At 49.4% G+C, this 216,164-nt stretch overlaps 5 protein-coding genes, 1 long non-coding RNA gene and 2 other non-coding genes across 24 annotated transcripts; 3 read left to right on the forward strand and 5 right to left on the reverse strand.

Moving 5' to 3' along the window:
- The first annotated feature begins 11,827 nt into the window (after window positions 1-11,827).
- On the forward strand, window positions 11,828-28,338 carry NPAS1 (neuronal PAS domain protein 1). Its single transcript, XM_033844675.2, has 12 exons — window positions 11,828-11,968; window positions 13,044-13,226; window positions 13,653-13,888; window positions 20,567-20,640; window positions 20,902-20,991; window positions 22,788-22,962; window positions 24,362-24,477; window positions 24,637-24,794; window positions 25,416-25,522; window positions 25,974-26,121; window positions 27,172-27,266; window positions 27,786-28,338. Exons 2-12 carry the CDS (start codon window positions 13,105-13,107, stop codon window positions 28,247-28,249), a joined length of 1,785 nt encoding a protein of 594 aa, XP_033700566.1. The 5' UTR covers window positions 11,828-11,968; window positions 13,044-13,104; the 3' UTR covers window positions 28,250-28,338.
- Window positions 28,339-28,483: 145 nt separating this feature from the next.
- Window positions 28,484-30,848, reverse strand: TMEM160 (transmembrane protein 160). Its single transcript, XM_033844676.2, has 3 exons — window positions 30,606-30,848; window positions 29,382-29,474; window positions 28,484-28,837 (listed from the first exon to the last, which is right to left on the reverse strand). Exons 1-3 carry the CDS (start codon window positions 30,811-30,813, stop codon window positions 28,572-28,574), a joined length of 567 nt encoding a protein of 188 aa, XP_033700567.1. The 5' UTR covers window positions 30,814-30,848; the 3' UTR covers window positions 28,484-28,571.
- A 5,987-nt stretch (window positions 30,849-36,835) lies between these two features.
- TRNAE-CUC (transfer RNA glutamic acid (anticodon CUC)) lies at window positions 36,836-36,908 on the reverse strand. Its single transcript has one exon. It is a non-coding gene; the product is annotated as a tRNA-Glu (tRNA).
- A 10,754-nt stretch (window positions 36,909-47,662) lies between these two features.
- Window positions 47,663-91,461, reverse strand: ZC3H4 (zinc finger CCCH-type containing 4). 10 transcript variants are annotated; one of them, XM_073796057.1, is made up of 16 exons: window positions 91,304-91,461; window positions 90,107-90,272; window positions 74,128-74,347; window positions 73,730-73,840; window positions 71,298-71,520; window positions 69,776-69,930; window positions 69,004-69,100; window positions 68,758-68,897; window positions 68,100-68,207; window positions 66,400-66,511; window positions 65,508-65,617; window positions 56,428-56,792; window positions 55,859-56,202; window positions 52,773-53,024; window positions 50,097-51,542; window positions 47,663-49,428 (listed from the first exon to the last, which is right to left on the reverse strand). In XM_073796057.1, the coding sequence occupies exons 1-16, from the start codon at window positions 91,458-91,460 to the stop codon at window positions 49,415-49,417; spliced, it is 4,020 nt and encodes a 1,339-aa protein (XP_073652158.1). In that variant the 5' UTR covers window position 91,461; the 3' UTR covers window positions 47,663-49,414. The 10 variants fall into 10 exon arrangements, with proteins under 10 accessions (XP_073652158.1, XP_033702039.2, XP_033702045.1 ...); XM_033846148.2 differs by having other exon boundaries at window positions 47,663-51,542; XM_033846154.2 differs by lacking the exon at window positions 91,304-91,461 and adding an exon at window positions 88,630-88,691 and having other exon boundaries at window positions 47,663-51,542; window positions 90,107-90,231.
- On the forward strand, window positions 90,456-97,522 carry LOC141277163 (uncharacterized). The gene is made up of 2 exons (XR_012328043.1): window positions 90,456-90,582; window positions 97,179-97,522. It is a non-coding gene; the product is annotated as an uncharacterized lncRNA (long non-coding RNA).
- Window positions 97,523-107,750: 10,228 nt separating this feature from the next.
- On the forward strand, window positions 107,751-182,310 carry SAE1 (SUMO1 activating enzyme subunit 1). Of its 6 annotated transcripts, none has more exons than XR_012328044.1 (10): window positions 107,757-107,946; window positions 123,622-123,733; window positions 128,116-128,289; window positions 130,473-130,615; window positions 132,112-132,211; window positions 143,053-143,158; window positions 169,979-170,123; window positions 176,485-176,596; window positions 177,597-177,666; window positions 181,290-182,310. XR_012328044.1 is itself a non-coding variant. In XM_073796059.1 (10 exons), the coding sequence occupies exons 1-9, from the start codon at window positions 107,849-107,851 to the stop codon at window positions 180,515-180,517; spliced, it is 1,077 nt and encodes a 358-aa protein (XP_073652160.1). In that variant the 5' UTR covers window positions 107,758-107,848; the 3' UTR covers window positions 180,518-180,536; window positions 181,290-182,310. The 6 variants fall into 6 exon arrangements, 5 of the variants coding, with proteins under 5 accessions (XP_073652163.1, XP_073652160.1, XP_073652162.1 ...); XM_073796059.1 differs by lacking the exon at window positions 176,485-176,596 and adding an exon at window positions 180,389-180,536 and having other exon boundaries at window positions 107,758-107,946; XM_073796060.1 differs by lacking the exons at window positions 107,757-107,946; window positions 176,485-176,596 and adding exons at window positions 111,509-111,533; window positions 180,389-180,536.
- On the reverse strand, window positions 117,230-117,336 carry LOC117309311 (U6 spliceosomal RNA). The gene has a single exon (XR_004523598.1). It is a non-coding gene; the product is annotated as a U6 spliceosomal RNA (small nuclear RNA).
- Window positions 182,311-188,214: 5,904 nt separating the features above from the next.
- On the reverse strand, window positions 188,215-200,280 carry BBC3 (BCL2 binding component 3). 3 transcript variants are annotated; one of them, XM_033844598.2, is made up of 4 exons: window positions 197,388-200,280; window positions 193,219-193,507; window positions 191,636-191,826; window positions 188,215-189,335 (listed from the first exon to the last, which is right to left on the reverse strand). In XM_033844598.2, the coding sequence occupies exons 1-4, from the start codon at window positions 197,442-197,444 to the stop codon at window positions 189,219-189,221; spliced, it is 654 nt and encodes a 217-aa protein (XP_033700489.1). In that variant the 5' UTR covers window positions 197,445-200,280; the 3' UTR covers window positions 188,215-189,218. The 3 variants fall into 3 exon arrangements, with proteins under 3 accessions (XP_033700489.1, XP_033700490.1, XP_033700491.1); XM_033844599.2 differs by lacking the exon at window positions 197,388-200,280 and adding an exon at window positions 196,219-196,359; XM_033844600.2 differs by lacking the exon at window positions 197,388-200,280 and adding an exon at window positions 193,889-196,201.
- Between the last annotated feature and the right edge of the window lie 15,884 nt (window positions 200,281-216,164).

Raw genomic sequence — 216,164 nt, forward strand, 5'->3', positions numbered from 1 at the left:
TGGGTGACCCAGGAGAGTCAGCGTCTCAGGACAGCAGCTCCAGGGATAGAGGTTGCCCCTCAAAGACACCTCAGCCACTCAGACTCGGTCCGCTCTATCCCTGTTCCCTCCTCACCCCTCCTTCCTTCTAGGCTCTCTAGGTCACCTCCCAGATGCCACCTGCAGCCGCGACCTCTCTGTTCCCACCGCCTCCGTTCTGGCCCAGGTCCTAATTCTGGCTCACCTGGACTCTGACGGACACTCCCACAACTTCAATGACCTCCCCGTCCTCAGTCTTCGTACCCCCAAGTTACTCCAGAAGGAAGACCTGGCTTTGCGTTACCTGCGGCAGCAGTGGGGACTAGCCACCGAACGAGATGCCTCTCCCCTCCCGTGCCCGTGGCAGGCGCAGTCATCGATCACAACCCTCCCTCGCCAGAGCTCGGGCCCCACACACCCCCCAGGCAGTCGCCGCCCGTCGACAGGAGCCAGCAGTCACTCACAGGTCTACCGCGGGCCAGCCAGGGGCCCCTCCCTCGACCCAGCCTGCCCTCCTCTCCCACACCTCCAGTCAGACTCCCAGCATCTGTCCAAATCATATCCTCTGAATGCACTTGGCTCCTTCCGGCTTCCAAATCTTTGCTTGTGCTCTTCCCTCTGCCTGGAATTCCTCCAATCCACACACCCCCAAACCTCAGCTCTGCCCATCAGATCCTCGCCTGTCCTTCCAAGCCAGTCTTCCTCTAGAAATTCTTCCCAGACCCTTTTACACACTGACTCACCCAACAACCATTTGCCTGCTATGGGATTCATGTGACTCCCATAAATGCTCCAGCATTTGTTCTTTTTCAAAACAATTTATACAGCATACAGCTGGCACTCAATACGTGTGCTGACAGAAACCTTTGTCTCAAGTCACGTGTACTTGTATACTTCTACCTCTCAGCCCCATCCACCCAAGTGGAGAGCTTTGGGGGGGCAGGGCCTGTGGCTCCCCCATGTGTCCTCTCGGAATGCCCACCAAGGTGCCTTGAGCAAGGCGCCCACCAAGGTCCTCGGTCTGTAGAACGCAATGGTCGGTCTCAACCTGGCCCTTGACTTGAATCTATAAGCCGACCTCTCCCATGTGACTCCAGCACAGACCTCCGCTCCGAGGGCCACATTCCTATCCACCTGCCTGTGACACTCCACTTGCTGACCGTGACATACCCACAGCCACACTCCCGACCCCTTTCTCCAAACCTGTTCATCCCCCATGCTTCCCCAAAGCCAGAGACCCTGGAGACCTCCTCAGGGTGTTACTCTCTCCCATCAACCCGGCCCACCTCCAAGTTGCATTTTACCTTCCACGTAGCTCTCAGATCCCACCATTTTCCTCCTCATTTCCTGCCACCATCCTGATTGAATCTCACCAGCTTCCTCCTTGGCCTCCTCCCAGGTCTCCCAGCCTCCAGTCTCACCCCCTCCCTTCCATCTCCCTGTGGCAGCAGAGCAAGCTTTTCAAAACAGATCTGGCCCTGCCACCCCTCCCTTAACACCTTCTGGGGGTCCCCAGTGCCCTCAGAGGCAAACTCTTCAGCAGGTCCTGTGAAGCCCCCGCCAACCCCCCAGGGAGTCTTACCTTACACCCTTCGGTCCAGCCCTCTGAGTCCTCAAGGGCCCGTCCACCTCAGGCCTTTTGCACATGCTGTGCCCTCCTGGAACACTGCCCACCCCTCCTTGCTAACTCCCTCCCTAACCTTTAGATTTCAGGTCCATGGACTCTTCCTTGGGAAAGTCACCCCCTCCCCCCAGACCAAGATGAGCTCCTTTGCTTTCAAAGAAAAAAAAAAATGTTCTCTTCTGCAACAGCGCTTTTCTGTTACTCGTTCAGATTGTATTCGCCCATTTAACCCGTATTTCCTGAGTGTTTACTCTGTGCTAGGTCCCCTGGGACACAGCTGGGAGTTGACCCCCTAGTGGAACAGACACAGTAAACAGGCAAAGAGATGAATGTATGCCACAATGTCGGGTGTAGATAAGGTATTAAGGGGGAGCAGGGATGGTATTTGGGGTGGTCACGAAGACCTCTCTGGGGATGTGACATCGTTGCAGCAGGCAGAGACCAGGATGACTTGCCTCGGATACAAAACTTAAAGGGGCACAAACTCAGTGATCAAGATAAAATATATTTCAATTCATGTTTTAAAAAATCAAAGCCAGCTCCCCAAAATCCATGATCAAAATTTTAGGTAAAAAACAGATTCAGTAAGAGTGCTGTGAAGGCCCAGGCAAAAGGAGAAACCGATAAGACAGCCTGGAGTGGGGAGGAAAGCGGTGGTGGATGAGACCAAAGCCAGGACAGTGGACGTGGAGAGAGGAGGTGGGAGTCCGGATATCTTAAAGGTCAGGGCGACAGAATCTGCTCAACGTTGCACGTGGCTGTGAGAGAGAGGAGATGGGACGACTCCAGGGCTGACACAAAGTGTATCTAATCACCGTCTGTTCCCCGAGTTGCAGCCAGCACCGAGCACCTACTAGGCTACCAGGCTCTCACCAGCTCCAGGGGGCCGACTGCCCGGAAGTGGAGAACGCGGCGTGTTACTCCATGCGGCCACCAGGGGTCAGCAGAGCGCCGCCCTGCCCAGCCGTGGTCGGGCCTGGGAAGTGTTGGAAGCCGGGTCGGTGACGTTTTAAGCTAGGGTGAGAACGGGGTTGGAAGTGTCCCAGGAGCAGGCTGAGAAACAGGGGGTGAGCCACTCATCCAACCAGCCCTCCATCCATTTATTCAGGGCGAGGTAATAAGCTCAAAATTTGTCCTGGGGGCGCTGGGGAGCCATGGGGTAGTTTGAGCATGGGAGAGACTGCGTCGGATTTGCAGGAGCTGAGGAGGAGGGAGAAGAAAACGGTGATTTGAGAGATACTGCTCACCAGAACTCTACCTCCTAGGTGGGGATTAAAGAGCATGCAGTTGTCACAAATGTTAGCAAGACAAATCATATTAATAGAAGCTAAAAAAAAAAAAAGAAAAGCTAACAGGGAGTTTGGGATTGACATGTACACACTGCTCTATTTAAAATAGGGGGGCTTCGCTTTCCCTGGTGGCGCAGTGGTTAAGAATCCGCCTGCAAATGCAGGAGACACGGGTTCGAGCCCTGGTCCAGGAAGATCCCACATGCCGCGGAGCAACCGAGCCTGTGCACCACAACTACTGAGCCTGCGCTCTAGAGCCCGCCAGCCACAACTACTGAAGGCTGCACGCCTAGAGCCCATGCCCCGCAACAAGAGAAGCCACCTCAGTGAGAAGCACGTGCACCGCAATGAAGATTAGCCCCCGCTCGGCGCAACTACAGAATGCCTGCGCACAGCAACGAAGACCCAAGGCAGCCAAAAATAAATAAATACATACATACATAAATTTTAAAATGAATAAATAATAAAATGGGTGACCAATAAAGACCTACTGTAAAAATAATTAATTAATTAATTAAAAAAAATAAGAGCTAACAGTAAATCAACCATACTTCAATTATTAAAAATTGATTAAAGAAGAAAAAAGTATCTTAAAAAAAAAAAGCTAACAATTTTTGGACATTTACAAGGTATCAGGCCCTGTTTTCTTATCCCCACTTTCCAGATGAGGAAACCAAGGCACAGAAGAGCCAAGTGATTTGTCCAACATCACAAGCTAGTAAGTGGGAGCCAGGATTTGCACCCCAAAGCCCATGGCTCTTCCTGTGGCTACTGTAACAAATGACCGCAGACTGGTCATAACAACAGAAATGCCTCCCCTCACAGCTCTACCAGCCGGAAGCCCCAGATCAACGTGTCATCAGGGCTGTGCTTCTCCGAAGTCTCTAGAGGAGAGCTGTTCCTCGCCTCCTCCAGCCTTTGGTGGCTCCTTGGCCTCCCTCCAATCTCTGCCACCGTTTTCGCATGGCCTCCTCTTCTTTCTCCCTGTGTATTTGTATTTTTCCTGGGCGTCTCCTCTTCTTTTTTATTTATGTATTTATTTATTTTGGCCGCATGGTATTGTGGGATCTTAGTTCCCCAACCAGGGATTGAACCCGGGCCCTTGGCAGTGAAAGCAAGGGAGTCCCAACCACTGGACTGCCACGGGATTCCCTCCTCTTCTGTCTCTTATAAGGACATTTGTCGCTGGAGTTAGGGCCCATCCAGATAATCCAGGATGATCTCATATCAAGATCCTTAATTACATCTGAAAAGACCCTTTTGCCAAGTAAGGTCACGTTCACAAGTTCCAGGGTTAGGACATGGACATATGGCTTGGGGTGGGGTGGGGGCACTACTCAACCCCCTACAACTCTTCCCCATGATACTATTATTATTATTATTTTTTTTTTTTTTTTTGCGGTACGCGGGCCTCTCAGTGCTGTGGCCTCTCCCGTTGCGGAGCACAGGCTCCGGACGCGCAGGCTCAGCGGCTATGGTTCACGGGCCCAGCCGCTCCGCGGCATGTGGGATCCTCCCGGACCGGGGCACGAACCCGTGTCCCCTGCATAAGCAGGCGGACTCTCAACCACTGCGCCACCAGGGAAGCCCAAATGGTACTATTATTCTTATTGTTGTCATCGGTATTGTGCTTATGACCTTGAAGGGCAGCTCGGGGCTGGAATAAAGTCGGAGACGCCCAAGTGGGCGGTTGGGAAGTCAGAGATGATGAGGATGAGGCACATTTAATAATTGAAGGGGCTTCCCTGGCGCTCCAATGGTTAGAGCTCCGCACTTCCACTGCAGGAGGCGCCGGTTCGATCCCTGGTCAGGGAACTAAGATCGCGCACACTGAGCAGTGCAGCCAAAAATTAATTAATTAATAATAATAATTGCAGAGGTATCTCATCATTGCCCCACCTTCACCCTGCTGCCTCCCCAGCTGCTGCTCGGCCTCTTGTCCCTTCTCCAGGGGACTCTGCAGTGTCAGTAGTGGAGAGAGTCCCTTTCTCTCTGGTAGGAGCAGCCCTTGGGCTGGGAGAGCAGTCAGCCGAGCTCCCCGGGCATCCCCACAGGTCCTTCCTGGGTAGGCAGGACCACTGGCCCACTGGCCCAGACCCTGAGACCTCTGTCTCTGTAGCTGGTCCCCTAAGCAAATGAGTGAAGGTGACAACAGAGTGACCACCAGGCACTGCCCCTCCCTAGGGGAGCACGCTGGCTAGTTTGCTGCGTGCTACCTATTTGTGCTGTAGCCTCCACCTGGGTCCAGGGTCTTGCCTGGTGTCCCTTGGGGGCAGGGGACCAGCCCAACAACGCCGACGCTCCCGCTGTGGGCTGTGCTGTAACGAGCACCTCTCTCTGTTCCCTGAGGCTTGCTGTCCTCTTTTGGCACCTATGGACAGGTGACAGGTAGGCCTTGATGTCTGCTGTGAGGTTAGAGTTCTTCCCCGACACCTTGGGTGGCCTGAAGAGGACAAGATGGGGCTGGAAGATAGGAGGCGCCCGGGACAACACCCAAGTGTCAGGCTGGGTGACACTTGGCTGTGGGGCTATTTATCGAGTTGATGGGTGGTGTTTTCTTTCATTTCCCACTTCCTTTATTCTCCCCAGTAATTGTCAGTACTTGACTAGCCTACCTAAAATCGCGCACGCACACATATGCACGCACACTCCCCTGCCTTGTTTTTCTCTAGCATTTAGCTCCATCTGATGCAGATATTTTCTTGTTTTTTCGTTGTCCCACACCCCCACCTGGATGCGAGCTCCAGTGACAAGAATCTCTGCCTGTTTCTTCCCTGCTGGATCCCTGGAGCTTCTGACACAGAGTAGATGCTCAATAAATGTTTGCTGGCTGGATCAAAACCAAAAACAGAACAACTCTGGGACCACATTGGGCTGCCCAGTTCTCAAATGACTCTTCATCGTCCATTTAATGTGCTTTAAACGAGAGCAGTTTTACTCTCAGACCTGAGCACGAGCTTCTCCGCTCAAGGAATACACTCCTGGGGTGCCGTACACCATTAGCACCCCTGGTGGTCAGGAGAGACAGCTCCTTGACAACCTGACTCTCAGAATCCTGGCCTCCAACAAGGTCTGGCTCCAGGAACTCTCACTATAAGCTTGCAAAGTGCAGGAGTGAAATCAGGAAGGATGAAGATCAGATGCATGGTAGGACTTTCCAGAAAGTGAAAGCCTGGAGTATGCTGGAGATTCAGGGAGTCACAGGTCTGTGCCAGGAGGTCTCAAGAACAATGAGACTCAGCTTTGAGGGATTTCATTCGCTATAACCCCCTTGGGAGCTCAGACCCAACACCTGTTTCCTCAGCCCTTCCTGCTTCATCTATTCAAGGGCAGCTCCATCCTCCAGGCACTGGAGCCAAAACTACCACATCCCTTTGACTCCTCCTTTCTTTCTGTCATCCCCACATCTGGTCGCCAGCCAATCCTGGCAGCCCTGCCTTTGAAGTATCTCAAGTATCCGACCACCTCTCCCAACCCCCACTGCCTCCCTGGGGGCCACCATAACCTCCCACCTGGACTCTTCCAGTCGCCCCCTCAGCTGGGCTCCCGGCTTCTGCTCTCACCCCTTACACTTCCTTCTCCACCCAGCAGCCCAAATTGTCTTCAAAAATAGGAATCAGGGGGGCTTCCCTGGTGGCGCAGGGGATAAGAATCCACCTGCCAATGCAGGGGACACGTGTTCAATCCCTGGTCCGGGAAGATCCCACATGCCGCGGAACAACTAAGCCCTTGCGCCACAGCTACTGAGCCTGCGCTCTAGAGCCCGTGAGCCTCAACTACTGAACCCACGCGCTACAACTACGGAAGCCCGTGTGCCTAGAGCCCGTGCTCCGCAGCAAGAGAAGCCACTGCAATGAGAAGCCCGTGCACCGCAACGAAAAGTAGCTCCCGCTCGCCACAACTAGACAAAGCCCGCGTGCAGCAACGAAGACCCAACGCAGCCAAAAATAAATAAATAAATAAAATGAAAATGATAAAATAAAAATTTTAAAAAAAAGGAATCAGTCTTTTTCATATATTCAGCCATATTTTTATTACATTAAAGTTTTACCCTATTTAAATGAATAGTATCGAAATCAGTTTGTAACATGAGTTTCTTAGAGGTAAAATAAATGTCTTCATCACACTTAAAAGAAAAAAAAACAGGAATCAGGACTTCCCTGGCGGTCCAGCGGTTAAGACTCCACACTTCCAATGCAGGGGGTGTGGGTTCGATCCCTGGTTGGGGAACTACGATCTGCACAGACAGCAGCCAAAATAATAAATAAATAAATAAATAAATAAATAAATGGAATTAGATCAGGCCCCTCCCCAACCTAACAACCTCCAGTCCCAGTGAAAACCAAACCCCTCCCCGAAAGTTCCTGCCCACTGCAGCTGACCCAGATACACGCAGGCTTTTTTATTTTTTTCTCCCTAGTTCCTCCATTCCACCTCAGGGCCTTTGCACTTGCCATTCCTCCTGCCTGAATCACTTTTCCTATAGATTCATCTCATCTCAGGCTTCCCAGCAAATGTCACCACCCTTGAGAAGGCTTCCTGTCACCGTAACTACCCTCCAGTCACTCTCTCGCCTCACCCTGATTTATTTCCTTCACAGCACTCAGTATGAGCAGAAATCATCTTTTTAATTTACTTGTTTACTTGTTTGCCCCCCATATACACACATAAAGACCTTGTCTGTTTTGTTCACTGATGTCTCCCCAGCCCCTGGCACATAGTAGGTATTCATACCTTTTTTAGGATTGAGGAATTGCATTATGTTTACTTATACATTCTTGTCAGATGCATACATGGTTTAAAATTTTAGTTAAAGAGAATTCTGGGACTTCCCTGGTGATCCGGTGGTTAAGAATCCAGCTGCCAATTCAGGGGACATGGGTTCGATCCCTGGTCCGGGAAGATCTCACATGCCGCGGGGCAACTAAGTCCATGTGCCACAAGTACTGAGCCTGCACTCTAGACCCCACGAGCCACAACTACTGAGCCCAAGTGCCACAACCACTGAAGTTCACGTGCCTAGAGCCCGTGCTCTGCAATAAGGAAGCCACCGCAGTGAGAAGCCCGTGCAACACAACGAAGAGTAGCTCCCGCTCAACACAATTAGAGAGAAAGCCCACGCGCAGCAACGAAAAAGACCTAACGCAGCCAAAAATAAAATTAATTAATTAATTTTTAAAAAGAGTATAGTTTTTTAAAATAAATTTATTTATTTATGGCTGAGTTGGATCTTCGTTGCTGCACACGGTCTTCCTCTAGTTGCGGCGAGCAGGGGCTACTCTTCATTGCGGTGCACGGGCTTCTCATTGCAGTGGCTTCTCTTGTTGCAGAGCACGGGCTCTAGGCGTGCGTGGGCTTCAGTAGTTGTGGCATGCGGGCTCAGTAGTTGTGGCGCACGGGCTTAGTTGCTCCGCGGCACGTGGGATCTTCCCAGACCAAGGCTCGAACCCGTGTCCCCTGCATTGACGGGCGGATTCTTAACCACTGCGCCACCAGGGCAGTCCCTAAAAGTATACTCTCTTAATAAGGAAAAATGAGACTGTTTAAGGAGAAGTCATTGGAACCCTCCAAACACACACACACACACACACACACACACACACACACACACACACACATCCAGACACACACACACATCCATGTTCTTTTTTTTTTTTTTTTTTTTTTGTGGTACGCAGGCCTCTCACCGTTGTGGCCTCTCCCGTCGGGCTCCAGACGCGCAGGCCCAGCGGCCATGGCTCACGGGCCCAGCCGCTCCGCGGCATGTGGGATGTTCCCGGAGCGGGGCATGAACCCATGTCCCCTGCATGGGCAGATGGACTCCCAACCACTGTGCCACCAGGGAAGCCCCATCCATGTTCTTACTGCCTACTAAAATCCTTGTACCTCTCCTTGATTACCCCTGGTTACAGGGAGCTCACCACCTCTCAAGGACATATACCATCCTCCCCCATCTCTTCCACTCAGGCGGCTTTGGGAGTGGTGGGGTCTCCGAGCTTTGATAGGAAACATCTCCAAAGCTGAGGAAGGCCAAGGAGAGCTGAATGCAGCTGAGCAGCTGAGAACCAAGGCTAGGGCAGGAGGTGTCGGATATGAGACCATGAAGGTCTCGACTGCCACAGTCCCAGTGTCCCTTAACAGCCCCCTCCCTACCCCTTCAGGCCCCAGATGGTAACACCAGCTCTCCTAGATTTCCCCCAAACCTTTGTCAAGAGTCCTTTTTGAAATGCCCCTCGGTTCCCAGCTGGAGGGCCCCAGGTGTCTCCTCCTGGGGCCCGGCCTGATGCACACCCTGACCCAGAAGCTGTCCTATTTTTTCCCAACTGTATTACCAGAGCTGCAGAAGGGCACAGACATCACAGAGCAGCCCACCCATTTCACTGATGGGAAGCTGAGACCCCAAATGGTGTGTGTTTTTCAGCGACTCCCTGAGTGGTGTAGAGGTAACATGATTTGCGTCTGGTTATATGAGGGCGATGTGTCTTTGGATGTACATATCACATCTAGCATATTTAATGCCTGGCTCTATTCTCAGCTTCAAATAGCTTAACTCAGCGATTCTCAGCTTTTTTGGTCTCTTTACATTCTTAGGGAAAACCAAAGAGCTTTTATTTCTGTTTCATAAGCCATATCAGAAATTAAAAATGGAAGTTCTTGGGACTTCCCTGGTGGCGCAGTGGTTAAGAATCCGCCTGTCAATGCAGGGCACACTGGTTCGAGCCCTGGTCCAGGAAGGTCCCACATGTTGCAGAGCAGCTAAGCCCGTGCGCCACAACTACCGAGCCTGCACTCTAGAGCCCATAAGCCACAACTACTGAGCCCGCGTGCCACAACTACTGAGGCCCGCGTCTAGAGCCCGCACTCTGCAACAAGAGAAGCCACTGCAATGAGAAGTATGTGCACTGCAACGAAGAGTGGCCCCTCCGCTCGCCGCAACTAGAGAAGGCCCACGCGCAGCAACGAAGACCCAATGCAGCCAAAAATAAATAAATAAATAAATTTATAAAAATAAAACTGGAAATTCTTGAAGATGATTCAAAATTCATTTTTAAATAGCAATAATAAACACATTACAGGCTAACATAAATAACATATTCTATGAAAAATTTTAGTGAGAATACTGTCATTATTTTATACTTTTGCAAACCTCCTCAAAGTCCAGCATAACAGAAGACAGTTGGATCCTCCTGGCTGCTTCTGCATGCGGTCTGCTGTGATATCACATGCCATGCAGCTTCTGGAAAACCCCACCTGGCACTCATGGGAGAATGAAGTGACAAAGGCAGAAAATGTCTCGGTATGAAAATTTGACCTCGCGAACCCCCTGAGATAGTCTCAGGAACTAGTGCCCAGGTCACACTTCAAGAACTGCTGGCTGAACTTATTTAATGCTCACAATGATGCTAGCAGGTGGGTACTAAAATGAAATTATCCCCACGTTACAAGGGAGAAGGCCCAGAGTGGTGAAGTTACTTGTCCAAAGTCACACAGCAGTAAGGGGTAGAGCTGCAGTCTGAACCCCAGAAATTAGGCTCTTAACCTCAGCAAGATCTGTGTGTGTGTGTGTGTGTGTGTGTGTGTGTGTGTGTGTGTGTGTGTGATCATAAATAAATTGTATAGTATGAGTGCACTTCTCAAGGCCTGGCATGGCACCTGCCCAGGTCACACAGCCAGGAAGTAGCATCAGGAGTTAAGAGCCAGTGCTCTGAGCTTGAATCCCTTACCCTGACACCCTAACAAGTCTCTCTGGGAAAAAACAGGAAAATATTATTGGCTGACAGACCATCACCAACAGGCTATCTAGTCTCTCTATGCCTCAGTTTTCCTAGTAAAATGGGCTTAGTAATAGAGCCCAGCTCAGAACCTTGCTGTGGGGAAAAAAATTAGCAGAACATAAAAGATTAGTTCCCAAGTTGTTCAGTGTGGTTATCCAGAGCCACGTGAAGAGTGTTCCCATCAGCCAGTGCACATGAGGGTTCAGAGGTGTGTGCCTCGGTTCCTCTGTCCAACCAGACAGAGGAACCCTTGCTCTCTGCCAGCCTCCACCCACCTGCCTCTCCTAAGGCTCCTGTCCCACCTTCATTAGTTGCATTGTGGTCTCCTAGGAGCACTTAAACGCCTGGAAACCCGCATGCCAGGCTGCTGAAGGGGCTTGGGAGAGAGAGGTGTAGTATCTCCTACCAGAGTGGGAAAGGCCTGGCTCAGTCACCTGGGTCCCCAGTTCTCTGTGGGAGGCGCTATAACTCCTTAGTTCCCATTTATGGTCTAATGGGAAGCTCTGATGTCGGGGTTGCCGTGGGAGCAGTGGTGGGTATAAGACCCCAGGATCCTGGTCTCGGAAGTTCCTCGGATACCTGTGTCCCAGTCCCTGGGAGGTCCAGTTGTCAAATCCTGCTCTTATAAGGAGGGGGGCAGAGCTTGGGTGGAAGGTCACCTTCTTCTCCAGGGGGTCTTGCTGACACCCTTAAATTCTCTCCTGGAAAAGAGTCTCTAACACCTGGATTTGCGCCCTTGGAGGGGGCACCGACGTCTGGGTCTCCACGCCTAAAAGAGACTCAGGTGCAAGGTGCCCGCCTTATCCCGAGGGGCTGCCGGGGTGCCGGGTTCTCTTGGGGAAGATGGGATGATAGTCCCTCCCGGTGGGGTATAGAGATGGTGCCCGGACTCTGGTGTTCTCTCGGGGTGGGAAAGCTGACTTCGACGTTCTCGTTCTGGTGGGGTGAGGGGACTCGGACACCAGAGCAGCCCGGGACTCCCTTGCTTGGAAACCCCTACCACGGAAAAGGCCAGAGTGGCTGGAGCTGGGCTGGACCCAAGGGCGGAGAGTCTGTGGGCGGGGCTCCAACAGGCCCCGCCCCCGCCCGCCAGCGCTGTCCCCGCATCTCGAAGTCTGCGAGGCCTCGGTGGGCGCTGAGAGCCTAGCGCCACAGCCCGCGCGACTCGCCGAGCCCGGCCCGCCCCGGGGTCTATGGGGCCGCTCCTCTGCTGCGCCGCCCGGCCGGCCCCACGCCGTGCCCGGAGCCTGACCCGTGGCCAGGTAACGAGGCTGTGGGTACTGCGGGTAGGGAACGCCTGGCGGCTGGCATGAGAGGACAGGGAACTCCTGGGTCCTGGAGGAAAAGGGGACCGGAACTCCAGTGTGCTTGGAGCTAGGGCATCGGAACGCCTGTATCCCGAGGCTGAGGGAGGGGGCGCACAGATGTTGGGTCCTGGAGAAATAGGGGGCTGGGGGATCTGGACGCCAAGGTCTAGGGCATCGGGACACTTGGTTGGGGAGGCTTGGGGGAGGTGTGGATATGGGGAGCGGGGGTGGAACCTGAATGCCTAGTCCTGGAGGAATGAAGACCGAATTCAACATGTTCCTTGTTCTGGGGGATCTGGATACTAGGACACTTGGGCCCCGAGTGTCTGGTCCATCCTGGGGGCGTCCTCGGGCTGAGGCTCCGGCCACTGCATCTGGGGTTGAGGCTCGCATGTCCGGGCCTTCGGGGAGGAAGTTGTGGTTGCGGAGATTTGGCTGCCCAGACACGTGGCATCACCCCCGAGGGGCTGGGGGTGGTCCTTGGGCAGAGCATAGGGTGGGGTCCCTGGCCTCTGTCCCCCCTACCTCCTTAGCCCAGCCCGGGAAATAGGCGCACGGCAGATGCAAGGAACCGGACTCCTGGAATGGGCTTCTGGGGGCGGATTCCCCGGGGCAGAGGGCTCTGGGGGCTGCAGCCGGGCACGCCCGGGCCCCGGCGAGGCGCCCGCCCCCCTCCCGGCTTGGGCATGCTTGGCACGCAGCGCGCGGGCCGGCCGGATCCGTATGCGCGCCGCGTGCGCCTATTGGTATGCGGGAGCCGGCCCGGCGCGGGCGTGAGGCGGGCGCTCTAGCGGGCGGCGCGGGGGAGGCGGCGGCGGGGCACGTCCTCGTCCTGAGCTTCTCCCAGAGCCCGGCGCGGTGAGAGCTGCGGACTGTGTAGCGGGGCCCCCAGGGAGGGGAAACTGAGGCAGCATCTAGCCGCAGCTCCTTGCTGGGACCCTGCGCCCCACGCGGACCTCGGTTTCCCTAGCAGGTGCCCCACCTGTCCCCTCGGGCGCTGAGCGCTGCCTCCCGCTCCTTCCCGCTGCAGGAGACGCGGCTCTCGAGTTCCGCAGGCTGCTCTGAGCCCGCCTGAGCGGGTCTCCGCGGAGATGGCGGCCCCCTACCCCAGCAGTGGCGGTGGAGGCGAGGTCAGGTGCGGGGGAGGTCGCGGCGGCAGCGTCCCTTGGGACTTTCTGCCGGGGTTTGTGGTCAAGACCCCGCCCGGACCCTGGTGAGCAAAGCTCCGCCCCTCGGGCTGTGGTCCCGCCCCCAAGGCGGTGTCCCGGGAGGATTCACACTCACCTTCTGCCCCGCCCCCTCGGGCCAGAATTTCTTACCCAGAGTTGCTCAGCCGTTGTGTTGTAACACCCACCCCACACACCTGGCGTTCTGTTCCTAGCCCCCTTCCTCGGAATTCCTACCCAACATTCTTATCTCTCTCCTCTTCCTCCTCCTTCCCCCAGAATTTACACCCCAGGTTCTGCTCCACGGCCGGGTGTAGAAGTCACACTCAGGCTCTGCCCCACCTCGGGAGTGTTGAATCCACTTTCAACATCCCGTCCCGTTCCCCAGGCCCCAAGAGGCGAGGCTCGTCCCCCAACCCCAGACCCCTGAGTCCCCGGGCCCCGCTGACGCCCCCTCCGCGCCGCCCGCCCAGCCTGCAGGCGCAGCGCAAGGAGAAGTCCCGTAACGCGGCGCGCTCGAGGCGCGGAAAGGAGAACCTGGAGTTCTTCGAGCTGGCCAAGCTACTCCCGCTGCCCGGAGCCATCTCCAGCCAGCTGGACAAGGCGTCCATCGTGCGCCTCAGCGTCACCTACCTCCGCCTGCGCCGCTTCGCCGCTCTCGGGGCGCCACCCTGGGGGTTGAGGTCCGCGGGGCCGCAGGTTGGCCTAGGTGAGTGCGCATGCGCAGGGGTGGGGGGGTCCAGGCGCGCTCCCCCGGTGCAGGGCACCCGGTATCTGAGGGTGCGCACCAGCTCTCTCCCAGCTCCTGCATCCTGAGGGAGTACAGGATTTGGAGTCAGACCTTTTGTGTGTTCCTATCAGGCGGCTTCAACTGTCCAAGCCTCAGTTTACTCATCTCTAAAACGGGCTCACCAGGTAGGGACGATTTCATGAATTCTGGCCTAATCACAGGCCTGGCCACACTGGATCATACAACCAGTTAATGCTCTTATTGTTATCAGGGAAAATGAATCATTATTATCACAAAGGAGATTATCACAGCGCCATGGGCGGGACAGGGGGGACCCAGCCTGGGCCTCCTATCCACTAATGGGCAAGAAACTCCCGCACTCAGACCTGAGGGACCCCAGAGGGAACCTCTAGAGTCTGAATTCCCAGTTTGGGATGCGGGAGGGAGACAGGATAATATGGCAGGTAAGATGGCGAGCTTCAGAAAGACGGGGGTCCCTGTCCCCACTCAGCCACTCCCCACCGTTGTGACCCTGGGCAGGTCGCCTCACCTCTCTGTGCCTCACTTGTGAAATGGGAATCATGATGAAGCCCCACCCCCACCCGCAGGGCTGAGAAGAGAAGAAGATCTACCAGGTAATATGTGTATGTGTAAAGACCCTAAACACACCTGGCACAGAGTAAACGATCAATGTCTAGCAAGCACTGTTATCAATGGTTACCTGCAGGTTTATTGACCATCTACTGTGTGCCTGCTACAGTTCTGAGCCCTGGAGATCCAGCAGAAAACAAGCTGCATAAAAGTGCCTGCCCTGGACAGGCTGACATCCTACTGGCCAAGACACAATAACGAAATGCAATCAATAATATGTTAAAATATAGAATATGTAAAACACAGATATATATATAGATAGATATCTACTTTCATTATTATTCAGACTTCATTATATAGAAGTGTTATGTTATTGTTATTACTTCTATTTTATGTTTTATTACTTTACTCCTATTACGAGAAGAGAGAGAATCGTCTTCATCTGAGGTCGCAGGTGACAGGGACAGGGCACCCTCGGCTACTTCCACCCCCCCCTCCGAAGGGTTGTCCTTAAGGTGGGGTTGGAGGGGCTCCAATTCCCCTCCTGCCCTGGTCTCAGGGGGGAGGGGGGAGAGAAAATAGCATTGATTAAACTCGCAATAAATCACCATTTAAATTTAAATAATCCGGCTTCCCAGGCGGTAATTAGGCGAATTGACTGGCGCGGAGAGAATGCGGCATTAGCGCCGCTGATTACTGTCATTACCGCGAACAACATGTGCGCCGGCGGGGGATAAACATCTTGTCTATTGTCCCCAAGCCCCGGGGAGAGAAAGGGGGAAGACGCTGAGAGAGCCTCACCGGCGTCCGGCCTCCCCCCTCCGTGCTTGCCGGGATGGCTAATTCAAGACCACTGACCTCAGCAACCTCCCTGCCTGTACGTGGGAAGGGGGAGGGGCAGGACAGTGTGCGGGGGAGGAACTGCGTGGACTCCCGCTGTACCCACAAAATTAAGAAATTGGGAGCATTTCCTGCTCTCCCGGGACCCCAACAAGAGGCCAAGCACCTGCTTCAATAGTTCAGATGGGAAAACTGAGGACAGTGAATTAGCTGCCGTCAGAGAGCAAAGCATTCTGCCTCAAGCTCTCTGTAAAGGAGGGCGCTCCCGCGTTCTCCTCAAAAATAATAGCAGTAACATACCAGTCAGACACGGTGTTGAGTGCTGCATCCAAATTCACTTGCTAATCCTCTCAAAAATCTTCGGAGGGAGGCAATGCTATGTTCCCATTTTACAGAAGGGGAAAACTGAGACCCAGAGATGTGAAGCTCTTTGCCCAAGGTCACACAACTGAGAAGGGGCCCAGCTGAGATTCAAACTCAAGTGGCCTGGCTCCAGAGCCCACCTTCTCAACCACCATCCTTGGCATGCTTGTGGGTCTCCAGGGATGGGTCCTATGTTGCAGGTCTCGGCCTCTCTCTGGGCCTTACTCTACCATGAGTGAAATGGGATGACAGATGTTGAAGTCTAGCCAGGGGGCTCTAAGTCTGGGGAGGAGACAGCCTTGATCTCCTATCAGTGTTTGTCATTCATTCAACAAATGCCCAATGAATACCTTCCCTGTGCCAGGCACCGTTCTAGGTGCTGGGGACACAGCAGGGAACAGGACAAAGTCCCTGCCCTCAAAGGTGGGCCTACACACCTGACATGGTAGGTCCCTTGCCCCCCACCTCCCTGATATCACCTTTCCACCCCTCTGGCCTCTTCAACCCCCTCCCCCACATGGGCCACCTTGCTGTTCAGAGAAGCCTGTTCCCACCTCAGGGCCTTTGCACTTGCTGGGCTTCCACCAGGAACTCCCTTCCCTTAGAATGTGAGCTTTTCAGTCAAGCCTTCCCTGACCACTCTATTAAAAATGACAACCCTGGGACTTCCCTGGTGGTCCAGTGGTTAAGACTTCTCCCTCCAGTGTAGGGGGTGCAGGTTTGATCCCTGGTCAGGGAGCTAAGATCCCACATGCCCAGGGCCAAAAAAACAAAACATAAAACAGAAGCAATACTGTGGCAAATTCAATAAAGACTTTAAAAAAAGAGAGAGAGAGAATAGCACGTGGCATATAGTAGGTGCTTAAAAAAAAAAGACAACTCCCTGCTCCCAGCATGTCCTATCTTCCTTTCCTGCCTTATTTCTTTCCATAGTACTAATCATCATCTAATACTATATATTTTTTATTTCTGTTGTTTATTGTGTTTCTCCCCTACAGCACTTTGTGTGCTGAGCCTAGAATAGTGCCTGGGGCACAGTAAGGGGTCACTAAATATTTCTTGGGTGACTATAGAACTGCGTGAGGGGAGGAGGGGGGACATCACGATTCACAGGTCAGGCACGGCCTCTCTAAGTGACCTTTGAGCTGAGACTGGAAGGAGGTGAGGGAGAAAAGCTAGGAGAAAAGCTGGGAGGAGAGTTTTCCAGGCAGAGGGAACAGCAAGTGCAAAGGCCCTGAGGCAGGCAGCAATCAGCTTGCTACATGCAGGTCACAGTTGTGAGGTCAGGGGCTCCAGAGAGGAGTAAGTGAGGCAGGAAGTGGTCAGCGGGTCAGGGGCCAGGTCCTGCAGGGCCTCTCAGGCCGTGGTGAGGACTTTGGCTGTTACCCCGAGTGAGATGAGAGTTACAGAGGTGACGGATGTGAGGGCAGAAGCTGGGAGCCCAGTGAGGAGGCAAGTGCAGTCGTCCAGGCGGGAGGTGGGGCAGCTAGACCAGGGTGGGGGCAGTGGGGTGAGAGGTGGTCGGATTCAGGTGATGCACTGAGGGTCCAGCCTCAGGACTTGCAGAATATGGGTGAAGGTGTGGGAGAAAGCGAGGGTCAAGGTGGATGGTAAGGAAGCCTCCCCAAAAGGTAGAGGTGCCTGAAGTAGAGCTTATTCTGATAAGAATAGTGCAGGACTCACCTGTTGTGTACCTGGCTGTGTGCCATTTGCATGCATGAACCCATTCAGCTCCAGCCCTAGACCCATTTCACAGATGCAGCTGAGGAAAGTACAGCCAGAAATGCACCCACTCCAGTCCTCAGGCCTGCTCCCAGGGAGCAAGGCACTCTGATTATGGCAGGGAGCTCCCTCTCCCAGACTTCCAAAGCTAATGAAGTCCCAGCCCTTCATTAGTTGCCCTAGCCCAGGGCAGCAAATCCCTCAGGGCAGTTGAGAATGGGAGGTGGAGGGGGACCCCTGGGAGAAGTCTTGGCTTCTCCCCTCGGCCCCTCAGCGCCACCTCTGTGTGTGGGGGAAGATGACAGCTGGGACAGTTTTGTTCCAGCAGAGGCAGGCTCTGATAAGAAACTCAGGAAATGTTTGTTGAATGAGCGAATGATGGTTGGGGTCCGGATGTGAGGAGAGGGCAGATCTAAGAGTAGGGAAGGGCCCACAGCTGAATCTGGCGGACACAGGAGTTGAGGTATTTGTGGGAGAGAGGAGGAAACACAGAGAGAGGAGTCAGGGAGTTGGTGGATTTGGGGCAGGGGGAGGCCGGGGGTAATAAGACACATCAGTCAGGGATGGGGACAGAGGCCGGGGAAAGGATGAGGGAACAGCAAGTGGCTGAGCCCTCCCCCTATACACACCCCCCTCCCGACGTGCCCATTAAGGCTGTTAATTGCAGCCGTTCAGTCTGACCTGGGCTGATCCTGTGAGAGGGAAAATGAAGGAATTAGCAAAAATGACAGGGGAAAATTGCGACAATTAGCAGGCAGCATTGTTCCCGCCTGTCACCCGGCTGGTTCCCGCTGCATCTCGGGGGAGGGGTCCCCATCACACACACCCCCCGTTATTGTTCCTGGAGTTCCAGGCGGGGGTGGAAAAAGGGTGTGAACAGCCGTGGGGATGCTGGGGGTGCTCCTGGGAGAGGAGGCGAGACCAAACATTAAGGGGCTGGGGGCGGGGCTTGGGAGCTGCGTCCTGATTGGGGGGGAGGGGGTGGCGTTTCGCCGCCTGGTGTTTTGATGGTCTGGAAATAACAATAGTAATCACGCTATTAATACTGATCCCAGCTCTGTTTCAGAGCACCTGCTGCATGCGGGCGCCTGGTAGGCCCTTTCAGTTCCCTAAGCCAACTGAATGCTCAACACCCCTGTGAGATCAGCTCGTTAGCAAACCCACCTGACAGAGGAGGAAACTGAGGCACAGAGAAGTAAAGGCACTGGTCCCAGGGCACACAGCCAGGGAGGAACAGTCCTGGGGCTTAACACCAGAACTGGACCCTCGGTCCTGCAGGAACCAGGTGCTTGGGGACCCTCGAGGTCACTGGCTCCCCAATCTGGGCAGGGACCCCTTGCGGGGGTCGTTCTCTGCAGGGTCAGGGAGGGCATCCTGGGTGGGAACAGAGTCCAGGAACACAGGGCCTCTGCCCACGCCCAGCATGGATGTCTGGGGCCCTCTGCTCCTCACTGCGGGGGATGGGTCGGCCTGTGTCTCTGTTTTCTGTCTACTTCTCCGTCTCTGTCTTCCTGCCACTTTCTCTGTATCTGTCTCTGTACATCTGTTTCCCTCTGTCCCTCCATCTCTTTATGTCTCTCTGTCTTTACGTATCTCTGTCTCAGTTTCTCTGTGTCTATATATGTCTCTACCCCTCTCTCTTTTAAAAAAAATTTTATCGGGGTAAAATTTATATAACATGAAATTCACCGTTTTACAGTGTGCAATTCGGTGGCACTTAGCACGTTCACAATGTTGTGCAACCAGCACTTCTATCTAGTTCCAAAACATTTTCATCACCCTCCAAAAACCCTGTCCCATTAGCAGTCCCTCCCCATTCCTCCTACCCCTTCCCCCAGCCCCTGGCAACCACTGATCTGCCTTCCATCTCTGGGTTTGCCTCTTCTGAACGTTTCATATAAATTGAATCCTACACCGTGTAGCCTCTGTGTTCAGCTTCTTTCACTTAGCATAATGTTTTCAAAGTTCATTCACGTCGTAGCATGGATCGGTACTCCATTTCTTTTTATGGATGAATAATCTTCCATTCTATGAATATAGCACATTTTATTTATCCATTCATCAGTTAATGGACATTTGGGTTGTTTCCACCTTTTGGCTATTAGGAGTAATGCTGCTATGAACATTCATGTACAAGTATTTGTTAGAGCACCTGTTTTCAATTCTTTGGGGTGTATACCTAGGAGTGGAATTGCTGGGTTATATGGTAATTCTATGTTTGACTTATTGAGGAATTGCCAAACTATTTTCCAGAGTGGCACATTCTCACCAGCAATGCATGGGGGTTCCAATTTCTCCACATCCTCGCCAACACTTATTTTCTATTTAAAAAAAAAATTCGAACCATCCTAGCGGGTGTGAAGTGATCTCTCACTGTGGTTTTGATTTGCATTTTGCTAATGACTAATGATGTTGAACATCTTTTCATGTGCTTATCGGCCACTTGTGCATCTTCTTTGGAAGAATATCTGTTCAAATCCTTTGCGCATTTTTGAATTGCGTTGTTCATCCTTTTGTTGTTGAGTTGTAACGTCCTTATTTCTTTCTCTATTTCCTTATATCTCTCTGTCCATCTATTTGTCTGTCTTTGTCTCTCAATGTCTCTTTCTCTCTGTGTCTCTCCTTTTCTGTCTCCTATCTGCCTCCTTCTCACCCTTCAGGTCTGAGCTCAAACACTCCCTCCTCCTTCAACAGGCCTTTCCCCATGCTTCTTCTTTTATTTATTTATTTATTTATTTTAAATAAATAAATAAAATATTTTGGCTGCGTTGGGTCTTTGTTGCTGCACGTGGGCTTTCTTCAGTTGCGGCGAGCGGGGGGCTAGTCTTCGTTGTGGTGCACGGGCTTCTCATTGCGGTGTCTTCTCTTGTTGCGGAGCACAGGTTCTAGGGGCGCAGGCTTCAGTAGTTGTGGCACGTGGGCTCAATAGTTGTGGCTCGCGGGCTCTAGAGCTCAGGCTCAGTAGTTGTGGCACATGGGCTTAGTTGCTCCGCAGCTCGAACCCATGTCCCCTGCATTGGCAGGCGGATTCTTAACCACTGTGCCACCAGGAAACCCCCCCATGCTTCTTTATTTCACACCACCTATTCGATTCTTCATAGGGCCAACAGGCCCTGGCCTCACCCCTCCCTCTTCCCCCAGCCCCAGGCCGCAGGGGCCCCGTGGCGCTGGTCTCCGAAGTCTTCGAGCAGCACCTGGGAGGACACATCCTGCAGGTGAGGCCCCTTCCCTGCCTGCTGCTCCTTGCTGCCACCTGGTGGCCGTCTCGGGAGAACCGCACCCTTTTCTCCAGGATCAGTCCCGTAGGGGAGCCCCAGAACTGGGAGGCAGAATGCTCAGGCTCCCCCTCCTGCTCCCCCCAGGGCCACTGAAGCGCCTTACCCCAGAATAATCCATCCCAGGCGGAGATCCAGATTTCAGAACCTCTTACAGATGCCAGGCCCTCCTCTCCCCGACCCCGTCTCTCCCCACTCTAGTCCCTGGACGGCTTCGTGTTTGCCTTGAACCAGGAAGGGAAGTTCCTCTACATCTCAGAGACAGTCTCCATTTATCTGGGTCTCTCACAGGTAAGGGGCCCGCAGCAGCCTGCCTGGACTGGCTCAGCTGCCATCTCCCTTGCCGGCCCTCCTCTCTCCTGACCTCACCATCCCCCAATTAAAAAAAAAAAAAAAAAAAAAAAAAGACTGGATCTTTGGTTCCCAAAGTGTGTTCCTTGGAACCCCACATGGCACCTAACATGGCTCCTCCTCCCAGGCAGAGGAGGGTTATTAAAGTAAGAGGTCGATTTGGAGAGAGCAAAATAGCAGAAATCTAAATTTGCCTATGAGGGGTTGCCAACTGTACCGTATTTACCAAAACTTGTTTATTCTTAACACTTTTAAAGGATTACAGCAATTCGTACCGGAAGGGCTTGGGGTTTCCAGCTTGGAAGATTTTCTGTGGCATTTTAGTTGACTAGTTTTCATTTTGCCTTTATTTCAACCCACTGTTTCTGTTCCAGCTCCTGCAGCTGGTGGCTGAAAGGTAAAAGGAGGGCAAAGAGAAGCCAAAAGCCCCCAGCCCTGGAGTCTTGTCTCTGTACAGCATCTTAGGCCTTGCCAATGCAATCAGTACAAATTGCTGTCGACTTTTATCATTGTTACAAAGATTTTGACAAATGGTAAATTTAGAAAATTCAGTGCATTGGTATTTGGCCTTCGTGAGCAGCTCTTCAGTGAGTTGTTGGAGGTTCCTGGAGGAGGAAGACCCTGAAGGGAGAATATGGACAAGAGGAAGGGAGGGAGGAAGAGTGGGGGGAAAGGCTCAAAGCTGGTGTGTGTGTGTGTGGGGGGGGGGTGTTTAATGAGGGATAGAGGGAAGCATGTGACCCCAAGCCCAGGGGCAGTGGGAGCCACGGGAGGTTTCTTTTCTTTTTTAAAAATTTTACTTTATTTTTATTTTTGGCTGCGTTGGCTTTCCGTAGCTGCGCGCGGGCTTTCTCTAGTCGTGGTGAGCAGGATACTCTTCGCTGCGGTGCGCAGGCTTCTCATTGCGGTGGCTTCACTTGTCGTGGAGCATGGGCTGTAGGTGCATGGGCTTCTGTAGTTGTGGTCTCAGTAGTTGTGGCTCGCGGGCTCTAGAGCACAGGCTCAGTAGTTGTGGCGCACGGGTTTAGTTGCTCTACGGCATGTGGGATCTTCCAGGACCAGGGCTCAAACCCGTATCCCCTGCATTGGCAGGCGGATTCTTAACCACTGCGCCACCTCCCATGGGAGGTTTCTGAGAGGAGGAGGGCCATGGTCAGGGGAGTAACTTAGGGAGGGGTATGTACGTGGGGACTGAAGGCCAGAAGACCAGTGAGGACGCTGGGACAGAAACACAGCAGGGAGAAGTTGGGTGCGGGGACTGGGAAGGTGTGGAGGTAAGGGCACTACTGTGAGAGATTTGAGGGATGAATTGAATGTAAAGTCTAATTAAAAGGTTCTAACTCTTTAAAGAGTTTGAAAGCCATTCCACTGCTTGTGTCCTGATTTCCATCCTGTGAGTCATTTCAGGGCGCAGTTGTTTGCTGTATGGGGGTGAGTGAGTAAGCAAGAGCTGCGTATATGAAGGCTTACGACACCCCCATCCCAACCACATACACAGCTTCTTTATACTGTAGGCAGGGGCAGAAAATCCTTAATAATCTCTGGGTTTGAAGTGGGAGGGCACGGGAAGCGCCTAAGTTTTTATCCTCCTTTAAAATGGTTTAAATATATATATATTTATTTTCTACTAAAAACACACACCTGCTTGCTGGCGAGTGAGCCTGTGGCAGAACAGGAGGGCGAGTGACTGCGCGCGCACCTCACCCGCCCCCTGCATTCCCCTCCTTCGCCGGCAGGTGGAGCTGACGGGCAGCAGCCTCTTCGACTACATTCATCCGGGGGACCACTCCGAGGTGCTGGAGCAACTGGGGTTGCGGGCCCCGACCCCCGGGCCCCCCACCCCGCCCTCCGTCCCCTCCTCTTCCTCCTCCTCGTCCTCGTCCTCCTCGCTTGCGGATACCCCTGAGATCGGTAATTCTCAGCATCCCCAAAGAAAGAGGCCTGAGGGTAGCTTAGGGGATGCTGAGTACAATGTATCCAACTATGTCTCCTTTATACAGAAACACTCTTGTTAGAGTTTTGCAAGCAAGTTTTTGTAAAATGAATCAGAGTCTAAATTGAGGTAGCGAGACGTGGCTCCCTAAGATTGCCTGGATCCCCAAGATTTGAACTTTAGAAAGACCCCTCTGGCTGCAGAGTGGAGGTGGGTGCCTGTGGGTGACAGATGGAACCAGGCTTTGGTAAATAATAATAACAACGTGTGCTTATTGGGCATTTACACGTGCCCTGCCTTTAAGTACATAATTTTATTAAATCCTAACCACAAGCCCACAAAGCAGGAGCTATGACTATCTCCATTTTATAGAGGAGGAACCTGGGGCACAGCATAGAGAGGTTGTGTCCCAGGTCAGCTGTAAGTGATTGAGCTGGACTCCAGCCCAGGCTTGTCTGACTCCAGCGCCTGTGCTTCTGCTCTCCAGTGGAAAATTCCACTCCATTTTGGGGAGGGTGTTGGAGATTACCCTTTTAGCTCTGAGATATTGGGGGACTGAGGTTATCTTTCTCATAAATAGGCTTTTCTTATATGGAGTTTGCTTAATACCCAAACCATCTGAGCTATCAGCAGTGCTTGCAAGCTTGGGGAGATGTTTGTGACACGTGTGGGACTGTTAGGGAGCGTGATTATATTTACACCTCAGTTTGAGGCACAGGGTCATCTGGGTGTGAGCATATTTATAAGACAATTTCACAGGGTTTATAGAATAATCTGTATTTGTGTGGCTTATTTGTTGCTATAGCCCAAGCCCCCACTCTGTGTTCAGCCCTCGGTTGGGCAGGGCTGGGGACACAGTGGTGACAAGAGCCCCAACCCCACCCTCCCGGGGCTCACAGTCCAGTGGGGGAGACTGACCCTGTCCCCAGACAGTGATGACCCAGAGTGGGCAGGGCTGGGGTAGGAGACCCCAGAGGGGCAGCTGACCCAGCCTGGGGGTCAGGGAGGACTTCCTGGAGGAGATGTCTGATCTGAGACCTGGAGGTTGTGGCTAGAGATGATGTCAGCAGGAGGCAGTTCTTGCCAAAGTTTTAGGCCATGGTGAGAAGGAGCTGGGCTTTCCCCCAAGGGTACTAGGGAGCCATGGCAGGTTCAGAGCAGAGGAGGGATGGGGTCAGATCTGAGCTTTAGAAAGACCAGGCTGGGTGCTGCTGGGAGGGGAGGTTGATGTAGGATGTCAGTGGGCTTGTAGAACCAATAGGTGCGTCTGTGTGACTGTGGCCATGACCCTGTGTCTGGATAGCTCTGTAGAGGGCAGGGGTGGCCCGTGTGCGTCCTCTTCAGGACCCCATAACCTTCCTTCACTCTTCGTCCCAGAGGCCAGCCCCATCGAGGTGCCCCCCTCCTCCCGGGTCCAGGAGCGCTCCTTCTTCATCCGCATGAAATCCACCCTCACCAAGAGGGGGCTGCACGTCAAGGCCTCAGGGTACAAGGTGGGTGTGAGCTCTCCGCCCCAGCCTCTGACTCCCGGGTCCCCTCCCTGGCCCAAGGAGAGCGCCTGTATTCACGCCAGCTCTGTCCACGGGCCCCCCTGGTCCTCCCGCCCCACTGGCCCCGCCTTGCCCTCCTCCGATCGCGCCTGCCACCTGCAGGTCATCCATGTGACCGGTCGCCTTCGGGCCCGCGCCCTGGGCCTTGTGGCCCTTGGCCACACGTTGCCCCCGGCCCCACTGGCTGAGCTGCCACTGCACGGACACATGATCGTCTTCCGACTCAGCCTGGGTCTCACCATCCTTGCTTGTGAGAGCAGGTACCGGGGTTGGGGGCTGAGGTGGGAGGATGGGGGCGCACGGGAGAGGGGGGTAGGCAGGAAGTCAGAGGAGCTCGGGGGCGGGGGTGGGGGCGGGGCCCTGGGGAGCCGCGGGAGGAGGGAAAGCCGCGGAGGGCGAACTGGAAGAGGGAGTGAAGGCGGGGGCTAGGGCGGGGCCTGGGCGGGGCTTCTGGGATGGAGGCGGGGCTGTGCTCGATTCCGAGAGACCCAGGCCCTCCCTTCAGCAGAGCTCCGCCCTTCCCTGATCCTATTTCTCTCTGTCTCTCCGGCCTCTCATCTCTCTCATCCACTCTCCCGCACCACGCAGTGGGGGGAAATTAAATAGCGAAAGAGTCTCCAAGCACCGAGCGCCTCCGGAGTGGCCGGGCCACCCCACACCCAGGAGTGCCGTCTGCTTGAATGCCCATAGCTGCCCGAGGAGGGAAACTACTATTTTAAATATTCTCCCACCCATTTTACAGAGGGGAAAACTGAGACCCAGAGCACTCCAGAGCCAGGGTTTGGACCCTGAGGGATTCCAGAGCCAACCCTGGAATCTTTCTCCCCACCCCATTGTCTGGGACCCCTTCTCCCCTCCTCTCTGTTGCCCCCTGCCCTCAGAGTCAGCGACCACATGGACCTGGGGCCCTCGGAGCTAGTGGGCCGCAGCTGCTACCAGTTTGTCCACGGACAGGATGCAACCAGGATCCGCCAAAGCCACCTGGACCGTGAGGACCCCTCACCCCAGACCTGAGCACCCCCACTGCCCCACTCCCTGGAAGTCCTTCTCCCGGGCTGATCACAGTCCCTCCTCCTGCCACCTCTGGGGGCTCCACTCAGCACAGGAAGAGCAGCAAGGAGACTCTGAGCAATGGCTGAGGATGGGGGCGTGGGGAGTAAGGGGAGCCGTGGGGTAGCTCTGACCCACCCTTCAAAATCCAGGGGCCTTGATGCCGGGTTACCGCTCCGTCTTTCTGACTCGGGCTCTCTCTGCCTCCCTCTCTGTTCTTTGCCTTTCTCTTCTCCACACCGTCTCACCCTTCCTGTTTCCCTGTTGCTCTCTCTCTGCCCGTCTCCCTGTCCACCTCTCTCCCACTGCCTATCTCTCTCTGCCCCTCTCACCTCATCCCGCCCCTACCCCATCCCTTCCGGTGTCGCCGGTCCCTGGGCTGGGCCCAGTGCTGGACAAGGGCCAGGTGATGACCGGTTACTACCGTTGGCTGCAGCGCGCCGGGGGCTTCGTGTGGCTACAGTCCGTGGCCACCGTGGCCATGAGCGGGAAGAGCCCTGGAGAGCGCCACGTGCTCTGGGTCAGCTACGTGCTCAGGTGAGGTTTGCGCCCCTCTCCTCTCCCACGGGGAGCTCAGAACTCCCTCCGGAAGATTCTGCCAGCTCTGCCCACCTTCGGGTGGGGGCTCTTCAGGGAGGGCTTCTAGAAAAGGACAGATGTGGGCAGTGGTGGTGAAAACATGAAGGAGAACAGGGTCCAGTGAGAGTAAAGGCCTGGAGGAGGAATGAGCTTGCAGGAGGCCAGGGGTGGGTGGCGGAGTGACAAGCGCTTCCAGGGAGAAGGAGGCAGATATGAAGTGGCCTCAGGCCCAGGGTGCTTCTGGGGCACTGGGGAGCCATGGCAGGCTCTTACCAGGGGAGGGCCGCCACAGAGCAGGGCAGATGATGGAAAGAAGCTGGAGGTGGGAAGGACGTTCCAGGCCGAGGGCACAGCACAGGCAAAGGCTCAGGGTCACAGCCGGACCCATCTGAGGGACTACAGGGGGTGCTCTGGGCTGGAGTGTAGAGTCTCGAGAGACGAAGCTTAGGATGGTGGTGGGGGCACTGGGGAGCCATGGAAGGGTTTAGAGCTGGAGAGAGTCACAGTCAAATCTGCTTCTTGGAAAGACCACTCTGGCTGCCATGTAGAGGGAGGTCTGTGGGACAAGACAGGGATGGGAGGCCAGGGGCACGTCCTGGGAAATGCCAGGCAGCACAGGTGGAGGAGGGGAGGCGGCCATCTGGCATCTCTGGCTTTGCGGGGCCTGGGTCTGAGCCTCTGAGAGGAGCAGCAGGTTTGGAGGAAAGATGCTGAGGTCAGATGAGCATGAGGTACCCGGGGGACACCTAGGTGGTGACACCCAGGCGGCCACGGGCTGCAAAGGTTTGGCCTTGGGAGACGGGGCCAAGCTGGGCTAGAAGCCAACTTGGAGTTTGGGGTCCAATGATGAGTCCTAAGTGCCTCGGGCGGGGGCGGGGGGCAGTGTCTACACTCAGAGCGGGAGGGGACGTCTACACTCACAAGACTGGCAGGCAGGAGGGAGTCTCCCCTCACCAGAGGCTGGGTGGCCCGGGATTTGAGCTCCCAATCCCATCTGTCTTGTCCCAGTCAAGCCGAGGGGGGCCAGATACCTCTGGACGCCTTCCAGCTTCCGGCCAGCGTGGCCCACGAGGACACGTCCAGCCCGGAGCCAGCACCCACAGGTGAGCCCACCTCCCACCCCAGCCCCTGGGAGGCTCCGAGTGGCCTCTGGGACCTGTGCTGTCTGGTGTGGAAGCCACGAGCTTCACCTGTGGCTAGTTACAGTAAGATTAAAATTAAAATTCCATTTCCTTAGTTGTACTCGCCACGTTTGCAGAGCTTGGTGGCCATAGGTGGCCAGTGCAGATATGGAACTTCCTTCCAGAGGACAGCCTGGGTCCGGACATGAGCCTCTGGCATCTGGGCATGGTCACGCTTTGTGGTGGTGGCCGTCCCATGCATTGTAGGGCATTTTAGCAGCATCCCTGACGTCTACCCACTAGAATCCAGGAGTGTCCTCCTTCCCAGTTGTGACAACCAAAAATGCCTCCAGACTTTGCCAAGTGTCCCCTAAGGGGACCAAACCCCTCCAGCAGAGATCCACGGGTCTTGACCACGGGGCGCCGCTCTATTCCACAGATGGGAAGGCTGAGGGCTGGGGACGCGCACACACGGAGCCCTTCCGAATCTTCCTCTTGCAGAGCCAGAGCCACCAGTGGAAGGAAAGGAGGCCGTCCCCCCGCAGGAGGACAAGGCCCCCCAGCCCCGGGGCAAACCCATCAAAGTGGAGCCCGGCCCGGGGGAGACTGAAGACCCGGAGGACAGTGGGGATGAGAAGCCGTCCGGCCACCTGGCCCCAACGAGGCCCGAGTTCACGTCCGTCATCCGGGCGGGTGCCCTGAAGCAGGACCTGGTGGGGCCGTGGGGCCTGGCGCCTCCTGGGGACCCCCCACCTTCCCTCCTGCACACTGGCTTCCTGCCCCCCATGGTGCGGGGCCTGTGCGCACCTGGCACCATCCGCTACGGTCCTGCCGAACTGGGCCTCGTGTACCCGCACCTGCAGAGGCTGGGCCCGGGCCCCACCCTCCCCGAGGCCTTCTACCCCGCGCTGGGCCTGCCCTACCCGGGGCCCCTGGGCACCAGGGTGCAGCGGAAGGGGGACTGAGGACTGGAACAGCCCCCAACGTGGCCGGACCTGGGGGATGGGTGGGGACCAGGGCTCTGAGCCCCGGTGAATTAAAGGCCTGCTCCCGCTCTGTGGCTCCTCTCTGGGGTCAAGGAGCTCCTCTCTCCTTTTCTTCCTTCTTAGGTATCTCCGCGTGCCCCCCAGCGCCTTCCGCCCCTACCCTCCTCCTTCGCTCAGCATCCCCGCAAAAGCAACCACCACTCGGAATCGGGAGCAAGGGAAGGGTCAGGTTTTAATGTCCCGGTCCTCGGGCCCCGGCAGTCCGGTGCCCAGCCGTTCCCCGCTGCCGCGGCCCTGCAGCTCACTCCGGTGGCGGCCGGCCCGCCTCGTCCGGCCCTTCCGCTGCGGCGGTCCCGTCGTCTTCGGGCACCAGTTCCACGTCCAGCTCCAGCTGGCCCATGTAGAGGCCGACGGCACAAGCCCAGAGCAGGCCGGCGGCCAGCACGGCGCCCACGCCTGCGGCCGCGCCCCCCAACGAGAGCTGCATGGGTCCCCGCAGCGCCGCCAGGCCCACCACATAGGAGGCGCCGCCCCACACCACACACAGGCCGCCCAACAAGAAGAAGCCTGTGGGACAGAGTGCGGGCCGGCGTCAGGGAGGCTGATCCTGGGGACCCAGGCCGTTCACGGGACTGAGGTGGCGTTAGAAAGGGGATGGGGCACACTCAAGAGCGGGGTAGGGGTCAGGGACAGTACAGAGCCAAGGTCGGGGACAGGAGAAGGAATCGGAGGGGTGGCTAGGCTTGGAGGTGGGGGGCTGGTCTGAGAGCAAAGATAAGGTCGGAGGGGCAGGGGCAGGACCAGGCTGGGGGTGGGGCTGGGACAGAGACCCTCATCTTTGTTGAGAAGTTAGATTGGAAAGGATGAGGACCCACAGCCCTGCCCTGAGCCACCCCCTCTGGTGGGTCCAGTGCCCAGGAGGTAGGGATGGGGTGGGTAGAAGGTGGACACTCACAAGTGAAGGTGAGGCAGCTTCCGGTGGGGGAAGAATGAGGGGTTCTAGCGACGTTTACTCTGGGGGGGTGACGGGATGGGGAAGGAGTCTACCTTCCCCAGTGGGGGAGGGAGCGCCCCACTCCCTGGTGGGGGCGACACTGGGGTCTGCACTCACCGTAGGCGGCCTCCCGACCCATATCACTCTGCATGAAGGAGATGACCCCGATGCCTGATGACAGGAGGCCATTGCGGAACCAGGAGAGGAAGGCTGGAGGGTGTGGGGCGGGGCGGAGAAATCCATATCAGCTCAAACCCTGCTCTGCAGCCCCCCAGCCCAGACAGTCAAACTGAGGGGCGCCTCTTCATCTCACCGCCCAGTCTGGCCCCAAATCCCCACCTTGTCCTGGCGGTCCGCCTACCAAACCCTATCCCCCCAAAACCCTCTCTCGTCTCCATCTCTGAGCCCCTCCCCACCCCAAACTCTGCAACACCAAAGATTCAAGACAGTCTGCAGAATCCGGCGGAGGATCTAAGATCAAAATTTCAGGACCGGACAGGAAGGTCCCAAGAGGTCATCTTGGTCAACGTCCTCCCACATGTGTATCCCCAAGGGGTGCCCCCTCACTTCTTCCTCAGACCTCCCGACAAATTGTTACCCCCCCCACACACACACACTCCCCCAGGCCTCTCTCCAGCCTTCCCCTTCAGTTTTCTGAAACCTCACTGTCTGCTGCTGGGTATGCTCTTCCTTGGTGTCATTCACATCCATTCAAGTCCTTGGTGTGGCACTAACGGGGACTAGTCGGGTTACAATCCCCCCACCCCTACCCCGTCCTGTACCTACAAGACCAGTCCTCTCCAATCCGGAACCCCACCGCCCACATGGGGCCCCGCCCCCTGCAGCCAGGAGAAGCACGCCCTCCAATCAGCCCAGAGATTTTCTTCTATTGGTTGTTCCCTCTTCTAATCCGCAACTTCCTCCCTCTTCTGTGGGGCTCCACGCTCCCGCTTTATGCAGAGTGGTCGCCTCTTTAATCTGAACTGGCCCCTCCAACGAGGCCCCCTCTTGTAGGTAACTCCCCCGCCCATAGCCCTCTTTGGAAGCCTCTCCCACCCAGACAGCGCAGTTTGATAAGGCTGCCTGTCCTGGCCCGACCAACCTCTCCAATCCCTACTGCACCCCATAAACCAGACCCACGGTCCCATCCACAAGCCCGTCTCCTATGCGGACAGACTGCGCTCTTGCAGCCTGCGCTTACACGGAAGCCCTTCTCCCCCCTGAGCCCGGGCCCCGTTTCCAGCAGAAATCCCACCACCATCCTCCACTCGCGCGCGCGGACAGCTCGGCTATGCGGATCCCCCTCTCCCATCCGGGCCGACCCCAGCCACAGCCCCAGACCTGTCTCATGAGCCTTCCGGAGGAGCCAGGCGTCTGCGCGGTCCAGCTCGGACACTGGGGGCGGCGAAGCCCCAGCGCGGGGGCCGTGGCCAGGAGCAAAGGACCCCCGGGCGCCCCCGCTCCGGGGCCGCGGAGGCGGCAGCAGCGCCCCCCGGAAGCGGAGTCGGGCAAGGCGGGCAGCCCGAGCCCACCACCAGCCACCTCCCATGGTTCGCACTACGGCGGCGGCGCACCGCACCGCCCCATGGGCCGCCCGTAGGCTGAAGCGCACGTCATTCAGGCTTAGCCGCTCATCTATTGGTTTTGCGTGTGCCACTCAGGTCCGGTGCGCACTGTTCATTGGTTGAAATAGCTGTGATCCCTCCTCTGTCATCTGTGCCGGTACTGTGCGTCCCACCTTGCTTCTGGGGCTGGACTTCGAATCCCAGCGTTCATTGCGCAGGGGGAAGGCCGGTCTTCAGAAGTCGGAGGCGCTATGTCTACCGGGACTTGTAGTTTTTGTTAATAACTTTAATAGCCAAAAAACAAATCAAAACTCGTGGTGCTTAATGTAGAAACTTTGCAAAATCTCGAAGAGCCCAGAGGAGAAAGTAAAATTCAACATTAATCTCACTAATGAGCGGTTACTGCTAATATTTTGTTGTACCCCTATTCCACCTTTTTTCTAGGCGGGTGTAAACGGTTGCCGTTTGACAAATTAATTTTTTTCATATGGTAGCGGTCAATCGTGAACATTGACCGGTGGCACTGAATATTTTTCCATAGTATAATTTTTTTTATTTTAAAAATTTTATTTATTTTGAACATGGTACAAGATGCAAGTTACAAAGTGGTCTAATGAAAAGTAATTCACATCCGGTGCCCCCAGCCAGTTCCCATCCCCTATTCCACAGCAAGTTTAAAGCTTCACACTGATGCATTATAAGGACGTACCACAAGTTGTCCCAAGCCCTAGATTGTTTCCAATTTTTCCTGCTATAAACAACTGTTTCCTTTTAGGTCTAAGCCAATGTCTGAGTTGAGAGGGACCTGATTTAACTGTCAGATTTCAGCAGCCAGCTTCTGCCTCTGGGTCCACAGATGGCTTTATATATGCCCTTCTTACACTGTGTTGTAATGATTTCTATACTTATCTGTCCCTGCTATCAGGCTGTGAGCTTCCAGTGGACTGGGTCCTTGATCAACAGATCTCCATGTCTCTCCGTTCAATATAGGTAGGGGACTTGGTAAATAATAATAGCAAACATTTATTAATGACTTCCTCTGTGCCAAGAATTGTGCTAGGCACATTATGTGCATAATGTCATTTAACCCCATCATAACCCTAGGCGTTAAGGATTAGAACATTCCCTCTTTTATAGAGGAAAAAAAAATAAGGCTCAGAGAAGTGAGGTAATAAAAGTTAATGTTTGTTGAGCACTAACCATGTCAGACACTGTGCTCTTCCTTTATGTGGATACTCTCATTAAATCCTCAACCCTAGGTAATATATACCATTATTATCCCCATTTCACAGAGAAGGAAGAGGAGAGGTTAAATTAGTTGCCCTAAATCACACAGTTAATTAAAGTCCAATGCCAAATTACTAGCCACTGTGCCATGCATCTTATACGCATTCATTCATTTAACAAGTGTTTACTGAGAAATTGCTCTCTGACAGCATTATGATACACATTTGGTATAAATCAGTGAACAGATAAAATCCTCTGCCCTGAACTCCCTCAATCTGATAAAGGGCATCTACAAAAAAACGTACAACCAGCATCATTCTTAGTTGTAAAATATTTACTACTTTTCCCTTAAGATTGAAGTAAATCAAGGATTTCCACTCCCACCACTTCTGATCAAAATTATATTGGAGATCCTAGCTAGTGCAATAAGGCAAGAAGAAGCAATAAAGGGCATAAAGATCAGATGGAAGAAGTAAAACTGTCAATATTTACATGTGATGTAATTTTTTTTTTTTTTTGGACGCTCGTCTTGTGGGATCTTAGTTCTCTGACCAGGGACTGAACCTGGGCCCTCAGCAGTGAAAGCATGGAGTCCTAACCACTGTACTACAAGAGAATTCCTGTGATGTGATTGTTTATATAGAAAATTCTAAGGAATCGAAATAACTACTGAAACTAATAAATGAATTTAGCAAGGCTGCAAGATACATGATCAATATACAAAAATCAGTCTTATGTTAATATACTTACAGGAAACAATTATAAAGTGAGATTTAAAATAATTCCCTTTACAATTAGCATCAAAAACAAAAATACTGGGATTTCCCTGGTGGTCCAGCGGTTAAGGCTTCACCTTCCAATGCAGGGGGTGCAGGTTTAATCCCTGGTTGGGGAGCTAAGATCCCACATGCCTCGCAGCCAAAAAACCAAAACATAAAACAGAAGCAATATTGTAACAAATGCAATAAAGACTTAAAAAAAAATGGTCCACATCAAAAAAAATACTTAGGAATAAATTTAACAAAAGATGTGCAAGATTTCTATACTGAAAACTACAAGATACTGTTGAGACACATTAAAGAAGATCTAAATAAATGGACATGTATATACCATGTTCATGGATTGGAAAGTTCCTTGCTTTCATGGAGCTTACATTCTAGAGCAGTGATCCCCAACATTTTTGGCACCAGGGACCGGTTTCATGCAAGACCTGTTTTCCACAGGGGGGTGGGAGGGGTGGTCCAGGAGGTAATGCGAGCGATGAGGAGCGGCAGATGAAGCTTTGCTCACTCGCTGCTCACCTCCTGCTGTGCGTCCCTGTTCCTAACAGGCCACTGACCGATACCAGTCCATGGCCCGGGGGTTGGGGACCCCTGCTTTAGAGGGGAAGGCAGAAAATAAGCGATAAATATGCTAAATAAGTAAATTCTAGGGAAAGTCTGGGACACTAGAGGAGTCCAGATAAGGCAACTAACCCTGCTTGGATGTGGGGTCAGCAGGGGGTGCCTAAGTTGAAACTGGAACTATGAGTAGGCATGGAGCAGCTAAAGCATGATCAGAGACTTGCAGAAAGAATCTGGGGCCCAGGAAAGATTCCTGTGAGTGTAGGAAACTGAATATAACAATAAAATAAATGACGATTATTTACCATCATGAGAGAGTTTCCTTAGTTTCTTGTGGGCAGCTGTGATAATTATATTGTCTGAGATGACCTAGAGTGTGTAGAGATCTTTTGAATCCAGAAAAGCAGCTCTCTGCTCTCCTTAACCCCAACCAGAGCAAGGCATCGATAATCTTAACCCTCCAAAATCGCCCCATTTAGCTCCTGGGTCACCTTTAATTCCTGATCCTGTGCACTAGGGAGCTATGGCGCTATGGAGGGAACAGACAATGTTTAATTTATCTGTTAAGAAAATCACTCTGCCTCTCTTTGGAGGATGGATTGTAGCAAGGAGAGATCAGAAACTTGCAAGAGGACAGGTTACCATATCAATACCTATCTATTTCTCTCCAATCCTTCCCTAGTCCAAACCCTTGTTATCTTTCACCTGGACACCTGAAAAAAAGCTCATTCAACGATCTAAAGACCTCCCCTAAAGTAGATTCTCCATTTATTAATTCAGCAAATATTTATTGATTACCTACTATGTACCAACCTCTGTTTGAGAAACTGAGGATATAGCAGTGAACAAAATAGAAAACTGTCCCAGCCCCTATGGGCATGACACTATTGGGGAAGGGAGACAAAGGAATAATTAATGTAATTTCAGGTAGTGTCAAATCCATGAAGAAAATAAGTCAAGGTGATGAGCTAGAAAATGAGACAGTGTGGCTGCCAGCCTCTAAGATGATCCAGTGATCTTCACACTTTGTATAGTCCTTCTTTGTTTTGTTTTTAATTAATTAATTAATTAATTAATGACTGCCTTGGGTCTTCGTTGCTGTGTGCAGGCTTTCTCTAGTTGTGGCGAGCAGGGGCTACTCTTTGTTGCGGTACGCGGGCTTCTCACTGCGGTGGTTTCTCTTGTTGCAGAGCATGGGATCTAGGCATGTGGGCTTCAGTAGTTGTGGCATATGGGCTCAGTAGTTGTGGCTCACAGGCTCTAGAGCGCAGGCTCAGTAGTTGTGGCGCGTGGGCTTAGCTGCTCTGTAGCATGTGGTATCTTCCTGGACCAGGGCTTGAACCTGTGTCCCCTGCATGGGAAGATGGATTCTTCCCATGGGAAGACTTGGACTTCCCTGGGAAGTCCCATGGACTTCCCAGGGAAGTCCCTGTTTTGTTTTGTATTTTAATTTATTTGGCTACACCGGGTCTTAGCTGCAGCACGCGGGATCTTCGTTGCCACGTGCAAGATCTAGTTCCCTGACCAGAGATCGAACCTGGGCCCCCTGCATTGGGAGCGCAGAGTCTTAACCACTGGACCACCAGGGATGTCCCCTGTATAGTCTCTTGCCACGCCCAATCAGGACTGCTCTGTGTGACCAACAGAATGCTGTGGAAGTGACAGAATGTGACTTTCAAGGCTGGATTCCAAAAGACATTACGACTTCCACCTTGGTCTCTTGAATCACCTTTTCTGTGGGAAACTGGCTGCCACATTGTGAGGACACTCAAGCATCTTTGCGGAGAGGCCCACGTGGAGAGAAACTGAGGCCCTAGCCAACAACCAGCAACAGCTTGCCAGTCACACAAGTGAACCTCCTTGGAAGTGGACCCTCCAGTCCCTGTCAATTCTTTGGATGATCACAGCCCCAACCCAAGGTCATGGGAGACCCCAAGCTAGAACCACCCAGCTAAGCCACTCCTGTAGGATTCCTGACCCACAGAAACTATGTGTGATAATACATTTATTGTTTTAAATCACTAAGTTTTGAGGATGTGACATGTGAGTAGTAATCTGAGTAACAAGAGGGAGTCAGCCATGAGGTGATGAGGCGGGGTGCTCCAGTCAGAGATGATAGCAAGTGCAAAGGCCCTGAGGCCGGAGCGTGCTTGACACGCTGGGGAAATAGCCAGGAGGCCAGTATGGTTAGAGCAGAACTAAGCAATGGGGAGATTGGGAGGAGAGGACGTCAGAGAGAGAATGGGGGGCAGGGGTGGGTTATTGGAGTCTGGTGGGCCATAGTTCGTGATGGGAGCCAGTGGGAGATTTTGAGCTGGGGTGTAGCATGATCTGATGTATGTCTTTTGAATGTGGTGCTGAGGGCTCAGTGGAAAACGGACTTAGCAGGTGGAAGATTTTTTAATTAATTAATTAATTTGGCTGCACCGGGTCTTAGTTGCAGCACGTGGGATCTTCATTGCCACGTCTGGGAGCTTTGTTGCGGCATGTGGGATCTTTTAGTTGCGGCATGCGGGATCTTTTAGTTGTGACATGCCGGATCTAGTTCCAGGACAGGGGATTGAACCCAGCCCCCTGCACTGGGAGCACGGAGTCTTAATCACTGGACCACCAGGGAAGTCCCCGGAAGAGGTTTGAAATGAGCATCAAATGATGTTTCTCCCCAGCTTAAACCCTCCTATGAGGGTGAAGATCTTCCACAGCTTTCCATCACCCTCCAGAACCATGGCTGCAAGGCCGGCTAGGCCAGGCCCCTGTCGACCTCTGCTCCTTCCTCTCCTACTGGGAAGAGCTTGGATTTTATGGAGGGAGAGGCAGGTTGGGGGTTTAAACTTGGGGAGGGAATTCAAACGGGCTGTACTAGATAGTCTGCCTGCTGGCAATGAACGTTAAGCATTAAATGGGCTTAAATGGGAACTGAAAATATTTGAAACACATTTCTCACATTTTTGGCTGATGAATGATTTTAGGCAGATGAGAAAGGAGAGAAAAAAAAAAAAGATTAAAGGGTCATTGCAGAGAAAACAAATCCTCTTTAAGGAGACAGAGCTGGCCAGTTGCCTCTGCACTTGTGATTCCATCAGTGGTTCTAAAACGAATCAATCGGGAGCTTTAAGAAAAACATGAATGCTCCAGCCCCATCTTGGAGCAACATAGTCAGGACCTGCGGATCGGAGGGCGAGATCAGGCATTGGTATCCTTTTACAGTGAATATATTTTTATTCATCACAAGAAAAGAAAATATAATTATGTGATGCGATGGAGGTGCTCCAACACTGCAGTGGTAATCATACTGCAGTGGTCATTGTATGTATGGATCAATGTGTGTCAAATCATCACAGTTACAATAGAAACTTATACAGTGTTATAGGTCAATTATATCTCCGTTTTTAATTTTTTTTTTTTTTGCCATGCCACGCAGCTTGTGGGATTTTATTTCCCTGACCAGGGATTGAACCTAGGCCCTCGGCAGTGAGAGTGCAGAGTCCTAACCACTGGACCACCAGGGAATTCCCTAAACATTTTTTTAAAGAATATATTTTTATCAAGAACTGACTAGATGGGGACTTCCTTGGTGGCGCAGTGGATAAGACTCCGTGCTCCCAATGCAGGGGGCCTGGGTTTGATCCCTAGTCAGGGAATGAGATCCCACATGCATGCTGCAACTAAGAGTTCACATGCCACAACTAAGGAGACTGCCTGCTGCAACTAAGGCCTGGTACAACCAAATAAATAAATAAATAAATATATGTGTGTGTGTGTGTATATATATATATATATATATATATATATTTTTTTTTTTTTTTTTTTTTTTTAAAAAGGAACTGACTAGATGTCAGGGACTGTTCCAACACCCACGGACACAACAATGAACCCAATGAACCAAGGAGATAAACGATCAGCTTTTGTGGCAGGCAGGACATTTCAGAGTGTGGAGGGGAATTACAATGTCAAGTTGTGAAAACCACAAAGAAGGCATTTATTCAGGTTGTCCTTGAATAAGATTTCAACATTTTGTCCAACCAGGTGTTCATGGCCCATCTCTCACCCTCTGTTTTGCTCTATGCAAACTTAAGTCTGGCTTGTCTCCTCCCCCCAGGCCCTCAACTATAGCTTCCCTCTTCTCCGAAGGACTGAAAAGTGGGACATGCCTCCTCATCAGCTTCTCCTGAGAACGCACTGACCCCAGGAAGACACACTTCCTATGTGTCTTGCAAACCACCATGGTTACTTTTCCTCATCTAGGCAACTTCCCCTTGACTGCGAAACCCTCTTACCCTAGATAAGCAATGTCTTTTTCTGTCTGACTTTTAAGATGCTTGCAGATTTTGTTTGTTTTTTGGCTGCACCACGCGGCTTGTGGGATCTTAGCTCCCCGACCAGGGATTGAACCTGGATCCTTGGCAGTGAAAGAGCGGAGTCTTAACCACTGGACCGCCGGGGAATTCCCGCTTGCAGATTTCGGAGCTCAGAGCATTCTCTCTACTGCAGTGGGCATTTTGAATAAAATTAACTCTGTCCGGAGTATTTGACACCTCCAGAAAGTCCTTGTGTGTTCTTCATTAAGTTACTTCCGAGATACTTTCTAGTTTTTTTTATCGCTCTTGGGAAGGTTATCTGATTTTCTGTTACTTTCCTGGTTGGTTATTGCTGGTATATAGCAGTTTTCTTGACAAAATAACACCTCTCCACTTTTTATCCTCCCCACACCCAGGTATTCTCTTCCTTGTAAAAATGATTTCAAGGATGTACTACAGAAAGTGAACATGTGAATCCAGGGAAGAGAAGGCTTGGGTTGTGAGGGTTTTACATGTGAGGGAACAAGGTGTCCCTGTGACAACAGACTGAATAACTTGCTTTATGAGATTCTGGGTAATACTTATTTTCTTCTTCCCATTTTTTGGGGGTAGGAGGGAGTTATCCAAAAAATTTTACCATTAAGATTGCTTTGGGGACTTCCCTGGTGGTGCAGTGGTTAAGAATCCGCCTGCCGGTGCAGGGGACAGAGGTTCGTGCCCTGGTCCGGGAGGTTCCCACATGCCGCGGAGCGGCTGGGCCCGTGAGCCATGGCCGCTGAGCCTGCGCGTCCGGAGCCTGTGCTCTGCAACGGGAGAGGCCGCAACAGTAAGAGGCCCGCAAACAGGAAAAAAAAAAAAAAAAAAAAAAAAAGAATCCGCCTGCCAATTCAGGGCACACAGGTTCGAGCCCTGCTCCGGGAAGATCCCACATGCCGCGGAGCAACTAAGCCCGTGCGCCACAACTACTGAGCCTGCGCTCTAGAGCCTGTGAGCCACAACTACTGAGCCTGTGTGCCACAGCGACTGAAGCCTGCGCGCCTACAGCCTGTGCTCCACAACAAGAGAAGCCACCACAATGAGAAGCCCGTGCACCTCACGAAGAGTAGCTCCCACTCGCCGCAACTAGAGAAAGCTCACGTGCAGCAATGAAGACCCAATAAATAAATAAAACTCTAAAAAAAAAGATTGCTTTTGTAACCTGGGGTGGGGGGTGGGAGAGAGGAGAAATGTCATTTTGGGTTTTTCTCCCAGCTTTATTGAGATATAATTGGTGTATAAGATTGGGTTTAAGATGTACAGTGTGATGATTCGATATACATATATACATATACATATACATATATACATATACATTCGATATACATATATATTCGATATAACATATACATATAATGTTAGCTAACACCTCCCTCACTTCACACGGGTACCATTTTTTTCAGTGTGTGTTGAGAACATTTTAAGATCTGTTTTTCTGTGCTTTCACTGCCGAGGGTGCACGTTCAGTCCCTGGTGGGAGAGCTAAGATCCTGCCAGCCGCGTGGCATGGTAAAGAAAAAAAGTTAAAAGATCTACTGTCTTAGCAACTTTCAAGTATACAAGAGAGTACTGTTACCTGTACTCATTAGATCCGCACAATGCATTCATCTTCTAACCAGAAGTTTGTATCCTTTGCCCACCTTCAGCTATTTCCCAAGAAACGTCATTCTGAAAGCAGAAATGTCAGGGCAGGCCAAGCCGCAGGGAGTGGCTGGGGCCCTTCCCATTGCCCCCTGAGCTGTTCTGTTCCCTGTGGCTTCCTGGATGTTTGCCTCAGCTTCAGCGTCCTATCCATCTCTGGACCTGGATATCCCTCTGGTGGACACAGACTTGCCGCCCACTTGCGGTAAGTAAGAGACATGAGGAGATGAAATGGAGGGGTCTGAAGGCTCTGATGGGAGCCTTGTCCTCCCTGTCCCTCAGACCCCACCTAACCCTGAACTGCTCATTCATCTCTGCTAAAAGCAACTCCCCCTTCTAATCTCAAGACTTTGCCCCCCAGGCTGCCAGACCTTCCCTCCCTCCACCTTTGTGTCCCCCTCTGGGATTCCCTTCCTTTCCCTCCCCCCACTTCCTTGGCCCCCAGCCCATCCAAGGATCAAGACTCTCCTTTAGTGTCTCCACTTACCTGAAAATTATCCTACTACACTGATCTGGTTAGAACAAGAGAATTTTCTGCGAAATGCTAGTAAATTGTCATCATCAGTCTACAAATCTATGATTTCCATGTGAATGATGTCCTTTTAGGTGCGATGTCCTTGTTCAGTGTTAAACCTGCACAACTGTACAAGGCGATCATATGTCCTATACACCTGGCAGATGCCCAGAAAGCTGGGTCTTTCCTGGACACCCATCCATCCATCCACTCCCTCTCCAGGCTTTCCTGCATTCCTCTCCCACAAGATGTGGTCTGTGTGTTTATCTCTTAGACGACCGCTGGCTTGGAGCACTGGCTATCTGTCTTAACAAAGTCCTTCATGAAGACACATCAGATCATCCGCGAGGCGTAGCAGAAGCAACAGACAGAAGGCTGGATAAAGTGAGCTGTGTGGGGAAGAGAAGGGTGAAGTAGAGGCCTTTCAGGGAAGATGCAGAGCCTGCTCTTGCAATTTCTGGGACACGCTGGGGAGAAAGGGAGGGGTCCAGGGTGAAGCAAGGCTTAGTGCGAAGGGGTCATCTCCCCGCTCTCCCCTCTTCCTCCACCAGCTTGTCCCATCTCCTCCTCACTGCAGACCCTCCTCTATAGTTGTGCTGTGACTCTGAGGACACCCCAGGGTGACAGCTGGGTCCCCTACAAGAGTAACAGCTCACGCAGCAGAAGGTTTCACATGCCCCTCAAAGACAGCAGATGCCTGGGGCATGAAAAAGAGAGTCAGTATGTTAGATCCACACTCACTGCCCTCCTATACCTTCCTCTCTACAACAGGGGCTAGAAGCCTGCAAACTACATTTCTCCATCTCCTTTGCCAGATGGTTTCCTGTTAGTTTCTGTCAGTTGGAAGGCATAAAAGCAAGAAGCTTTTTCCCCCCTGGCTTCTGGTGACGCCCTGAGGGAAGGTTGCCAAACTCAAGCTTCAGAAGTCCTGCTCAGGCAGCCTGGTTCCTACTTCAGCAACATAGCAGTCTCTGGGTGACACCGTCATTTTCTTGTTACACTGACCCTGGGGATTCTAGCAGCTTCCCGCAGCTACTAATCGGTGGTAACCCGATTATGCCTCTTTTACTCCTCCAGCCCTTCCAGCCTCTTGGTGTCCAATTCCCTGTATTACATTCCCTCTGGTTTAAATGCCTGGAGTGGTTTCAGTTTTCCTGATCAGATACTGATCAAGAGGGGAGGAAGGGCATCGCTCTGGATTCCTCTGACAACCGCAAGCCCTGGGGCTCTCTCTCCCCAAGAGTAAGATGACTCTGGAGCCAGACTGTCTGTATTTGGAGACTGACTTTGCCACTCAGTAGCTGTTGATCTAGGACAAGTTGCTTCGTCTCTCTGGGCCTCCATTTCTTCATTTGTGAAATGGGAACATAATAAGACCTACTTCATGGAGTTCTGGAAATTATTCAATACATGCAAACACCCAGCCCAGGGCCAGCACCATCTCACGTACTGTGTGTGTATGTGTTAGTGGTTATTGTTTTAGTACATGTGATAGCATGTGAGGCCTTAAAATGGTTCTGGCTGTCTGTTCTAGACTGACTCAGGTGATGCCAGGTAAGTTAGTTCTCTGTTTTTTCCATTCCCTGTAAAGTGAGGATCTAGCATGGAACGGTAGGACAGAATTACGCAGTTTTCTGCGTATATAATTTAATCTTCTTAGGAGCTACGTTTTTCTTTTGTTTTGTTTTGTTTGTTTGTTTCTTGGCTGCACAGCTTGTGGGATCTTAGTTCCCTGACCAGGGAGTGAACCCAGTGCTCCCTGCAGTGGAAGAACCAGGGAAGCCCTGGAATTTCTTATTTAACTTTTTATTAAAGCATCACACACATCCATTTTCATCATTGTGGAACATTCTAGTGGGCACTGCTGGTTGAGAGAATAAGACACAGAGAATGAGGTATCATAGTATTTAGAAGAGCAGCCTGAAAGTAAGGGGGAGGGAAGGGAGCAGGAAGTTGGCAGGAAATACCTAAAGTTGACATATTTTGAGAGAAACAGAGTAACCACCAGAAGAAATAAGAAAGAATGTGAAAGGTTTTGCTTTTCCAGTGGGCTACTGGGGATATGGTGGAATGGACAGGGCGGGTGCTAAGGACTGAACTGTGTCTTCCCAAAATTCATACGTTGAAGCTCTAACCCTCAATGTGACTGTTATTTGGAGATGGGGCCTTTAAGGAGGTAATTAAGGTTACATGAGGTCATAGGTTGGGGCCCTGATCCAATAGGATTAGGGCCCTTAGAGGAGACACCAGTTTTCTCCCTCTCTCTGGCCCAACAAACCCTCATCCCTGGGTCCCACCCCTCCCCACCCCCAGCTCACTCATTGGCTGGAACAGGCTTAGGGGCGTGGCCTCCACACAAACCTGGTGGTGAATCTCTGGGTGCAACAACCGAGGCTTTAAGATAATGACGCTCCCTGCAGTGAGAGATCCAAGCCACCACACCTCCTCAGCTGGCAATGTAGCCCCTGGCATGGCACCTGCAAACAATGAGGGATGCCTGGGAGAAATGGGGAGGGCTGATGTGGAAAACATTAGTCCTGGTCTCCAAATATTTCCAGCTCTCCGCCTCCTGGCCACTTGGTAGAATTGCACCTCCCCATCCCCTTGAAGTTAGGCTGGCCCCCTTACTCGCTTTAGCTACTGAAACGTAGCCAAAGCAAAGTCCTTGGCTTTGGGGAGGAAGCATTTAAGAGCTGGTGGGCTCTTCTCCACCTCCCTCACTGCTGCCAAGTTGTTCCAGGGGTAGTGCTTCAGCCAACCTGGGTCCCTCGGTGACTGTGATGAGCAGAGCCTCCTGCTGAGCTGCGGATGAGCCACTGAGATTTGGGAGTCTGTGTTTCTGCAGCATAAACTCGCCCGTCTTTGCCAATACAACTGATAAGCTCCAAATCTTAAAAAAAAAAAAAAATTTGTTGGCCTTCCCTGGTGGCACAGTGGTTAAGAATCCACCTGCCAAAGCAGGGGACACGGTTTGAGCCCTGGTCCGGGAAGATCCCACATGCCACTGAGCAACTAAGCCCGTGCGCCACAACTACTGAGCCTGCGCTCTGGAGCCCACATGCCACAACTACTGAGCCCGTGTGCCACAACTACTGAAGCCCGCGCACCTAGAGCCTGTGCTCCGCCACAAGAGAAGCCACTGCAATGAGAAGCCTGCACACCGCAACAAAGAGTAGCCCCCGCTCGCTGCAACTAGAGAAAGCCTGCGCGCAGCAACAAAGGCCCAACGCAGCCAAAAGTAAGTAAATAAATAAATTTATTCAAAAAAACCCAATTGTTTCCGAGTATCGTTAAGAAATGCTCACCAGGCTCACACCTTGGACAACACTGTTGGGAGAAAAAGCAGCTGGCTCATTTTCCCCTAGGTGGGTCTTTTGCAAATACCCGGTAAAGTGTTCCTAGGAATCTTATTGAATGATCATATCTCATCCAAAATGTTTTATTGCTAGGTGAGAAATACTCTAGTGGCAGCAACCATGGCACACACATCCCAGGACAGATGTCAGAGGGAGTTGGTAAGGTCCTCCAGGACCATCAGAGCCTTCCCTGCCTGCATCCCTGGAACCAGCTGAAAGAGTAGTGTAGGGGGTTAAAAGGTGGCCCCCCCAAATATATGTTCACATCCTAAGCCCCTGAACCTGTGAATATGACCTTTTTTTGGAAAAAGGATCTTTTCAGATGTAATGCTTAATAATGAGTTTCCTTTTGGGGTGATGAAAAATTTTGGAGCTAAAAAAAGGTGATGGCTGTACATTGCAAATGTACTAAGTGCTACTGAATTGTTCATTTTAAAATGGTTAATTTTATGTGAATTTCACCTCAATTAAAAATAGTAATATTAAATACATTACGAAATAAAGTGCTGGCAAAGATGTGGAGCAAGTGGAAGTCTCATTCACTGTGCTGGGAATTGTAACATGGTATGACCAGTTTGGAAGACAGTTAGGCAGTCTCGTAAAACTCAGTGTTCACCTGCTCTGTGACCCAGCAATCTCAGTCCTAGGTATTTACCCAAGAGAAATGAACAGCTATGGTCACACAGAGACCTGTACGCAAATGTTTACGGCAGCTTTATTTATAACATCCCCAAAGTAGAAATGGCCAAACATCCCTCAGCAGGTGAAGGAGTGATTGTGGTCCACCGTCCAAGGGGGCACTACACCGCTATGAAAGCAATGAGCTGCCGATATAGGCACTGACCATCCAAGATTACTTGGATGCAGAAGTAATCTAAGAAGGAAAGAAACCAGAAGAGTGGCTGCCCATGGGAGGGTAAGAGCAGGAAATGACCAGGAAGGGGCACAAGGGAACTTTGTTCTCTAGATTCATAGGGGTTTGGGGTACCTAGATGGATGCATTTCTGAAAACTCCACGAGTGTACATGTAAGATTTGTGCATTTCACGATATGGAAATTCCACCTTAAAAAAAAAGGGAACGTAAATAAATATTGAACTCTGGTTAATGATACACATGTTGCAGGATTTAGGGTGTTCTGATGTCTGGAACTTATTTTGAAATGCATCCAAAAATATGGGACTTCCCTGGAGGTCCAGTGGTTAAGACCCTGCGCTTCCACTGCAGGGAGCATGGTTTCGATCCCTGCTCAGGGAACTAAGGTCCCACATGCAAAGCAAACAAAACAAAACAAAGAAAACAAAAATATGATGTATGGGTGGATGGAGGGATGGACAGTTGGCTAAATGTATGATGAAGCAAGTACAGTAAATGTTCACACCTGTAGAATCTAGGTGGCGGGGCAGGGCAGGCACCCGAGGAACACCTGGCATTCTTTGCTGTTCCCAATGTCCCATCGGAAGGCTCTCAGCCCCACTCACCAGCCGATGCTTGATGGCCACTCCTGTCCCATTTCAGTTTCCATTTCTTCCTCCAACAGCGATGCTGCTCAGAGCTCCACGTGCTTCCCGAGTGATGCCATCCGTTCCTGCAGCTTTGATGACCAGCTCTGTGGAGGGGCCTCTCACGGCCTGCAGCACAGAGCTCCAGGTCCAAAGCTGCACTCAGCCCCTTCCAAGACCACCTTCTCCTCACATGTGCCACCTCAGTAAGGGAACTGCCCTCCTCTGGGCTGCCTCAGACATCCTGTCCTGACCCCTCATCTCTGTCACCTGCCACATCTGACCCAGTTACAACTCCTATGTGCGCTATTCTCTGAGTCTCAAATCCATCTGATGCCCAGCCCCTTGATCCTCCTGCTTTGTCATCCCACCAGGCTCCCCACTCGCCCTACCCCCACCCCATCTTGCCCTGGCCAACCCATGTCCTACACCTCCGCCAGATGGAAGGTTCTGACTCCAGTCGTTACTTGAATACAAGCTCTCCCCTGCCCATGTCTGTAACACAGCCTTCAAGGCTCTCCAGGACCTGCCAACTTCCCAAGCCCCAGTGCCACCTTCCTTCTCCTTGCACACCTCACCCCAGACAGTGGGTCACTCCTGCTGGAGCCCGGTGCCAAGCACAGGCTCTGGTGCAGAGAAGGTCCATGCCCCAAACACTTGAATGATGCCTGTACCGCCGCTGCGGCTTCAAACTCCTGCGCCGCCTTCTTCCTGCACGAGCCCCACGGGTGTTTGCAATGTTCACCTTCCAAGCAGCCATGTGCTCAGCCCCAGGACGCTGGATCTTTGATTAGTCTAAGAACCAGACGTCAGATCTCTATTTCCCCTCTTGCCATGGACCAACGTAGGGAGGGTCACACCATCTAATCCAGCCAATGAGACCTGAAAGGAAGACTGAGGGACTTCTGGGAAGCGTTTCCCTGCTCATAGATACATAGACAAGTTTCTTTTCTGCTTCTGCACTTGGCTGGGTGAGGAGGTGAAGTCTGGAAGATGCTCTAGCCATCTTGCCATCACGAGCGGTACTGCTGCCCCAGACCGGCAGTGTGGTAAGATGGGCTGAACCTGAGTGAACTTGGAGTTAACTCTTTTACCAACCCTGAAACCACCCTACCTTCTTACCTAAGATGATGAACTCCTGCCTGTTTAAGGCAGCTGAGTTGGTGTTTTTTGGGGTTTTTAAAAAAATACTTACTTTTGGCTGTATCGGGCCTTAGTTGCGGCACACGGGAACTTTCCTTGCGGCACGTGGGCTTCTCTCTAGTTGTGGCACGTGGGCTCCAGTGTGTGGCGGCTCAGTATTCGTGGCGCGTGGGCTTAGTTGCCCCGCAGCATGTGGGATCTTTGTTCCCTAACCAGGGATCGAACCTGCGTCCCCTGCATTGGAGGGCGGATTCTTAACCACTGAACCACCACGGAAGTCTCTGAGCTGGAGTTCTGAGTTACAGGTGAAATCATCCTTACTCAATGTGGATGAATTAGAAGAAATTCAAAGGCTGAACCCTGAATTTTTGACAGAGACCTAGAGCTTACCTGCTTAGACCAGCAACCAGCGTAAGGGCTGTGAGAACCCTGCTCTGAGAAATACCCAGGATCCCAATTAAAGGGCAGGACGGCTCCCCAAAGATGTCCATGTTTTTATCCCAGAACCCATGAATATGTAATTTACATGGCAAAAGTGACTCGGCATATGTGATGAAGGATCTTGAGATGGGGAGATGATCCTGGATTACCCAATCTAATCACATGGGTCTTTAAAAGCAGAGAACCTTTCCCAGCTGTGGCCAGAGAAAGATGTGACAATGGAAGAAGGGCCAGAGACATGTGACGTTGCTGGCTTTGTAGACAGAAGAGGGCCACGAGGCAAGGTGGGTGGGTGGCCTCCAGAAGCTGAAAAAAGCACGTAAACAGAATCTCCCTGTTCTTCCAGAAAGGTAGGCAGCCCTGGCAACCATGGAGTGAGATGTGTCACGCTTCTGACTTCCAGGACTGTAATGTAGCAAGTTCCTGTTTTTGTTTTGTTTTGTTCCCCCGCCCCCCTCCAAGTTCCTGTTCTAAACCACTTGGCTTCTATAATTTATATGGCAGTCATGGAAAATTAAGAGGCCCACTGAAACACAGAAACCAAAGGAAGTCCAAAGAACACATGGCTACTCTCCAGGCCAAGTCCTGCTCCCTTCTCACCCTCGCCGACTGCGGCTTCCCCGGAGAAGACTCCTGGTTAACAAGTAGGTAATGTCTGAGTCCGCTGGGGCTGCTGTAACAAAATAGCACAGTTCTGGAGACTGGAAGTCCAAGATCAAGTGCCAGCAGATTCAGCGTCTGTCTGGTGAAGAGCCTCTTCCTGGTTCCCAGATGGCTGTCTTCTTGCCACATCTTCACATGGAGGAAGGGGCAGAGATACTCTGTGGGGGTCTCATTTTTATAAGGGCACTAACCCCATTCGTAAGGGTTTCATCCTCCTGACCTCATCACTTCCCAAAGGCCCCACCTCCAAACGCCATCGCATTGGGCGACTAGGTTTCAACATATAGATTTCGAGGTGACACAGTCTACAGCAGTTAGAGGGCTCCCGTTTCTCATCCTTAGCAGCCAGCCCAGTTGTCCTGAGTTCATCACTGGCCTCTTCTGTGATCTGTGCGGTGGGCAGGACCATGCCTGTGTGGGCCACCTGTGTCCTTAAAGGCCGAGACTGGCCCGGAGCCAGAGCTCAAGAACTGTGGAATGCAGTCGTCAGCTTGTCAGCCGCTAAGGGAAGCTGGAGCTGTTGGGAGGCACCATTCCCACAGTGTCATCATGAATGTCACCCTGGGACTGGCCACCCAGAAGAGACCCTGGTTTCAAGGTTTCACCCCCGCCCTGTCATTTCTGGGACAAGGGATGGTGGGGGCAGCACGGAGAAACAAGACCCACAGGCTTTTTAAAATAACTGCATCCTTTAATGGCAGTAATACAATTATTGGATTAAGAGACCACAGGAGAAAGGGCAGGTGACGTTTCTGGAAGACAGATATGGAGTACAAAAAGGGGTGGAATAGAGTCATGCGACGATCATTGTAAAAATACAGTACGTTATATACATATTTGCACCATCAACTTTCAACTCTGAAATAGTATTTACACTTTTGTTACAATCCTGGTTAGAGAACAATTTTTCTTTAAAAGCTCAGCCTGATGGCAAATGAAAATTTCAGGTGAATTCATAGTCCCATGAGGTTCTTAGGCTGAATATTCCAAGAGGTGGGTTCCAGCTTCTATTTCATCCACAGATTTCAGTTTTAAAAAAGTATTTAATTTTGCTTTTATAAAAAAAATTCTCAAAGGAGGGGAAAAAAAACCCAACCACAGCCACACTGTGTATTCTTTCTTATTTTACAAACACTACGGGCTGCAGCCCTCTGCTTCAAGGCCAACACTGGTGGCTGAAGAAAAATCTCACTGATGATTGTTTAAAACAAAACAAAAAGACACAAAGACAAACCAAACCAACCTGATCATGGCGCACTGCCTCTCCCGCCCTTGCTTCCGGCCCCAAACTCAAAGACTATTTCTCTTCTGGGGCAGGGCGTTTGGTATTGAACCCTCTTTAACCTCCTACCCCGAGGAGGTGGGAGGGGGAACCCTTTGGCTGGGACACCATGTTTCCTCATTATTAGTAAGAAAGAGTCAGGGCCCTTAAGCGAGGTGGTTGAGACGGTGGGATGAGGAGGAAAAAGGCAGGAGACGGCCGGCCTGTAGCGGCACACAGGCGGGAGGGAGCCCCGGCCGCACAAGCCTCGCCGGTTCCCCTCAGGCCACGTCCACGGGGTAGGCCTTCTCTGGGGCTCTGTGGACAGGATGGGACCTCAGCCAGGGTCTTGGGGGAGGTCAGGCGGAGCCCGGGCAGGCATCTATGCTCCCTTCCCGGCTCAGCCGGATGAGGAGAGCAGGATACAGGCTTTGGGTCCCATGGCCCCTGCCCACAGTGGGGGTCCCAGTCCCTCTCCTGGAGAGGGCCCAGTAGCCCACACCCTGCCCTGGCTAGTCTCCCACCGTGTCCTCAGGCCCCCTCCCGGAAGTATCCACAAATCCAACCCTGTACACGCCTCGAACCCATGCACCTGTCAGCTTGGAAGAAAACCAAACACACCAAAACCACAGGCCCTAAAAATATGGTGCAAGGAGATGTGAAGAAAGCGGAGAAAGCAAAACACTTTGCCGAGAACCACCCAGGGATCCCTCTGTCAGGAGCCTGATGGCGTGGCCGTGCCATGGATCCTTGAGCTGTCCCCAGAAGGCCGGGGCCGGCTCACTGGGCACTTTGCCTTCTGAGCCCAGGACAGAGCCCAGCACGAGGGGGAAAGGCACGGCCGGGACACGACAGGACGGGATGGGCTAAGCTGACGGAAAGCGCGTGCTCTGCCTCTCGCAGGCAGCTCCTGGCCACACCAGCCTTGCCGACTCCAGGTCCATTTCTCACCCGGAGTCTCCTGTCGCAGGCTGGAGGGTGCCGGTTTGCTCTGGGATGAACTCTGGACGGAGGATGGCAGGGAGGCCGGTGTGTGAATCCAGATGAGACAGCAGTGGAAAAGGACTTTGTTTCTCCCGGCCCAGGCAGCTTCCGAAGGCTCTTTCTCTTTTCCTTCTGTCTTGACACTTTCTCACTTCCGCTGGCCCCTGAAGCGGGTCATCATGGCCTGCACACTGCAGAGGAGACGCAGAAATGCCTAGACCTGCTTCCATGCGGGTCCTTCCCACCATCTCGGCTCCGTCTCTTCTTGCTCATGCACCACAGGGTGAGCAGTGCTCAGTGCCTTCTCGACGCCTGCTGTTCCCTTTGTCCTGGGGGGGGGGGGGGGGGGTAGGATGGGGGGGAGGGGCCAAGCTCTGCCCAGAAAACCCACCAGACCCCCAGCCACCAAACTGGGGCCCCAGCCTTTAAGAAGTCCCTGAAAATCAGGCCTGGCCAGGCCAGGCGGAGTGCCAGCTGGGGCTGAGGCCCAGGGGACTCGCAACTGTACACATGCACATGTAGGTTTTCTTGGCGGGAGCCTAGGAGCCCCGCAGCACTGACCAGAAGTTAAAGATAGTTATATACAATTTATATGTTTCAAAGAAAGTACTACTTTAAAAAAAAAAGGAGGGTGGGGGAAGAAAAGAAAAAAGAATAGGAAAAAAGAAAAGAAAGAACACCCAGACCCCCTCCCCCCTCCCCCCAAGTCCCCAACTCTGGTTGCTGCCCTTAAATATTGCCCTGGGAAGGGTGGGGTGCAGGGAGCGCTCGACTCCGGCTTAACACTACTGGCAAAAGGGGGAGGCAGTGGGGTCAAAGCCTTTAAAAACATCTTTCAGGGACCCAGCGTCCTGCTCACCCTCTTGGGCCGGGCTGTTGCCAGCAAATGGGCTTCCGGAGCCCGTCTTGGGTGCCTGTTTCACGGTCCCGAAGAGGGTGGGCACCGGGAGGTTGTGCACGCCGGGCTGGGGCGGGACGCCCTCTGCTGGCGGGGCGCCCGTGGCAGCGGCGGGGGCCGCAGCGGCCTTGGGCCGGGGCCGGTTATAACTGTTGTACCTGTCTGTGGCCGTGACTGCGGCCCCATCTGCCCCAGACTTCCCCAATTCAGGCTGTTCCAGGGCAGACTTGCGGACAAATGGGGGCTCCTTGGCCTTGGTGGCGGAGCTCTTGCCGTTGCCCTCAGGGCCCTTGGGCTGCGTGCCTGCATCAGCGGCCGGCTCTGCAGCTTTGCCACCCGTGTTGGGAGTCCTGGGGTCGTAGAGGCTGATGCCGCTCAGCACGCTGCTCTGCCCGCTCCCGCTGCCCTGGCCCAGGCCGCCGGCTGCCAGCACGCGGGGGTCATAGGGGGCGGTGGCTGGCGGGGAGGACTCCCCACTGGGGCTGGCAGCTGGAGAGGGCGCTTCGGTGGGGCCAGGCTTGGCTGCCCGGGAGGAGGCAGCAGAGTCTGCTGGTTTCTGCAGCCGGGGGTCGGTGGGTGTCTTCCGCACTCGAGGGTCACTGGGCTTGTCACCGGGGCCAGGGGCCGCCGAGGGGCCAGTGGCATTGACAGTCTTGAGGATGCGAGAGAGGAGCTCAAAGTCAGGCAGGCTAGAGCCAGATGTGCTGGGATCTGTAGAGGTGCCTGGGCGCTGCCGGGGGTTGGGGGGGCCCGAGGTGGTGGTGCGGTGCAACCTGGGATCCAGGGCAGGCAGGGACTGCAGGGCCGCAGGGACGGGGGGCACTGCATCCTGCTTGGGGATGGGCAGGGGGATCAGGTCCTCAGGGTTCCAGAGCACAGTGCGGGCAAAGCTCGGCTTGCTCAGGGTCACATCCTTCTTGATGTGGCTGAACTGCTGCAGCTGCGAGCGCGGGTCCCGCAGTGGGTGCCCAGGGAGGGGGTCCAGGGGAATGTTCACAGCCTTCTCCCGAAGGGCCCGTTCCCCTTCCTCCTCTTCTGCAGGGGGTGGTCCAGACCCCTTGGAGCCACTGGGGCCTGCGGGGCTGGAATGAAGGCCGCCTTCGGGCTTGGGGGTAGACAGGGAGCGAGCCAGTCGAGGGTCAGAGGGTCCTGTGTCACCTGGGCCTGAACTGCTGGAAGCCTCGACGTGGCGGCTAAGTCTGGGGTCCCGGCTGAGGCGGGGGTCAGCCAGCCGCCCTCCCGTGGGGTGTCCCTTCTGGAGGCGGGGGTCCCCCAGCCCAGTGCTGCTCAGCTCCCCGACAGAAGCCTGGGGTCGGCTAGACGTCTGCTGCCTCAGGGTCTTCAGGATGGAGGTGACGCTGTTCCCACCCTCATCCTCATCACTTGAGTACCAGTTTCCAGTGTCACCTGAGAAAAAGCAGAAAGGAGCAGGGAGAGGGTGAGTGGCCACCACATCTGCCACCAGTCCTCTTTGGATCCCATGGCAGCCCACTCCCCTGCCTCTTACCTCTCAGAACCTCAGTTTCTCCTCTCTTACAACACCCCATCCCCAGCACAGGATGCCACGAAGAGCCAGTGAGCTCAGGCAGGCCAAGCACCGAGCTTGGCAGGTCTCTGGCTATCGTTTATGGACCTTTCCCCGTACAGGCACCATTCTAAGTACTTTGTCTTATTTGTCACAAACACCCAGGATATAGCGTTATCATCACGCCCATTTGACAGATAAGAAAAACAGAGGCACAGACAGTGCCATAAGATAGGGGACGGAGCCAGGGTTGAGCTCAGACTCCGAGTCCAGGGCTCTGCCGCCACCTCCTCACCTCCTGGGCAGGTTCAGGCCCCAGCACGGCAGGCCTGGCTCTGAGTGCCTGTGAGCAGCTACTGCTGCCTTGGCTCTCACTGCGCTTGGGGCTCACAGACACGTGCCTCCCAGGCCCCTCAAAACGTTTCCGCGACCCAGGGCAGGGCAGTCACCAGCTGATAAGAGGCGGGGCCAGGTGGGCAGACTCAGAAGCTAGCCCATGTCCAACTTTCTAGGCAGGTGCAACCGGAGCCCCTAGGGGAGGGGGCTGTCCCCTGTTCTCACTGTCCCACTTGCTCCTCAGCTCTGGTCAGAGCCACCCATGGCCTCTGGCTTCAGGTTCTACATACCGTTTCTGTCCGCCCCCTTTCACCCTGGGGTGGATACCATCAGGTCACTGCACAGCACCTGAGACTTGGCAGCTGTGCCTGTGATCATTACTGGTTTATGTCGATGACTAGCTCTCATCTGTTGGCTTCCTGAGAACATGATCTGGGAAAGGGGGATTGAGAATCTCCCTACAGCCTCATCTGTAAGGGTGCAGGGGGTGAACCCTATTGCCTGCTGTCTCCTCCAGGGACCAGCCCACCTCCCTCCTCAATGGGATCAGGGTTTCTCCCGAACCCCACGACACAGAAGGGCAGCCCCGATTTCTAATTTTCTCAGGGACATGCAGCAGCCCCAGCAGCTTCACAGCCCTGGGCAAGGGTCCTCCCCGGCCACAGGTCCCTTTCTGACACAAAACCCGACCTAGGTGCTCCCCACCTCTGCCCTGCACGGCGGCCCGGGGGGCTGCGCCCGTCAGGGAAGCCCCTGCCCCTGGGGAGGACACATGCCTTCCTCACTCTCCCGGTCCTGCTTGCTGCGCTCAGCCAGCCTCCTCGCTCTCTCCTCCTCCTCCTGCTGCTTCTGCTGGATCCTCAGGTACAGGGCCCTCTGGGCCGAGGGCAGGAAGTCAGGGACACCGGCGCCCGGCTTCGGCCGGCCTGGGGGCCCTCCCTCAGGGAAGCTGTCAGGCTCCAGAGGGTGCTCGGGGAAGAGGTGCTCCCCAGGCTCCCCCGGCAGCTCTTCGTAGTGCCCGTAGTCCTCTGTGGCAGGGAAGAACCGAGGGTTCATGTCGGGAAGGGCCTCACGGCACCAACTCCGACCCACCCGTGCCCTTAACTGGAAAACCACCCCCTGATGGCGATGGGTGAGAATGTGTAGCCCGTCCCTTCCTACCCTCCCCAGGAGGGGCCCCACGGAAAGCCCAGCAGCGCAGGACGGAGCAGCCAATGGGGGGCAGGGAGGGTCCCACCTAGGATGCAGCCACTGAGAATGGGGTTCACGGTGAGGCTTAGTGACATGGGCAAATGCTCATGAGGTGAAAACAGGACGGAACATCGTACGGATGTTTGTAAAACACAAAGAAAAGGCTTTGAAAAGACAGACAGAAAACAGTCCCTCTGGGGATGAGAACAGGAGAGAGGGGCTGCGGGATCTTTCACTTTTTACTCCACACATTTCTGATCTGTCTTAATTACTCTTGATGAGCATTAATTTTATGATTTCTTTAAATAAATAAATAAATAATCAATAAAGAAAAACACACCCTAATCTCTCAGTAAGCTCAGAATATGAGTTCAACCATGGTAAACAAAGACTAGTAAAGAAGAGAAGAAATACACCACAATGTTGCTATGGCTACATGTCCACCCAGAGGCTGACGGGTGATTCCTCCTCCCTTTATGGGTTCCTAACTCCACAAACGTTTATGAGCGTGCTGCTGCATTTAAAGGGACGGGGTGTGGGGGTGTTTCTCCCATACAGCATCTAGGAAGCACAAGGCGGAAGGGCTTGCCTTCATTCTTGAAGGGCGGGCAGGCGCCCGGCATTAGCCACCTCCCTTCACAAATGCTACCCAAGTCAGAGCCAAAGATGAGGGGAACACCGTGGGCAGATCTTCAACGACACGCCCGGAGACTTGTGTGTGTGCGCGCGAACGTTCTGCAAGGCTGAAATATCCCCTATCTGCACCGTGTGATGTGGCTCCCCTACTGAGCAGCCAAAACGTGGCCAGCGCTACCAAGAGAGTGCATCTGTAACTTAAAGGAAACTTTCAGGATTAAAGTGATTAAATATGCAAATATGTCATACACAAAGTGTATAAAGCAAAAAGTAGAAGGTCACTTTCTTCTAGCCCCTGAACTTCATAACATGTGAACTTGATGGGCGAGTCTGCTCTGAGCCACACCCTGGCTCGGAGCTGGGGACACTCCTTAAACAACAGTCCCACCCAGCCCCCCTTGCACGGAATTCAAGAGTGAATTACTTGACGGTTCTGCTATTTTCAATATATTAAAAACAACTGAATAGTACTAAAAAGGTAGATTTCATGATATGGGCATTAGAGTGAATTACTCCAGAGATACCAACTGTTATCAGCTCGACAGACTTTCGGGTTTTCTTCCCCACCCAGACCTTTTCCATGCATGTTTCATACACGTTGTTTAAAGGGGGAGGAAGCCCCCTCAGGTCGCCTGCTTTTCTCACTTGAGAACAAGCACCCTGCCCCAAACACCTGCTCTCATGCCTTTGAACACTATTGAGATGCCAAAGACTCTCACACTGACCTCCAGCCTGGTCAGCTTCCTGACGTCTGCATGGCTGTCAAACGGGCACCTCGTGCTTAATGTGGCCAAAGCAGAAGTGCTGCCCTGCCCCAACCTGGCTCGGCATGAACACCCAGAGCGCCTCTGCCCCGCAGCTGGCACCCCCACCCGCCCCTGCCACCCTGTCACGTTGGCCCTATGGCTCCACTCTAAACCTAGCCCTGCTGCTCCCTGTCCTCTCCCGGCTGCCACCCACCTCACCTCTGCCCAGGGCGACTCAAGGGCAGCCCACATGCTTCCAAGATTCCCCTCCGGCCCCTACTAGCATCCATCGCCCTTGTGTTCCTCCACTATCCCCATCACTCTTCCACCGAGTCCACCTCGCCATGGCCCGCAGGGTCCTGTGTGCTGGGACTTCTCTCTCTCCCCTGTCCTCCCTTTCCAAGCCACACGGACACCTTTGTTTTCCACAAACAAGGTGACTGGCTGAGGCCTCCGTACCTGCTGCAGCTGCCACCTAAGCCAAGCCCATGACTCCCTCCCCGCCTTCACCTCTCAGACAGGCCTCTGCTGGCTGTGACGCACCCAGCAGGCCCGGCCTCCACCCATCACCCTCACACGGTGCCCCATTTCACCGCCAGCAATGACCAATGCCGAAACGAGCTGACGACCTTGTTTACACATTTCCTGTCGGTTTCCCTCCACTCAAATGCAGTTAAAGGCAAGGACTACGTGCTTTGCTTGCTCTGACCCCACGCCTAGAAGCACGCCTGGCCCCTGGCAGCAATGACACATCTCATCCTTCTGAGGGCTGCACACCGCCTCCTACTGATGCGGCACTGTCATCCAAGCACCCAACTGTCGGACGTTTAGTTTGTTACCAACACATGTTCTCGTTTTGTAAGAAAGGAAGGAAAGGAGGAAGGAAGATGGTCAGTGTGGGGACAGAACAAGCAGAGTCGCAAGGCAGCTCCAAGCCAAGAACCACCCCAGAAGGAGGCCGCTTTGGTTGAGGGCACCTCAGCCTTGAAGTTCAACACCATTCCACACCCATCCCTCTAACTTCCCAAGCTCCCACTCCACACACACCAAGCAAAACTTACAGAAATTAAATAAGTTATAGTGATGGTAATCATAACACTCCTCCTAGACTCAACAGGGTAGTGAATCCCACGTCACTGAAAACGTTCAACCACTCACGGGACAGAGATGGAGTTGGATTCATGTTTTCAAAGACTCAGACCAAGGAAGAAAAACCAAATCTTCCTGACTACATTCCACTGTGCAGACCCCAGCAGCCCCGGCTGGCCCCCACCCTGAGCCCTGCATACCTGCGTCCCCAATGAGTCCTGGCTCCATCTCCATGCCCTCTTGCTGCTGGTAAAAGTTTTCATAGAAGTTCTGGGCTGGTGGGATGGGGGGCATCATTCCAGAATGTGGGGAGTCTCCAGGACCATAGGGCATCATTGGAGGGCCGCCAGGTCCCATGGGCGGGCCAGGATTCATGCCAGGGCCCATTGGCATGTCAGGGTGCATGTCCGGATGCATGTCAGGGTGCATGTCCGGGTGCATGTCGGGATGCATGTCAGGATGCATCGGGGCCCCCATCGGCCCCGGGGGTCCCATGTTGGGCCCGGGGCCCATCGGTCCTGGGGGTCCTCCGGGTCCAGGGAACCTGGAAGGAGAAAATGGTGCCCGTGAGCAGGGCTGCAGAGGAAGGGTGGCAGCCACATCCCTGAGGAGACACAGAGGCCTGCTCATGGTTGAGCAACAGAGGGCTCCAGACCAGGCCACTGAGGGCTTTGGAGAGAGGCAGGATGCTGGCCTGGTTAGGTTCCAGGCCACAGGGCCCTGGCACAAAGGAGCCTGGCTGAGCCCAGAAAAGCCCCCAGGCACTCACCTCACACCCAGTTTCTCAGCCAGCTGTCCTGTGGGCCGCACCACGATCTCAAACAAGGAGGGGATCTTCTTGTTGTACATGTCCTGCTGCTGCTGCAGCTGCTGTGGGGACAGCGGCTCATGCACGGGCATGGGCAGCTGAGGGGGGCCAGGGGGCGGAGGCGGGGGCGGGGGCGGGGGCGGGGGGCCACCCTGCATGGGCCGGCCATTCGGAGAGGTCGGGGCCGGAGGGCCAGGTGGGCGGGGCGGGGTGGGCAGGAGGCCCACGCCAGGGGGAGGTTTGGGCAGGGGGTTGATGCCCTGCTTCTTCAGCTCCTCAACTTCCTTCTCATCCTCAGCGCCTGCCTCTGCATCATCAGCCAACATCTGCGGGCCAGAAGGACAAAACAGTGAGAGTAAGGACAGGGGAGGAGGCGGGTTGGAATGCACTCCTCCGGGGCTGAGAGCTGAATTTGCTGAGGATAGCTCTTCAATATCCCAAGGCCCTTACAGCAGTGGTACCCAACGCCCGGGCCACGGACTGGTACTGGTCTGTGGCCTGTTAGGAACCGGGCCACACAGCAGGTGAGAGGCGGGCAAGCGAAGCAAAGCTTCGTCAGTATTTACAGTCGCTCCCCGTTGCTCGCGTTCCTGCCTGAGCTCGGCCTCCTGTCAGATCAGCGTGGGCATTAGATTCACACAGGAGCACGAACCCTACTGTGAACCACGCATGCGAGGGATCTAGCTTGCGTGTTCCTCATGAGACTCTAACGCCTGGTGATCTGAGGTGGAGCGGAGGCGGTGATGCCGGCGCTGGGGAGCGGCTGCAGATACAGATTATCATCAGCAGAGAGGTCTGACTGCAGAGACCATAATAAATTGGTTGTTTACAGACTCATATCAAAACCCTATCAATGCAAAAACAAACAAACAAAAACAACCCCTATCAGTGAGTGGCAAGTGACAATTAACCTGCATCTTACGGAGCAGACTGGACATAAGCAACACACTTTGGGTGTCACTGTCTCCCATCACCCCCAGATGGGACCATCTAGTTGCAGGAAAACAAGCTCAGGGCTCCAACTGATTCTGCATTACGGTGAGTTGTATAATTATTTCATTATATATTACAATGTAATAATAACAGAAATAAAGTGCACAATAAATGCAACGCGCTTGAATCACCCTGAAACCATCCCCCATCCCCAACCGGGTCTGTGGAAAAACTGCCTTCCACAACACCGGTCTCTGGTGCCGAAAAGGTTGGGGACTTCTGCCTTACAGCATAAGGCCAATGACCACAAAGCCTCTCTGGCACAAAAGTCATCGCCCCATACCACTGCCGCATCCCTTCTCGGTGAACAGCTGACAGGGGAGCCAGTCTTATTTGGCAGCAAAACACACGCAACGTGCTATTTCACCATTTTCAAGTGGACAATTCAAGGACATTAAGTACATTCGCGATGCTGTATAACCACCATCTCTATCTAGTTCTAACACCACCGAAGAAGATGCGATACCCATTAAGCAGTCACTCCCCATGCCCTGCTCCCTCCCAGCCCCTGGCAACCACCAATCTACTTTCTGTCTCTATGGATTTGTCTATTCTGGACATTTCACAGAAACGAAATCCTGTAACATTGTGGCCTTTCGTGACCGGCTTCTTTCACTTAGCATGACATTTTCAAGGCTCACCCATGTTGTAGCTGTATCATCTATTTTATCTATTTTTTTAATCTATTTTTATCTATTTCATGGCTGATTAATAGTTCATTGTTCTGGGCTTCCCTGATGGTGCAGTGGTTAATCCGCCTGCCAATGCAGGGGACATGGGTTCAAGCCCTGGTCCAAGAAGATCCCACATGCCGCGGAGCAGTTAAGCCCGTGAGCCACAACTACTGAGCCTGCACTCTAGAGCCCTAGCACCACAACTGAGCCCTCACGCCTAGAGCCCGTGCTCCACAACAAAAGAAGCCACCGCAATGAGAAGCCCATGCACTACAACGAAGGGTAGCCCCTGCTAACCGCAACCAGAGAAAGCCCACGCGTAGCAACAAAGACCCAACGCAGCCAAAAATAAATAAAAATAAAATAAATTTATATATAAAAAAAGTTCATTGTTCTGTTTGAATTTTAAGGGCGCCTCACCGCACTTGTAATCAAAACCCAGTCACTTACGAGGACCCACAGGGCCTGACAGCAGGGCTGGGTGTCTGGGGAGGACTTCACAGCACCCTGGAAGCTTCATTTCCTTCTATGGTGTGCGGACTCCTCCACCCTAAGCACCCAGCTCTGTTTCAGTTCTGCGGACAGCTAAGCTCTTTCCCCAGCAGGGTCCTGGCCTGGACCAGGCCTCTCCCCAGGCATTCGTTTTCCCCTCCATTCTTAATGTATGGCTCTGTATCCCCCAATTGCTGGGGTCTCTTATTAAAGGTCAACTCAGAGTGACTGGCCAGGTCTCCTGTATTTACTACTGGAACACCATCAGCTCCCTTGAAAGCACTGCCCAAGCTTTGTAAGATTTTACATTTAGTTGTATCTTTGTTTATTCCTGGCCCGACGACTACCAACTCCACAAGGGCAAGACCCGCAGGGCCCACCATAAGGCCTGTTACAGGGTAGATGGACAATTCCAAAGTCTGAATTCAAGCAGAACGTCTCACCAATTAGGATCCTGGGCAGAAGTTAACACTGCAGGCCTGCCTGCTTCTCTTGGAAGGCCAGCTTGCAATGCTGGCCTTTGGCTGGTGCCTGGGAACCTGGATTTCGAGAGGGTTCCCAGGATTCCCTGACTGCTAAGAGGGGCTCACTGTGTCTAAACCGTTTGCACAAACACCATGCTTTCTGCGGAACACTCCTTTTCCTTCTGGGAGTCTGGGATTTTGGTACATGCCAGGCAGAGGCTGCCCTCAATAAAAACCTTGGGCACTGACTGAGTCTCTACTGCACGCCCATGGTGGACAGCGTTCTACGCGTTGTGTCACAACCTGAGGAGTTATACACGTCCCGTGTGACTCCAGGGGGCGAGGACTCCTGGAAGCTGGTGACTGGTTTCAGCCTTTACCGCCTGCCTTTCCTCTGTGCATTCTGTTTGAGGGTCTCTGGGCTCCCTGCACATTCCCTCCACTGCCCCGATCCCAGTGTGTAATCGGCGTCTACCTGATTTAACTCATTGGAGTTAAATCTCAGCCAGCTCGGCCCTGGGAGTCTCCCCAGCAAATTGTCCAACCTGGGCCCAGGTGGCCTTGGGGACCTCGGCACACATGCCTTAGTGGACCCTAACGGGGGCTCTGAGACGCCCCGGCGCCTCAGCCTCAGCGCTGCTCAAGACAACCCCTCCTCTTGCTCCCCCGCCCAGGGACAGTGGTGGCGGCGTGGGTGGCGGAGGCAGGACTTCCCAGCGCGTGTCAGGCAGTTCCCAGCTTTTCTCTCTCCTAACCATCAGCAACAGTAATGTGGACCCAGGGACACAGAGTCCAAGAAGAATTTGGCTTCAAAGGGGACGGAAAACTTGGAAGTCTGATCAGTGGAAAACATCTGTTCCCTTAGAGCCCTGCTACTCAAGGTGTGGTTTGTCTGTGGACCAGCAGCACAGGGGGACCCGCTGAACTAGGACCACATTTCACACGTGTCCACCGCAGTGTGGGAAACGCTGCCCGAGACTAGCTGTGCTGAGAGAGCCCCGCACCTCGTGGTGTCTTTTAGCACTGCTCTCGGGGGCGGCGGAGGGGCCGCAGCCACAGAGGCAGCCCTGACTGCTCTACTGCCCCACGTTCCGCCCGCTTCCCTTCCAGCCAGCTGGCCCCTTTTGGTCCCTCAACCGTGTTGTAGCTGTTGCTCGCACTGTGACCCCAGCCCAGCACATGCCTCCCTCGCCCCTCCTTCCTGCCTGTTATTCACCTGGGGCCAGCGAGTGTCACCTCCTCACTGAGCCTCCCCCCATGGCAGCCTGTTTGAGGGTCTCTGGGCTCCCTGCACATTCCCTCCACTGCCCCGATCCCAGTGTGTAATCGGCGTCTACCTGATGACTGGATCCTGTCTCCTCACCACTGCGTCCCCGGTGCCCAGAACAGTGCCTGCTACAAAGCAGGCGTGACCACACATTTGTTAAATAAATGAGCAAAGAAAACAGATAAGCGCACCTTCCCCTGCATTCCCTGGGCTCCAGAGGGTGGGGCACAGGGGACTAAAGGAGTTAAGGCTTTGACGGGCCTACCCGGTTGCGTGGTGCTCCTCTGGGTTTGCCTCCCAGCTCCGCTGCCCCCCCACCTCCCCACCTTCGGCTGGGGCTCCCACACCACCTCTCTGGCCAGAGCTACGGGTACCATCTCCATCTGGCCGCACCTCATTCCATGCACCTCCTGCTCCTCCGCAGGCCACTAGCTGGGCTGTGAGGGGGGGACCCCGCACCCCTCCCTTCTCTTATCCCCACCCCCAAACTCCACCCAGGAGCTGCTGCCCAGCTCAGCCCCGCCCTCCGGCCCGCGCCCCACCTTCTCTGAGAGGGACCCTGCCCCAGCCTCTCTGCACTCACTTCCACTCGGGCAGAGCAGCCTCCAGTCACAGAGCCAAAGCCCTGCACTGCCAGCTCCTCTCAATGGAATGCCCTCAGGTGTAGGCAAAACCTAAGGAGGACGTTATACCTCTTTAAACAGGAACAAACTTGACCACAACTTCCTCCCCATCCAGGGAGGGGATGCCGTGGTCCAGACACCAAATGCGCCACACTCCCCTCGCCCCCGAGACTAGGGTCACACACCTCTGTACCTCTCAGCACTCGGGAACACCCAGCCAATGGCCCCTGTGCGGGGGACAGAGGCTGAGGTGATCCTTCCACTGCCATCCCTGGCCCGGCACGGTGCTCAGCACACTGGGCCATGCAATGAACTCAATGACCAAACGAACTGAAGCACTGGCCCACAGGACAGCCCCTACGAGCGTATCGCTGGTCCCCAGGCAAGGCGGGCACCCTCTCTCTCACACTCACCTCCCTGGGTCCCATCACTTCTGCTTCCCCACTGTGCCCCACAATTGGGGCTTCCACACTCATTCCACGCTGGGGAGAAATCTCACCTCACGGTGGGCTCCCACTCCAGGACTTCGCCCCTCCACCCCTCACGCAGACCCCACGACACCCCGACGAGGACTCCCGCGAGGGACACAGCCAGCTCCCTGCACTTATCTCTTTACCCGCCACCCACACTGGGCCACAAGCGCTGCCTCAAAAGCAGGGGCTGAATCGCATCAGAGCCCAGAACACTGATGCATAAGATACACAGGAAATGTCAACACCCCACCCCACCCTGAAAAGCTGAACCCAAACCATCCAGGCAGTCCTCTGGCACATCTATCCCTAGAGACACCCATGCGCCCCTTCCTGGGCCTCTCTGAAGCAAGGAGCTCCCTCACACCACACAACCAGGGCCTTGCTGGGTCCCACAACCTCCCCCGCCAGGACTGATTCTGAATGATTCCCGGGCTTCCAAAAGTCAAAGGCATCCTCTCAATGGAAAAGGACGGCCACACCTGCGGATACACATAGACATGTGGGCCAAGGTTCATGGGCCAAGGAAATAAGAAATAAGCTCATGTCCATTTGTTAAACATTCTAAGCTTTGGGAATTCCCTGGTGGTCCTGTGGTTAAGACTCTGGGCTTCCACTGCAGGGGGCGCGGGTTCAATCCCTGGTTGCGGAACTAAGATCCTACAGGCGAATTAAGATCCTGTACTGGCACGGACAAAAAAAAAAAAAAAAAAAATCTAAGCTTTTGCCCCAAACTGATAACAAATCAAACGTTCTTCAACTGGTGACTAGATAAACAATCTCAGATCATCCACACTGACTGGAGTGCTACTCAAGAACAAACAGTGATGAACTATCAATACTTGCAACAATGTGGATGAATTTCAAACGCCTTATTCGGAATGAAAGACGGCAGATTCAGAAGGCTATTATAGGGCTTCCCTGGTGGACCAGCGGTTAAGAATCCACCTGCCAATGCAGGGGAACTGGTCCGGGAAGATCCCACATGCCGCAGAGCAACTAAGCCCGTGCGCCACAACTACTGAGCCTGCACTCTAGAGCCCACGAGCCACAACTACTGAAGCTCACATGCCACAACTACTGAAGCCCGCGCACCTAGAGCCTGTGCTCGCAACCAAAGAAGTCACCGCAATGAGAAGCCTGCGCACCGCAACGAAGAGTAGCCCCCACTCGCCACAACTAGAGAAAGCCCACGCACAGCAACAAAGACCCAACAAAGTGAACAAATAAATTTTAAAAATAAATAAATTTATTAAAAAACAAAAAACAAAAGGCTATATAAACTGCACACACGTTTAGAAGCTACATACCATATATCTATTTATATGACTTTCTTGAAAAGGCAAACTACAGGGACAGAAAACAGATCAGTGGTTTCCAAGGTCTGGAAATGGGAGAGGCACTGATTACAAAAGGGGAGGGGTTCTGGGGGTGAAAGAATGAATTTCCTCTACCTAGACTGTGAGGTGGTCACATGACTCTCTGTGTTTGTCAAAATTCACAGAACTAGGGAAAATTCCCTGGCTGTCCAGTGGTTAAGAGCTCTGCGCTTCCACTGCAGGGCGCATGGGTTCGATCCCTGGTTGGGGAACTAAGATCCCGCATGATGCCCAGCGCAGCCAAAAAAAATTAACAGAACTAAACAGGGACACTTTTTTTTTTAGACTGGATACAAACTATACCTTGACAAACCTGACTATAAAACGGTAACTGAAGGATTTAATGGTAAAGAACCATAATGTACGCAACTTATTTTCAAATGGATCAAGGAAAAAAAATAAACGAGAGCAAAGTGATAAAGCAAATGGGGCAAAATAATGCTGACAGAGGAATCTAGGAGGAGGGAATTCTTTGCCTTATTCTTGCCACTCACTCTCACGTTACAGTCACTGACAGCCCCAAAGGCAGGCATGTCTCAAACCTAGAGTGGATGGTTGGAAGCTGATGTATCTGGACAGACAGAAACATCACCAAGAAGCAAGAAAATAAAGCTGAAGAAAAGGGTGGAAGAGAGAGCACAGACATTTCAAGAGAGGATGACGAGGCCCTGTCCTAAGTGGCACCACAGCTTGGACCCAAGGGCTGCCCAGGAGCCTCAGGCCCCAGCCCTAGTTGATCAAGCTGCAACTCTGTCCAGGACAGAAGGAAATGGCTGACCCCACACGTTTATCAGGGTTACTCTGGGCCCATTGTAAAGGTTCAAGTTTTACTTTCTGACCACCCAGATTCGATTCTGGAATGGTTTTTCCAGGTTCAACACTCATTTTTAACCTACTAAGACTTGACTTTAGATAGGGGATGTTACTGATAATCTCAAAATGTTTGTGACCAGAAATGGAAACGTGCCACCTTGATTTGCTTTGAGTTTTCATTAGGGTGTCTAGAGCTGTGCTGTCCGATATAGTGGTCACTGGCCATGTGTGGCTACTGGGGTGCTATAAGCAGAAAATAAACACTAGATTCCTCAGACTTAGTACCAAAAAAAAAAAAAACCCCAAAATATCGTAATTATTTCATCATTTATTACCTGCTGAAGTGGTACTTTGGACATGGATATACTGGGTTAAATAAGATATGCTGGTAGCACTAATTTCACCTCTTTTTACTTTTTTAATGTGGCTACTAAAAAATTTAAATTTGTGGCTCTGTGGTGTTCCTACTGGACAGCACTGGTCTAGAGAGCAAACTCTGAACCACCAGCAGGGGGCAGTCCTCAGTCAGAGATTGTTTAGTTCTTCAAATGAGAAATGAAACCGCCATGACTTTTCCCATTCCTTACCCTGTGAATGACTCACAGATTCTAGACAGCTACCAGTTACAAAACCCTATTCCTAGGATAACAGGCCAAAGGGCCTGGCAAAGATGAGAACTTTCTCCATGAATGCTCTCCCAATGAGGAGTGGACGTTCTCTTGCTTTGCTTGTGCAGGGCTTCCCCTCAACCCCTCAGGCAGCCCCGGCCCGCGTGGGTGGATTCCTGAACCTGGCTGAGGCACCGATTCTTTCCATTCTCAAAAACCAGCCAATCTCCTTAAGCTTTCTGGGAACCAGAGAGAAGGCAGGAAAGCCTTCATGTGAAAGGACACGTGTTCTCGCACACATTCACCCAGTGATGGATGTCAGGAAATCAAGGACAGGAACCGGGGGCCCCAAAGTCCTCAGCCTGACTCCTCAGGGAGAACAACAGACATGAGGATGAGTTTCAAATGTCATTTGGCTGCTAAGGAATCCCTGATACCTCACTGTTGAGGAAGTCTCCCCATCGTGAGAGCCTCCAATTGCCCCATACTTTTTCTACTATATAAAAGAACCCTTAAGACTTGGAAAGAAACGTTTGACCCTTCCATCAAAACAGAACCCATCCAGGGACTTCCCTGGTGGCACAGTGGTTAACAATCTGCCTGCCAATGCAGGGGACACGGGTTCAAGCCCTGGTCCGGGAAGATCCCACGTGCCGCGGAGCAACTAAGCCCGTGCACCACAACTACTGAGTCTGCGCTCTAGAGCCCAGGCACCACAACTACTGAAGCCTGCATGCCTAGAGCCCGTGCTCCGCAAAAAAGAGAAGCCACCACAATGAGAAGCCCACGCAGTGCAACTAAGAGTAGCCCCTGCTCACCGCAACTAGAGAAAGCCCACGTGCAGCAATGAAGACCCAGCACAGCCAAAAATAAAAAATACAAATAACTTAAAAAATAATTCAAAAACAGAACCCATCCGAAGTCTCACCTCCTCTTTGTATACCACGGGCTCTCTCTAAAGGACAATTAAGAAATCACAAGGTATGTTTGGAGACACACCACGCAACATTCCTTTTAGGGAGCCGCCCCTCCAGGGAAAACCGTCCCGGCCGGAGAGAAGACACATGTGTGATCACCTCAATTCTCCCTGCAGAGAATACAGTCTCCATTTCCTCCTAAACATGGCCCAGCTCCAATCAACGCAACTGGGGATTCTGGTCCTGAACAGAGGCCAGACAGGCGGGCTGCAGTGCCAGGCCCGTGGCAGGCGTACGTCCTGGTCCCCATTAGCTACGGCTGCTGTCAGCCTGGACATTACCTTGTCCAAGAGCTCTCTGGTCTCCTCGGTCAAGGGGTCGTGAGAGAACATGCAGTCATCGCCGTTGATGCAGTTTCCGGTCGTGTGGTACAACTTACACGGAAAATCACGTTCACGGCAAGTTAAGGCAAATGCCTCACCTCATGAAACCCACCCAAGGACAGAATCCAAGCCCCTTTGTTTTAGAGACAAGGAAACTGAGGCCCAGAGAGGCGAAGTGACTGGCTCAGAGCTGCACAGCAGGTTGGTAGCTGACCCAAGATGAGACCCCGGTTCTCGACATCCCCACTCCGTAGTGCTTCCCGCCCCACCACGCTGGCCTTGAGGCTGTGTCCTCAGATCCTCACTCAACAGGAAGAGGGGAAAAGTTCAACGATTTGCCCATGGTTACACAGCCATTTGAAAAATCTCAGAAAGGTAACAGGCAATGGTATAAGCCAGTCTCGAGAGTACACTTGACCCTTGAACAACATGGGGGTTAGGGGCGCCAACTCGGTCAAAAATCTGAGTATAATTTGTAATCCGTCCTCCATACCCTCAGTTCTGCATCTGTGGATCCAACCAACCACAGATCGTGTAGTACTGCAGTATTTACTACTGAAAACAAAACAATATCTGAGTGGACCTGCAGAGTTCAAACCCATGTTGTTCAAGGGTCAACTGTATATGTAAAGGGAACATATAACGTGTGTGCCTCCGTTTAGTCATCTGCAGACTAGGAAGAGCAGACCCATCACAGGGCAGATGTGAGGGTTAAGAGATGGATGCGCAAAGCTCTTGGCACAGTACTGGCACACAGAGCGAAAGTGTGGTGAAGATCAGCTGTTATTACCAATAAGGAGAAAAGGAGCTCTGCACCCTCAATCGATCAAATGTGGGCACCAAAGGATATCATGCATATAGGGGCAGTTCTCGGCTCTGGCACAAAATCCGGTGATGTAAAACTTGCACAGTTCTCGCTTCTTTGGTAGCTCGATGTCGTGGCTAAAATTACAGTGGTCTCCCTGGAAGAGAAGCAGTGAAAAGGTAAGGTGTTTGCAAAAGGAAGTACTGCTCTGTCACTGCTGAAGCACACAGGGACCAATGACAGAAACCCCCACCCCGACCCCAGAAAGGGCAGGAGGCCCAGGAAAGGCAGACACAGAAATGCAGTTTCCCACCAACCTGAAACTTCTGCCAAAGTGTGTGGCCCTTTCTCTTGCCCCTGCCTCCCTCCCCCATGTCCTCAGTCCTCCCGGCTCCGTTCTGCTGCCTTTCACTGCTTCTTTCTAACTCTTCCTCCTCTTGCCTTCGCCTCTCTTACTCACTTACTGTTAACATGCTGCATAACTGCTAGTATCCAGTTTCATGCTTCTTCCTTTCTAACAGAACCCCAATTTCTAAGAGAACCCCACACTCCCAAGGGAAGACAATACTGCCCTGATTTTTAAAAAAATCCCTTCACACAGTTTTCTTCCTCCTAGCCCTTGGATGTGATGCCTGGAGGCACAGCAGCCATTAAGCAACCATGAGGACAAAAGCCACACTCTTAAAGATGCCGGAATAAAAAGTAGGAAGGAACTTGGGTCCCCCATGGTGCCACTGACAACTGTACCAGCCCTGTAATGCCCCCACACCCCCGCCCCAGACCTTTTTTTTTTTTGGCCACACCACACGGCACGCAGGATCTTAGTTCACCAACCAGGGATCAAACCCATGCCAGCCGCAGTGGAAGTGCAGAGTCCTAATCACTGGACCACCAGGGAATTCCCAGACTATTCTGAGAGACAAACATCTATGTGTTTAAGCCAGTGGAGTTGAGTTTTCTGCTATTTGTAGTCAAATTGTACAATCCAAACAAAACAACATCCAGGTAAACTGAAAAGAGAAACTGTTCTTCTATACCCATCCCCCCATTCTCTTAGGAATAGCTACTGTTTTTTGTTTATATATATTTTAAGTTTCTAAAAATAATATGAATTGCAACTATAATAAAGACTATTTTACACACAAACACACTTTTGTTTAAAACACAGTAATATTTTTTCCTAAGACAGGTACACAGGTGCAGTACTCCCTGGGTACTTGCTTGCCAATATCTGCCTGCTGCCTGTATACCTGAATAAAAAGCTGCCTGGTTGAACTAACACTGGATTATACTCGTTTCCTTCAGAACTTTCAGGACATTGGCCCATCTTCTGGCATTATATGCTGCTGTGAAGGTCAAGGCTGACCTTGACCACATTTTCTGTCTGGATGCCTTAATGATTCCCTCTCCAACACTGAAGTTCAGTAACTCAACCAGGATATGTTACACCTTTGCATGAGCATCAATTCTAACAAAACGTTTGAGGCCATATGGATTGGGTGAAAATTTTGGCCAAAAAAAATCCTCCCAAACCAAAAAAACCCAGATGTGTCACCAATCTTGTCCTGGCTCTTCAGTCACTCTGAGGAGTGAACTAAGTCTTCCAGGCCTTCCAGGCATCTCTCAGACAATCACTCCAAGCCCACCAGAACACTGCCCCCAGTGAGTGTGGCCTCCAGAACACTCCCAGAGGCCCATGTGTCCCTGCTCTGGGCACCCTGGTACTACTGGAACTGGCCCCTTACCCATGTGCACCGCCCTTCCACGAAGTATTTGCAGATGACTTTGCCTTTCTTATCGGACTGCTGGTGGGGCTTGTCATGGTCACCCCTCCGGTAGCTTCCACCGCCGTCCTGTTAGGAACACAGAGTGTGACTATAAAGGGGAATGAAGAGGAAGGGTAGGGAGGGCCTGTGCAGGCCAGGTGGAGACGGGCTCTGAGGGAGGGAAAGTGAAACAGGCTAGCTGGCAGGGATGAGCACGCCCCCGTGTAACAGGAGTGCTGACCAGCAGCTTCCATCCAGCACCCAACTCTGTGGGGTCTGAGCCCCGGAGCGTGGAGTGTGGGCAGCTGCGGACTCGCGCGCCACACACCTGCGCGGGACCGCATTCATTCCAAGAAGAGGCGGCACGAGCCTCCCTGGAAAACTCTCCAGGGCTAACTCAGGGACTCAGAGAACAGGTGACTGCAGGTGCTACAAAGATATGCCTTTAAAAACAGAGGGTCTCACCAGCAGCGCAACCCCCATGAGAGATAATTAGTGCTGACAGGCCCTACGGGGAACGGCTGATGGGAGCAGGGGGACAAGACCAGCCTCGGAGGATAACTCATTAAAGAAAAAAACGAATTTCAAGAAGAAGCCTTGAGTAAAAACATCAGATCAGAATGAAGAGCCGACTTACGCCCATGTCCTCGTCGTAGAAGTCTTCATCATCATTCATTCCACCCTTGTTCATCCCTCCTCGGCTGCCACCTCGACCACGGCCCCGGCCCATCCCTTTCCCTCGACCTCGGGAACCCCGGCCACGGCCTCGACTTAGCCCTGCAGAAGAGAGAAACGGCGTTAACCCAAGGCCTCCCTCCAGGACCCGAGGCCAGCAGCTGCCAGGAGGAGCCCCACAGACTGGCCCCTCGTGGCCCCCGCCCACCTCGTCCTCGGCCATCCTTGGACCGGCGGTACTGGTTCAGCTCCTTGGAATAGTCGTCATAGTCCTCATCTCCCATCGGCTCCTCACTTTCTCCATACTGGAATTCCGGAGGGAAGAGAAGCAGTAAAGTGTCATTTGGCGAACAATGAACAATGTCCTGAACTATATACTCCACCCCTTTCTGCCTTTTTGTACACTCGGGACAATGTCAAACTCAGAAAAGCAAGTGAGCAACCCAGTGACTCACACCTGTGCCCTCTTCACACGCCACAGCCTAAGCGGCGGCTGGTCGCAGTCTTCACTCTTAGGACTCCCAGCCCACTGGGCAGCTCCCAAGGGACAGCTGTGCAGCTAGAACAAGGGGCAGCGTGGCAAGGTCTCGGGCAGGGACAAAACAGTGAGCGTGGTAGTTCTCCTCACGCGCACACGCGTTTGTGTGTGTGTAGGAGGTAACTAAACAGGCAACTGACTGCGAAGGCATTAAATGCTTCGAGAGTACCCTCGGGAACCCTGTCTTCAGGGATGGGAACTAAGGCGCTCGCTGAGAGAGCAGTGAGATGAAGATGTTTTTGACAGCTCACCCTTTGGTACTTTTTCAATTCTGAACCACAGGAAGGTTTTCTCTATTCCAAATAATAAATGAACATTTCTAAACACATAAACCTGCCATTTGATGCTTTCTTTCCACCTCAGTCTTACAGACCTAGTCTTGCAGCTCACCAGCCACCTGCCCCCACTCCCACCCCCCACCCCAAGCTGGAGAAAGCCTTACTTCCATGTCCTCTTCATAGAAGTCCTCTTCATCCTCCGGGTGGTCTCCTCCCACGGAGCCTCTGCCTCTGCCTCGGCTGCCCCTGCCCATGCCTCGGCCTCGAGACCCTCCGCGGCTTCCACGGCCTCGGTAGCCCCTGCCACGGCCTCGGTTGCCTGCATGGTGATTCAGACAGTGAGTGTCTGAGCAAGCAGGACCCACCAGCAGAAGAGAAGTTGACCCACCAGCGGAAGAGAAGTTAACCCACTGACTGCCCAAGGTCAATCATTTCCTCCTCCTCCTCCTGTTCTAAGAAGCCTTCCCGGCTGCTCTAGGCTGATTCATGGTCCCTGGGCCCCTGGACAGGGGTAGCTGAGCACCGTGGACACACACCTGCTGTAGCACTCACTACACTACCCTGACTGAGGCGCTGTCTGACACAAAGGCACCAGTCACGTGTGGCTACTGAGTACCTGAAATGTGGCTGGCCAAGCTAAGAAATACTGTGAGTATAAAGTGCACACTGAATTTCAAAAACTTAATTTAAAAAGAGAGAGAGAGAGAATATAAAATGTCACATCTGTCTATTTTGATTATATATCGAAGTGAGATTTGGAATGTACTGATAAAATGTGTTGTTAAAATTAATTTCATCTGTTTCCTTTTACTTTTCTAATGTGACCACTAGAAAATTTGTAGTTGAATGGTGGCTTGCATTATATTTCTATTGGACAAGCTAGTCCAGAATCTCCCCAAAGAGCAGGGCCTATCTAGGGAGGAGTCTAAGAAAGACCGCCGAAAGAAAGAATGACCAGTCACTCAAACAACAAGCTGGGCCTCAAGCAGGGCTAAGAACTGCTGGGCTGGAAAATTCTGGAAGCACTCTGGGGTTGGGAAATATCATTGGCAGGAGATGGTTCTAAGAGGCCGGGCTGGGTTGCTGGTGCTCTGCCCTCCCCCATCATCCTCCTAACTGCCGCAGGTTCAAGGTTCAGAGGTGTGGCAGTCCCATGGCTGCAGTCACACTTTGTCAGGTGATGGGAGATGGGAGGCTGGGGGAGGAGGCGCCAGTTGTCAGTTACCGTCCCCAGGGGTGAGAGCTGTCCCTTCTATATCTCTTCATAGCTGACCAGGAAGTGAATTTAAAAAACCCTTCAGGGACTTCCCTGGCGGTCCAGTGGTTAGGACTCGGCACGGGGTGTGGCCAAAAAAAAAAAAAAAAACAAAAAACCACCACCACCACCACCTTCAGCCACAGCAGTCTTCTCCTTGCCTCACGCCAGTCTGGCTCCATCCCAACCACGGCTTCAGCACTGGACCCTCTTCTCACGTGGCAGAACTCCGGTCCCCTGTGCTTGGGATAGAGCTCCCTGCCTGTCTCCTTCTATGCTTATCTCAGCCCTGCATGACTGCACATCTCTTCTCCCAGACTTGACGCTCCATGAGCACGTGGCCCATGAGGTCTGTCTGGCTCTGCACTGAGCGCCCAACCCCCAGCCCCGGGCCTGCTCCGACAACTTCGGGGAGAAGCTGCGCGTCTCACCTCGGCCCCGGCTGCTGCCCTCCTTGGCCCGCCGGTACTGGTTCAGCTCTTTGGTGAAGTCGTCGTAGTCGTCCTTGCCCATGTCCTCCTCCTCATCACCCTCGTACTCCCCGTACTGCTCGTTCTCATAGTCTTCGTACATGCCGTAGCCCTTGCTGTCCATCTTGGAGTAGGCCTTCTTGGGCAGGGGTGTGGTGTGCGACGGGGGATACTGCTGGTGGGACTGATGGGGAGAGGACAGTGAGCTGGCCCTGGGGCCTCGGATTCAGACCAAGATCCCCACTATTCCCTGAACTGGCACAGCTGTCTGGGTGTCTCTGCTGTCCCTGGGGTGAGACGCTAGCCCCCAGCCACCTGAATGAGTTCTGGGCTGTTGGCCCAGATGTTTCTGTTCTTCAGAAAGAGCCACAGCTTTAAAGACAATTGAGAAACACAGGCCCCACGACCCCTGAATTACTGGAGAGGGAAAAGAAGGGTGTATTTCCCAGGTAGACAGAACAATCTCATTTGGGGAGGAGGCCTGATTGGCAAGAGGGGTGCTCCTCAGTCAACATTTTTCTGGGGCCTTAGAATTCAATTAATGACTATTTGGCAACCAAACTAGAAAACCATTTAAAATGATGCTTTCCAAAGTGTGCTAGTTCCAAGAGATACTGGATGAAGTTCAAAAATACACATACATGCACAAATGGAAGACACCAAGATGTCCTTCAATAGGTAAATGGATAAACAAACTGGTACATTCAGACAATGGAGTATTCAACAATTAAAAGAAATAAGAAGGACATGGAGGGACTGTATAAACGAATATCGTTAAGTCAAAGAAGACAATCCGGAAAAGCTACATATGAGTCCAATTAAATGACATTCTGGAACAGGCAAAACTACAGAGACAGTAAAAAGACTGGTGGTTGCGAGGGGCTTGGGGGGAGGGACTGATGAGTAGGTAAAGAAAAGAGGACTTTTAGGGAATTGAAACTATTTTATATGATAGTGTATGGTGCATATATAACAAGATGCATTTGTCAAAACCCAAAGAACTGTAAAACACAAAGGGGGACCCTAATGTAAACTATGGACTCTAATCAAATACCTGCCAACGCTGGCTAAACAATTACAACAAACGTGCCACACTAATGCAAGACATTAAAAACTGGGGAACTGGGTGGGGTGGGGTGGGCAGGGAACTGGACTACCTGCTCCATTTTCTCCAAACCTAAAACTGCTCTAAAAATAACAGGGTCCTACTGCATAGCACAGGGAACTATATTCAATATCCTGTGACAAACCACAATGGAAAAGAATATGAAAGAATACGTGTACATATAACTGAGTCACCTTGCTGTACAGAAGAAATTAGCACAACACTGAAAATTCACTATATTCAATAAAATTTAAAAAATAAAACTGCTCTAAAGATAAAGTCTATTCATTTAAAAAATCCACACTCATTATAAAAAAAAAGAAAACATAAAACATGGAGATGTATACAACTACTTTAGCAGATCCTTTTTTTTTTTTGGCTGCGTTGGGTTTTTGTTGCGGTGCGCAGGCTTAGTTGCCCCATGGCACGTGGGATCTTAGTTCCCCGACCAGGGATCGAACCCGTGTCCCCTGCATTGGAGGGTGGATTCTTAACCACTGGACCACGAGGGAAGTGCCACTTTAGCAGATCTTAAAATGCCTCAACCCCTAGTTCCCAATCAAAGCTGGTGCTGTTCTCTCCATTCCCTGCTGCCCTCAGGTTTAAAGCCTGAATCTACATTAGTAGATCAATGTCAACTCTTATTCCTTACAATAACTTATCTGTTATGATGGATGATGCTGAGTTACAGGATACCTTTAAGAACTACTAACTTTAAAAATACTTTTTATCAAAATTTGAAAATCTGTGTTGATTTACTTCTTACTGGTTTTGCCTGAGGAAAATAAAAAAATGTACAAACCGGACAAATAATTTAAATTTATGCTTACGCTCAGTGATATATTACTTCTGACCCCACAACATCCGAGATGATTTACTCCCATAACCGTTTCATTCTCTTGCCAACTTTCCACAGGACACTGCTGAACAGTGGAAAAGTCAGCTCTCACAGGGACAAATCATCATCTTTCTTGGGGACAGGGGATATGACGAGCCCTGCCAAGGCCATGGGAAAAGGTGGCATACAGAAGTATGGCAATCAGCCACTGACTGGGCTCAACCCCAGCTCCTGTACTTCAGAGCCGTGCAACCTGGCTGAAGTTCTCGAAGTCTCAGTGTCCTCACCTATAAAGCGGGGATAAAAACAATACCTAATCTTGCAGAATTAAAATCCGTGTAAAGTGCCACGTAAGAATGCCCAGCACACAGCCAGTGTTCAGGAAACATGGGCGATTTCATTACCCCCAGCTCCGAGCCCCATGGGGGTCCCTGACCAGCAGTCACTCACCGGCGCATAGGGGGGGCTGTACTCTCTGTACTTGCGGTGCCCCTTCTCGCTGGGGCTGAAATCCGAGTCATCTGAGAAGTCAGAGAAGTCATCGCTGGAAGAAGCGTGGCGCTGCAAGGACAGGGGCAGAGGATTAGAGCTTCTGCGGAGGGCTGGCCACCTGCACAGTCACTGCTGGAATGTGCCGGTAGGGCTCCTTGCAAAACGCCTCACCTAGGGGCATCTAGCAGCAATGGAGCATGAGCTACCAACTCTTTTAGAAAAGGTCTTTATCCAATTTGGGGAAAGGAAAAACAGCCCGATTAAGAGTGCCCTCTGGCCTGACAAGATGAGCTCGGCCCCTGGGGCGCTCGGCTGGGCCCAGCGCCAGGAGGCCCAGCACATCCGCCAGGACCTACTTTGTGCTTGGATTTCCGCCTCTTCTTGGATCTCCTCTTCTCCTTCTCCCGCTCTTTCTTGCGTTTCCGCTTCAGCCTCCGGTGAGACTTCTCCTCATCTGAGTCGCTGTGGTGCTTCTCCCCCTTCTCCTTCCGGCTCCTCTCGGGGCCTCCGGAGGCGTCCTGGGTCTCCTCGGCCCCGTCATCCTCCAGTTCGCCTTCTTCCAACTCACCATCTTCCCTATGAACCAACCCCAAAGCCGAAGTGAGCACGGGGTTTGAGGGGAGAGCCGCGGGGGCTGTGGGCTGGCCCAGGGCGATGGGAACGCGGGGCCCAGCGCTGAGGGCGAGAGGCCCGGGGAGACAGGGCGGGGGCCGCTCCCCGTCCCATCCCGTATCTCCCCCAAAGGGCTGCATCGGCTCTGTCTGTCCCGGCTGGGGGCGGGGGCGCCGTGGATGCCAGAGGTGCTGCCACGAGCAAACAGGCTCCGGTCCCTGGGTTTCGAGGCCTGACTGCTCTGCCAGCTCCACGGCTCTGGGCCAGAGGCAGGGAGCTAAGCAGGTGGAGAGAGGGGAAGGGTCCCAGGCCCCTCCTGACACGACCACACGAGGGCTCACCCCCACCTGCTGTTGGCCCCCTTGCTTCCCACCTGACTTGCCTCACCTCCGGGTATCCCTTCTGGCTCCCTGTCCTACGACTTCCTGACTCTGCCAAATCCCCCACGTCACCCCAATCTCCCTTACTTTACAAAACAAAAGCACTCTCCACATGTGACAGATGCTGCTGACAGGATGTTCTGAACATCAAAGTATGTACAGGGTGGGGGGTGGGGTGGGGGGATTAAGAAAGGAGCAGCTGGAAAAATAATCCCGTTTTTGAGCCAAACCCACAGACACAGTTCTCACAAGTGCAGGAGTTGCTTTAAAAAAATAAACAAATGTAAAAAATGTCAAAAGCTCCTCAAGTTCCTCATGCATGACGACGGCAAAGTATGTGTGAGAGCATAAAAAACTCCTTCCTTCTCCATTAACTAAGACCCACAAAGAGAATGTGAAGAAGATAAAGAGTAACATAATGAACCCAGGACCTAAAAGGCTAACCACAGAGAGAACTAATCTAGGCCAAAAAGGCCTCGGCCGTTCAGATGGGAGCCGGTCAGCATGGGAACAAGCTCATCAGGCGAGCCCGGCCCCTGGAGCCCTGAAGGTTCTAACAGGCTTTGTGGAGAAACAACTGCCGACCTCTCTGAGGATCCTCCACGGCCCTTTCCCTCGCACTGCTCCCTTTGTGCGCCTCCACGCTGCTCCCCACCAAGGGGACTCTTCCATTAACTCTCACTCCCAATTCAAAGGGGTCGGGGCAGCTTCAAACCCAAATGGTACAGCCCCACAGTTACCCTGGCAGAGGTCAAGGGCAGCTCTCAAACACAGAATGCAGGACCAAAACTCCTCCCGACGTTTCAAAGGAAACAATACAGAGAGGTGACCGATGGGTGCCTCGTGCTGTTCCCCTGGAACCGCCAGGTTGTCGTGGGCCAGCCCAGAGGGAAGATGCCGAGTCAACTGTGGTGGAGGCAGGAGGCGGCATTCCTGACAAATGAGGCACCTTCTGGCTTGGGTGTGGCCCACACCAGGAGCCACTCTCGTGGGAGCAAAGCTCTCATGGGATGAGGCAACTCTGCCAGAATGGCCTTGTCCGCAGTAAAAGCGCCACCTAACTGGGGAAACTGGTTTTGGCAAGCTCACCAAACAGGGGGAAGCTGTTACTAATGGGCAGGGCAAACCTGCTGCTGCCGACGCCTGGGCCTTTTCATACCAAGCCGAGCAGGCTGAATAGACTGTTTCCTGCTGGGAACACTGCTGGGCGGGCCAGGTCGCCACACCTCAGGAGAAATACAGGGACAGACAGACTAGACAGACGCTATGGAACTAGGGAAGGCCCAGCGACAGACCGGAGAGGAAGGGGTTGGGGTCTATGAAGAAAAGCTAAACAAAAGCATCACTCTCCACACTTTAGTCCGGAAAGGAAAAGGCTGAAAGTACCCAGAATCCCAGGGCAGGGATGAAGGGAACCCAGAAGACAGAAACTGCCTGGGGGCCCAGAAGTCCGGATGAGAAGAAAGCCCAAGATCGCAAAGGGCAAAAGACCCTCCTGGAACCAGAAGAGGCGTGTCAGAGTGGAAGGGACAGCGGGGCACCATCAACCACCTCATTTTCAAACAGGAGGAACTTAAAGGGATAGCAGGTGAAAGGATATGTTGAGGTCAGATAGATGGGGGGACACGAAAAAGCCAGAAACTGGCTCTAAGCTCGTCATTCTTCCTCAATTGCTGAGGATGGAAAGGGAAGGGGGAGCCCACTCATCGACCGCCTACTTGATGCCACAAACATTTCTGAGCATCTTCTCTGTGCCGGGTCCTTGAGCACCTCCTGTTCTGCATTGTCCTTGCAGGAAAAGATACAGATTACAAGAAACCCAGGCCACAGGGCAGTGTCTGTGATACAGGGCCGGGGCAGCTGAGCCAGAGAGGCTGGCACCCACAAACACTCCTCCACCTCTACGTTCACGGGCAAGGATGCCATGGCACGGCCAGCAAAGGTCTTGCCCAGGGTCAGCTGAGGCCTCCACCCCTGTCCTGCTGCTACATATCACTGCTAACACTCGCAGGAGGGGGGAACAAAAGACCATACAAGCAACTCCAAGAGCTTCAACCATCCTCAAGAATGGCTCCAGAAGAATGCCTTTTCATTCCAAAGGCAAGGAGGTACAGCATCCAAAACCACCCTTCAAAGACTTTTAGCCAAAGAGGAATTCTCTGCATTATCTATATTAACAGCCCCAGGCAGATGTGGGCTCAGTGAGAATCTACAACTTTTTACAAACCGGGTAGTGAATACTTGAAACTTTGTTCCCCTGGAGTTGGGAGCAGCTGCAAAATAAACAGCATCAAAAAATCCCTGGTAGGGGCTTCCCTGGGGGCGCAGTGGTTGAGAGTCCGCCTGCCGATGCAAGGGACGCAGGTTCATTCCCCGGTCCGGGAAGATCCCACATGCCGCGGACTGGCTGGGCCCGTGAGCTATGGCCGCTAAGCCTGCGCGACCGGAGCCTGTGCTCCGCAACGGGAGAGGCCACAACAGTGAGAGGCCCGCGTACCGCAAAAAAAAAGAAAAAAAGAAAAAAAAATCCCTGGTGATTTCTGAAGGGGAATGGGATACCAGAGGAGACACAGGGATGGTGACACTTGACTGCCCACTGCGCATCCTCACCACCATCTGGCCCACCATGCTCTCCAACTCTTCTGAGCCCTGGGCCCACCTCTGGTCACCTGAGGGGGTTTCCCCTTGATAACGCTGGAGATTCCAAGCTAAATGTCCTGCATGAATACAGGGCCTATTTTCTTCAGCCTCTGTTTACCAGAAGAAAAAAAAGAAAGAAAGAAAATCAAGCCAACTGGGATAGAGGCAGGAATCCTGTGGGCCACTGACACAACCGCACAAAGGCTGCCTCCATAAAATAGCAACCGGGGTTAAGTGGTGCCACTGAACAGACTGCCAGCAAAAGCCATGTCAGAGTGGGATTAAATACCGAGGGAGCATGCTGAATAGACTGCGACATGATTCCCCAAGAAAAGTGGGGGAAGCCCCACTGCGCTAATCATTTCAATCTAGACGTGCCAAACCTTCTTGAGACAAGCATGTAGGAGAAACCCTGAAGCATCGGCCTGGGCAGAGACCACTTAATTCCCAGAGCCTGTAGTGGGAAGCAGCCGCATAGCACAGGGAGATCAGCTCGGTGCTTTGTGACCGCCTGGAGGGGTGGAATAGGGAGGGTGGGAGGGAGGGAGACGCAAGTGGGAAGAGATATGGGAACATATGTATATATATATAACTGATTCATTTTGTTGTGAAGCTGAAACTAACATACCATTGTAAAGCAATTATACTCCAATAAAAATGTTAAAATGAAAAAAAAAAAAAAATTCCCAGAGCCTGGACTGGCAACATGCTGGGATGCCTGCACCAGGGCTGGCCCGCCAGAGACATCAGGAACTAGAAACCAACCATGCTGGGCAACCAACTTGGAATGGATGCCCGGGAGGAAACAGGAAAAGGCCAATGCCTTGCTGAGGCTCAGTTCTGCCTTGTGCCTCCTAGACTAAGCATCCAGGGCATTTAAGTTTCCACTTGCAGAGCTGGTGATGGCCAACTCCTCCTTCTGGGTCAAAGAAGAGATCAGGGTGCCCATTTTAAGGAATGCCTACGGGCCAACTCCACAGGGCACAGAAGTGTGTCAGGTTCATCACATACCATGGGCTTGGCAAAAACAGTACTGGAAAGAAACATCATGCTTCAAAGGAGGCTGGGCCCACCCACCAGCCTACAGATTTGGGCATCCTGCTTCCTTTTGCAGACCAAGTAACTCAACCAGCTCTGCGTCTTCCCTAGCGCGTGCTCTTGGTACGTAACCTGAGCCTCGGTTTTCTCATCTGCAGAACGGGATAAGTGTAGTACCTACCTCAAGGGGTTGTGAGGGTTAAACGAGATAACACAGATAAAACCCTTGACATGGGGGGCAGGCACAAAGTAAGCACCAGACAAGTAACAGCTATTGGTATTAAGAACCAGCTAGCATGAGCACACCTCCACATGGATAATCCTAAACCAGCTGCAGTGCTTACTGGGAAGCATTTTCTTCTATGGAGAAGCTACAGCCAACTCCCCTCGGGAACCACTGCTAACTGCTGGCCAACAAGTTCTCACTTTTCTTGGCCCGTCTGTGCCACCATCCTCTGCAAATAAACCCTGCTGACGAAACTGACAAATCGACATCTCCCCTTCCTCAGCTCTCATCTAGGTGGTATGAGAAAGTAACCAAGTGGCTGACCAGGAGGAAAAGGCACAGCGAGAGCTGAGCCCCGGGAAAAAGGGAGAAAGGTCCCTTACAAAAATGAAGTTTGGCAACACAGAAATCCTCTAGAGGAGAGTTGGATGGAAGCTGAAAGGGGCCTGGGTTTATGGATCTACCTGATTTACAAAAGAAAAAAGAGAGAGAAAGAGGAGAGACAGGCAAGAAACAAAAAAGATGAAAACCCATGGGAGCAGTGGCAGTTACCTCAAGATCATGAGAGCCCTTGACAAGAGGCGGCTAGGTTAATGTGAAGGTCAGGGTTATGATCATTAACTGCCCAAACTCTCAACAAATTGCCTGGGTAGGCTCTGAATGACCCATTAATTAGGAACAAGATTACAAAAATTACAAGGAGGCTCCGCCTCTTCACATGTTAAACAACAGGCCTAAATGCAGAAGTCCAGGATCCCCAAATCCAACCCTGCAGGACAGTCATTTACTAGGAGTGAAGGCACGGAGCCTTTGCCTTACAAAACTGGCTCAGGGCTCATGCCTGAGGAAGGCCCCTGAGACCTTCCCTCGATTTAGGCCGTGGTGAAGCACTCACGGGGGGAACCTCATTGAGGGATTTTTGAGAGGCAGGAAATTCTTGAAATTTCCTGGGTCTTGCACATGTTTTTCGGTGTAATTACACCCAGGTTCTTCAACCACAGATCAAGAGCAAAGAAGCACTGTGTCTCCCTCCCCCTCAACATTCTCAGGTGTGGTCATAACTGGCTCAGTGACATCACAGCATTTCCATGGCAACATGCCCACATCACAGACACCACCCGAGCAGCAAGCACAAACCAACCACAGGAGAAGCCCAAGCCGCAGCCCGAACCCCTCACTTCAACAGAAGCAAGACAGCCTGTCCAGTGCCAGAACCCTGACATGAATACACCTACTGCCAGAGTCAATGTGGGGGAAATTGGAGAAATCTGAACCCGGACTGGATATTTGAGATACTAAGTAATTATTGTTAATTTTGTTAGGCATGATTATGGTTTTGTGGTTATGTTAAAAAAAATTAAGTTAAAGATTCATACTGAAGAATGTATGGGTGAAATGAGATGAGGTCTGGGATGTGCTTTAAAATACTCAAGGGGGATGGGGGGAGGTAGTGAGATGAACCAAAATTCACAAAACGTGTATAACTGTTGAAACTGGTGATGGGTATAAGGCAATCTATGACACTATTTTCTCTTCTCTTAAATATGTTAGAAAATTTCCCTAAGAAAAAGTTAAAAAATAAAAAAGATGCCCTGGGTGGGGACAACCTCTCAGTAAAGTGAAGAGAGCTCATCAAGGTCCTCAAAAAGTTAATTTCCCTAGCAAAGAGCTGGAGTTTAAGGTGGGGGCCTCCACCAGCCCTCACATCTCTGCTGTGGTTTCCTCAACTACAAAACCTTCCTGGGCACCCCAGGGTCTTATAAAATCCAAGAGCCATAGGAAATATTCACTACTAACATCCTGTAGCAGCAACTTCCATTCCAGGCACCACACTGCTGTGCTCTCCACTTCTGCACATCTGTCACTGAAATGCATTAACAAACGTATGCAGTAGCAATTCATTAGTATCCCCATTTTATAGACAAATAAACTGAGGCTCAAAGATGGGAAGAAATATGCCCACAGGGTCACAGCAGGAAAAAGCAGAACTGGAACCAGAGTCCAGGACTTTCTGACTCCAGGTCCAGCTCTTAACCTCAACCCTTGAGACAATTAGAAATTATCCAAAAAAGAATAATTTACTAAACAGGCCAACAAACAAAACAACTCTCACCCTGAAATTTATACTTGAGTTGGAAAAAAATAAGACACACGTACAGAAAAGAGATTAAATGAAACAGTACTGCAAAAATGCCAAAGTTAATACTAAGACACTGGGCAAGCTCCTTATACACTCTGTGCCCTGTTTCAATTGTGAAGTGAAGGCAGTAAAGGAACCTCCAGGATGGATATATATCCTCCTAGAAAGAATTCCCTGAGACCATGTAAATCAAGTGTTTAGCACCAACCTGGCCCAGAATAACTGCTAAGGAGTAAAAACTATCAACATGCAAAGACACAAAGCCAATCCAGGCCATCCAACATCAAATGAATGGAATTGGGACATTCAAAAATATGACCCAAAGACATCTGGATAGTTTAGGGAATAAGAGGTGCCCAGAAGGGACTTCCCTGGTGGTGCAGTGGTTAAGAATCCGCCTGCCAATGCAGGGGACACAGGTTTGAGCCCTGCCGGGAAGATCCCACATGCCCGTGGGATCCCACAACTATGTCCGTGCGCCACAACTACTGAGCCTACGCTCTAGAGCCCGCGAGCCACAACTACTGAGCTTGCGTGCCACAACTACTGAAGCCTGTGCACCTGCTCTGCAACAAGAGAAGCCACCGCAGTGAGAAGCCTGCGCACCACAACGAAGAGTAACCCCGCTCCCCGCAACTAGAGAAAGCCCGTGCCCAGCAATGAAAACCCAACGCAGACAAAATAAGTAAATAAATAGTGTCTTAAAAAAAAAAAAAAGAGGTGCCTACAAAGGTCCAAGGAATCCTATAGCAAAAAAACAAATAGGACTTATCCCAAGAGGGACAGAAAGCAACATGAATCCAAGGGAGGAAAATTCCAAAGTCCTCTAACGCTAGAAGAATCGCTACACTCCCAAGTGTGTGGCATCCACACTGGGGTTCGTCCAAGCACACAAACCTCTTAGGCAGAACATTTCTGTAGAGTTTAAAACAAGCTGACCAAGAAAAACCCAGCTTGCTAGACGAATCTCTGAGTCAAAAGTGTCCTTTTCTTTGCTCAAATAGCTATTCTCCTACTCCCACTCGCCCTGAAAACAGCTCGTGTTCTTGATAGAGGCATCTCTCTGATCCAAGTTTTTCCTGTCAGATGAACCTCTGAAATCTGCTTCGCAGCAACAAAGAATTTCCTAACCTCCTTCTCAGGCCAGCCACGCTTTGGATTGCTTAAAGCTGGAAAGATGCTGGTTCTCATCCAAAGAGAGAGGATTTTTATTATTCCAGAAAGGAAAATCGAACCATGAAACTTGTGAACTAAGACTTCTTGTTTATAATTTTTTCAGGGGAATCAATTTGGTTCCATTCAGCCAAGACAAAGTATTAACATTTTCCTCTTAAAAGAGACCTGGCCTAGGACGCAAAGATTTCTTGTTCATATATGCAATTATCTGTATACAAATATTCCAGTCAACGGTGGGCTCCTGGAGGGTGGAGAAGAAAGAGGCTGGCACTCATCCCTGAGTTTCCAAGGGCCCAGCACAGGGCCAGGTATAGACTGGGAGGGTGCTTGGGATATGGTCTACACAAACAGGCATCAATCTCAGCCATCCACACCCTCTTTGTCAATTTCATCAACAAAGACATTGGACCATTTCCCAGGCAGCAACCTGGATCACTTAAAACTCTAAAATAGGTCACTGAGGGGTTGTCTTTGGTCACAAACTCATTCACCAAGGTGTTTATCGAGGGCTTCCTGATAGACCAGAGGATAAATGACAAGAGCCCCTATGTGACTGATGCACCAACTGAGCAGATGAACGTGGCTGCCAGTCAGCAACCTCAGGGCTGCAGCCAGGGGCTGCCTCTGTCGCTGAAAGGCTGTGCTTCCGGGGACTGCTCTGGTGCCCCGTACAATGGCAGGGCCTGGAGTCCCAAGGAAACCTAAGCCCTGGTGTCTGTTAGGAAAATGAGGAGGGCAATAATCCAAGCCACCTGCAGTGGAGGTTTAGCCAACTGACACTCACGTCTGGGCCCAGCTCCCTTGGGTCGGGCCATAGAAGGGATGTGTTAGCTGCCATCCATTTCCTCACCGGGCTTCAAGAGGTCTTCAGTTCCTTCTAATGAATGCACATCCCTTCAATTTAAAGGTTCAAAAGACTGGGTGTGGGCCTCTACATCCACTGGAAGGAGTGGAACATAGGGATGATGGAACCTCAACAAGTCATGGAGGGGCAGTAGTAGCACAGCCCCCCTCTCTGGGGACAACTTTAAAGTCCCCTCCCATTGCCCCCAACACCTCCACCACCACAACAAAGATAAACGATGGTGGCTGCTGTGTACACCCTCCAGGCACTAGGCCCACAAGACCAGCGCAAAGGGCAGCAAAAAACACTTCAGGCCGTGCGGGCCACACAGTCTCTGTCCCACCTAGTCAACTCTGCTGTTTAGCACAAAAGTAGCCGCAGACAAGCTAAACGAAAGTTCCGATAAAACTCAGCTTATAAACTTTCACAAAGCCACACTTAACCTCTGCGGTACTCTGCTTTTTCTACCCTCCTCCATTTGTTTTCCACACACAGGAGGCAAATCAATAAATGGACCTTATATCCCACTAATGCCTGCATGCTGCAGTTTGAGAGATATTGTGCCAGACCCAGGACGGCCTCTGGGTATAGACCTCAGGGCTGGGTACAGGCTGGCTGGGTTCTAACTGCCTCCACACCCAACAGCCCCTGTGACCTTCAACAAGTGACTTCACCTCTGTTTCAGTTTCTCAGCAGGACTAAGGTGAGCTAATGCATGAAAAGCACTCAGACGGCCCCTGGGGCAGGTAATCTTTGACCTTCACATGACAATGCCCAAGAGGTCACACCTTTGGGAAGGCCAGGAGACTGACCTAAGAGATGAGTAACCCTTGCGGCACATCCAGTCTGCCTGACACCCACGTCCACAGCCAGCCACCACTCCCCACCATCTCTCTACCAGAACTGGGCCTGCCTGGTGTGGAAGGAGCAGGCAGCATCCAGGCTCTATTAAGCTTTATGGCTCTGAAGTGTAGGGTTTTCTGGGATCACTCAACAGGGACAAGGGATCCAGCCTGGAATTCAGCTAAGCTGCTGAGCCAAGGTTTCTCTAACGGCTCTTCCTGGGATCTAGCGACTTAGCCTACCCTTACAATTCATTTTCAAGGCATCTACTCTGCAGCTGGGTACCAGGAGCTGCAGTAGCAGCAACCATGCCTCACTGTGGCCAGAAGCGGCAGAAGGCAGGGCAGATACGGGAAGGTAACATGAGGCCGGGTAAAGGCAGTACCAACTTCTGCCCAACTCTAAATGAAGTCCCGAGGAGAGAAGGCTCCTTGAACACTCCGAAAACTGTTCGGCTCCAAGAAAAGCACGAGACAAGCCTGGCTGCTGAATGAACAAAACCTTAACTGACGCAGCCAAATCACCAAGGGGTGGGAGAATCTTGGAGCTAGGACAGACCGTGTTCTCTCGGACTCTGGTGAGGGTAAAGGACTTACTTAAGGGGACGTGACTGGTTAGCAGTGGGTGAGGTGCTAGAGCCCTGGTTTCCCTGGTCTCAGGAGGCCTACCAAGGCCGTAGCCCTGACTCAGACTCTGATTGCAAAAGATGAGCAGGGGAAGGTAGCCAACAGCTCAAGAAAGCATGACTGTTGCAGCATCGTATAATAAGGACACTGAGCCAGCAAGAAATGCCTTAAGATGGCTTCCACTTAGTTGAAACCCCAATCAGCTCCTTGCAATTAAACTGCTGACCAGAAACCCAAGAAGTGAAAGATAAACTGACTTCCTTCAAAAACACAGATGTTATTCTTACCTCTGTTTATACACCAGACTGTAAATTCTATTTAGAGTTTTTCTCTAGTAGGGACAGCAGGAAGATAAAGAAACCAAGATTCTCTGAATGCCAGGCATTGTGTGGGTGTTCTGCATATGCCCATTTGACCGCAATGCCCCGAGAGGAGGGCCTTATCCTCGGTGGCCACTGCACACTGAACACAATCTCATCTGCCTCCAAACCCACGCTGTTCCTTCATATCCTGCTGCCACCTCCAACGTTCAAAAGATGTCACCACTTGCCTTACAAATAGCGAGCTGAGTCACCAGTTCACACAGATGAAAAATAACAAAAATAAAAAAACAAGAAAGATTCTCTACCCAGAGCAATTTGGCCAACAGAAGCAAACTGTGCTCTGAGCAAACCTATGTACTACTAAAAAAATTATTCCCAAAGCAGGATGCAACTACATCTACACCAACTAAGAGGCCATGTCTTCATCTTGGTCATCAACTGACTAAGGGTCAGAAATGTATTTTAAGAACTGCCCTCATGGGCTTCCCTGGTTGCTCAGTGGTTAAGGATCTGTCTGCCAACGCAGGGGACACGGGTTCAAGCCCTAGTCCGATAAGATCTCACATGCCGCGGAGCAACTAAGCCCGTGGGCCACAACTACTGAGCCTGTGCTCTAGAGCCCGTGAGCCACAACTACTGAAGCCCACATGCCTAGAGCCCATGCTCCGCAACAAGAGAAGCCACCGCAATGAGAAGCCCATGTACTGCAACAAAGTGTAGCCCCTGCTCACCGCAACTAAAGAAAGCCCACGCGCAGCAACAAAGACCCAAGGCAGCCAAAAATAAATAAGTTAAAAAAAAAATTTGAAGAACTGCTCTCACAACCTCCTATTGTTACTAACTCCAGGCAAAAAACTTTGCACAATGTCTTCAAGACTGCATCTTCATAAACTATCAAAAGCAAAAGAGGCCTGCAGCAAAGACTCAGCCGATAAATTTGGAAAGCCAAATCCATGATACCAAACAATCTCAGTTTACCTTAACCTACTCAAATGAACTTTATATGCCACCCAAACAGGCAGCTTTTCCACTCTTTCCATTAGGTTCCAACTCTGAAACCGATCTCAAACCATTTAACAGGATTCCCCTCCACCAATGAGCAGACTGCTCCTTCGGATCTTGGAATCAGCTTATTAAATACCAACCGCCAGAAATCTCAGAAACAATCCTTTTTTTTCTCCTATTATGTCAGTCGTTATGTTACCAAGGTACAGGTGAGCACCTTGCTCATTTAGAAACTCAGCCACTTCACTTCCTATTTGCTCTGAATTATTTTCTTCTAACCTCCTAAGCTGGGTCAGAACCAGTCACTCTGGTACTAGAAAATATCGTCTGCGGGGACCAAAATTAGGTTCTCTGGAATATGGTTGGACCTGAAGCTACCCACAGAGGCTTGGAAATAGTTTCATTAGTGATTTTCGCCATAGAGGTTATTTATCGTAACTGGATCTGGCCTACACAACAAGATGGTTCTAGGAACCTGATAACCACAAAAATGTAACAGAAGTGAACAACAAGTAAGGCAACCCTGAGACATCCATTTTTCGCACATCAGGGAAGGGAAAAGATCTAGGAGAAAGGAGCGGAGGTAGAGGCATTATTCAACAACAAATAACTGAACCAGCCCGATATGAAACTGTCTACATTCAACTGGAGGGGAAATCACAAACTCAGAAGCAACCATTCATCTCTAACTTGCCCGTCAACAGCTGGGAAAGCCTTCATTTCTTCAGGTGCAAAACAACTTTCCCTTGGGATCAGCCTTCCTGGCTGAGGCAAAGCCATACTAGTGGTTTTCTAAAACAGCCAGCTCTACTTTAAGAAAACTCCGGCTTGTTAAGAATCAAAAATTTAAACCTTCAGAGCAAATCGAAACCCTATCTGGGAGATAGTACAGATGATGAATTTAGAAAGCCCTTTTGCGGAATCACATTTTTTTTCTTTTGAAGAGCAAATTTGAGGGGAATAAAAAATATAAAGGGGTTTAGGACCAGAATAACTGTTTTCATGGTCACAAGTAATTTTCTTTCTACTGGGAGATTTTTATTTGCTTTCAGATTAAAGCTCTCCCCAAAGAACATAAAAATTTTAAAGATTACAAGTGTATAAGAGCTGCTGTTAAATCAGGGATTCTGAGTGACACCCTTTTTTTTTTTTTTGCAACATCCATTAATATGAAATTTAACTAATACTGGTACATCAGTTTGAGGGGGAAAAGGTAGTACTGTCACATTTCAAAAACAAAGACTACTGAAATACTTTGACATAATTACTGGGGCTTCTTGGATTTGATGGATGAGATTCCTTTGAGAAGGAAAAAACAATAAACCCTTGTGTTGATATGCCTGAGCGTTTTTAAGTGCTTGAGGAAATATTTTAACATTAATGACTGCTAAAATTTTCACTTATAAAAGAAATGCAATTTCCTTAACATTTCACTTTAAAAGTAAAGTTAAAAAAGCATCCTTCTACACTTAGTAGCCCTTGTCACTTGGAAGGTTCATCTGTTAGCATCCAGTTTCTGCACTTGGCTCCTGGAGGAGAAATTTTACAAAGGATGGGAAACTTCAAATAAATGCAATTCATTTTCGGCTGACCCTGCGCACTGGATAGTGTGTTCAGTTTGTGCTTCAGACATTGTTTTACAGGAATACTGGACTGTGTGGACACTTCTTCCTCCCACAAATGATTTTACATACCTAAGATCTTCACAGCAGTTAAGTTGTGAACATACCGAGAGGAAGAACAAAACAAGTGGCCCACTGAATTGCAGTTTACATGTTTCCTCATCTAAATGTCGGTGAATTTTTTTTCTCCTAAGAATGGAAAAAAGGAAACAGGATCTTGGGAGGGGAAGAGGGCTGTGTGTTAAAAAGTTTTCTCTAACAAAGTATGTCAGGGACCAAAAGTGGGCAAGAGGGAAAATGGAACTTCAACGTGTTTTGTCTTTTAACGGAAGAACTTATGCTTGTAAAACACATCAGAAGTAGTGTTTGGTTCTGCAAGTCATTTCTGTTGCTCTTTTTTCCTTGTACATGTAGGAGAGGGGGGACTGGGGGCCGGAGGAAGTGTTCTCTCCACCATGGCTGGGCGTGTAACACGTTTGCATCGACTTTTCACGGTCAGGCATGTGCTTTCGAACAAAGGAACAGTGGAGACGGGGAGAGGAAACTGAGGCTTGACACACTTTACAGATTTGGTGCTTAAACAGTACTTTACAAATGACTTGCTTAATTTAAACGTCCATCACCATAAGAGACATCGGAGTCAAATGAGAAAATTGGATCTACTTGAACCACAATCTTTTTGGGGCGGCTGGGGCAGAGGGGAGGGAGAACATTAACTTGCACGCAAGCATCATAAACCAAATTCAGTAACCTCGTCTCCTACAAATGGACTTGAAGTATCCACTTTCTTCAAAGATGAAGGCTGGAGACAAAGCAATGGACTGAAATGGCAAGAGGGATACCAAGGGCTTGAAAACATATGGGCCTTTTACAGAGGTTTTTGTCATGTTACAGTAATACACTTTCTTTTTTGAGAAAACTGTGTACATCAAATTTTAAAAATTAAACATCGAAAAGGATGTGCAAGTCTAAAAGGGCTCAACAGGGTTAGAATCCTGATTTGAACATATAAATTCACGCTCTCAAGCATCACTTTGGTCTAAAGGCGAGGAGGAAGGCAGGCAGGAAAGGGACAAAAAGAGGGAGATAATTGAATTACTCAATAAAAGAGGCTACTTACCATCCCAACCCATTGTAAGACATACACTTCTGACATAAGAGAACTCCTTAGAGGTCGAATAAAGCGTGTAAGCACCTTTGAGTAATGCACCTGCCCCCAAGAGGGGGCCCGGAAGCCCAACGTGGGCTTAGCGAACAGACCTTTGCTAATCTGTTTATTTCCTTGAACTGGAGTCAGGCTGCGATGGGCTGCGATTCCCAGGACGATACATTTAATTAGAACAAAACAGAACAAAACAAAAAAAAAAATTTGTAAAAGCTCACCAAACTGCTGCACTTGTGTCTCTGAATGTGGGTGGCATTTCTTTTAAAAGGCAAAGTATGGTCTGTGAAGGAGAAAGGGAAAAGGGGAGGTGGGAGTGGGGAGAAGGGGCCGTGGTGCCTGGCATGGGAAGCCCTAGCTAAGACCCCTGTCTAAGGGAGGGTCCTCTGCGACTCCCCAGCCCCGGGCTGCGACGGGGCAGCCATCTGTCCAGCGCCTTCTCTTCCCCTCCCCACCCCCACTCCCTCCAAGACTCACTTTCCTGCCGGCTGAAACCCTTCTACGATTTCCAAATCCACTCTCTAGCCACCTCTTCCCCTGCCCCACCAAAAAAGTGGGCGAACCCTGCACCCCAACCTTCTGCTGACGCAGGGTAAATGGGGCCCCAACCTCTTGCTGAAACGCGCCGGGCTGGCCCCTTTATCACCCTCCAGAGAAGGGCATGGGGCGAGCCCATTTCGCACTTAATAAAGGGGAGGGGGGCGCTGCCTTTCACCCCTTGCCAAAGCACAAGGAAACCTCGTTTTTTTTCTCCCGGAAGGGATGGCGCCCCATTTTAGCCCGAAAAAGGAGGGAACCCCACGAGAAAGAGGGGACCAACTTCCTCTCCTCTCCAAGGCAGGGAAACCAAACCTCACCAGCTTCCCCCCCGACCCCCGCCAATAAACGCATCACCTACCTACGAAAATCAGGAGGACCCCTCCCTTTAAGGAAAGAATGGGGAAGGGTCTTCTCCCCAAAAAGAGGCAGGGGCTTCCAAAGGGGCGAGAGATTCTCCCAATTTTGCCCCCTAGAGAATAGCTAGGAAACACCTCCCGCCAAAAAAAAAGTACAAGAGGCCCCCACCGAAAGGACCCCCCGTAAGGATGGAGAAAGAAATTAACGAACCCCCACTTCCTGCCTCCTACAAAAGCTAGGGTACCTCTCCAAGTAGGGCAGGGCACACCTCCCCCAGGAGAAAGGATACTGCCGGGTTCTGGGAGCCACCCCCCCGACTCCAAACCCCTAAGAGCGGGGCTGTTGCTCGAGATCCCCCCCAAAAGGGTCCGGGGGCCCCTCCCCCATTCCCTTCCCCGAAGCCAGGCGACGGGCAGGCGGGCCCGTGGCTGCCAGCTCCGGGAGCACGGGCAGCCAGGACCCCCGTGGGCCTCCGAAGCCCCCCCGCCCCCGGCGCCCCCTCCCCAGGGCGGGCGCGGGGGGTCCGGGGGGCGCCTCCTCACCTTCCCCTCAGCATGGCGCCCAAAAAAGACAGAGCGAGAGCGAGGGAGAGCGGGCGAGCGCCGCGAGGGGGGGGAAACGCATGAGGCCGGGAGAGAAAGCAAGTGAGAAAGAGCGAGCGAGCGAGAGACACCCACCGACCCCGCCCTTCCTCCTCCTCCTCCTCCTCCGCGGCCCGGCCCAATATGGCGGCCGCCCCCCTTCCTCCTCCTCCTCAACCTCCCCCCGGGGACGCCGCCCCGGCCGGGCCGGGGGCCTGACCTGTCGTCAGGGAGCGGGAGGCGGTGGTGGAGGAGGTGCGGGGTGGCCAGGCAGGCGTCGGGGGAACACGGAGGAGGCGAAGGCGTTGATGGCGGTGGCGGCGATGGCGGCGGCAGCGACTCTGATGGCGGCGGCGGGGGGGTCCCGGGCGCGGCCTCCATAGTTCCTTTGGGGGGGAGGGGATGTTAATGCACGAAAAAGGACTGCTTGGGCGTGGCGGGAGGGGCACACTTCAGCTCTGAGGGCTCCTGATAGTAATGGGTATATATTTTTTCAGGGTCGGAATCACCTCTGCGCCGACCTCCGCGTAGGCCGCGCGGCCTAGGCCTCAGCGGGCCGCTCGCCGCCTGCTTTCTCCGCAGCCCGCCCCTGGGGTCACTCGCTCACAGGCGCGGGGCCCTCATCGGGGCGAGAGCACCCCCACACACACACCGCTGCGGGCCCGAGAGTGGGAGACCCGGGGGACACGGACACTGGTGGGTAGTTCGGTGTAATTAGCGCGGGCCGCGCGCAATGGAGCAAGCGAGGGGGAAAGGGAAAAGAGGAGAGCGAGCGAGGGCGATTAAAAAAAAAAAAGTAATTTAGGAAAAGGAAACGGGCCGCAGAGACAGGCCGACTGTCTGTCTGCCGGCCCTTGGTGCCCCGGCTTCCCGGCCCCCGCCGCAGTCAGAAATTCATACAAAATGGCGGCTCGGACCCGGACGTGCCAAGAGGCTGAGGCGGGAGGAAGGGCGAGGTGGGAGGGGGAACTGGGAGGCGGAGGCGGCGTCACGTGGAGGAGAGAGGCACAGACTGCTCTCCCGAAGGGCCGCGGAAAGAGCCGAAGGGAGAGAGTGAGGCCGAGGCAAGGCGGAAAAAGCCGGAAGGAGCTGAGCTGAAGATCGCGAGAGGCGGAAAGAGCCGAAGTTGTTAACGGGGGTGGGGCTAGAGAAAGAATGGGAGGCCCCGGGGAGCCGGAAATAGCCGAAGCGAATCGGGACTGGGAAAAAACAAGGAACTGAGGTGATCCGAAAAGAAGCGAAGGCGGTGTCTAGGGTGGGTGACAGGAGGCGGAAACAGCCGACTGACGCCCGGCGGCGGTAATAGGATTTAGATGGAAAGAGCTGAAGTGTGGGGCTAGTGAAGCGATTAATTAAGAGAGTAAAAGACTTTGAGGAATTCGCTCGAGAGCAAGCGGGGAGAACCGAAAATTGCTACCTTGAGGGAAGGCGGGAAGAGTCGAAAGTTTTAGGTGGGAGAATGGGAAAGAAGGAATTCGGGCTATGGAGAGAAAAAAATAACCGAAGGCTGGAGACCGGGTGCCTGGAGTTGTAGGTTTCCGGAGGATGAAGCAGAACAGGCCCGGAGATGACATCATTAGAGACCTGGGTTGATGATGTTATCCTTGGGCGGTGCGGGTGGGCGGGGAGGGCGGTCCTTGGTAGTGCTTTGGGGGAGTTAAGAACCTAGAGCTTGCTTAGTAGGTGGAAGATCTTAAATGCCGGACATGGGAGCACTAACCGGGTTCGAGTATAAAAACGTAAAATCTTTTGATCCTCACAACTGTACTAAGGGGAGCTACTATTGGCTGCCCATTTTTAAATTTTAAAGTGAGAATTATTTTATTTATTTATTGGCTGCTTTGGGTTTTCGTTGCTGCACGCGGGCTTTCTCTAGTTGCGGCGAGCGGGGCTACTCTTCGTTGTGGTGCGCGGGCTTCTCTTGCTGCGGAGCGCGGGCTTTAGGCGCGCCGGCTTCAGTAGTTGCAGCACGCGGGCTCAGTAGTTGTGGCGCACGCGCCTGGTTGCTCCGCGGCGTGTGAGACCTTCCCGCACCAGTGTTCGAACCCGTGTCCCCTGCATCAGCAAGCAGATTCTTAACCACGGTGCCACCAGGGAAGTCCAAGCTGCCCGTTTAATCGGTGCAGACTGAACCTCGCGGTGTCTAGGTACTTGGCTCTTGCCCCCAGCAAAAATTCTGTTCAGTCCTGTTTACAAGAGAGGATCTTCATTCGATGCTTTTGTGAGCTCCTTGTATAGTGCCAAGTCCTGTAATGGGCGAATGGAACATAGTTTCTTTTTGGAGCTTAAAAACTGATAATGCCCCAGGGGAAAGAAACTCTAAGTTGAAGAGTAAGGGGGGCTCCTATTATACTGGGGGACAGGGTTGTTTAAGCTGAGACATGAAGAAGAGATAATTCCAGGCAAAAGAAACAGCTTATTTCAGGCCCTGAAACAAGGCAAGGACGACTTAGTTTCCAGGAACAGACAAAATCCTGGAGACAGAGGTGCCAGATCACCCGCTATATTAATCTTACTATAAAATTTAAAATGTCCCAAACCTGGTCTGGGACACAAGCTCTTCGTGTGGGTGATTTACAACCTCCTTCAGGGAAGAAATTGGCATTCCTGATAAAGTGAAATGATTAAGCCATTTTCTATTGAATTTTGATGGAATGAAACTTCTGGGAAATCAGTGGCCCACCCAGTTAACAGTCAGCTGACTGCCAGCCAAGAATCTGCTATCTTTAACTGGATCATCTTTTCTTCCTGGATATAATCTGTAGTCTAATAGGGTTATTTAACAATTCTCTTCTATAAAATGACCTTACCAAGAGAAAATGTTTCAGTTGGCCTACAAGAGACCTTTTTTCCTTGCATGCATCATTGTAATAAAACATTGGCACATGCTCATAACTAAATTGTCCAAAAAAGGGGTTTTTTTTTGTTTTTTTTTTAACACACGGAGAGCTAGTAGAGCAGGATTGTGAGAATGGAAAGGAAAAGCACAGAAGTGGGTCATTATGTGTCATTGTGAAAGGTGCCATTCCCCTTCTATGCCTTGATTTCTGAACCCGTGTATTCTAGTTACAGACAAAACAATACTAGGTGAGACCACAGACCATGTCTAGGAAGATGGTACCCTGTCCTTTCAAGATCTGGTCTCCAGTTGGCACCATTTCTGAAGCTTCAATAAGCCACAATTCTAGAGGGCCTTCTGCTTTTGAGGGCCATTTCCTTTTAGGTAATGAGGAAGATGAAAATGTCAGCGAATCCCAGGGAGCAAGATTTCTCCATGCTTTTTCAGTGTCAAACTACAACGTTGTCCACCAAGAGCTTCTGACATTCTAGATGACACTTGGACTTAATATTTAATTGTTGATTAGGGTCCAGACTCAGTAAAGTTATGGAAGATTCTCATGTTTCAAAGTGATTTTTTTCTGCCAGAAAAGACAGCCCTGAAAGACATTAACCAGTTTTGTATCAAACTTTCCAACTTAATTCCGGCATTTTTTCCCCCACTGTCTGTACATATTCATATCTCATGTCCTCCCTTGAACCAGCTTTATTTTTCTGCTAGTTCCCCCATTGACGAGTTAGGTAACATCTTTGATATGTGCTCACCATGGTTTTGTGTGAGGGTGATGTTTTTAACTTTAAAAAATTTATACTGTGGGGTTTCCCTGGTGGCGCAGTGGTTGAGAGTTCGCCTGCCGATGCGGGGGACACGTGTTCGTGCCCCGGTCCGGGAAGATCCCACATGACGCGGAGTGGCTGGGCCCGTGAGCCATGGCCGCTGAGCCTGTGCTCCGCAGCGGGAGGGGCCACAACAGTGAGAGGCCCGCGTACCGCAAAAAAAAAAAAATTTATACTGTGAAAACAGATAGTAAAGTTCAGGGATGGTGATGCTGGCAGAAATAGGGCAGAGGCCAAAAAAAAAAGTTTCCAACAGTGATGACAATCATTATTGCAATGAAGGGGAATTGATGACCCTTCCAGTTGGAAAGGATCCAAGGTAAACAACCTGCCACCAGTGGCTGGTAAGTGTGAGAACTTTTCACAGAACTACCTGTGCCTTGAGGACCAGCTTGGGTTCAGTCCCCAATATAACACTTCCACTAGATGCTGGGCCTGCCCACTTCATCTCTTGGTGCCTCAGATAATGCACCATCACCTGGGATTCTGTGGCCAGTCAGTGGTCTTCACAGAACCCATGAATATGCCAAGAGCTGATTATTAGTACTAGAAGAATCAATCACCAGACAGATCATGGCTTTTTATAAAACCCCAAGGTTTATTTCTCCTTGAGGCTTACCAGAGGCCCACAGACTACCCTTATTTTTATTTGTTTTTATTACTTTATTGAAGACTAGCATACATACAGAAAAAATATAATCACGAGTATTGTGAAAATTAATAAACAGAAACCTCACTTAAGATGGAGTCAGGGACTTCCCTGGTGGCGCAGTGGTTAAGAATCCGCCTGCAATGCAGGGGACATGGGTTCGAGCCCTGGTCCGGGAAGATCCCACGTGACGCGGAGCAACTAAGCCCATGCATCACAACTACTAAGCTCGCGTACCACAACTACTGAAGCCCACGTGCCTAGAGCCCGTGCTCTGCAGCAAGAGACGTCGCCGCAATGAGAAGTCCGCGCACCGCAACGAAAAGCAACGCCCCCGCTCGCCACAACTAGAGAAAGCCCAGGGCAGCAAGGAAGACCCAACGCAGCCAAAAATAAATAAATAAATAAATTTATAAAACAAAAGAAAAGATGGAGTCAAGAGGCCAGAAGGGGGAGCTCTCATGCCCTGCTCCTTGATGCCAATTGTGTACCCCACGGAAAGAAACTACCTTGCACTCCCAAACAGGAGGGGCAACCGCTTTACTATACCAAAGGAAGAATTTCTCCTCACTTAGCAACAGCCCAGCCAATGAGAAGTCATTGCCACCCCTGAACTCCTACTTTCCTCCAACGAACTTTCATGTAGAATAGCCCCTCCCAACTCCCCCCTTTTCCTTATAAAAGCAGACTCCCTTCCTTTGCTCTCTGGGCTTGCCTGTAGTTCCTCATAGATTGTGAGACCTGAATTGCAATTCTTCTGTTCCTGGATAAACCCATTTTGGTGATAAAATAACCCGGTGTTTTATTGGTTTTAGTTCAGCATTATACAGCTTGATAGGTTTACATGAAGTCAATATGCCATGTAATCAGCACCTAAATCAAGAAACAGAAAATTATTTTTTAAAAAGGGGGTAGGGTGGAGAAAACAAACAAACAAAAAGAAAACGGGAAAATGATAAGCCAATCAAGAGCCTCCTCCTGTCCCCATCTAGTCACTACCTCTTCCCAGGGTAATAACCCTTCTGACTTCTAACCTATGCTCTTTGGAATCTGGCTTCCTTTACTCAACATTAGATTTGTGACATATAGTTGAAGTTCATTCATTCTCATTTCTGTGTAGTATTGTACAGTGTGACTAAACCAAGTATTGGTGCTAATGTGGAGCAACCAGAACTCTCCTACACTGCTGATAGGACTATAAATTGGACTAACCATGTGTATTGTGATTTATATTAAGAAATACATATTTGGTCTTTGTCCCTATACCTTGCACTGAGCTCCTAAAGCCCTAGAACTTTCCTAAGTGATAAGAGCTATAGATAAAGGTGCCTTTTCTTATTCATACAAGCCCCTTTCAACCACACCTGAGTTTATGTTAATGAGGTGACTTTTGGAAAGCCACAAAGCTGGTTGCCAGGGGAACCAATCAGGAGATTAGAGGTTTGCAACTTTTAGTCCTACTCTCCAACCCCTAGGAGAAAGGAGAAGGGCTGGAGATTAGCTTAATCACCAATGGCCAATGATCTAATCAATCGTGGCTACATAGTGACACCTCCCTAAAAATCCCTGAGCTATGGGGTTTGGAGAACTTCTGGGTTGGTGAATAAGAAAACATCCATGTTCCAAGAAGGTGGTACACTCCACACTCCAAGGGGAAGGAAGCTTCTGTGTTGTGGGGTTTTTTGTTTGTTTGTTGGCCTCTCCACATGGCTTGAGGGATCTTAGTTCCCCAAACAGGGATTAAAGATTGAACCCGCACCCTGGGCAGTGAAAGCGTGGAGTCCTAACCACTGGACTACCAGGGAATTCCCGAAGCTTCTGTGTTCTATGCTTCGGATCCTTCTGGACCTTGCCCTATGCATCCCTTCATCTACCTGTTCTGTTAGCATTCTTTCATATCCTTTGTAATAAACTGGTAATCTTCTAAGTAAACTGCTTTCCTGAGTTCTGTGAGCCACTCTAGCAAATTAATTGAACTGGAAGAAGGGATTGTGGGAACCTGCAATCTGTAGGTACTTGCCAACTTCACTTGAAGTTGCAGGTGGGCCATCTCCTGGAACTGAGCCTGTTAGGGAATCGCTGACCGAAACCGCCCGCCTTGGCTAGACATGATGATAACCTCTTGCATGAGCTGTTTCGCAGCAAGTGGTCCCAATAAGGCTCAGGGTGCTGCCACCAAAAACGAACTGGGAGAATGCGGGAGGGGCCCAAAGGAGGGAGGACACGCCAGCCCACAGTATGTCTTGTAAAACTAACCCAGAAGAATTCAGGAGGGGCCAAAAGGAGGAGGGAGGAGATGATATGTCCTGCCAACCTCCCAGAAAGCCTCACGCTGGAATCCATCTTGGCTGAGAGATGTGTGCACCTCCAGGAAGGATCCTAAGTCAGAATAATTGGCCAGAGACAACCGGAAACTAACCCCGTCACTGTAAAACTTGAGACTGCGAACCATGTGACAGAGCAGTTCTGCCGGGTTCCCTTACCCTGCTGCTCTCCACCCAGGTGCCCCTTCCCAATAAAGTTTTTTGCTTTTGTCAGCACGTGTGTCTCCTCGGACAATTCATTTCCAAGTGTTAGACAAGAGCCCTCTCTCGGGCCCTGGAAGGGGTCCCCCTTCCTGCAACAAGCCCTTAACTTGCAGGATCTCATGCTAACTCCAGCTAGTGTCAGAACTGAATTGAAGTGTAGGACCCCAGGCCAGTTGGAGAATTGCTTGGTGTGGGAAAACCTCCACGCATTTGGTGACCAAAATACAGAAGTATTCTAGTAATGGAGAAACACAGGAGTTCCCTTAGAGCCACTTTGAAAAATAGCCTGGCAGTTATCAACTACAGCTGAACGTACACCTACACCAAGATAGAGCAATTCCAACCTGTGAAATAAAATTCATGTTTTATGGCAAGATAAGAAAAGTTTAAACATAAAATTTTTTTTCTCTGCCCTTTGGCCTCCTCTCTCCCCTCTGCAGCACACTGTGTATCTGCATTAGGCATCGACCAAACCTCCCCCATTGGCAGAAATACCTGCTCTACCATAAAGAGAAACATTCTCCAGGCATCAACAAGACAACTCCTTAAAAGATAACATTCCTTCTGGATCTTGTAAGGGGACACAGGACCCATCACTTTGTACTCACAGATCTGGATTGTGCAAACTATCTATGTCATTTAATGTACAGTCTTCTGTCTCAAAAACCTATATAACTGTGCTTTGACCTGTAATGGGTGGAACGGTTCTCAGAGCTTTCTGAGAGGCTGTTCCCAGGTTATAATCTTCCATTTGGCTCAAATAAAATTTTCCATTTCTTTCCTAGATCAACTGATTAATTTTTTTCGTTGACAAACCCCAAAGTATATATCCAACAAGTGCATACAGAAGGTACAAACAAGATTAGGGTTAGTAGATGCAAACTATTACATATAGAATGGATGGACAATAAGGTCCTACGGTATAGCACAGGGAACTATATTCAGTGCGATAAACCATAATGAAAAACATGTAAAACTGAGAATATAAAAAGAATATATAGGGCTTCCCTGGTGGTGCAGTGGTTAAGAGTTCGCTTGCCAAGGCAGGGCACATGGGTTCGAGGCCTGGTCTGGGAGGATCCCACATGCTGCGGAGCAACTAAGCCCCTGCGCCACAGCTACTGAGCCCGCGTGCCACAACTACTGAAGCCCTTGCGCCTAGAGTTGGTGCTCCGCAATAAGAGAAGCCACCGCATGGAGAGGTCCATGCACTGCCACGAAGAGTAGCCCCCATTCGCGGGAATTAAAGAAAGCGCGTGTGCAGCAAAGACCCAACGCAGCCAAAACTAAAATAAATAAATAAAAATTTTTAAAAAAGAACATATATGTAAAACAGTCACTTTGCTGTCCAGCAGAAATTAACACAACATTGTAAATCAAATATACTTCAATTAAAAAAATTTTTTTTTTAAAGGTACAAACAAGAATGCTCACAGCAGCACTATTCGAAAGAACCCCTAACTGGAAACTTCCTAAATGCACATCAATAGTAAACCAGACAAACTGTAGTGTAGTCACCACTTTTGAGAGCTCCTGGATCACTGCATTATAAGACCCAAATGGCAGAGTCCTCTGCACTTATAGGGACCTAGGGCAGGCCATCCCAAAATATACCTCAACGGCATATTGATAATTTCGAATGAAAGTTACTGAAAAAATGACTGATACAAGAGGGACACTTTGACCTTCCTCTCTGTCTCCCTGAAAACAGGAAATATATCTCCCATGTGAAAGGTGTCTTCCCTGTACTGAGAGGTAGAAAGACTCCCTTATCACCAGAGACAGGGAATTCAGGGCCAAGAAGGCTATATAAACAATATAAACAGTTACTTCTTTACTAATTTACTACCCAAGCCCAAACTTTGCTTAAATTCCTTAGTAATGAAGCACCCAAACCTAAGTTTCTTTGTTTTGTCAATTACTCTCCAATTTATTGTTTCTTTGTCTGAAAGAAACAATTTTTGTCTAGAAGTTGCCTGTTTTGGCCACTTCTTAGGTTCCATTTCTATGAGACCTCCATGGGCAAGGATTAAAATGTGTCTCTTTTTCTCCTGTTAATCTGCCTTGTGTCAATTTTATTACTAATCCAGCCACAAGAACTCAAGAGGGGTGAAAAGAGAAATTTCCCCTCTCCGATACACTATATCTTGGACCAGCTAGAGAACCTCCTCTTGCATGGGGCTCAGAAGCTTTAGAGTTTTCTTTGCTGATGAGTGAGAGCAAGTCTCCCAACCATGAAGCAAATTGCCTCCAGAACTCCAAGAGGGCCTCCAAACATTTTGGCTTTTTTGTAGTGCGTGGGCGGGGGAGACACAAGTTTCAGCAACTCGCCTTTTGTTTTGGAAAAAATATTGCATTCCAACATACCTCTTCTTTTGGATCTCCAAAACATCTTTGAGCAGGCAGGTTCCTGTATTTTTCTGAGACAGAACCTTCTGTAATGCCCATAAGTCTAACCAATGCCTCCATGGCACACGTTTCATTGTACTCTTGGCAAAAGATTTGTTTTTTCTAGTTCCTGGGGTGGCTCTAGGATGGGTTCTTTGCGCCACGGATGAGCAGTCCTTTAGAGAGAAGACACATCACACGGTGTAGAACCAGCACCAGCAGCTGGCTCCAACCTCTGGAAACCCTGGGGAAAAAAGGAGACCATTGGCCAAAGAGAGACATTACGGTGTGTTGGATCCTACTGATTGCCAACCCGATAGCTATTTCCACCTCTTTCTTGCTAATCCAACCTTGGATTTATTGGGGAGGTCGGAGGTAAAGAGGTCCAGTTTAAATGATCCTTGGTCTACCTAATTCTTAAGGTGATGATGTCGCCCCCTAGAGGACATTTTGAAAATTATGGAGGGAAATTATTTTTGGTCGTCAACTGATTCTCAAGGGAACAATATTGCTCCCTTGGGGATGTTTTGGAAATTTGCGTGAACTTTTGGGACATCACAATAATGAGGAGGTTGTTACCTACCGGCACTAGAGGATAGGGAGTGGGGATGATAGGATGTCCTGCGACATTACGTTGGTAATGAATGATTACCTAATGAACGCAGTTAACGATAGTTCATAAATAATGGAAAGAACAGTTTACACTAAGGTATATTAAGCTGTCATGCTGAACTTTTCCAGTTCTTTTGGAATTGTGTGCATAGCAAAGTCATGGTAGACTCCTGGAAATTTACAAAATGTATACCACTATGTTTGGGGTAATAAAAATGTTTTGGAACTTGATAGAGATGGTGGTTGCCAATGGTGGCTGCACTAAATGCCACTGAACTGGTCACTTTCAAATGGCTAATTTTAGGGACTTCCCTCGTAGTCCAGTGGTTAAGGCTCTGGGCTTCCACTGCAAGGGGCACGGGTTTGATCCCTGGTTAGGAAAATAAGATCCTGCATGATGTGACGCAGCCAAAAAATAAAATAAAATGGCTAATTTTATGTTATGTGAATTTCACTTCTGTAAAAAAAGTTTAAAAATATATAAATTTGAGAATATATCATTACATTGAAATTTCTCTATAAGCTTTAGAAATATATAAGGGGAAAGAGGTAAAGGGGACACTTTTAGATGTTGAATGAGTCTAGAAGTGCAGAGAAAATAATTTATAGAGCAGTTAGCTTTACTTTTCAGGGCTCTTTTTAACAAAGTGATCATTTGACAAGAGTTACTAAATACTCACAGGTAAAGGCTCAGATCACTCCCTAACCAAATGCAAATGAGTACATGCCATGGAAATTAAGGTCAATTTCAAGGTCAACATATTAACAAATAAATCATTCAACGTTAAGGATCTGTTTTCGCTCTTCAAAAGAGATTGACTCCTTTATTTTCCTCTCTATGATCCATTTACATTTCTCTTTAATAATATAAGGCAACTCAGCAAAAGTGTTTATTTCCAAAGGCTTATCCAAAAGATACTTGATATAGCCCTCTGCTGCCCAGTCATTCCATGACTTCTAAAAGTCTTTCCTGCACAGAGATTATTTGATCCTGTCATTGGATCATTTGATCCTGTGATTGGAAATAGTAGCACGGCATAGTTCGATAGCTTTAGATTCAGAACTTTAAAAAAAGTTAAAAAAAAAAACAACCTTTTTATTATGGAAAAATTCAAAGATACACAAAAATAAAGGGAAGAGTAAAATGAACCCTCATGTACCCATCATCCAACTTCAACAATTATAAACTCATAGCCAGATAAGCAACAAGGACCTACTGTATAGAACAGGAATTATACTCAATATTTTATAATAACTTATAAGGGAAAAGAATCTGAAAAAAATAGATATATATGTATGTAAGCCCATGAACAGGGTGGAAGTGGCCTGCTCTTTCCTGACTTAGCTCAGAAGTTAAGCAGTGTCACTTTTGCCACATTCTATTGGTCAAACAGTCGTCAAATCCAGTCCAGTTTCAAGGAAGGAAACATAGATCTCCCACCCCTTCAATGGAAGTAGTGTCAAAGGGATGTTGCGAGAAGAGTATGTAGGATGAGAGATATTATTGTACCCATCTTTGCAAAATGCCATCAGCCACAGTGATGATCAAGACAACTTAGTGAGGGACTTCCCTGGTAATCTAGGGGATGCCAGTTCCACCCTTGCTTGGGAAACTAAGATCTCACATGCCACGGAGCAGCTAAGCCCGTGCACCGCAACTACTGAGCCCACGTGCCACAACTAGAGAGCCGGTGTGCCTCAACCACAGGGCCCATGCGCTCTGGAGCCTGTGTGCCACAATTAGAAAGAAGCCTGCATGCCGCAACTAAGACCGGACGCAGCCAAAAATAATAAATAAATAAATATTGATTTAAAAAAAAAAGAGAACTTAGTGAATCCCCTTGTCGCCATAATTTTTTCCCTAGTTGACATCATTTAACGCTGGGGAATATTTGGAGTTAAATATAGAAATGTTCAAGTGACCCAGACCTCAGGAATGAATTTTTTAAAATTTATTTATTTATTTATTTTTGGTTGCATTGGGTCTTCATTGCTGTGCACAGGCTTTCTCTAGTTGTGGCTGAGCGGGGGCTACTCTTTGTTGCAGTACGCCGGCTTCTCATTGTGGTGGCTTCTCTTTTTGCAGAGCATGGGCTCAAGGCATGCGGGCTCAGTAGTTGCAGCACACAGGCTCAGTAGTTGTGGCTCATAGGCTCTAGAGCACAGGCTCAGTAGTTGTGGCACATGGGCTTAGCCGCTCCGTGGCACGTGGGATCTTCCCGGACCAGGGCTGAAACCTGTGTCCCCTGCATTGGCAGACAGATTCTTAACCACTGCGCCACCAGGGAAGTCCCAGGAATGAATCTTTTGGTTTAAGGAATTTGTGCATATTTGGCTTTTTATGTACCAGAAATGTTTAAGAGAATCTGGCCTTTCAGAGTTTCCTGGTGAGATCTGTAGTTCTCAAAAAAAATTCTCAAAACTTTTCCCTGCATTTATTTAAAGACCTGGGATGACTAATTCTAAAATACTTTAGCAAAATAAAAATTATATATATATATATATAAAATGTGTGTGTGAGTATGAGAGAGAGAATAAATGTGTCAAAACTTAAAATTAATGAATCTAGATAAAGTTATGTAAATATTCATTGGACTGTTTCTGTTTTTATAAATTTATTTTATTTTTATTTGTTTTTGGCTGCATTGGGTCTTTGTTGCTGTGCATGGGCTTTCTCTAGTTGTGGCGAGCAGGGGCTCGTCTTCATTGCAGTGCGTGGGCTTCTCATTGCAGTGGCTTCTCTTGTTGTGGAGCATGGGCTCTAGGCATGTGGGCTTCAGTAGTTGTGGCTCGCGGGCTCTAGAGCGCAGGCTCAGTAGTTGTGGCGCACGGGCTTAGTTGCTCTGCGGCATGTGGGATCTTCCCGGACCAGGTCTCAAACCCGTGTCCCCTGTGTTGGCAGGCGGATTCTTTTTTTTTTTTTTTATTTTTTTTATTTTTTTTATTTTTTATTTTTTTGGCAGGCGGATTCTTAACCACTGTGCCACCAGGGAAGCCCAGGACCTACTTTGTGTAAGCTTGAAGATCTTTTTTTTTTTTTTTTTTTTTTAAGCTTGAAGATCCAAGTTTTTTTAATTGGTTAACTTCATCTTTTTTTTTTTTTTTTTTTTTGCGGTATGCGGGCCTCTCACTGTTGTGGCCTCTCCCATTGAGGAGCACAGGCTCCGGACGCGCAGGCTCAGCGGCCATGGCTCACGGGCCCAGCCGCCCCGCGGCATGTGGGATCTTCCCGGACCGGGGCATGAACCCGTGTCCCCTGCATCGGCAGGCGGACTCTCAACCACTGCGCCACCAGGGAAGCCTGGTTAACTTCATCTTTGATTTATTGGTGTCACTTTTTCCCTTCATTAGAATTAAAAATTAACTATAATGATACAAACATATCAGTTATATAAATCAATATCATAAACCATAACTAATTATGAAGATACAGTATACTATAACTCATGGGACAAAAAAGGGCCTATTAAAAGTCCCAAATATAAAAATTTTTGACAGAATAAAATAAAATTAAAATTATCAAATGGCTCTTCTCATTCTGTCCCTGAACTTCAAACCATCTGCACCTGCATCTCATCCTCTAGAGTAAGATAAGGGGTAAGGTCATGATTGGAGGCTGAATTGGGGGTCAGGAAGGCAGTTAGGAAAGGGCCTTTCCTAGGGGGCCCAGCAATATTTGGAAGAAACATGACAAATCTGAAGAGGCATGTGCTTCCCAAACTTGCTCATTTCAAAGACAGCCTCAAATTATTCTAAGCAAAGCAGTGCTCATTCTGGAAGAGTTGACTTGCATCTTTAGTGCTCAGGATCCTGAATTTTATTTTATTTTATTTTTTTGCTGAGCCAGTGGCTTGCAGAATCTTAGTTTCCCGACCAGGGATTGAACCTGGGCCCTCCACAGTGAAAGCACAGAGTCCTAACCACTGGACCACCAGGGAATTCCCTAGGATCCTGAATTTTTTACATTCTCTGTTTGCCTCAAAGTACAATGATCACATATTGCAATTATCAAATAGATTTCCAGGCTTAAAAAAAAATAAAGAGACTTCCCTAGTGGTGCAGTGGTTAAGAATCCGCCTACCAGTGCAGGGGACATGGGTTCGAGCCCTGGTCCGGGAAGATCTCACATGCCGTGGGGCTACTAAGCCCGTGCGCCACAACTACTGAGCCCCTGTGCCACAACTACTGAAGCCCGCGCGCCTAGAGCCTGTGCTCCGCAACAAGAGGAGAAGCCACAGTGAGAAGCCCACACACCTCAACGAACAGTAGCCCCTGCTCGCTGCAACTAGAGAAAGCCCGTGTGCAGCAAGACACAACGCAGCCAAAAAAAAATAAATACATAAATAAATTTATGAAAAAATAAAATAAAAAGACCATACACAAAACTAATACAATGTTATATGTCAATTATATCTCAGTTTTTAAAAAATTCATGATCTGGTTTCTCAATGATCCCTTTGTCCCCTGGGGTCACCATGGCACAGTCACCTGACTTCTTTTCATTCCTCCAGAGTCTGTTTGGTCATTATTTCCTCTGAGACATGTTCCCTGAAACCACAGTACAAAATACTCCCCCTAGAGGTTATATATTGCCTAGTACAGGGCTGGGCATTGAGGACATCCTCAGGGAAATGTAAATGAATAAACCTATCAGATAGACTAAATTCAGAAAAATGGAGAGTGAGTTCACATTCTCACAATATCATTTCCTGACTCTTACACTAAGCCAGACACTGTCAAAGCTCCTTCTTTTCCTTGACAGCACTTCTCAAAGTTTCTGTTTATTTTTCTGCCACTTTCAGCAGAGAAAGGAACTGAAGTCAGGGAGAGAAAGAGAATTGGGGTTGGGCAAAAACGGAGAGAATAGGAGAAGAGAGAATTGGGTGGGGAGAATATTCGGGTTATCTAATGCTCTGTAGCAAGTGATCAGCAAACTTGCGCCGCAGGGCTTTCTGGTTCTTAGTTCCCCAACCAGGGGAACTGGGGCCCAAGCAGTGAAAGCGGCCAAGTCCTAACCACTGGACCACCAGGGAATTCGCAGCAAACAATTATTTTTCTTACAGATCAGCACTTTGGGCACGGCTTGGCAAAAATGGCTTCTCTCTCCTCCCTCTGGGGTGACTTGACTGTTTGCCAGAGGGTCTCCTTCCAAGACGGCTCACTCACGTGGCCAGCAAGATGGTGCTGGCTGTTGGCTGGGGCTGTTGGCCGGGCTGAGGGTCAGAAGCTTTGGTTCCTCTCCATATGGACGTCTCCATAAGGTGCTTTGTCTTGTGCTAGTATGGAGGCTGGGGTTAAGAGCAAGTGTCCCAACAGAAAGTGGAAGATGACCACTTCCTTTTTTTAAAAACAGCTTCACTGAGATATTCGCAGACCATGCAATTCAGTCGTTTAAAGTGTACAATTTGGGCTTCCCTGGTGGCGCAGTGGTTGAGAGTCCGCCTGCCGATGCAGGGGACGCAGGTTCGTGCCCCGGTCCAGGAATATCCCACATGCAGCGGAGCGGCTGGGCGCGTGAGCCATGGCCGCTGAGGCTGTGCGTCCGGAGCCTGTGCTCTGCAATGGTAGAGGCCACAACAGTGAGAGGCCCGCGTACCTCAAATAAAAAAAAAAAAAAAAAAGAAATGCTGTAAAGTGTACAATTCAGTCATTTTGGGTGTATTACATTATTAATTTTTTAAAAATTGTGGTAAAAATGTATAACATACAATCCACCATTTTAACCAGTTTTAAGTGAACAATTCAGTGGCATTAAGTACATTCACAGTGTCATGCAACCATCACCACTACCTACTTCTTTTTCATCACCTTTTGTATCTGGGTTCGTTCACTTAGCATAATATTTTCAAGGTTCATCCAAATTGTGGCATGTATCAGTGCTTCATCCTTTTTTATGGGTGAATATTATTCCATTGTATTGATTTACCACATTTTATTTATCCATTCATCACCTGATGGATGGATTTGGTTGTTTCACATTTGGCTATTGTGAATAATGTTGCCATGATGATTGGCATACAAATATCTGTTTGAGTCTCTGCTTTCAATTCTTTGGGTATATGCCTAAGAGTGGAATTGCTGGGTCCTATGATAATTCGACGTTTAGCTTTTTGAGGGGAGGCTGTCCATTTCTTAAGGGCTGGACTCAGAAATTGGCCCAGCATTCACTTCTATCATATTCTATTTTTTAAAAAATAAATTTATTTATTTATTTATTTTTGGCTACATTGGGTCCTTGTTGCTGCGCGCGGGCTTCCTCTAGTTGTGGCGAGCGGGGGATACTCTTCATTGTGGTGCCAGCTTCTCATTGTGGTGGCTTCTCTTGTCATGGAGCACAGGCTCTAGGTGCACGGGCTTCAGTAGTTGTGGCATGTGGGCTCAGCAGTTGTGGCTCATGGGCTCTAGAGCGCAGCCTCAGTAGTTGTGGTGCACGGGCTTAGTTGTTCCACGGCATGTGGGATCTTCCTGGACCAGGGCTCGCGCCCGTGTCCCCTGCATAGGCAGGCGGATTCTTAACCACTGCGCCACCAGGGAAGTCCCTCCATATTTTTTGAATGATACATTTTTAAAAAATATTTATTTATTTGGCTGTGCCGGGTTTTAGTTGAGGCATGAGGGATGTTTACGTGTGGCATGTGATGTCTTAGTTGCAGCATGTGGGATCTAGTTCCCTGACCAGGGGTCGAACCCAGGCCCCTTGCATTGGGAGTATGGAGTCTTAACCACTGGACCTCCAGGGAAGTCCCTTGAATGATATTTTGACCTCTGATGAATTGCTACTCTTTTTTGAGTCTCAGAGTCATATTGTAAAAGGGGAGGAAATATCTATCTCTGAGGTTCATAGGGTATGTACCTCACTGGACAAGGTCAGAGCACATAGTAGGAGCTTAATGTACCACCAGCAGTATAACCTCCTGAGGAAGCACGTGGGCCTGGATTTGAATCCTAGCTTCACTACTTCTAAGATATAAGACTTTGTTCAGGCCACTAATATCGATACTCAACTTTGCTGGACCTCAGACTCTTTAGCTGTGAAATGGGAATATTAAAGAATTTATCTACTTTTGCAAGGGTTAGAGAAATAATCCATATAAAACCCATTTAAATTCCATGAGAGGGCAGCTATTTTTAATTGTTATTTAAAAATTTAAAAAAAATGTTTTTACTGTTCTACCCCTAGCACAGAGACTGATGGTTGCCAAGCACGTTCTAGGGATTGAACCAGGGCCCTCGGTAGTGAGAGCGCAGAGTCCTAACCCTGGACTGCCAGGGAATTCCCAAACAAGTTCCTAATAAGTATTTGTTGAATGAATAATAAAAAGGTATTTTGCCTAGGGAAAACACATATTAGCTATTATTAGCTATTACTAACCTACAAGATTCCCCACCTGCTTCATATTATGATTTAATCTCTTACCACCCTCTCACTCTGCTCCAGCCACCCTGCCCTCTCCACAGCTCCTTAATTACGTTAGCATGTGCCAGCCTCAGGGCCTTTGCAGCTGCTGTTCTGTCCAGGAATGCTACATTTCCCAGTTATCTACCCAGCTTGTTTCTACGGTTCCTTCAGATCTCTGCTCAACAATCACCTGTCACCCTGTAGTCCCATATCCTGTTTTAATTTTCTCCAAAACATTTATTGAGGGCCTGATTTATATATTTTTTCCTTTGGGAACGTAAGTTTTTCCTCAAGGGAACGTAAGTTCCATGAAGGCAGGATTTTATCTATTTTACTCACCACCCTATTTCACAACAACCCCGTTACCGGGATTTCGGCAGACGCTCCATTTTACTTGCTGAATTGAAGGCCTCATAAACAACCACTTGGGTATCCTTGTGGGGCCAGAAGCCGCGCGGATTTTTGGCCAGGATTGGCAGAAGACTCCATCACGTGACTGGCTGATGCCCGCCCACCTCGGAGGCTAAGGAGGTCCACGTGGTTCCAGGGTCCAGGGGCAGGCGGGGCTTGGAGAAGGTAGTGCGCAGGCGCGATCCCTGGCGCAGGCGCAGATGCGGCTTGGGCGCGCGGCCCGTGGCGGTTGGCGGCTTGTGGGGCCGGCGGGCGGTTGCCGTGAGCAGGACCAGAGCTCCGGCGCTGAGAGCCGGCGCCATGGTGGAGAAGGAGGAGGCAGGCGGCGGTATCAGCGAGGAGGAGGCGGCTCAGTATGACCGGCAGATCCGTCTCTGGGGATTGGAGGCCCAGAAACGGTAAGGGCCGGTGCGGCTTGTGGGACTGAGGGTTTGGAGGGTGGTCTGGCCTGAGGCGTTGGGGAGCCGGAGGGTTTAATTTGAAGAGAGGAGGCGGGAATCGTGTACCCGGCCGTGGTCGCCTTCCTGAGAGGACTGGAGGGGTTGATTTGGGATGTTTCCTCGGAAGGTATGGGAAGCGGGGACGTCCTAGGTGGTGGGAGGGCTGTTCCGAGGAATTGGCGACCTCTAGAAGGGGAGCTGGGGGAGTTCTGAGCGATCCGGAGGATGCAGACTCAGGAACTCGACGCCCGAAGGGAGCGATGGTGGCGTTTGGATCGGGGTTGGGGACTTAGGGAATAGGAGGGGCCAGGAATGCATGGAAACGATGAAAGTGGCGGGGGGGCATAGTTCATTCATTCATAGGTAGTGGAAGCCTGTTCTCTGCTGGTTGCTGGGGAGACTGGCGAGCCCAGTAGATGAGAGCTTGCATTCATTTTTGTGGCCTCTAAGGAGTGGGCCAGTCTGAAAGAGTGAGGGTTTTTTCCGAGGGGTTTTGGAGCAAGTAATTTCAAGTGAGGTTCCTGAGAGGCACGGAGAGTCTGGGGGTGCTGGAGGTACCCGAAGAGATTGCTTGTGTCTAGATCTGGGGGTGTGTCCCGAGAGGACAGGATTGGGGATACCTTGGGTATGGGGGAGTAATTATCGGAGGGGATGAGGTCTTTGAAAGAGGTGGTCGATATGATCAGATATTTATTGAGCACCTGCCACCGGCGCTGAGCGGGTATTAATGAACTAGGCAGACTCCTTGCCCACATGGAGCTTACGTTCCGGTGGGGGAGGCAATACACATAAAAAATAATAAAATATTAGGCAATGCAAGTGCTAGGGAGAAAAAATAAAGCAGGGAAAGAGGATCAATAAAGGATGGTGGGGTGGGAGAGCTATTTTGATAGGGTGGCCAGGGGAGGCCTCTGAAGAGGTAACATTGAGCCTCGGACCCGTATGAAAGGAAAGAGCCCTGTGGCCATCTGGGAGGATCTTCCTAGCATAGGGGACAAGTGTAAAATCCTAGAGGCCAGAGCATGCTTGGCAAATGAGAGCAACAGGGTGGCTGCAACCAAATGAGGGGTACCTTTTTTTTTTCTTTTTTAAATTAATTAATTGATTGATTTTGGGCTGCGTTGGGTCTTCGTTGCTGCGCGCGGGCTTTTGTCTAGTTGCGGCGAGTGGGGGCTACTGTTCATTGCGGTGCGCGGGATTCTTATTGCGGTGGCTTCTCTTGTTGCGGAGCACAGGCTCTAGGCATGTAGGCTTCAGTAGTTGTGGCACGTGGGCTCAGTAGTCGTGGCTCGCGGGCTCTAGAGTGCAGGCTCAGTAGTTGTGGCGCACGGGCTTAGTTGCTCCACGGCATGTGGGATCTTCCCGGACCAGGGCTCAAACCGTGTCCCCTGCATTGGCAGGTGGATTCTTAACCACTGTGCCACCAGGGAAGTCCCAGGAGGTAGCTTTTGAATTCTAAGTGTGTTGGGAAACCTGTTGGAGAGTTTTGAGCAGAGGAGTAACACGATCTGAATTGTGTTTGAAAAGGATCGCTCTTGCTGCATGCAGAACAGGTGGAAGTGGGCAGAAGTGGAAATAAGGATTCCGCTTGGGGGGCTGCTGCGATAATCCCCTTGAGATGCAAGTAATGGTGGCTTGGAACTCTAGGGAAGGGGCCAGATGTAGATTCTGGATATAATTTGAAGGTAGAGGGGACAGGCTTTGCTGAAGGATTAAATGTGTGGAGTGGGAGAGGCAGAACTCAAGGTTTTTGGCCGAAGCAGTTGGAAAGACGGAAGTGCCTTCACTGACTGAGGTGGGGGAAGAGTCAGCAGTTCTATTTTGGACTTAACGTTTTAGCTGTTTACTACACATGTAAGTAGAAATAAATATGTGAGTGGTTGAGTTCAGTGATGAGGTCTGAGTGATGGGGGTGGTTATGAGATGTGCGTGAGTACAGAGGGCAGAATTAATTGATCCAAGGGTTGGGGAGGCAGGCAGTTCAAGAGGCTTGAGGGGCGGGAGCTTCTACAGCTTTTTGGTGAGAGAGCGTGTGTGGTGGGTGGGGTGAGGTGGGGGTTACTTCAGGCTCATTTTAGGTGTGTGGAGCCTTCTGTGACTGGGGAGGAGGGCGCATTACGAGGCATTAGCAAGCACTGGTCTGAGGGTTGAAGGCACCTGAAATAGAAGATTGGAGATTAAATGATGAGAATGGGGCTGAAGACACAGTGTCGAATGAGTTTAGGAACTGCCGTTTGAAGGAGTGTTAGGGGTTCCTGAAGGGTTGAGAAGGGGATCCTAAGTGTACTAGAAGGGTTGATTCCAGGCGTTGGGGGCAGTAGGTGGTTTTGTTTGAGGCGGGGTAAAGTTGGTGAGGATTAAACTGGAATTAGTGAGAGATCTGTCGGAGGGGTAGGAATGAATGATTTATCTGAGGAGCATTAAAGAATGGATGGAGGGCTCCTGAGGGAGAGGTGACCTAAGGGGCAAATCAGAGTCGGGGTATGGAATTCTTGGGAGATGGGAGCTATTCTGAGGAAGTGAAGATGTCTAGAACTCAGCGGAGAACCTGAAAAGGATTGGCTGAGGGTCCTGGGAGGGTAGGAAGGGGTTACCCTATAATTTGGAATCTATAGATTTGTATACAGTCTTACAGAGTTGATTAAAGTGCTCTCTTGTCCCTTTTTCAGCTGAGTCTGATAGCAGCTCTTTGGAGAAGGAAAGGCAGTGATTTCCTCCTCTGTACAGAAAGGAAGGAGGCTCCGCAAAGCAAATTGACTTGTCTCTAAGGGAACTCCAGGTGGGATAGGAGAACTTTGGGGACTGGGGATCCTTGTGAAATAGAAAGCAGCCTGCGAATGGACAGACTGCATTCTGGCTACAGTTTTGCCTCTGACTCTATAATGTTGGACCAAGGTTGTCAGAGAATTGGAAGGGAGACAAATAGTAATAAAAAGGGTCTTCAAGGGAACTCGTACAGTCTGGAGGTTAAAAACTGGTGTGTGGGCTTCCCTGGTGGCGCAGTGGTTGAGAATCTGCCTGCTAATGCAGGGGACATGGGTTCGAGCCCTGGTCTGGGAAGATCCGACATGCCGCGGAGCAACTAGGCCTGTGAGCCACAAGTACTGAGCCTGCACGTCTGGAGCCTGTGCTCCGCAACAAGAGAGACTGCAACAGTGAGAGGCCTGCGTGCCGCGATGAAGAGTGGCCCCCACTTGCCACAACTAGAGAAAGCCCTTGCACAGAAACGAAGACCCAACACAGCCAAAAATAAATAAATTAAAAGAAGGCTCAAAATTAAAAAAACCCAAAAAACTGGTGTGTATCTCTCATACAGTGTTTTAATTTTTTTGAAATTAGTTGCCAGCATTTAAAAATCTAGAGAATTGGCCAAATTTGGGGCAGTTTGAGCATCAGAAGGAATAAAATCGACTTCACGTAGAAATATTTAATAATGTGTCTTCTGATGTAGTGAAATGAGAACCTCAGTGCGTCATCTTCTATGTTTTCCTGCCAGATATCGTGTTTTCACAGAACAGAGGAACAAATTAAAGGACACCATTGAGGTAATGATGAGATGTCCAGAATGTGGGACGTTTTACAAGACGACTGCCCTGGTTCTCTTCCAGAAGTCAATGTCATGGAAAAAACAAGAGAAGGGACTGTTCTAGATTAAGAGAGTAAAGAGTGGAGCCAAATGCAAGGTGTAACCCTGACTGGATCCTGGTTCAAAAAGAAAACTTCCCTAAAATACATCTTTTAGGCAATAGGGGAAATTTGAGTATTCAGTCCTGTTAGATGATATTTGGGAATTATTTTCTAGATGTGATAATAGTGTGGGTAGGAAGGAGAATGTCATATTTTTGGAGTTGCATGCTAAAGGTGTGAAGTGCTGTGATGTCGGCATATGGGTAAAGCCAGTAGAGCAAAACGTTAACTCTTCTTGCTGTTTTTCTGTATGTTTGAAATTTTTTATAATGAGAAGTTGGGAAGATGTGTCTGTCTTCCTCCCAACCAACCCCACCCTCCCCACACATGGAGATTTCACAGTTTCTGATTTCTGTCTTTTGAAAAATAGTAAGGTCAGACATCTCCACATTGGTTGGAGCTAAGCAGTGGCCGCCTCTCTTATTCGGCCGCACCGCGAGGATGTGGGATCTTAGTTCCCCAACCAGGGATCGAACCTGCGTCACCTGCATTGGAAGCGCAGAGTCTTAACCACTTGACCGCCAGGGAAGTCCCGAGGCTCTTTTACACAGAGCCTGGGCTCTCTACTTGGCCGTCGTCTCCAGCAGCTCTGCTTCACTCATTGATAGAATTGCCTGGCCCCTGTAAGCACGTGAGTTTGCATCTCTTGCTGTGGCGCCGAGCCCATTTTGTGGATGAGGTTCAGGGAAGGGAGCCACCTCTCCCAAGGTCACACACCAAGTACATAGAAGAAGGAGGACTTGAATCTAAGTGACTAACTTCAGGTTCACTGCTATTTCCACAGTAGCTCATTAGCCACAATGGGAGGCTCATTCTTTCAATCAGATGAACATAAAGGAGAGTGTTGAAGCTGGCAGCCCTGTATGTTCTCAGACTGTGCTTCAGTTTTTGCACCGACTTTCACAACAAAGGCATGTCTAATTTTTCTCCTTCCACTCAGCAGTCATTTATCCCCTATCTAAGAGTGAGGAAGGAGGGTGACTGAGAAGGGAGAAGTAGAGGATAAGCTCCATGAGGGCAAGCACTTTATAAATGTCCAGTAATTAAGATGTGGGTTTTGATTGGTCTCTATTAAATTCCCAGTGCCTGCAAGTATGTAGACATTCAGATATTTGTTGAGTGGATGAAATGATTGTACACTGCAAAGACCTAGGAAGTCCAGAAGCCTGGGTTCAATTCCCAGCTCTGCTAACTAGCTCTCTGACCCTGGGTGAGTCACAACAGTTTCTTGGCCTTAGGTTCCACATCTGCAAAAAAGGAGGGGTGAGTGTGACTAAATCTTTAAGGACTCAACTGAAGTTTTTTTTTTTTTTTTTTTAAGATGTTGGGGGTAGGAGTTTAGTAATTTATTTATTTATTTTTGCTGTGTTGGGTCTTCGTTTCTGTGCGAGGGCTTTCTCTAGTTGTGGCGAGCGGGGGCCACTCTTCATCGCGGTGCGCGAGCCTCTCACTATCGCGGCCTCTCTTGTTGCAGAGCACAAGCTCCAGACGCGCAGGCTCAGTAGTTGTGGCTCACGGGCCTAGTTGCTCCGCGGCATGTGGAATCCTCCCAGACCAGGGCTCGAACCCGTGTTCCCTGCATTAGCAGGCAGATTCTCAACCACTGTGCCACCAGGGGAGCCCTCAACTGAAGTTTTGACTTTACAGGGAGGGGGCTCCAAAAACTTCCCTGTTTTCAAGCACTCATTACCCTACACTGCTGCTGTTCAGACAGCGCTTCAGTTGGTTCCATAGGCACCTACTTACCATGAAAGTGACTGAGCGTGTAGTGGAGGCCAATCCTGGTTGTTTCATATAAGGATCAATTTTTTAGTGGTTAATAGTTGAGTTTGAATCTCAGCTCCAGAACTTCATAGTTATCTAACCTTGGATACATTTCTTAACTTCTCTGTGCTTCAGTTTTCTCACTTATCAAATGGGAATAACAGAATCTACGTCATAAGATTATTGAGAAAGAAATGAGATTATGCATGAATAGAGTCTACGCACAGAAAGCATTCAGTAAGTTATAGCTACCATTATTTGACAAGTGTAAATCACCAGCCACAAAATAAGGGAAACTAAATAGGAAATAGGTTGAGATAAATGAGATAAAGCAGGCGTCAGTGGGATGAGTGGAAACTCCAAAAGGACAAGGAAGACTGTAGGAGGAGCAGATTTGCCCAGGCAGATCGAGGTGAGGAACAGTCTTAAGGTCTGTCTTGGATTCTGTCAGGACATTTAAGTAAGTATAATGAATGGGCAGTTGGATGGGCAGGATTGTAGATTTAAGTGAAAAGGACTGTACTGTTAGTTAAGCGGAGAGTATTTTTAGAAGGAGAAAATGGTCAGATCTTCCAAGTGGCCCCATCATTTTCCTGGTCACAGTGACCAGAAACCTAGGAGCCTCTGTCCTTTCTGTCTACATCCAGTCTATAGGGAATTCCTCTAGGCTCTGCTTCAAGCTCTGTCTCATCCTCCCTTCTTAGTCCAAGCTACCCGCATCATCTCAGGTCACCTCAACGGTTCCTCCCTGGTCTCCCCTGTTCCACGTGTGACTCTTTATAATCCATCCTCCACACAGCAGCCAAACTGATTTAAATTTAAAAAACAGATCACAGCAGTCCTGCTTAAAGCCTTCCAGTGATTTCCTGTATACTCAGATCTGTAAAAATCCATTGCCTTTCCTGCCCTGCTTTGTCCGACCTTGCCTGCATCTCCCTGGCTCACTCCATTCAAGCTGCTTGTATCTTTATGTTCCTCAGATATGCTAAAGCTCTCTCTGGCCTCGGGGACATTGTGCTCGCCCTACTTGAAATCATCTTATACAAGATTTTTGCATGACTCACTCTCACGCATTAGACTCTCAATAAATGTGGTTTGAATATGAATTTGGTCGTCTTCAGAATTTTTCATCATGAGTGGAATTCATTGTCTTGACTTACCTTGCAGTATGTATTGTGAATTCAGATTGTGGTGTGAAGACTGGTTCCTTCCTTCCCAGAAATTGAAAAGGTATTCCCATGGCAGCAGAAGTAGAGAGGAGAGTAAATCATCAAGTATTTATTTAGAACCTACTATATGCAAGGCAGCATGGGGGAGACATTGAGAGAGGGAAAAAAAAAAAATCACAGATCCTGATTAGAATTGAATTTGGGATCCCAGCTCTGGGCACCCGTTAGCTGTGAGAGCTTGGACACCTTTTCTGAACCTCAGTTTTTTCGTTTCTCAAGGCAGACATGGATCCTTTCCTATGGAAACGTGATGGCCTACTTGGGGGCCTGTGGAGCCACTTGGCCTTTTAGGGAGAGAAATTGTATGCAACATTTAGGATGTGTGCTTTTTTTCTGAGAGAAAAACAGTGAAGAACCATAATCAAGGTTTCAGTGAGGCACTGTATGTATCGTACCTAGCTCAGTGCCTGGAACTTAGTGAGCCCTCTGTGGTTGGTAATTACTGTCACTGTTTTTTGTTTTTTAAAATTTATTTTATTTTTGGCTGCATTGGGTCTTCATTGCTGCACGCAGACTTTCTCTAGTTGCGGGGAGCGGGGGCTACTCTTCGTTGCGGTGCGCGGGCTTCTCATTGCGGTGGCTTCTCTTGTTGTGGAGCACGGGCTCTAGGAGTGTGGGCTTCAGTAGTTGTGGCACACGGGCTCAGTAGTTGTGGCTCGTGGGCTCTAGAGCGCAGGCTCAGTAGTTGTGGCTCACGGGCTTAGTTGCTCCGTGGCACGTCGGATCTTCCAGGACCAGGGCTCGAACCCGTGTCCCCTGCATTGGCAGGCGGATTCTTAACCACTGCGCCACCAGGGAAGTCCCTACTGTCACTGTTGTTACCAATAGACTCTACACCCAGTATGTCACAGTGTAATTTTATATTTATTTGTGATCCTGAGAAACATAGCACTTTAAGAGCATAGACTCTGGAGCAGTATCACCTGAGTTGCTATCTGCTTTGCTGTTTGGTAGCTGTGTGGTCTTCAGCAAGGTCCCTAAGAACTGTGAGCCTCAGTGTTAGTTTCCTATTGGCAGCTGTAGCAGTTACCACAAATTTAGTGGCTTATGACAGCACAAATTCTGGAGTTCAGAAGTCTGGAATGTTTCCCTGGGCTAAAGGAGAATCAGGGTGTTGGGAGGGTTGTACTCCCTGTGGAGGCTCTAGGGAAGAATTTGTTTGCTTGATTTTCCTAGTGCCTAGAAGCCACCTGCATTCCTTGTCTTGTGGCCCCTTTCTTCATCTCCAAAGCATCTTCAAGTCTCTTCTGTGAGCAAGTCCTCTGCTTGTCATCGCATCTCCTCCTCTAACTCTGACCCTTCCGCCTCCCTCGCATAAGGGCCTTTGTGATTGCTTGAACCCACCTGGAAAATCCAGGATAATACCCCCATCTCAAAACCCTTCATTTGATCACATCAGCAAAATTCCTTTTGTGGTGTAATGTAATTTATTCACAGACCCCAGGGATGAGGAGCGTAGACGTGGTGCGGGGGGCATTATTTTGTCTACCACACTCAGCTTCCTTTATCTGTAAAGTTAAGACTAATAGTACTATCTGCCTTGCAGAGTTAGTACATGTAAGTTGCTTAGAACAGTGCTTGGGCATTCAGTAGCTGTATCCTAAGCGTTGACTGGTGTTATTTTATTCTGTTTAATGGTTGCCTAGTTTTCCATAGTAGGTGTGCACCATGGCAGTGTGGCCTCAGAGCACACCATCTCAATCACTCTACCCTATTGTTGCCCTTCTCTACTAGCTGGTTATATTAGCCACTTTCTAGCTGTGTAACCAGCTGTGTAAGCTAGTTAACTTCTTTTGTGCCTGTTTTCTCAGCTGCAAAATAGGGATAACAAGGTACCAGCTCGTAAGATTGTCGTGAGGGTTAAATGACATAATACACGTAAAGAGTTTAGAACAGTGGTTGGCACGTAGTGAGTGTTAGCTGTTGTGTTTTTTTTGTTTGTTTTTTAATCTATTTATTTTTTAAATTCATTTTGTTTTATTTATTTTTGGCTGTGTTGGGTCTTCGTCACTGTGCACTGTCTTTCTCTAGTTGTGGCGAGCGGGGGCTACTCTTTGTTGTGGTGTGCAGGCTTCTCGTTGCAGTGGCTTCTCTTGGTGCGGAGCACAGGCTCTCGGCGTGCAGGCTTCAGTAGTTGCAGCACACGGGCTCAGTAGTTGTGGCACAGAGGCTTAGGTGCTGCGTGGCATGTGAGATCTTCCTGGACCAGGGATTGAACCCGTGTCCCCTGCATTGGCAGGCAGATTCTTAACCACTGTGCCACCAGGGAAGTCCCGTTAGCTGTTGTTTTGTTTTGTTTTTTTTTGCGGTACTTGGGCCTCTCACTGTTGTGGCCTCTCCCATTGCGGAGCACAGGCTCCGGACGTGCAGGCTCAGCGGCCATGGCTCACTGGCCCAGCCGTTCCGCGGCATGTGGGATCCTCCCGGACCGGGGCACGAACCCGTGTCCCCTGCATCGGCAGGCGGACTCTCAACCACTGTGCCACCAGGGAAGCCCTAGCTGTTGTTTTGATCATCTTTTTTTTTTTTTAACATCTTTATTGGAGTATAATTGTTTTACAAAAAATATGGAACGCTTCACAAATTTGCGTGTCATCCATGCGCAGGGGCCATGCTAATCTTCTCTGTATCATTCCAGTTTTAGTATATGTGCTGCTGAAGAGAGCACTAGCTGTTGTTTTATTACGTACCAGCTTTATGTAATTCTGCCGATGGACATTTGGGTTTCTTTTGGTGTATTTTTTTAAAATAAATTTATTTTATTTATTTGTTTTTGGCTGCGTTGGGTCTTCATTGCTGTGTGTGGGCTTTCTCTAGTTGGAGCGAGTGGGGGCTACTCTTCGTTGCAGCGTGGGCTGCTCATCGCAGTGACTTCTCTTGTTGCAGAGCACAAGGCGTGCAGGCTCAGTAGTTGCAGCTTGCGGGCTCTAGAGCTCAGGCTCAGTAGTTATGGCGCCCGGGCTTAGTGACTCCGCGGCGCGTTGGATCTTCCCAGACAAGGTCTCAAACCCGTGTCCCCTGCATTGGCAGGCGGATTCTTAACCACTGCACCACCAGGGAAGTCCTGGTGTAAGTCCTGGTGTATCTATTAATTCAATAGTAATTGGAGTAACAGTGTGATAAGTCCCAAGCACAGTCATAGATGCTAGAGATATGGTTTCTGGAGCTTACTTACATTGTAATGGAGGAACGAGGAATGAACACATAAACAAGTAGCAAAATTCTAGATAGAAAAGACGTAGACCTATTTTGGATTAGGTGGCCAGTATGGACTTTTTCAAGGAGGGGCAGTTGAGCTGAGGCCTAAAGAATGGGTTATATGAAGAGTTAGGGGAAGAAGCAGAGAGAACAGCTAATGCTAGAGTCCTACGGTGGGAGCAAATGTGGCATTTTCTGGGATCAAGGAAGGCCAGCCTGGCTGTAGGCAAGTTACCAGGGGAGAGAGTAGGATGAGACAGGCAGGAGTGGTATGCAGGGCTGTTGGTAAGGAGCTTGCATGGAAACCATTGGAAGGTCTGAGCAGGAGAGTGGCGTGGTCAGTTTTAGAAGCTCTCTACCTGAGATGGGGACAGTGGATTGTTGGAGGCAGGAATGTAAGCAGGGAGGCCAGGTGTCAGGCTCTTGTGGGTATTTTTTTTTTTTTTTAAGGGAATGCTATTTATTTATTTAACTTTTTGGCTGTGTTGGGTCTTCGTTTCTGTGCGAGGGCTTTCTCTAGTTGTGGCGAGCGGGGGCCACTCTTCATCGCGGTGCACAGGCCTTTCACTATTGCAGCCTCTCTTGTTGCAGAGCACAAGCTCCAGATGCGCAGGCTCGGTAGTTGTGGCTCACGGGCCCAGTTGCTCCGCAGCATGTGGGATCTTCCCAGACCAGGGCTCGAACCCGTGTCCCCTGCATTAGCAGGCAGATTCTCAACCACTGCGCCACCAGGGAAGCCCACTCTTGTGGTTTTATAAGTGAGAAGTGGTGACTCAGAGTAGGGCTGTGTGGCTGTGAAAATGGAGGGAAGTGGTGGAGGACGCTGCTGTGAATAGCATTGTACATGATTTTTGTGCCCACGTGAGTATTTCTGCAGGATTGATTCCAAGAAGGGAATTGCTGCATTAGAGCCTGAGTAATGATAGCTAACATTCATTCAATGCTGACTATGTGCCAGGTACTATTTTAAGTGCTTTTCATGTAATTGAGCCATAAATAAGCAGTAATCTCAGGGCCCCTAGAATGGTTAAGGATTAAAAACATAAACATGATATTCAGTGTTGTTGGCAGTTGAATTAAAAAACTTCCCAAGGGACTTCGCTGGCGGTCCAGTGGTTAAGCCTCCAAGCTTCCACTGCAGAGGGCATGGGTTCGATACCTGGTCGGGGAACTAAGATCAAGCATGCTACAAGGCATGGCCACAAAGACAAAACAAAACAAACAAACAAAACCCCAAAACCCTCCCGAGCAGTCAGAGTCTATGGAGCTCTCTAGGATGGAGGGATCCTAGAGAGGCCACGGGCTGCATGTGATTTATGTCAGAGGCATTTTTGTGGAGCAGTTACTGGAAGAGTTTAGAGGGTACTCGCCTGAGTGCCATGATAAGGACTTTTTGAGGAAATGGCATTCGAGTTGGGGTTTGCGGTTTGGAGGAAAGGCTTGACTAGGCAGAGAGAGGAAGACAGGGTGTGTTTCAGGTGTGTGGAATGTTGTGATTTAAAGTCTGCAGGTGGGGGACTTCCCTGGTGGTGCAGGGGTTAAGAATCCTCCTGCCAATGCAGGGGACATGGGTTCGAGCCCAGGTCCAAGAAGATCCCACATGCCGTGGAGCAACTAAGCCCGTGCGCCACAACTACTGAGCCTGCACTCTAGAGCCCATGAGCCACAACTACTGAGCTCATGCACCACAACTACTGAGCCTGTGCACCACAACTACTGAAGCCTAGAGCCCGTGCTCTGCAACAACAGAAGCCACCACAATGAGAAGCCCACGCACCGCAATGAAGAGTAGCCCCCGCTCGCTGCAACTAGAGAAAGCCTGTGCACAGCAGCGAAGACCCAACGCAGCTAAAAATGAATGAATGAATGAATAGCTTCTCTTGTTCCTGCACTGATTTTTATTTATTTATTTATGGCTGTGTTGGGTCTTCGTTTCTGTGCGAGGGCTTTTTCTAGTTGCGGCGAGCGGGGGCCACTCTTCATCGTGGTGCATGGGCCTCTCACTATTGCGGCCTCTCTTGTTGCGGAGCACAGGCTCCAGAGCGCAGGCTCAGTAGTTGTGGCTCACGGGCCCAGTTGCTCCACGGCATGTGGGATCTTCCCAGACCAGGACTCAAACCCGTGTCCCCTGCATTGACAGGCGGATTCTCGACCACTGCGCCACCAGGGAAGCCCTCTGCACTGATCTTGATGCTAGCAGATTTGGGATTTCCTTCAGTGATATGACCAAAGGGTAAAATGGTGGCAGAGAGGAGGGAGAGAACATTGACACAGGCATATGTCTGGGGCTCAGCTTCTCCGTTATTGCTTTTTTCTACACGGCCCTTCCACTGCCAACCCTAGCCTAGGTGACAGGAGCCTTTCAAGTGACAATTCCACTTCACCAGAATAATTGGGCAGAGGGCTTACGGCATACAAGCAAGGTAAATAACAGAGATGCTAGCAATGAGCAGGTTTCTTATCACAGATTGATAGCATTACACCAGCAGAGGGGAGGAGGAAGGAAGCCACGCACCCTTCCAGAGTCGCTCCAATCCCTTGAGAATCAGCACATATAATAAATATGCAATGTTTCCAAAGAGAACATCGTGCACATACCAAACCTTTGACATTAGAAAGGCTGAGCAGCCGTGCATTTAGCTGTACCTTCCAGGTCTCTGCTCTCACTGTTAGCCTGCGAGCCCTCCCTTCACCTGGTCCTAACACTGCTGCGCCTGGAACTCCAGGTTCCACGGTCCCTCTCAGTCTGAGTGACAGTCTTTTCCTGTTTGGCTGCTGTATCTACCTCAAGGATACAGCTAGACCGTCCCCACTCACTTCTGGGAAATCTGTACCCTCAGACGTTACCGATGGCCCCCTCATCTCCAAACCCACTAACTTCTCCTTGGGCACTGTTTTCCTTGCTGCTCCTTCAGCAACGAGCATGGCCCATCACTAACGCCCTCCGGGTGTGAAGACTTGGACTTGACTTCTGGCTCTGCCACTTCCTAACTGGGTGACCCAGGCAAACTGGACGACCTCTCTGACCTTCAGTCTATTCATTTGTAAAATGGAGATACCAATTCTGACTTCATGATTTAATCTCCTCGACGACCTGGTCAAACATGTATGCAAAACCACCTGGCATCCTCCCCATCATAGAACAGGTGCTCCATGAAAGTTACTTGAACATCTCTTCAATCCCCACTGCCTTAATTACAAAAGGGCTCAGTGATGGGTTTGATTCTGATGTTCAAAAAATCTGACAGAGGAAAAAAAACCCATTAAGCTGGCATTTAAACCCATTCAGTCTTGGCTCCCTCCCATTTTCCCTGCCTTACCTTCCACTACTACCAGATCATCTCTGTTATTTACCTTGCTTGTATGCCGTAAGCCCTCTGCCCAATTATTCTGGTGAAGTGGAATTGTCACTTGAAAGGCTCCTGTCACCTAGGCTATGGTTGGCAGTGGAAGGGCCGTGTAGAAAAAAGCAATAATGGAGAAGCTGAGCCCCAGACATATGCCTATGTCAATGTTCTCTCCCTCCCCCCTCCCCCCCGCCATTTTACCCTTTGGTCATATCACTGAAGGAAATCCCAGATCTGCCAGCATCAAGAATCAGAGAAGCCCGCGCACCTCAACGAAGAGTAGCCCCTGCTCACTGCAACTAGAGAAAGCCCGCGCACAGCAACGAAGACCCAACACAGCCAAAAATTTAAAAAAAAAAAAAAAAAGAATCAGTGCAGGACTCGATTTTATCAGCCATCATTACCATTAAAGACTTCTAGCCTGATGACATGCAAGTGTCCATAATTATTAGAACCATTTTTGGAAAAGAGTTTCTGCATGTTCTCCTTAGTAGTGGTACTTGATGAGAATGAACTCATTTCATAAATTAAGAGCAAACTCATTGGTCAGCAGAACTTGAATTTAGGTGAGACCGTTCTTAGTTCTTACTAATGCTTTTCAGTGTGAATAATCATACATTTGCTGCAAAAATATTAATGAGTTTGATTACAGGGTGCTGCCTAAGATCCTGATGGGGTTTTTCATGATATATGATGCAAACTCTTTATTTCCTTTTTTTGGCCTACTGGGCGGCTTGTGGGATCTTAGTTCCCCAACCAGGGATTGAATCCAGGCCCTCAGCAGTGAAAGCACGGAGTCCTAACCACTGAACCCCAAGGAAATTCCCTTTATTTCCTTTTTCAAATATGAAAAATTCTGATTCTGAAACACTTCTGGTTCAAGGGATTTCAAATAAGGTATTGTGGACCTATACTGCCTTCTGCTGACCTCAGAATTAAGTCCAGACTTCTCTGACTACCTTTTTTTTTTTTTTTTAATTTATTTATTTTTGGCTGCATTGGGTCTTCCTTGCTGTGTGTGGGCTTTCTCTAGTTGCTGTGCGTGGGCTGCTCTTCATTGCAGTGTACGGGCTTTTCATTGCGGTGGCTTCTCTTGTTGCAGAGCGTGGGCTCTAGGTGCGCGGGCTTCAGTAGTTGTGGCACGTGGGCTCTACAGTGCAGGTTCAGTAGTTATGATGCACGGGCTTAGTTGCTCCACGGCATGTGGGATCTTCTCGGACCAGGGCTTGAACCCGTGTCCCCTGCATTGGCAGGCGGATACCCAACCACTGCGCCATCGGGGAAGCCCTACCATTTTTTTTTTTAAGCCTCATCTTTTGTCACTCTACATGCTCAGAATGAGCTAAACACTTCCCAGATGCGCCCTCTTTCATGCCACCTTGTGTGTTGTAGCTTAAATAGTACCCCTTCTCCCCTTGTCTTCTGCTGTCACACTAGTTCAAGCCATCATCCTCTCTCACCTTAACTGTGACACTCTTCCCCTTCCAACCATAACCCCCCCCAATGGCTCTCCATCATGTTTAGAATAAAATCCAGAGTCCTGACAGTGCCTGTAAGAGCCTTCATGATGTGGCCCCTGACTCTGTCTACAGCTTCATCTACCATTCTTACCTTTTTTTAAGATTTTTTTGATGTGGACCATTTTAAAAGTCTTTATTGAATTTGTTATATTATCGCTTCTGTTTTATGTTTTGGTGTTTTGACGGGGAGGCATGTGGGATCTTAGTTCCCTGACCAGGGATCAAACCCTGCACCCCCTGCATTGGAAGGTGAAGTCTTAACCACTGGACCACCAGGGAAGTCCCCCATTCTTCCCTTTGCTCACTCTTCCCTTTGCTCTTCAACTGCTCTATCTGCCTTCCTGCTCCTGGAATATGCCAAGCACTCCTCTGCTTCAGGGCTTTTGCACCTGCTTTTTTCTCTACCTGGAATGTTCTTCTCCCAAGTATCTGTATATATGTCCTTCATTTCATTTTGATTTTTGCTCAGCACCTCTGTGGAAAGGCCTTCACGATCAGTCTGACTAAACTCACATCCTCCATCATTCCTGATCCATACCATGCTTGATTTTCTTCACTTTTTGAGATATTATATATCTCTATTTGTTTGTCTGTCTCTACAAAATACAAGCTCTGAGGGCAGGAATTGTGTCTGTTTATTCACTGCTGTATTTCCACACCTTGGAGGGGGGCCTGGCATAGTAGGTGCTCAATAAATATTTGTTGAATGAATTGTTCTCAGCAGGATAGATTGGAGCCTGTCTCTTTTTCAAGATTTGAGGCCTGGATGCTTAAGTGCAGTTAATGAAATCCAAGATCATTTCCCTATTTTTGTCTTGTTTTGTTCTTCAATAACTCGGAGAGCTTCCACTGTCCTCTTTCATCCTGTTGACAATATCTGCCTTGTAGGCTGCGGGCCTCCCGGGTGCTTCTTGTTGGCATGAAGGGCCTCGGGGCTGAAATCGCCAAGAATCTCATCCTGGCCGGAGTGAAAGGACTGACCATGCTGGATCACGAGCAGGTGAGATGCCGCCTTATCACTCTCCTTCGCCATCTCCCCTCTTTGGTATAAACACGTGGAGATTTCGTGCCTTCCTACTTGCCCCTTCTGGGCTGTGAAAGAGGAGGGCTGGCGTCAGTGGCACTGTAGCCCTTGGAGACTGACAGCGCCAGCACCGGGTTTGAATTCAGCTCCACCATATCCTACGGGTGATGACCTTTCCCGTCTGTAAAGTGGAGTTAGCATCTCCCTTGGAGGGTGATTGTGAGGAGTAGAGGAGTGCTCTTCCAATTTGTACCTTTAAATCACCTGAATCACTCATTTAAAATACAGAATTGCCTTGGGGCTTTGTTTTGGTGTAGCTTTCACCCCTAATGATTCTACTTTACAAAGCCTGAGGTAAGGCTCAGGAATATATACATTTAAAAGGTATCTCAGAAGAAAAACAGAGGTGTCTCAGGAGATCTTGATGGAGATGCTTCACAGGCATTACCTTGGGAAATGTTGGATCAGAGAGAATGTATATGGACCACTTAATGTAATGCCTGCGTGTAATAAGCATCCAATAGTTAATTATATGATAAAATATTATTTAATTGATAATAGAACCATAGTGCCCAACCCCTATGTAGCTTTCTCTGACCTATCTTTTCTCCAAGGTGAAAATAACTGCTGCTTTGTCTACATTCTCATGCCTCAATGACATTTTGGTTTTCTTTTATAGAAAATTTCAAATATATACAGAAGTAGAATAATATTTGACACCTCACCTACTTGGCTTCTACAGATACCAATGTTTTGTTGATCTTTTTATTTCTCTTTTCCCCTGTATTTTTTGGGACAGTTTTTTAAAGCAAATTCCAGAAATCATGTATTTTTTCAGTTAAAATATTTCAAAAATTGTATTGTCGCATATTATTTGTGTCTTTTTTTCCTTTTAGGCAATGAACAGGGGTCCTGTCTCATGCTAAGTAACTAGCACACACAGTGCGAGGTATAGGCTCTGTAGACAAAAGTAAATGTTAATGAAATTTTTAAAAGCTCTCCTGTTTGGAGTTTCAGGAGAAAATAATATCTAGAATTTTTGTTGTCTTAATTCTCCTACAATACGAAGAGACACATAGGTTGGCTCACTTAATATCACAGTCACAAATTGATTTTTGACTTGAATTCAAAACTTTCTAAGGAAAGAAAATCCCTCCAAGCAAGCTGCCAGATAATTAACTGAACCCTCCCAGCTTTGACATCCCCCCGCCCACCAGCCACAGTGCCCCCTAGTGGCAGGAACATCCCATCCAGGGGAAGAATTTGTTTGCCTGGGTAGAGAGGGTAAGAGTGGAGACCCAAGGAAGGATGGTTCCAAAACCTGGAGGCCGTTGGTGTGGAAAAACGAAACCACAATGGGATGGTAGTTTCCTCATTTGGTTGGGAAATCTGAAAATGGGGATGAGAGAACACCGAGGCCATGTGATGTGGTTCTCTCACTGCCTCGGCACTGGCACGAATGCCACCCAGAGTTGGAGTCAACCGTTGCCTCTTCAGTTTAAAGACTGATAGTGCCTTCTACTTGCCTTCCGCTGTAAGGCCTGACTCCTCTGACTGGTTTTCAAAGCCTGACATGGTGGTTCTCAATCCCATCTGTGCTTTAGAATATTTGGGGAGTTATTTAAAAATAAAAGTTCTCCAGGTGAGTCTATAAGTCAGGGAGGGTTGAGAACCACTGGCTTCGTATAACCTGGTCCCAGTCAACTTACCCAGCCTAACTCCCATCTCATAAATTTCATAGTTCGTGAACACTCTCTGGTGGTTCTGCCTTTTGTAGTTTGCTTGTTCTTTTGTCCCTGACTAGGAACGTCCCAGGAAGATGGTGCTGCATTTTGCAGAAGCTTTGGAATCATGAAGGCTTGGGCTCAAATCACACCTTCTGAAGCTGGGAAAGGGAATTAACCTCACAGAGACTTAGCTTGTTCATCTATAAATTGAAGATGTTAATTCCTGCCCCTTAGAGTTTTTCATTTCGTTTATGTCAGCAAGCATCCAAGAGCACCTGCTGCCTACCCTGAAGTAGACTAGGTACTGGCGATAGAAAAATGCACAAGATTTGCTTCCCATCCTCAATTTTTTTCCAGAAATCAGAGCACGCTACCTGACTCAGGTTGTGGCATGCAGACATGAGAGAGACTTCCTGGAGTGCTGAGCTGAGTCTTAAAAAACAAGCAGAGGTTTTTCAGGGTTTGAGGAGCTGTGTTTTAGGCAGGGGACATTAGCACAAGACAGCATGGTAGAAATCGAATATAACAGTTTGGTGTTTTTAGAGTGTGAAGCCCGTGGTGCTGGGGGGGTTGCAGATTGCAGGTGAGGTCCAAGTCATGAAGGGCCAGCTGGTAAGCTCTGCTGTAAACTTACTTAATTCTCTAGGTGGTGAGGAGTCATTGAAGAGTTTCAGATGGGCGAGGGTTGACTTCAGCTTTGGGCTTTCTGTAGATCACTAATACTGTGTAGACTGTGGTTGGCACAAGATATGGGGCAGAAGACTACTTAGAAGGCTGCTTTAATAGTTTAAGTGAGAGATGAAAAGGGTCTGTGGAATGACAGTGGGGATAGAGATGGCGAGAATCACCGAGAGGTGAGAGATGCTTCGGTGGTATAGTCAGTAGGATTCTATATGGGAAAGCAAGGAGGAAGTACAACAGTTGACACTTACTGTAAGTGCTGGACGCTGTTCTAGGAGCTGTAGTTGTAGTATCTCACTTAGGCCTCAAAACAACTCTGAGATGTAGGGATTATCATTCCTGCTTTACACATAAGAAAACGGAGGAAAAGGAAGTGAAGTATTGGCCCGCCCAAGGTCACAGCAGTTAGTGGTACTACCAGGACCCAGGCGGTCTGACTCCTGGCAGAGGCCATGCGCTTAGCCACGTCACCTGGTGGCTGCTATCAAGGAAGTGTAGAGGATAGGAAGACCAGGTTTCTGGCTCTGGTGACTGGATGTGTCAGAGATGTCTCTGTTAACAGAAACAACAAACATAGGAATTGGATTATGATTGGCCCATGGGATCTCCAGGAGGAACTTTCTGGTGGGCAGTTTAATATAAGACTCAGATGGATCAGGAAGCAATCTGTACCAGTAAGAGCAATTTGAGAAATAACAGCAGATTTTGGTAGAAACTATAAGGCATGGAGTTGGTTTATGGAGCTATATAGAGTGAAAAGATGAATGATTCCGAGGTGGAATCCTGAGAACAGCTGCACCTAAGAGGGCCCATATAGAAACTGGAATGTCCAGCGAGGGAGAAGGAGAGCCGGGAGCTGTGAGGCCAAGGAGTGGGGCACAGGTAGTACTGACTCCCCTGGTGGAGTGATTAGCAGTGCGTCGCTTTTAGTAACGTCCTCGTTTTACATGTGATTCCCTCATACTCACTCAAGGTCACACATTTAGGTGGTTGAGCCAGGATTCAAATCATGGCTGTGAATCCAACCTGAATTATCCCAGAGCATGGCTTTTAACCACTATGATGTACGATCTCGCTGTGTGTGGTGAGATCCCTGGGATGGGATGGGATGGGTCAAGCGTACTGTTAGAGGGCTGGCCTTGAACGGGAGGAGGACCAGCTCATTTGCTTGGAGGAAAGATAGTAAGGGAGAGTGTATACTGTGGATAGTTGGCAGGAGAGGAGGATTACTTCTGTTGAACCCAGTCTTGGTGAAGGTGGCGGGGTCATCATGGAGATTCATGATTAAATTAGATGTTTGATGTGTGAAGAAATGCATTTTGAACAGTGGAATCTGTAATCCTACTGGTGGCTGTCAGGTGACTATGTTATCTGTCTTTGAGGCTCTCTTCTGCTGACGTCCAGCCTTATGAGTGAAATTATCCCTCTTCTCCAACCTCTGCTCAGCTGTCCTCCTTTCTGAGTTTTAACTGAATTTAAGAGTTCGTTTCAAACATTCTTAACTGTGTCTAATTTTTGTGTTGGTCTGATTTTAAACCACTTGTAGGCAGGGACTACATCCTTTAAATTACTTATGTCTCTCTCTGATTGCTTAGAATTGGGCACATGGTAGGGATTTGGTCAACTCTTAGCACTGATGATTATGTCATTTTGTTAGCAGTTAAACATTTACTTAAGAAACCATGGACTTCTTTTGTTTAGAGTGAATTTTCATTATAAACACAAGGGGGTGCTCTTTAACCATCAGTGCCCAGTTTAAAAAAAAAAGTTCAATGTCTATTTTAAAGCCTTAGAAGGAAAGAGGATAGGGAGTCTGTGCTGGGCAGACTCCTATAGCAACAGTAGTACTACAATTAGATGGTAGATGTTTTAGTTATTCTTTAAAGTGGAAAAGTTCATTTGTTTTTCCCTCGAAATTCAAGTATTTAAAAAAAAAATTATTATTCCTAGGTATCTCCAGAAGACCCCGGAGCCCAGTTCCTGATCCGTACTGGGTCTGTTGGCCGAAACAGGGCCGAAGCCTCTTTGGAGCGCGCACAGAATCTCAACCCCATGGTGGATGTGAAAGTGGACACTGAGAATATAGAAAAGAAACCTGAGTCGTTTTTCACGCAATTTGATGCTGTAAGTTTCATAGAGAATGTAAAGTCTGCTTCAGGAATTCAGCAAATTAAAGCACTAGTTGTATGTATACTAGGTAAACTGGCGCATTAGAATCTCAAATCTGAGCTTTTTCCCAAGTAAGTTTTGAAGCTGTTTCATTCTTTAGTTTTAATATATTGCCCTAGTAGATTGAAGTCTTATATTGCCTTAGTGTACATGCCTTATTAGTGTATTGCCTTAGTATGCTGAGTGTGTCGGTAGGCAGATCCAGTCTGTTGAATCTGCGCTGGCTGCTTGTGAGTTGCTGCCTTTTGGTTTCTTCTTTGGGCATATTTTTCCCAAGACCAGGTTTTATCATTGGTGTTTTGTCTTCCTTCCAGAATTTTTGCACATAGCTTCTATACATTTTATTGCAAATGTTTTCTTCTGAAAACTTAACAAGTTGGTGAATATCTGTAACAGAGTCTTTTTTTTGTTGTTAGAAATACCAGACTACAGCTTGTGTTTTGTCTTTAAGAAGAGCACACCTGATCTTGGTCTGTCTCTGTCTCTTTCTTGCACACAGGCACTTTGACCATGTTGCCATGGTTAACTAGACAAAATCACTGTAGTATTAAGCCAAACGAGGCATATCCAGCCTCATTTGATTACACTGCCAAATCTTTGCAGAGGTGAAAGGATAAGTTAAATTCTGTTTCAGTGTCTGTGACCTTTCAGACATGGCTCCCTGTACCCTGGAAAAGCTTAACAAATGTTGGATAACCGTGCAATAGTCACAGATGATCTACTTGTTTTTTAAATGAAGGGCCCATTACGTGAGAGGTTAGAATTTGGGTTTGGTAGTTTTGTTTTTCACACTGTTGTATTTCATATGTGCATCTGTTCAAATGTGGGCTTGGAATGATGGATCATCTGTGCATCTTGTCCCTTAAAAAAATTTTTTTTATTCTGTTTTGTAAGTCCAGGTATTGGAACATTTCCATTTGGACATAAGTCATCTCTTCATTTCTTTATCCGTAGTAACCACATTTGGTTTACTCTAGGTGTCCTTTGAACTTCTAGCAACTAGATGCTTTATTAGAACTGAAGCATGGGGCTGTTGCTTGTATAACGCATGTGCACAGGGCAGGCGTGACTTCCTCATATTTGAGCCACGTTTGACTGGTCTTCATAGGTTTTCACGCTCAGTTTTGACTGCAGGGCTCCATTCGGTCAGTTGATTGCATGTTCAGCTGCACCTGTCTTATCTTTTAGATTTGACTTTTCCTCGGGTGACTGCATCCTTTGAATGGCAGCAGAGACACACGTTGCTCTGTGAGCGTTATTTCAATATTCAGGCTGCCAGACAACAGCAAGAGGTTTATCAAATGAAAATCCTTTTGAAATTTCTTCTCCAACTTTCTATGTTCAGAAGAAAACATGTGCAATTTAGAAGTTGTCTTCTTGGCCCTGATCACAAAGCTTCTCCCGAAAGGTCGTGTTCTGTGCATTAAAACTTAGCCATTTCTAATACCTCAACTTACTGGAACACAACTTAGAGGCCTCAGAGCAACATTGATAATTCCACTGAGTGAATCACCGTCTCATTGTCTAAGTCTGAATGGGAGGTCACTTGGGCTGTAACCTTTTCTTTTGTCCTTAAATTCAGATAAAGTTTCACATCGAAAACTGTGGAAAAATAATCTCAACAGGACTTGTTTATTTTCTTTATCTTAACATATCAGTCAAAAGAAGGGGGAAAAATGCCCTTGTATTTAAACATGACCTTTGGGTAAATTTAAAAAACTGGTTTTGTTTCTTGCTGTAGCTTATTCAGATATTAATAGATTTAATGATTTAGAAATAACTTCCTCTAAGTTATATTATTGTCTTTTCCTTTTCCTGAAAACTGTGAAATGTGGTTTATATATGTTCATGGTTTAGGGGAAATAAATTCATCGAGTGCCTTTTACTTAATAGCTAAACACGTTTCATTTTGGTTGCAGAAGGTGAAGTGACTGTCTCATGATTTACATTTTCTACACACTGAAACCTGCAACTTTTCTTTTGTCTTCTAACCATAGCATCCAAAGAACCTGTTGTACCAGTTTGAAACTGGCTTTAGCCATGCCCAGAGAGACTGTTCATTAAGGTGTATTTAGACATCAGGGCGGTGATTCACAGTCTGCACAACTCACACCCAACCACTTTCATTCTTTCTGCAGGTATGTCTGACTTGCTGCTCCAGGGATATCATAGTTAAAGTTGACCAGATCTGTCACAAAAATAGCATCAAGTTCTTTACGGGAGATGTTTTTGGCTACCACGGATACACGTTTGCCAATCTCGGAGAGCATGAATTTGTAGAGTAAGTCTGGGGAGAGGAGGAGAGAACATAAAGCCTTTTCAAAATGTAGTTCTATTTACTGGTAGGAAATGAACCATTTAAGGAAAGTATTTAACTATAATACTTAGAACTTTGGGAAACCATTCATTAATGGTTTCATTAACATTAATTCATTAACAGCTTACTGAATATATAGATTGTGTGCTCAGAATTATAGGAGATGTGGCCCCTGCCTTCCAAATTGATGATCTCCTCTAGAGCATGAGGAAAGCAGTTCTAAGGTGATCGAAACACACCATGTGGGTATCTGATCAGTTTGGACTTCAGGTGGTGAAGCCACACTTTCTATTGAGGGAGAACCTGCTCGGATTGTAAACATTTGTTCCCCAGCTGGGGCTTGCGAGTGTTCAGGTTGAGAGATGGTAAAATGAGTACTAGTTGGATGGGCAGCTCTGCAGGCACACTCAGCCAGAGTCCACCTTGGAAAAGCTCCAAGGTCTAGAGACTGCTCTGGCAGAACAGACAGACCTCCTCTCATTTTGAACACTGAGGTTCCAGACCATGGTGATTCTCACATAATGAGACCTGCAGTGTTTTGAACTTGTAGCTTCTAGATGAAAGATGGCAGATGATACCAGTGCTGTGAAACTACAAGAGTTGGTTTTGGGGCTGTAACTTTTGACCACCACCCTTGCCGATGAGAGGTAAAGAGAGACCCTGTGTGGTAGGTGAAGCCTCCTACCAAGAGTCAAGAACTGCTCTCTTTCGTTCAGCTTCTTAGGCAAGTCACTGAACTTTCTCCAGTCTGCAAGTTTCTTGCCTGTAAAGTCGAGATGGGGGAAGGACAAACATGTTCAAAATCTCTTGTATCTCTTTTTTTTGCGGTATGTGGGCCTCTCACTGTTACAGCCTCTCCCGTTGCGGAGCACAGGCTCCGGACGTGCAGGCTCAGCGGCCATGGCTCAGGGGCCCAGCCGCTCCACGGCATGTGGGATCCTCCCGGACTGGGGCACGAACCCGTGTCCCCTGCATCGGCAGGCGGACTCTCAACCACTGCACCACCAGGGAAGCCCTCTTGTATCTCTTATGTTTTATGACTTTAAGAAAATCTAGTTCTTTGGGCACCTTATAAATGGATAAAGAAGTCACAGTAGAGAAAAGAAGGCCAGATTACTTTAATGTGAGCTCCCCATGGCAGAGAGGAGGAATTGAGTTCAGCTCTTTATTTCACGATTCAGGTGGAACATTTACAAAGTTTATTGAGAGTATACTATGTGCTAAGCAGTGTGCTAAGCAATTTGTTATTTCTCTTCTGATAATTCTTCAGGGATTATTATTCCCACATAGCAGGTCAGTGAGGCATCAGGTAGTCAGTGGCCGGGCTGGGATTTGAGCCAGATCTGTATGAGCTTTTGCTCTTAACCACCATCCTATTCAGTGAGCCACTGATGCTCTTTTTGTTCTCATGGCATGATTCATAGGGTAGAACTCGATTCCCTCCCCTTGTCACCCTCTAGGGAGAAAACCAAAGTTGCCAAAGTTAGTCAAGGAGTAGAAGATGGACCTGATACCAAGAGAGCCAAACTTGATTCATCTGAGACAACCATGGTCAAAAAGGTATGTGGAGGAGAGGGGTGGTGTCAAGGGTCAGAAGCCCTGGGGCTTGTAGGCTATGGGCCATAACCATTGCCAGCAAGGGAAGCAAGCATGTAGTCCTGAAGGGGGGCAGTCTGGACAGACTAGGCCAGCACTTGTCCCATTTAAAGGGGCAGCTGTGCTTGGTGCCAGCCGGCTGTTGCTGTGAGGGAATGTGGACCTAGTGATGTCAGATGTGATTTTTCAAGAGAATGAGAAAGAAAGATTTTTTTTAATATGCTCTGTCCCAAACTTTTTAATACCGGCAACCTTTTTGCATGCTGTTTCCATCCACCCTGTAGAGACTAAAGAGGACACGCCTGCAAGACTTACCTGCTCTGTGGGCCACAGATTTGCGCCTCTGATGTATGGAGCAGCGTCAGAAAGACTGTTTCTCAGCACAGCCCCTTACTCTTTTTTTTTTTTTTTTAAAACTTAGGTCACTTTTATTATTGCTACATCTGTTTTTTTAATTATTTATTTGGCTGAGTCAGGTCTTAGCTGTGGCATGCGGGATCTTTTGTTGCGGTGCACGGACTTCTCTCTAGTTGTGGCACGTGGGCTTTAGAGCTCAGGCTCTAGTTGAGGTGCGCGGGCTTAGTTGCCCCGCAGCATGTGGTATCTTAGTTTCCCCACCAGGGATGGAACCATGTCCCCTGCATTGGAAGGCGGATTCTTAACCCCTGGACCACCAGGGAAGACTGCACTCTTATACAAATTTTTTTTTTTTTTCAGATTGATAGACAATTTAGTAAGGTCCTAAGTGGGCAGGGAGACAGTTTAAACTTGAATTGCTTAATTGCTTTTTTAAAATAAAGTTTTTGGTTTTTTCCTACCAAATAACCTTTTAAGAAGAAAGGTCTCAATGTTGACAAGTGTTATCAGATGTATATATATATATATACATATATATATTTTAATGTAGTTTATGTTAGGGGCTTAGTCTCTACTAGGATTGGTGCTGTAATTCATGTTATAGAAAGAGGACTGGAAAGGGAATCAGTAGACAGATGATGGTTTTGTAGCTAGTGTTGGAATTTGAGAAGGGAATTCATGCGATGGGGAAAAAAACAAGATGAAGTGGCCAGAATTGGTTTTGTTGAACCGAGAGGAAAGACATGGCCAAGCCCTTATTTACTCTTTGCTTTGTAGATCTAAATGTTGAGAAAGAAAAACAGCTGGTCAGGGTGTCGAGTTAAAACTGCTCTAAAGGGGGGATTCTAAGAGTGCAGAAACCACAAAAGAGACTGCAGAAAACCACAAAAGTGGAACTCTTTTGAGTTTCCAGCAAGGCTGCGTTGGAGATTTTCTTTTCCTTGCTCTTTATGTTTGTATTGGAATAGTTTGATGCTGTGAGTGTAATACAGAGGAATTATTAAGCCCTAATTTTAGTGTCTATTCACAGGACCATAATTATCCGGAGTGAACATTGGTGTTTTGGCCAAAACTTGGGTCTTTTTCTTTCTTCCTTTCTTTCTTTCTTTTTGAGGCCCAGTCAAGCTTTATCTGAATAGCTCCGTGAGTTTGGTGGGGGAGATAAATTGTTAACTAAGGGAGGAGTACAAAAGCAGCTTTGTGGGTGCTGTCAGTTTATAAATCACACCCTCTTACAAGTGTGACACTTGGCCTTGGTGTGAAGGGTTTTATGGCTTAAGGGCCTTCTCTGATTGAGGCAGGTCTTTCACATTCAAATGCAGAGAGCCCTAGCTTTGTTTGCCCTTCACAGCTGGAAGTTTCCTGGGAGTCAATTCTGATGGTGCCCACTGGGGCAGATCTGGAAACCTCTTTTGGGAGCCACTTTAGCTAGCTATGAGGAGAATGTGGGCAGCCCTGGCAGGCACTCGGCGGCCTCTGCGTACCATTCCTAGGGCTCTTCAGTCACACAGCTCTTTGTGTGGCCTCTTCCTACTTGGGGCCCAATTTGAAGGTATCAAAATATTCCCCAGCTGACATTGTTAGTCAGCTGTTTCACTGGGACAATTCAGGCTTGGATTCCAACCCTGAGCCCTTAAGGTTCCAAGGCATTCAGTGCATTCCTGATGACAATCCCTGGGATTCCAAACCTTGTCTTTGTGCAGCCTCACCGAGAGCGCTGTGGAAGGACCGGGCTGAGCAGGGTCTGGGCCTTGGCTTTGCCACCTTGCAATAACGCGCCGACTCCATTTTGGCAGGGACTACTCCACGATTTCGAAGTTTTCCTCCAATTCAAAAATCCCTTGATTTAGATTCTGCCCTTTCAACTAGTTGGGTTATGCTCAGCGTGCAGGATGGGGGTGGGGAAGCAACCACTTCCCGTTTCCTGTGAAAGGCTTCTGGTTAGGGTTCCCTTCCCCTCCCCCTTTCCCTTAGGCTCAACCCAGTGCTGTAAAGCCACTTGTGCTTCAAGGTACACATTGTGCTCCTAAATTAGAAACGTTAAAAAACAAAGAGGAAAAACAGAGCTTGTGGTTTTCACACCGTCTAGGAAGACACTGGCTGGGCCTTTCTAGCACCTGTGCCATCATGATAAATACGGCAGTGGGAAAATGCCCAGCCCAGAGATAGGCATGCAGTAGTAGATTGTTTGCTTCCTTTGGTGCCCAGGAGAAGTGATGAGACAGATTTCGTCAGAAACAGGTATTGGGCACAGACCTGATGTGGGCTCTAGTATGCAGTAGATAAAGGAGATTGCAGTGGTTTTGTGATGAGGAAGTGTCCGGAAAGGCTTCCCAGAGGAAGAATTGTTCGAGTTGGCATGTGAAGGACAGTCTGCCAAGCACCAAAGCCAGGACCGGCATCCAGTCACAGGAAATAGGGTCAAGAAAAGGCACAGCTGTCGAGACGGAGTGACTCTGGCTTCCTCGCTCCAAGCAGCAAGCCCTTGCTGTATCTGCGAGTTGCAAAATGCCTGCTGTGGAGAAGGCACTGTATTGGGTGCAGGGAAGCAAATTAGCCCTCTTGTCTCCGTTTACAGCTGACACTAAAGCCAAGAGAAGTTAAGGAATCCCGCCCAAGATCACACAGCAGTGTAAGAAGGAAGGAATAGGTGGGGAGAGAGCATAGGCAGTGGCGAAGGGCACAGGCGCACCTTACCACCCACAAGGTGAATCCCCTTGGAGTTTCTAGGATAACTTGAAGTTTTGTGAGGATGGTGGGGTGAAGTATGTGAAAATTGGGATCACTCCAGAAAACTTTAAAAAGCCACCAGCGTGCTCCCGTGCTGCTGCTCATATTTCTTTATTGTTAGGGGGCTGCCCGATAGGAGTAGATAGATGCCTGGTGGTGGGTACTCTCCATAATAGCTCTTTAAAGATTAAACATAAAGTAGGATTTGCTTCTGACATGCTAAGAAACCACAGATTTAATTTTACCACTGCTTCTGATGTAGTGGGTGGCTAATTTGGGCACCGTAATCCTTTTTTCATGAATTAGTTGTGAAATTCCACAGTTGAGGAGTGATTCATTATTTTGATTTCCCCCTTTGTGAGCAATTTGTTGACAATTCTCTCATCCTCCTCTCACCCCCATCCTTAAAGCATCATTCCTGATGACTGACTATTGTAGTTCCTCCTCTTTCCTGTGGCACGTTGATTTGTAATGCTGGCTACACCTCAGATTACTTGTCAGGGTCTCCCTCATTAGAGTTGAAGCTCCATACGGGCTGGGCAGTTCTGTTTGCTGCTTTGTTCCTAGTGCGGTACCCCGCACACTTGTGTTCAGGCGATTTTTTTTTTTTTAATAAATTTATCTATTTATTTTTGGCTGCCTTGGGTCTTCTTTGCTGCGCATGGGTTTCCTCTTGTTGCAGCGAGTGGGGGCTACTCTTTGTGGTGCGCCAGCTTCTCATTGCAGTGGCTTCTCTTGTTGCGGTGCATGGGCTCTAGGCACGTGGGCTTCAGTAGTTGTGGCACGCAGGCTCAGTTGTGGCTCGCGGGCTCAGTAGCTGTGGCTCGCGGGCTCTAGAGCGCAGGCTCAGTAGCTGTGGCTCATGGGCTTAGTTGCTCTGCGGCATGTGGGATCTTCCCGGACCAGGGCTCGAACTTGTGTCCCCTGCATTGGCAGGTGGATTCTTTTTTTTTTTTTTGCGGTACGCGGGCCTCTCACTGTTGTGGCCTCTCCCGTTGCGGAGCACAGGCTCTGAATGTGCAGGCTCAGCGGCCATGGCTCACGGGCCTAGCCGCTCTGCGGCATGTGGGATCTTCCCGGACCGGGGCATGAACCCGTGTCCCCTGCATCGGCAGGCAGACTCTCAACCGCTGCGCCACCAGGGAAGCCCGGCAGGTGGATTCTTAACCACTGCGCCACCAGGGAGGTCCCCAGGAAATGTTTGTTCAGTGTAGTTGTGGCTGGTCCAGCATCATAATGTGACCCAGCTCTGGAGGAGATTATTGTCATTGTAAAACAGATTTATTCAGTTAACTTTCTTTGTGATCAAATAAATGGATTAATGTTGTAGTACATTAGTTCTCATAGTTCAGGTTATTTGAGCTGAGCTGAGAGAACAGACTTTTAAAGAAGAGAAGGTTCTTGGCTAGGAATATGTAGAAGTAAGTCATTGGGTTGCCTAGACCAGAACCTGCAGGCCAGAGAGGTTCAAAACTAAATTGTCAGAGAATCACTTGGTTCGGGTGAGGGGAGCAGGCAGGGAGGTGCAGGGTGCAAATCGCAGAGAATTTGGTGGACTGCTGATAGTAGGTTTTGCAGGTAGGACAGTTGTGGAGTGTGGGGTGGGTGCTGGTGGTGCCTTGTCTCACCTGAGAGAAGTTTCTTGGCTCTACAGATGAGGAAGAGGAGTCCCTCCCATCATCACAGCACAGTCTAGTCTTGTGTGTATGTGTGTGTGTGAGAGTGAGAGAGAGATATTCAATATACAAAAATCCCGCGACATCATTGCAAGTTATGGAACATAACGGTAAAACAAATACTATGCAACTTAAAAACCAGAACGTTCCCAGTACTGTTGTACCAATCTGGGTGTTCTTTCTCTGTCTTCTCAGGGCTGCTGGTACATTTGTGTGGATTTAATAAGGTATCCAGGAGGGGTGGATATAGCCCTGCTTGGCATGGTGTTTTGTCATGTGTTTGTAAATCTAAACAGTGGAATAAAGCTTATTAGGTGGTGTTGTAGGTATAAATTAAAAATGAAATTAAGAATAGTAGGGCTAGTCACCATGTACCCACCACCCAGTTTAAAGCATAAAACATTACTGATGTGATCGAGGCCCCCTGGTTATCGCTCGCCAGCATGAGCACCCGCTGTCGTCGGTTGTGGTTCTTATTCTGGGCATTTCTTCTCACTGCACGTGTTTGTTTTTCCAAGTAACATAGAATTGTTTGGTGTGCTTTTTAACTTCTTAAAAGTCGGTTTTGCGTTTTATGTTTGCTGCCGTGTGCTTCTTAAGAGCAGCTTTGCGTTTGTGAGGCCATCTGTGTTTGTGTGTGGTTCTGGGGCTTTGCTGTCCATTATGGTCGCCACCGGCCGCATGTGGCTATTTAAATTAAAATTAATGAAATTGAAAATAAATTAAAAATTCAGTCTCACCAGCCACATTTCACATGCTCAGTAACCACAGGTGGCTGGTGGCAGCCATATTGCAAAGCACCAACATGCAGAATGTTCTTGTCATCATTGCAAGTTCTCTTGGACAGCAAGCACTGCAGTTTTGTTTGTTTGTTTGTTTTGTTTTTGTTTTGACCATAGAGTATTTGCTGTGTGAAAACATTACTATTTATTTATTCTCCTATTAATGGGCATTTAGGTATATAAGGTTTTGCTCTTACAAATTGTGCTGCAGTCATTTTGTGTGTGTGTGTGTGTGTGTGTGTGTGTGTGTGTGTGTGTATAGATAATCTCCTTGGGTAAGTGTGTGATTTCTCTAGGATATAGGAGATTTAGGATGTGCACATCTTCAACTTTACCAGACCCCGAAAAATAGCTCTCAAGTAGTTTCCTCAATTTACATTCCAAACCCAGCAGCATGTAACAGTAACATTTGGTAACTTCAGGCTCTTTTGCCACTCTGCAGAGTGTGAAAACTGTCTCGGGTTGTGGTTGTCAGTTGTTAATATGCTTTTGAAAACTATAGTCTCCCATGAGTAGGTGTGGAAATTAGACCTAGAAATCTGTAGTTTGAAAGTTGTTTCAATTCTGATTTACATTCAGCTTTACATCCAGATCTGTATCACTTGTTATAGATGTTCAGCCTGATCTAAAAAGTAAAGTAGGTTCACAAGTCCCAAATGTGGAAAATACAGAACAAGTTGAGAAAATGTGAACCCTGTTACCCAGTGATGTCAGTATTCTTTTTATGCATGTACATAATAAATTAGAGCACTAATTAATATATATTAGTACATGCAAGACATGTATAATGATCTAATGTAATATATGACATACATATGTATTGTCTTTTCCTTTTTTCACTCCATATATTTTCATAAGCACTCCTCAAATCTTTATGCTTACTTTGGAGAGCATGATTCTATTCTATTCTGTTTATTTTTTTATTGACATATAGTTGGCGTACAATTGGAGAACACGATTTTGAATGGCTGTGTGTGTCGGTCTTCCCCTTTTTGCCTTGCCATCATCTATTGAGCCAGTTTCCTGTTGCAGTCTCCCACTATTCTAAATGGCCCAGCACAACCCCTTAATTTGATAGCTGATAGACTGTGTGGAGAATTCATCTTTATATTTATTGTTGGGCTTTTTGGCAAATGAAAAGCAGGTAGGTCCTGTCAGCTCAGGGGTATTTATTGAAAATCTAGTCCATTCAATGCTGTGCCTTTCACTGTGGTCCCTGCCTCAGGAAGCTGCTACCCATCTGAGGAGAGGGGATCAGTTAACGGTGTGAGAGGGCTTATTATTAGTCTTAACTAGACTCTCAGATTGAAATCCTCAAGGCCCAGAATCGTCAGAGGAGAAAATGGACAGTGGAGGGGAGTGGGTTAGGCATTCGAGGCAGAGGGATCCATGAGCCAAGGGCATGGAGGAGCGGGAGGGATGAGTGAGGTGTGAGAGTTACCTTCATTCAGGGGGGTGGTGGATGCTCCTACCTGGCAGGCACTGCTGGCTGCTTCATCTGAAAGGCTCTTCATTCCTTGAAAGCACCGTCGAGCGGGCTTTTTATAAACTCAATGCCAGTGAGGTCGGTAAGGCAAGCACCACCTTTTGCATCTGTGCTACTACGATAGGCAGCTTGGTTAAGTTTTGTTTTATTTTTAATAGTTATGAGCCATGATAGTAGACTTTGGGTACCTTGAACCAGAAAAGGGGGCGTTAATTGAAGGCAGGCTGGAGTAGCACAAGAAGCATGGAGTAGCTCCTGTGATCTGAGAAGGGGAAAGACCAGGGCAGCTGGGGAGCCTCGGAGGCAGCAGGGGTTTGGCCTTTCTCTTTAGAGCTCTGACATTAATGTGTCTCCATTTCCAACTTTCATACTCACGATTCCCAGGAGAAACAATCTGATGGGTCTGGCTTGGGACATGTGTCCACCCCTGGCTTTGTCACCTGTGGCTGGAGGGCTGGTACACATTAAAGACAAGGCCACAGGGGGTCTCCTCCTCAGATACCAGGAAACTTCTCTAAAAGTTGTCAGCCACTGACAGGCCCAAGAGAGGTTAATTCATTTGCCTAAGGTCACAAGTTAGTGGCAGAACTGAGTCTAATTCTGCCCTTAGAGTTGAGGGAAAGGGGCCTCTATCCTTGGCCCTGGTGCTATAGAAGGTCCCACTCTGGCCTTCCTCCAGCCATTCCCATGGGATGAAGGAGCTGCATCTGCCTGGATCTTGTAGCCTTCCTCCAGTTCTAGACCACATTCTGGATACCTGGACCCCTGGAATCTCCTGCCCAGATAACCCCAGGCTACTTCCCGGGCTTTTATGGGCTTCTTCCCTGATCTGCCTCTGGAGTACAGACCTTGCCACAATGTCTGCATGCCTAGGCCTGAGGGGTGGATGTTTTGGGGGGGAAGGATGGGCAAAGCCTTTTGCAAAGTTAAGTGCAAAGCCCCTTGCATTTTGAGTCAGAGCCAGAGCGGGGAAAGGGTGCGGGTACGGCCTTCCCAGGGTATCTCGTTCTGGCACAGTACTCCCAAGGAGTGTGAGAATTCCAGATTTGAACCTGGTCTTCCAGGTGGTTATGAAGAAGGTTTATTTGTCAACGCAGGAGAATATAATATATTAATAACTTATTAGTGTGATTTATAACTAAATATGTAGACATGGCTTTTCATTTGTACTCTTACCCTCAGGCCCTGAAAGTGTTAGCAGTGGGCCTGCCTGGGACTAAGACTGTAAAAACAACTTTTTTCCCTTCATTTGTCATATAATGGCCTAACGAATCAGTGGATTCTTAGCATTGGTCTTTGCCAGGCAAACTACCAAAATTCTGAATTAAGGTCTTGGTAGTTTCTGAAACCTGGTTAAGACTTTTCTTATTGTGATGGCATTTCCAGACCATACTGCTGATGGCTTGATCTGCATTGTAAGACTTGTTAAGAAGGGTCTGGCAAGTCTGTATCAGGCACTAAATGTCACTCCGCTAACTACGTGACTTACCTGTTAAGGTCAAACAGACCCATTGACCAAAAGGTTTGAGGGCAGTACAAACATCTTGTATGCCAGCTTTTACAATGGATCCAGACACCAAAGGAGTGATTATGGGGTGGCAGAAAGCCCCCTTGAAAACCACACTGTTTTATCTTCACCAGCAATTTGAACTTTCATCTTTCAAATCCATTACGGTCTTCAGCAAGCTGCCTGGTAGCTGATAGATCTTGGTTCACTTACCCTGCTAAATTGTACCTTTGTTGTCTTTTTTCTCTTTTATTTTTAAAATATCTGGGGGGTGTGTGTGTGTGTGTGTGTGTGTGTAGAGAAGACAGGAAGAAAGACGCACAGCTCTGTAAGTTTGAAATTATTTATACACTTACACACATATACCATCTTAAACTTGGTAAAAGTAGCCAGTACTGACAAAAATTTGAGAGTAAGGTGCTACCACCTTATTCCCAAATATTTCAGTCTGTATTTTCTCAAACAAGGCGTTCTCCTTAATCAGAAACCAACCATCAAAATCAGGAAATACACATGGGTACGTCGCTGCCATCTAATCCTCAGACCCCATTCCACCTTTACTAGTTGTTCCAGTCATGTCCTTAACAGCAAAAGGATCCAGTTCAGAATCATGTGTGCATCTAGATTTTCATGACACCTGAAGGTTGCTAAGCCAGTTATTTTGTAAAATGTCCCTTAGTTTAGGTTCATCTGATGTTCCCTCGTGATTAGACTCTAGCTACACATCTTTGGCAAAAATATCACAACATGGATGCTTCTCATTGCATCCTGTGGTCTGGTGCATGGTTATCACATACCCCTTTACTGGTCATGTTAACTTCGATCATGAGTAAGATTGTTTGCCAGACTGCTCCTTTGAAAACAGTTTTTTTTCCCTGTGTGACTAATAGGTATTCTGTAGAGGGGTATTTTGAAAATATGTAAATACCCCATTCCTATCAAACTTTATTAATTAGTTAATTGTAGGTCTGTGGACTAATGGATCATAGTTTACTTACAGTATTATAGTCTATTTTTATCCTCAAATTGTTGTAGTATATTTATCCGCAGATTTGACCAGTGGAAGCTTCTTTAAGCTGGCTCCTATTACCTCTTGACATGGCCCATCATTCTTTGAGGACTTTCCTTGTTTCAGGCTCTTCTGTTCCTGCTGCCCCAGTTTTGAAATCAGTCATATCTCCAAGGAGAAATGTTTCTCTTAGTGGTGATTAGAAACCAAAATCTAGGTGTTAGATGTGCTCATTGCTATCAGAGTATCATTGCTTTTAGACCTTCTCAGTGGACACAGCAGGTAAATATTTGTATGTGTACACATACAAACACTTGCATCTACATTTATTTCTTTATCTGCCTATATATATAGAAAACGGGTTCATGCCAATAACTCTCACCACAGGCTTCATTCTCCTTTTCTCCTTTTCCATATTTCTAATTCTCTTCTTCTCTGACAGTGAGAAACCTGGCTCCCCAGATTCTCAGTGTAATTTCTTGTTGCATCAAGTCCTTGGATGTAATCAGTCTCCTGTTGCTGCCCTTGGGGATGCCCTTCTTACCCTGCCCTGCTCTGTCCCCTCCAACCAGGCCACCCAACCCCTCCACACACACACAGTTTCCCTGCCCTTCCTCAGTCTCAGCAAATGGCTTTTGGACTTAATTGTTTAGGAAAGGGAAAGGAAAACCATTTTCTCATTCATATTTAGTTGTTTATATTTAAAAATATAATTGTCTCTTGGCATTTTTTTGAGAAAATTTGATTTAGCTTAATAGGTTTCAACCATATTTCCTCCTACCACAGAGCTTTTGCAAATGCCATTTCCATTTCCACAGCCTGGAGGTTTCATTCCATCCCCTTTGCTTGTTTTTCTTCTCTGTTATTTATGAATATTGTTGTTTGTTTCTGTTTACTAATACAAAGAAAATTTATTGAATATCTTTAGATACACATTCTTGGTCACTTATGAAGGTATTTCCGTGGCGTAAATCACCAGAGTTCAAGAAAGAGCCAGAATGGAACTAGGTCTTTAGCTTTGCTCTGTCTTTCTTCAGTGCAGGGAGTACATGTCGTTGATTTCTGTGTCCCCAGTGCCCAGAGGAACACACAGTAAGTGCTCAATAAACATTTATTGGATTTGAATGGGCCTCAGCTTCTTTTAATGAACAGTAAACCTTACAGAATGACATTTCTCCTAGAAATGGTGAAGAGTTACCGCCTTGTGATTTAAAGCCAACATATTTTATCCCTAAGCAATTTTGTCTTTTTTCAACAGAAGGTGGTCTTCTGCTCCATCAAAGAAGCACTGGAAGTGGACTGGAGCAGTGATAAAGCAAAGGCAGCTCTCAAGCGCACAACTCCAGATTACTTTCTCCTTCAAGGTGAGGACTGGAAGCAGAGCTTCCCAGCGCGCGATTTGTGCTTTGATTTCTGCAGATGTGGCTGCAGAGGCCAGAAGGTTTCTTGAGGTTTGCCGTGAGTGGAGTTCCCCCTTAGCTGGTTCTCAGTGGCCTCTTAGAACAACAGAGTGAATGGAGAGGAGGCCTGTCACTGAGCTCTGGCTTCTTAACGATTTTTGCTTTTTTTATTATTTGTTGAAGTGAACTGCCCTCTCAAGTTGAGCCTGAGATAACAGTGCCATAAATCAAGCTCTTTTCATCACTGCTTTCCCTCTTCAGAGTTCTTCCTGGGCCTTAAAACCAGGCTTCCTCTCCTGAGGTCTTTTTCCCCACTCTCACCATCATTGCTGGTGTTCAGGGAGCATTGGCTAGGTATTGGTTGGCGTCTTAGTGTTCTTGTGCCTGGCACTTTTATTTTTTAATATTATTTTTATAATAATAATCATAAACATTGAGTGCTTACTAGCAAGAGCCATTGGGAGTTGATACTATTACTATCCCTACTTCACAGACAAGGAAACTGAGCACAGAGAGATTAAGGTTACTCGTGTTCTCACAGTAAGCCAAGTAAGTGTATAAATAACATCGGTTTGTTAATTAGTGTAAAATAATCCATATTTGTTATAGAAAACACCAGAAAAAGAGCAAAAAAAGTCACCTCGACATTTTTGTACTTTTGGGGATGTGCTTCCCAGCTTCCCCCCGCCCATGTTGGCACATAGAAGGCCCTCAGTAAACAGCTATTAATTTGGAAAGGTTTGGGGTATAGCCTGAGTGTTTCAGTAAACAGCTATTAATTTGGAAAGGTTTGGGGTATAGCCTGAGCGTTTCAGTAAACAGCTATTAATTTGGAAAGGTTTGGGGTATAGCCTGAGCGTTTCTAACTGCTGCTTATAAAAGGAGTCAACCGGTATTTGAGTTTACCATAACCTGGGGATTCTCTCAGCCAGGGGCAGTCTTGTCCTCCAGGGAACACTGGCAGTGTCTGGAGACATTTTTGGTTGTTATGACTGGGGGTGGGATGGGGAGAGGGCAAGGATGTTGTTTAATAGCTTATGACACACGGCACAAGGTAGCCCCCCCCATGACAAGAGTTATCTGGCTGCCAGTGTCAATAGTGCTGAGGTTGAGAAATCCTGATCTAACCCTTTGCAGTTTCCAGAGTATTTTCTTGTCCGTCTCATCATCACAGCTCGGTTATGAGGTGGACAAGGTGGGAATTATCCGCAGTTTGGTTTCTTGGGATGAAGAGACAGAGTCCCAGAGAGGCTCGTGTTTTGCCTGAGGACGCAGAATGCAGATGGCAAAAGAGCAGCCCAGGTCTTTGAAGTCTAATTAATTAAATACTGTGAGAGGTCCCAGGTAATGAAAGCATCCGGGCTCCATTCTCAGTGCTCTGTGGGTATTAGCTCGTTGGATCCTCACCACATTCACATGAAGCAGCTGCTGGACCCCCACTTACAGGCGTTTTAAAAGGTACAGATTGATGAAGACACAGGCATGTGGCCACCCCTGCCCTCAGGAGCCCATCATTGAGATGGGGAGGCAAAACTAATGGCCTGGAGACAGTGTGGGGGAAAATGTTTATTGAATCCAGATAGATTCTGCTGACCATCACTATCAGAAGTTACAAGGGGCTGGGGCGTAGACAGGTCGTGAGGCAGAAGCAGGAGCTTTAATATTGTGACCCAGATGGCAGGCAGTGGTACACAGTTCAGAACTAGTGCTCTGGAATCAAAACAGACCTGCCTTTCAGTCCTGGCACTGTCATTTTCTTAGGTGAGTGACGTTGAGCCACAGACTTAAATTCCCTGAGGCTCCCTCAGATTCCCCTCTGACCATGGGGGTGTTAATAGCGCTTGCCTCAGAGGGCTTTTGTGAGGCTTGCATGACACACACGCGAGGGGCTTAGCACACAGCAAGTCCTAGAGACCTAATATAGTTATGTGCTTGGAGGTGGGAGGTACTTCGCAACTGTGTAGTAGAATTTTAGGATTGACTCAATTTACCCTTTTCTAAAAAAATTCATTTATTTTCAAAAATTTTTTTGGCTGTGTTGGGTCTTCGTTGCTGCACGCAGGCTTTCTCTAGTTGCGGTGAACGGGGGCTTCTCTTCATTACAGTGCGCGGGCTTCTCATTGCAGTGGCTTCTCTTGTTGCGGAGCATGGGCTCTAGGCACGCGGGCTTCAGTAGTTGTGGCACGCGGGCTCAGCAGTTGTGGCTCGCGGGTTCTAGAGCTCAGGCTCGGTAGTTGTGGTGCGTGGGCTTGGTTGCTCCGCGGCATGTGGGATCTTCTCAGAGGAGGGCTTAAACCCGCGTTCCCTGCACTGGCAGGCGGATTCCTAACCACTGCGCCACCAAGTAAGTCCCTCAATTTACCCTTAATTCCATACTTGAGTAAGTATTATCATAGCAGCAATCCTATTGGATTTTAGTTTTTTGCCTGTGACACTTTGTTGGATAATATACTCCATATGTTTACTTCTCTTTTCTTTTTTCTTTTTTAAAATTTTTTTATTTTTAATTAAAAAAAAAATTTTTAACGTTTTTATTGGAGTATAATTGCTTTACACTGGTTTACTTCTCTTTCTAAATGGTACTAATTATCTTTTTAGTTTCAAGTTCCAGGGCTTAGGATTTGGTGATTGAAACTATGTTCATAAAGCAACTATACTCCAATAAAAATTAATTAAAAACCCTTCATAATTAATAGTCATATTAATTATGAATATTTCTTTATTATGGTAAAAACCACATACCATAAAGTTTACCATCTTAACCATTTTTATGTGTATAGTTTTGTAATAGAGAATATTTATTTTTTTGCAGGCTTTTTAAATATATATATAAATTTATTTATTTTATTTATTTATTTTTGGCTGCGTTGGGTCTTCATTTCTACGCGCGAGTTTTCTCTAGTTGTGGCAAGTGGGGGCTACTCTTCGTTGTGGTGTGTGGACTTCTTATTGCGATGGCTTCTCTTGTTGCAGAGCACAGGCTCTAGGTGCGCAGGCTCAGTAGTTGTGGCGCATGGGCTTAGTTGCTCCACGGCCATGTGGGATCTTCCTGGACCAGGGATCGAACCTGTGTCCCTTGAGTTGACAGGTGAATTCTTTCTTTTTCTTTTTTTTTTTTTTTTGCGGTACGCGGGCCTCTCACTGTTGTGGCCTCTCTTGTTGCGGAGCACAGGCTCAGTGGCCATGGGTCATGGGCCCAGCCACTCCACGGCATGTGGGATCTTCCCAGACCGGGGAACGAACTCGCATCCCCTGCATCGGCAGGCGGACTCTCAACCATTGCGCCACCAGGGAAGCCCGACAGGTGAATTCTTAACCAGTGCACCACCAGGGAAGTGTCCCTGTAATAGAAAATTTTAAAAGGAGGCAGCCCCACATATCATACCGTCTAGACCAAGGCTGGCAGCTGTGCGCTTCCCACTCTCCCCTCCATCCCTTACCTGTGGCAGACGTGGCTAATAAGGCCTTATCATTGGCCAGCCACTTTTCTCATAGCCTTGGGATCCTTTAAACAGCACTGCCTGCAGTTCCCTCTCTGATTTGGCATACAAATACAAATTAAGCTAACTCTCTCCTTATAAGAATGAGGCCTAGAAGGGAAGTAACTCCTCATGGCCTAGGTCTAAAACCCAAGTCTCCTGATTCTTTCAGGATCTAGTTCTTTTCACACCATCCCCAGTGTTCTTCCTGAGTTTTTTGGATATCCAACATAGCCTTTCCTGGGCTTTTCTCTTTGTAGCAGATGACGTGTCCTAACTTTTCTTGTGTGGCGTCATATGCATATTCCTGATGATATTTTTTTTGCCCTCTTGGGTCGTTTTGAGCTCTGTGTGTCTTTCCAGAGGTGCTGCAACTGGAAGTATAAGGAGTGTTCCAAATTCAATGAGCATGAGGGCCTGCTTTGCTGTCTGGGAGTTTTGCTCTTGGTGTATATTTGATTAACTCCTTTGACTAGGGACTGGACTAAGCTTCTGGAAGTAGAGGGAAATGGCTCTCGTGATCTCTTTCCCTGGGTCCTGCCGGCAGCTTAGACTTCTGCCAGAATTCAGCTTGTAAGTATTAAGCTGACTTTCTGAGTATATCACCTTATTATTTCTTTTTTTTAATTTTATTTATTTATTTTTTTATACAGCAAGTTCTTATTAGCCCTTAATTTTATACACATCACTGTATACATGTCAATCCCAATCGCCCAATTCATCACACCACCATCGGCTTTCCCTCCTTGGTGTCCATACGTTTGTTCTCTACATCTGTGTCTCAACTTCTGCCCTGCAAACCGGTTCATCTGTATCATTTTTCTAGGTTCCACATACATGCGTTAATATACGATATTTGTTTTTCTTTTTCTGACTTACTTCACTCTGTATGACAGTCTCTAGATCCATCCACATCTCAACAAATGACCCAGTTTCGTTCCTTTTTATGGCTGAGTAATAGTCCATTGTATATATGTACCACAACTTCTTTTTTTTTACCACAACTTCTTTATCCATTTGTCTGTCGATGGGCATTTAGGTTGCTTCCATGACCTGGCTATTGTAAACAGTGCTGCAATGAACATTGGGGTGCATGCGTCTTTTTTGAATTATGGTTTTCTCTGGGTATATGCCCAGTAGTGGGATTGTTGGATCATATGGTAGTTCTATTTTTACTTTTTTAAGGAACCTCCATACTGTTCTCCATAGTGACAGTATCAATTTACATTCCCACCAACAGTGCAAGAGGGTTCCCTTTTCTCCACACCCTCTCCAGCATTTGTTGTTTGTAGATTTTCTGATGATGCCCATTCTAACTGGTGTGAGGCGATACCTCATTGTAGTTTTGATTTGCATTTCTCTAATAACTAGCGATATTGAGCAGCTTTTCATGTGCTTCTTGGCCATCTGTATGTCTTTGGAGAAATTTCTATTTAGGTCTTCTGCCCATTTTTTGATTGGGTTGTTTGTTTCTTTAATATTGAGCTGCATGAGCTGTTTATATATTTTAGAGATTAATCCTTTGTCCGTTGATTTGTTTGCAAATATTTTATCCCATTCTGAGGGTTGTCTTTTCATCTCGTTTATGGTTTCCTTTGCTGTGCAAAAGCTTTTAAATTTCATGAGGTCCCATTTCTTTTTTTTTGTTTTTATTTCCATTACTCTAGGAGATGGATCAAAAAAGATCTTGCTGTGATTTATGTCAAAGAATGTTCTTCCTATGTTTTCCTCTTAAGAGTTTTATAGTGTCCGGTCTTATATTTAGGTCTCTAATCCATTTTGAGATTATTTTTGTGTATGGTATCACCTTATTCTTATATTCAGAAATACTTCTTTTGGGACTTCCCTGGTGGTGCAGTGGTTCAGAGTCCACCTGCCAATGCAGGGGACACGGGTTCGTACCCCGGTCCGGGAAGATCTCACATGTCGCGGAGCGGCTGGGCCCGTGAGCCACGGCCGCTGAGCCTGCGCGTCCAGAGCCTGTGCTCTGCAATGGGAGAGGCCACGGCAGTGAGAGGCCCACGTACCGCAAAAAAAAAAAAAAAAAAGAAATACTTCTTTTGATTTGATGTGGGGCCATTCATATAACTAGCTGTGAGATTCTCCTGTAATTTGACTTCATTGGTTATCTAGGAGAGCATAGTAGCTTCCAATGCGTGAAGTTGCCTTTTGCCAAATATACTTGCCGTCAACTGTCTTTGCGACTTGACTCAGGTAAGTCAGTTTGCTGCTATGCTTTTGTTTCCTCACCTGTAAGGTGATAGGACTAAGTTATCTGCCTGTTTCTAAAATCTCTTCTCATTCTAGGTAGTCAGTGACTCTAATAAAATAAAAGTTCCTCCTTGTGTCTCTGTATTTTTAATTTTTGTACTTTTGACAACTTGACTGAGGTGTGATTGATGCCAGAAAATTTACTCATTTTAAGTGTATTTCTTTTTAAAATTTCTAGAAATTGTTTCGTGAATTTGAACAAAATGTCCTCCAGTTTGTCTTAAGGTCTAACTGTAGTTTTGCCCAGCCAGTTTTGATGGTCAGCCATAGCAGTGGAAGTGTAGTCCAAGTAGAGTAGTGGGCAGTCTTGTGTCAGGGAAAAAGACGGGCTTTGGGGACTACCAGAGTTGAGCGCAGGTCCCGGCTCCTACGTGAAATTGATATAATTTAAAAAGTGGCCTTGATTTTGTTATTCAAGTCAAACATTGGTAACATTCTACTGGGTTGGCCAAAAAGTACCTTTGGTTTTTAAGTAAAAATAAAAGACACATTTTTCATTTTCACCAAGAACTTTATTGAACAATGTATTCACCCTTTTGTTCCACTACCTTCTGCCATTTTTCAGGCAACTGCATAATTCCATCTTCCCAAAACTTTTTATCTTTCTGAGCAAAGAACTGTCCCAGGTGCCTTTTACAGTCTTCCAGGGAATTGAAACTTTTTCCATTAAGAGAATTTTGTAAAGACCGAAATAAATGGAAATCCGAAGGCACAATGTCTGGTAAATACGGCAGATGAATTAGAGCTTCCCAGCCAAGCTGTTAACGGTTTTTGCCTGGTCATCAAAGAAACGCGCAGTCTTGCGTTATCCTGATGGAAGATTATGCATTTTCTGTGGACTAATTCTGGACGCTTTTCGTCAAGTGCTGCTTTCATTGGGCTAATTGGAAGCAGTACTTGTTGGAATTAATCGTTTGGTTTTCCGGAAGGAGCTCATAATAGAGGACTCCCTTCCGATCCCACCATATACACAACATCACCTTCTTTGGATGAAGACCTTTGGTGTGGTTGGTGGTGGTTCATTTCGCCTGGCCCACGATCTCTTCCATTCCACATTATTGTACAGTATCCACTTTTTAAAAATTAATTATTTATTTTATTTTATTTATTTTTGGCTGCTTTGGGTCCTCATTGCTGCGTGTGGGCTTTCTCCAGTTGTGGCAAGCGGGGGCTACTCTTGGTTGCAGTGCACATGCTTCTCATTGCAGTGGCTTCTGCTGTTGCAGAGCGTGGGCTCTAGGCATGTGGGCTTCAGTAGTTGTGGCACACGGGCTCAGCAGCTGTGGCTAACGGGCTCTAGAGCACAGGCTCAGTAGTTGTGGTGCAAGCACTTACTTAGCTGCTCCGAGGCATGTGGGGTCTCCCCGGACCAGGGCTCGAGCCTGTGTCTCCTGCATTGGCAGGCAGATTCTTAACCACTGCGCCTCCAGGGAAGCCAGTACAGTATCCACTTTTTTTTTTTTTTTTTGCGGTACGCGGGTCTCTCACTGCTGTAGCCTCTCCTGTTGCAGAGCACAGGCTCCGGACGCGCAGGCTCAGCAGCCATGGCTCACGGGCCCAGTCGCTCCGCGGCATGTGAGATCTTCCCGGACCGGGGCACGAACCCGTGTCCCCTACAACGGTAGGCGGACTCTCAACCACTGCGCCACCAGGGAAGCCCCAGTATCCACTTTTTATCACCCGTCACAATTTGTTTTAAAAACGGAACGTTTTCATTACGTTTAAGTAGAGAATCGCGTGCGGAAATACGGTCAAGAAGGTTATTTTCGCTTAACTTAATGTGGAACTCAAGCATAAAAGCGATTAGCATAACTAAGCTGGTACAAATGATTTTCAGCGCTTGATTTGGATATTTTGAGTATGTTAGCTGTCTCCTGTGTGGTGCAACATTGATTATTCTCAATTAACGTCTCAATTTGATCTCTCTGCACTTCACCTCGTCTACCCGACTCTGGAGCAACGTCCAGTGAGAAAATCTCTAGCACAAAACTTTGCAAAACACTTTTGACGTGTTCGATCAGTCATAGCACCTTCTCCATACACTGCACAAATCTTTTTTTGCATTTCAGTTCAGTTTTTATCTTTCTTGAAATAAATAATAAAGCATAGTATGCCAAAAATGTTGCTTTTTTCTTCCATCTTCAGTATTAAAATGGCTACACAAAAATTCACCAATTTTGATAAGTCTTTTTTAAAATGCACGCTGATATGACAGCTGTCACATACAATCTAACAAAATTGTTTCTAATGAAGTTAAAGACGACTAAGTGCTACTAGAGCCATCTTACAGAAAAAAACCGAACGAACCTTTTGGCCAACCCAGTAACTTCAGGCTGTGGGATGGCCTTGGGGAATATCCAACTTGAATAATCAACTTTTTTAGGCAGTACTCTAGTTTTCATGTTTGCTTTGGAAGAGATCTTGGAGCATATATAGAATGACCTCATTTGTCTTGTTGGCTGCAAAATGTATTTCTTTGAGTGTACTATCATTTGTGACCAGTCTCATCAAATGTAGATTGTTTTCAGTTTTTCTCAGTCCTTGGAAATTTTTCCCAAGAGCCTTTCTGGAAGTGTGACTAATATACCTGATGGCACCTTAGGAATTCCTCATGAAGTCAGGGTGCTTGGCTGTGATACACACGAGAATACCTTTGTTTCACCATTGCCTAATGGAACACTTAGTAGGTGCTCAATAAATAAATGGGTGCTCGATAAATAGCTTTTGCATGAGTGACTAGTTTGCTTGTCTGGTCATTTCTTCACCCTAGAGAGAGAGCAGCCTGCCCACTGGTGTCCCTGCAGGCTCCTCTTTCCTGCCTGCTTCCCCGAGCACTTGTCAGGCTTTTGATCCCAGTGGCACCCTGGTCCTAGCCTGCCCCTCTCACATAGATGGCTCTTTCTGCCCCATTCAACTGAATTGTGAAGCAGCTGCCCTGCCGTCCATGTGTGTGTGTCGTCCATGTGCATGTGTTTGCCTTGTTTGGGTGTTGAGTGTTTTTCCAGTTTACTTAATAAGATGGTGGCCAGACCAAACGCTTCCTGCTGCATTTTTCCACCATCTTGAGAGTCAGCCTCACCATCTGTGAGCCAAAGGTCTCATCTTTTTATTATTCTCCCATGGCATGTTGCAAAACATGAAGTGTGAGCTGGTTTCCTGTGGCAAAAAGTTGACTTTGATTTGTTCTTTTTGAGGTTACTGTGAGTTTATCATAACAGGAGTGCTAAAAATATCGGGTCTAGTATGGAAACAGCATTCACTTACCAGCTTGAATAATAACACACAGGTTTAGTCCAGAGCAAGGAAGAAATGGGCTTGATCTCAAGATGTGAACTACTTAGCAGAGAATCCTTGGCAATCTTAACTTTCTCAGTCTGTTCTGACGAGTCGTGGAAAAGTACTTAGGCCGTTTCTGAGCCACAGAATTAAAGATGAAAATAATCTTAGACCATTTTTGGAGCACCTGATATGTGTCAGATCCCGTGCCTGGGAATCGTCACGGGAAGAAGTCATCTCCTTGCCAATGCAAAACTCAATCACAAATAATTCTCCTTGTGAGGAGAGCTGTAACAGAGAGCTATTGACAAAGCTGTCGTGTTGTGCTGGTCTGTTTTTCAATATGTGTGAATTATTCTACCATCAAAAGCAAACTGTTATGGGAGCTCAGGGAACTGACGGTCTGGCTCTCTTTGGGGAGTTGGGAAGTCTTCAGAGAGGAGGAGACATCTGAGCTGGATTTTAAAGAATCGGTATTGGCCAGGTGGTAAAGGGAGGTGAGAGTGTTGCCGGCAGAGAAGCAGTGCTTGCAGGCGGCCAGTGGTGCAGGGACCATGGCACAGCGAGGTTGGAGCTTGATGGGTGCCGATCAGAGATAAGATCAGGGCCTTGCTTTTTTTAGATTTTTATTCTTACAGCCAGTTGTTTCCCAACTAAGAGGATATCAGGCTCACTCGTGGAACATTTGAAAAATACAGATTCCCTGGTTCTAGCTCAGATTTACTGAATCAAAATAATTAGGAGTGGCTGGAATATGCATTTTTGTAAACCTCCCAGGTTTCTGAAGGATCAGCCAATTGGAGGGAAACCACTGCCTTAAGGACAAAAGGAACCCATGTCCTGTGTCAAAGCCCTGATTTACTCATGTGTGGGTTTTTTTTAAATGTGTTAAGTACTGTGTTTCAGATGAGGGCATGACTGAAGCAGGGGTAAGGAGATAACCCATGTAGCTCTTTTTTTAAAAATTACTGAATGTGTTTTTTTAATTAATAAATTTATTTTTATTTATTTATTTTTGGCTGTGTTGGGTCTTTGTTGCTGCGTGCGGGCTTTCTCTAGTTGCGGTGAGCAGGGGCTACTCTTCGTTGTGGTGCGCGTGCTTCTCATTGTGGTGGCTTCTCTTGTTGCGGAGCACAGGCTCTAGGCGCACAGGCTTTAGTAGTTGTGGCATGAGGGCTCAGTAGTTGTGGCTCGCGGGCTCTAGAGCGCAGGCTCAGTAGTTGGCACAAGGGCTTAGTTGCTCTGCGGCATGTGTGATTTTCCTGGACCAGGGCTCGAACTCATGTCCCCTGCATTGGCAGGCAGATTCTTAACCACTGCGCCACCAGGGAAGTCCCCATGTAGCTCTTGAATACAGAATTTTGACTGTATACCCTCAGATTTTAAAAAGTACCGTTGGGGCTTCCTTGGTGGCGCAGTGGTTGAGAGTCTGTTTGCCGATGCAGGGGACACGGGTTCATGCCCCAGTCCGGGAAGACCCCACATGCTGCGGAGCGGCTAGGCCCATGAGCCATGGCCGCTGAGCCTGTGCGTCCGGAGCCTGTGCTCCGCAACGGGAGAGGCCACAGCAGTGAGAGGTCCACGTACCGCAAAAAAAAAAAAAAAAAAAGAACCGTAAACAAATATGAAGTCTCGTAAGTTGGTTTGCTTTTTACAGTGGTGTGGGTTAGTAAGTCTGAAACTATTTACTGTTTATTCTAGGATTGAGCAAATAGGCAAATATATTGTGGATGATGAGACCCAGACTTTTTTATTGCCAGAAAAGGGAGTTAGTTTTTTAAATACGGAAGGTGGGAAAGGCTAGAAGGAGCCCTGTGGGGTTGGATTGGTATTGCAGTCATCTGGATGAACTCGTGGTTTTTTGTATGTAGGTACAGAAATAGATGTGTGTATGTCCGTGTATTTACATTCATACTTATATATTTCCTAGCTCTGGCTGTTGAGAGGGCTGAGGAGCAAAAGCACTCTAGTAGCAATGAACAGACTTCATGCCCAGATCATGATGGCTAATATCCAAGGATCCAGGAGTCCTTGGAGACATGGCTGATTCTGGGGCTGGGGGAGGGTATTTACAGGTGAGCTTGGAACATCCTGCTGTGCCTGAAAGTAAGGAAGTGCTCAAAGAATGATGGGTCATGTCAGAAGATCACAGGAGTCAACTTGAAAGGGCTCCTATTGGTCAAATCTGGGACAGTTTGAGGATCAGATAAATGATAGTAATAGATTGTAACCCATAGACTAAAACAAGAACCCATGAGTCTATACTGATAATTGAATAAGTAAATGAGGGAAAGAGCAAAGTTCTTTTTTTTTTACAGAAGAATAACAGTAAATAAAGCAGGAATGATGAAGATTTTTAAAAAATCTGTATTTGGCCATCGTCATAGTAGTAAAAATTGTTTTAAGAATTATTGATGGATGCTAAAACTAATGGGAAAGTTCGCTGTGAAACAGGGTGGATGTCTTCTCAAGACATGTTTTAATTAATTGCAAAGAAAGACTAGAGAACCCTAGCAGATTGTTCCTCAACCAAGAGATCACAGTTAACATTCCAAGAATAGGACAGTAGGTCTCATGCGTCCTGATAGGATGCACTGAGCAAGACACGCCACCGCTCTGGTTCCCTGCCCAAAGTGGGTAATCTCAGCCTAATTATGAGAAAGCATCTGACACGCTTGGATTGAATAAGACTCTAGAAAATAGATGGCCTGTACTTCTCAAAAGGGTCGTAAAGGTCCCAGGAACTCCACTTCAGATTAAAGGAGAATGAAGAGACATGATAGCTCAATGGAACATAGACCTCCCAGATTGGATCTGAGAGCAGGAGATTTTTTTTTTTCTTTTGCTCTCAAAGACATCAGTGGGACAGTTGGTAAAATTTGAAAAAGGTCTGTAGATTAGATGGTAATACTCCATCCATGTTAATTTCACAGTTTTGACCATTGTTTTGTGGTTCTGTGAGAATATTTTTTTTTTAATAAATTTATTTATTTATTTTTGGCTGCGTTGGATCTTCATTGCTACGCGCGGGCTTTTATCTAGTTGCGGAGAGCGGGTGCTTCTCATTGTCGTGGCTCCTCTTGTTGTGGAGCACGGGCTCTAGGTGCTCAGGCTCAGTAGTTGTGCTGCACGGGCTTAGTTGCTCTGCGGCATGTGGGATCTTCTTGGACCAGGGCTCGAACCCGTGTACCCTGCATTGGCAGGCGGATTCTTAACCACTGCGCCGCCAGGGAAGCCCCTGTGAGAATATTCTTGTTTGGGGGAAATACATAGTGAAGTATTCAGGGGCAAATTTCAAATCATTTTTAAAAATGTGTAATTATAGATATAAAGAAATAATGACAAATGTGGTAGAATGTTAGCATTTGCAGAACTAGGTGAAATTATGCAGGAATTCCGCGTACAGGTTTTCTGTTAAGTCTAAAATTATTTCAAAATAAAAATTAAAATAACGAAAAACAAAAACAACCTCCAAAACCCCATTTCTCAGCACCTGGAAGCATCCCGATATTGACGGCTGATGAGTAGTACCTGCAAAGGGCTCTATCAGTGCTGGGTCCATAGGAAGGGCACGTATAACAGCACATCCTCATCATCTCTTCACATGTACAGTTCCTCTGGAAAGGAGCCATACAGTTCCCCCAGATTTTCAAGGGGGGCTAGAGACCTCTGCTGTGGGAGAAACAGCACACCTCTGTGACTGAGAACAGAAAGCCTTCATGCTTCAGGTAGGAGATAGTATAGTAAATAGCACCTCACTGCTGAGCCAGCCTGGGGTGGTCTCCACTTAGGGCCCTTGCTCTGCAAAAGGAATTTCTTCTTCCAGGCAGTAGTGTTGGGCAGACTGTAGGGGGTGTATTTGCATAGAAACACTTAACCCGTCTTCAACTTTCATGTAGAGCCAAGCAGGACCTTACTAGGAACAAATACAAATGGTGGCTTGGAGGCGGGTACTAGGGGTACAGAGGGTGAAGGGGTGGCCTCTCCTGAGTCACTTTCCCCTGCTGAGCCTCATGGTTGGTTGTTGGGCGGATTAAAGAGGAGCTGTCAGAGCTCTTAATATACTGCCTGTGTTGGAAACCAGTGGAGCTCTTCTAACGCATTTGCCATTTTCTCTTCTGCACAGCGTTCATCAAGTTCAAGAACTTGACTGGCCTCTCCTTTCATCCAGAAAGCACTCTGTATGGGGCTCGGTGGGACTGGAGTTCAGCCTAGACATGACCATGCGTCCTCCTGTGGGGCTGCCTTTCACCCTCAGCCTTCATCGGTGGCTTAGCTCTTTACCAGCCTCCTCCTTCAGATCTCTTCCTTTTTTTTTTTTTTTTAATATTTATTTATTCGGTTGCACCAGGCCTTAGTTGTGGCAGGTGGGCTCCTTAGTTGAGGCTCGCCGGCTCCTTAGTTGTGGCACGCATGTGGGATCTAGTTCTCTGATTGGGAATTGAACCCGGGCCCCCTGCGTTGGGAGCGTAGAGTCTTAACCACTGCGCCACCAGGGAAGTCCCCAGATCTCTTCCTTCTAATCCATTTTCAGTCACCAGTCCGATCTGTCTAAAAACTAAAACCCTTCCATGATTGTCTTTTGCCTTCAGGATACCATTTAGACTTCCTGGATTGGCATCCCAGACCTGGGGCCCACTGACCTCCTTTTCTCCTTTCCACTCCCTTCTGCCCTCCGTGAACCCTATACATTGCTGTCCCCAGACATCTGTCAGTCCCTCGTTTCTACACGTTTTTATTCCTTCTGCTTGGAATATCCTGCTTCGTCCCTTCCCACTTTATCCTCACTGCTCACTCTGATGTGACCTCCAGGAATGTAGCTGCCCTGATGTGAGTTGGGTTTCCTTCCTCTGTGATCCCATACCATCCCCTGGACAACAGAGTCCCTTGAGGGCAGGGACCACAGCTCACCATCTCTTGACTGGGCCTGACTCAGAGCAGGGCCTTGCTAAATGTGGATTGATTGATTGCTGCGGCCACCTGTCCCAAGCTTGGAGAATCTTGCCGGTTCTTAACCTGTGGCTTCATTCATTTATTTTAGGCTCCTGTAAAGCCATCTAGGTGGTGCTAATTTGCATAGTTGGCCTTTGGCCCTTTCCCTGCTGTGCCACAAGGCACACAGTACCTCAAAGCCCTAGACCTGGCTGTAGGACTGTGTCTAAATCCAAAGTATCGGGGAGCCCTTCCACTTTCCTTTAACTCCCCATGTGCGGGGAACAAGGGCTTGTTTATGACTGGAAGCTCCTATCTCTCCTAGGCGCTGGCAAAGTCAGACCTAGGGCCTTCCAAGGGAGAAATTAGAATCTCTTCAAAGATGGCTGATTGTTCTTGGTTCATAAATCTAGCCAAACAAGTTTAGAGTTCATGTCTACTTTCTCCTGCCACTAGAACCTTGATGTCTCCAGCTTTGGATTTGAAAGAAAGGCATTTTGGTCCCACTCTATCATATACTGCCAGGCCTTGAGCAAGCCTCTTTGCCTTGTGGCCTCTGTTTTCTTTTATAGAAATGAGGGAGATGTTGATAATCTCCTCCCAATGATCATGTATAGGAGAGCCTTAGAAATAGCCCTATTTTCTCCTTCTTTGAATTGTAAAAGTAAGACATCTTCTTAGTAAAAAAAAATATTCTGATACCTCAGAGGAAACTGCCATTTCTTGTGTATTCTTCCAGAACTTTCTAGTATTTTGTACCTCATTCTTCCTCATCACTGCAAGGATTCTCTCTCAAGATTTCTTAATGGTAGACACTTTGTAACTTTTTTACTGTTAGAAAACTTAGTTTGATTCCTCCTTCCTCAATTTTCCCTGCCCTCACCACAGGGAAATTTTATGATTTTTTTAATTGACTTTCTCTCTAGACCTCAGCTTGATTGGGTGATCAGTTCTCTTCAGAAGGAACTTCTTATTTTAGAACTTGTAACCTTTGCAAACCAGCCATTGCCACTTGGGCCGGCGTTCCCCAGCGGGTGTTTTGGTGTCCAGCAATGACAAGAACTGCTGAGGAAGAGACAGCCACAGGGAAATGGGTTCCGATAATGGGGCAGCAGCTGAGTGCTTGTTGATTTGCTACTGTCATAACCACAAATGTTTAAAAATAATTTGTAGAGCGGGAGGAAGAAAAAAGCAGTGGGTTTTGTTGTGTTTCTTTTTTTGTTTGTTTTTTTTCTGGTGCCACTGCCTTATCAGAGGTACAAAACGCAGACCACAGTCATTCAGAAAGGAAGAAGGCACTGCCGTGCAGAGAAGAGAGGTGAGGGAAGGGGCAGAGCTGACCCATAAGTGCAGTTCTGGGCTTTACCGCCGCCAGCAGGTGTAGATTCTGGTCAGAGAACCAGCTGTGGTTAGGCTCGTGCTCCACTCCTCAACCTGAAAAAGAGGCATAACTCCAAGTCCGCCACATAGGGTCACAGGGATTAAATGATGGCCGGGCACATCTTGTGCACTAGTAATTGTTGATTAAGTGCTTTGTATCCATCGTGATCACATTACATCTTCACAGCACCCTCGTGAGAGCAGATCTACTATGATCACGTCATTTTCACAGGAGGAAATTGAGTCTTGGAGAAGCTAAGTCATTTGTCACCAAACCTAGTAAGTGTTTAAACATTGCCCAGTACCCCGTCTCTCAAAGCGCTCAGTCAGACTTTAATTATTAGCCTTACTAATACTAATAGCATTATGTCCATTTTTAAAGTCTGAACCTCACAGGAGCCCTGTGACATTTTCTTATTCCACTTTTGCAGATGGGAAACTGAGGCCCACCGAGACCAGATTGTAATAATGGGCAACACTGTCAGCAACCTGCCTTGTTTTCTTCTTTGCAGGCCCACATTTCCCCCTCCCCCGCAGTAGCCTATGTTTGAGCTGTTCTCGGGCCCCAAGCCCAGCTGCAATTCTTGTTTAAAGCCTCACATCTTTTCTCTGACTGTCAGACAACAGTCACGGGAATGTCCTGTGCCATCTTCCCTGGGTAAGAGCAGTTGGCAGAGAGCAGCAGATGCCCAGAGTCAAGGTCATGTGCCACTCAAGTGCTGGCCTGGAGAAAAGACCCTGTCTCTCTGCTGCTTGTGACCAGGCAGGGTGAGTGTGAATGGAAAGGGCTTTGTCAGAATAGCTCTGTAAGCGGAGGGTGCGGCTGGCAAAGCTAGTAGATAGGGGCCCTTGCAGTAGGGGACCAGCGATCTCCATACTTGGCCTCTACATCATCTGCCTCTGCATTTTAGAATGTTTTTGTCCCGTTCTGTTTGTAAATTACAGACTTTTCAGAATGTTCCACTTTATTTAAATAAATAAATTTATTTATTTCTGGCTGCGTTGGGTCTTCGTTGCTGCGTGCGGGCTTTTCTCTAGTTGCAGCAAGCGGGGGCTACACTTTGTTGAGGTGCCTGTGCTTCTCATTGCGGTGGCTTCTCATGTTGTGGAGCACAGGCTCTAGGCGCGCGGGCTCAGTAGCTGTGGCACGTGGGCTCAGTAGTTGTGGCCTGCGGGCTTAGATGCTTTGTGGCATGTGGGATCTTCCTGGACCAGGGATAGAACTGTGTCCCCTGCATTGACAGGCAAATTCTTAACCACTGCACCACCAGGGAAGTCCAGAATGTTCCACTTTAAAGGTGAGAGTCAAGCTTGGGAATCATTAGACTTTTTTTTTTTTTTAAGAGGAGAACTAGAATATTTGGTCAGACTAGAGTCTGAATGGGTGGTTTGCATTATTCCAAACTGGTGGACTCCGAGGTGGGAAACTAAGGTCACTTGAAGTGATATTCTTTTTTCTTTTCTTTTTTTATACTAGCCTATCTTCTGTCTTCTCTCGGCTTCCAGGGAGGTAGTACAGCATAGAGGTTAGAAGTGTGCTGACTTTGGAGTCCATTGTGATCCTGAGCCTCAGTTTCCCACCTCTAAAATGAGGATGATAACAATTGTACCTACTTCATTTTTTTTTAAAATTTATTTATTGATTTTTGGCTGCGTTGGGTCTTTGTTGCTGCGCGCGGGCTTTCTCTAGTTGCGGCAAGCGGGGGCTACTCTTCGTTGTGGTGCACGGGCTTCTCACTGCGGTGGCTTCTCTTGCTGCGGGGCACGGGCTCTAGGCGTGTGGGCTTCAGTAGTTGTGGCTCGTGGGCTCTAGAGTGCAGGCTCAGTAGTTGTGGTGTACGGGCTTCTCATTGCGGTGGCTTCTCTTGCTGCGGAGCACGGGCTCTAGGCGTGTGGGCTTCAGCAGTTGTGGCTCGTGGGCTCTAGAGCGCAGGCTCAGTAGTTGTGGTGTGCGGGCTTAGTTGCTCCGCGGCGTGTGGGATCTTCCCAGACGAGGGCTTGAACCCGTGTCCCTTGCATTGGCAGGCGGATTCTTAACCACTGTGCCATCAGGGAAGCCCTAATTCATTCTATTTTATTTTACATAGGAGAGCTCATTCTGAATATAGGCTATTTTGCCCCCCTTTTTTTAAACCTAAATGCTATTAAAATTTAAAAATGTGACTAAAAACTGCTTAAACATAATTTTAATAGCTGAATAATATTCCATTCTGTCAATTTATCATGTTTCATGTAATCATCGTGTTATTGGATATGAGATTATTTCCAGATTTTTTTGAAATATGCATAAATAACATGGCAGTGACCGCTTACACATAATTAAGTCACTGGCCAAGGAGCATGACCTTTTGTAAAGATCCTCGATACCGCATCTTCACATGGTTTGGTGAGCATTCTCACTCCCACCAGCTCTAGGTGACAGAGCCAGTCCCTCTGCCTCTCGCTCAGGTTGAGTAATCGTGGTCTTTCATTTGGTAGGCAAAAACTGGCAGCTCATTTCTGAGAAGTAGGACTCTCCTTTCTCCCATCAACCACTTTCATCCAGCTGCCTCAGGTTCTTTTCAGAAGAGAGTGAGCTGTAAATAACAGGAGGCAACTTTCTTTCTCTGTTTTGAGCTGATATGTGATGAGGTCAGAGACTGGCCTTCATAGGAGAGGTGAAAGGGTGGCCAGGACTTGGTACTTAGAAGGGGTGTTTCAGAAAAAGTCTTCAGGGGAGGCCGGTCTGGAGGTGAAGTTCTCTGGAGAAAGAGGTCAAAGGATTGTGTGGCCGTAGTGAGGCCGTGGTGACAGACGGGGGCTTCTGCGAGTGCCCTCCGTGGATCGTGAGCTCTGCCGTCCGGGTCCCCAGCACAGCTCAGCACAGGCGGTGGGGGTGGAGTGCAGGTGCTCAGGAAATGTTTGTGGATGAAAAAGTGAATGAATGAGTATATGCACATGCATACTTTTAAGTTTCTGGATTAAAGAGAAAAACTAAGAGTGAGGTAGATGCAGGGGGGAGAGGTGTGGAGCTGAGCTGAGCACATGGACAGATGCCGCAAGAGGTGGGAGGCTGAGAGCCAGCAGAACTCATGGTGGCTTCCTGGAAATGCCCCGCCTTCCTCAGTCCAGCTGTGTCCCTCCTCTGAGCTTCACCCCCATGGGCTTTAGCCAGGCTTCTATCTTGTTTCCCTCTTGAGGGCAGATGTGGTACACTGTGTATCTTTTTTCTGTTTCTTGCTGGACATTCCATGTTAAGCATGTTTGTAAATAGTTAATAAGAGAAACAGATCCATCCTCGGTATCTTGAGGACTCCATTCAATTTGATTAGTAATAGAGCAGGCCTGGTTAGTATCTGTGAGGGCCTTGTGTCGCCTTGTTGTGAGCCTTCTGCCCACCCGTGTGATGATTTTCCTTCCTTCTCCAAACATTGAAGCTCCCCATGGAACAGATACTATCTCAGTGCCTACTATGGGGCAAGCCCTGTGCTAGGCATTAAGTAGATAATAGTGAACAAAACAGATACGGTCTCTGCCCCACGGAGCACCCAAATCTGGTGGAGGAGACAAGTCAGTCCTTGTACAAGTGAATTTACACAGATGACTGTAAAATCACAAATTGAGATTAAGACCCTGAGGGATAGAACAGGGTGCGGAGAATGAAGAGTATAGTTCAGAGCCGAGGCGCTGTGGTCCCCCGAGCTCACTGCTGAGTTAGTGGTGGTTACACAGTCACATGAGGAATCACAGCATGAACAAGTGTGTCTGCTTCTCTAAGGGCCATCCGTGCAGGCTGGATTTAGGGAGATGCGGACAAGCAGTGGCAGTTCTGGAGTAGCGCCATTTACCTGGTGCTTACCTGGCACCGTCCGAGGTGCTTTACGTTTATTAGTTCCCTTAATCCTTAAGCCCCTTAATAAGGTCAGTGCTCTTTCGATTCCCATTTCACAGACGAGGCTCAGGGTCGTTGTCACTTGTCCAGGGTCACAGTAAGTAGGAGAATAGGGGATCCAGAGCTGTGCTCCTCGCTGCTGCGCGCTGCTGCCTGCGGATTCCCAGGCTCCCCAGGCCTAGGAAGGGCTTTGCAGAGAGAAGGTGCAGCAGGCCCTGACAGTGTGTGAGCGTGCTGAGGGTGAGAGGTAGGGAGGATCAGCATTTGGGGCCGGGGCACCTGTGAAGATGAGGTGGTTCTGCCCACTGGGGAGGGAGCTTGGCAGGCTGCTTGGCGAAACCACTCCCTTCTACCCCATCATGCTCTCTCAGAACTCCTTTTCTAGTTCCCACCTTCTGTTATTTCATATGTAGTTTTTGTTTGTCACCCTCACGAAACGCTCTGAGAGGCAGAGCGTGCATTTTGCTCTCCCCTGCCCAGCTCAGGGCCCAGCACAGAGTCAGTGCTCGCTACGTATTCATTGAATGAACAGTTGACTAAATGTGAGACCTAGCGTCTTGCCTGAGCAGATAAGCTACCGGCTAAGAGGATAACTCTATTTTTCATTTTCTTGGAAGTTTATGTCACCCAGGAGTGGATCTGATTTCCAGGCCATTCCCAGAGATAATGAGTCGCCATTAAGTGAGCCACTTTGGGGAGAATGGGTGGGGAGCTCCAGAGAGGTGGGGATGGTGTCTGGCACAGAACAGCTTTAGGCATCAGCCAGGCAATTTTCTATAGATTTGACTTTGTCTCAGTTGAACTGTTTTGGGAAACAGCAATTGGGTTGGAGCTAGTTTGCAACATTGATTTCATTTTTTCCCTATAAAAATACTGGAGTCTTTGGATGGCCTTAGTGATTATGCTAAATATAATCATGCCATTTAAATGCAATAAGAAATGTTTAGAAAGAAATAGAGTGATTAGTAACATTGCTTCCCAAATTCCTGTTATAACACTAATCTGGTATTCTGATTCAGATTAAATTTGAATTTGAGTTAATTTCTTTTTGCAAAAGTAGTAGTTTATTCACACATATGCAGTTTTTCTTCTAATCCATGAAAAGGTGCTTGGTTTCCCCTTTTCAAAGTTTGTCTTCTCTGTTACATGGGCAAGTCCTGAACTATAGCAGAGACCCCAGCCTATCCTCCGTAGCGGTGAATGTCATCCCCCCCGGACTTCTGCAACCTGAGTTAATTAAAAGGTGCAGATGAAGTTAATCAAGTTTGGAACTCTTATTTTGTGCAGTGTTTTAATATGTTTCAATGAGTCATCTTTTGGCATCCCTGACAGTATTTGATCTTCATGGAATAGTTTCATAATTTGGAAACTGGTGGGGAGGTGCTCTTCAGAAATGCAGAGTCAACAGTGCTATGTGTGTGTCTGGCTATTTGGGAGGGCAGACAGCAGAACAAAGAGGAGAATTTAATAAGCGAGAACTCGTCCAGGGCTAGGGTCAGTTCTGAGGCTGCTGCCCGTCTAGAACACTGGGCTTCTTCCCACACCCCCTCCACCCCTGCTAACTGGAGTGCTGACATTAGAAAAAGAGCGCAAAATACAGCCTCTGTTTGCTTTGCTGCAAATAAGTGGCCGGACTGACTGGCCCCCTTCCCGGAGGCCCTGAGCGGTCTTCAGATGTGGTCAGCAAGGTATCTGGATGGTGCCAGGCTGCCGGCCCACGTCCAGGCGGCCTGCACCAGGAACAGGCAAGGGGCCCAGAGAAACAGCGGGGCCAGCTGCTGGCTGCCTCTGCTCCTCCTCTGAGTGCCATCTTATTTCTTTCTGAGATGAAACTGGTCTTACCCTCTGAAGATTGATGGGCAAGGTTTCGTACGGCTTCCACGTCCACTTCTCACCCACTGAACTAGTAACTTAAAAGTAATGGACTAGGGGCTTCCCTGCTGGCACAGTGGTTAAGAATCCTCCTGCCAATGCAGGGACACAGGTTCGAGCCCTGGTCTGGGAAGATCCCACATGCCACGGAGCAACGAAGCCCGTGTGCCACAACTACTGAGCCTGCGCTCTAGAGCCCGCGAGCCACAACTACTGAGCCCACGTGCTTAGAGATCGTGCTCTGCAACAAGAGAAGCCACCACAATGAGAATCCCGCTCGCCACAACTAGAGAAAGCCTGTGCGTGACAACAAAGACCCAACTCAGCCATAAATAAATAAATAAATAAATTTATTTATTTATTTTAAAAGGACCAGTTAAGAGAGGGCAGGGCCCCGTCAGGAAAATGCATCTCACAGAAGTGTTGTTGAATAGGAGTCTTCCTGAGGTGGGGGGCAAAGAGCCAGACCACTTGGAATCCTTGGGCTGCGTTCCTGATGGTCCTGGCTTTCTCCTGGATCTAGAAGCACAGATTCCGAATGCCAGCGTTAGCATTTCTATGCCACTACTCGTTGGCGGTCCCATTGATGAAGCCGCTCAATCTCTGAACTTCAGTTTCCTCACCTGTAAAGTAGGAAGAGCATTCGGACCTCCCTCCCTCCCTGGGTTACCGCGGATGTAAAAGGTTTAGAATGGTGCCTGGCATAGAGTAGGCACTGCTTGTTTTGCAGTTGTTATAATTGTTTGAGTATGCTTCAAGAGCTGTGCTTCATAACCAAAAGATGAAAAGTTTTGTGGTGAGGGCTGAAAAAATGATCCTCTCTCCTCTGTCCCTTATGACAGTTGGTGCTTCTGTCCCAGTGACACAGAAATAAGAGGACTGCACAGGAGGCAGCTAGGGCGGGACTCCTGCTGCTGTCCAGCAACCTCATTCCGTTCCCACGTGCTTGCCACTGGGCCTCGGATTGTGCATTACAAGCGGCCTGCCCTTGGCACTGCCTCCGTCATCTGCTCAGGCAACACTGATGCACATTCTAGGTCCATCTTCTCAAGAGTGATTGGCAGAATTAGCGCTGACATTCGATACAGTCCGCTCGGAGTATCCTCTTTTGACTGGACTAGCAGATTTCCACGTTCCTTTGTCTTCACCAGACATTGTTGGAAAAGAGGCTTGGTGTAAACAGTGATGACCTGCCACTTCTGCAGTCTTTTCTCCACCCTGTCCCCAAATGCTTGCTTGATTGCATTTGTTTACTCCAAATTGGAATCCCAGTGACACATCTGCAAAGTTAGAAGTTGAGCTTAGGTGATGGCAGGTCTGTGTTAGCCAGCATCCAAATTGTCATCGACTTTTGAGTTGTCTGCCAAGTGGTCAGGTAGAATTGAGGGTTGTAGAAGCTGTGTTCTTGAAAACGAGAGGAGAGTAACATTCCCAGACAACAAACAGTATTCAAAACAGGTGTTCTGGAACCTTTTTAAGATAAAGAATAGAAAACCTCTGATGTGCAGTGCCCTATGCTGGGGACATGACAAGCGATCTTCCTCGGACGCCGGCACTGAGAAAAGCATAGCCCAGAAGCAGGTTGCGTCTTCTTTTACCTGGGCCTCCATGTTTTGGGATCTTCTCAGAACACTGTGTAGCCCATTTATGAACTTCTCTCAGGCTTCAGTGGAGCCATCTGTCTTGACCCCTAAATTCCCCATCCTCGCCCGCCATCGCTTTCAGACTGCAGAGACCAAGACTCCCTTGCTCACCATCGGACCTTTGGCACGTAGGTCAGCCGTGCACACTGAATGCTCGCTCGTACTGGTGAATGAATGAATTCCTACTGCTTCTTGGAGGGCGGTTCTCACCGCACTGCTCATCACCAAAACTGTTTGTGAGTCTTAAAACAAAGAGAAGGACAGTGATTCCTTACTCTGGGGCAAGTTCCAAATACTTGCGTTTTTAAAGAGCCTCGCAACAATTGCCTGAGTTTTCAGGCCACCTTATCTTTTAGGGAAGAACCCCTTGTACTGAGAGAGAGTGTAACTTGCTGGATAAGTTCACTTTTTCAGTCAGCAAATGCTGATGAAACTTAAATGGAAGCAGTTTGTGAACTGTGAGTGTGAGGGCCTATCCCAGGGCACCCGGGGATCTACCCATCTCTACCTCTGCTCTGAAACAGCCTGTGTGGTGTGGGAGGAGAACTGCCCTAGAGACGAGGCTCCAGGCTGACTGTCCGCCTGCCTTGGGGAGCATGTGGGGAACAAGAATGCCACCCAGCCAGCCTGCAGTGGACATCCAGACAAGGTGTTGTGGCAGTAGAAGGTGCTTGTATTTTGATCGGTCTTCTGCTCCTGCCTGTGTCTTTTCATCTGCGCTACAATTTCAAGCCTTGTTAGGGTCTTGTTATACCGTACTGCTGATTTGCTGCCATCATCTGAACCTTTCCTCTGGTTCACATCCAAAACAAAACTGTCCGTTTCTGGAGGTTGACATAATGGTTGTACTAAGTAAGGGAGGTTTTGTTTGTAATGATCTGCCTGTCTGATGAGTCTGAGCACTTGGCTGGCCTTTCTGGCTGAAGCAGTTCATCCTTTGAACTGATGCCTAGAATGCATGCCTCCTCCACCTGACCTCTCTTCTGGGTCATAATAGGGCCTTTTCCCTCTGCTGGAAGTTGCCCCTACCCTTCTTCCCAGGCCCACACATACTTCACTCATGTTGTTTCCTCAGGGAACCTTTACTTGACAGCACCCTATAGAGGATGTCACATCCTCTGTTGTACTGTCATGGCACTCATCACAGTAATTTTAGTCATTTTTGCAATATTTGATTACCTTTCTGACTATATTTGTTGAATAAATGAAAAGTATTACCTTTCACTTGGCCCACATTTATATTTTTATATATATGTGTGTATATATATTTATTTATTTATTTATTTATTTATTTTTGGCTGCATTGGGTCTTTGTTGTTGCAAGTGGGCTTCCTCTGGTTGCGGCAAGCGGGGGCTACTCTTCGTTGCGGTGCCCGGGCTTCTCATTGCGGTGGCTTCTCTTGTTGCGGAGCAGGGGCTCTAGGCATGCGGCCTTCAGTAGTTGTGTCATGTGGGCTCAGTAGTCATGTTTCGCGGGCTCTAGAGTGCAGGCTCAGTAGTTGTGGCGCATGGGCTTAGTTGCTCCGCGGCATGTGGGATCTTCCCGGACCAGGGCTTGAACCCATGTCCCCTGTGTTGGCAGGCGGATTCTTAACCACTGAGCCAGTGGAAGCCCCCACATTTTAATTAATGTACTACTTCTGTAGAATGAAAAAAAAATGTGTTTAATTATCAACATCTATAAAGATTTATTTATTATGAAAAGGCTTGCTTTTTAAAAAATTTATTTTATTGAATGAAGTATAGTTGATTTAAAATGTTGTGTTACATATATATGGAAACTAAAAAAAAAAAGAAATGGTTCTGATGAACCTAGGAGCAGGGCAGGAATAAAGACACAGACGTAGAGAATGTACTTGAGGACATGGGAAGGGGGAAGGGTAAGCTGGGACGAAGTGAGAGAGTAGCATTGACATATATACACTACCAAATGTAAAATAGATGGCTAGTGGGAAGCGGCTGTATCCCACAGGGAGATCAGCTCGGTGCTTTGTGACCACCTAGAGGGGTGGGATAGGGAGGGTGAGAGGGAGGGGACATGGGGATACATGTATACATATAGCTGATTCACTTTGTTACACAGCAGAAACTAACACAACAATGTAAAGCAATTATACTCCAATAAAGATGTTAAAAAAATTTTTTTAAATAAATAAAATGATAGTACCATAATCATTGCTAATTTATGTCAGCCTCAATTCTAATACTTTCTACTAGTCTGTGTTTAGTTGCTGTCTTGATATTGTTTTTGCAGATGGTTCTAGTCTTTAAAAGAGAATTCACCAATAGAGATGTGATGCAAAAAAAAAAAGTCAATTTCTGCTGTACAGCAAAGTGAGTCCTTTATACATATATAGACATTCTTTTTCCTATTCTTTTCCATTATGGTTTATCACAGGGTATTGAATATAGTTCTCTTGTGCTATACAGTAGGACCTTGTTGTTTATCCATCCTGTATATAAGAGTTGGCATCTATTAATCCCAAACTCCCAATCCTTCCCTCCCCCAAATACCTTGGCAACCACAAGTCTGTTCCCTATGTCTGTGAGTCTGTTTCTATTTCATAGATAAGTTCATTTGTGTCATATTTTAGATTCCACATATAAGTGATATCATATGGTATTTGTCTTTCTCTTTCTGACTTAACTCAGTGTGATAATCTCTAGGTCCATCCATGTTGCTGCAAATGGCTTTATTTCATTTTTTTTAAATAAATAAATTTATTTATTTATTTATGGCTGCGTTGGGTCTTCGTTGCTGTGTGCAGGCTTTCTCTAGTTGCGGCGAGCGGGGGCTACTCTTGGTTGCAGAACACGGGCTTCTCATTGTGGTGGCTTCTCTTGTTGTGGAGCACGGGCTTCAGTAGTTGTGGCGCGTGGGCTCAGTAGTTGTGGCGCACAGGCTTAGTTGCTCCGCAGCATGTGGAATCTTCCTGGACCAGGGCTCGAACCTGTGTTCCCCACATCAGCAGGTGGATTCTTAACCACTGCACCACGTATTTCATTCTTTTTATGGCTGAGTAGTATTCCATTGTATATATATATACCACGTCTTCTTTATCCATTCATCTGTCGATGGACATTTAGGTTGTTCCCATGTCTTGGCTATCATGAATGGTGCTGCTGTGAACGTAGGGATGCGTGTATCTTTTTGAATTATAGTTTTGTCTGGATATATGCCTAGGAGTGGGATTACTGGATCATATGGCAACTCTGTTTTTAGTTTTTTTTTTTTGCGGTACGCAGGCCTCTCACTGTTGTGGCCTCTCCCGTAGCGGAGCACAGGCTCAGCGGCCATGGCTCACGGGTCCAGCCGCTCCGTGGCATGTGGAATCTTCCCGGACCGGGACACGAACCTGCGTCCCCTGCATTGGCAGGCGGACTCTCAACCACTGCACCACCAGGGACGCCCTGTTTTTAGTTTTTTGAGGAAGCTTCACACTGTTCTCCATAATGGCTGCACCAGTTTACATTCCCACCAACAGTGTAGGAGGATTCCCTTTTCTCCACACCCTCTTCAGCATTTGTTATTTGTAGATTTTTTTTTTTTTTTTTCTGGTACGCAGGCCTCTCACTGACGTGGCCTCTCCCGTTGCGGAGCACAGGCTCCAGACGCGCAGGCTCAGCGGCCGTGGCACACGGGCCTAGCCGCTCTGCGGCATGTGGGATCTTCCCGGACCGGGGCACGAACCCACGTCCCCTGCATCGGCAGGCGGACTCTCAACCACTGCGCCACCAGGGAGGCCCTGTAGATTTTCTTTATGATGGCCATTCTGACCTGTGTGAGGTGGTACCTCGTTGTAGTTTTGATTTGCATTTCCCCAATAATTAGCGATGTTCATGAGCCTTTGGCCATCTGTATCTTCTCTGGAGAAATGTCTATTTAGGTCTTCTGCCCATTTTTCGATTGGGTTGTTTGTTTTTTTGTTGTTGAGTGGTATGAGCTGTTTGTATATTTTAGAAATTAAGCCATTTTTGGTCACATTATTTGCAAATATTTTCTCCCAGTCTGTAGGTTGTGAAAAGACTTGCTTTTTGACCTGTCTTCTTCCTTTCCCAGTGCTCCTGAAGTTCCGCACAGATAAAGGAAGAGATCCTAATTCTGATACCTTCGGGGAAGATTCTGAGTTGTTGCTCCAGATTCGAAACGATGTGCTTGACTCCCTGGGTGTTAATCCTGACCTGCTTCCTGAAGACTTTGTCAGGTTGGTCTCAGTACTTATCACAGTTTAGCCTGGATTGATAAATGTCTGCTTTCAGTATTTGCCTTAATTTGGGGAGATGCTTTATTAAGACCGAAAGCCCTGAGGAGAGCCTCCTTTGTCACATTCTGCCACCTCCTGTGGCCCTCTGTCCTTCTGTTGGTATAACAGCAGCATATGAAAAATCGAGGTGACCTTGTATGTGTGCAGGTATAACTGCACGATAAATGGAGTGGCGGGGTCAGAAGAATGGGTTTATCATTTGGTAGATATTGCCCCATTACCTTCCATTGATGACCTATCAGTTTATACCCTCAGCAGCAAAGGCATCCCTGTTCCCAGTGTCCTCACCCTTAGGTGCTGGGATGCTTTCACCTTAGGCGACCAGTCTTTTGCTCTTATACACAGTCAGGTTTAGGATTTGATTGGATCGGTCCAAAGGGAGACTGGGTCAGGAACCCCTTCCAAGGAGCTCTGGGGTCATCTCAGTACTCTCACTCTCTTTCGGTGTATTTGGGGGACTCCCTAAACTGCTTTGCTGTGCTCCAGCTTGTAGCAGTGATAATGATGGCTAGAATTTACTGAGCAGCTGTTATAATACCAGGCATTGTGGTAGTTGCTTTCTGTACATGCTCTCTCTTGACAACAGCCCATTTTATAGGAGAAGAAAAGTTAATTTAGAGCTCAGAGAAGTTCAGTGACTAGTATGAGGTTATACAGCTAATAACAACAGCACCACGTATTGAAGACTTTCTGTGCTTTACCAACACGGCCACGTTTAATTGTTACAATAATCCTCGAAGTGTGTATTATTATTTTCTTCTCAGTTAAATGAAGAAACTGAGACTCAGAAAGATAGTCACTTGTCCAAGGTTTTAGTAAGTAGCCAACCAAGATCTCACCACACTGCTAATCGCTGGTAACAGCACAGTACCTTGGTTCCTTTTCAGCAATAAAGTGAATCGGAGTCCCTTCGTTCCCTAGTCCTTTCCTTCTTCACGCGTGGCTGGGATCCTCACTTAGACACTAGCAAACCTCAGCCGATTTAAGACCGGCAGTGGGCTTTGAATCCCCTGCCGGGCCCTCAGCCAGAAAGAGGCAGCTGTCTACAAGGTGCTTTTGTAAATTAGCACTGGGAGGTCGAGGCTGATGCCACTGCAGGCTGGGATGGGGTGCCTGTTTCGGGCTAACAGCAGGCACCCTTCTCTTAGTGGAGGAGCAAGTGGTGCCTGCTCTGCCCTTCATGGCAGGAGGCGGGCAGGCTCTGCAGGGCTCCAGATTCAGTAGACGTAGCCAGGCCGCAGGGCCACCGAGCACACCCAGTGCCGCGTGCCGGGCCTGAGCGTGCCGCCGAGTGACTGATTTGGGTGTTTAGAGTGATGAACGGCCTGCCTCTGCATCGCCAGCCAGTGGCAGAGGCCCCGCTTCCCAGAAGGAGAAAGCCACAGCCTAACTGCTAACAGCCGGACTAGCTGCCGACTAGTTTCCTCTCCAAAGTGTGTCCCCGCTACCCCTTTGCAGAAACCACTTTCCCGTGACTACGCCTCGTGTGCTCAGCCGCTCCCTCTCTATTGCCTTTTAAGTAAGAGGTGGTTGACGGCCTCTCGAAGTCCGTCTGTGGCCGGTGGAGATGAGGCTGGTGGAGATGGGATAGGGATGCGGCAAGGAAATGAGCTGCCGTCTGGCAGCTGAGCTACCCTCACAAATTACCCACTGCCAGCTCCGAGCAGGGCGTGCTTACTTGAGAAGGGAAGGCTGTGCCCAAGCCTCCGTTTCCCTCATCTGTCTGTGAGCTGCTTGTCCCGTCCCTTCATGTTAGGTTATTTATTCTCTTTTCGGGGAGCTTTATTGCTTTTCTGATTATGAAAGTAACAGATGCCCATTGGCAGCAAATATAAAAGGGAAGAAAAGGATCATCCAGTCCTCCCAGTGAGAAGTGGCCACTGCTAACTTGGGGTTTCATTTGGGGGTTTAGCCTCACAGACATCGGTATGTGTATTTTTTCAGGTTTTTTCTCTTTTTAAATATCAAGATGAGATTGTACTTTTCATGTGATAGCCTTCTTTTTCCAGCATATCATGGACTTGTTTGTGTCACAAATACAGATCCATAACTTCACTTGTGCTGCATAATGTTTCACTGTCTGCCATATGGTTATTTATTTAGCCATTACCTTATTGGTGGGTGTGTGAGTTATTTATAGTTTTTCACTATTATAAACACTTATGATGAACATTCATAATTTGTACGTGTAATATAATTTTTACTGTTTTTTAAAATTTTTTTTATTGCGGTGAAATACACACAACATAAATTATGCCGTTTTAACCATTCGTAAATGGGCAGGTCAGTGGCATTAAGTACATTCACATTGTTGTGCACCTGTCGCTATTATCCATCTCCAGTACTTCTTCATCATCCCAAACTGAAACTCTGTCCCTGTCAAACACTGACTTCCCATTGTGCTGCCCCAGCCCCTGGTAACCTCTATTCTACTTTCTGTCTCTATGAATTTGATTGTTCTACGTATCTTGTATAAGTGGAATTATACAATATTTGTCCTTTTGTGAACTTACTGGTTTTTAAGTTTCAGAGATAATACACATATATTATGGAAAAATCAGGTAGTGTGGAATAAATTCAAAGATGAAAATGAGGAGGCGTGGAGGCACAGACTGTTGGGTATGAGACAGGCTCAAGGATGTATTGTACAACACGGGGAATATAGCCAGTATTTATTTATTTTTTTGGGCTGCACTGTGTATAGCTAATATTTTGTAATAACTGAATGGAAAGTAACCTTTAAAAGTTTTATAAAAGTTATAAAAAACAATTTAAAAAGAGGAAAATGAAAATTACTCATAATTCCATTAACCAGAGAAAATCACTGAATTTGTTATTATATTTTCTTATATATTTTCTATCAGAGAATATGTAAAATCAAAAAAAATCCTTTGTAGATTAAAAAAACATATTCATTGTTAGTAAGCATGATGGGAAAAGGTACAACCTTTTAAGGAGGCAGTTTGGAAATAAGTATCGAGAGTCATTTAAGTGTTCCCTCTTTAGCCCAGTAATTCTGCTCCTTGATAATGAGAATATACCCGAAAGAAATAATGTGAGCAAATACTTACGTACAGAAGATATTCATTATCATATTTATAAGACAGAGAAATTGGAAAGGCATTAGAGAGTTAATATTACAGAGCAAATGCAAATACACAGATTAAAAATGATATGAAAGGGCTTCCCTGGTGGCGCAGTGGTTGAGAGTCCGCCTGCCGATGCAGGGGACGCGGGTTCGTGCCCTGGACCGGGAAGATCCCACATGCCGCGGAGCGGCTGGGCCCGTGAGCCATGGCTGCTGAGCCTGCGCGTCTGGAGCCTGTGCTTCGCAACGGGATAAGCCACAACAGGGAGAGGCCCGCATACCACAAAAAAAAAAAAAAAAAATGATATGAAAAATGTCAAGCATACAGAAAACCGGAAGGAATAGTGAACAGTAGTAAACATCTATATACCACTCAGTTAGATTCAGTTGTTAATATTTTGCTTTTTTATTTTGGGGAGGGGGCAGAACGATGACATGATGCTTAAGAATGCATCAGAGTTCATCTGTTGCATTTGGTTCTGTGCTGCTTTTAATCTGGGAGTTGGCAAACTGTGGCTTGCCACCTGCTTTTGTAAATAAAGTTTTATTCCACACCTACTCATTTGTGTATTATTTGTGACAGCTTTTGTAGAGTTTTTACAAAGAGTTTAAACAGAGACCATATGGCCTATAAAGCCAAAAAATTATTTGGCTTTAAAGCAGAATGTTAATGTCTGGTTCTTCACAAAGAAGGTTTTCCAACTCCTGATCTAGAACAGTTTACTGCCTTTTTTTTTTTTTTTTTGGGAGTCCAGGCCAGTTATATTGTAGAGTATCCCATATTCTGAACTTGTCTGATTATGTCTTGAGATGATGCTTGTTTTTGTCTTGTTTAGTTTTTATTATTTAGACTTATACAGTGAAATTTGTTCTTGTTTCCTCATGGTGTTTTGGTTTTATTTTTTTAATTTACATACAGTCAAATTTATTCTTTTTTGTTATGCAGTTCTGTGAGTTATTTGTTTTAAAGTTCCATAAAATTTTATGAAGACACAGAGTTGTGTAACTACCACTACAAACAAGATACAGAAAATTTTTGTCACACACACACACACACACACACACACAGACACAGACACACACACACACACACACACACACACACACACACACACACACACCCCCCCCGCCAAATTCCCTCATGCGGCCTTGGAGTACTCAGTCCCTTCCCTACCTGCAACCACTGACCTGTTCTCTATCCCTGTAGTTCTGCCTTTTTCAATAATGTAATATAAATGGAATCATACAGCATGTGTAGTCTTTTCAAGTCTGGCTTCTTTCCCTTAGCCTAATACCTTTGAGATCCATCCACGTTGTACGAGTCGATAGCTCATTTCTTCTTATTGCGAGTAGTAGTCCACTGTATGGATGTACCACAGTTGATGCACCAGATGAAGGACATTTGGGTTGTCCCCAGTTTTTGGCAATTATGAGTAAAGCCACTATAAACATTCATGTGTTTTTGTGTGAACATAAGTTTTCATTTCTCTTGGATATGTATACCAAAGGGTGGAATTGATGGCTCATATGGTAACTGTTTAACAATTTGAACTCTCTTTCACAGTGGCACACCACTTTACTATCCCACCAGCACTTTATCCAGGTTCCAGTTTCTCCACATCCTTGCCGACAAGTGTTATTGTCTGTCTGTTTCGGTGTTAGTGGGTAATAAGTTGCATCTCACTGTGGTTTTGATTTGCATTTCCCTAATGACTAATGATGTAGAGCATCTTTTCATGTGCCTACTGGCCGTTTGTGTATGTTTTTAGAGAAATGTCTATTTAGATCATTTGCCCATTCTTAAATTGGGTTATCTTTTTATTGTTAAATTGTAAGGGGTCCCTGGATTCAAGTCCTTTTGTCAGATACATGATTTGTAAAAATTTTCTCCCATTCTGTGGGTTGTCTGTTCACTTTCCTGATAGTATCCTTTGAAGTAGAAATGTTTAACTTTTATGAAATATAATTTATCTTTTTTTCCCCCATTTTTACATGTATGTTCCCGTCTGAAGAGTTTTACAGTTTTAGCTTTTGCATTTAGGTCTGTGATCCATTTTTGAATTAACCTTTGTACATGATGTGAAGTAGGGGTCCACATTAATTCTTTTGCCTTTAGAGACCCAGTTGTCCCAGTAACATTTGGAGAGTATTGCCATCTTAACAATATTAAGTCTTCTGATCCATGAACCTGGGGATATCTTTCCCTTTATTTAAGTCTTTTATTTCTTTCAACAATGTTTTATACTCTTCACAGTATAAGTTTTACACATTTATTGTTAAATTTATTCTGAAATATTTTATTCTGTTGGATGCTATTGTAAATCAAATTCTTAATTTCATTTTAAGGATGTTCATTGCTCATGTATAGAAATAGATTGATTTTTGTATGTTAATCTTGTCTTCTGCAGCCTTGCTGAATGTAATAGTTCAAATAATTTTTCTGTGGTTTCCTTAGAACTTTCTGTATACCAGATCATGTCATCTGTGAATATATATATTACTTCTTTCCAGTCTGGATGCCCCTTATTTCTTTTTCCTTCCTTCCTTAAATGCCCTGGCTAGAATCTCCAGCACAATGTTGAATAGAAGTGGTGATAGCAGACATCCTTGTTTTGTTCCTGATCTTTCAGTCTTTTGCCATTAAGTAAGATGTTAGCTGTGGATTTTTCGTAGATGCCCTTTATCAGTTTAAAGAAATCTCCTTCTCTTCCCAGTTTGTTGAGTGTTTTTATCTTGAAGAGGTGCTGGATTTTGTCTCATGCTTTTTCTGTGTCTGTTGAAGTGATCATGTGTCTATATGTTGCTGGTTTGGTTTGCTAGCATTTTGTTAAGATGATTTTAAAAAAGCAGAATGTTAAATTTGTATAGTACGATCACATAGAATGTAGGTGAATTTTTTATTCTTTTCTTTTTTTCGGTACGTGGGCCTCTCACTGCTGTGGCCTCTCCCGTTGCGGAGCACAGGCTCCGGACGCGCAGGCCCAGCGGCCACGGCCCACAGGCCCAGCCGCTCCGCGGCATGTGGGATCTTCCCGGACCGGGGCATGAACCCGTGTCCCCTGCATCAGCAGGCAGACTCTCAACCACTGCGCCACCAGGGAGGCCCTGTGAGCTTTTTTTTAAAGGAAGGATATTCCCACATTTGACTGTCTTTGAGTAGTAGAATTATGGTGACTAGTTTCGCGTTGGCATAGTTCTCTGTGTATTTTATAGTTCTGCAGTGGACCTTGGTACGTGGGAGGAAGAGCTGCCCTGTGGATGGACAGATGGGAGTGCTGGGCCCGGCCAGGGCGTGAGGAGATGGGCATCCCCAAGCACAGTTGATGTGAGCTGAATGGGTATAGCCTTTCTGGAGGGCATTTTGGCACAGCGTGTCAGGACTCAACAATTCTGTATTTTGGAATTTGCCATAAGGAATTGTTTGGACACCACCGCCAAGATGTATGGTCACAATGTTGAACTGCTTAAGTATCCATCAGTAGGTTACAGGGCACAATGAATAACAGCTGCTATGACTTGGGTTTTAAATTATATATGTTTAGATATGTGCCCTTTTAAAAATGTCTAGAAGGGTGTGTACCAAACCAAGAAGACGGGAGGTGGTCTCCTCGTGGTAGGGTTCCGTAGGGAAGCTTTCCTCTTAACTTGCCTGCACCTCAATTTGCTCATTTAAAAAACCCCTTTGTGTTCAGGGATGGGAACTGGCGAGGCATGCTTCCTCTGGGGAGGCGGGGGGGAAGGCGTTCGGCTGTCCAGGATGGGTAATTGGGGCAGGTGACAATATTAGCTAAAATTTCTCCTCTGGATACCCATCCTGGCCCAGAAGGGTGGGTAGCTACGTGGGTAGTGAAGGCTCTTTTCTGCTCCCGTGCTTTAATCTCAGGCCCCAACTTTCCTGTGCCTCCTGCATGTTAACACAGGCCTGCTCCTGACATCTGTCTGGGAAGAGCATATAGAACCCACTGCCCATGTGGGTCAGGAGAGAATTGCGAGAATGTGACCAGGGCACTGAAACATCTGATATTTGTAGGACTTTATTTTTAGGACGCACAGATATAGCCTTTCCTTTAACTTTAAAAAAGAAAAAAAAAAAAGTTGTGAAACAATTCTTGCCTGCCAAGGTTCAGAGGTCATTCCCAGCCACCTCCTAACCTGGATCAGATTTAATTTTCACGCCTAGTTGCCAGCATTCGCATTGCTGTCTGAATTGACTCCTCCCGGTAGGAGATGTTTTCATTCAGGTGAACCTACTACTGACCTTTTCCAGATGTCCTTACCAGCCTCCCTGTTCCTCAGTGCGCCATTTCATTTGTCTTCTCTTTTAGGTACTGCTTCTCTGAGATGGCCCCAGTGTGTGCAGTGGTTGGAGGGATCCTGGCCCAGGAAATTGTGAAGGTAAAAAGTCACTGTGGCATAGAAAATCGCTGACCCTCCGCACCATGACCTTGGATGTGCCAACAGAGAGAACCCAGGACTGTCTTAGAGAGCTGCCTGGTTTCTCTGACTCCACTCACCCTGTCTCCTGCCCTCCCCATTCTCTTCCTTCCTTCCTTTTTCCACCCCATCCTCTTCTCTCCAGCCCATCTAGGTGGGCCTGCGGCAAATGATCTTTGAGTGCCTGCCTACTCAGAGCTGGACAAAGAGCCCGTGAGGTGCTGCCCACCGTCCCCTGACTATACCAGCCAGTCATCTGGCACTTACGATATTTGTCAGGTATTCTGCCCTTGCAGCTCTATGAAATGGGCACTGTCCTGACCCCCATTTAAGGGGTGACACCGAGGCCCAGAGAAGGGATTCCACGACCCGTGCTTCTCCACCTCTGCCTCACGGTTTCCCTCCACACATGGCCATGGCGTCAAAGCACCCTCTTGTTACTGCACACACCATAGGCGTGTATAGAGCAGGGGCAGATCGGTACCAGTGGAGCCTGTGCAGTGTGCCAGGAGCCCCACAAGGCTCTATCCAGTGTGGCCTGTGCCCACATTAGGCAGGTGTCGTTGTCCCTCTCAGAAGGGAAGCATTTCATGTAGGGTCATGGGGTAACCAAGTAACTAGCACAGCCTTTTGAGTCTCTTCTGGAACGTTTGAGTTGCCAGAACTGTAGCATACCCCCAAATGTATTTTACTTTCTTTGGGGACTTTTGATCTTTGCCCAAAGATACTGAATTTGCCTTTTGCAGGTTCTTAACTGCTTTAGTGGACTTGCAGTGATGGGGTGTCCTTTTCTTTCATGGAGCAGAGTCGTGCCTGGTCAAATAATTCTCCACGTCCATTTGCATGTCAGGTTTGAGCTTAGGAGGACGATTTGGAGACCAGCTCTCACTACTTTGTCCTGCTCTGGAAACATTTGACTCAATTTGATGGTCCCACCATCCTCTCAAGGCCTTTTTTTTCTCTCTTCTTTCCTGATCCTTCTCTGTGGATCAGTTGTTTCCCTAAATCTAACTTTCTAAGTCATAGGCAGTAGGGGTGAGCACCGAGGAGGTACAGTGGAGAAGAGAAGCATGGGATGCTGTGCCTGCTTTCTCGCTCATGCCTTCTGCTTAACCCAGACTGATAAAAAAGTTCAGCTGTGTCCCCAGTCTGAGAAGTTGGCTGCCCAGAGGACTGTGTTGAGAAGGATTCTGAGGCTGCCTATAGAGAGTCTTGGCAGGAAAGAGTACAGTGAAAAATAAGGGGGGGGATGGGAACATAATATATTTTTTGTAGCCTACAGTGACGACAACAATAGTAGATATTCATTGAAAGCTCATACGTACCTACTGCACAGAGACCATGTTCCCTACATGGATAGACTCATTTGATCCTTACAACAACCCAAGAGGTAGGAGCTGGTGATCCCTCCTGTATGAAGAAGGCACTGAGGTGCAGAGAAGCGGCAGAGCCAGGACTCGAGCCCCTGCCATCTGGTTTCTGAGCCTGTGCTCTGCCATCAGGCCTCAGGTGCCCTCCCTAAAGGCCCTCCCGTCCGGCAGGGCTCTGTGTGGACCCGGGGCCACCATCCTTGCACCCCTAGCCTCACCTCCATACCTCCCATTGAGAAGCTGCTCCCTGAGTTTTTCATGTGGGATGGAGATGTGGGTCAGGCAGGTGGCCCTGACCCCACTGTGTGCAGGGGCTTCTCTGCATCCCAGTCCTAACCTCTAGTGCAGCCCCCTCCTTCCTGCCTGCAGGGGACAGCTGTTGCCCAGCATCTTGTTTCTGTTTATCCCAGATAGCCAGAGTACTCTGCATTCTTGGTTGCTGGGTGTGTTTGGAATCTCCTCCTACCCCCGTCTTGCTTGGGAAGCACTTTACCTTTTGCCCCATGTTCACCCCATGCCCTGCTGTCTTGTCCCCACCACTCCCCCTTACTTAACACCGTTTCAGCTTCGGCCAGCTGGTGGTAAAGGCCTGCAATCTGAGGGCCGTGGACCTCCCCCTTTTCCCTGGTGGGACCATCTGACCACCCATAAAAAGCAAACATCGGAAGATGGGGGGGCAAATGTATAAGTCTGTTCCCTTGGAATCATCTTTGTTTCCCTCCTTCCTTGCATCATTCCAGACACCACATGTTCTATCCATGTCCTCTGTCATGTCCCGCTTCGTTGGGTTTAATCATCCTTCTTTTCTCTCCCCACTGTCCGCGGTCGGTCTCCCCACCTAGAGTGCTAGAGGTGAGAGTGACAGCAGCCGCCTATCAGGCTCCACGTGGAAACGCCTTGTAGCACCTCCTGGAACTCGGGTTCTCGGGCCTGAGATCCACCTGTGGGCTCTTGGGCCCTTCCCCCTGGCTGAGTGCTTGGGGCCTCAGCTATTGGGAAAGGACCTCTGGCCCCCGTTAGTCATAGCAGCTCCCAGTTATTGAGAATTTACTACATGCCCGACACGTTACAAGCTTGATCGCATTTCCTACTCACCAGGGGCCCTAGCAGGCAGGGGCCATTTATTTGCCATTTCATATGCCAGCCCAGAGAAGCAAACCTCTGATCCAAGCCCCAGGCAGGGAGGGACTTCAGAATCCTTAATATCTAGCACAATACCTGACACAGAGTAGATGCTCAATACATTGTCCTCAGAAGAATGGTTATTTCCGGAATAACCACTTGGAATAGGTATAATTGTTTCCATTTTACAGATGAGAAAGTGGATTGGGATTGGCACTCAGTCCAAGGAGGAGAGGTTCGGGATGTTTAGAGCACACTCCCGACCTTGTAAAGGAGGTCCTGCCTTAGGGACGACAGCATGGTGCTCCCGGAAACCTTGAAACCCGCCTAGCAATCTGCGTAGGTGATGTCTTCCTCTTTAAACAGTAACCCTTCTTGTGTTGAAAATGTCCACTATCGCCTATGGACCTTTCCCAGTACACACAGGTACATGCATGATTCAGCATGTAATTTCAGGGACTCTTAACTGCATCTCTAACAGTGCTGTGAACTTCTGTTAACCCCACGAGATAATCATCATTTTCATGGCTGACTGGCATGTGCCAGGCCCTCTGGACCCCAGCCCTGTCCTGTCCTGTGGAGGGCAGGCAGCACTGCCTTCTCGTGGAAGCACCGCTTCTGCATCAGTGAGTGTCCCCGTAGGTGACGGAGGCTGCAGCCTCAGATGTGTTGGAATGAATCAGTGCCTTTCTCAGTTGAATAGTCATAAATAATTATTACTGCCGTTAGCCAAGCGGTGCTTCTCCATGTTAGGCATTGTTTTAGATATTTGAGGTACAGCATCTTTTTTAATCCCTAGGATAAAACATTTGTTATTTTCATTTTACATGGGGAAAGTAAAGGTCAGAGAGGCTAAATGATCTGCTCAAGGACACACAGCTGGTAAGGGACAGAGCAAAGGGACATGACAATTACAATCAGAAATGTTTCCCAACATAACCAGATAGCCCCTGGGGAGCAAAATCAACGTCTCTTGCGAACCACTGCCCATGTTGCTTTTAGAAGATTTCAGTTTGGGGGTTTATTCTCTTTTCTCCATTTTATCCCTTTTAAAGCACTTGAGCTGAACCCTCTTCTTGTTTTGCTCCCCAGGCCCTGTCTCAAAGGGACCCTCCTCACAACAACTTCTTCTTCTTTGATGGCATGAAGGGGAACGGGATTGTGGAGTGCCTTGGCCCCAAGTGAACCCAAGACTTGGCAGCCCTGGTGATGCTGCCCTGCGGCATGCCCACGTGTGACCCCTGTCCCCTTCCCCCGTGAAGGCCCTCTCCAGGCGAGGGAAAAGTGAAGTCATCGAACCAATACAAACCATTTCCTGTGAGCAGTGAGGTCATACAGATGTGCCGCTTCTAAGCACCAGTGGCTGCTAAGCAAGGGGCGTAGGTCCTGGCTGTCGCCGTTCCCGTCCCAGGCCTGCGCGGCCAGCACCGGACAGCCCCCTCTGACTCCTCGTCGCGGCATCACCAGTCCCCCCGGCCAGGAACCAGCACGCCTTGTTGCTTAGAAGCCTCTTGCCATCTTCTTGGCCTTAGTCCCCACCTGATGTCACACAGAGAGGAGCATGACTTCAGGTGGGGAGTAAGGCCTAGGACTGATGAAACACTAGTGGAACCACAGTTCCAAATGCAGACAGGTGCCCTTAGAGAGGAAAAAACATGGCAGGCGGAATGTATTTCCTCCAAAGTTTGAGACTCTGAAAAACAACAGGTGGCATCTGGTGTGCTATTCTTGAGTTTTAGTTGAGGATTAGTTGAGTTCCAGCCTGGATTTTGGACGAGAGGAAATATCACCAAGTCCTCTTGGGTATGAGGGTGAGACCTTGCAAATGGAATATTAGCGGGAAAGCTCGTTTTAAAAAGGCAGATTCCCTGGTCCCACCCCCTGGGGATTCTGACTCCTTGGCCGTGAGCTGGGACAGAGGAGCCTGCCCTTCCCACGGAGCCCCACTCCGACACCGTGCTGACCCTCGCTCTGGAGGCTGTCGCATGTTAAGGGCTGTATCGGCCCTTCATTTACCCCCCTGAATTGCAGCTGTTCATGTTTTTTTTATATTTTCTATATTTCCTTGGTTCTTTAAAAAGGAATGATTGAAATAAAGTTATTTGCTTTAGGATTTGCTTGTTTTTCTTCCACATTAGAAACTTCTTCCTCTGACAGGGAGCGATCCTATCAATTGCCTAAACCTGAAGAAATGTCCCTGGATGCTTTAACATGACACAAAGATCCTCCCCTCCGTCACTATTCCTGGGCAATGCAGCAAGAGTTATTCTAGCATGCAGAAGCTTCTGATTCTTATTGTCTGTTGAATAATTCAGTTAAGTAGTGGCTGTTCTCAGGGATAGCACTTGTAATAATAGTGGAAAAGGAGTAAAAGTGAGTGATAGTTAAGAATCTGCCTGCCAATGCAAGGGATAGGGGTTCGAGCCCTGGTCCGCTAAGATTCCATGTGCTTCGGAGCAACTAAGCCTGTGTGCCACAACTACTGAGTCCACGCGCCGCAACTACTGAGCCCACGTGCTGCAACTAGCGAAGCCCCTGCACTCTAGAGCCCGTGCTCCGCAAGAAGAGAAGCCACCACAATGAGAAGCCCACGCACCGCGGCAAAGAGTAGCCCCCGCTCACTGCGACTGGAGAAAGCCCGCGCGCAGCAGCGAGGACCCAACGCAGCCAAAAGTAAATAATATAAATTTAATTTAAAAAAAAGTGAGCGATGGTCTCATAACGGTTAAGTGACATTAAATAAAATGCCCCAAGTCGCACAGCTGGACGGGTCAGAGCAGTCGTTGGAGCGCCAGGTTTGTCTTGACTCAGCAGCATGTTCCAAGTCTCCTTACCCTCACTTGGCTTTTCCACGATGGAAATCCTCTGGCTGGTTTGAATGAATAAATGAGCTCCTTTCCTATTTCAGCCCTGTTGCAGTCAGTGAAAAAAAAACTGATCTCCTCTTGAGAGGAAGAACTCAATTCCCCCAGCCCGCCTGGTCACCTCTGCTCCCACCCTAGGTGAAGCTAGGGCTGCATTTTTGGAGCTGCCCCTTTCTGGGCCCTATTAGTGTTGAGTCAGGGAATCCTTCCTTGCATGAGTCTTGGAGGGTCTTAGAAAATTTGAGCTAATTACACCCTTTACTTTGCAATGTGGCGCCTTGGTCACAAGGGGGAGCAGGTGGGTCTGCATGGATTAAAAACAAAATTGTTGACTCTTCTCTGAAGCTTTCCAAACTTTTCCACCCCTGTACCTGTAATGGCAGAGATTGAGTGATCCCGAAAGGACCCCTTGGGAATCTGGGGGGTGATGCTGGAAGCTGCCAGCCCTGGGCAGGAAATGTCTTTATTCTCTTTGCTCCAAATTTCATATTTTCCCATATTACATGTTGGTGTTATAAGAACAGATTTCCCTAAGTCTCCAGGAAGTCCACAGTGATTCTCCTGTGGTTTCTAGCACCTCAGGAGATAATGTAGCCCACCTGAGAAAGGGGATCTGAGCTGAGATGGTAGCAAATATTTTGGGGGTGCTGGAGTTAGCAAATGAAAGGAAATGAGTTCTCTTTGGGGCTGCCAGCCTTCTGTACTCTGTACCCCACTTCTCTTGTCTCTGGTATGTGTAGTAGCCAAACTTCGTTAGGTGCTCAATGGTTGAAGTTTCAGACAGAACGTTCTAGTGAACAGGTGCTACTCAAAACGAAAAAAAAAGCTCTTGGTCCCATCTCAGCCCCACGTTCCATGATTTCCCTTTGCCGTGCAGACCCTTTTTGTCAGTTTCTTGCTTTTTTATTGGTAAGTATAAATGTATATCTTTTGAGGGATCACCTCTTTGCCCCTTTACAGGTGGGGAAACGGAAGTTTAGGTTGTAGTTGGCAAGCAAAAGAGTTTTATAATAATAATAGCTAACATGCTCACACTGCTTGCCTGATACCTTTCAAAATACTTGTACTTTAGCTAAATGGTTTGAATCCTCACAGAAACTCCATGAGGGTAGATACTGCCATGCCCGTATTGCAGGCGAAGAAAGAGCCTCACCCAACGAGTCAGGGGTGGAATGTGGGCAGACGGGGAAGGCTTCTGTACAGGACACCTAGTAAACATTCATTTAGTGGCTCAGCTTCTTGTGATCTTGGTGAAGACAAGAAAACACTGGCTTTTCCTTCCCAAGGTCCTGAGACCTAGGAGTCACCCCTGAAAACCATCAGTCAGGCCCAGGTGCTCAGCCTTCAGCTGAGTCCAGAAGGGAGTGGCTTTTGTTTTTAAGCTTCTAGTAATAAACATTCAAGCAATATTTGTACAAGTCTAAGAGGCAAAAGATTCCTCTTCCCATGCCTGTCAGCTCAGTGTTGGCCACACAGCAGGAGCAGCTGACTTAACAGCTAAACTTGATTTTGGAGAGAAATGTGAGATGCTTTTTGTAGATGTTAGCTGTATCCCTTTTAATATTTACCTCCCAGAGGGCACCCTGGCAGCCACTGAGAGTGAATCCTCCCAGACTGTCAGGTTCAAACCTGGACTCTACCACCTAGCCACATGACCTTGGGCAAGTGACGTTTTTGTACCTCAGTCGCCCCATCTGTAAGATGGTAATAGTAGAACATTCCTCTGGTATGTTGGGATTAAATGACTGAATATATTCTTTTTTTTTTTTTTTCTTGTGGTATGCGGGCCTCTCACTGTTGTGGCCTCTCCCGTTGCGGAGCACAGGCTCCGGACGCACAGGCTCAGCGGCCATGGCTCACGGGCCCAGCCGCTCCGCGGCATGTGGGATCTTCCCGGACCGGGGCACGAACCCGTGTCCCCTGCAACGGCAGGCGGACTCTCAACCACTGCGCCACCAGGGAAGCCCTGAATATATTCTTTGAGTAGAAATCACTCAGTGTTAGCTGCTATTACGCAGATTCACAAAATAATTATTTTTCTGCATTTTGCTTTTTCTCACTGTGTCTTAGAAGCCTTGTCAGTTCAAGTTTGGAATTACCTTGCTGGAGGCTGCACGGTTTGCAGGTGGCAGCGTACTAGCTGAGGGCTTCATTGCCAGGTCCTCTGAGCCTTGACTCTGCTACATTGCAGAACCACTCGGCACCTGGGTTCCAAGAGCGAAGGCCACACAGATGACTTCAGGGGTTTCCCTTCCCTCTGAACAACTGATCCCTCCTTTGTTTTTCTGGGAGCCTTTGGACTTTGCTAACAAAATGTGGCCTTCTATTGGCCTTGATTATCCCTGGGTCTCTGCTTCTTTCCCTCCAACCTGGATGATAGGGTGGAATTCCCCACTTTCAGTCCTTAAAAATGGTTCTATTAAAAAGAAAATACAGGGCTTCCCTTGTGGCACAGTGGTTAAGAATCTGCCTGCCAGTGCAGGGGACACGGGCTCGAGCCCTGGTCTGGGAAGATCCCACATGCACAGAGCAGCCAAAAATAAATACATAAATAAATAAAGCAAAAGTTAATACATGTCTTGTGGAAGTTAAGGTGTGCAGATATGATCCGTATGACAACTACTGCATGAAATCCATCATTTCACGGAGGAGTAGAGGGTCAGCAGGGACGTGCAGTGGCAGAGCTCTGTATTGTAAGTGACGTGGTACAATAGACACATAGCAGATAGGTTAAGGATGAGTTTGTTATCCCTAGAGCAGTCCTAAAAAACTGCTGAAACACCAAAAGATACATTTAAAAGAATTCTTAAAAAGTATTCAAAAAAAAAAAAAGTATTCAAATAATCCAAGAGAAGGCAGGAGAGAGGAAGCAGAAACAAAAATCTGATGAAGGGCTTCCCTGGTGGCGCAGTGGTTGAGAGTCCGCCTGCCGATGCAGGGGACACGGGTTCGTGCCCCGGTCCGGGAGGATCCCACATGCCGTGGAGCGGCTGGGCCCGTGAGCCATGGCCGCTGAGCCTGCGCGTCCGGAGCCTGTGCTCCGCAACGGGAGAGGCCACGACAGTGAGAGGCCCGCGTACCGCAAAAAAAATCTGACGAAGAGAAAACAATAAAATCGAGACTTAATCCAACCAGAGCAATGGTTCAGCGACAGGAATTCCCTGGCGGTTCAGTAGTTAGGACTCGGGGCTTCCACTGCAGGGGGCCTGGGTTTAATCCCTGGTCCGGGAATCAGGATCTCACAGACTGTGTGGCACGGCCAAAAGAAAAAAAAAATTAGTTCAGCAAACTGTTCCTGGACAGGGGAGGCCGTTGGTCGCAGGAGGAGGACGCGTTCTCTGCCAGGGGAGCAGTGAGGACCAAGCAGAGCTTCCCTGCCAGATGGTTGGGTGGGCACACCACCTCCCGCCTCACCTCAGGGCCTTGGGCCCCATGCACAAGTATGTAAGCATGACGAAAATACGTAATAATATCACAGGGTATACACCCAGTACCCACCAATCATTTTGCTGCTTGCTCGCCATTATTTGTTGTTTATTCATAGGGATAAAGTTCTAGTTCATTCCAGTTCACTGCTGTCTATTGTTCTGTTGTACAACAGCAGACTTGATTTACCCTTCCAACTGCTGTTGGTACTTAGGGGGTGGCTTTGCGCATTGCCAACTCTTGGACACCTGCGCACATTCACTTCCAAGGGAGACACCCGGGAAGGCACTTGCTGCCATAGGTGTGTGCATCCTCAGAGTTTTGCCAAATTCCTGTCCAAAATGATGGTTCCCGTTTCCCTCGGCCTGGCCTTTTAGAAGGGCCATTGCCTCTGAACTGCCCCTTTACCAGTGAGGACAGCCAGGAGAAGGGGCAGAGCTGGGTCTGAACCTGTGTCTGGGGCAGTCCTGTATGGAAGACAACACAGGGGAAGCATTTGGCTGGTTGCCCTGTTTTCTCGAAGATCATGGTAGAAGCTCCCCTTCTTGTTCGGTTTTTTTTTTTTTTTTTCTTTTTTCTTTGCGCCGTACGCGGGCCTCTCACTGTTGTGGCCTCTCCCGTTGCGGAGCATGGGCTCCGGACGCGCAGGCTCAGCAGCCATGGCTCACGGGCCTAGCTGCTCTGCGGCATGTGGGATCTTCCCGGACCGGGGCACGAACCTGTGTCCCCTGCATTGGCAGGCAGACTCTGAACTACTGCGCCACCAGGGAAGCCCCTTGTTCGGTTTTTTAATTTTTTGGTCACGCTACGTGGCTTGTAGGATTTTAGTTCCCCCACCAGGGGTTGAACCTGGGCCCTTGACAGTGAAAGCACTAAGTCCTAACCCCTGGACCACCAGGGAATTCCCTCCCCTTCTTGTATTAATTCAACACAGGTTTTTAATGCTAGGCCTTACGGTTAAGAGTATGCTAGGGTGGCTACATGGGTGAAGTTTCACCTTGATCCCAGATGTCACCTCTGTGTCCCTGAGGGCAGGGACCAGGTCCGTCTCATGACTGACAGTTCCCCAGGACTCCTCCCAGTGGGACTTCTGAGTAAGTTATAGGTCATTCATTTATTCTGTAAATATCGAGCCCCCCTGACATACTTTATCCAGTGGGGATAAAGTGAGGAGGAAACACCCAAAAAGGCCCTGTCCTCAGGGGCTTAGCTTTTAGTGGGAGCTGAGGAAAGGTGCATGAAGGTTGGTTGCACACAGTGGCACCGGGGCTGTCCTTTTTTTTTTTTTTTAATTTTATTTATTTATTTTTGGCTGCATTGGGGCTTCATTGCTGCGCGTGGGCTTTCTCTAGTTGCGGCGAGCGGGGGCTACTCTTCGTTGCGGTGCGCGGGCTTCTCGTTGCGGTGGCTTCTCTTGTTGCGGAGCACGGGCTCTAGGCGTGCGGGCTTCAGTAATTGTGGCATTCGGGCTCAGTAGTTGTGGTGCACGGGCTTAGTAGCTCCGCGGCATGTGGGATCTTCCTGGACCAGGGCTCGAACCCGCATCCTTTGCATTGGCAGGCGGATTCTTAACCCCTGCGCCACCAGGGAAGTCCCCCGGAGCCGTCCTTTAAACACAAGGACAGACACCTCAGGGTGATGTGTGCACTGCCCCCCACCTCCTCCAAGACAGGGCTCACAGATTCTGCACGCGCCCCTCTGCAGGGAAGGAGAGCAGGAAGAGTAGCCACTGTTCCAATCTGATTTTATTGAAAAGGAAACATACAAAAATCATGTACAAAAAAAATTAACCAAACATGTACAGAAAATTCATTCCGGTATCTACAGCAGCGCATATACAGTATTTTACAGGCTGGGCCATCCCTCCCCGCTCCCAGACTCCTCCCTCTTCTGAGATTCCCCCCCTCCCTGACTCCCCGTTTCCCCCCAGCGCTTCGCCCTGGGGACTAAGGCTGGGGCGGTTTCCGCCAAAATATCCCACCCCCCAAATGAATGCCAGTGGTCACACGTGCTCTCTTCTAAACCTATGCAATGGGATTGATGGGGGGCGGGGGGTGGTCTCGGGCAGAGCACAGGATTCACAGTCTGGGCCCCTCCTGGCCACCCCCAGATGAAGGTGAGGCAGGCATGCCCACCACCCGCCGGCTGGCTCAGGGAAGATGGCTGGGCGCTGGGCTGGGGCGGCCGTCAGACACACCCCACTCTCTGGCTCCAGGAGGCTAGTGGTCACGTTTGGCTCATTTGCTCTTCACGGGCCCCCTCCCCGGGAGGAGGGGGGGAAGCACCAGGGGCCTGAGGCCAGGCCCAAAGTGAAGGAACACTGGGAGAGAGAGAGAGAGAGAGACACCCCCCCCCCCACCAGTGTCACCCCTGCAGCTGGAACGGGCAGCCAGCACCAGCAGCCTTTCCTGAGATGGTGATGGGCGGCAGAGGCGGGCGGCTCAGTCCCCACCGCCTCGGTCACCGCCGCCTTCAGACGCTGAGTCCGTCAGCCCTCTCTCCCCTGGCTCCTCAGCCAGGGACCCAGGAGTCCACATCTCCGTCAGTGCCCCGCAGGCTAGGCCGGGGCTGGGTCCGGAGTGGCTGCCCTGGCCCGCCCCTGGGACAGGCAGGGCTGGTAGTCCAGTATGCTACATGGTGCAGAAAAAGTCCCCCGCACTGGCCAGGGCGTCGGGAGGTGGGAGGGTCCTGCCCCCCACGTCCCCGACGTCCACCGGGCGGGTGCAGGCACCTAATTGGGCTCCATCTCGGGGGCTCCGCGGCCCCTGGGTAAGGGCAGGAGTCCCATGATGAGATTGTACAGGACCCTCCAGGGGGAGGGGCGGTGTCGCTGCTGCTCCTCTTGTCTCTAGGGAAAGAGAGCGAAGACCAAGTTAGAGTGGCCCTGAGATGGGCGTGCCTAGGTGGTCGGGTCAAAGGGCAGCGAGGAACAGGGTACGGTTCTAAGAGTGAGCTACGCCCTCAACCAACCCTCTGAGGTCGGTACTATTATTATTGTTCATGGGGTCCAGATACATTTCTCTGCCCACCTTGGGCCAAGGTCCTCTGGAACATGAGACTAGGACGGAAGGGATGCAGACAATGTCCTCAGCACAGGGCCTGCACATATTAGCTGTGGTCTCCTAGTCCCTGGTCTCCAGATGAGAAAGTTACCCAACCAAAGTCACACGGGGCTGAGGGGTGGGGCTGGATTGCAGCCCATCTGCCCTCCCATAAAAGGCTGGTGAGCCACACAGGAGGGGGCAGGGAGCCCACAGTCTCAGCAATTCTAGAACAATCTGTGGAAGAACTGGGAATGGTTCACCATCTGCGCTGAAGCTGCACGGAAGCATGTCGAGGTAAAGCTAACCCCCTGCCCTTTCCTCAGTGGCAGGATGAAGGCTGGGGGTAGCCTCTAGGACCATCTCAGTTCCACAGTGTTAGAAACGAAGGAAGCTAGATACAGGAAAAGGCCTCCCACCAATAAAAATTAACAATACTAAAAAACTTATGAATACCTACAGTACTCTCCACTCCCTGTACTGAATGCAGGGCTAAATCCGGTGCTAATTAGCAGGGCCCACCTAATCTCATCCCCACAAGGTGGGAAGGAGAAACCCATTTTACAGATGTGAACAAGAAGGTCAGATAGGGCTTCCCTGGTGGTGCAGTGGTTGAGAGTCCGCCTACCAATGCAGGGGACACGGGTTCGTGCCCCGGTCTGGGAAGATCCCACATGCCGCAGAGCGGCTGGGCCCGTGAGCCATGGCCGCTGAGCCTGTGCGTCCGGAGCCTGTGCTCCGCAACGGGAGAGGCCACAACAGTGAGAGGCCCGTGTACCGCAAAAAAAAAAAAAATAAACCATCCTAATGATCCTAATGGGTGCCTGGGGGTGGGCTGCCTGGTACCAGCCTGCCTCCTTATCACTCCCCACTAAACTTTGCAGCCAGGAGAAGGTGGCCAAGGGGACACATCAGATTGGCAGAAATTTAAAAGCCTGCCGCTCTTACACTGCTGTGGAGTGCCACCTGGCACAGTCACCTTGGTGAGCAGGCTATCATTTACTAAGGTTCAGGGCCGGCAGACCAGACAGGTATCTGCTCTGGAGACACATGCGTGCACCTGGAGATGTGTATTTTTTGGAAGAGCCAAAAAAAAAAGCCCAAATCAACCAACAAAAATAAATAAATAAATAAATAAATTTTTGAGACATTTCTCACCAATGAGAAAATGAACAAGGATACTACATGTCGATCCAATAAAATGCTACATGGCCATGAAAATGAATGAATTAAAGCTCCTTTGCCCATATGAATGAATCTTGAGCCTAACACTGAGAAGCAGAGAGTTTGGAGAGGAACACATACTGTATCATGTATATGAAGTCTGAAACGCGCCACAATCCTAAGCATTGTTTGTGGCCTGGTAAATATGTAGTAGAAGAATCAACACCTGCAGAGGAATGGACAGGCCAATTTGAGAGGTTTGAGAGGTTTCCTTTGGAAGGGGTGAGGGGAAGAGGGTCAGGGAGGGAAACAAGGAGCTTCACAACATCCGGTTTTTGTTTTTTCTTTGAATAAGCAAGCAGTGTGGGTGTAATGTTCAGGTTGGACAGATCTGGGTGGTGGGCGCCCTGGTGTTTGTTATTCTCTGCTCACTGCTGCAGGCTTCAAATATTTTGTTTTAATGAGAGGTCTGGCTGTGGGCCTTGGGGGCGGAGCCTCAAGCGGGGCGGGGCTTCCGGCGGGGCGGGCCTCCTCCGGGCCCGCCCCCGGCCCGCCCGGGAAGCGGGGTGGCGCGCCGCAGCCGCGCGGGCGGGCGGGAGGGGCGGGCGCGGCCGCGCCGCCGCTGCTGACTCACCGGCTATAAATAGCCCGGGATATATGAGCCGCTCAGCCGAGCGCCGCCCTCAGTCCCCGCGGCCGCGGACCCCGGGCGCGCTGCAGGGCTCGGGGATACGCCGGCCCCGGCCCTCCCCCGGGCCGTGACAGCGGCGGCGCGGGCCTTAGCCCTACGGCGGCTCCGCGGACACGCCGCCCCTCCCACCTGCCTGTCCCCAGCGCGACCCCGCCGCGCAGGGCGGCAGCTGCCGCACATCTGGCTGGGCCGCCGCAGCCCCCTCCCCGGCGGGAAGTCCCACCTGCCGTCTACCCCTCCCCCAGCACTCACCCGCCGTTCGTACAGCGCGTTGAGATCGTCCGCCATCCGCCGCAGCTGGGCCCCGATCTCTCGGGCCCACTGCTCCTCCTCCCCCCGGACTCCCGGGGCCGCTTGGGTGGGGCCGCCCGCCAGGGCCCCCGGGGCGCTGGGCACTGGCGATTCCAGGTGCTGCTCCGCGGGCGAGAGTGAGGGTTGTGGACCTGGGAAAAGCCGGGGGCCGTGGTCACACCCACCACCCCTCTAGGCCCTGAGGTGTCCCGGAGGGACCCGTTATCCAGGGCCTACTTCTCCCTTTTCCAGCCGCCTGATTTCTCTCCTGCACCCCACCTCATTTTAGAGATTCTGTTTTCCCCTTTAAGAGCCAGATTTCTCAGCTCCTACTCCCCAGGCAAAAAAGAAGTCCTGGGGAGGCCTTCCTGGGGTCACCTGTCTAGCCAGCCACCACCTCACTACCCGTGTTAGTTTGGAAGTGCTTCCTCTTATCCTACCTAAATACTTCCAAAACGGTGCCAAATTTTGACTGCTCCACTCAACAGATGGGGAAACTGAGGCTCACCCTAAGAAGTGGCCCAAGGTCACACAGGGCTACGGTGACTGACTACACCCAGTCACAAGCCTCAGGTCTCCTGCCCTCTAGTGTCCAACCACAGTGAAGCCACACCCCCGGATGTGGCCGAGGCCTGGAAACCAGGCGGTCAGACTGGCTGCCTCTGAGCAGGGGCCTGGGGGCTGGGATGCGGGAGATGCCTTCCTGCCTCCTCCCCACACGCACATTCTGAGCTCCCCTGACGTCTCTTCCTCCCTTCTGTCACGCCAGGTCCTGGCACGAGGGATCCCTGAGACCTAAAATCAGGGCCTCAGTTTCCACACCTGTGACTCTGGTCTAGAAATCGGGTCTCCTCTTGCCGCTGCTGCCAAGGAGCAGAGCCGGGGAAGTTTTCTCTCTCCTGATCTCTCTGGGGTCCGGGGATGGGGTGGGGAGGGAAACCGGGACAATCTTTCCATTGCCACCGAGTGTGCCGGCTGGGATGGGGCTAGCCGGGCACCACGGAGTTAACAGCCCATCAGGCAGGGGACCTTTAACCCTTCCCTCCCCAAGACCCGTCTCCCACCCTTTCCCCATACAATTGCCCCTCCCCCTCTCCTTCCTCCGGCCGGACTGCAGAGAGGGCGGGCCCTGGCCAAAGAGATGCAGATAAAAGGCAAAAGGCCACCCTCGACCCCTCCCCAATGTCCAGAAGTGACAGTCATCTCTGCCCACTCTCTCCAACTACAGTCCTCAGGGGGCTTCAGGGGACCCAGACCGGGAGAAGGGGGCTTGGAAACAGCTGTTGCCCGAGGCCCGGAAAAGGCCGTGGGCTGCAACTCGGGGACTGCAGTCAGATTCCAGGAGGGACTTCCCATTCGGCTTCCCCCCACCCCCTGCCTCCCACTCAGTCTTCCTGCTTCTTGCAACACAAAGACCACACTGGCCACACCCTCCCCGTGGCCCGGCCGGCTCGCCACCTCCCCCCACTCGCTCCCACTTCTCCGGTTCCTCCGTGTCTCTCTTTCCCTGCTCCCAGCATCCCTGGTGCGGGGCGGGCACTCACCGTCGGGGCGCGGGCCTCGGGGCCGGCTGCGAGGACCCCCAGGCCAGCGGGGGGCCCCCAGGGCGGCGGTGACGGCGGGCGGGGCGGTGGGGGCGCAGAGGTAGGCGGCGGGCAGCAGGGCGGGGGCGGCGGGGGCAGCAGGCAGGCCGGGTTCGCAGAGGCCGCAGGATACGGCCGAGGGCACCAGGCGGCTGAGGGGGAAGGGACGCGGGCCGTCGCGGGCCAGGCCCTCTACGGGCTCGGGGGAGCTGCCCTCCTGGCGTGCTCGGGCCATGGCGCTCCCTGGGGCCTGCAGGACAGGGCAGAGGGATGCGGTCAGCCGGGAAGTGCAGGGACCCATCCCACGCGGGGTACACAGGGCACCCCACTCCTGTACACATGGCAGGCCAGGCAGCCCAGGGCTGGTGCCCACAACACACGCAGGGCCCAGACGGAGGGGACTGTAGGTGCGTGTGATGGCCTCTCAAGACACATCCCTCCGGGCTGACCCGAGGCCTGGGCTGGCCGGAATAGCCTCCCGTGCACATGGTGATGGGCACACACGAGGGACAAGGAGGCACAGGATGGCTGTCACAGCAAGGACAAGGGCTCACGCAGGACCCAGACTTGTGGGTCTGTCAGGTGTGTGTGTGTGTGTATGAGGGCTGACAGCCCCGCAACACAAACTCACCCAACGTGGGACTCACACAGGGCCTGGGCTGGTGGGATTAACTTCCGGAACACAGTGATGGGCACACAGGGAGGGCAGCCAGGCACTGTGATGCCTCGCAACACACATGGGGACTCACACAGGACCCAAAGGGGTGTGTGTGGAGGGTACACAACACACACAGAAAGGCTCACGCAGGACTGGCCAGCCAGACCTCCCACCTCGTCTCCCATTTGCACAGAAACATTGAGATGTCCCAGGACAGACACATACAAACACTGACCAAAACGTGGACACACACATACACACAGGCCACAGGAAGAACTATCCCCACAATGCAGAGTGGCTGGCACAACCCATCCCCTCCACCCCATACACACACATATACAAACTGTCAGGGTCTCACCCGCTGAGCCACTGTTAATAGGCCCACAGACACACACATACACACTATGCAGCCCTCACAAGCACAGACAGAAACACACACCAAATAGGCACTGCCACACTTCTCAAACACACATGCCCCTCCCGACAACACACGCGCAATAGATAAGACCCACACACCTCAGTACTCACACACATATCAACACAAAACAGACCTCCATGGACACACACATGGACCGACACAACCGAAACACACCCACTTGTCACCAACTCTCAGACCCCAGGACACATGTAAAGCTGGCACACACAGACACATGTCATCAGACCCAGATGCATCACCACATGCCGGCAACAACACAGAGACGCAACAGCAGAACAGCAGACACCAACCCTCCCTCCTCCCCCAACCTCCAAACACGATCACCAACTGTCAGCCCCGGACACACACGCAAATGCACGCGTGCATGCACGCACACACGCGCACATACACACACACTACAGCTAACTCTAATCCTACACTGCCCTGGCAGCGCGCACACCTAAAGCACCCACAGAAAACACTGGTCTCACGTGACTGACATAAACACTACACACACGCAGCCCACATGACACACATGAGCCAGCCAGCCGATCAGAGACAAGCCCCTCAGACCCAACACACACACACTCACACACACGCACACACACACGGGCTCAGACACAGCCTCATACAAGAGGCTGCCAGCAACATCCACTGACTGCTCTGCTCAGACCCCACAGAGCCCAGCTCCTCAATTCCCAGACGCCGATGCCAGACACACAAGGCAAACACAGACCAGACAACCCCCAGCACACACACACACACAGACACACACCACGCAGAACTCACACAGACACCTGGAGAGAAAACAGACATCGGCACTGGGCAGGCACACCATCACAAACGCTTAGCTGAGCCACATGCCCTGGAGATAGTCACAGTCACAGACAGTACACACAGGCAAGACACACAAGCACACACAAACACAGCACATCGGGCAAGACACACATGTAAACACACAAACAGCTCACTCAAGCAACACATCAACACACTACAACCACACACTATAACACAGGCAGGCAATACAGACCCACAGAATCACCCCCAAACAGCACACACAGACAACTCTCACAGAGGACACAACACAGGTACACCACACATAAACAGAGCACCCGCCTTCAGGCGCGGCGTACACAGACAGAACCCCACACAAACACGCATGGGGACGGCGCGCACACCACGACGGGCCACAGCCCCACCATTCCCCGGGACTGACACAAGCACTCCCTGCAGACCCCAGCACAAACTCGGAGCCAGACACACGCACACACCCAGGCGAGACACCTGCAGATCCACAACCCCGCACACGCGCGCTCCCACGGCGGGCCCAGACGCCCCCCTGCGCTGTCACAGCCCCCCCCACCCCGCCGCCGCCACGTGCGCCCGCCCCGCCCGCCAGGCGAGCGCGGGGCCAATAACAGGCTGTTGCTGGGGCGCAGCCCCCGCCCGCAGGAGCCGCAGACTTCACGGCCCGCGAGCCGCCCCCTGTCGCCGCCCCCGGCGGGCGCGCGCGCCCGGGGTGTGGCCGCCCCTCCACGCCGTCCCCCCCCCCCGCCCCCCCCGGACTGCAGGGGCCGGGGCAGTCGGGGTCGGCTCACTTCCCCGGAGCCGCACTGGCCGCCAGGGGGCGCTGCCGAGCCCGCACCCCATTGTTTGTAAACAAACCCGTCAGACCGCTGAGGCACCTGCGCTCTCGGACCCTCAGTGCCTCCCGCCCAGCGACACCAGCCTCATGGGGGGTGGGGGGGGGCAGGGAGAGAGGGAGGCACGGTGTAGGGACTCAGCGTCCCCCCCACTGCTCTCCGAGTGCACTCCCGCCACCTCCTCCAGGGAGCCCACCCGGCCTGGCCAATCGCCGCTGGCTGGGACTTGGGGCGCGCACACTCACCCCGGGGGCATGAACACGCCGGAAGGGACGGTGATGGGGGGCGGGCGGCTTCCTTCAGGAGGGCGCGCCCGCCGAGCGCCGCTCGCTGCGGCTGCTGCTGTGGCTGCTGCTGCTGCTGCTGCTGCTGCTCTAACTGCAGTGGCTGCCGCTGTTGCCGTTGCTGTTGCTGCCTCGGCTTCTCCTCGGGCCGCAGGCGCGTCCGCGTCCTGGCCGCCGCCGCTGCTGGTTTCGCTGCCGCCGCCGCCGCCACCAGGCACCCGCTCGCATGTGGCTCGCGCCGCGTCTCAGGCCGCCCGGCAGATCCCGGGCCCGCTCGGCGGCAGCCCCGCCCCGCCCCGCCCCCGCCTGGCGGGTCCCACGCCCCGCCCCCGCGTGACGCCACTGCCCCGCCCGCCAGCCGCGGACAAGTCGGGACTTGCTGGCGCGCGCCGCGCCCCCAACCTCGGCGCGGGGGGTTTCCCTGCAACCGGGGGCGGGGCAGGGCCTGGCCCGGGGCGCGGAGGCGCGCTGATCGGCCGCTCAGACAGCGGGACAGCCGGACACACACACTGACACACTGACTGGGACCCACAGACACACACACCCAGAGACGTGTACGGAGACTGACCGTCTGGCGCTCCAGGGTACACAAAGTCACGTGCTGACAGGGCCTCGGGGACAAGCCGACTTGCAGACACACAAATGCACACCCTGGACAGAGGCGTGGACGCACAAACACACACACTGACGGAGCACTCACACATCCAGACACAAATACATAATCTGACTTGCTAACAGGGTCACTGGGACGCACATACTACAATGTCAGGGACACACACAGTTGCACAAACACCCACAATGCTGAGCACACCTAGACCCACAAACCTATCAGGTTCACAAGCATGCCCACTGAGCAGGTACCCACAACACACACACAGTCTGAGAGCTTCTCAGGAAATAGAAACTTCCTGATAGGCTCAGCTGAACACACACACATACACACACAACACCTGTCACAGGGACACCTGGACACACAGCTTGATCTCGATGAAACTCCTACAGAGACACACACAAACACACCCACCCCAGCTCACAACTGACACATTAAAATTGTCAGAAATTGACCGTCACAGACACAGATCAAGTCAGACATAAACTCCCCCCATCAACAGACAGTCACAAAGTCACACCTGTGACAGGTTCCTGCTAACTGGCCCACTGATGGGACACTCCAGAAGCGTGCACATCTGACCACACTCGCCACGAGTCTGGTGGGGGAACCAGGGCTATGAGAAAGCCCCGGGCACCTGGCACGGGACATGCCCGGGCAGTCCCTGCAGTGACTCTCACTCGGGTTTTCTGCCTTTCAGTTCCCTTTCCTTTCTCAGTTTCCCATTGTCACTCCTTCCCCCACTCTGATGTGGTCACTAGGTGGTGTCCTGCCCTCCCACAAAGACTCTGGGTTCTGTCTCCCCTGCACCTTCCATTTCCTCTATGTCACACTGCAAACCAAACTGTGTCATCACAGGGCAAGTGTCCTCTGAGTGCCCAGCTCTGGGCTAGCCGAGAAGGGGTGCCAGACCCCAGCAAAGGTGGGCATATCCAGGTTCTCAAATTTGGTTCCCTCCAAGGCCAGACCCTTCGACTTCTCAAGAGCAGAAAACGCAGATCTCAAGGGTAATCTCCCTACTTTGAATATTGAGGACTAATTCAGCCTCCCTCTCTCCTTCCCTTTCCTTCCCTCATTCATTCATTTCCCCTTCCTTCCTTTCCTCCAGTGTTTTTTTTAAATCTTTTAAAATATTTATTTTAATTTTTTTGGCTGCACTGCCCAGCTTGTAGGATCTTAGTTCCCTAACTAAGAGATTGAACCTGAGTCCTCGGCAGTGAAAGTGCAGAGCCCTAACCACTGGACCACTGGGGAATTCCCCGTCCAGTGTTTTTCAAACTGTGGGTCATGACCCACACGAGCAAACCATGGACTGTGAAATCACTTGTGTGGATCTTATTCTGTTTTATTGAAGTTTATTGAGATATATTTACATGCCATAAAATTCATTCTTTTTAGGTGTATAGTTTGGTGAGTTGGGACAAATGTACGCTACTGTACACCACCACAATTGAGATTTGGACCGTTTCTATCACCCCCAAAACTTCCCTTGTGCCTTTTTATAGTCAGTCCCTTTTACCTGCAACTTTAGCAGCTCTTGACCAGACTTAAAAAAAAAACAAAACAGAATATAATTTAAAAAAATTATGAAGTCAGAGGAAATATTGTTTCCTGAAAATTTTATGTATAGTGGATACATACCAAGCCACAAAGAAAATGGATGTATTGCTGACTGTAGGTTGAAGTTAACGGTGCTTGAGGGATGCTGCTTTAGACGTTTATTAAATGAGATCATTCATGGAAGTCACTGAATACAGTGTCTTACACGTATAAGTGCCTAATAAATGTTGGCTACTATCACTAGTATAACTAATTATTGTCAGTGTTTGCTCTGTGCCTGGCAGTGATCACGTTGGGAGAGAGGCTCGCAGACCAGCCTGTACCCCTTACTCCCCTTACTCACTGATCAGCGCCCTAAAGCTGCCTAGTCTAGGACTGGACACCAGGAGGCCAGATGTGCTGGAATGTTCTTCTGAGAAGAAAATGAGTGTGAAGGAATCTGGCTTGGTGGGTAGGAGTGGGAGAGGAGAGGGCCAAGAATCTACCAGGCCATAAGCATTGGCACCAGTCAAGATCCTCCCCACTATGTAGTCCAGATTCTGTTCCAAATTCTGGCATCCTCTTACCCCCAGACCAGGGATCTCAAACTCAAGAGCCAATACGAAATAAATGAGAGAAGTGAGTCCAGTGTAAGACAACAGGGCATGGTGGGGACTGTGGCTAAGGAGAGAAAGTGTGTTTCTCCTAGAGACATACAAAGTCAAAATTAAAAACTATATTGTGACTGGCTGAAGGGTTGCCTTTTTGAGACCCCCTACCCTAGGGGCCCAAGGAAGGAGAAGCCCCAGCCTCTGTCTTCCAGACTAAATTCCCCTCCACACCTACACCAGCAGGTCTCCTGAGGGACCAAGGGACTCCCTCCTCTAAGTTCCTGGAGGAGCATTCTGGGCCTCCAACCCTGCCTCTGGTCCCTGCTCCCCTGGAGAGGGGCCGAGAGGCTCTGAAGATCTGAGCAGGCAGCAATACCTCTGATAGAGGATTAGAAACAGAGGCGAATAAAGGTACAAACAGAGAAGGAGTCAGATGAGGGGAATGGAGGGAGTCAGAAAGAGAGAGGGAGAGACCAGATGGAGAGAAAGTGAGAGGGGTCAGGGATGGAGGGATGGCTTGGCTCAGGTTGGCAGTCAGGCTTGGCAGAGAGTGGACGTTGTTTTTTGGTTGTTTCTGTTTTTGTTGTTGTTTTGTTGTTGTTTGGGGCTGCTGGCATGCAGGATCTTAGTTCCCTGACCAGGGATTGAACCCGGGCCCCCTGCAGAGGAAGCGCGAAGTCCTAACCACTGGACCGCCAGGGAAGTCCCTAGAGCAGTTTCTTAATCTCTTCTCTACTGACATTTGAGGCCGGATGATTCCTTGTTGTCTTGTGCTTTGTAGGATGTTCATTAGTCACTCTGACCTCTATCCACTAGATGCCAGTAGCACCCCCTCCCTCTGTGACAATCCAAAATGTCTCCAGACACTGCCAGATGTGCCCTGGGGGAGGCAAAATCAACCCAGGTTGAGAACCATTGGCTAAAAGAAATCCGTCAGGGTCTCCATAACTGTGGCTCAACCCCCCCAAAGCCTACACAAAAACTCACCCAAGAGCCGGAGCTCTGGGGACTTGAGGGCCTGACCTAGAATCCCCAGCTCGGCCACCTTCTGGCTGTGTGACATTGGGCAAGTTGTCACGTCTCTGTGCCCCAATTTCCTCACCTGTGAGTTGGGACAGCACAGGTCCCTACCTCATAGGATTGTGCAGAGTAAGAAGGTCAGTAAAAATCGGGCTTCCCTGGTGGCGCAGTGGTTGAGAGTCCGCCTGCCGATGCAGGGGACACGGGTTCGTGCCCCGGTCCGGGAAGATCCCATATGCCGCGGAGCGGCTAGGCCCGTGAGCCATGGCCGCTGAGCCTGCGCGTCTGGAGCCTGTGCTCCGCAACGGGAGAGGCCACAACAGTGAGAGGCCCGCGTACTGCAAAAATAAATAAATAAATAAATAAATAAATAAAATAAAGCACTGGGGCCTCCGTGGGTCCTTAATACATGTTACCCATCATTACTACTACCAGTGTGGGGGGCTATTGACTCTGAGAATCCAAACAAGATCTTCAAGCTAAGACCCTCAGGTTGGGGCAGGAGTTTCAAACCGCGCCCGCAGGCCAGCCACTAAGGTGTTTCTCCAGGCCGGCACAGTTTCTCATTTTGAATTAATGCCTCTCAAAGGGACATTCAACACAGTGAAGAGATAGAGCCTCCAGACTTCGGAGCCAGGCTGCCGGGGTTCAAATGATGAACGCGAGGAAGTAGCTTCCTCTCTCTGAGCCTCAGTTTCCACACGTGTACAAAGGGGATCACCGTAGGACCCCCAAATGAAACGTGAAGATTAAACGAGTTCCTATTTGTAACGCACGTAGAAGAGTGCCCGGCAGCAGCTGGCTCCGTGTGAAGTCCCGCTTAAAGAAAATAAATGTCCCAGCTAGTTCACTGCAGACCCATAACCTTCCCTAACATCTTGAATGCCGTTCCGGGGAAGTAGATTTCTCAGCACGGGAGAGGGAGTTGGGAAGGACTTAACTTTTCACTGCAGGCTCTGAGTCCTGGCTTTCCGCGGTGGGGAGGGGGCCTCCTGGGTCCCCTCAGTGCAGCCGGCCTCCCAGGCCCGGAGGCTGGACGGGAGCCTGGTGGGGGCTGGGCGGGGGCGCCGGTGTCCGCGGGGTCCGAGCGGCCGGCGCGTGTGAAGGTTACCGCTCCCTGGCGGGGCGGGGGCCGCGCGCTGTTGCTGGGGTCTGCGGGGCCTGCCTGCGCCCGCGCCCCCCCTCCTTCCCGGCCAGCCAGTGAGCGGTACCCGCCGCCGTTGCCAGGGGAAACTCGCCGCCCCGTTACCCAGCAACAAGCCTGGCCCAACCAGGCGCGAGGACCCCCCAGGCCCCGCCCGCCGCTGCCCACCGCGTGCCCAATGCCAGGCGGGCAGAGCCGGCCCGGCTCCCGGAGACGGCGAGCGCGCTCATTGGCCGCCGCAGCGCCCGCCCGCCCGCCCGCCCGGATCTGGGGGAGCCCTCGGCGCGGGGGGCGGGGAGCCGGGCCCCGGGGAGCTGCCAGGCTCACTGCCTGCAAGCCTGCGGCCGGCTGGGGTGAGGCCCGGACTGGGCACTGTCCCCCCTCCCCCGCCGCCCTCCTCCCCCGCCCCATACTCGCACTCTGGGGCGAGGATGGGCACTTGGGGTGGGCTGGAAAGAGAGGCTGCGCCTCCCATCCCTCCCCAGCAAGGTACGCTAGAGATGGCCTTGTGAAAACAGAGAGCAAGTGTTCCCCTCCCAGAAGGAGTCCTGGGCATCCTGACCTCGTGAAGACAGGGGCTGGTTGTCCGCACAACACGCCCCCCACTACGCGCCCCAAACGGGATTCAGGCACCGTGACTTTTAAAAACAGGGGCTGAGGATCCCCCACCAGAAAAGGACTCAGGCGTCCTGAGCCCATAAAAATAGGGGTTCCCCCCTCCCCAAAGGACTCAGGGTGCCCTGTCCTGTGACAACAGAGATATGAACCACCTCCCCCAAGGGGAATGCTAGTTTCCCAGTCCTGGAAAGAAGGGTTGAGGATGCCCCCAGAAGGGCACCCAAGCAGGTCTGATTCTGAGAAAGTTAGAACTAGGCACTCCACCCCCACAGGAAACAGGGGCTCAAGCCTTTGGGCCCCAAAGCATAATATGCCTCAGAGCCCCTGGGCATCCTGGTCCCTCACCATATTGATACCGGAAGACCCCACACATACACCAGGTACCAGACCCTCAGGTGTCCAGTTCATCCGGAGGACCATCTGCCCAGCCCCAAGGTGTAGACTGCCAGCCCCCCTCCCCTCCGAGTCATTTCCCCCAGGGTCTAGCTTGTTGATCTCCCAGGAAGCAGGCATCTGAGCCCACAGCCATCCCCTCTCCTCCCTGGTACTCAACCTACACCCCTCCCCCTGCCCACACACATGCCAAGGACCCAGGAGTCTAAGCCCCCAGTGTCTCAGACCCCCCATCCAGACACCTGGCGAGGTGACCCAGCCCCTCACCGTGGTGCAGGGGGCTCATTCCCCGTCCTGGGGCCCTGGGATGCCCAAGACCCTAGATCTGGTAGATCCAGTCTCCCAGTGCCTTTAGTTGGCCACCAGGGATCCAGGACTGGGAGCCTCCAGCCTCAAGCGGTCCTGATGTGAGCGCCCAGGCCACTCCAGAGAGGCTCAGATTCCTCAGTCCCCACCCCCGGGAGACCCAGGCAGCGGAGCCCCCAGCTCCAGACCCTGGTTGAATCCAGGTGCGGCCTGCCCCTACCCTGGTACCTGGGGGAGTGGGGGGGCGGAGTCGAGGATTACTCAGCCTCCAGAATGAGGCGATGACATCATCCTTGGGGGGGTTTGACTAACGGCCGCGCTGGGGGGGGGGCGGGGAAGTTTACCCGGTAACAGCGGCTGCCGCATGGCCCTGCCCCCCCACCTCCCGGAAGGGCCGGGAGAGGGAGGCATAAGCACACACACACAAGCACACACACACACACACGCCCACTCAGCATCCCCCCCTTCCCCCTGCAGCATCCCACATCACACACATCTTACTGGGGCAAGGGCAGGGATGAGTGTGTGCGTGTTTGTGTGACTGTGTGTGTGCTGGAGAGTTCTCTAAGTCTGCTGGGCCAGTGTGCTGCGTGTCAGGGGGTTGACTTATGAGAGTTGTGGTTGTGTCAGGGTGTGGTGTGTGGTTGTGTCAGTGTACTGTTGTGTATCAGTTGATTGTGTCAGTGGGATGATGTTGTGTGTCAGCATTTGTCCCATGGGATGGCTATGTGATTGTGTGTCAGTGTGCTAATGTATGATACCTGGGCATGCTGTGTGTGAGTGTGATGGTGTATCTGTGTGTTAGTGTCCATGTGCTGTTTTGTGCAACGTGCTTGTATGCATGGGTGAGATGATGTGTGTCCATGTGATTGTGTGACAGGGTTGGAATGATGTTGTGTGTTAGCAGAAATGTTTGTGGACATGCTGTGTCTTACTGTTGTGTTAGTGTGGTTGTATGTATCAGTGTAACACCGTGTGTCAGTGTGGTTGTGTCACTATGATTGTGTCTGGACAATGCTGTGTATAGTGGGATTGTGTGTGTAACACTGTCATTGTGTCTCAAATGTTGTGTGTCTGTGGGACTGTGTGTTACTGAGAGTATGTGCGTCTGTGCAGTGCTATGTGTCCTTGTGGTTGTCATTGTAATTGTGTGCCACTGTGATTGTGTTTGTCAGTGTGATGCTGTGTGTCCATGGGACTGGATGTTAATGAGATTGTATTTGTCTGTGCAATGTGTGTCACTGTGATTGAGTGAGCTATTGTTGTGATTGTGTGTGTCACCGTGAGAGTGTGTGTGTCAGGACCAACTGGCTGTGGAATTATGAGGTGTCACTGATATTGTGTGTCTTAGGGATTAAGTCACGGAGATTGCATGGGTCTGGGCGACACTGGGTGTCATTGTGGTTGTGGGTCTGGGCAGTGCTGTGTGTCCTGGAACAACGTCTGTGTCCCCGAGACTTTGTGTATCTGTGTGATGCTGTGTGTCTCTGCGTGTTCCTGGGACTGCGTATGACACTGTGTGTGTCACTGTGATTGTGTGTGTGTGTGTGAGGTGATGCTGCGTGTCCCTGGGACAGTGTGTGTGAGCCACTGTGATTGTGTGGCAGCGTGCTTCGCTGGGTGTCGGGGGAAGGTGCATCTCCAGGCCTCCTGCCCGAGAACAGCGACGCTGCTCTCTGATTGGCTGCGGCCTCGCCAGTGAGAAGCTTCCGAATCCTGCGGTAACTTGGTAACTCGGTAACTCGGCCGCCGCCGCCGCCGCCGCCGCTGCTGGGATGGGGGGTGTGGGAGGGGAGGGGCCCCGCCCAGATCCCGCAGGGCCCGCCCCTGCAGGCGACCCTAACCCCGTGTGCCCCTCCCGGATCCCCCTCACCCCACCGGCTCCCCAACCTCACCTCCGTCTCTACATCCCTGACTCCTTCTCCCTCACCTCTGCCTCTCGGCTTCTGCTTCCCCATCTCTGCCACTCGCTAGCACTCTCTCTCCGCCTCTTACCCCTGTTTGTCTCTCCCTATCTCTGTGTCCCTGCGTGTCTCTTTCTCTTGTCTCTGTCTCCCAGGTCCCAGCTCTGTCTCTCCCTGTCTCTCCACCATCTCTGTCTCTCCTTGATCTCTCTCCCCATCTCTCTCTTCTTTTCTCTGTCTCTCCACCTCTGTCCCTCTAGAGACTTTCTCGGGCTGTCTCTCCGTCTCTCTGTCTCTGTCTCCCGCTCCTCTGCCTCAGTCTCCCCATCTTTGTGTCTTTCTGCTTCTTGGCTCTGTCTCCCTCCCTTCCCCGTCCCCTCTCTCTCCCACTCCCACAGCCAGGCTCAGAATTCACTTTTCATTCCGCGGAGACAGCCAGGGGACCATTCGCTACTTCACCCTCGCCCCTCCCCGCACGCCCAGGCTTCTGCCAGCAGGCCTCACGCAGGTCAGACTTCAGGAAGGACTTCCCGCCCTGGTTCAGCACCGGAGTTTTATCGCTAGGGCCAGGCGGAGCCCCGGAGGCCCCGTGGCTTCCGGAGGCGCCCGGGCGGGATGAGCTCACTGCAACTTGGCTTGGATTTCATCAGCTTCCTCTGCCGGAGTTGCCCCCGCTCCTCGTCCCGCGCGGGCCGTGCGGACGAATCCGCCGGGAGCCTGCTGCCGCCCAGTGGCGAAAGGAGGAAGCGCAGGCGCCGCGTAAAAATCCCACCTCTCCAGTTCACGATGTCACCAGCTCACGAGCGCTGCAAATATGAACCCATTTCACCCTCACGACAACCCCATGAGATAGAGATTATTTTAAATCCCACTTACAACTGGGAAACTGAGGTCAGAAACTTGAGGTCGGCCGTCTGAGGTCTCATTGCTGATGAATGGAGCCCTTTGGAGGCTGGAAGGTCTGGAAGGAAGTGAGCAAGGCGGGGGGGGAGGTGAAGTCCGATACAGGATTAGATCGTGGTGAGGACTTTACTTTTTACTCTGAGTCAGGTGGGAGCCACCGGAGAGTTCTGAGCAGAAGAGGGGACGTGAGCTGACCTAGTTCTTAAGCCGCCCCCTGGCGGCCAAGTGGGAAACAGGTTGTGGACAGAGAGAGCTGCGAGCCCAGGGAGGAGGAGGTTTTAATAACATAGGTCGAGGTGCTGGAGACTGGACCAGAGTGGATACTGTGGGGTCAGGTTGAACGTGCAGCCGATGGGATTGGCTGAGGCATTGGGTGCAGATGTGTGGGAAAGAGAGGAGTTTAGGGGGTTCCCGTTTTGGCCTGAGCAGCTGGAAGGATAAAAGGGTCAGGGTGGTAATGATAATAATAATAATGGCGATTCTCACATTCTGTGCACCTATGTGCCAAGCTCTGTGCCAACTCACTGCTTTACACACCTGACGTCGTTAAATCCTTAGGACCATCCTGAGAGGCCAGAGCTGGAGGTGGGTGATGTAGGATTCTGAATGTACTGAGATTTTATTTTGCAAGTAGAGTCTATATGATTTGCTCAGTAACTATGTGTGGATTTGATGGATAATAACAATAATAATCTACAAATAGAGTGTGTGTCTGGCATGTTCTCAGCGCTTTAACTATATCATCTTATTTAATCCTCACAGCCTGCCATGATTAGCAGAATTTTACACAGGGGGAAACCGAGGCAAGAAGGATTAAGTCCCTTGCCTAAGCACAATGCAATTAATAATTACAATCATTTATTATAGACGTGGTAGAATGGGCTCCAGGAGTCAGAAGGACCTCTCTGGGTTCAAATCCCGGCGGCTGGGTATGTATAGCTGATTCACTTTGTTATGGAGCGGAAACTAGCACACCATTGTGAAGCAATTATACTCCAATAAAGATTAAAAAAAAAAAAAATCCCGGCTGGACATGTGACCTTGGACAGCTTACAGGGACTCTGGGCTTTGGTATCCCGCTTTGTAAAATGGAGATTGCAAGAGTACTGTTGGCACTGGGCTTTTTTTTTTTTTTTTTTTTTGCGGTAAGCAGGCCTCTCACTGTTGTGGCCTCTCCTGTTGTGGAGCACAGGCTCCGGACGCGCAGGCTCAGCGGCCATGGCTCACGGGCCTAGCCGCTCCGCGGCATGTGGGATCTTCCTGGACCGGGGCACGAACCCGTGTCCCCTGCATCGGCAGGCAGACTCTCAACCACTGCGCCACCAGGGAAGCCCGGCACTGGGCTTTTGTGATGAGTTCATGAAGAACAAAAGTGAACCCCAGAAGTAGAAAATGCTCTTTAAATGTTAGTACAGACTCTCTTTAAGGGCTGGGGCTACTGAGATAGGCAGGACCTGAACACAATCATGATAAAACAAATATTCAGTCAGTCACTTCAGAGGGCCTACAAAGTTTGAGTCTTGTGATGACTCCTCCAGGCAGGACGCTCTGATTGCCCCCCTGTCGCCCCAGGCTCATAGGAGCTCATCTTGTCTGCACCTCAGCCTGCACTGCTTGTGTCAGGGAATGTGTCGCCCTTTGCCTCCTATTGGGCCTGGCTGGGCCTGCCTCAGCCTCCCTTTCTGTCTTACAGCTGGGGAATGAAGCCACCATATTCCCTTTCTCCACCTGGGACATGCCTGTATTCACCTAGCTTGCCCCCATGTTTCACTCTGGTCTCTGCTGAAATGTCACCTCCTCAGAGAAGGCTTCTAGGACCACCTCTGTCCCCTCACTCTGCCTAATTTTGCTCCACAGCTCTCCTTTTATATATTCATTTGTTTAGCTACTTACTGTCTGTTTCCTTTTGTTGAAAGTGAGCTCCATGGCGGCAGGGACATGCCTCCAGCATAGCTGTACCTTCTAATCCCCATTTCACAGAGTGAAAAACCAGACCAAGTTTCTGCAAAGCAGGTTTCATGGTTCAAGGACTATTTGTTGAATGAATGCGTCTGGGGTCTAAAGCGGCAGGGAGTGCGCTACACCGCCCCCTGGTGGCGAGTGGGAAACTCGCACCGCGATAGTCGCCTGCACGGCTCGCAAATTTCGTACAGATCTTCAGGTAGCCCGATATTACCTATGTACTAATGCTAGAACTGAACTCCATTTCACATTAAACACAAAGTATTGTTTACGATTATTTTTTGAACTTCCAAATTTTACTTTTAAGATACTTTAAAACGTTGTTTCTGCTGAGGCATAACTTCCATACTTTTGTAAGACCCAGAAATCCCAAATGTAAAACTCCATGTAATCACTGCTTACCTGGGCTGAGGGCGTGGGGCGGGGGGTGGTGGCCTAAGAAACAGACATTACAAGCTCCCTAGGACCTTCCCTCAGACCCCCTTCTAGTCACTATCCCCCTGGGTAATCATTATCCTGGATGCTAACAGCAGAGATTAGTTTTGCCTTTTCTAGAACTTCATACAAATGGAACCATGCAGTATGTGCTCCTTTGTGTCTGTTTGGCATTTGTCACTCAGCCCCATGTTTGTGAGATTCATCGTGTCTTTGTGCACAGTCAGAGACCGTCGTTCATTTTCATCTTTGTATAGTTTTCCTTGGTGTGAAGACACCACAGTATGACTATCCACTCTGCTGCTGAAAGGCATTTGACTTGTTTCCAGTTTGGGGTTGGATTAGTTTGCTTAGAGCTGCCATAAGAAAGTAGCACAGGGGCTTCCCTGGTGGCGCAGTGGTTGAGAATCTGCCTGCCAATGCAGGGGACACGGGTTCGAGCCCTGGTCTGGGAAGATCCCACATGCCGCGGAGCAGCCTGCCCCGTGAGCCACAATTACTGAGCCTGCGTGTCTGGAGCCTGTGCTCTGCAACAAGAGAGGCCGCAATAGTGAGAGGCCCGCACACCACAACTAGAGAGAGCCCTCACACAGAAACGAAGAGCCAACACAGCCATAAATAAATAAATAAAAATTTAAAAAAAAAAAAGCAAAATTCCTTTAAAAAAAAAAGAAGGAAAGAAAGTAGCACATACTGGATGGCCTAAACAACAGATATTTATTTTCTCATAGTTCTGGAGGCCAGAAGTCTTAGATCAAGGTATCGGTGGGGTTGGTTTCTTCTGAGACCTCTCTCATTGGCTTGTAGATGGCCACCTTCTCTCTGTGTCTTCCCATGGTCTTCCCTCTGTGTGTGTGTGTGTCCTAATCTTTTCTTATACGGACACCAGTCATCCTGGACTAGGGCCCATCCTAATGACCTCATTGTCACTTAATTACCTCTGCAAAGGGCTTATGTTTTCGTTTCTGTTTTTTTTTTTCCCCCCGCACTGCACAGAGTGCAGGAACTTAGTTCCCTGACCAGGGATCGAACCCGCGCCCTCTGCAGTAGAAGCATGGAGTCTTAACCACTGGACCCCCAGGGAAGTTCCAAAGGGCCTATATCTAAATGAGGTCACATTCTGGGGTCCTGGGGGTGTTAGCACTTCAACATGTATCGATACATTTTTAGGGGCCACAAACCAGTCCTATAAGAGGGGCTGTTATGATAAATCTGCTATGAATGTTCTTATAATGGCATGTCTTTTGGGAACACGTGTGTGCAACGCTGTTGGGTAAATCCCTTGGAGTGGATCTGCTCGCTCATAGGTTATGTGTGTGCGCTGTGTTGTAGTAGAACTTGCCCAGTGGTACGTCACAGTGATTGGAGCATATTACCTGCTCCACTCCAGCAGGGGTTGGGAGTTCCAGTTACTCCAAGTCCTCGTCAGCATTTGACATTGTCAGGCCTTTTAATTTGAGCCATTCTGTTGCTGGTAAATGCAAGGTATTATTTGCATAGTAAAGTAATATTTGCATGGTTTTCATATAGCCTGAACTTCCCAGGGATGCAACTACTTCTTTCAAGGGAAAATTGTACCTTGTTTTGTTCAGAAATCTGTCCAGGGTTCATGTCACCACTGCAATCCCACTTCTGCTATCAAAGTCACATCAAAAGTGTCTCACCAAAAAAAAAAAAAAAAAAAAAGTGTCTCACCACAGCATCTTGTGTCAGGCTGTTGTCCCAGCTGCTGCATCCAAGCTGAGTTTACACACACACACACACACACACACACACACACTTAGCCGTTTCTTAAAATCTCAAATATAGAAAGGTTGTTGACAATATTCCGCTGGTGATTTTTCAAATTCTTTTATACTCAAACCCACTCATTATAAGTAGGTGAAAGCATTTGGCTATTTCTTTATGTTTTTCAGTGTAGTTGGACTAATGCATCTTTACATATGTACTGATTTAACATAAATTACTTTCCTTTAATTTCTCCTTTATATTGCAGTTAGGTTATTAAATTGATTTGAAAAAAAATGATTATGTAGGGACTTCCCTGGTGCTCCAGTGGGTAAGACTCCACGCTCCCAATACAGGGGGCCCGGGTTTGATCCCTGGTCAGGGAACTAGATCCCACATGCACGCTGCAACTAAAGATCCCATATGCTGCAGCTAAGACCAGTGCAGCCAAATAAATAAATATTTAAATAAATATTTAAAAAATGATTATGTAGGTAGGACACTCTATCTATGCATCTCATTTCAGGAGAGGAAAAGGCATGTTGTGAAAATAGTGTTTGTCCTAAAAGGTGTTTGGGATCCCCTGGGGTTGGGACGTGTTGGTCTAATTGGTTTGGGAGACTGAGAAGGCTCTGTGAGAACCAGGTTGTTTTGGTTATTCAACATGTATTGAGACCTACTGTGTTCGTGGCCCTGTGCTGGACAGTGCTGGGGACACAGCAGTAACAGAGACAACTCCAGCCCTTCCCCTACACGGCTCGGAGGCCAGTGGGGGATACAGAACTGTCCCTGGACAGTGAGGACCCTGAATGGGCAGAGCTGGGATGTGGGGATCCAGAGACAGCCTAGAGGGGCATCTGACCTGGCCTGAGGTCCAGGAGGGCTTCCTGGAGGAGGTGACATTTGAGCTGAGCCTGAAAGGATGAGGAAGACTTAACCAGAGGAAGAGGCTATGAAGGGTGTTCCAAGCAGGAGGAATGACTTATGCCAAAGCCCAGGTGAGGGAGAGCGTGTTGTTTTCAAGGAACTGAAAATATCGTTCAGTGTGGCTAGTGCAGGATTTCTCAACATCAGCTCTGTTGACATTCGGGGCTGGATGAGTCTTTGCTGTGGGGGCTGTTCTGCAGATTCCTGGCCTCAACCCAATAGATGCCAGTAGGACCCTTTCCCTAATCCACCTTAATCCAAGATAATCTCAGCTCGAGATCCTTGCTTTAACCACATTGGCAAAGACCCTCCTTTCAAACAAGGTCACAGTTTGAGGTTCTAGTTGTGACAATCAAAAATGTCTCCAGGGACTTCCCTGGTGGCACAGGGGTTAAGAATCCGCCTGTCAATGAAGGGGACATGGGTTCGAGCCCTGATCCGGGAAGATGGCACATGCCGCAGAGCAACTACGCCTGTGTGCCACAACTACTGGGCCTGCGAGCCACAACTACTGAGCCCACGCACCTAGAGCCCATGCTCCACAACAAGAGAAGACACCGCAATGAGAAGCCCACGCATCGCAATGAAGAGTAGCCCCTGTTCACCACAACTAGAGAAAGCCTGCGTGCAGCAACAAAGACCCAACGCAGCCAAAATTAAATAAATAAATAAAATATAAATAAATTTTTAAAAATATTAAAAGAAATGTCTCCAGACATTGCCAAATGTCTCCTGGGGGGGCAAAATCATCCCTGTTGAGAACTAGGGGCTGAGAATGGGCAGTGTGAGGAGAGGAGAAAGGGAAAGATGTGGCTGGAAGGGTCAGCAGAGGGATGGGCATCAGCTAGTCAGGGACACTTCCCGTCTGAGGGACACTATGGAGGACTGGGCCACGTGGAGGCTGGCAAGCCCTGGGGACTGGGTTCAATTTTTTTTTTTAAGTACAATTAACTTTTTATTTATTTATTTTAAAATATTTATTTATTTGGTTGCACTGGGTCTTAGTTGTGGCAGGTAGGCTTCTTAGTTGTGGCATGCGAACTCTTAGTTGCGGCATGTGTGTGGGATCTAGTTCCTTGACCAGCGATCAAACCTGGGCCCCCTGCATTGGGAGCACGGAGCCTCATCCACTGTGCCACCAGGGAAGTCCTTGGGTTCAAACTGTGACCCTGCCGCTGTAGTGGTTGAATTGTGGCCCCCAAGATACGTCCACCCAAAACCTCAAAATGTGACCTTATTGGGAATAAGGTCTTTGCAGATGTAGTGTAAGTAAGGATCTCGAGTTGAGATCATTCTAGATTAGGGTGGGCCCTAAATCCAGTGACAGATGTCCTTATAAGAGACAGAAAAGGAGAAGACACAGAGTCACAGAGAGGAAGCCCTGGGAAAGGCTGAGGCAGAGGCTGGAGTGATGTGTCTACAAGCCAAGGGATGCGAAGAGTTGCCAGCAGCCTCCAGAAGCTGGGAGAGAGGCAGGGCCTCCAGAAGGAACCAACCCAGCTGACACCTTGATTTCAGACTCCTGGCCTCCAGAAGTGTGAAAGAATACATTTCTGCTATTCTGAGTCACACAGTTTGTGGTCATTTGTTATTGGACATCAACCCAGCCACTTAGCAGCTGTGACACCTTGCACAGAGAAGCCTCACTGAGCCTGTTTTTTCTCTCTGTAATGTGAGTATAAACAAAGGCACTTACCTTTTAGGACTGTGATGCAAATGAAAAAAGAGTGTCCTTTTAACCAATAAATTAGCAAACATTCATGTCATGTTCAGAGGCAATCAGCTGGTATTATGTGGTCAAGGGTCTTTCAAGTAACAGTAATATAATACTGGCAGTTAAATGCACCTCCTGTGTCCCTGGCACTGTTTTAAGTGCCTCTTGCTGCTGTCAAACAACACACGTTTATTCTCCTACTGCTTTGGGAGTCAGAGGTGCAAAATCAATTTCACTGGGCCAAAATCAAGGTGGCAGCAGGACCACGCTCCCTCGGGCGGCTTGAGGGGAAAATCAGTTTACTCACTTTTTCAAACTGCTTTTTCAGGGACTTCCCTGGTGGTCCAGTGGGTAGGACTCTGTGCTCCCAATGCAGGCGGCCTGGGTTCGATCCCTGGTCAGGGAACTAGATCCCGCATGCCATGCTGCAACTAAAGACCCGGCACAGCCTAAATAAATAAATAAATATTCAAAAACAAAAACAAACAAACAACAACCAAAATATATACATATACACAGCTGAATCACTTTGCTGTACACATGAAACTAACACAACATTGTAAATCAACTATACTTCATTTAAAAAATTAAAAAAGGACTTCCCTGGTGGAGCAGTGGTTGAGAGTCCGCCTGCCGATGCAGGGGACATGGGTTCGTGCCCCGGTCCGGGAAGATCTCACATGCCGCGGAGCGGCTGGGCCCGTGAGCCATGGCCGCTGAGCCTGCGCGTCCGAAGCCTGTGCTCCGCAACGGGAGAGGCCACAGCAGTGAAAGCCCCGCGTACCGCAAAATAAATAAATAAAAATTTAAAAAATTAAAATAATAAAAAAATAAAATGGGAGTGAGAATGATGAGCTGGCTGGGAGCGGCAAGGGCATCGGGACCACTGGAGCCTGAGCTCCAGGAAGGCGTCCCATCAGTGGTAGCTTAGCTGACCTTTGGGTTCTCCTTGCTGGGACTCTGCATTCTCCTTTGTAAAGTGGAGATGATAAGGAACTCCCTGAGTTGCTCAGAGAGTTCCGGTGAAAATGCTGAGTTCCCCAAGGAGGGATTCTCAAGGTCCAGCTCACTCTTCATCACACCTTCTGATCCCCAATAGACATACTGAAAAGCGTTCAGTTTCACTTTTTAATCAGAGAGCGGCAACTCAAACTACACTTGAGACACACCCTTTGGCCATCATATTGGCAAAGATCAAAGAATGAGAAACGCAATGTCAGCGAGGCTGCGGGGGAGCACGCACTCCTGTCCTGCCTGAGGAAGTGGAAGTGGGCACACCGTCTTTCCCGAGCTGCCACCATCAGAGGTGGCTTTCCTGCAAAATGGAGGAAGTGTAAGCTCTGGGCCCCTCATTTCCATGGCTTCGTCCAACACCCTGGGAGGTGCCCTTGCAGTCTTGTACTCTTTTTTTTTTGGGGTGCGCCAGCCGTGGCTTACAGAATCTTAGTTCCCCGACCAGGGATCGAACCAAGGCCCAGCAGTGAAAGCGCCAAGCCCTAACCACTGGACCGCCAGCAAATTCCCTACTCTTTTTCTTCAAGAGGGTTTCCAACTTGGTATAAACTTCAGGCTCTACGTATCCTGGGCCCGCCTCTGTTCTTTTTTTTTTTTTGCGGTACGCGGGCCTCTCACTGTTGTGGCCTCTCCCGTCGCGGAGCACAGGCTCCAGACGCGCAGGCTCGGCGGCCATGGCTCACGGGCCCAGCCGCTCCGCGGCATGTGGGATCTTCCTGGACCGGGGCACGAACCCATGTCCCCTGCATCGGCAGGCGGACTCTCAACCAGTGCGCCACCAGGGAAGCCCCCCTTTTTTTTTTAATTTATTTTTGGCCGCGTTGGGTCTTCGTTGCTGCGCGCAGGCCTTCTCTAGTTGCAGCGAGCGGGGGCTACTCTTCGTTGCGGTGTGTGGGCTTCTCACTGTGGTGGCTTCTCTTGTTGTGGAGCACGGGCTCTAGAGTGCAGGGGCTTCAGTAGTTGCAGCACATGGGCTCAGTAATTGCGGCACGTGGGCTCAGTAGATGTGGCACACAGGCTTAGTTGCTCCGAGGCATGTGAAATCTTCCTGGACCAGGGATTGAACCCGTGTCCCCGGATTCTTAACCACTGTGCCACCAGGGAAGTCTCCTGGCTTCAGAGTGTTAATCATGACATTGTGAGTCCTTTTTTTTTTAAAGTCCATATGATTTAAATTTATTTATTTATTTATTTATTTATGGCTGTGTTGGTTCTTCATTTCTGTGCGAGGGCTTTCTCTAGTTGTGGCAAGCGGGGGCCACTCTTCATCGCAGTGCGCGGGCCTCTCACTATCACGGCCTCTCTTGTTGCGGAGCACAGGCTCCAGACGTGCAGGCTCAGTAATTGTGGCTCACGGGCCCCGTTGCTCCACAGCGTGTGGGATCTTCCCAGTCCAGGGCTCGAACCCGTGTCCCCTGCATTGGCAGGCAGATTCTCAACCACTGCGCCACTAGGGAAGCCCCTGTGAGTCCTTTTCGAGCAAGGTCACAGATCATATACTTGTAAAGATATGTGCCTATAGAAATTCAATGTGAGGACTTCCCTGGTGGTCCAGTGGTTAAGACTCCATGCTCCCAATGCAGGGGGCCCAAGTTCAATCCCTGGTCAGGGAACTATATCTCGCATGCCACACCTAAGAGCCTGCATGCCATAACTAAAGATCCTACACGTGGCAATGAAGATCCTGCATGCTGCAACTAAGACCCGGTGCAACTAACTAATTAACTAACTAAATATTTTTTAGAAAAAGAAATTCAATACGGCATTGTTGGCAACCTGCCCAACTGGAAACAACTCGAAGGTCCACGAGACCAGTTGGGCCAAATTATGGCTCATCTCTGGGATAGAACATCACATGGCCGTTTAAAAGGTGGCCAACCATCCATTGTTAAGTTCAAGGTATAGAATTTCAGTGCAGTGCACATACTTTTTGTTTATAAAGAAGGAGGAAAATAGTAGTAATAAAGATTCACTCAGGGAATTCACTGGTGGTCCAGTGGTTAGGGCTCTGTGTTCTCACTGCCAAGGGCCTGGGCTCGATCCCTGGTCAGGGAACTAAAATCCCACAAGCCACACAGTGCGGCCAAAAAAAAAAGTTTCACTAAACAAATAGGTTTTGAGAGCTTCTTATGTATAAGGTACAGTTGGAGGCACTGGGGACATAAAACAGACAATATAGTGGAGGAGCCAGACAGTGAACAAGAGAAGTGAGTGAAACATGGTAGTTTAGAGGGTAAACAGTAACATGGGGGAATCAAATTGGAAGAGGAAAGGATGAGAGATTTTGAAATTGTCAAATGGGTGGTTTCAAGGAAGGCCCTGAAGTGGAAGTGACATTTGAATAAAGAGCTGAAGCAAGGGTGTCCTGAATTTGGCAGGTATTTGGGGAATTTTTTATTTATTTATTTATTTATTTTTGTGGCCGCACCACATGGCTTGTGGGATCTTAGTTCCCTGACCAGGGATTGAACCTGGGCCCCAGCAGTGAAAGTGCCAAGTCCTAACCACTGGACTGCCAGGGAATTCCTGGGGAATTTTAAGAGAATTAAGTTGTATGTGTAGAGAAGGTCTCTGAAAGGCTGTTAACCGTAGCCACATAAGGGGCAAGGTACTCCCCCTTTTCATGCTTTAAATCACAAAATAAAATTATCAGCAACCTCAGGGAATCTGGTCTGCCCACTTATAAGTGTCATCACCTCCTGTAAGGGTGTTCCATAACATTTAGCATCACTTATAAAAACAGGTTAATTATGTCTAAGTTTTGATTAATGCACGTAACCCTCTGGACTCTGTAGCCAAATTCAGCAGGTCCTTCTCTGAGCGTCTTTCAGTTCCTAGAATGCACCAAGCTCACTCACCACAGGGCCTTTGCACGGGCTGTGTGCCCTCTGCCTGGACAGCCACCCCCTCTCACCCTCAGCCTCTCCCCAGTCTTTGTTGCAAGACATCGCCCACATTTCTGTTTTGTTATTTCACGTGTACTTGTGCCTTCCCTCACGAGGACAGGGATAGGGTCTGCCTTTTCATCACCTTAACACGCTTCACCCCCCCACCCCCCAGCACACAGCCTGTCACTCAA

The sequence above is a fragment of the Tursiops truncatus genome, chromosome 19, assembly GCF_011762595.2.
Source record: "Tursiops truncatus isolate mTurTru1 chromosome 19, mTurTru1.mat.Y, whole genome shotgun sequence".
In the NCBI taxonomy this organism is placed as follows: domain Eukaryota; kingdom Metazoa; phylum Chordata; class Mammalia; order Artiodactyla; family Delphinidae; genus Tursiops; species Tursiops truncatus.

Excerpts from the sequence above, each read along its gene's own strand:
- NPAS1 (XM_033844675.2), top strand. The coding sequence starts at position 13,105 with ATGGCGGCCCCCTACCCCAGCAGTGGCGGTGGAGGCGAGGTCAGGTGC. Across the intron at positions 22,963-24,361 it reads TGCGGATACCCCTGAGATCG|AGGCCAGCCCCATCGAGGTG; the intron begins GTAATTCTCAGC and ends TCTTCGTCCCAG. Across the intron at positions 24,795-25,415 it reads ATCCTTGCTTGTGAGAGCAG|AGTCAGCGACCACATGGACC; the intron begins GTACCGGGGTTG and ends CCCTGCCCTCAG.
- TMEM160 (XM_033844676.2), bottom strand. The coding sequence starts at position 30,813 with ATGGGAGGTGGCTGGTGGTGGGCTCGGGCTGCCCGCCTTGCCCGACTC. Across the intron at positions 29,475-30,605 it reads CCGGAAGGCTCATGAGACAG|CCTTCCTCTCCTGGTTCCGC; the intron begins GTCTGGGGCTGT and ends CACACCCTCCAG. Across the intron at positions 28,838-29,381 it reads GGGTCGGGAGGCCGCCTACG|GCTTCTTCTTGTTGGGCGGC; the intron begins GTGAGTGCAGAC and ends TCTGTCCCACAG.
- ZC3H4 (XM_033846148.2), bottom strand. The coding sequence starts at position 91,460 with ATGTCATCTCCGGGCCTGTTCTGCTTCATCCTCCGGAAACCTACAACT. Across the intron at positions 90,273-91,303 it reads TCTTCCCGCCTTCCCTCAAG|GAACTATGGAGGCCGCGCCC; the intron begins GTAGCAATTTTC and ends TCCCCCCCAAAG. Across the intron at positions 66,512-68,099 it reads TGGAAGGGCGGTGCACATGG|GGAGACCACTGTAATTTTAG; the intron begins GTAAGGGGCCAG and ends CTTCTCTTCCAG.
- SAE1 (XM_073796059.1), top strand. The coding sequence starts at position 107,849 with ATGGTGGAGAAGGAGGAGGCAGGCGGCGGTATCAGCGAGGAGGAGGCG. Across the intron at positions 123,734-128,115 it reads CCATGCTGGATCACGAGCAG|GTATCTCCAGAAGACCCCGG; the intron begins GTGAGATGCCGC and ends TATTATTCCTAG. Across the intron at positions 143,159-169,978 it reads AGATTACTTTCTCCTTCAAG|TGCTCCTGAAGTTCCGCACA; the intron begins GTGAGGACTGGA and ends TTCCTTTCCCAG.
- BBC3 (XM_033844598.2), bottom strand. The coding sequence starts at position 197,444 with ATGTGCACGCTTCTGGAGTGTCCCATCAGTGGGCCAGTTAGCAGGAAC. Across the intron at positions 193,508-197,387 it reads TTAGCAGGAACCTGTCACAG|GCCCCAGGGAGCGCCATGGC; the intron begins GTGTGACTTTGT and ends CCTGTCCTGCAG. Across the intron at positions 189,336-191,635 it reads ACGCGCTGTACGAACGGCGG|AGACAAGAGGAGCAGCAGCG; the intron begins GTGAGTGCTGGG and ends CTCTTTCCCTAG.